The sequence below is a fragment of the Lolium perenne genome, chromosome 6 (assembly GCF_019359855.2).
Source record: "Lolium perenne isolate Kyuss_39 chromosome 6, Kyuss_2.0, whole genome shotgun sequence".
NCBI lineage: Eukaryota > Viridiplantae > Streptophyta > Magnoliopsida > Poales > Poaceae > Lolium > Lolium perenne.
The window spans coordinates 40,284,167-40,572,524 of NC_067249.2; the positions used below are offsets into that span (position 1 = coordinate 40,284,167).

The following is a 288,358-nucleotide window of genomic DNA, read 5'->3' on the forward strand; positions in this document are numbered from 1 at the left end:
CTGTGTTGCTAAGCACTTCTGCATCATCCGTTGATATGTTGCTCCCACGTTTTTCAACCCGAAAGGCATTGTCCTGTAACAAAATACGCCATACGGTGTAATGAACGCTGTCTTGGCTTCATCATCTTCTTTCAATCTGATCTGGTTATAACCAGAATATGCGTCCAAAAAGGAAAGACGTTCACATCCTGCCGTGGAGTCGATAATTTGATCGATCCTTGGGAGGGGAAAGTGATCCTTTGGACAATGTTTATTGAGGCACGTAAAGTCGACACACATGCGAAGGACTTTCGTATTTTTCTTCGGCACCATCACTGGGTTAGCTACCCAGGTGGCCTCTGTAGATATCTCTTTAATGAAACCAGCTTCTCTGAGTCGATCAATTTCGGACAGCATGGCTTTGCGGTTTGGTTCCGAAAAACGCCGCAAAGGTTGTTTGATTGGTCTCGCTATTGGATCCAAATTTAGGTGGTGCTCGGCAAGTTCCCTGGGTACTCCTGGCATGTCAGCTGGACACCATGCGAAGATTTTCCAGTGCTCACGGAGGAACTCGACGAGCGCACTTTCCTATGCAAGGTCCATGTTTGTTGCGATGGACGTCGTTTTCTTCGGATCTGTCGGGTGAATCTGCACTTCCTTAGAATCTTTTGCGGTATTGAAAGTTGATTCCTTGTTGGATCTCCCTACATCTGGCAGCACATCATAATCAGTCATGAGCCTTGACAATGCATACTCCGCTTGCATCCCGAAGGTTTCTGATAGTCGATGAAAATCCTTGTCACATTTATCGGCTAGCGTGATACGTCCAAAACGTATCTACTTTCCCGAACACTTTTGCTATTGTTTTACCTCTAATTTGTGTATTTTGGATGCAACTAACACAGACTAACGCTGTTTTCAGCAGAACTGTTCTGGTGTCTCGTTTTTGTGCAGAAATCCAACTTTCGGGAAAATCCTCGGAATTTATGCAGAAGGCCCTATTTTCCCAGAGAACTGACGGAGCCAGAAGGACAAACCAGGTGGAGGCTCGAGGGCCCCACACCATAGGGCGGCGCGGCCCAGGGGGGGCCCGCGCGGCCCTGTGGTGTGGCCCCCTCGGCCGGCCTCCGACGCCCTCCTTCGGACTATTGATCGGCCTCGACCTAAAAACGCACGGGGAGAAGTCGAAGTCGCCAGAAACCCTCCAGAACACCGCCACATCGCGAAACTCCGTCGCGGGAGCCAGAAGTCTCCGTTCTGGCACTCCGCCGGGACGGGGAATTGGAGGAGATCATCGCCGCCATCACCGCCAACGCCTCTACATCAACCAGCCATGTTTCCCCCATCCATGTGTGAGTAATTCCCCCGCTGTAGGCCGAAGGGGATGGTAGGGATTGGATGAGATTGGTCATGTAATAGCATAAGATTGTTAGGGCATAGTGCCTAGTGTCCGTAATTGGTACTTTGATGATATTGTTGCAACTTGTTATGCTTAATGCTTGTCACTAGGGCCCGAGTGCCATGATCTCAGATCTGAACATGTTATTGCTTCATCAAGATATTCATTGTTTATGGTCTTACCTATAAGTTGTATACACATGTCGCTGTCCGGAACCGATGGCCCCGAAGTGACAGAAATAGGGACAACCGGAGGGGATGGTAGCGATGTGAGGATCACATGTGTTCACGGAGTGTTAATGCTTTGCTCCGGTACTCTATTAAAAGGAGTACCTTAATATCCAGTAGTTTCCCTTGAGGCCCGGCTGCCACCGGCTGGTAGGACAAAAGATGTTGTGCAAGTTTCTCATTGCGAGCACGCACGACTATATATGGAACACATGCCTATTGATTGCTTTGTACTTGGACACCGTTTTATTATTATCTGCAAATGCCCTGTTATGATTGTTACATGAGTTTCTCTCATCCATGCAACGCCAGTCATCCGTCCCCGTGCCTACAGTAGTTTAATCCTGCTGTTTACTAAAATCACTACTGCTGTCTCTGTTACTCTGCTGCTGTTATTTCACTACTGCTACTGCTATAAAACTATTACTACTGATAAACTCTTGCGAGCAAGTCTGTTTCCAGGTGCAGCTGAATTGACAACTCCGCTGTTAAGGCTTCCAAGTGTTCTTTGTCTCCCCTTGTGTCGAATCAATAAATTGGGTTTTACTTCCCTCGAAGACTGTTGCGATCCCCTATACTTGTGGGTCATCAAGACTATTTTCTGGCGCCGTTGCCGGGGAGCATAGCTTTATTTGGAAGTTCACTTGGATTAATATTGTTCGCTGCAAATTCTCCATTATGGGTAAACCTCGCGATACTTAGATCGCCATATTACCATCCACTACAAGAAAAGGTACAATTCTGAATACCTCTGCTGCTCTTGATTCACCATCTGTGATTGATAAACTTGTTTCACCGCCACATGCTTCAAATGCGGGGACTTCTGCTGAATCTGAAAACTCTCATAATATTGATAATATTTCTGCTGTGCTTGATGATAGTGGTTCATTGGGATCTTTTCTAGATGCTACAATTGCTAGGTCTAGACAAATTGAAAATACTGAAACTCCTAATGCTACAACACCTGTTAATTCACCTGAACTTGATTATTTTAGTGATGATCCTGATGAAGATTATGTGGAGCTTAATGATGATTTTATTGAAAAATGCAATGCTACTACTGATGCAAGAAAAATTAAAAAGTTGCTTGCAGAACATGCTGTTAGATACAAACTGTCTCCTGATCCTAAATTTGCCACATCTCCTATAAACATTAAGGATAAAGATTATGATTTTTCTCTTGATCTATCTCATATAGCTATTGTTGAGAAAACACCCTTTTGTGGTACTGAAAAAGAAAGTGCTGTTGAACACATGACTGAGTTATCTACTCTGAGTAGCTTGTTTTCTGATGATGTCAAGATGCGTACTTACTTTGTTGCTAAAATCTTTCCATTCTCATTAAAGGATGACGCTAAAACTTGGTATAATAGTTTGCCACCTAATTCTATTAAAAGTCCAAAAGTATTGCTTGATGTTTTCTTCCGTAAGTACTTTCCTGCTAGTGCTCAACATATTGCTTTGCAGAGAATTTATAATTTTGACCAGGGAGATGAAGAGAAATTGCCTGAGGCTTGGGCGAGATTCTGCTCTCTTATTAGAGCTCAGCCTGACCATGATTTGGAAAAGCATGATTTGCTTGATATATTTTATAGTGGACTAACCATTGAGTCTAGGGCATACCTGGATAGTTGTGCTGGTTGTGTTTTCAGGAAAAGAACTCCAGACGACGCTGAAGAATTATTGGCTAAAATAAGCCGGAATCATGATGATTGGACTACGCCTGAACCAACTCCAACGCCAATATTGAAGAAGAGGGGTATGATTAAATTGAATGATGAAGATATGAGGGAAGCCAAGAAGTCTCTCAAGGAGAAAGGTATTAAATCTGAAGATGTGAAGAACCTTCCTCCCATAGAAGATATATGTGAGATAATTCCCCCTTCATCCATGATTGAGGTAAATTCCCTTCAACGCTTTACTAGGGAAGATATTCCGTATTTGAAACCTCCTGCACAATGCTTAGATGAGTTTGATAATTATATTGTTAAGCAAGAAAATTTTAATATGAGAGTAGAGAATCATTTAATGGAAAATTCTCGAGCTATTAGTGAATTGCATGGTATTGTGGAGAGAACCTCCAATGATGTTAAGATGCTTGTTAAACATTTTCATATGATTCAAACTCAAATTGATCAACTCACTAAAGTGCAAAATGACTTGTTAGGAAATAATTCTAAAGAGAAACATGCTTATGAAGTAACAACTAGAGGTGGGGTCTCTACCCAGGATCCTCTATATCCTGAAGGGCATCCCAAAAGAATTGAACAAGATTCTCAACGCATTGAACCTAGTGCTCATTCTAAGAAGAAAAAGAAAAAGAAACATAAGAATGTTGTAGAATCCTCTGAACCTGTTAATGATCCTAATAGTATTTCTATTTCTGATGCTGAAACTGAAAGTGGTAATGAACATGATAAAGATAATGATAAGAATGATACTCCTGATAAAGAAGAGGTAGAGGATGAACCTGAAAAGCATGCTAAAAATAAAAAGTACACTAAAGAAGATTTTATTGCTGAGAAACATGGTAATGAAAGAGAACCTTGGGTGCAAAAGCAAATGCCTTTTCCTGCTAAGAAACTAAAATCAAAGGAAGAAGAACACTATAATAAATTTTGTGATTGGATGAAACCTTTATTCTTGCAAATCCCTTTGACTGATGCTATTAAATTGCCTCCTTATTCAAAGTATATGAAAGATATTGTTACTAACAAAAGGAAAATCCCCAATGAGGAAATTTCCACCATGCTTGCTAATTACTCTTTCAATGGCAAAGTACCAAAGAAGTTGGGCGACCCAGGTATACCTACTATTCCTTGTTCTATCAAGAATAATTATGTTAAAACTGCTCTATGTGATTTGGGAGCCGGTGTTAGTGTTATGCCTTTTTCTCTTTACAAGAGACTTTATCTAGATAAGTTGATACCTACTGATATATCTTTGCAAATGGCTGATAAATCTACTGCTATTCCTGTTGGTATATGTGAGAATGTTCCTGTTCAAGTTACTACTAACTGCTTGATATTAACTGATTTTGTTGTGTTGGAAATGCCTGAAGATGATAATATGTCTATTATTCTTGGGAGACCTTTTCTTAACACTGCAGGGGCTGTTATTGATTGCAATAAAGGAAAGGTTACTTTTAATGTTGATGATAAGGAGCATACCGTCTATTTCCCCAAGAAGATTGATAAAGTATGTGGAGTCAATACTATTACTAATATGAGAACTATTAAAGTGGGAACTATTGATTGTCCTATATATGAGCCTAAAGAAGAATATCAAACTCTCGTGATTGGATCCATATCAATACAATTCAAGGTAACATGATTGATTTGAGGTTTATTTCTTCTTATGCTATGTAAAATTTATTTGGTGGCAAGACTTGATCAACCTTGTTAACAAATACTTTTTATATGCATAGAGGAGGTAAACAACATCTCTTTCTTCCTCCACTTGCTCTAGTTGCTGTAGCACTTTTAATTTGCAAAGTTCCTTAGTTAATTGGAGATTTCAAAAAAAATTTCCTGGCCAGTAATAATAAATTAAATACCCAGAAATGTGCATTTTTCAAAGTTTTCAAAAATTTACAAAAATTATACCGTTGGTCCTATTTTTCGACGAGGCACCTGGGAGCACCAGAGGATGACCTGTGGGGCACCAGAGGGTGCCACACCACAGGCCGGCGCGGCCAAGGAGGTGGGCGCGCCACCATGTGGTGTGGGCCCCTCCTTGCCCCACTTTGCCATCTCTTCCTCCCAGCATCTTTTCTCTCCCGAAAAAACTCGTACCAAGTTCCTCTCTCTCGCGTTTTTGCTCCAGAGCTCCAGATTTCTCGATCTCTTTGCTCAGCCCAGATTTCTGTCTGAAATTTGGCACATTTGCTCTTCGGTATGTGACTCCTCCACCCATCCAAGTAGAATTTTGTTTGGTTGAGTATATCATGAATATTTTGCTGCTGTAGGTAACATGTTTAGTGAGCTTGCATGCTTGTTCTAAGTAGTAGAAACTAGTTTTGATGCATGATTAGTACTCTAGCAAGTTCCTATGGTAGTTCCCCTTGATTATATGTCACCAAACCAAATTTTATATCACTTGTTGAAAATTTCAGAGAAGCCATGAAGAAGTTCAACTTTGGAGAGTTGTTCAAGAAAGGAACAACCAGCACCGGGAGGCCTTCTAGGGCCGCCACCCGGATTAGGCGATCATACAATGAAGATGTCATCGCGCCTAGCTTCGCGCCCGAAGAGGACAACGGGGCTCCTAATGCTTCGTCTTTTCCATGCTATGATTTTCTGAGGAATGCAGGAATATTGGAGGATTTCTCTACCCTTGTCAACAGGGCGGGCTTAACCACCTATGTGGGAGATGAAAGGGAGCAATACTACATGCTCACCAAAATCTTCGTTGAAAGCTTCAAGTTCAACAACAAGCAATATGAGCCGACAGTGGCATTCAAGATCTATGGTAATCCTGTTACTATGACATTGGAGGATTTTTGTCGTGCATTGGATATTGCGCCTGTAGGTACAGCAAGTAGGATTGATGACAACCCCCGGGACTTGTTGGAGCTCTATCGAGGGATCACCGATGATGATTGTCACACCATTCAACGTGGCAAGATAAGGAACATTCAACTCCCCGCCATTAAATATTTTGCATATTACATTGCTACTAGCATTCTTGGTAGGGAGAACACTAGCAACATTTCTAGTTACCATCTTGCTTTCTTGAATATTGCACTTACTGGTCAGACATCTTATCACCTTGGTGCTCTTATTGCTCGCCGCCTGACTAACAGGGGGCCTATTTCTGGAGGAACTATTGCACTGCGTGTTTTAACCTATCTAAGGCTTCCTATTGATCCTAATGATGTGCCATTGGCCCCTAGGAGACTCGATATTGCTGCTATGAAGAGTCATCATTTTGTTACCGCTGATTCTACTTTAGATAATATGATGTATAGAATGTTGTTTTCTGACGGGGAGGAGAAGGAAATCCCTCTTCCCCAACCAGGTTTGTTCAGTATTGACAGGCAATCATGGTCGTGCACTAAGGAGGAGGTGGATGAACATATGAAGATACAAGATTTCCACCAGCAGCATGACTCCGAGGACGTCGAGCCCTCCTATGATTACACCGTCACATATCCCGGTGCTTCTTCCAGCACATACCCGGAATACGATCCATCTTCGTCATACTACGGAGATACTACCTCATGGGATCGATGGGATTGAACTCCACTTAGGCCAAAAGCCTAAGCTTGGGGGGAGGTATACCGGCATCACTCATTCTTTGCATATTATGATTGCTGGATACTTGTACATACTTGTTGTTTTGTTCGTTTGAGTAGTTTTCTAATGAGAGAAAGATGATATTTGGGGAAGTGCTGCCTGAAAACAGATTCTGGGCTGTTACTAGAAAAATTCGTGCGCACAGCCAGAGCGTTATTTTGAGCTTCCAATTTTTGTGCAGGTTCCCCAGGTTGTTATCTAACTTTCATTAGTTGAATACTTTTCGATCTGAGCAACGTAAGATTTTTTTAAAAATCGATTTCTGTACTGCTGTCAGGTTTTGGCAGATTTCTGCTATTTGGCTTTTTTGTGTTTCTTTTAGTTTGCTATTTCTTGTTTTTGCCTTGTTTCCTTCCCAAAACACAAAAAGACCAAAAATATTTCTGTTGTTTCTCTTCATAATTTGTTTGCTTTGGTTTCTTGCATTTGTTTCGCTTTAGTTGCTATTGCTAGTTTGCTATAAGAAAACCCAAAAAGATTTTGCTTTGTTTGTTTGTTTCCTCTTGTTCTTGTTTGCAATTTGAAAACACCAAAAATATTTGCTGTTCTTCTTTGGTTTTGTAAAATTCATCTTGAGTTCAATGGTCTTCGGTGGCTGGAGCGTGGTTTTCATTTCATATTATCCAAGCTACACAAGTGAAAAGGCAATAATGACGATCTACGACAATCTGATTGTGGTGAGAGGCTGGTATGAACTCTATTTGTTTTCATTTTTGTACATATACTCATCCGTGTGAGCATGCTTAGTTGGTTTCATGTGAGGTATATGTTATTTGAGAAAGTCTAGTAGTTCATGATCTCTCATGTTTAGCTCCAATCTATTAATATGAGTAGCATGTCATGGATGTTTGCTTGCATTGTTTTATTCATAAGTAAGTATGGCATTGTGGTATCCTCCTCTGAATAATTCATTTATATCGACTTGGCACATGCTCACGCATGCATATGACTGAACAAAAAGTCAATTAAGCCTCGATGATCTATATTGCTTCAGAGTTCTTGTATCACTTTTATGCCTCCGTTAATTTATTTTGCCGCAAGCATGATTATGACAGTTACTGCTCTCTTGATTTGTCGCTCCCTAGTCTATTGCTAGCCTCCACTTGTACTGAGCGGGAATGCTGCTCGTGCTTCCAACCACATGAAAACCAAGTTATTCCAGCGTGTCCACCATAAATACCTATGCATGGCATTTCAAACCATTCCAAGTAAATTCTCATGCGCTACCTTTAAAACCTTCAAAATGTTTCTCAATTTGTGTTTATGTTTCATAGCTCATGAGGAAGTATGTGGTGTTTAGCTTTCAACCTTGTCATTTACTTTTGACGGACTCTCATATGGACTAGTGGCACATCCGCTTATCCAATAACCTTGCAAAAAGAGCTGGCAATGGGATTCCCAGTCCCAAATTAATTAACTTAAATAGACACTCCTCCATGGTTTGTGATTGTTGGACGGCACCCGAAGGATTCGGTTAGCCATGGCTTGTGTAAGCAAAGGTTGGGGGGAGTGTCATCATCATAATAAAAATAAAATAAAAAGGCACTCCTTCATGGTATGAGATTGTTGGCAGGCACCCGAGGATTCGGTTAGCCATGGTTTGTGTAAGAAAGGTTGGAAGGAGTGCCACATAAATATGCAATAATTCATGGGAGCCGCTCTTGAAAGTCCGGTTGGCGAGGTAGTTAGTGTACCCATTACCATTCGTTGACAACAACAAACACCTCTCAAAATAATTTTACTCCTGTCTTTATAAAAATGAAAAGCTCTAGCGCATGTTAATCCCTGCTTCCCTCTGCGAAGGGTCAATCTTTTACTTTTATGTTGTGTCTCCATTATTTCTTTGAGCACTATCTTGAGAGCACAACTGTCATACTTAGTATAATATGCTTGTCTCAAAATATGATTGATTGTGGTATAACTTTGATGCATTTATCTTTTGACAATCACTACTTCTAGTCTTTCTATGAACTCCAAAGGTGCCCGGGCATTTATGTTTTGCCAATCAAATACAGGCAAGCGAGATACCACTTTATCATACTCTCTTATGAACATTGCAATCCTGCTTATATACATGATTCATGATGCTTATTATTAATTGTTGGTACCTCTCCATGATTGACATAGCTGTTAGATGATCTTATTTGCATGTATCTCATTATGAACTACTTAAGTATTAGCCATAGCATGAGAATATATACATCATATGAGCAAATGTGTTCGTGAAAGTTCTTTTATCGCTCAGTTGTTAACTGAATTGCTTGAGGACAAGCAATAAGCTAAGCTTGGGGGGAGTTGATACGTCCAAAACGTATCTACTTTCCCGAACACTTTTGCTATTGTTTTACCTCTAATTTGTGTATTTTGGATGCAACTAACACGGACTAATGCTGTTTTCAGCAGAACTGTTCTGGTGTCTCGTTTTTGTGCAGAAATCCAACTTTCGGGAAAATCCTCGGAATTTATGCAGAAGGCCCTATTTTCCCAGAGAACTGACGGAGCCAGAAGGACAAACCAGGTGGAGGCCCGAGGGCCCCACACCATAGGGCGGCGCGGCCCAGGGGGGCCCACGCGGCCCTGTGGTGTGGCCCCCTCGGCCGGCCTCCGACGCCCTCCTTCGGACTATTTATTGGCCTCGACCTAAAAATGCACGGGGAGAAGTCGAAGTCGCCAGAAACCCTCCAGAACGCCGCCACATCGCGAAACTCCGTCGCGGGAGCCAGAAGTCTCCGTTCTGGCACTCCGCCGGGATGGGGAATTGGAGGAGATCATCGCCGCCATCACCGCCAACGCCTCTACATCAACCAGCCATGTTTCCCCCATCCATGTGTGAGTAATTCCCCCGCTGTAGGCCGAAGGGGATGGTAGGGATTGGATGAGATTGGTCATGTAATAGCATAAGATTGTTAGGGCATAGTGCCTAGTGTCCGTAATTGGTACTTTGATGATATTGTTGCAACTTGTTATGCTTAATGCTTGTCACTAGGGCCCGAGTGCCATGATCTCAGATCTGAACATGTTATTGCTTCATCAAGATATTCATTGTTTATGGTCTTACCTATAAGTTGTATACACATGTCGCTGTCCGGAACCGATGGCCCCGAAGTGACAGAAATCGGGACAACCGGAGGGAATGGTAGCGATGTGAGGATCACATGTGTTCACGGAGTGTTAATGCTTTGCTCCGGTACTCTATTAAAAGGAGTACCTTAATATCCAGTAGTTTCCCTTGAGGCCCGGCTGCCACCGGCTGGTAGGACAAAAGATGTTGTGCAAGTTTCTCATTGCGAGCACGCACGACTATATATGGAACACATGCCTATTGATTGCTTTGTACTTGGACACCGTTTTATTATTATCTGCAAATGCCCTGTTATGATTGTTACATGAGTTTCTCTCATCCATGCAACGCCCGTCATCCGTCCCCGTGCCTACAGTATTTTAATCCTGCTGTTTACTAAAATCACTACTGCTGTCTCTGTTACTCTGCTGCTGTTATTTCACTACTGCTACTGCTATAAAACTGTTACTACTGATAAACTCTTGCGAGCAAGTCTGTTTCCAGGTGCAGCTGAATTGACAACTCCGATGTTAAGGCTTCCAAGTGTTCTTTGTCTCCCCTTGTGTCGAATCAATAAATTGGGTTTTACTTCCCTCGAAGACTGTTGCGATCCCCTATACTTGTGGGTCATCATAGCGCGAAGCTTCCTTTGACTGTGATTGGTCCCTTGGGCCCAGGCAACCTCCAAAGCAGGTATGTGTAGTGTGGCACCGCCATAAACCTGGCATACACTGGGCGTCCTAACAAAGCGTGATACTGCGACGGGAAATCGACAACTTCGAATTCCAACCTTTCTATCCTGTAATTTTCTCGGGTCCCAAACTGAACGTCGAGATTAATCCTCCCCAATGGGTAACTTGGCTTCTCTGGTGTAATGCCATGGAAATGTGTGTCGGTTGGTTTCAAATTTGCTAAGGAGATGTTCATCTTCCTTAGCGTATCTGCGTACATAAGGTTTAAACTGCTGCCGCCATCTATGAACACTCGAGATACGTCGAACCCTGCAATTACTGCTGTTAGATAAGTGCTGATTGCCCTGGTCGAGGAACTTGCTGCGGGTGATCCGCTATTGTGAAGCCAATGTCTTGCCCTGACCAATTTAGTTACTCAACCATTGGTGGAGGCATCTTCTCTGCCATAAACACTTGCCGCGAGATTACCTTCCGAGCCCTATTAGATGGCCTAGCTTTTTGAATCATCGAGACCGCACCATTATTGTTCGGATCAACATATGGAGGTGGTTGTGGTGCTACCGCTATTCTGAGCTGATGTCGATTTTCGTCCGTGATCGCGGGAGGAGGTGGCAAGTGGATCTCACTCCTGGGCCCTTGGGGGTTTCTATTTGCTGCGTGAGCATTAGCCATCCCTGCAACCCGCAACATTGCTTGGAAATTGCGGCAATCTTTCTGCAGATGTCCTGATTGTCTTTTCCCATTGTTGTCGAGATAAAAATGCATCTGGCACGGCCCGCTCATCATATCTTCGGGAGTTACGAAAGATCTCTGAAACCTTGATCCGCTATTTTGCCTGTTATCTCTATTGTCGCCTTGCTGTGCATTACTTCTTTGGTAATCATCTCTATTGTTTCCTCTATTGTTTTCCCGAAAACCAGCCGATATTTGGCCGGGTGCGTCGTAACTTGAGAATTGTCGAGGAAATCGGCGTCTATTTTGAAAATTTCGACTGCGGTCCTCCTCTGGGGACCTATGTCGTTAGTTATGTACTGCATCTTCACCATCTGCCCATCTGTTTGCTATTTCCATTAATGCTGATACTGTCCTTGGGTTTGTCCTTCCCAAGTCCTCCACGAAATCTCCTCGTCGAACTCCTGCTACAAACGCATCTATCGCTCTCTCGTCAGATATATTTTCTGCTGAGTTTTTGATGATGTTCCACCTTTGGATGTATTTCCTCATTGATTCATCATGCTTTTGTCGACATGACCTCAGCTCCTCTAGTGTCGCAGGTTTCTTGCAGGTTGATCGAAAATTCTTGATGAACACATCCTCAAAACTTTCCCAGCTGTCGATGGAGCCTGGGGGAAGCTTCTTTATCCACGATCTGGCGGCTCCGCTCAAATTTATTTGAATGCTCTGCATGGCTGTTGCTCTTGTTCCGCCTATTAATTTTACTGTCTCGAGGTAGTCGACTAGCCAATCCTCGGGATCTTGCAGGCCATCGAATTTCTTGAAACTATCGGGTAGCTTGAATCCTGATGGAACTCGAGTTTTTCGGACCCGTCGTGTGAAACACGGGAGTCCACACATATCTTCTTCAGCAAGTTCTGGTGAATGCCGACATTCCCTTCTTTCTTGTCGTGCTCTATCCACTCTGGCCTGAGTCGTTGTATCTCTGGTTCCACTCGCTCTTGGTGGATCTTGTACTGCTGCGGTAGGTCTCGGACTATTTTGCCTTGCAGTTCCTTCGGGAGGTGTAGCTGCGAACGCTGCTCCCATGGCGCCACATCCTGCCATGGCCATGTTATACAACGCTTCTCTTGGATCTCCGGGAGGTGGTCTGGACGCCAGGATGTAAGCTTGTGTCGCCATGTACCCTGCTTCTGGTGTTTTTGGGATAATATTCCCCCTCGTGTCGATTGACATAAAGGACATGTCGAGGTTTTGGATTAAAGTTTCTCTTTCAGCCTCCGGTATATTTTGCAGCCGAGATCTTGCTCTCCTCCGAGCTTCTCTGTGACTATCTCCCGAAGTTCCTGACTGTCGACTTAACTCCGCTCTTCGCCTGCTTGACGCGGAAGCTGCTTCTCTTCTTCTATTCAGAGCAGCTGTCTGTTTTTCCAATTCCCTTCCTACTCTGGCGAGCCTATATTGATATGCTTGCAGTTCTTCTACCGTGGCGGTTGTCTCCATTGGTTCAGAGCCATCCAAAGCTTTCGCAGCTCTATCCCATGCTGCTTGTGGAAGTTGAACTCTGACACGTGGTGTGGGCCCGACATATTTAGTGCCCAAACCTCTCCTTAGATCTGAGGGATCGACATAGGGATTTCCCAAATCGTCGAAAGCCTCTGATGTTTCCTCTTGATCGCGACTTGCTTCTCCAATGGCATAAACTTGATGATATTTTGGAGTTTTCACTTTGCTTGGTTTGGTGACACCATCATAGAGATTGGTGAAGACCTTTCCAACAGAGATGGATTTGTCGATGAAGTCGAAGCTGTCGGTGTCGCTCGAATCATCGCTTATATAGGAGTCCGCAGATGACTCGAAGGACATGTCGCTGAAGATCTTGGCGAGTTTTTCGCGTGCCTTGCTGCCGATGAAGCGTGGCGACGAAATTTCCTCGTTGCTTGAGTCGATGGATGATGCTGAGCTTGAGAAGTCAGGATCAACCGCCGATAATCCCGATGAGATCGGAACTTCGAGACGATATGCTCCTTTTTTCTCGACGCGGAAGTGGAACTTTCCAAACGTCATCTCCATGGGCTCCTCCAGATAGGCATATGCATCCAAACGGGAGGGTGGGTGAGGTACAAAATCAACTAGACCAGTTTCGATCTGTTTACCTCTATCCATGATGTTGCTTGCCACCGACGAAGTCGACGATCTTGAACGTGCCATCGAGATCAGCTCCTTGTCGCCTCTAGATCCCACAGACGGCGCCAATTGACAAGGTACTAACTTGTCAATGCCTACGGATTGTAGACTAGGGTTTAGTTAGATGTAGAGGGCAAGTAGATCTCGAAGGTTTCAGCCGAAAAGTACTCGACGAATATAAGACTAGGGTTGTGTTGACAGTAGATTCGATGCCTTCTTTGTCCCTCGACTCCCCCTTATATAGGAGGTAGAGCCAAGGGATTCGTATTGTACAAGTTACAGAGTCCGGGAAGGTTTCTAACTCATCCCGCAAGATTACAAACATCATCTCCTAATACAACTCTAGCTTTCCTTAATAACAACTTGGGCTTCCGATTCTTCTTATTCTTCGAGTCGTGGGCCTTCAGTAAACCCCGGGTACTATCTTCGGCAGGCCCATTGGGGATGCCTATGTCATCGGGTTCCGGACAACGACATGTGTATACAACTTGCAGGTAAGATCATAAAACAATGAATATCATCATGAAACAATAACATGTTCAGATCTGAGATCATGGCACTCGGGCCCTAGTGACAAGCATTAAGCATAACAAGTTGCAACAATATCATAAAAGTACCAATTACAGATACTAGGCACTATGCCCTAACAATCTTATGCTATTACATGACCAATCTCATCCAATCCCTACCACCCCCTTCAGCCTACAGCGGGGGAATTACTCACACATGGATGGGGGAAACATGGCTGGTCGATGGAGAGGCGTCGGTGGTGATGATGGCAATGATCTCCTCCAACTCCCCATCCCAACGAGGTGCCAGAACGGAGTTTCTGGTCCCGAGACGGGGTTTCGCGATGGCGGCGGTGTTCTGGATGGTTTCTGGCGACTTCGACTTCTCGTCTCGCGTTTTTAGATCGAAACCCTTAAATAGTCCAGAGGGAGGCGTCAGAGGCTGGCCGAGGCGGCCTCACCATAGGGCGGCGCGCCCCCCTCCTAGGCCGCGCCGGCCCATGGTGTGGGGGCCGTGGCCCCCCCCTGGCCTACCCTTCTGGCTCCGTGAATCTTCTGGAAAAATAAGCCTTTGATATAAATTCCGGGGATTTTCCTGAAAGTTGAGTTTCTGCACAAAAATGAGACACTAGGGCAATTCTGCTGAAAACAGCGTTAGTCCGTGTTAGTTGTATCCAAATAACACAAATTAGAGGCAAAACAATAGCAAAAGTGTTCGGGAAAGTAGATACGTTTTGGACGTATCACCCGCCGCCGATTCATTTCTCCTATCCCGCCGATTTGTTTCTCCCTCCCGCCGTCCACCCGCCGCCGCTACCCTCTCCCCATTCCATGGCGCCGCTGACATCCCCCAAAAAGATGGCCAAGAAAGCGGCCAAGAAGCCGCCGGGCAATGCGACGAAAGGGGCGAAAGCGCCGTTCGCGAAGCCGCGGAAGGCGCCGGCTCCGAAGAAGAAGCCGGAAGGATGGACCGAAGATCAATGGCAGCAAGATTGTCTACGCCGGAGGATGGCGACGGCGGAGCGGAAAGGACGGAGGGCGGCGGAGCTGGAGAAGAAGGCTCTGGCGGCGCGCTAGCACCAGCACATAATGGCCGGGTGTCTCGCCGCCACCAACGTGAGCCCATGGAGTACGTCCGTGCCGGTGTACGTTTCGGGAGTGATCTCTCAGTCGTCATCCGCCTTCTACAATGACGACCCCTCCGTCACTCCCGGGTGCGTGACACCTAACTTGTCGCCCCACTACCAGGATGTGCTGCCGCATGGCGGCTTCAACCCCAACAACCTCTACTCCCCGGCGTACGAGCAGCGCAAACCAGGACCCGGTCCGGACGGCGACCCTTTCACTGGCCGCAGGGGACCGCTCGAATTCGACGGCGCCGGTGCTGAGGAGGAGGACGGGGGTGAGGATGAGGAGGACGAGGAAGAGGAGGGGGTGGAGGACGACGACGAGGACGAAGAGGGCGGCGAGGGCGGCGAGGAAGAGGACGAGGAGGGTGCCGGTGACGATGATCTCGTGGAGGTAGACGCGGACGGCGTGAGGACGAATGATGCGTGCAGTTAACACACGTCCGTTGGGAACCCCAAGAGGAAGGTGTGATGCGTACAGTAGCAAATTTTCCCTCAGTAAGAAACCAAGGTTATCGAACCAGTAGGAGTCAAGGAACACGTGAAGGTTGTTGGTGACGGAGTGTAGTGCGGCGCAACACCAGGGATTCCAGCGCCAACGTGGAACCTGCACAACACAATCAAAGTACTTTGCCCCAACGTAACAGTGAGGTTGTCAATCTCACCGGCTTGCTGAAAACAAAGGATTAACCGTATAGTGTGGAAGATGATGTTTGTTTGCGAAGAACAGTAAAGAACAAGTATTGCAGTAGATTGTATTTCAGATGTAAAGAATGGACCGGGGTCCACAGTTCACTAGTGGCGTCTCTCCCATAAGATAAATAGCATGTTGGGTGAACAAATTACAGTTGGACAATTGACAAATAGAGAGGGCATAACACTGCACATACATATCACGATGACTACTATGAGATTTAATCAGGGCATTACGACAAAGTACATAGACCGCTATCCAGCATGCATCTATGCCTAAAAAGTCCAATTTCAGGTTATCATCCGAACCCCTTCCAGTATTAAGTTGCAAACAACAGACAATTGCATTAAGTATGGTGCGTAATGTAATCAACACAAATATCCTTAGACAAAGCATCGATGTTTTATCCCTAGTGGCAACAGCACATCCACAACCTTAGAACTTTCTGTCACTGTCCCAGATTCAATGGAGGCATGAACCCACTATCGAGCATAAATACTCCCTCTTGGAGTTACAAGTATTAACTTGGCCAGAGCCTCTACTAGCAACGGAGAGCATGCAAGAACATAAACAACACATATGATAGATTGATAATCAACTTGACATAGTATTCCATATTCATCGGATCCCAACAAACACAACATGTAGCATTACAAATAGATGATCTTGATCATGATAGGCAGCTCACAAGATCTAACATGATAGCACAATGAGGAGAAGACAACCATCTAGCTACTGCTATGGACCCATAGTCCAGGGGTGAACTACTCACACATCAATCCGGAGGCGATCATGGCGATGAAGAGCCCTCCGGGAGATGATTCCCCTCTCCGGCAGGGTGCCGGAGGCGATCTCCTGAATCCCCCGAGATGGGATTGGCGGCGGCTGCGTCTCTGGAAGGTTTTCCGTATCGTGGCTCTCGGTACAGGGGGTTTCGCGACGAAGACTTTAAGTAGGCGGAAGGGTAGGGTTGGAGGCGGCGCGAGGGACCCACACCATAGGGCGGCGCGGGCCCCTCCCTGGCCGCGCCGGCCTATGGGTACGGGCCCTCGTGGCCCCACTTCGTATCCCCTTCGGTCTTCTGGAAGCTTCGTGAAAATATAAGACCCTGAGCGTTGATTTCGTCCAATTCCGAGAATATTTCCTTTGTAGGATTTCTTAAACCAAAAACAGCAGAAAACAGCAACTGGCTCTTCGGCATCTCGTCAATAGGTTAGTGCCGAAAAATGCATAATAATGACATAAAGTGTGTATAAAACATGTGAGTATCATCATAAAAGTAGCATGGAACATAAGAAATTATAGATACGTTTGAGACGTATCAATGAAGAAGAAAAGGAAGAAGAAGGCGTCGGGCACACGAGGCCCCAAGTGGATGGTTTTGGAGGATCTTTGTCTGTGCGAGTCGTGGGCAATGGTGAGCCATGACTCCATCATCGGCGCCACCAAAAATACGGGAAGTATTGGGCGATGAGCAAGGCCGAGTTCGATGAGCGCAAGCTCATCAAGAGCGACTACAATAAAGTGACAATGAAGAGGAGCCAAAAGGCAATGTCGACGCGATCAGCCATCATCCATCATCCAGGCGTCGGTGAACTCCTTCCATGGATACCATCACGACTTATTGACCAAAGCCAACCGCGGCGCCGACGTCGCCCAACTGGCATGACTCTTTCTTCCATAATCTGTAGCGCCTACATTGTGTTCGATGAAATAATTCCGCTTCCTTTGGTTAGTTTGACAAGGCCATGGATTTGTACCGGAAGAACTCGGAAGTTCACAAGTCTTTCGCGCTGATGCATTGCTATAGCAAGCCCAAAGTCAACGAGAAATGGCGGTTGTCGCGTCTGTCGCTGTCCAAGGGGAAGGACGACATTGATCTGGACGCGGCGCTGGCAACGTCGGCAGGGCGTCCTACTGGCAACAAGGCTGCCAAGGCCGCCTTGGCCGACGCTGCGTCGTGTGAGAAGACGCATGCGTCGATCACGAAATGCCTCGCCGGCGTCTCCTCGACCTTTCTCTCCCGCGACAAAAAGGCCGACGAAAGGTGGGTGGAGCTGCTCAAGAGGCAAGAGGAGAAGTTGGAGCTCAAGAAACGCAGGGACGAATGTCCCTGCTGAGAGCGTCGACAGAGGGAATGTCTCCCCGGACGCGGGCGGCGCACAACTTCTTCAAAGGTCAGATCCTCGACGACATCGAAGCCAAAATGGCGGCGGCCGACGCGGCGGCCCAGGCAGGGGCAGCAACCGAGAAGTAAGAGCCGGCTGACGCGTCTTCTACTGCTACACCTGCGTCGGCCTCTGCGTCGGCGACGGAGCAGACGGAGCATGCACAGCACCGGACAGATCGCGACGAGATCATCGTAATCGACGGGCCTGCGTCGACTCAGGATACGTCACCGTCGCCCAAACCCTTCTTCTAATTACCATGCACCACCGGTCTGTAATATGATCGTGTGCCCAGTACTTTGATTGCCGCTACTCTGATCGCGACGATTCGGCGGGAACGGTCTCTTTTGAATGCAACAATTTGAATTTCTGATTGAGGGCGACGTTTGAAGGACGCGGCTGGGGAGCGACGTCCCCCAAACGCGGCACGAACAAAACACGTCCTTAAACGCTCGATCCGACGCTCTTTTAAGGGACGGTTAGGGAACGCGACTGGACATGCTCTAGGTTGGGTGTTCGTCGCTCGCCGCAAGGAGTTGCGTCGCTGCGTGCGATCGTGCAGATCGTGGGGGCGATCGTGGGAGGACGTGGCCAGGCAATTCTCGATGGAGTGTTTAACTGCTACGTGACCTCTTCATGCATATGGTCCATGGGCTGGATGACTATTCATTAGTATTATATTGTTAATCATGCACTGGTGCCGTGCATGTATAGTTCGTTTATGGCCCAATAACTAGCTAGCTTGTTACGTGCTAGCTTAAATGGCTATTGTAAATTGATTTCTACATATGTTCCAAAAATTTCTTTTTGGTGAAATACTTTGCATACATGATTCACTATTTATTTAATTCAACGCAACTATATTTTATAGCGTTGTCATGACAAAGCCGATTTTTTATCACTCGTATGATCGGATAATTTAGAAATTCAGCGTCGCTCCCGGAGTTTCAATTTAGTTTAGAAATTCAGCATCGCTGGCGGAGTTTTGAATTTAGGTCAATATTAAACTACCGCCGTCGACATAACTTATATTGTGTTTGTTTAAGGAAAACCCCCATTTTGTTTAGAATTAATTTATTTAATTATTTAATATGTCATATTTCATAACCAATGGCTACATGTTATTACATAAGACAAAATCGGTGTCAACAAGCGGTCGTGTTCTGCGAGTTGTTTGCCCTGTGAAGTTTCGTCTACGGATGGCTGAGTTGCACGGCGCCGTGGCTCGAGATAGATCAGTGTTAAGTCGAGATGACAATCTCGAAAGAAGGTGTTGGCGATTCCTGGACATGGAAGGGCAGCTAGATATCGGGGTGGCAGCTGTGAGAATTTGATAGTGATGAGGACATCGATCTCATGTCGTGCGGACGAAGAGGGTTGCCCCCGATGCTGATTACCGGGAGGGTCAACTTCTTCATCTATGTTCGAGCGTCCCGTGTCCCGTGTCTATTTCTCCCATAGAAGCCATGTCACCTTCTCTCTGGCGGCGGTGAAGGGTTGTCGGGTCTTCAGAGTGGTGTTTCGAGTTTGAGCTATGTTGTTCCTAGGTCTTGAGTGGGTATGACCCCGTGGTGTTTCTTGTTGTTGTATGGTTTTAAACCGTTTATTTACCCTAGTTAAATTAAACAGAGACCTTTTTGTTCATTAGTGGATAAACCAAATCTTTTGCCTTTATTTCAAAAAAATATTTAGTCCGATAAACTGAAACAAAAAGATGAGCTTCATTTTCATAGATTTTCCTTTTCGTGCAATTCCTTTGAGATGCTATGTTCGTATGATTGTATAAACTATGAATAAAAGTGACAGTGCATTCATATGGTGAGCTCTAAAATAGTTAAGGCAACTGCAAGAAAAGTTTTTTTTTAATTGAACTGCAAGAATAGTTAGTACTACAAAAATCTTGTCAAGCAGGCATAGTCAAGTGAACACGGTACCGATATCCTGCATGTGATCAACCCTCGTCGTTGTTGAAGTTTCTGAACACATCAGCATCAACTATATCAGGCAAATATCCCCAATCCGGTTCTCCCTCCTTAACCGTCTCCGCCGGTTGCTCGTTAACGATCCCCGCCGGCTGCTCGTTAAATATCCCCATGAATTCGACCATGGACATGCTTAGATTGTCCGGCGGCGGCGCCTCCGCCGCCGTGAACTCGCCAAGGAGGCCCGGTGTTGCCGGCGGAGCGACCACGCAGCACGGCCCCTGCTGTTGCTGCTCGTAGTGACCAAGATACTGGCCGTGGTAATCAAGAAGACCGACCGCGACCGGCGCCACCGGAGGCAACGGCGAGGGCGCGTGTACGTGCTCTTGGACGACAGCACGGACGCTCCCCACCGGCAGCAGACTGGCGATGCGGTCGAAATACCCCTGCGGGATCATGGCTCGGGCAGGCTTCTTGTTCCCGTCGGGCCCCTTCTTGACGTCGTCCTCCTTCGCAAAGACGCCTGTCAGCTGCTTCCTGGTGGCACGCGGCGTGACGTAGACCCTGTAGAGCGCGGGCACGCCGAGCTTGCCGGTGCCGTCGTCGTTGGCGCTGGTGAACTCCTGCATGAGCCACGGCGTCTTGTCGTCCCTCCCGACGTAGAAGCCGAAGCAGTTCTTGACGCCGTCGGCCTCATCCTCCTCATCCTCGCTCTGCTTCTTGCTCCGCTTCAGTCGCTCCTTGATCTGCTTCAGCCGCTCCTTGCTCTGCTCCAGCCGCCAGTACCCGCCGGTCTCGACGCGGCGGTCGGCGCGCTTCGAGGCACCGCCGCCCGCTGTCTTGCTCTGGAACCGCGTCTCGCTCAGGAACCACCACGCGTGCTCGCCCCGGCCGCGGATGCTCGCGGGCGGGTGCCGCCGGCGCAGCGCGTCGGGGCTCTCGCCGTACACGTTGGCGTCGAAGATGTACCCCCGCGCGTCGGCCATCTCGTTGTCGCCGGCGATCCTCCGGTTGAGGAATCCCAGGCACTCGTCCCGCGTCGGGCTGAAGTAGACGCCGGGAGGGAGCGGCGGCGGAGGCTGGATGTGGTTGGCGCCGCCTGGCCCGTGGGGAGGCATCTCCGCCATGGCCGGCACGGAGCTGCCGCCGCCGCAGCCGCTGGCGTTGGCGGCGTAGGTTGGTTTCTTGGTCCTTGTTGCTTTCTTGATTGCCATGGATCAAGCAAGCCGACTGGAACCGAGAGAGAGTTTGCTGGTTTGTTGTGGGAGTAGGGGTCGATCTTGGACGGTGCTATATATGGGCTGCGACGAGTTCTGTCTGAAATCGGATTCGCATCCTCGTCTCAAGTCGGAGTCGACTTTCCATGTTTTCTGTTCGGCGAGCTGCAATTTGTTAGATTAGAGCCGAGGATTTCCTTTTGAGGGGGTCAAAAAATTTCGTGTTGGCACTTGGCAGGGAAGGAAGGTCAGATCAAAGGTGTGCACTTGCATGGGCGTTCCTTCCAGCACTTTACAGTTTGTTCCTTTCAGCACTTTCTCAGAAATATTTCAACTAAGGGTGTGACTATTTCTGAGGCCACTGATGATATCATCATATCTTATTTGCAACTTATGACTAATACGAATCACGATGCAAATCAAATAATTTAAAATTTAACTGCGTACGAAGTTAGTTCTCAGCTAACTGAGAACTAGCAAATCCCTTCAACTAATGAATTCCTTCAACTACTTTTTGTCAAACTTTCTATTGAAATTATGACCATATGATGCCACACATTAGAAACAAACTTCAAGCAATATCTCTATATCAAACCTTTTTGCAGATAGCTTCAAGATTACCATATCACATTTTCATATACCTCTAAAGACAACGAAAATTCAATTCGGCTCCCAGGTGCATATGCTCCCTCTGTCGCAAAAACATATTTCGAAGTGTCAAAAAAAATTGACAAACAATTCAACATGTACATCTCCATAGTACACGTGTGTCTGTCAAATTTCGTGAAAAATCAATATTCTTTGTGATCCAAGTAAAAAAGAGAAAATTTATTTTGTCAAAAACCTTATTGTTATCACCGAATTTTGTCGTTTTTACACACGCCACACGACAAGTCGACTTTTCATGAAATAACTTTGTTGGCTCGTAGAACGTGAAGATGTACGTGTGAACTTTTAGTTTTAAACTTTTAACATTTCAAAATATTCTAAGATGCATTTCAAAATATAGGGAGCATATGCTCCCATGTGCCAAAACACCACTCCAGACAAAGACAAAACTCCAGACAAAGACAAGACATACGTTCTCAAAGCAAATAACATCTTCCTCAAAACAAACTTTCGCCCCGCTATATTAATATAGCAACACACCATACAACCAACGATAGAACCGAAATGAAGAAAATGTTGGGGAAACACAATGACATGCCCAAAAGGAAAGGAAAGAAGAAACAAAATGAAGATTAGGGAGATGACTAAGCGACAAAGCGACAGTGAACCGCAACCTCTGCACCCTCTGAAGAAGTTTCACCTTGCTCCTAGCATCGAAGCGTCAAGTGCCAAGCAGCACCTTCAAGAAGGGATGTGACATCTACGTCGCTGTTGCCCAGGGCAGAGACTGGTCCTAGGGTTTCCCCCAGCACACCGAAGGAAATGGACCAAGGGTAGCCACAACACCCTCCAGGAAAGAAAAACGTCGGCGACACCACGCCGGTGACGGACAAACCGGCAAGGATTTTTCCCGAAAAAACCCTGTCCACTACAGGATCCATGCGAGGATGAAGCCTCACCACCACCGTGCTCGCCGCCCACCAGCATGTGCCACCACGGTCAAGAAGTCATCATCGTCGTGTCCCCGATGCAACCTTCACGAGGCATGCAAGACGGGGGCAAATGGCACAGATTGAAGCATGGCTAGCAGCACCACGTTCGCTTGGGAGGTAACAACCTCTACCACAAAAGGCGGTAGCCGACCGGACGCGACAACAGTCATACCATTCCCAAATGGGTCCAGCTGGCCCCAGCGGGCCCGTAAAGCCCCGTAGAGGCAGACCAATCCCAAGAGGGCTCGATCGGGACCCGAGCGGGCCCGTAAAGCCCGCCGCTATGCTGCAACAGGCCGACAACGCCATGGTCACCACCTCCAGGGAGCTTGATGGCCAAGCAGGGAACTGGCCCACCGCCCCCGATGAGGCCCGTAGGACCCAGATCCAGGGCAGGCGCTGCCCCGCCATATCTATTTACGTCCAAGACACAGCATTGTATATAGTTGCTTTTATTATCTTTGGTTTTATCCTATTTAGTTTTATTAGGTTCTTTATTTGGTTCTTGTTTCTTTGTCAGTTTCACTTATAATTGGAAAACAACAACAAAAAAGGGGGGGTTTGAGAGCTCCATCAAATAATCATGCCCATCTTAAATGGCTATAAAGAAAGAGCTTTATGGGAGACAACCCAATATGTTTATATTTCTGTTATTTACTGCTTTGTTGAGTTTTGGAAGTCATTACTACTGTAATGACCTCTCCTTATCATGTTTGTTTTGTTTTTGTGCCAAGAATTGCCTCTAATGGTAAGAAAGTGGTATTTGGGAGATTTGCAATCTTGTTTACTGTTTCTGGTTCGTCACGAGAAAAATCGCCAAAAATCACCAGAACGTAAGTTTGAGCTGCCAATTTACGAGCATCTTCCCCAGGTATTTATCTAACTTTCATTAGTTCAGAGTTGTTCGAGTTACGCAGCGTAACTATTTTTCAAAAATCAATTTTTACGAACTGTTCTGTTTTGACAGATTTTTGCACTGTTTTGCATTTGCATCTTTTTGCCCACCTTTTTGAGTTCTCTTGATCAAAGAACCTTATTGAAGTTGTGCTACAGTAGCTAATGCTTATTAAAATGCTTTTCATAAGTCATACTAAACTTTGTAAATTTGATTAATATTATCATTGCACTAACGCTGCTAATGAGATTTGTGATGAGTTTTGTATGAAAGAAGTTTTCAAGTGTAGGAAAGAAGAATGATGAGATGATTTGAAGAATGGACAAAAGCTCAAGCTTGGGAATGCCCATGTCACCCCAAGATATATTCAAGAAGTACAAGCGTCAAAGCTTGGGGATGCCCAAGGCATCCCCTTCTTCATCAATAAAAATATCAGGTCCTGTTTCTGTTCACTATATTTTTATTGCTTCATATACTATGTGTTATTCTTGAAGCGTCTTTATTTTCTGTGTGTATTTTATTTTCAATAAGGTGGGCACCATCATACCATGTTTGTTTGGGAGAGAGACACGCTCCGTTTTAATTGTATGAACGCTCTAGTTTTCACTCTTATTGTTCAACGAGCGTTTTATTTTTGCTAGTACTGCGTTTAGCTCTGGTTTTTCACTCCTATTTTGTTCAGAGCTTGTTAGTATGCTTCAGTTATATATGATTAGCTCTCTTATCTTTAATGAATATTATAAATGAGAGTTGTTTCAAATAAGTTGATTGGTGTTGGATACGAGTAAAAAGGTTTCATATTAATAGTGATGCAAATGGAAGATCTCCTCTGATGTTTCAATTGGGTTGAATTGATCATTTAATTTAGACTTTTAATATCACCATATGCTTTAATTAATAAGTTTTGCCGCTATGCATGATTATGACCATTATTGCTTTCTTAGTTGGTCGCTATCTTTCTTTTTGCTAGCCTTCATTCTGTACTGAGTATGATCTCTACTCGTGCATTCAACCACCAAAAACCAAAATATGCCAAAAGTGTCCACCATACCTACCTATATGTGGTATTTCACCGCCACTCCAAGTAAATTTACATGTGCTACCTTTAAAACCTTCAAAATAATTCCTTGTTTTTGCAATACATAGCTCATGGGAAAGTAGCCTAAAAAAATATTGTGGTGAGGAATATGTCACTTATGTATCTTAGTTCTTATAAGCTGCTTGTTGTGTGGCAACCATGCTGACATGGGGACACCATCATCATATTTTTGATAAATATCATGTGAGTTACTATGCATGTCCGTCTTGTCTGAAGTAAAGGAGATAACCATGATAAAAGGTTAGAGTATGCATATTGTTAGAGAAGAACATTGGGCCGCTAACCAAAACCATGTTTACATGGTGGAAGTTTCAGCATGGATATTAAAACCTCAAAAATCTCTTATGAGAAATTTATGTTGCCAAAAGCTTTAAGCTTAAAGAGGAGTCCATTTGTCTGTTGTCCATGTTGTCCCGGTATGGATGTCTAAGTTCAGAATAATCAAAAGCGAGAAATCCAATGCGAACTTTCTCCTTAGACCTTTGTACAGGTGGCATGGAGGTACCCCTTTGTGAAACTTGGTTGAAGCATATGTAATGCGATGATAATCCATGGAAATCCGAGCTAATTAGGACAAGGTGCGGGCACTATTAGTATTCGATGCATGAGGCTTGCAACCTATAGGAAGTTTTATACATAACCTATATTACTTATTGCTACCGTTGACACAATTGCCTCTCTTAAAATTTTATATCTCTATGTTTTCAAAATAAAAAGCTCCAGCACATGTTTAATCTCTGCTTCCCTCTGCGAAGGGCCATTCTTTTACTTTTATGTTGAGTCTTCATCTTCTAAGTTATATGCACCGTCTTATGAGAGCATAGTTGTCATTCTTAGTTCTATGTGCATGGTCCCAAAATTATTATTGATTGAATCATGAATGTGTTATTAATTGTTTTTAAATTATTTGTATCTAGTCATCCTTTGAACTTTGAAGGTGCATGTCACCTCAAAAATTATTCTTTTTATCACTTACCTACTCGAGGACGAGCAAGAGTTCAGCTTGGGGATGTTGATACGTCACTATATGTTTTAAGGGACTAACCTATTAATAGTTGCAAAAGTGCACAAGTTCTTGGTTTCAACTTTGTTGCGCAGGAAATAGGCAAATATGGAAGGAAATAGCTCATTATGGTGAAATCTGGAATTTCCCGGAATCTGTCCCTGCTGAACACTTTTCAAAGATCGCTTCGAAACTCCATCAAAACGACGTCCAATGGAAAAGTTGTAAACTACAAAGTTGTAGAGAATTCAAACCGAACAATTTGGACATCTTATTCGTCTAGAACGGACAACGGATGAATCCGGGAAAGCAGAATTACTGCGGAGGTTCGTGCAGTCTCGGGACTCCGAAAGTTGGTGACGTATTTGACACAAACTCTTTCCATACCTGGATATTTCGGCCCAGCCACGAGTTGTGAGGCTCATGAAGGACAGAGGGGAGTCCTAGGAAGGTTCTAGAGGTGCCCAAGAGCCCTTGGATCAAATGGGCATCCATCCCATGGCCTAGATTGCATCTCCAACACTATATATTGATGGGAAACCCTATTTTTGGAGGCCCCCAAGCATTGTCACGAAAATCCTCCTCCTTGGCAGCAGCCAAGGAGGGGGAAACACTCATCTACGCCAGCACCAACTCAAGGAAGAAGAAGGCTAAGGGGCGGCGCTCGCCCATGATGTCGGCGGTGGGGAAGGAGTCCCCCGCGCCGCCGCCGCCACCCACGCCTCCGCCTCCCGGCGCTCCTCGCTGAGCCCTCCAACATCTTCACCGCCATCTCCATCACCAACTCCTCATTGTATTCAGTGGTCAAACACAAAGCACTTGGAATTCACCTACGCAACCTCCAAGCGAGTCACAGGCGCTACCTGGAGGCGTTGAACATGCCTACTGCACTCTCTGTATGTGACTGCTCTATCTGTAGAGCAGCTTAAATTCATGTAAAATGTAGCTTATGTTGTAGTGTTCTATCGGTACTACTGTTGGATCTGTCGTGAATATATCTATGCTATGTTGGCTGCTGTATGCAGCTTATCCTATATTTTCTCTGGATTTGTGCCCTAGATTTCCTACCTGATTGGGTAAAAACGAAGGCATAAAGAAATGAATGGCGTAAAAAACAGAAGGAGAAGGTGCTCTAGATTTGCTACCTTTTTGGGCTATCAAATATGAATGAGATCGAGCGAGAGAGAGGAAAAAGGTACATTGAAAACTGCTAATCTGAGCAAAAGAGACAGAAACCACTCGTGCCCACGTCCCGGACCCACACGGCTCCACACGCTACGACCACACACGCTACAGCCACACAAACATGGTCTCGTCCTGTCCCACGCGGTTCCTTCCTACCAGCCCCACACGACGCGGCCCCACACGACGCGGCCTCACAAACGACACGACCCCACTCGTCAGCACCGACCGGTCAACTTAACGGATTCCTTTCGTCCGAGCTCCTTCTGCGGGTTTCAGACAAGGTCTTGGGGAAAACTGAGGAAAAACTAAGGAGCTGGGGAAAACTGAGCACAACTAAGGACCCGAGGGCACGAAAATAGAAAGCCCTTTTATATTTGGTTTTTATTTTACATGCTTGCTGTAGCATGTTATTTTCTTCTAGTTTACTCTCTGGTTTTTAAATAAAGTATGAAGTTTCTACCCATTTGGATGTTTAATGTTAAAAACATAATATGGAGTTGTTGTTTTCTGCGCTGCACTTTTTAGTGCACGATTTTTTTGATTTCTTAGGTAACTCCTAAAATCTTGATAAATTCATATTATCTGTACCTTTTCATCCTCTATATGCACGTTAATTGGCTAAAAATCCCTACGTGTCTAAGTCGGGCTAAAAATTCAGTTTTGCTGCAGCAAAAATTCTGGACAGATTCTGACTTTCAATGTTAGATCCATTCTTTTGAGTGTCAAAATGAATTTTTCTTGGGACTTTTGATATGCTAGAATGAGTACAACATTATGTTCTCTCTGGTTCATGAATATATAGTTTTATTTATGATTACAACAGCAGCAAGCATGATTTCTTTGTACCTCTAATGTCACCCCATAGAAAAGAATGGGAAGAAAAATTTGTGTTGAATTTTTTTCATAGGGAATGGAGGAATTGTTGGAGATATGCCCAAGAGGCAATAATAAAAGTGGTTATTATATATCTTTATGTTTATGATAAATGTTTATATACCATGCTATAATTGTATTAACCGAAACATTGATACATGTGTGTTATGTAAACAACAATGAGTCCCTAGTAAAGCCTCTTAACTAGCTTGTTGATTAATAGATGATTAGTTTCATAATCATGAACATTGGATGTTATTAATAACAAGGTTATATCATTATGTGAATGATGTAATGGACACACCCAATTAAGCGTAGCATAAGATCACGTCATTAAGTTATTTGCTATAAGCTTTCGATACATAGTTACCTAGTCCTTATGACCATGAGATCATGTAAATCACTTATGCTGGAAAGGTACTTTGATTACATCAAACGCCACTGTGTAAATGGGTGGTTATAAAGGTGGGATTAAGTATCCGGAAAGTATGAGTTGAGGCATATGGATCAACAGTGGGATTTGTCCATCCCGATGACGGATAGATATACTCTGGGCCCTCTCGGTGGAATGTCGTCTAATGTCTTGCAAGCATATGAATAAGTTCATAAGAGACCACATACCACGGTACGAGTAAAAAGTACTTGTCAGGAGACGAGGTTGAACAAGGTATAGAGTGATACCGATGATCAAACCTCGGACAAGTAAAATATCCCGTGACAAAGGGAATTGGTATCGTATGTGAATGGTTCATTCGATCACTAAGTCATCGTTGAATATGTGGGAGCCATTATGGATCTCCAGATCCCGCTATTGGTTATTGGTCGGAGAGAGATCTCAACCATGTCTACATAGTTCGCGAACCGTAGGGTGACACACTTAAGGTTTGATGTTGTAATAGTAGAACTTGAATATGGAATGGAGTTCGAAGTATTGTTCGAAGTCTCGGATGGGATCCCGGACATCACGAGGAGTTCCAGAATGGTCCGGAGAATAAGATTCATATATAGGAAGTCATTTTATAAGTTTGAAAATGATCCGGTGCATTTATGGAAGGTTCTAGAAGGTTCTAGAAAAGTCCGGAAGAAATCACTTTGGAAGGCGGAGTCCCGGAGGGACTCCACCACCATGGCCGGCCAACCCTAGAGGGTGGAGTCCCAGGTGGACTCCACCAAAGGTGGCCGGCCACCCCCTCCCAAGGAAAGGTGGGAATCCCACCTCAAGTGGGAATCCCACCTTGGGTAGGTTTCATGTCATATGGAAGGTTTTGGTTTGGGGTCTTATTCAAAGACTTGTAGACCAACTCTTGGGTGTTCCACCTATATAATGAGGGCCAAGGGGAGGGGGCCGGCCACCCCAAGACCACAAGGTGGCCGCACCCTATAGTGGCCGGCGCCCCCCTCTCCCAAACCCTAGCCGCCCCCTCTCCTCCACCTCTCCCGCAACGCTTAGCGAAGCTCCGCCGGAGTTCTCTGATACGTCTCCGACGTATCAATAATTTCTTATGTTCCATGCCACATTATTGATGATATCTACATGTTATATGCACATTTTATGTCATATTTATGCGTTTTCTGGAACTAACCTATTGACGAGATGCCGAAAGGCTAGTTGCTGTTTTCTGCTGTTTTTGGTTTCAGAAATCCTAGTAACGAAATATTCTCAGAATCGGACGAAATCAACGCCCAGCATCCTATTTTTCCACGAAGCTTCCAGAACACCCGGGAAGGACCAGAGGGGGGCCACAGGCCACCCAGACCATAGGCCGGAGCGGCCCAGGCCCTGGCCGCGCCGCCCTATAGTGTCGGTGCCCCTTCGGCCTTCTGACGCCGCCTCTTCGCCTATATAAAGCCCCTGGACCTAAAACCTCGATACGGAAAAGCCACGGTACGAGAAACCTTCCAGAGCCGCCGCCATCGCGAAGCCAAGATCTGGGGGACAGGAGTCTCTGTTCCGGCACGCCGCCGGGACGGGGAAGTGCCCCCGGAAGGCTCCTCCATCGACACCACCGCCATCTTCATCAACGTTGCTGTCTCCCATGAGGAGGGAGTAGTTCTCCATCGAGGCTCGGGGCTGTACCGGTAGCTATGTGGTTCATCTCTCTCCTATGTACTTCAATACAATAATCTCATGAGCTGCCTTACATGATTGAGATTCATATGATGATGCTTGTAATCTAGATGTCGTTATGCTAGTCAAGTGAATTTTACTTATGTGATCTCCGGAGACTCCTTGTCCCACGTGTGTAAAGGTGACAGTGTGTGCACCGTGTGGGTCTCTTAGGCTATATTTCACAGAATACTTATTCACTGTTATGAATGGTATAGTGAAGTACTTATTTATATCTCTTTATGATTGCAATGTGTTTTGTATCACAATTTATCTGTGTGCTACTCTAGTGATGTTATTAAAGTAGTTTATTCCTCCTGCACGGTGTAATGGTGACAGTGTGTGCATCGTGTAGTACTTGGCGTAGGCTATGATTATGATCTCTTGTAGATTATGAAGTTAACTATTGCTATGATAGTATTGATGTGATCTATGCCTCCTTTCTTAGCATGAAGGTGACAGTGTGCATGCTACGTTAGTACTTGGTTTAGTTGTGTTGATCTATCTTACACTCTAAGGTTATTTAAATATGAACATTGAATTGTGGAGCTTGTTAACTCCGGCATTGAGGGTTCGTGTAATCCTACGCAATGTGTTCATCATCCAACAAGAGAGTGTAGAGTATGCATTTATCTATTCTGTTATGTGATCAATGTTGAGAGTGTCCACTAGTGAAAGTGTAATCCCTAGGCCTTGTTCCTAAATACTGCTATCGCTGCTTGTTTACTGTTTTACTGCGTTACTACTGCTGCGTTACTACTGCTTGTTTACTGTCCTGGGCAAAGCACTTTTCTGGTGCCGTTGCTACTGCTCATATATATTTATACCACCTGTATTTCACTATCTCTTCGCCGAACTAGTGCACCTATTAGGTGTGTTGGGGACACAAGAGACTTCTTGCTTTGTGGTTGCAGGGTTGCATGAGAGGGATATCTTTGACCTCTTCCTCCCTGAGTTCGATAAACCTTGGGTGATCCACTTAAGGGAAACTTGCTGCTGTTCTACAAACCTCTGCTCTTGGAGGCCCAACACTGTCTACAGGAAAAGGAGGGGGGCGTAGACATCAAGCTATTTTCTGGCGCCGTTGCCGGGGAGGAAAGGTAAAAGGTACTCATACTCCGGTCCCAGGTAAAGTACTTTTCTAGCGCCATTGTGTGTGTGCTCGAAGCTATTTCCTTTAGATCCTGCAATTGCATCTTTTTGTTTCTTGTTTACACTAGTTAGGCATAATGGACAACAATGAGCTTCTTATTCTATTTCCTGATTTAAGACATGGATGGTTTGATGCGAAAATTAAAAAACCTATGGAACATATTAGTATGAACGCTTTGAACACCATTGTTGCTAATGATATGGAAAATGCTAAGCTTGGGGAAGCTGGTTTTCATGATATTTTTAGTCCCCCAAGCATTGAGGAGAAAATTTTCTTTGATGATACTTTGCCTCCTATTTATGATGATTATAATGATAGTGGTATTTTGGTGCCGCCTACTATGGAGAGTAAATTTTATTGTGATTATACTATGCCTCCTATATTTGATGATGAGAATAATAATGATAGCTACTTTGTTGAATTTGCTCCCACTACAACTAATAAAACTGATTATGCTTATGTGGAGAGTAATAATTTTATGCATGAGACTCATGATAAGAATGCTTTATGTGATAGTTATATTGTTGAGTTTTCTCATGTTGCTACTGAAAGTTATTATGAGAGAGGAAAATATGGTTGTAGAAATTTTCATATTACTAAAACACCTCTCTATGTGCTGAAATTTTTGAAGCTACACTTGTTTTATCTTCCTATGCTTGTTACTTTGCTCTTCATGAACTTGTTTACTTACAAGATTCCTATGCATAGGAAGCATGTTAGACTTAAATTTGTTTAGAATTTGCCTCTTGATGCTCTCTTTTGCTTCAACTACTATTTCTTGCGAGTGCATCATTAAAACTGCTGAGCCCATCTTAATGGCTATAAAGAAAGCACTTCTTGGGAGATAACCCATGTGTTTATTTTGCTACAGTACTTTTATTTTTTATTTGTGTCTTGGAAGTTGTTACTACTGTAGCAACCTCTCCTTATCTTTATTTTATTGCATTGTTGTGCCAAGTAAAGTCTTTGATAGTAAAGTCAATACTAGATTTGGATTACTGCGCAGAAACAGATTTCTTTGCTGTCACGAATCTGGGCCTAATTCTCTGTAGGTAACTCAGAAAATTATGCCAATTTACGTGAGTGATCCTCAGATATGTACGCAACTTTCATTCAATTTGAGCATTTTCATCTGAGCAAGTCTGGTGCCATTTTAAAATTCGTCTTTACGGACTGTTCTGTTTTGACAGATTCTGCCTTTTATTTCGCATTGCCTCTTTTGCTGTGTTGGATGGATTTCTTTGTTCCATTAACTTCCAGTAGCTTTGTGCAATGCCCAGAAGTGTTAAGAATGATTGTGTCACCTCTGAACATGTGAATTTTTGATTATGCACTAACCCTCTAATGAGTTTGTTTCGAGTTTGGTGTGGAGGAAGTTTTCAAGGGTCAAGAGAGGAGGATGATATACTATGATCAAGAAGAGTGAAAAGTCTAAGCTTGGGGATGCCCCGGTGGTTCATCCCTGCATATTTCAAGAAGAATCAAGCATCTAAGCTTGGGGATGCCCAAGGCATCTCCTTCTTCATCGACAACTTATCAGGTTTCTTCTCTTGAAACTATATTTTTATTCGGTCACATCTTATGTACTTTACTTGGAGCGTCTGTGTGCTTTTATTTTCGTTTTGTTATTTTCATTCTCTGAATAAATACATGCTTGTGTGGGAGAGAGACACGCTCCGCTGTTGCATATGAACACATGTGTTCTTAGCTTTACTTTTAATGTTCATGGCGAAGGTTGAAACTGCTTCGTTCATTGTTATATGGTTGGAAACGGAAAATGCTACATGTAGTAATTGGTAAAATGTCTTGGATAATGTGATACTTGGAAATTGTTGTGCTCATGTTTAAGCTCTTGCATCATATACTTTGCACCTATTAATGAAGAAATACATAGAGCTTGCTAAAATTTGGTTTGCATAATTGGTCTCTCTAAGGTCTAGATAATTTCTAGTAAAGAGTTTGAACAACAAGGAAGACGGTGTAGAGTCTTATAATGTTTACAATATGTCTTTTATGTGAGTTTTGCTGCACCGGTTCATCCTTGTGTTTGCTTCAAACAACCTTGCTAGCCTAAACCTTGTATCGAGAGGGAATACTTCTCATGCATCCAAATCCTTGAGCCAAACAACACTATGCCATTTGTGTCCACCATACCTACCTACTACATGGCATTTCCTGCCATTCCAAAGTAAATTGCTTGAGTGCTACCTTTAAACAATTCAAAATTTATCACCTCTGATTTGTGTCAATGTTTTATAGCTCATGAGGAAGTATGTGGTGTTTATCTTTCATTCTTGTTGGGCAACTTTCACCAATGGACTAGTGGCTTCATCCGCTTATCCAATAATTTTGCATAAAGAGCTGGCAATGGGATTCCCAGTCCCAAATTAATTAACCTAAATAGACACTCCTCCATGGTATGTGATTGTTGGACGGCACCCGAAGGATTCGGTTAGCCATGGCTTGAGAAAGCAAAGGTGGGGAGGAGTGTCATCATAATAAAACTAAAATAAAAAGGCACTCCTTCATGGTATGAGATTGTTGGCAGGCACCCGAGGATTCGGTTAGCCATGGTTTGTGAAAGAAAGGTTGGAAGGAGTGCCACCCAAAAATAAAAATAATTCATGGGAGCCGCTCTTTGAAGGTTTGTCTGGCAAGGGGGTTAGAGTGCCCACTACCATTCGTTGACAACAACAAACACCTCTCAAAATTTTATTTTATGCTCTCTTTATGTTTTCAAAAACCAAAGCTCTAGCACAAATATAGCAATCGATGCTTTTCCTCTTTGAAGGACCTTTCTTTTACTTTTATGTTGAGTCAGTTCACCTATTTCTCTCCACCTCAAGAAGCAAACACTTGTGTGAACTGTGCATTGATTCCTACATACTTGCATATTGCATTTGTTATATTACTCTATGTTGACAATATCCATGAGATATACATGTTACAAGTTGAAAGCAACCGCTGAAACTTAATCTTCTTTTGTGTTTCTTCAATACCTTTACTTTGAATTATTGCTTTATGAGTTAACTCTTATGCAAGACTTATTGATGCTTGTCTTGAAGTACTATTCATGAAAAGTCTTTGCCTTATGATTCATTTGTTTACTCATGTCATTACCATTGTTTTGATCGCTGCATTCATTACATGTGTTTACAATAGTATGATCAAAGTTATGATGGCATGTCACTCCAGAAATTATCCTTGTTATCGTTTACCTGCTCGGGACGAGTAGAAACTAAGCTTGGGGATGCTGATACGTCTCCGACATATCGATAATTTCTTATGTTCCATGCCACATTATTGATGATATCTACATGTTATATGCACATTTTATGTCATATTTATGCGTTTTCTGGAACTAACCTATTGACGAGATGCCGAAAGGCCAGTTGCTGTTTTCTGCTGTTTTTGGTTTCAGAAATCCTAGTAACGAAATATTCTCGGAATCGGACGAAATCAACGCCCAGCATCCTATTTTTCCACGAAGCTTCCAGAACACCCGGGAAGGACCAGAGGGGGGCCACAGGCCACCCAGACCATAGGCCGGCGCGGCCCAGGCCCTGGCCGCGCCGCCCTATAGTGTCGGCGCCCCTTCGACCTTCTGACGCCGCCTCTTCGCCTATATAAAGCCCCTGGACCTAAAACCTCGATACGGAAAAGCCACGGTATGAGAAACCTTCCAGAGCCGCCGCCATCGCGAAGCCAAGATCTGGGGGACAGGAGTCTCTGTTCCGGCACGCCGCCGGGACGGGGAAGTGCCCCCGGAAGGCTCCTCCATCGACACCACCGCCATCTTCATCAACGTTGCTGTCTCCCATGAGGAGGGAGTAGTTCTCCATCGAGGCTCGGGGCTGTACCGGTAGCTATGTGGTTCATCTCTCTCCTATGTACTTCAATACAATAATCTCATGAGCTGCCTTATATGACTGAGATTCATATGATGATGCTTGTAATCTAGATGTCGTTATGCTAGTCAAGTGAATTTTACTTATGTGATCTCCGGAGACTCCTTGTCCCACGTGTGTAAAGGTGACAGTGTGTGCACCGTGTGGGTCTCTTAGGCTATATTTCATAGAATACTTATTCACTGTTATGAATGGCATAGTGAAGTACTTATTTATATCTCTTTATGATTGCAATGTGTTTTGTATCACAATTTATCTGTGTGCTACTCTAGTGATGTTATTAAAGTAGTTTATTCCTCCTGCACGGTGTAATGGTGACAGTGTGTGCATCGTGTAGTACTTGGCGTAGGCTATGATTATGATCTCTTATAGATTATGAAGTTAACTATTGCTATGATAGTATTGATGTGATCTATGCCTCCTTTCTTAGCATGAAGGTGACAGTGTGCATGCTACGTTAGTACTTGGTTTAGTTGTGTTGATCTATCTTACACTCTAAGGTTATTTAAATATGAACATTGAATTGTGGAGCTTGTTAACTCCGGCATTGAGGGTTCGTGTAATCCTACGCAATGTGTTCATCATCCAACAAGAGAGTGTAGAGTATGCATTTATCTATTCTGTTATGTGATCAATGTTGAGAGTGTCCACTAGTGAAAGTGTAATCCCTAGGCCTTGTTCCTAAATACTGCTATCGCTGCTTGTTTCTTGTTTTTTGCGTTACTACTGCTGCGTTACTACTGCTTGTTTACTGTCCTGGGCAAAGCACTTTTCTGGTGCCGTTGCTACTGCTCATATATATTTATACCACCTGTATTTCACTATCTCTTCGCCGAACTAGTGCACCTATTAGGTGTGTTGGGGACACAAGAGACTTCTTGCTTTGTGGTTGCAGGGTTGCATGAGAGGGATATCTTTGACCTCTTCCTCCCTGAGTTCGATAAACCTTGGGTGATCCACTTAAGGGAAACTTGCTGCTGTTCTACAAACCTCTGCTCTTGGAGACCCAACACTGTCGACAGGAAAAGGAGGGGGGCGTAGACATCATTCTCCATCGCCGCCGCCACCACGCCGTCGTGCTGCCGGATTCAAGGAGGAGCTACTACTTCCGCTGCCCGCTGGAACGTGGAGAAGGACGTCATCTTCATCAACACCGAACGTGTGACCGAGTACGGAGGTGCTGCCCGATCGTGGCGCCGTGATCAAGATCTTCTACGTGCTTTTGCAAGCGGCTAGTGATCGTCTACCGCAGCAACAAGAGCCTCATCTTGTAGGCTTTGGAAATCTTCAAGGGTGAGTCTCGATGATCTCCTCGTTGCTCCCGTCTTCTAGATTGCATCTTGGATTGGATTGCGTTCTCGCGGCAGGAAATTTTTTGTTTTCTATGCAACGAATCCCTACAGTGGTATCAGAGCCGTGTCTATGCATAGATGGTTGCACGAGTAGAACACAATAGTTTTGTGGGCGTTGATGCTTTTGTTGTCTTTAGTTTGAGTACTTTGCATCTTTGTGGCATAGTGGGATGAAGCGGCTCGGGCTAACTTTACATGACCGCGTTCATGAGATTTGCTCCACGCTCGACATGCAACTTGTATTGCATAAGTGGCTTTGCGGGTGTCTGTCTCTCCTACTATAGTGAAGATTCAATTTACTCTTCTATTGACAACACTAGTATCACCGTTGTGGTTCATGTTCGTAGGTAGATTGGATCTCACTCGGAAACCCTAAACCACGTAAAATATGCAAACCAAATTAGAGAATGTCTAACTTGTTTTTGCAGGGTTTGGTGATGTGATATGGCCATAATGTGATGATGACTATGTATGAGATGATCATTATTGTATTGTGGAAACCGGCAGGAGCCTTATGGTTGTCTTTAAATTTCATGTTGAGTAGTATTTCAAAGTAGTTGTAATAGTTGCTACATGGAGGACAATCATGAAGACAGCGCCATTGACCCTTGGTGCTTCGCCGACGATGATGGAGATCATGCCCGTTGATGATGAAGATCATGTCCGTGCTTTGGAGATGAAGATCAAAGGCGCAAAGACAAAAGGGCCATATCATATCACATATGAACTGCATGTGATATTAATCCTTTATGCATCTTATTTTGCTTAGATCGCGACGGTAGCATTATAAGATGATCCCTCTCACTAAAATATCAAGATAATAAAGTGTTCATCCTTAGTAGCACCGTTGCCAAGACTTGTCATTTCGAAGCATCTCGTGATGATCGGGTGTGATAGACTCAACAAGTGCATACAACGGGTGCAAGCCAGTTTTGCACATGCGGATACTAAGGTGGCCTTGACGAGCCTAGCATGTACAGTCATGGTCTCGGAACACGTGATACCGAAAGGTAGAGCATGAATCATATGATTGATATGATGAACACTTTGAGTGTTCGCCATTGAAGTTACATCTTGTCTCGTGATGATCGGACTTGGTGTGGTGGATTTGGTTCGTGTGATCACTAAGACAATGCGAGAGATATTGTTTTGAGTGGGAGTTCACCTAGTTTTTAATTATGTTGAATTAAAATTTGAACTCAATTTGTCATAAACATTAGTCTAAACTATTGCAAATATATGTTGTAGATATGGCGTCCCCAATCAATTTTAACCAGTTCCTAGAAAAAGAAAAGCTTAAGAGCAACGGTAGCAACTTCACCGACTGGTTCCGTCATGTGAGGATCTTCCTCAATGGCGGAAATCTGCAATATGTGCTTGATGCACCGCTAGGTGACCCTCCTGCAGAAACTGAAACCGATGAAGTAAAGAATGTTTACGCGACTCGGAAAACTCGGTACTCTCAAGTTCAGTGTGCCATCCTGTGCAGTCTGGAAGCCGATCTTCAAAAACGTTTTGAGCACCACGATCCACATGAGTTAGTCAATGAGTTGAAAACTATCTTTGAAACTCATGCGGCCGTGGAATGCTATGAAGCATCGAAACACTTCTTCAGTTGCATGATGGAAGAAGGCAGCTCCATTAGTGAGCACATGCTCGCCATGACCGGGCATGCGAAGAAACTCAGTGATTTGGGAATAGTGATTCCTAACCGACTGGGGATTAATCGTGTCCTTCAATCACTGCCACCTAGTTACAAGAACTTTGTGATGAACTACAATATGCAGAACATGAACAAAGAGTTACCTGAACTCTTATCCATGCTGAAATCTGCTGAGATTGAGATCAAGAAAGAGCACCAAGTGTTGATGGTCAACAAGACCACCAGTTTCAAGAAACAGGGCAAGTCTAAGGGAAAATTCAAGAAGGGTGGCAAGAAAGCTGCCACGCCTCCTGTGAAACCTAAGACTGGCCCTAAGCCCGATCTTTGAGTGTTATTACTGCAAGGAGAAGGGACACTGGAAGCGTAATTGCTCCAAGTATTTGGCGGATCTGAAGAGCGGCCTTGTCAAGAAGAAGAAAGAAGGTATATCTGATATACATGTTATAGATGTTTATCTTACTGGTTCTCGCACTAGTACCTGGGTATTTGATACTGGTTCGGTTGCTCATATTTGTAACTCGAAACAGGAACTAAAGAATAAACGAAGACTACTAAAGGATGAAGTGACGATGCACGTTGGAAATGGATCCAAAGTCGATGTGATCGTTGTCGGCACACTTCCTCTACATCTACCTTCGGGATTAGTTTTAAGTCTCAATAATTGTTATTTTGTACCCGCGTTGAGCATGAACATTATATCTGGATCTTGTTTAATGCAAGACGGTTATTCATTCAAGTCTGAGAATAATGGTTGTTCTATTTTTATGAATAATATCTTTTATGGTCGAGCACCTGAAAAGAATGGCTTATTTCTATTAGATCTCGATAGTAGTGATACACATATACATAACATTGATGCTAAGCGAATTAAATTGAATGATAATTCTACTTATATGTGGCACTGTCGTCTTGGTCATATTGGAGTGAAACGCATGAAGAAACTCCACACCGATGGATTACTTGAATCACTTGACTTTGAGTCACTTGATAGGTGCGAAGCATGTCTAATGGGAAAAATGACTAAGACTCCATTCTCTGGTATTATGGAGCGAGCTACTGACTTATTGGAAATCATACATACCGATGTGTGCGGACCAATGAGTGTAGCATCGCGCGGTGGTTATCGTTATGTTCTAACCTTCAAAGATGATCTGAGTAGATATGGGCATATCTATTTCATGAAACATAAATCCGAAACTTTTGAGAAGTTTAAGGAATTCCAAAGTGAAGTAGAAAATCAACGTAACAAGAAGATTAAATTTCTACGATCTGATCGCGGAGGTGAATATCTGAGTTATGAGTTTGGCATGCATTTAAAGAAATGCGGAATACTTTCACAATTGACACCGTCGGGAACACCTCAACGAAACGGTGTGTCCGAACGTCGTAATCGAACTCTCTTAGATATGGTTCATTCTATGATGTCTCTTACTGATTTGCCGTTATCATTTTGGAGTTATGCATTAGAGACAGCCGCATTCACTTTAAATAGAGCACCATCAAAATCCGTTGAAACGACACCGTATGAATTATGGTTTAATAAGAAACCTAAGCTATCGTTCCTAAAAGTTTGGGGTTGCGAAGCCTATGTAAAAAAGTTACAACCGGACAAGCTAGAACCCAAAGCGGAGAAATGCGTCTTCACAGGATACCCTAAGGAAACTATCGGGTATACTTTCTATCACAGATCCGAAGGCAAGATCTTTGTTGCTAAGAACGGAACATTTCTTGAGAAAGAATTTCTCACTAAAGAAGTGACTGGAAGAAAAGTAGAACTCGATGAGATTGATGAATCTTCACTCATTGATCAGAGTAGCGCAGTACCGGAAGATGTTCCTGTGCCGCCTACACCGTCAACAGAGGAAGCTAATGATGATGATCATGAAAATTCAAACGAGATAGCTACTGAACCTCGCAGATCGACAAGGGAACGTGCCACTCCTGATTGGTATGATCCTTGTCTAAATGTCATGATTGTGGACAACAATGATGAAGACCCTGCGACGTATGAAGAAGCAATGATGAGCCCAGATTCCAACAAATGGCAAGAAGCCATGAAATCCAAAATGGGATCCATGTATGATAACAAAGTGTGGACTTTGGTAGACTTACCTGATAGCCGCAAGGCTGTCGAGAATAAATGGATCTTCAAGAGAAAAACATATGCTGATGGTAATATTACTGTCTATAAAGCTCGATTTGTCGCAAAGCGTTTCCGACAAATTCAAGGTGTTGACTACGATGAGACTTTCTCACCTGTAGCGAAGCTAAAATCTATGAGGATTTTGTTAGCAATAGCTGCATTTTTCGATTATGAGATTTGGCAGATGGATGTCAAAACGGCGTTCCTTAATGGAGACATTGAGGAAGAGTTGTATATGGTACAACCCAAAGGTTTTGTCGATCCTAAAAATGCTGACAAAGTATGCAAACTTCAGCGTTCAATTTATGGACTGAAGCAAGCATCAAGAAGTTGGAACCGACGCTTTGATAAGGTGATCAAAGACTTCGGGTTTATACAGTGTCATGGAGAGGCCTGTATTTACAAGAAAGTGAGTGGGAGCTCTGTAGCATTCCTGATATTATAGGTAGATGACATATTATTGATTGGGAATGATATAGAACTATTAAGCAGTGTAAAAGGTTATTTGAATAATAGTTTTTCAATGAAAGACCTTGGTGAAGCATCGTATATATTAGGCATCAAGATTTATAGAGATAGATCAAGACGTCTAATAGGGCTATCACAGAGTACATACCTGGACAAGATTCTAAAGAAGTTTAGAATGGACGAAAGTAAGAAAGGATTCTTACCTATGTTACCAGGCAAGGTCTTGAGTAAGACTCAAGGTCCGGCTACGGCAGAAGAAAGAGAAAGGATGAGTCAGATCCCCTATGCCTCGGTAGTAGGCTCTATCATGTATGCCATGCTATGTACAAGACCGGATATAGCACATGTTGTTAGTTTGACTAGAAGATATCAAAATGATCCAGGAATGGAACACTGGACAGCGGTCAAGAATATCATGAAGTACTTGAAAAGAACTAAGGATATGTTTCTTTGTTATGGAGGTGACCAAGAGCTCATTGTAACAAGTTACACCGATGCAAGTTGGAACACTGATCCTGATGACTCTAAGTCACAGTCTGGGTACGTGTTTATATTGAATGGTGTTGCAGTAAGCTGGGCAAGCTCCCAAGCAGTGCACGGTGGCGAAGTCATCAACAGAATCGGAGTACATAGCGGCTTCAGAGGCTTCATCAGAAGCGGTATGGATGAAGAGGTTAATTGTAGAGCTCAGTGTGGTTCCTAGTGCATTGGACCCATTAGTCATCTATTGTGACAACATGGGTGCCATCGCCAATGCACAAGAACCAAGGTCACACAAGAGGCTGAAGCATATCAAGCTGCGTTATCATTCGATTCGCGAGTACATCGAAGATGGAGAAGTAAAGATTTGCAAAGTACACACTGATCTGAATGTAGCAGATCCGTTGACTAAAGCTCTCCCTAGGGCAAAGCATGACCAACACCAGAATGCCATGGGTGTTAGGTACCTTACAATGTAATCTAGATTATTGACTCTAGTGCAAGTGGGAGACTGTTGGAGATATGCCCAAGAGGCAATAATAAAAGTGGTTATTATATATCTTTATGTTTATGATAAATGTTTATATACCATGCTATAATTGTATTAACCGAAACATTGATGCATGTGTGTTATGTAAACAACAATGAGTCCCTAGTAAAGCCTCTTAACTAGCTTGTTGATTAATAGATGATTAGTTTCATAATCATGAACATTGGATGTTATTAATAACAAGGTTATATCATTATGTGAATGATGTAATGGACACACCCAATTAAGCGTAGCATAAGATCACGTCATTAAGTTATTTGCTATAAGCTTTCGATACATAGTTACCTAGTCCTTATGACTATGAGATCATGTAAATCACTTATGCTGGAAAGGTACTTTGATTACATCAAACGCCACTGTGTAAATGGGTGGTTATAAAGGTGGGATTAAGTATCCGGAAAGTATGAGTTGAGGCATATGGATCAACAGTGGGATTTGTCCATCCCGATGACGGATAGATATACTCTGGGCCCTCTCGGTGGAATGTCGTCTAATGTCTTGCAAGCATATGAATAAGTTCATAAGAGACCACATACCACGGTACGAGTAAAAAGTACTTGTCAGGAGACGAGGTTGAACAAGGTATAGAGTGATACCGATGATCAAACCTCGGACAAGTAAAATATCCCGTGACAAAGGGAATTGGTATCGTATGTGAATGGTTCATTCGATCACTAAGTCATCGTTGAATATGTGGGAGCCATTATGGATCTCCAGATCCCGCTATTGGTTATTGGTCGGAGAGAGATCTCAACCATGTCTACATAGTTCGCGAACCGTAGGGTGACACACTTAAGGTTTGATGTTGTAATAGTAGAACTTGAATATGGAATGGAGTTCGAAGTATTGTTCGAAGTCTCGGATGGGATCCCGGACATCACGAGGAGTTCCGGAATGGTCCGGAGAATAAGATTCATATATAGGAAGTCATTTTATAAGTTTGAAAATGATCCGGTGCATTTATGGAAGGTTCTAGAAGGTTCTAGAAAAGTCCGGAAGAAATCACTTTGGAAGGCGGAGTCCCGGAGGGACTCCACCACCATGGCCGGCCAACCCTAGAGGGTGGAGTCCCAGGTGGACTCCACCAAAGGTGGCCGGCCACCCCCTCCCAAGGAAAGGTGGGAATCCCACCTCAAGTGGGAATCCCACCTTGGGTAGGTTTCATGTCATATGGAAGGTTTTGGTTTGGGGTCTTATTCGAAGACTTGTAGACCAACTCTTGGGTGTTCCACCTATATAATGAGGGCCAAGGGGAGGGGGCCGGCCACCCCAAGACCACAAGGTGGCCGCACCCTATAGTGGTCGGCGCCCCCCTCTCCCAAACCCTAGCCGCCCCCTCTCCTCCACCTCTCCCGCAACGCTTAGCGAAGCTCCGCCGGAGTTCTCCATCGCCACCGCCACCACGCCGTCGTGCTGCCGGATTCAAGGAGGAGCTACTACTTCCGCTGCCCGCTGGAACGGGGAGAAGGACGTCGTCTTCATCAACACCGAACGTGTGACCGAGTACGGAGGTGCTGCCCGATCGTGGCGCCGTGATCAAGATCTTCTACGCGCTTTTGCAAGCGGCAAGTGATCGTCTACCGCAGCAACAAGAGCCTCATCTTGTAGGCTTTGGAAATCTTCGAGGGTGAGTCTCGATGATCTCCTCGTTGCTCCCGTCTTCTAGATTGCATCTTGGCTTGGATTGCGTTCTCGCGGTAGGAAATTTTTTGTTTTCTATGCAACGAATCCCTACATGAATATCATACTAAGATCATTCAAGTATCGTGAATTCATAAGATTGGGGATTCCCATGAAACCACACTGGACTCATTCTAAAACTCCTGGTTTGAGCACCTCTAAACTCTATTTTTTGGGCAACATAGATTTTTCGCATAAACTTGAAGCGTCCTTGTTTTATTTGTATCTAGTTTTGTTTTTCAAATGAAAGTACACCATCATATTTAGTGTTCATAATGCATATGAATGAGCTACTTTACCAAATTATTTTATCTCTGAATGGTTAAATTAAATTAAGTTGCATGATTATAAAAGAAAAGGAGGAACGCCTAAAGCTGAAATTTATTTTGTGTATGGTACTTCTTGTTTCACATGCTCTATTGACTGATGATTTGCTATGTGCCTTATTCAGTGCTAATTATTTCTAGTATACATAGATGTTTGATTTTAAGTATCATTGTTTGATGATGAATGAATACCTCTATGGATATTATTGCATGCTTTTAGACCTCTTGCTAGCAAAAAAAATCGAATCCTTACACAAGTATAGACTTGTTTCCAAGCTCAACTCAAATCCAATGTCATACCTACATATATAGAATTTTCTATTCCAAGTATAATGTGTGTGTTATGTCTTCAATCTTTTCAAAATATCCTTTTTGTGTAATTTAAAGCTCACAAGAAAGTAAGGTTTAGAATGAAAATACCGCTATGCATGTTGTGGGCTTGACTGATTATGAGTAATGAGCTAGACCATAACCACGCTTACTGGGGACGTCTTTCAACATTGCACCATCGGGCTATTGCACCCTGCGTTGATCATCATTTCTTTTGTTTTGTTGATGGCTATCTCTTGCGGAATAAATGGAGGTTATCAAGAGTAAGTATGTATGCATTGTTAGAGAAGAGCAATGGGCCGCTAACCGAAGCCATGCTTAATCATGGTGAAAGTTTTAGCAACGAGCATCGTTAATAGGAAGAGTGAAAAATGTAAAAGAAATAGAGTTAGTGAAAAAAGAGAGAGGGAAAAATAAAAGAAAAAAAGAGTTAGAGAAAAATGAGAGAGAGTTAGAGAGGATGCTCAACGTCTGTTGTTCATGTTGTCCCGGTATGGATGGCCTGTAGTTGAGATGCCCATCTTCTTTGGTCCTTTGTACATGCGGCATGAAGGTACCACATTGCGATACTTGGTTGAAACATGTGTGTTGAAAAGTTTTGGTAACCCGGAGCTGAGTAACGAGAGGTGTAGTCCTTATCAATCAAGAAAATGAGACAACATTTACTCATAAGAGGTCAAACACATGACACATAGATATATTCATACAAGAGATCCATGGTACCCCATCCTTATTATTATTGTTGACATGAATTGCATATCTCAAAACCTTGTTTTATTCTCTCTACTTTTTATTTTGTTGGAGATTTAGCACATATATTCCCTGCTTACTTTCTTGTGTTCAAGAGTCAAAATAAATATTCAAGAAAATAGAGGACAAAGAGTCTTCCAACAATTCTATAGGATTCTCCTAAGCAGACTTTATGATTAATACTACTTATCATTCATGTTTCTTGCAATGCTATTTACTATTATGCATGCTTTGTATAATGGAAGAGTTATCACTTTATGAGTTCATATTACCTATTTTCATTATTTATTGACTGAACCATGTGATACTTTGCATGATTATTTAGAAGCTATATATAATAAACTCCAAAGTTCATGTTAGTTTTATCACCTTTATGCTCGGGACGAGCATAGGTTAAGCTTGGGGATGTTGATGCATGTAAAATGCATACATGAACTTTGTCCTTTATCATATTGAATTCCCACATATTTGCAACATATATGATGATAATACCTTGTTTTACATTGATTTATGAGGATTTACCAATGATTCCCTCTATTTGATTTATAACTCTGCAGAACAGGAAATTCCTGTTTCGCGTATTCTTCACTTTCAGAGACCTATATGGAGTCAAATTGACCTGGGATTTTTAGAGGGTCAGTTTTTCATCAGGAGAAGCACCCTGGAGCTTGGAAGCAGACCTCGATGGGCCTGAGGACCAAAAGAGGTCAGGTGACACACCCAAACATGGTGGGCGCGCCACCCTCTCTTTCAGCCGTTGATTGTCCAATTGACCTGATTCTTTCGTCCACTGATGTATTTTGACCTAAAAATCACTATATATATGGCCCCGAAGAGTTCTCAGGAGGAGATCGCCGCAGGAGACAGAAATACGAAAACAGAGGCTGCAATAACGAAGATTGGAGGGGGAAACTCCGATGGGATCACCGCCGGAGGGATCTCCACCTTCTGCAACGTCTTTATCATCATCACCATGATCAAGTGGGAGTAGTCTACCTCTAGACTACGGTTTTGTGGCAGTAGCTTGATCTATTTCTCTCATGTTCTTCATAGTTCTTAGTACCATATGAGCTGCCCTACAGGATTATGGCAATATTTGTAATACCTATGTTGTGGATCCTTATTTTGTGATATTGTGCTATGAGATGATCATATTATGTACAAGATGTATTTATAGATGCATATTATGTACCCCGTTCTTAGGTATTTGTTCTGATCCAACATCTATGCAAGAGCGTGTGAGGGGTGATGTGTGTATTAGATGGAGTAGCATGGTTTTAGTGATTGTATAGTGACAACAAATTCATGATCTATTATGGGTTTTCCTTTTCTTTTGCTACCTCACTAGGGATAAAGTGAATGCATGTGCTATGTTCGTCACGTGACAAAAGTGATATCTTGTTTGTTCAAGGTAGCATATTTGATATTCAAATATCATGTCAAAGTACTTATGGCTATGCTCTGTTAATTCTTAATACAAAATTGCATGTAGTTTTCCCTTTCTTTTGAAGTATAAGAGAGATGTGTTGCATCATCTCTATGTTAGGACGTGATGCCCATATGAATGCGTAACTTTCAGATGTTATTATTTTGCATCTTAATATCTCATCGATGAATTACTATTTGTCCACTACAACTTAAAAGAGAGAATAGTCAAGTGAACCCATAAATCCCGGTACACTTTTTATCATAAGAAACACCTTTATCTTGCTTTTATCTTGTTTTCTATTTGCTGCACTATTTTAATCCGAAAATATAAAAATATTTACTTTTCTTATTTGCATCTAAAACACCCAAACAATCAACGCCTTTACTGTTTTTTTACTTAGTTACTTTATTCTATCTAGTTTTACTCCTTTTATTATTACTTGTGTCTTATTTATTACGCGAAACCCTTGTGCTTGACAACCACACGGTGGAGTTGGAGACACAAGGCTTTAGTTTACTTTGCAGGATTACTAGAAGAAGAGAGAAGAGAACGCTCTTTGCTCAGTTCCCCGAGAGTTCGATATAAACCCTCGAGTCACCCTTGTGGGGAAAATTGCTTCCTAGACTACACACTCTGCACTTGGAGTCGCAACGTTTCAAGACACTTTTGCTGGTGTTGTAAAGCACCATCAAGGTATATTTTTTTGGCGCCGTTGCCGTGGAGTACTCAAGACACTCCATCAAACTCCGTCAAGCGCCATCAGCGTCGCGCTCGTGTTGAGTGGATTGAGCCTCGAGCCGAGACTTTCCTTTCTTTTGCAGTTTAGGAAAACGAATAGAGTCCAAGACAGACGTGTCACAGTTAGTCGGTTCGGTTCGCTCCTGGATCGTGGGCTATGTGTAACTAACTCAAAACGTAAGATGTGAGCTTGGCCCACGTTGCTTAGGGTTTCCTCAGCCTATATAATCTCTTTCCCAACTACCGCAGAAACACATCTGATACATGAGTTAGGGTTTTGCCTCCTATATCTGCTTGCGTCGCCATCTTAGCCTACTCCATCCAGCCCGCCGATGTGCACCGGCAAACGGGAGAGCAGGTCTCCGGAACCACTCGAACCTGCGATCATGTACGAGAGAGGGCGAATTAGGTTTTTGGGAAGCGATTTGCACGAGTGCTCAAGCTCTTCATCACAGGTCGTCTTCCGTCCAAGTCGGGCGGTGCTTCCTACCCGTCGCTTTCAACACCGTCTACTTCGACCCATCATCAACAACATTGTCATCAACAATGTTACTGCTGCAACATCGACTGCTACACCTCCACCAGAGCGGTACATGCGACATATATCGATCTGTTTATTGATGGATGTTGTACCGTTTGCCCAGCTACTATTCATGTTGATTAATGCATTTAGTATGTTCGAGGTTTAAATGTTAGTAGTTGCTACTGAAATTAATCATGAAATTGTTCCTAATTATCCAACATACTAAGGTATCGATAAAGATCTTGCAGCCATTGCCCTAGAAGTTTTTGATCAAAGATTTTTTTCTGCCACATGCATACGCCTCCGTGTCCAGAAAATTCATTCTCGCTGCAAAACTTCTTTTGGATGCCTCCACATAGTACAGAGCTACAAACCATGAAACCATGTTCCTCTGAAGCATAGCTAATTCATGCGTTTCTAGTGGTGTGGCGGTTTTGACGGTGGAGAGCGTCTAACACGCACGATGAGTGAGGCAATGGCGGCGTCCATAGACCAATACAATCCCAGCCGTGTGCTCTAAACAGCGTTCAGCATAAGAACATCTCTAATAGAGGTGTTAAAGAGATTCCTTCCCGAGAAGGGCGAGCGGAGGCGTCTTTTTGGACTGTGCCTGTTTTGGTTGCACCTCCTCGCTCTTTTGCTTCGGTCTTCCCTTCTTTGGGGGTTTCCTTCCCTCAAAGAGGGAGTGGACGTCATCATCAAGAGCGGCAACCATATAGTCATGCCCGACTGGCTTGATGCAGAGGGGTGACATCTTGCAAACCGGAGTTCTTCGTGCCCGGTGTGTGCTGTATGTTTCTTTCCTCCAGTCTGAAGCCGGGTTAACAAGTTCTTGACCCCTCTCCTCGACTGTTCTTGTTCCCTCCGACGGGTCTCCCTTCTCTAGGGCTTCCTCCCCCTTGAGGACGAGTGGAGGGCGCTTGCTGGGGCAACATCCAAGGTCTCTGATCTCCTTGTCCTCTTTCTGTGGTCCTCCCTCCTTCCGGGCTTCCTTCCCCTGAAGGGCGAGTGGTGCTCCGTGGCAAGTGCTGCAACCAAATAGCCACATTCGGATGGCTTGATGAAGACCGTAGATGTTGATCTACTTTCATGTCAGCACATATCCGACAAGTTTGGAGCCATGGTGGCGTTATTCTATGATGCTCTTGTAGGTTTGAATCGTTTTTGGAGTGGTTCTTGGTCACTTTGTAGTCCTTGTGCTAGATTCAAGTGTGTTCTCTCTTCCCCTGTAAATCCCCGTGTAATTTTTCATCTGTTGTAACAGAAACATGGCCCTGCCGGGTTCTTTCGAGTGGAATGAAACAAGCTGTGGGGACTGGTTCCCCCTGTCAATCTTGAAAAAAATAGAGGCGTCAAATAGGCCGCACTCTAGAATAGCTGCTAATTTGCTCTGCAGAATCAGGCGCGTCAAAACCGCGCGCGCCAAAATGTTTATCGTGCTTTTGTTCTTGGCTCCCAAGGAAAGTTGAATTGAATAAGAGGAATTGAAGCGCAAGGTAGTCGAACGCGCGGGTAAAGGCGGCCCTCCAACCATCTGACATTATTTCAGCGCGCCTCCCCCCCACCGCTTCCGCTACCGCCGCACCCGCTCCCGCGCCACTGCCACAGCCCGCCAGCGTGAAGGACCCATCCCAACGGACAACACATGTTCGGCGGGATAGGGTATTGCGCCTCCTCGACGAGTAACCAGTGGCGCCCGAAGCCATTGGCAGCGGCACTGTCACCGACATAGCGCTTCATTGCGGGAAGGGGCGTGGAGGGGGGGGTGCTCGAGTGGTTCTAGGGTTTACTGGCGTGCTCTGATCGGAGGTGGAGGATTTGGACGGGGAAGAAACAACGACGACTGAGGCAGTATTTATAACAGGGAGAAGGGGAGGCGATGGCGGCCATTAACACCGGCGCGTGCCCCATAGACGGGACGCGTCAATGCCTGTCGCTGCTGCAAAAAGTTAAAGGCGAGCAGGCGCTGAAGACGAGCAGGCGTGGAAGTCGAGGAGGAAGACGACCGATCCGCAGCCGCTGGCTAAGCTGGCCCACGACGATCGGTCATTCACGTGTGCTCTTCCCACACTGGTTCCCGCCAACACGCGCCATGCTGGCAACCCCGCTAGCCTCCCCGTGGGTTGGGTTCGGCCTGGGGGTGCCAGATAAGTTGTTGGGCGCGCCATCGTTAAAATGAAATTGGGAGACCGATTGAGCGTGTTTTCTGGTGCCCCACCCCCGTCCCATAGTCTTTCAAAGAGCTTTAGGGCCAACGAGTGAAGATGCTCTTAGTTGCTGAATTTACAATTCACATTGGATTTAGCAACTGATAATAGCACATGGATCAGCTAGCGCGCCTATTTTGAAATGGAGGAGGCGGTATTTTCAGACTGACTTGTTGCAGAGCGGGTTGTGGTTTTAGGCTTAGTTTAGCACTAAGTTTTTCTAAAACTTAAGTATTGTAAAACTGTAGTGTTTTCTATCTAGGCAAAAAATACTTCAGTTTTGAAAAAAGACCTTTTTTCTATACTTCAAAATCAGTTTAGTTTTCTAAAAAAACAAAATATAGAAAACATTAGTTTTTGCTGAAATCAAACATCTCAAATATTCAATACCATGGTATTTTTTGAAATCAAAGTACTCGCGTTGGTGCCAAACGCAACCTTATTTCTTTTGAGAAGGACTGTGCTCTAAGATCATCTTCACCGATGCTCCCAATAACTTTATTGAGATTCTAGTAAGAAAAAGCGTCAACATCGACGCTCTCTAAAAAGCGTCGATATGTTCTGGAGTTCCATAAAAGCGTTGGCGCGCCGAAAGAATGCCTATACGAATTGCTTTGATCGGGATCGCTGATGCCTATTCAATAACAACTACGTCGAATTTCTGAAGAGGCTTTTATAAAATTTGATAGAGGTACAAAACAACATCTAAATAAAGAATGTTGTGCCGGGCACCCGCGTACCGCAGGGCCGGCGCCGGGCCCTATTTCGCAGATGCCGGTGGAGCTCTAACCAACTTACTCGCCTGACATGCGCGTGCTCTAACAAACACAGCGGCGGCGACGGCGGGTATAACCAGCGGCGGGGACGGCCACAAAAAGCGCCTGACTTTCGTGGTGGAAGCTAGGCAGAATGGCGGCCATGCGGAGGCTCCTGCAGCAGCTCCAGCCCGCCGTCGCGCACCACCAAGCCGCCCTCCGCCGAGCCCCCCACTGCCGCCTCCTCCACTCCACCTCTCCCCTCGCTGCCGCCTCCGCCTCCCCGCCGGACTCCCCCTCCCCGTCGCCTGGCCTCCTGCCCCGCAGCACCGGCTCGATCCTTCCGACGAGCGCCGGTGCCTTCGTGGCGGCCGCCCGGACCGGCACGGTGCGCAGCGCTGGGTCCCTCGACGAGCCGCTTTCTCTGCAGCTAAGCGGGACCACGGACTGGTTCGCCTCTTCGTCGTCGACGTTGCTCCACGGCGTCGGCGCGCCATGGTGAGGTTTCGGTTTCTGCTTCTTCATTCCGGGGAGGAGAAATTTCTCGCCTCTTTGGTCGTTTGGTCCCTCAACTTCGGTTTTGGCGTCTCGATCCGCTAGGGCGCACTGGACAACAACCCCAGCTGATGACGTGGTGTTGATGCTCGCCGGCGCCAATGTGGCCGTCTACGGGCTCTGGCGCCTGGCAGATCCCAGGTTCAGGTTCAGTCCTTCCGTGGTCAGTGCTTACCCAAAAGGAATTTTGATTTGATTCCCCAGTGCATATATCAGTTGATGATCTTTGTTGATGAGCAGATTTGGCTGGACATGTACACGGGCGGGCTGCTGCACATGTTGCTCACAAGAGCTCACAGCTACGTTGATCAGAGGTTCATGGTGAATCATTTCATGGTTCGTGGTTTGGTTACACAAGGGACTTCTTCTAGTACTATAATTTCCCCAAGCGGGGTACAGACAGTGTATCCCTAGCCTGATGATTTTCGTTGATGGGCAGATTTCGGTGGACAATTTCAAGAGCTTGCGGTTGCACACACTCCTCACCAGTGCTTTCAGCCACATAGATGCTAAGCACCTCTTCAATAACATGATTGGCCTCTACTTCTTCGGTTCAAGCGTAAGATTTTCACTCTTCTACTCTGCTCTGTTGACGACACATATTTGTTGAAATGGGAAATAAACGTGCAAAAGGTGATATTTTATATACTTCCAATCTATAAATAAGCAAGTCCATAGATAAGTTGAGAACTGTTGGTACAGATAGTTCACTTTTGGTTTCCCGATTCCTCTGAGAGCAGCCCCTTGTACTAGAGCATGCCACACTCTTGAAAGTACAATGTAAATGAATTGCAATATACAATTTGTCCGAATATATCTTTCCTGTATTGGCAATCAGACCAACATCTTATAGAACCTGCACTTATACCTGATCTCGGAGTTGCTGTAGTACATCCTCACACTCTGTTTCTTGCAAATGCTGAATTATTTTACTTCTCTGTGCATCAGATTGCCCGCATATTTGGTCCTGGTTATCTTATACAGTTGTACGTAGAAGGCGCAATTTTTGGATCTACATTCTTCTTGGGAGAAATGATTTTTCTAGCTTCACGGAAAGAGGTAACATGCTTGAACGTCAATAGTTTATACATCAGGGACCTGAATTCCAGATCCTGGACAGTACATTCAATAACCTATGTTTATGGAATGAACTTAATATGTAATGCTTATATCGCAGGGTTTTGGAGGATGGAACACTCCTGCGCTCGTAAGTGATTTCCTGTCTACATCATATATTACAGTGAATTTTACCCCAACCCACGAATTATTTATTATCCTATAGCAAGAAAATTATTTGGATGGTAAATGTGGTGATCAGAGGTGACACGGTGACACAATAGTATGAAAAACACCAAATGGTCACCTTTGGTGATTTTGTACAAAAGATACTGGTTATTACACGCTAAATATGATCCTTTCATGTCACTCAGGGTGCAAGTGCTGCAGTTAATGCAACTATTCTTCTCTACATTTTTATGTTTCCGATGAGTAAAATATACTTGCTCTTCTTCATTCCTCTTCCAGCTGCATTAGTGGTGAGAAGCTTTTATTTGTATTAAATAAATCTGTTAAACATGTGGGTGCCTGGTAGTGAGAACAGGATTTATTTGACTTTACTAATTTCAGGGAGCTGGTTTGATTGGTGCTGATTTATGGAGGGTGAAGAAGGTACTCCTTTCTTTTGAGAATGTAGAGCATTTTAGGCTTTTGAGAATTGTCACAATGCAGCGCATCTCAAACCTTTGCCTCATTAAATTTTTGGGTCAACATTTATTCTTACTATCTTTATCTGCACTACACTTCAAGGTTTGTAAGTGGGAAAATAAGTCTACATTCCATTTCAAATGCACCTTTGTACGGAGATTTGACAATCTTAATTGACATCATGAAGGCTCCTTGTTTTTTTCTGAGAAAACCTAGAAATGCACTACATAGCGAATTGGAGGGAACATGTATTTTAACTCTAATCTCTATTGCATTTAGTTATGTTCTGTTAAAGCCAGGTACCAAACAATTCTAGTAATATGTGAATGTTATTGATGCCATTGTTGAGTATATCCATTGGCCATGAGTTTTGATTATGTCGTTGCTACTTTCATTTATTGCTACTCAGGACTCGAAAACTTGTGAATTGCATGTGTGTGATTCCCAACCAAATGATACAACTCCTGGTCTTTAATTAACCTGGGGTTTATCGATTTTGGGCTTGTAGTCTTACCTGTTTGTTCTTCTATCTTTTGCACCTTTCTGGTAATCATTGCTTTTACTTTATATTACAATGCATCTACTTCATCGGAAAAAAAAAACTTCAAGTCAATGTCTCATCTCACACTGCCATCCATCACTAGTCCAGCCATGTCAAACTACATCATTGATTGAAGATCTTCTGCATTTTCTGATACCCCACTGTTATTCATCTTGTGATATTTTCTATAAAAAAAATCATGTTGTGAGCCATGAATTCTTCATGCTTCCTGCTCTACAATGCAACTAATTGATGCCTGTTCATTCTGTAGGGCAAGAGTCGTGTGTCAGGTTCTGCTCATCTAGGGGGTGCTTTGGTCGCCGCACTTCTGTTTGCAGAAATCAAGGGCTGGATCTGATCATGCACCTTACTCATACTGACATGCAGTACTGGCGCTAGTGGCTTCTTGGTTGTTGAAATATTCTGTTATTTGACTAGTGTGGGTCTGAGGGATGGCTCCTAGAACATGCTACTCATTACCCGAGTTTCTGAGGTAGATGTGTTCTAAACAGAGTCTGGATAACATGATGGCAGATGCTATCAACTGCTTGGTAGAAATCTCCGAATTTACCTCCTCACGAGCCATCCTCAAATGTGAAAGAACTAAAAATGTATTGTTAAATCTCATTTCCATGTTTCAATTTGAATGCAAATCTCCGTCAGAAAGTAGGAAAAGCGGGACTGTCCGGTGAAAAAACCTGGAACTGTTCATGTTTTATCTAGGATCCTTAAGCCCCAGTATAGTCAAAGGGAGCTAAATACAGAGATCAGGCCTTAAACTAGCGATCGTGCAGCACTTAGTGGAGTTCATTGGGGGCGTTCACCTTTCCAGAGACTGAGGACGCCTTGGCCTCGTGCCAGACTGAATCTGGGAATTACTCGGCCCAATCTTCCCACAGTGCTTTCTTTGATGGTTGGGTAGAAGCTCCTCTCTGGCGCAGCAGAATCGGCAACGCTAGGGTACGTGTTTGATAGTGCAATGCTTGGGAGATGGCATTTGCCGGAGGGAGTGCACCGGCATCTTGAAAGTAGGCTTAGGGAGGGAGAGGAGAGAGTGTGTGTGCGCTGGAGGTATACATCACCGACTTGTTCACATGTTTGGGCGGTGATCTTGTAATTATGTGTTTCTCTCTTTCTACAAAAATATGGTATGCCACTTTGGCATACTCACGAAAAAGATAGTGTGATGCCTGATTGTGAAGCGCCAAACTAAACAACCAGTAAGGTATACTTGCACCTTATTGGTGTTTTCTTCCAGTACAAAGTGACACACATTTAGATGTGTGTTCGAGAAAAAAAAGAGGAAAGGAAGCATCTTTAAAACAAAACCATCATGATTTATGAATGTGAGGGAATTTTCTTTTAAGTATTCCACAATGTAAGATAAACTAATATGGCTGGCCGTTTAGAGGTTCCCTTGAAAATATAAAATATGGTTCCATTGTTGATAGGAAATTTAATTACCTTGCTGCTGGTCAGTATGTTGCAGAAATTTTAGAATAAACCAGCTTTGTGCATTCTGCCATGGCATGTTCTAATCTCACAAGCCTGCATTGGCTAGACTTGTCCAGCAACAATCTTAAAGCATCTCCACCGGTGCCCCCCAAATAGGCGTCGACAGGGCCGTCGGCATAGCCTTATGGGGGGCACCGGCACTGCATCCTCCATTTGGGGTGCTGCTTCGACACCCAAAGTGACTTGAATTTGGGGGTCCTCATATGTAACGAAATATGAAATTCATAAGAATTTAAACTAGTTTTATACAAAAGTGACTCGAATTTGAACTAATTTTTTAAAAAATAAACTACCGGCGCCCCTGGAAGGTGTTGTAGTCGAGGTTGTCTGCGTCGTTGCCGCCACCGTCATCGTCGGAGAAGTCAAAGGACCAGTCGTCATCCTCCTCCTCCTTTGGCGTCGGCGGCTCAAAAGGACCGGCGAGGTCGACGAAGTTGTTGCCGTGGTCCATGGTGGACCACACCGCCACCTGCGGTGGGTCCTGCGTGATCTGCCGGTAGTCCTTGTTGACGGGACGGCCGACGATGAGGTGCTGCCCCGGGAAGTCCTCCGGGTCGTCGCCGCCACGGAAGGCCGCCTGCGCCTCCCTCTCCCACCACCTCTTCTTCGTTGGCGGAGGTGGTGGCAAACCCGCAGCGTCCTCCTCCTTGGGGCGGCGGCGTTGAATCATCCCTGGCGTCCTCCGAGCCGGAGCCGAAGTTGTGCGCCTCGGGTCGTCGTGGATGACGACGCCGCCCGAAGGAGGCCCGAGCGTGGCCGAGCGCGTGCGGCCGCCGACGGTCGATGATCCGGTGCGCGAGTTGCCTGATGTCGTCTTCCTTGCTGGCAGCCTCCGTAGCGGTGGTGCCTCCGGCGCCATGCACTACGCCTGCAGGTGTAAGAGGGGCACGCGGATGCGGTCGACGCCGTGGATGCGCGGGCTGAAGCCGTACTCCGTCAGCGTCGTGTCGACGTCGCGTCCTTGCCGCCAGGCCCGCCGGCCAACGCGGTTGAAGCGGCCGGCCGAGCACGCCTTGGAAGCGCCGCGACCACACCAGGCTGTTCTACGCGTGCGCCGGCTGGCTTCGCTCCGCCGGCATCATGTGCACCCGCCGCTCGGCGATGAGGGCACGCTTCTCCGGTCCAGGTAGTGGCGGCAGCGGAATGGCATAGCCGGCGTTGGAGATATGCCACCCGTGCGGCAGCTTGAACTTCACCGTCACCGGGATGCGCTGCCAATAGAGGATGTCGGCATCGTCGTGGGTTTGCTGCAGTGACCGGAGTGCCCCGCCGCCGCTGCCGCCATGGCGAGGTGTTTGTGGTGATAGGAGTGTCGCGCGACGTTTGAGAGCTTGGCGGCGGCTAGGGTTGGACGACGGGGGAGAAGAGCAGCGCGTCGGTGGGGTTTTAAAGGATGGCGGCGGACGTGCATTCAAGGCGCGTGGGGAGGTGGGTGGACGCCGCGTGTCTAGTCGCCTCCTCGTCGGAACCGCCTCGGTTGACGCTGACGACCGTACAGTACGCGTCGTTTTTAATGCGACCTGCCGCCTCCTCTCGCTGCCAGGCGTAGCCCACGCGCGATTTCTAACGTGCCGCGAGGCGCCCGATTCGCGTCCTTTGCGAAGGGCTGGTACGGGGTTGCTGGCGCCTCTATTGGGCTTCAAAATGCGCCGGCACTTTTTGGGACGCGCCGGTGTGACCCCAATTTGGCCGCCGCCCAACAAAATACTATCGGGGCCGCTATGAGGCTCTTACTAGAGAATTCCGGCGCCTTGAACCATCTACATTTCCTTTCCAAAATCAAACATTTACAGTAATGACTTGGAAGGTTCTGTTCCAACGGCAATCCACTTGGACAAGTTTCAGCGCGCCTTAATTGCAGTAATAAACTAATAATGCAGTAAAAGCGGAAACAATGACGGTCAATCGGATGGCTGGATTACAAGCAAGGGATACAGCTTCTGCAAGAATATTTTTAGCAAAGCTTACATACGTACATGGTTACACTCAAGGTGGGCTTGTACTGTAAGACAGAGACAGACATGCATACTTGGTTAAACAAGATCTTCTTGGTACCTACTTACCCAGTCGAGGACTCATTGAAGATCAGGCATGTTCCTACTGTTAGAAGAACAGCAAGATCCCAGCATTGACGTGCAAAGTTAAAATAGAAGAGCACGAGAGTTCTTCTGCCAAGTACCAGAAGCCACTGAACTATTGCAGCAGCGTTGGATCGGTTCTGCACCAACATTGCTGTTTCAAGCCAAAAGTACTCGAAGTCACCCACATCCTCGTATCAGCCTACGAGTCAGAAATGTTCATCATCGTCATCATCTTGCCGCAGTGCTTCGATCATCATCATTTAGTTTGGCTCTACCACCATCTCCATGGCACAGCTTGCGAAATCTGCTGAAGAATCGCAGCCGCTTCGATGAGCGCCTCCCTGTCCTGAACCTCACGAAGGTATAGACGGGACGAGATGACCAAATCAGTATAATTGCACAGGATGAAAAGAGCAGGTAGCTGCAGAGATGGAGTTACTTACGTCAGTGGAGTCCATGTCCATGAGCAACTCGTCCACCTGCCTGCCCTCCGCCGGCGTTAGGTCGGAGCATCCCAGTGACAGCGCGGCTTTCCCCTTCGAGCCCCATGTCTGCCCAGCGCTCCGATGCAGGTGCCCGCGGCGGAGCTCCGTCCCGGCTTCTTGGCCGGAAAGCTCGGCTAGGAGCGGCGTCTTGCCGCCGTCGCCAATAGGGGCGAGCTGCTCGAAGTTAGTTATTGCCGCCTCGCCGTGCAGCTCGACGGCCGCGGCGTCGTACGCTCTGGCGGCGTCCTCGGCGGTGTCGAAACAGCCGAGCCATCTGTGACTCCGAACTCCCCCCTTGGACTCTCTGATCTGCGCCCCGTACCTGCCGCTCGGACGCCGGCTCACGCCCCGGAACTCGGTCGAGGCGCCCGGCCTCGCCTTCTTCCTCGTCCTCCTCCCCCCGCCGGCTCGCAGACCTGGTTCATCCGCTCGCTCACTCATGCCGGCGTTCGGACGCTTCCCCGCTAGAGCTGGTCAGTGGTCAGCTTGACTGGACTAGATTGGACAAGAAGAGACAGAAGGAAGAAGCGCGTGAAAAAAATGGGAGTTCAGGGAGCAGGCTGCAGGCAGAGTTTCTCTGCTTCAAAGAAACTGCGTTCCGCGGTGATTCATTTGATGCCGTCCACTGACTTTGTGATCTGTGCTGCACACAAGACTTGCGACACAAGATTCATGCTTCAGTAACTCTACTACTCTGCACCTTGTTCGTCAGTAGACAAGGCGTGCTATGCAAGGAAATATCAAATATGCATGCAGAAACAACGTTTATGCATGCTGAAGAAACAATGTTTTTTTCTCCCGGACAATATTTGCACCATCACTATTTTAGATGTTAGATTTTGTCTTTTTTGTGCAGTCTAAAATACTGGTTTTTCGAGCTGATTTTTTTAGGTTAGCAGAGTACATTATTTTCTACATATAGAATTTTTCTATGAATTTTTTGAACATTCAAAATGTTGTTTTTGAAACCGTTCAAAAACCGGGTTAGATGTAGCTCGGGACCCACACGCCGCACTCTTATACATAAGGGCATCTCCAACGGCGCGACGCATTTTAGCATGCGCGCGCGTCCATTTGCATCGGCCGAAATGGTCGAAATCGACCGCGCGTCCGTTTGCGTCGGGGGTGGCTCCAGCGGCACGACGCATTTTTTGGCCGAATCATTTTTACATAGTTAAAACATAAAAAAAATCCCTAACGCCTACTGTTGCTCCTCGTCGCTGTCGAGCACGATGAGCTCCGGTATCACCCACGGCCAGTAGCCATCCGGGGGAGCGTACGCCGGGCGCGCCGCCGGTGCTGGAGGTGGAGTAGGCTGTGGCGGCGGTGGTGGCGCCCAGGGCTACGGCTGTGGCGGCGGTGGTGGCGCCCAGGGCTACGGCTGCGACAGGCCCGGCGGCATGACGCCGGTGGCATAGCGGGGCAGAGGCGGCTGCACAGGCGTGTCATTCTCGGAGACGAGGATGCCGAGCTTCGCCATCTCGTCGTCCGTCATGTTCTCCGGGAACTCGAAGTTGCAGCCCTCCGCCATGGCCTGCTGCCATTCGTGGAAGACGGCCGCGACGTAGTCGTCGCTGTCGTCCTTCACCTCCTCATTATGGTAGGCGAGCGCCTCGATGTAGTCGTCGTCGTCGTCGTAGGAAGCGTAGGCGTCGTCGTCCTCCTCGTCGCGGTCGTCGTCGTCGTTGTACTGCGCCTGCTAACGACGCGTCGGCGCCTCCTGTCTTCGTGGACGAGCCGGCTGTGCAGACGCGAAGGGAAAATCCCTGTCGCCCATGAAGCCCGCCCTCCTTCTCCTATCCGTCTCCGTCGACAGATACGTACGCCAACTGGGCGAGTCGATGGCGTACGCCGGATCGGCGCGGAGGTCCGGCGGCAGGTACCGCCTCCTTCGCCGGATCTCCGCGCTCCGATCAGGCTCGCGCGCAGGGACTGGAGGGATGGGCACCCGGCGGCAGCTGAGCCTCTAGCCGCCAGGGAGTTGCACGCCAGACCAGGCGTCGTCGCACGGCAACCATTTGCCGTGCATTAGCCTCCCCACCGTGACGGGGAGCGGCACCCTCTTGTTGCCGCTGCCGGAGGTCTCGAAATCGTTCTTCTTCCCCATGGCGCTGCGGCGGTGGTGTTGCGAGTGGAGGTGTGGGCGAAGGACGAACGCGGCCGGTGGACTTTTAAGGGCGGCCGCGCGCGGGATACGATGCCATTGAAGGCGGCGCAGAAGCCCAGCCGCCACCCGCCAGTGCGCGCGCAGAACAGGCAGTCGCGCCATTGATGGCGAAGGCTGCGGCGCAGCCGCGGAAGCGCTGACCGCCGAAGCGGTGCTCTTGATGCAGACTCGTTGCCAGGCGGGCCCGGTGGAGACGCGAGTGGACACTTTCCGCGTCCGCGCAGCGTCCGCAGAGACGCATTTTCGGTCAAAGCGGATGCAAACGGTCGCTCAGCGTCCGTTTACGTCGCGCCACTGGAGGTGCCCTAACCTCTATAACAACATAATATAAAAACATCGAGGAACCGCACGAACATATTACCGTCAAAAGAAATAAATGATACTCTCTCCGGCCCGAATTAATGGGCCCGTCTGTGTTTTAAGTTAATTTTACAATAACCCCCTTAACAGTTTAAATTCATTTGAAAATACATTAAATATACTACTCCCTTCATTTATAAATAAGTGACTCAATTTTATCAAAATTTAGATCTGTCTAGATGTATTTTAGTTATAGGTACCTTCATTTTTAGAAAAGGTTGAGTCACTTATTTTCAGAAGGAGGGAGTAATATATTGAGAATAGGTTTAATAATGTTTTTAATATCCTAGCATCGGATATAACATTTGGGGAGCGCCGAAAAAGCAGTCGCGGTTTGGAGATCTCCCTCTATCTCCAGTCCTCCACCGACGTCCCCCAAATTGTTCCCCCAATGATTAAAAGAAAAAAAATAAGAAAACCAAATCATAGTTCAAATTAGGCCACGAAGGCGCCCACATTCAAATCCAACTCTCAACTTTAAATTCACTAGCCGGTGTTGGTTGCTCAGGTGACGGGAGTGGAGTTGTGAGAGAATTTTCAGGGTGGGGAGGATATATCTTCCCCCGATGTCGCTGCCATGACAGACCCACGTGGTTTTATCGACGTGTCATGCGTTGCCATCGCCCCCCCCGCTACGGGCCCGGAAGGGGGATGCCGGTCTAATTTTTGATCCGATGTTCGCACTGTCACGATTTGATGGACACCAGTAGGGGGCGATTTTGTGCTAGAGCCACCAAAGCACGTTTGGGAAATCTTTGGGGGCTCCCTCAACTGATCGTTAGAGCAAAGAAAGTGTGTAGTCGAGACATCTAGCCTGCTAAAGTAAAGTGAGCATGCGTAATGGATAGAGAAGTGGAGGCATGACCGTTAGTGAATATCGACCGACCCGATAGGGCCCAACAAGAGTAAGCGATGCGGTTGATATATCTGTAAGTGAGAGTGGATAACAGATCGGACAAGGGTAGGATAGGGAGCGGTTGGCAGATAAAAGAGGTGGTTCTCAATTCTCATGATCCGATGTAATCGATGGCAAACACACCTACAGACGGCCTCTCAGGCGCACAGTCCTAGTAGGAACAACATCGTCATGTGAACGATAACCATCTGTGCATGAGCATGCTGCCAAGAAGCGAAGAGGGCTCGCGGCTGCACACCGACCTGAACTGCAGACTAGGCAATGTGAGGGGAAAGTGAAAGGGGCAAAAAAAAAAAAAAACCCCGCATATGGGTTCCTCTACTAACATGAATGCAAACTTTCTTTGCGAAAAGTTCACCGATTTACTTGATAATCATCCATAGTAATACCAAAAACCTAAAAGGTAATAAAGATTACAAATAGGTTCATGGACCACCTAGAAATGACTATAGATACTAGCCCAAGCTGAAGGCATGCCACTGTCCCTACTCCTCCATCACCGGAGCTAGGAAAAATTTGTCTAGTAGAGCTTGTTGTAGTAGATAAAATGAAAGTCGGCATGCTAAGATTTCAAAGGACCAACGCACCAGAGAAACAACCATCACCACATATAAGATTGGTAGATCGGAAGAGCTAGACCTGAAACCACACCAACGAACATGAAAACCGACTGGATCCTAGGAGATCCGCGGGACGCACAGCTCCACTCGCCCTCCGCCATCGCTAGACGCACCACCGGTGCAAGTATAGGGCGAAAAGGACCTTATTTCAAACTTTAAGATGTAGCCACCACCTCACCATCTCGAAGAAGACACTGAAAAATAAGTTAAACACATAAGGAAAACCTCGCGCGGCAAGGGGTCCTGGTCTGCTACGCCTCCAAGGCCCCAAGGACACTAGAGGAGGAGAAGACTGGTGGCGTCATCGGCGAGGGGGTAGGAACCCTAGATGAGCTTTATTATCACCTCAACGATCGTCTTTGTGCTCTCCGCCTCACGTGCAGGTTCGGTCGACCAGACTTCTTTTTTTTGCGAAAAGTTACAATATATTACCCGAAACCAGCCTACAAGAACATCCTCGCGAGCAAAAGAAATAAAACTTTATTTTGACATGGAACCATCCTTATTCCATGAACTCAACGATCCATTAATATATTCTCACGAAAGCCAAAACATCGTTCAGGAAACTCTCTCGCCATAAAATCTAGGGTTCCTAATCTCCACTACCGCAATCGTTGGAGTGTGCCCTACACTAGCCCGACGGACAAACAAACAGAAACTGAATTTAAATTTAATTTAAAGTAACATTTTTTCCTCACGTAAAAAGAGACGCATGGTACACCATGTATGTCCACTGGTAGAAAAAGAGGCTTCCGGCAAGCCCCTTTAGTCGCGAAAGTATAGGAACCGCGACTAATGGAGTCTTTAGTCGTGGTTCGGGAGGCGAACCGCGACCAAAAGCCTGGGCCCAGGGCGCTCGGTGGCCAGCTGGTGGACGGGAGGAGCTTTAGTCGCGGTTGGCCAACCGCGACTAAAGGTGCCCGAAGGCCTTTAGTCGCGGTTGGCCAGGCCAACCGCGACTAAAGCCCCACCCCTATATATACCGTCCAGCCCACAACACTTAGTCATTTGGTGCCACTTCTGTTCACAAACTTCACAAGGGGGTGTAGGTTTGCTTTTGGCTCCTCTTATGCACACAAAGTGTTTGATGAAATGCCCCAAGAGCATGAAACAAACATGATATGAAGTGTCGGAGCCACACTTGAGCTTCCTCATTTATTTTTTCCTCCTCGATTGCGGTTAGCAACTTGAACCTTTCATATATATGTGTCATTGATAAAATATGCATGTGTGTAGTTCATTTAATTTCTATTGTTTGTAGCTAGTTAGTTTAACAAATGCATGATGGTTAATTATATATTTTATATTATAATAATGCAGATGAATCGGCAATGGATGTACGGTAACCGACTCTCCGGCGAGTTTACTACGGGTTTGAAAGATTTCCTCGTAGTGGCTAATGCGAACAAGAAGAAGGGTTTTGTTATCTGTCCATGTGTTGACTGTAAGAATCAGAAGGGTTACTCTTCCTCAAGAGAAGTTCACCTGCACCTGCTTCGGCACGGTTTCATGCCAAGCTATAATTGTTGGACCAAGCATGGAGAAAGAGGGGTTATAATGGAAGAAGATGAAGAAGGGGATGATTTCATCGATGAAAACTATCTTGATCATTTCGGTGATACTTTCATGGAGGATGCTGAAGGTGAAGGGGAATGTGAAGGGGAAGGTGAAGGGGAAGGTGAAGAAGAGGCACGTGATGAGCTCGCTGATGATCTTGGTCGGACCATTGCTGATGCACGGAGAAGCTGCGAAACTGAAAAGGAGAGGGAGAATTTGGATCGCATGTTAGAGGATCACAAAAAGTCGCTGTACCCAGGATGCGATAATGGTCTGAAAAAGCTGGGATGCACATTGGATTTGCTGAAATGGAAGGCACAGGCAGGTGTAGCTGACTCGGCATTTGAAGACTTGCTGAAAATGTTGAAGAATATGTTTCCAAAGAATAACGAGTTGCCCGCCAGTACGTACGAAGCAAAGAAGGTTGTCTGCCCTCTAGGTTTAGAGGTTCTGAAGATACATGCATGAATCAACGACTGCATCCTCTACCGCGGTGAATACGAGAATTTGAATGAATGCCCGGTATGCACTGCATTGCGTTATAAGATCAGAGGCGATGACCCTGGTGACGATGTTGAGGGCCAGAAACCCAGGAAGAGGGTTCCCGCCAAGGTGATGTGGTATGCTCCTATAATACCACGGTTGAAACGTCTGTTCAGGAACAAAGAGCGTGCCAAGTTGTTGCGATGGCACAAAGAGGACCGTAAGTCGGACGGGCAGTTGAGACACCCCGCAGATGGAACGCAATGGAGAAAGATCGACAGAGAGTTCAAAGATTTTGCAGCTGACGCAAGGAACATAAGATTTGGTCTAAGTACAGATGGCATGAATCCTTTTGGCGAGCAGAGCTCCAGCCATAGCACCTGGCCCGTGACTCTATGCATCTACAACCTTCCTCCTTGGTTGTGCATGAAGCGGAAGTTCATTATGATGCCAGTGCTCATCCAAGGTCCGAAGCAACCCGGCAACGACATCGATGTGTACCTAAGGCCATTAGTTGATGAACTTTTACAGTTGTGGGGAAGACCTGGTGTCCGTGTGTGGGATGAGCACAAAGAAGAGGAATTTGACCTACGAGCGTTGCTTTTCGTAACCATCAACGATTGGCCTGCTCTTAGTAACCTTTCGGGACTGTCAAATAAGGGATACAATGCATGCACGCACTGCTTACATGAGACTGAAAGTGTACATTTGCCAAATTGTAAGAAGAACGTGTACCTTGGGCATCGTCGATTTCTTCCGAAAATTCATCCAGTAAGAAAGAAAGGCAAGCATTACAACGGCAAGGCAGATCACCGGCCGAAGCCTACGGAACGCACTGGTGCTGAGGTATTTGATATGGTCAACGATTTGAAAGTCATCTTTGGAAAGGGTCCTGGCGGACAATCAGTTCCAAAGGGAGCTGACGGGCACGCAGCCATGTGGAAGAAGAAATCTATATTCTGGGAGCTAGAATATTGGAAAGTCCTAGATGTCCGCTCTGCAATCGACGTGATCCATGTTACGAAGAATATTTGCGTGAACCTCCTAAGCTTCTAGGGCGTGTATGGGAAGACAAATGATACAAAGGAAGCACGGCAGGACCAGCAACGTTTGAAAGACCCTGATGACCGGCATCCGGAATGGTTTCAAGGTCGTGCCAGCTACGCTCTGACCAAAGAAGAGAAGGTCATCTTTTTTGAATGCCTGAGCAGTACGAAGGTCCCGTCTGGATTCTCGTCCAATATAAAGGGAATAATAAACATGGCGGAGAAAAAGTTCCAAAACCTGAAGTCTCACGACTGCCACGTGATTATGACGCAATTGCTTCCGATTGCTTTGAGGGGGCTCCTGCCGGAAAATGTTCGAGTAGCCATTGTGAAGCTATGTGCATTCCTCAATGCAATCTCTCAGAAGGTAATCAATCCAGAAGTTCTACCACGGTTACAGAACGATGTGGTCCAATGTCTTGTCAGTTTCGAGTTGGTGTTCCCGCCATTCTTCTTCAATATTATGACGCACCTCCTCGTTCACCTAGTCGAAGAGATTTCCATTCTCGGTCATGTATTTCTACACAATATGTTCCCCTTCGAGAGGTTCATGGGAGTATTAAAGAAATATGTTCGTAACCGTGCTAGGCCAGAAGGAAGCATCGCCAAGGGCTATGGAAATGAGGAGGTAATTGAGTTTTGTGTTGACTTTGTTCCTGACCTTAAGCCGATTGGTCTTCCTCGATCGCGGCACGAGGGAGACTAAGTGGAAAAGGCACGATCGGAAGGAAATCAACGATATGTATGGACGGCCATTCTCTGACTGAAGCACACCACACAGTTCTAACCAATTCCAGCTTGGTGGCTCCGTACTTTGAGAAACACAAGAATATTTTACGCTCGGACAACCCGGGGAAGCCTGAATCCTGGATTAGGAAGGCCCACATGGAGACTTTCGGCAGTTGGTTGAGAAAACATTTAATGAATGACATTGATGTTGTAGATCAGCTGTACATGTTGGCCAAGACACCATCTTCGACTATAACGACTTTCCAAGGGTACGAGATAAATGGGAATACATTTTACACGATCGCCCAAGATAAAAAGAGCACCAACCAAAACAGTGGTGTCCGCTTTGATGCAGCAACCGAGAATGGGCAAAAGGTCACATATTATGGTTACATAGAGGAGATATGGGAACTTGACTATGGACCCTCCTTTAAGGTCCCTTTGTTCCGGTGCAAATGGTTCAAGCTAACAGGAGGTGGGGTAAAGGTGGACCAGCAATACGGAATGACAATGGTGGATTTCAACAATCTTGGTTACCTTGACGAACCATTCGTCCTAGCGAAAGATGTCGCTCAGGTTTTCTATGTCAAGGACATGAGTAGCAAACCGAGGAAACGGAAAGATAAGAAAACAATCAGTACATCATGCGATGATCCAAAGCGCCACATTGTTCTTTCAGGGAAAAGAAACATCGTGGGAGTGGAGGACAAGACAGACATGTCAGAAGATTATAATATGTTTGGTGAAATTCCGCCCTTCAAAGTGAACACCGACCCAAGCATTAAGTTAAATGATGAGGATGCTCCATGGATACGGCCCAATCGTAAGCAAGCAGGGACACAAGGGAAGAAATGATGTGTAATAATTTATTGTACCAAACTTTGTTGAATGGATCATGTGAATTATATTATCCGTGATGTGTTTTGGTGTCCATTTTCGAATGATTTGATTGATTCGAGATAGCACTGATGATACATGAAATTTGGAGTTATTTAGTCATACTCCTGCCTAGGCGTATAATATGCATACTCGTAGTCTTCATAGTCGCCGCCGTTGTACTGGTAGTCGTCTCCTTCTAAGTTGCCGCCGTCGTCGTCGCTGCTGTCGTCGCTGTCGTCGGCCGGCGCTCGTGGCTCGAACTGAGGGTAGTGCAGGCGGGGGATATCGCCGGCCGTGATGTAGTCCATGATGCTCTGCAGAGTCCGGCCGTACCACCATAGCCGACGGCCGGCCTCGTGGAAGTTCCCAGGAGGCAGACCGTCCTCCTCATACCTGGCGAGCGCCCTCTCATGCCGATTGATGAAGAAGACGTCCCAAGTATGCTGGTTATCGGGATGCTAGCGGGGATTCATCCGCTGCTCCGGCGTGAGGTCGAGGTAGTAGTGGTTCGTGATGGCCGCCCGGCGCGCAGTACCCTGAGGGAGGGGAGGGACCGGCACGCCGCCGGCGCTTAGGCTTCAGCCGGCGGGGACGCGGTAGCCCTGTGGGCAAGGGTAGTTCGAGGCGCAAAGCTCCTCCACCTGCTGGTAGGTTAGAGTGGGTGCGGTGGAAGCCATGAGAGAGTGATGAGAGATTGTAGAGATGTGGTGGCGGTGGCGGTGGTGGTGGTGGCGGTGGCGGTGGCGGTAGTGGTGGTGGTGGTGGTGGTTCACCTACACCTCCTTCACGTCAGCCGACGCCGCCCCCCAATTCACCTCCGGCGGGTAATCAGCCGCCGCCCCCCAGTGACAAGGGATTAACTTGTCAATGCCTACGGATTGTAGACTAGGGTTTCGTTGGATGTAGAGGGCAAGTAGATCTCGAAGGTTTCAGCCGAAAAGTGCTCGACAACGTAAAAACTAGGGTTGTGTTGACAGTAGATTCGATCCTTTCTTTGTCCCTCGACTCCCCCTTTTATTGGAGGCGGAGCCGAGGGATTCGTGATACACAAGTTTACAGAGTCCGGGAGGGTTTCTAACCCATCCCGCAAGATTACAAACAATGACTTCTATTACAACTCTAGCTTTCCTTAACAGTATCTTGGGCTTCCGAATCTTCTTATTCTTTGGTTCGTGGGCCTTCAGTAAACCCCGGGTACCATCTTCGGCAAGCCCATTGGGTATGCCTATATCAGTAGCCCCCGAGATTTTGCTTGAATCGCAGAGTCAGGGAAAATCTCCACCTTTATATTTATTCGATAACTCCGAATTTTCGCACATATCTTTGCATACGAATTTCTATATTGTACAGGGATAATGGTAGTTGGGGCTAGTTCATCTGACGGATCAGGTACTAGTTAACTGCTCTAGTGGCAATCCGCAAAAACCTACTTCAAGATCACGTCCCTGGACATGATCTCGGGATACTGGTGTAAACTTCGACAGGTGCCGCTTAAGGTCTTACCATTCTGTCGAGTCCCAGTCATATTTATCGGGTACCTAACGCGTCCGTTAGGATTTTTCTTTGTATCTGTTGATACGGAAAAAAGTAGCAAACCGACGTCAGAGACGGCGCCACGCCGCATAGAACGGATCTGGGGTCTTACCTTCGCAAATTTTGCGGCATTCAGAGATTTAGTCGCAACTTTGGCGCTCTGAGAATATATTGTCGAGTGCTTATTCGGCTGTTGTAATAGCACATTTTATTGAGTCAACGGATGACTTATATTGCTTTCCCGATGGGAGTATATGCAGAGTTATTTGTATAACTCGAAATATATTCACTTCCTCTTTCTTTTTTCTTTGTCTATATCTTTCTCTTTCTTTTTTATAAATTCATCGGGCACGCGAACAGCGTTCCCGATGGGAGTAGCCCCCGAGGCTACAACCAAGGACTTGTGCTTGGTTGTAGGCTCCACAAATTAATACCATCTGTCGATATATTGTTACTCTCTCTCGAGCTTCTCATATCTATCGGGTGCGCGACCAGCGCTCCCGATGGGAGTAGCCCCCGAGGCTATGAACAAATACTTGTATTTGATCATAGACTCTTGCCATTTCTATTTTGTCACACTTGAACATTTCTTTTTTCCGAAGTAGCCCCCGAGCATTTGGGCAAAAACTTGTATTTGTTCAAAGGCTCCCGAAATAATCAATGATCTTTTCCTGTCGAAATTCTTGTCAAGTGTCTTTGTCGAAAATTTCTCTTGTCAAAGTGACATCATTGCTTACGATAGCCACGATTACTGAATCGGGAACATGCGAGAACCGCTTCTCTCTCTGCCTTGTGGGTCCCATTTTCCTATCCAATTGACACGTCGTGCAAGTGGGGGACACACGTCCTCCGCTTTTTCTGGTACTTATACTGTATCGCCTGTCCATTCACTTCTCAGTAAAAATCCAGTTTTACCCCTTGTCCACGTGGTGACTATCTGCGCCATAATTTTTCCATCCAACGGTTGCATCGACTCGCCACACCATTATATAAGGCCATCATCTTCTTCCTTCAGCACTTTCGCTCGCGCCGCATCTCTGCTCCTCCTCTGCAACTCCTCCACTGCTTCCATTGCTTCAAGCGCTCAACCACTCTCATGCCCTTCGCCGCCAAGTCCGTTGATGCCGCCTCGCATCCGTTTGACTAGGCATAGCACGCCGGAGTCGAAGATGACGACGACAGATCTGGGAAGCACTGAGTGGGAGAGATCCAAGATCTCTGCCCAAGACATCAATATGCTGAAGAAGATGGGATTCAGCAAGAAAGAGAATTCGCTCCAGTTCCCCAAGGAGGAAAGCTACCCGAAGCCTCCAATCGACTATCGGGTTAGTTTTGTTGACCATCTGATCCGAGGACTTTCTCCCCCAATCCACGAATTTCTTCGTGGTCTCCTTTTTGTCTATGGGCTTCAGTTGCATCATCTGACGCCCAATTCCATTCTTCACATCTCGATTTTTATCACACTATGTGAATGCTTCCTCGGGGTCCAACCCAATTGGGCTCTGTGGAAGCGCATCTTCTGCATCCGCCGTAATGGCTCTCACAACGTCGCCTACAATATTGGCGGCGTTGTTATCTGTGTTCGTTCTGATGTCGAATATTTCGACGTCAAATTTCCCGACTCCGTCCAAGGTTGGCGGAAGAAGTGGCTGTATATCCACGAAGAAAGCTCCAATCCAGTGGAGGAAAACATCGCCCCTTTTGACGGAGAAGCCAAAATCCTTCGCCACCATTCTTGGGATGCTGAAGCTACCGATGCTGAGAAGTTGGCGACAGAGGTGCTGATGACTCGCATCCATGAGCTACAAAACACCCGCGGCAAGGAATTGTCGGGTATTGAGATTACCGCTTATTTCCTTAGGACTAGAGTGCAGCCTCTTCAAGCTCGCAAAAACCCCTTCTGGAAATATGCTGGTGAAAAAGATGTCGATAGGCTCTCAAAAGATCTTCCTTTGAAGGATTTTGAAAAGCTTATTCGCAAAATCTCATCGCTCAACAAGAAGGATTCAGTTCCAAGTTCTTGCCGTATTGCGCCATATAGTAGCACCAATCCCCTTCCCGAGGTAATTTTTCTCTCTGAATTGCTATATTGCTTCCTCGAGTTTATTATTTGTCGACTACTATGTTGTTAACACCTTTTTGTCGACGTTCTTTCTCTCTTATTTTTCCTCAGGACCACCTTGTCCTTGTTTCTCTTCCTCCTCTTCCTGAAGGTGGAGAAATTGAGGACCGTACCGTTGTCGACGATGACAACCAAGGCACCTCGCGTCCTGCCACTAAAGTCGCGGGTTCCCACAAATCCACGGCTTCCGCTGAGTCAGAAGCCACTGCCTCGACACACTCTCTTCCTCACGCTTCTCCAAGGATGAAGATAAAAAGGGATGAAGTCAAAGATTCCGGCACCTCTAACGCCGAAGAAACTGAGCCTTCAGATAGGAAGGCAGCTTTCAATCCATATACTGATGCCCTCGTCAGCTCGTAAGTTACTTCTTACTCTTTACTTTTTTATTTTGACGTTTCTTGTCTATCTTGCTTCTTATACTGCCGCCCTTTTTTATTGTAGTGATGACGAGGAAGAGGGACAACCTATTGACGCGGCTGCTCGAACGAGTATGTCGCGTACTTTAGTTGTGTCCGAAACTCAACGTGATGGGGAGGAAACTTCACCTCCTCAACAAAACGTCGAGCATTTGACTCCACCTGCGAGCCCCCGTGCTTCTTCGCCAAAGAAGGCAAGGGTCGAGCCATCCAAGGAAACCATCATGTTCCCTGGTGACTCTTCGACACCTTCATTAGATGATGTAAGTGTTTCAATCTTCTCTTTTTTTTTCTTTTTTTTACGTGCCGAGCCTTTCAGTATTTTTATCTCTGCTTTTGTTTCTTACGATATCCTGTCGACTCCAGACTAGCTATATTGACTTATTTTCCTTTTGGTCCTCCTTTTAGCCTTTAATGAAGCAATTTATCCGTCTTGGTACCCAATTCGTCGGGTATCGTGATCATAGCACGAAACTGGAAGGTACTATCTTCATCCGTCTCCTTTATTGCATTCATTCCACTATTTTTGTCATAACATTTAATTGTCGCGTATTTTGTCAGGACAACTTGCGGAAGCCAATAAGCGTGCTAACGCTCTTGCTGCTAAGTTAGAGCAGAGCGAAAGAGCCCGCAAGAAAGCCGAAAAAGAGGCTGCCGCCATCACTACAAGAAAAGTTCTGATAGACAACGTCTCAAAATCGTCCGCTAAGGGGTATTTTTCGTCGCCTATGGGCCTAACCCGACGATATGGGTTCTGTTGTGGAAACTGCGTCAGGCAAATTCCTACGACGATTTTTTCGGTCCGTCGCGCTTGGGCGCCCTTCCGCCACGGAAAATCGGACCGTTGCCCAAGTGTTTCCGGGAGCCCGTTGACTGCTGACGTCATGCAAACTGACACGTGGCAGACGCCGTTGTCGGCGCGATTAACGGCGTTAACCGGCGGAAACCCCGTGGTAGATGGTAGGCCCACACAAGGCCTGCCACGTCTTAAGCGGGCCGGCCCATTAAGTTTGCGGGCCGGGCCAGCTGACTTAGTTTGACCGGTCAACTATATAGCTGGGCTGGTCCATTAGTTACGTGGGCCGGGCCTAACCTCTAAGGTTGACTGGTCAAAACTTTAATGGGCCGGCCCACTAAGCATGTGGGCCGGGCCGAATGCACTCGTTTGACCGGTCAACAGGCAAAAGGGCCGGCCCACAAGACATGTGGGACCCACTTTCCTGGTATCGGGCCGGCCCATTTACAAAGTAGGGTCCACATTAAAGCAACTGGGCTGGCCCAAGAAGTTAGTGGGCCGGCCCAATTAGCATGTGGGTCCCACTTTCCTGCTATCGGGCCGGCCCATTTAGTACGTGGGGTCCACATTAGATCAAATGGGCTGGCCCAACAAGCCGATGGTGGGCCAAAAGCACCGTGGGTCCCACTTTCCTGTTAAAGGCCCAGCCCATTTAGTATGTGGGGTCCACCATATAGCAAGTGGGCCGGCCCAACAAGATAGTGGGCCGGGCCAAAAACACAGGTGGGTCCCACTTTCCAGTTAAAGGGCTGGCCCATTTAGTATGTGGGGTCCACCATATAGCAAGTGGGTCGGCCCAACAAGATAGTGGGCCGGGCCAAAACACTGGTGGGTCCCACTTTCCTGTTAAAGGGCCGGCCCATTTAGTATGTGGGGTCCACCATATAGCAAGTGGGCCGGCCCAACATGCTAGTGGCCGGGCCAAAAACACAGGTGGGTCCCACTTTCCTGTTAAAGGGCCAGCCCATTTAGTATGTGGGGTCCACCATATAGCAAGTGGGCCGGCCCAACACGCTAGTGGGCCGGGCCAAAACACAGGTGGGTCCCACTTTCGTCTTAAAGGGCCGGCCCATTTAGTATGTGGGGTCCACCACAAAAGCAATTGGGCTGGCCCAACTAGTTAGTGGGCCGGCCCAGTAGTGGGTGGGGTCCACCTTAAAGCAAGTGGGCCGGCCCAATAAAAGTGTGGGGTCCACAGTAAATCAAGTGGGCTGGCCCAATAAGTAAGTGGGCCAGCCCGTTTAGTTGCTGTTTATATGCCGGCGTAATAGGCGCTTTAGGATTTTGCGGGCCGGCACATATGTGATTTCGCTTAATTGGGCCGTTTAAGGGATGGGAATTCGTGATTTAGATACTGAGAATATTTACGCAGCATTGATTTCTGTCGGATAGCCTCACTTACCACAAGCACCAAAGAAAAAATGCGCGAAAGAACTATAAAAACTAACTAAATATTACATCAGCTGCAAGGCATTGAAAAAATATTACAGAACCCAGAGAAATTGAATGGTAATTAAACCTAGCAATATAATGAAGGGATCCGGCAATCTTTTAAGTTGTCCATGCAGCACCTATATCCGAAACAAAGACATTACAAGTTAAGACAGCAACAATGGAAAGGCAAAGACACTACAATATTGTTTGCCAAAGAATTTGGAACTCATCATTTCATCGTTATAACAAGATCATTGTAATGCGCACAATAAGCAAACAAAGAGTCCATGCCGCATACCAACAACCAATATAACAGAGCATGTTAGAATGAAACAATGAGACTTACTCTTTGTCGAGTCCCATGCAAACCAACATGTTCGGGAGTACAAAATTGGCATGAACAACATAGTAGCAGGCTATAAATTTTGTAACAACGACTGAGCAAGATGAAGTTATGATGGCTACATCTACAGAGCAGGGAATGTAAACCAAAAATAGAAGTTACGATGGCAAAAGCTAAAGAGGAGGGAATGTGAACCAACATGTGCCAAGTGCAATTACTTCATTTTGGCCGTGAACTAAATAATACTCCTGAACTTATAGTGAAGGGGATGCAAATCAAGATGTTTCGGGATATAAACTTGTAATGAGCAACACATAGAGGATAGTTAATGCTGGAGCTTAGGATGGACCAGATACAGAATATAGTGGGATCACCTGTGAACTTGTATAAGAGGGAATGCAAACCAATATGTTCAGCTTTCCATATGTGAGCGTCATGCCAAGTCAGAGAAACAAGTCAATAATGCAGCTTTTGAAGAACAAGATGGCACGCAAAATTATTATCTAGTAGTATGACAAGTTTATTTGTACTACAGGCTAGATAGTAGAGTGATAGCATGCCAAACTAAGTCCTTACTTTGTTAGCTTACAATGAACTAGATACAAAACGATGGCATCACCTGTAGTACAGGGAATGCAAGCCAACATGTTCATGGAGTAAAAAATTGGCACAAACAACATAGTAGCAGGCCATAATTTTTGTAACAACGACTGAGCAAGATAAAGTTATGATGGCTAGATCTACAGAGCAGGGAATGTAAACCAAATATAGAAGTTACGATGCCAAAAGCTATAGAGCAGGGAATGGGAACTGATACGTCTCCGACGTATCGATAATTTCTTATGTTCCATGCCACATTATTGATGTTATCTACATGTTTTATGCACACTTTATGTCATATTCGTGCATTTTCTGGAACTAACCTATTAACAAGATGCCGAAGTGCCGATTCTTTGTTTTCTGCTGTTTTTGGTTTCAGAAATCCTAGTAAGGAAATATTCTCGGAATTGGACGAAATCAAAGCCCAGGGGCCTATTTTTCCACGAAGCTTCCAAGTCCGAAGACGAGACGAAGAGGGGCCACGGGGTGGCCAAACCCTAGGCGGCGTGGCCCCACCCCCGGCCGCGCTGGCCTATGGTGTGGGCCCCGTGCCGCCTCACGACTTGCCCTTCCGCCTACTTAAAGCCTCCGTGACGAAAACCCCGCATCGAGAGCCACGATACGGAAAACCTTCCGGAGACGCCGCCAACGCCGATCCCATCTCGGGGGATCCAGAGATCGCCTCCGGCACCCTGCCGGAGGAGAGGGAATCATCTCCCGGAGGACTCTACGCCGCCATGGTCGCCTCCGGTGTGATGTGTGAGTAGTCTACCCCTGGACTATGGGTCCATAGCAGTAGCTAGATGGTTGTCTTCTCCCCATTGTGCTATCATTGTCGGATCTTGTGAGCTGCCTAACATGATCAAGATCATCTATCTGTAATTCTATATGTTGCGTTTGTTGGGATCTGATGAATAGAGAATACTTGTTATGTTGATTATCAAAGTTATATCTACGTGTTGTTTATGATCTTGCATGCTCTCCGTTACTAGTAGATGCTCTGGCCAAGTAGATGCTTGTAACCCCAAGAGGGAGTACTTATGCTCGATAGTGGGTTCATGCCTGCATTGACACCGGGACGATGTGAGAAAGTTCTAAGGTTGTGTTGTGCTGTTGCCACTAGGGATAAAACATTGATGCTATGTCTAAGGATGTAGTTGTTGATTACATTACACACCATACTTAATGCAATTGTCTGTTGCTTTGCAACTTAATACTGGAGGGGGTTCGGATGATAACCTGAAGGTGGACTTTTTAGGCATAGATGCAGTTGGATGGCGGTCTATGTACTTTGTCGTAATGCCCAATTAAATCTCACTATACTCATCATGATATGTATTTGCATTGTCATGCTCTCTTTATTTGTCAATTGCCCAACTGTAATTTGTTCACCCAACATGCTGTTTGTCTTATGGGAGAGACACCTCTAGTGAACTATGGACCCCGGTCCAATTCTCTTTACTGAAATACAATCTACTGCAATACTTGTTCTACTGTTTTCTGCAAACAATCATCTTCCACACAATACGGTTAATCCTTTGTTACAGCAAGCCGGTGAGATTGACAACCTCACTGTTTCGTTGGGGCAAAGTACTTTGGTTGTGTTGTGCAGGTTCCACGTTGGCGCCTGGTGTTGCGCCGCACTACATCCCGCCGCCATCAACCTTCAACGTGCTTCTTGACTCCTACTGGTCCGATTAAACCTTGGTTTCTTACTGAGGGAAACTTGCCGATGTGCGCATCACACCTTCCTCTTGGGGTTCCCAACGGACGTGCCAACCACACGCATCAAGCAAATTTCTGGCGCCGTTGCCGGGGAGATCAAGACACGCTGCAAGGGGAGTCTCCACTTCTCAATCTCTTTACTTTGTTTTTGTCTTGCTTAGTTTTATTTACTACTTTGTTTGCTGCACTAAATCAAAATACAAAAAAATTAGTTGCTAGTTTTACTTTACTTGCTATCTTGTTTGCTATATCAAAAACACACAAAAAATTAGTTTACTTGCATTTACTTTATCTAGTTTGCTTTATTTACTACTACTAAAATGAGTAATCCTGAAGTTGAAGTTCGTACGTTTAAGCAACGAGGGGGAGAATGTTTGAGAGATGCTTGGTATAGAATTAGTGATGCCCATAATAGATGCACTAAGAAACACTCCACCATTATTTTACTCAGGAACTTTTATGTTGGTATCTCTAGCTGGAATAGATATGTTCTTGATAGTCTCGCAAAAGGTGACTTCTTAAGTACTCCTGCATTAGAAGCTAGTTGCATTATTGGGAGTTTATTTGGAATACCCCCTGTTGATAAAGTTAAAACTGAAATCTCTCTTGAAGATGTTATGAAAAAATTGGAAACCATAGAGAAAAATTCTCCAAGTATTGAAGCTAAATTGGAAATATTACTTGATAAAACTGATGAACTTGATAAATCCTTAGGAGGAATTGATGAAAGAATTAGTGTCCTAGGAACTAGTGCTTTCCATGATGATCAAATCAATAGGATTGACGAACTTGAAAAAGCTATGGGAACCTTGGGTTCAACATTTTCTTCTCTTAAATATAAGGAGAAAGCTTACGTGGGTAAGGAGCAAAAGTTTATGTATGTCTCTAAAGTGCCTAGACCAAAGAAGTATTATTATAGGCCTAAAATTGACAAAGCCCTTAGTACCACTATGGATGGGGGAGCTCATGATAACGATGCACCATCTCTTGATAATACTTGATACACACTTTCTGCGCCTAGCTGAAAGGCGTTAAAGAAAAGCGCTTATGGGAGACAACCCATGTTTTTTTTTACCTACAGTACTTTGTTTTTATTTTGTGTCTTGGAAGTTGTTTACTACTGTAGCAACCTCTCCTTATCTTAGTTTTGTGTTTTGTTGTGCCAAGTTAAGCCGTTGATAGAAAAGTAAGTACTAGATTTGGATTACTGCGCAGTTCCAGATTTCTTTGCTGTCACGAATCTGGGTCCACCTCCCTGTAGGTAGCTCAGAAAATTAAGCCAATTTACGTGCATGATCCTCAGATATGTACGCAACTTTCATTCAATTTGAGCATTTTCATTTGAGCAAGTCTGGTGCCATTTTAAAATTTGTCAATACGAACTGTTCTGTTTTGACAGATTCTGCCTTTTATTTCGCATTGCCTCTTTTGCTATGTTGGATGAATTTCTTTGATCCACTAATGTCCAGTAGCATTATGCAATGTCCAGAAGTGTTAAGAATGATTGTGTCACCTCTGAATATGTTAATTTATATTGTGCACTAACCCTCTAATGAGTTGTTTCGAGTTTGGTGTGGAGGAAGTTTTCAAGGATCAAGAGAGGAGTATGATGCAACATGATCAAGGAGAGTGAAAGCTCTAAGCTTGGGGATGCCCCGGTGGTTCACCCCTGCATATATTAAGAAGACTCAAGCGTCTAAGCTTGGGGATGCCCAAGGCATCCCCTTCTTCATCGACAACATTATCAGGTTCCTCCCCTGAAACTATATTTTTATTCCATCACATCTTATGTGCTTTTTCTTGGAGCGTCGGTTTGTTTTTGTTTTTGTTTTGTTTGAATAAAATGGATCCTAGCATTCACTTTATGGGAGAGAGACACGCTCCGCTGTAGCATATGGACAAGTATGTCCTTGGTTTCTACTCATAGTATTCATGGCGAAGTTTCTCCTTCGTTAAATTGTTATATGGTTGGAATTGGAAAATGATACATGTAGTAATTGCTATTAATGTCTTGGGTAATGTGATACTTGGCAATTGTTGTGCTCATGATTAAGCTCTTGCATCATATGCTTTGCACCAATTAATGAAGAAATACATAGAGCATGCTAAAATTTGGTTTGCATATTTGGTTTCTCTAAGGTCTAGATAATTTCTAGTATTGAGTTTGAACAACAAGGAAGACGGTGTAGAGTCTTATAATGTTTTCAATATGTCTTTTATGTGAGTTTTGCTGCACCGGTTCATCCTTGTGTTTGTTTCAAATAAGCCTTGCTAGCCTAAACCTTGTATCGAGAGGGAATACTTCTCATGCATCCAAAATACTTGAGCCAACCACTATGCCAATTGTGTCCACCATACCTACCTACTACATGGTATTTTCCGCCATTCCAAAGTAAATTGCTTGAGTGCTACCTTTAAAATTCCATCATTCACCTTTGCAATATATAGCTCATGGGACAAATAGCTTAAAAACTATTGTGGTATTGAATATGTAATTATGCACTTTATCTCTTATTAAGTTGCTTGTTGTGCGATAACCATGTTTACTGGGGACGCCATCAACTTTTCATTGTTGAATTTCATGTGAGTTGCTATGTATGTTCGTCTTGTCTGAAGTAAGAGCGATCTACCACCTTATGGTTAATCATGCATATTGTTAGAGAAGAACATTGGGCCGCTAACTAAAGCCATGATCCATGGTGGAAGTTTCAGTTTTGGACATATATCCTCAATCTCAAATGAGAAAATTATTAATTGTTGTTACATGCTTATGCATAAAAGAGGAGTCCATTATCTGTTGTCTATGTTGTCCCGGTATGGATGTCTAAGTTGAGAATAATCAATAGCGAGAAATCCAATGCGAGCTTTCTCCTTAGACCTTTGTACAGGCGGCATAGAGGTACCCCTTTGTGACACTTGGTTAAAACATGTGCATTGTGATGATCCGGTAGTCCAAGCTAATTAGGACAAGGTGCGGGCACTATTAGTACACTATGCATGAGGCTTGCAACTTATAAGATATAATTTACATGATGCATATGCTTTATTACTACCGTTGACAAAATTGTTTCATGTTTTCAAAATCAAAGCTCTAGCACAAATATAGCAATCGATGCTTTTCCTCTATGAAGGACCATTCTTTTACTTTCAATGTTGAGTCAGTTCACCTATTTCTCTCCACCTCAAGAAGCAAACACTTGTGTGAACTGTGCATTGATTCCTACATACTTGCATATTGCACTTATTATATTACTCTATGTTGACAATTATCCATGAGATATACATGTTACAAGTTGAAAGCAACCGCTGAAACTTAATCTTCCTTTGTGTTGCTTCAATGCCTTTACTTTGAATTATTGCTTTATGAGTTAACTCTTATGCAAGACTTATTGATGCTTGTCTTGAAGTGCTATTCATGAAAAGTCTTTGCTTTATGATTCACTTGTTTACTCATGTCATATACATTGTTTTGATCGCTGCATTCACTACATATGCTTTACAAATAGTATGATCAAGATTATGATGGCATGTCACTCCGAAATTATCCGTGTTATCGTTTTACCGCTGGGACGAGCAGAACTAAGCTTGGGGATGCTGATACGTCTCCGACGTATCGATAATTTCTTATGTTCCATGCCACATTATTGATGTTATCTACATGTTTTATGCACACTTTATGTCATATTCGTGCATTTTCTGGAACTAACCTATTAACAAGATGCCGAAGTGCCGATTGCTTGTTTTACGCTGTTTTTGGTTTCAGAAATCCTACTAAGGAAAGATTCTCGGAATTGGACGAAAACAACGCCCAGGCGCCGACTTTCCCACGAAGCGTCCACACCGCCGAAGACGAGACGACCAGGGGCCACGGGGTGGCCAAACCCTAGGGCGGCGCGGCCCCACCCCGGGCCGCGCCGGCCTATGGTGTGGGCCCCGTGCCGCCTCCTCGACTTGCCCTTCCGCCTACTTAAAGCCTCCGTGACGAAACCCCCGGTACCGAGAGCCACGATACGGAAAACCTTCCAGAGACGCCGCCAACGCCGATCCCATCTCGGGGATCCAGAGATCGCCTCCGGCACCCTGCCGGAGAGGGGAATCATCTCCCGGAGGACTCTACGCCGCCATGGTCGCCTCCGGTGTGATGTGTGAGTAGTCTACCCCTGGACTATGGGTCCATAGCAGTAGCTAGATGGTTGTCTTCTCCCCATTGTGCTATCATTGTCGGATCTTGTGAGCTGCCTAACATGATCAAGATCATCTATCTGTAATTCTATATGTTGCGTTTGTTGGGATCCGATGAATAGAGAATACTTGTTATGTTGATTATCAAAGTTATATCTACGTGTTGTTTATGATCTTGCATGCTCTCCGTTACTAGTAGATGCTCTGGCCAAGTAGATGCTTGTAACCCCAAGAGGGAGTACTTATGCTCGATAGTGGGTTCATGCCTGCATTGACACCTGGGACAGTGACAGAAAGTTCTAAGGTTGTGTTGTGCTGTTGCCACTAGGGATAAAACATTGATGCTATGTCTAAGGATGTAGTTGTTGATTACATTACGCACCATACTTAATGCAATTGTCTGTTGCTTTGCAACTTAATACTGGAGGGGGTTCGGATGATAACCTGAAGGTGGACTTTTTAGGCATAGATGCAGTTGGATGGCGGTCTATGTACTTTGTCGTAATGCCCAATTAAATCTCACTATACTCATCATGATATGTATGTGCATTGTCATGCTCTCTTTATTTGTCAATTGCCCAACTGTAATTTGTTCACCCAACATGCTGTTTGTCTTATGGGAGAGACACCTCTAGTGAACTGTGGACCCCGGTCCAATTCTCTTTACTGAAATACAATCTACTGCAATACTTGTTCTACTGTTTTCTGCAAACAATCATCTTCCACACAATACGGTTAATCCTTTGTTACAGCAAGCCGGTGAGATTGACAACCTCACTGTTTCGTTGGGGCAAAGTACTTTGGTTGTGTTGTGCAGGTTCCACGTTGGCGCCGGAATCCCTGGTGTTGCGCCGCACTACATCCCGCCGCCATCAACCTTCAACGTGCTTCTTGACTCCTACTGGTCCGATTAAACCTTGGTTTCTTACTGAGGGAAACTTGCCGCTGTGCGCATCACACCTTCCTCTTGGGGTTCCCAACGGACGTGCCAACCACACGCATCAGGAACCAACATGTGCAATTACTTAAAATTGGCCATGAACTAAATAATAGCAGGATGTTACTATAATACCTATAATTTTTGTAACAACGACTGCGCAAGATAGAAGTTATGATGGCTACATCTACAGAGCAGGGAATGCAAACCAAAATGTTCAATCGCTTAAAGTTAGCAATGAAGTAGAAAATAGCAACGTGTTACGGTCATAGCTAGGAATGAACTGAAAGAGCTTCAGACAAACAAGCATCTGAACCCAGAACATGGCGCTAAAACAAGGGACTTACATTAGGAGAAGCACTCTGTGGGAGTCACAACAGATCTTCCTGGGGTTGATAGATCCGGTGATGAAGTACGCTACATGTGCTACTTGGGGTTGGAGAGACGGCCATTACACTTCATGGTTACTCATCTCAACTGCAAAAAAGTAACGGCGCGTCGTTAGCACAAATAGGTTCCCCCAAGATTAAACAAGAACTTGCAGGCAAGCAATAGAAAAGCGACAGTAGAAGAGTTTAGATCATGCACGGCGCCGGTGAAGCAGATCCGGTTCATGCACAGCGGTGTCGGTGAGCAAGATCCGATGCGGTGGAAGACGGATCCGGCGAGGCGGCTAAGCTGAAGCAACTGCGGTAGACTGCTGGATGAGCATATGGTTTTGAGGTACGGCGGGGATGATCCGGTCCGGTTGATGACGGCGTCGATGAAGCGGCTCCGGCAGGCAGCCGGATGACGAGGATCGCGAGGGCTCGGGTAGGCCAGGGAAGTCCGGCGGGGATGTTCCGGTGCGGTGGTCGTGGAGGTGGGAGAGAGGGACTTGGGAAGTTCCGGTGGGTGGTCTGAGGGAAATGAATTTTTTCTGGGAGGGTTTCCGGGCTAGGGAGGTGGTGATCCAAAAAATGACGGGCATACCCCCCCCACCAACCGACCTTTCTGTCATCTCCGCAGGGGTAGAATGGGAATTTGGAAGCGTGTCAAATTTTTGTATTTTGTGGGCGGGAAGTTTTGCCGCTATGAGATTTTGAATTTGGCTAAGGTCCAACTATAATGATTAAAAATGTGAGACCGTACTAGTACCTCTGTTCAAGGCCGAGTGCAAAATCAAATCATCATCACATTAAATACCGGTTACTACCATGATCATCATCTATCTCTGAAATTGGCTCATCCGCTAGATCTTGCAAATTATAGTGATAAAAAATTGTGAGACCGTACTAGTATTTCAGTTCAAGGCCGAGTGCAACATCAAAACATCATCACGTTGAAAATTTGTTACCCTGATCATGATCTATCTCTGAAATTGGTGCATCCATTGCAAAGTATAATGCTAAAATTTTGAGTGACCGTACTAGTACTTCTGTTCAAGCCCGAGTGCAACATCAAATCATCATCATGCTGAAAATTTGTTACCATGATCATGATCTATGTCTGAATTTGGCGCATCTGCTAAATGTTGCAAAGTATAATGATTAAAAAATTGTGAGACCGTACTAGTACTTATGTTCAAGGTCGAGTGCAACATCAAATCATCATCACGTTGACGATTTTTTCTGTTACCATGATCATTATCTATCTATAAGAGCATCTCCACCGGCACAGCATCCTCTATTTGGGGACGCTGCTCCCACACCGGCGGCCCCAAAACGGCAGCCCCGATAGATTTTAAAATTTAAATTGACATCTAAAAACCCAAATTCATACGAAATTTATACCAAAGTAGCTCGAATTTAAACATAACTAAACATAAACTTAATCCTGGTCTACTGGCCGTCGGTAGGGGCGCTCGACGGCCCTGCCTCGTCGTTGTTCTTCGCCATTGCCGCCTGCTTCCGTGCCCGCTTCTCCTCCGTTGCTTCGCGCATCTGGCGGTGGAGCATGGCGGCCGGCGTCGCAGGGGCTTGCCGGCGGCGCTGTCCCCGCGCTTCCAGCCTTTCCCGAGAAGCTTCGATCTCGGCGCGCCTCGCCTGCTGGCGAGCGAACGCGTCCTGGTGGCGATGAGCGTTGAGCTCTGCGAGCTTCTGTCGCTCCGCCTCCTTGAGGCGGCGTCCCGCCTCCTCCGTGACCGCTCGCTGGCGCGATATCTCGAGGACGTGCTCGAGGTTCGCGTCGTTGACGAACTCGCGCTCCTCCTCCCTCAACCGCTGGTATCGTTGTGCGTTCAGCGACGCGAGGATCGCCGCCTGCTCCGGGTCGGCGGGGGCCTGCGGCGGCTCGCCCGACTGCGCTGACTCCTCGATCCGCCGCCTCTGCTTCCGCTTCTGCTACGTAGACATCGTGCCAGGACTCGAACCGTGGGTCCTCATCCTCGTCGGAGTTGTGCTCGCCGTCGGCCTGCAGCTCCGGCTCCGGCTCCGGCTGCGGCTGCCGTGGTGGTGGAGGCAGCGCGCGGCCGTTGAGGCCAAGCATCGAGTAGGTGGTCTTCAGACGGCGCGGCATCTTGATGTGGAGAGTAGAGAATGGAGCGGCGGTGGTGGACGGCGTACGTCCTATATATCTAGCGGTGGCAACTACCCACGTTTTACGGCGACTGGACGCCGCGTGGCCAGTCGCTGCCCTCGTGGCCAGCCGCTGCCTCGGTTTCCGCGCGGGAGGCCATTTAAACGCCGACGACCAACCTTCCCGCGTCGTGGCCAGTCGATGCGAACCGTCGCGTCCTCTCGCTGACAAGGCGCCTCCACCAGCGAAAACCGTCGTTCCGCGAGGCACCCGGAGCGCCTGATTCGCGCCCCTGGCGAAGGGGCCGGCTCGGGGATGCCGGCGATTCTACTCGGCTCGACAAATAGCCGGCGCCGTTTGGAGCGCACCGGTGCGAGCCCTAAAACGACGCCGGCCCCCAAATCGCTATGGGTGCTCTGAATTTGGGGCGACCGCTAAATCTTGCATAGTATAATGATAAAAAATTGTGAGACCATACTAGTAGTTCTGTTTAAGGCCGAGTGCAAGATAAAATAATCATTACATTGAAAATTTGTTACAATGATTGCAAACTATAGCAATAACAGGAAAAAATGCTCAAGGATTACAATAACAGCAAAAATTCTCAAATACAACAACAAGTCGAAATAACTCAAATGATACAAGCCATACAAATGGCATCATCGGCAAAACTGCATTTCTGTTAGGTAGAATTCATCGGAGTGCAAGTAACAGCTGGCTTTCCATTAGATCTGCAGAGTAGATTATTAAGGATCTGCTCAATCCAAGCTTGCCTATTTTTCAATTCATGTATCTCATTGACTGTTATGATGATATTTGAATCTCTTTCATCTCTTTGCTGCTGAATTATATCAATTGATTCGTGTGCAAAGGCAGCGATTGTTTGCGCTGGAATGGCTGGGACAGTAGCTATCATCTGACAATCAGATGAATTGGCATTGTCACGGCTGTGCTGTGGAAAGACCTGGACACTTGATGTACATGCCCTGCCATCTGCCTTCCTTGCTCTATTCAGGGCTGAAAACAAGACAAAGGTGCAAGTTCTGAGAACCATACAATTTGAGAAAACAACCATATTATTAGTTGTCACAGATTTTTGCAAAGCATCAAAACAGATGGCAGATTTTCACAAAGCACAAGGCATAATATAACAAAGCAAGCTATCAACCCCAATGCAACAGGCAGAGCAACCGGATGGCAAATATGAACAAAATAAATCAAGTAACTAGACAAGTCTGCCTAATAAAATAAGCCAGGAACTGCATAACACTGTCTATTAAAATTGACACTTGGAAGGGGTGCTTCAGATCCCTTAAGTTCCACAAAAGTGGTCATGTGAACAAAACTAGCCAGACATTGTGCGCTTGGAGAATCTCCAACCCCCTAAATTTCATTATTTTAATCATCGGCCAGCCATGGGAATGCCTCAGATAAAAGAGAAATATATCCATTTGGTGCCAAATATAAACGAGCAGGACCAATTAAGACAGATTAGATAGCAACCATTCTGGGATTCATATAAACTGACATATTATTTCAATGTTTAACCCATGAGCGCAATATAAGGGAAGGAGAAACAAACAAATGAACCATTTTGTGCCTAAAAATAAAAGATGGGTCAGCCAAAAAGTAACAACAAATCTTATTTATGATACCTACTGAAGGTGGATTTCCTACTACAGAAGGTGGCATTGGATTAATCAACAGTGAAATCCGAAAAAAGTCTTACAAAAAACAAATATGCTCATTATATCCCACAACAAGCATGCCAGATAGTCGCAAGGTTTATATGTTTTAATCATCAGTCAACTCAATGAATCAAGGACTAATAACCAATTGAATCATCATCTGACTCATATTCACCAAGCAAAACATTCTTATCATTATGGAAGAAATCCGAGAAGACATAACGGTATGAGGAAGTGCATGAGCAATCAAACATTATGTGGCTGGAATAAAATGCCAGATCATTTAAGTTAAGCAGAACAATTAAATTGGTTTAATCACGATCAAACAAAAAAAGATTAGACAGGCAATAGAACAAGTTTGAGAAGCTAGCAGGAAAATGAACGAAGACGTGCAGTCATACAAATAGCATGATTTATTTCAAACCAGTTATCCTATCTATATGGAGAGTAAATGTGTTAAACACAAACTGGTTCCAGCACGATAAGCATATCAATACAAAAATGAAAGGTACTTACTGGATTATAGGGGTGATTCACTCCACGATTTGCTGTGTTCCATGTGATAGTGCAACATGAAATTACAGCAAAGAGTTAGGGTTGCAGCTCTTGAAGAACAAAAACAATGAAGAATTTAAATGTACCAGAGCAATGAGTTCACACATGTACTACATGATGGCAAAAGGATAGCAGAAAGGAAATAGTAATTGGCATTTACCGTCATTGTTTACAACAAAACAGATGGAAATTATAATGTAAAACCTTGTGAACACAGAAGAGCACAGAATGGCGGAATATAAAACAACATTTTGCAATGAACAAAACAGACGGCGGCTATGGTCCCAGCACACAACCTGTCACCTGAGAATAAGAAAAGCAAACAAACATGTAGGTTTCCTAACAAAAATAGATGAATTACATAGCATGCAATTACTGTTCTAACATTAGGACGAACTAGATAGATATTATAGGGGTGTTTCTTGAGAGTTTATAGAGCAGGGAATGCTTTGCTAGTCTTAGTATGAACAAGACAAAATTAATACTATTTTTTGCAACACACAGTATAATCATAGACGCTCACACGTACATACATACACTCATCACTCAAGCACACACACTACCCCTTCGAGCACCTTCAGGAAACTGCATCCAAGAAACTGTTCCGACGGGTATTGAGATTGACGAAGTCACCACTAGCACCACAATGTCATCGGGAACGCCGCATCCCACAGAAGAATATTCCTCCATTTTTGAGACACCAAAGCGTTAAATCTGGGGGTGCCACTGCCCTCCTAACCATCCAAACACAGGTTGGTTCTCAGTGATTTGGTACTTGACATGTACTACATGATATCTAAAATGAAGTCGGTGTCAGGCTAACAAGCAGGGTGCGGCGTCGTTGCTTGACGTGAGTCGGTGTGATGCCATCACAAGATGAAGTGCATGGTCCATGTGATCTGGATTAGGGGATACTAGCATAATACCCGTGTGTTGCAACGGGTTAATAACGAAAGATGGCTCCCTCCAAATATAGAATAAATGGAATATAATCGCAATGTCTATGTCCAGGATGTGTGGCCACATGGTCCTCATTTTTCTTTAGAATCTGTGGTACGTCAGTATCATACAATGTGCACTATTTTTTGTCATCACTGAGACAACTCTGATGCTCGATCGACCGATCCGAGTTGATCAATCGACCGATCTAATTAACATGTTTGAACAAACGATCGAATAATTCATAGTATTTATTGAATGATACTCCCTCCGTGCCAAAAATAAGGCGTCTAAGGATTAGTTAAAAGTCAATGTTTTTAAAGTTTGACCAAGTTTACACACAAAAATATAAATATTTACAATACTAAATCATTATCAATAGAGTCACCCTAAAGTATAATTTCTTAATATGTCAATTTGATATTGTAGATGTAAATATTTTTTAAAATATTTGGTCAAAGTTTGTAAGGTTTGACTTTTGACCAACCCTTAGACGCCTTACATTTTGGGACGGAGGGAGTATATCGTAAAAGGTGCCCGTTTTACACCATCTTTTTTAACAAAACACGGTACAATATAAATGCTCACTAAATGCATACTCGCTCCTACGAACGCACAAATGCACATGCAATCTCTATGAACACCTTCGAGATACTTTGTCTGAGAAACTGATTTGTCGAGAACACACGTCGAAACGTGGCCCCAACTGAACAGATATTTCTCTTTATTAATGAAACACCCACGCATGAAACATGGTTTTTTTAGGGAGAATGTCACTGCGCTCCAAAACATGTGGTTGATTCTTGTCACTAACCTCTTAAAAGCTGCAGGGTATGAAAGCTTTGTTTTTTTAAGGATTTTTAGTTGCATAAGTATTGAGATTTGTATGTCCTATGAATTTTAAAGGGAAAATGCATGCACGTGCAAAAATTAGGAAAAGAAACCTAGAGTCATATAGGTTGTCACTGTATGTTTGCGAATGAAAGAAAAGTTAGAAAATTTAAAGTAGCACGGCAAGAGGAGCCTAATCAATGGGTCTCTTTTGGCCTTTTTCTTTTTTGCCGATTGTGTCGATCTAACCGGGATTGCCGGACACGCGTTGATGAACTACGGCAGAGGAGAAAGGACGGATCACCTGCCGATCTTTTACAGAACTATGCCAGAAAGGATATAAAGATTGACCGGTACAAAAACCATCTCCATCAATCTACGCTCGTTAAGGAGAGGGTTCCTTAGAGAATAAAAAGGGGAGCGAACGAAAAAGATGTGTGGCTGAACCGATCTATGCTTGTCTTACCGATTAGAATTAGGAAAGGGATGCTGATTTTGCTACCTAGTGCTACGGATTGGATTTTGGTCGTGACCTAACTAATCCTGATAAGAACTCCTCATGGAGCCGGTCACGCTGACCTTACTTTTTATGTTCGGGGTGAGTTGTATACACGTTTGACGTACCATCACCAACCACCGCGGCCTATTTTAAATTTAATAGTAAAGATAGTTTATATGACAAGATTATGGGGGGGATTGTTAGTAGTAATCTTATCAATGTGGTTGGCTAGTAAAGGAGCTAGCTTAGTCATGAAGTATCCAAGGTATGTAGAGAGAATTGTAGAATGGGGAATGTTCTAGAGTAAGATATTTACGAGTAGTATGAAATATCTAGAGTTTGTAGAGTATTCTAGAAGTATGGTATAGGGTTTGGATTCTGGCACATGGCAACAATCTAAAGGGTCATGTACAAAAGTTTAAATAGAGTATCACCCGTCCCATGTAAGTAAGCTTTGTACCACTGAGATATCCAATAAAGCTTCCTAGTAGTAGTAGCCCTGTGTGTAAGTGTATGTGAGGCACAAGCTTCCTAGTATTATAAGCCCTGTGTGTGAAGCACATCAAGACAGAGAGCTCAAGGAGTGGCATGGGAAAATGCGCAGGATCCTGCCATCTGCCACGCGCATTGAGAGCGGGGCGGAGCTAGATCTATGGGACTTCTCTGTCGATGCTTTTTTAGACGGACGAATCAGTATATAGACACATTCTAGTTGACCAAGACATGCTTGAACCTTCTATGGTAACAGACCAAAACGTGTAGGTGGGAGGGGGTCTGGTTACCTCGACGGCGGCTTCGTGTAGTCATACTCGGCATCCTTGCGGGTCACGTCGATGACGGCGGGGGTGCTGCGGTTGCGGTGGGCGTCGGCGTCGAGGAAGCAGATCTGGGGCGGTCGATGATGGGTTCGGGGAAGCAGATCTGAAACGAGGGAGTCGGTGAAGCAGATCCGGTGCAGTGCACGGCGTCGTTGGTGAAGCGGATCAGGTACGGCAGATGAGGGAGTCGGTGAACTCAGATAGTGCAGTGCACGGCGGCGTTGGTGAAGCGGATCTGGTGTTGCGGATGAAGCAGTCGGTGAAGCAGATCCGATGCAGTACACGGCGGCGTTGGTGAAGCGGATCTGGTGCTGCGGACGAGGGAGTCGGTGGCCTCAGGTAGGTGAGGTGGTATGCCGGCTAAGTACGGCTGGGATATTCCGGTGCGGTGGTCCGGCAGGTGAGAGATGATGGGCCTGGAGTATTGCGACAGATTTTTTGCGGAAATGGGGAAGACGAATGGAAGGCGGTAGACTATATATATCAGAGGGGATGTGTAAATTACGAACGAGACCCCAACCAACGCCGGCTTCACTTGTCTGCCTTTGCGTCATTGGTAATAGGGGTCGAAAGGGAATTCGAAATATGTGTATGGAGGCGGGAGTTTTGGCGCTCAACTCGTATTTTGAATCTCCCTGGTGTATAAGCAGTACAGTATACTAGATATTGAATCATAGACCAGGGAAGACAAGTACAGTAGTACATAAATACTGTAATGTCTACATTGCATGATGCTGATCTACCTTGCGTTAGTGTTTGTACTTTGTAATGGTAGCTAAGTGGTGCAAAGAAGACATATTTGTAATTTCTACAACTAAGATATGTCTATATACATCCGTATTAGACAAAACTAAGACACCTCCTTTTAGACGAAGGTAATATTAATTTTGAATCTCTTTGTACTAATGTTGATGATTTTTAATAGATCTTCAGAGTTTCGTAGAAAAAAACTAGGCTCCTCTCGAGAAACAAATAAGCATACAATTAATTAAGTACGTGGGCGGTTATTATTATTTTAACAGGGAAACTGCATACGTGCCCTATGGGCCGTCATCTTCAAAACCGTCCAAATGCATGCATCTAGCGACGGGCGGTTTGCAGGCCCTGGCGTGGCGGTTAACATTCGTCTTCCTCATTTCGTCTTCTCCCTGACACTCTCGCCTGTGCCCCTCTCTCGCTACCCTCCATGGAAGCGTTCTACCAAGGACACACTTTCCTCGCTTATGGAACAACCACCATTACGGCGAACTATACCGATATGGCGTCTAAGGTGGAGGAACACATCAACAAAATCGAGTTGATACTGGAGAAAGAAGACTCGTACAAAATTGTTGGCCTAGACGTAGAGTACACCTATGGGCCTGAACAGAAGGCTGCCCTCATACAGTTGTGCATGGGCACAGATCGCCTCCTCTGTACTGCATTTCCTCGGCTGACCAGCCCTGCCCCAAACTCGCTGACTTTCTTGGCATGCCTGACATAACATTTGCAGGTGTTGACATCGGCAACGACATTACCAGGCTTGGGCGTTGCAACCTCTCAGTGGCGAACTTCGTGGACATCCAGAAAAGGTGGAAGCCTGCCGATTCCACTAGTAACAATAAGGATTCGTTGGCTGACTATGCTGCGGCCATTATAGACAGCCAGTACAAATCTATCATGAAAAAACTTACGAAAGAGGAACACAAGCTGTGGAAGCAGGTGCCCTTGTCCATGAAGCATATCCTGTATGCAAGCATCGACGCATACGCGACATATGAGGTATACAGGCAAATAGTGAACTTTGAGAAGGGTCAACAAAAATTGGCGGAATTCCAGGACAACGGGAGTAAGAAGAAGAAGAAGAAGAAGAAGAAGAAGAGCAACATGGTACAGGCTGTGGAAGCTGAAGAGGAAGACCACTGATAAGTAGTTCTGTACATCCAGCTATATTTTATCCTAGTGTTAAAAGTAGTACAGTACTAGTATGTATACGATCGTGTGTGTATGCACCCAGTGATAAGTAGTTCTGTACATCCAGCTATATTTTATCTTGCAAGTAGTTTTAAAAGTAGTACAGTACTACTGTAGTATGTACGATCGTGTGTGTATGCTCCCAGTGTCATGAGTACATAACTGATGATAATAATACTAATATGTATGGTAGATCTTTTTTTATCTTGCATACTCCCTACGATCCATAATAAGTGTGCCGTTTCACTCTAACAGCATCCACTGTGTTGTCCACAACAGCTATCCTCGTCCACAAGCAATAAGTGTAGTCCATGCCCATATATATAGTGGACACGTACAAGCTTTTGGTTGCCCATAAGTAAATAGTAATTATTTTACTACGTGCTCGTCTTGCATGTGTGTACTTCTAACAAATATGTGCGTCCCAGCGTGTGCCAAACTTAACCTTATACTGAGTATATTGTATAGTATTACTCCCTCCGATCCACATTACTTGATGCTAAAATGGAATTATCTATAGCTACAATATGTCTAGATACATCTACATTAGAGTCAAGTAATGTAGTTGCTGTTTCAGTAATCTTGTGGTTCCCATAGGTGGTGCCTTAAATGACAAAAGTCATGGCCATATCTAAACCATGATTAAGCCGAACCTCTGCCCCAAGACATGACATCTCTTCTAGTAGAATGCTCTCCGTCCATAATAAAATAATCAATGGATGGGACTGGATACCTTTGTTGGGAAGGTATCGTCACCTGCCGAGTAGGGTGTATGTAGGCATCCTATCACGTCAGGACAGCTATCCAGTAGTAATATCCATCTCCCAGTGACCCAGTCTATGTGTGTGTCTTGTCTTGTCGATCCATGGACATGGCACCTATCGAGGTACTCCACTGCTGATGATTTTGTAGAGTACGTATATTTATATGAGCACGATGCTTTGAACAAAGTTGTCCCGGTCACCTCAAGGTTGCATTAGCAGGACGAAAAACAGTTACTCCCTTTCTTGTTCTTTTTCTTTTGTTGTCACATATTTGAAACCAATAAGTTCAAGTTATGTTCCTGATGATGTTACCCAACAATAGAAACGAAACTGAAATAATAGTACAACTCAGACAGTGTTAGTACTAGTACTTTACTAGAGGTTACATCCGCATTAGCACTATACTAGTACGTATCATCATATGGAGTAGGAGTACTTATTTTAAGGATTAATTGTTCTCCTTCTCGATGCGAATGCAGAAACGCAGCAGCTTGGAAGGTCCACCAAGCACCAGGTACAGCGGCGGCACCGAGAGGAACGACGTGAGTTCATCAAACGCGACGTCGCCCGGCAAGGCGCAGCTCGACGCCTCCAAAGACACACTCACGGTGTCCGCCCTGCTCCTCGCGTGCGCCAACGAGCACGACGCCGGCCCATTCGCCCACATCTTTGCCGTGTACAGAGGCCACACGCACGCGGCCGCCCTAACGCACACGGTAGACACGATGGTGGTCGAAGACGAACCGAGCACGCCGATGATCAGGACGAACACGGCGCCGTCCTCCCCTTCGGCGATGATCCGCAGGCACGGCGAACCCGGCACCGGCACCGGCACCTGGAACACTTTGGTCGTGTTGTACGGCGGGAGCTTGTGCACTTGGATCGAGTGGGCCGCTGCGAAGTGGGCGACGAGTGATGACCCACAAGTATAGGGGATCGCAACAGTCTTCGCGGGTAGTATAACCCAATTTATTGATTCGACACAAGGGGAGGTAAAGAATACTTATAAGCCTTAACAACTGAGTTGTCAATTCAGTTGCACCTGGAAAAGCACTAGTAGCAGGGGTGATGTGAAAGTAGCAGTAATATGAGAGCAGTAGTAACAGTAACACAGCAGCAGTAATAGCAATATGAGAGCAATGGCACCAGAAAATAGTTGATACTACTTCCAATGACATGTAGAACGAGTATATGATGATGAAAGATGGACCGGGGTTCCCAGCGATCTACACTAGTGATAACTCTCCAATAAGTGACAAGTGTTGGGTGAACAAATTACAGTTGGGCAATTGATAGGATTGATAAAGCATTAAGAAAGAACATCAGGCTTATTAATTATGTAGGCATGTTTTCCGTATATAGTCGTACGTGCTCGCAATGAGAAACTTGCACAACATCTTTTGTCCTACCAGCCGGTGGCAGCCGGGCCTCAAGGAAAACTACTGGATATTAAGGTACTCCTTTTAATAGAGCACCGGAGCAAAGCATTAACACACCGTGAAAACATGTGATCCTCACATCACTACCATCCCCTCCGGTTGTCCCGATTTCTGTCACTTCGGGGCCATTGGTTCCGGACAGTGACATGTGCATACAACTTGTAGATACAATCTAAGCAACAATATAGAGCTCAAATCTAAGATCATGCCACTCGGGCCCTAGTGACAAGCATTAAGCATAACAAGATTGTAGCAACAATAACTTCACAAACTTTATAGATAGACTAATCATAATGTATCATCCATCGGATCCCAACAAACACAACACCGATTACATCAGATGAATCTCAATCATGTAAGGCAGCTCATGAGACCATTGTATTGAAGTACATGGGGGAGAGAATACCAACATAGCTACTGCTAGAACCCGTAGTCCATGGGGGAACTACTCACGGAGCATGGTGGAGGCGGTGGCGTCGATGGAGATGGCTTCCGGGGGCACTTCCCCGTCCCGGCAGGGTGCCGGGACAGAGTTCTGTCCCCCGAATTGGAGTTTCGCGACGGTGGCGGAGCCCCTGGAGTCTTTCTGGAGTTTCGTCAATTGGTACTGCGTTTTTAGGTCGAAAGGGATTTTATAGGCGAGGAGGCGGCGCAGGGGGGCACCTGGGGGCGCCACACCCTAGGCCGGCGCGGCCAGGGTCTGGCCCGCGCCGCCATGTGGTGTGGTGGCCCCCTAGCCCCTCTCCGACTCTTCTTCGGTGTTCTGGAGCCTTCCGGGAAAAATAGGAGGTTTGGCGTTGATTTCGTCCAATTCCGAGAATATTGCCCGAACAGCCTTTCTGGAACCAAAAACAGCAGAAAACAGGAACTGGCACTGTGGCATCTTGTTAATAGGTTAGTTCCGGAAAACGCATAAAAACATCATAAAGTGCAAGCAAAACATGTAAGTATTGTCATAAAACAAGCATGGAACGACAGAAATTATGGATACGTCGGGGACATATCAGCATCCCCAAGCTTAGTTCCTGCTCGTCCCGAGCAGGTAAACGATAAAAAGAATAATTTCTGTAGTGACATGCTACTTACATAACCTCGATCATACTATTACAAAGCATATGAAATGAATGAAGTGACTCAAGGCAATGATCCATAGTTGCTAACAAGTAGATAACATATAGCAAAATTTTTCATAAAGAGTACTTTCAAGACAAGCATCAAAAGATTACACAAGAGTTAACTCATAAAGCAATAGATTCAAAGTAAAGGCATCGAAGCAACACAAAGGAAGATATAAGTTTCAGCGGTTGCTTTCAACTTTCAACATGCATATCTCATGGACATTGTCAACATAAAGTAATATGATGAATGCAAATATGCAAGTATGTAAGAATCAATGCACAATTAACACAAGTGTTTGCTTCTAAGATGGAAGGAAGTAGGTAAACTGACTCAACATAAAGTAAAAGAATGGTCCTTCAAAGAGGAAAGTATTGATTGCTATATTTGTGCTAGAGCTTTGGTTTTGAAAACATATAGAGAGCATAAAAAGTAAAGTTTTGAGAGGTGTTTGTTGTTGTCAACGAATGGTAATGGGTACACTAACTACCTCGCCAACCGGACTTCCAAGAGCGGCTCCCATGAATTATTTTTATGTTTATGCGGCACTCCTTCCAACCTTTCTTTCACAAACCATGGCTAACCGAATCCTCGGGTGCCTGCCAACAATCTCATACCATGAAGGAGTGCCTTTTTATTTTAGTTTTATTATGATGACACTCCTCCCCACCTTTGCTTACACAAGCCATGGCTAACCGAATCCTTCGGGTGCCGTCCAACAATCACGTACCATGGAGGAGTGTCTATTTAGTTTGATTAATTCGGGACTGGGAATCCCATTGCCAGCTCTTTTTGCAAAATTATTGGATAAGCGGATGTGCCACTAGTCCTTATGAGAGTCCGTCAAAAGTAAATGACAAGGTTGAAAGCTAAACACCACATACTTCCTCATGAGCTATAAAACATTAACACAAATCGAGAAGCATTTTGAATTGTTTAAAGGTAGCACTCAAGCAATTTACTTTGGAATGGCAGGAAATACCACATAGTAGGTAGGTATGGTGGACACAAATGGCATAGGTTTTGGCTCAAGGTTTTTGGATGCACGAGAAGTATTCCCTCTCAGTATAAGGCTTAGGCTAGCAAGGTTGTTTGAAGCAAACACAAGTATGAACCGGTACAGCAAGACTTACATAAGAACATATTGCAAGCATTATAATACTCTACACTGTCTTCCTTGTTGCTCAAACACTTTACAAGAAAATATCTAGACCTTAAGAGAGATCAATTATGCAAACCAATTTCAACAAGCTCTATAGTAGTTCTCCACTAATAGGTTTAAACTACATGAAAAAACTTAATCATGATCTACTTGAGAGCTCAAAACAATTGCCAAGTGTCAAATTATCCAAAACATATGAGGCATTTTCTTTTCCCAACCAAATAACCAATAAGTATTGTAGCTTCCAACTTTTATCATTGAACATTAAAAGTAAAACGAAGAACAAGTGTTCATATGAAAAAGCGGAGTGTCTCTCTCCCAAACAAGGATTGCTAGGATCCGAATTTATTCAAACACAAACAAAAATAAAAGCACACAGACGCTCCAAGTGAAGCACATATGATGTGACCGAATAAAAATATAGTTTCAGGGGAGGAACCTGATAAGTTGATGAAGAAGGGGATGCCTTGGGCATCCCCAAGCTTAGACGCTTGAATCTTCTTAAAATATGCAGGGATGAACCACGGGGGCATCCCCAAGCTTAGACTTTTCACTCTTCTTGATCATATATCATTCTCCTCTCTTGACCCTTGAAAACTTCCTTCACAACAAACTTCTCATAAACTTCATTAGAGGGGTTAGTACTCAAAAAATTTGAATCCACCTTGGTCCTGTAGTGGCACATTGCAAGAACTCAATAAAACATTAGCTACAGCTCTCTATGTCTAGAAAAGCTCGCTTAAAGTCCACAAGAGACAATGCAAAAAATAGAGACAGAATCTGCCAAAACAGAACAGCCAGTAAAGACGAATTTTAAATAAATACTTTCGTTGCTCAAATCAGAAAACTCAAAACTAATGAAAGTTGCATACATATCTGGGGAACACGCACGTAAATTGGCATAATTTTCTGGGTTTCCTACAGAGAATTAGACCTAGATTCGTGACAGATAGAAATCTGTTTCTGCGCAGAAATCCAAATCTAGTATCAACCTTCGATTAGAGGCTTCACTTGGCACAACAAAACACAAAACTAAGATAAGAAGAGGTTGCTACAGTAGTAAACAACTTCCAAGACACAAATATAAAACAAAGTACTGTAGCAAAATAACACATGGGTTATCTCCCAAGAAGTTCTTTCTTTATAGCCATTAAGATGGGCTCAGCAGTTTTAATGATGCACTCGCAAGAAATAGTATATGAAGCAAAAGAGAGCATCAAGAGGCAAATCCAAAACACATTTAAGTCTAACATGCTTCCTATGCAAAGGAATCTTGTAAATAAACAAGTTCATGAAAAGCAAAGTAACAAGCATAGGAAGATAGAACAAGTGTAATTTCAACAATTTCAGCATATAGAGAGGTGTATTAGTACCATGAAAATTTCTACTACCATATTTTCCTCTCTCATAATAATTTTCAGTAGCTTCATGAACAAACTCAACAATATAACTATCACATGCAGCATGCTTCTCATGATTTCCAAACACATAATTTTTATCAAGTTCAAGAATAGTGGAATAAAAACTTTCAAACTTACTTTTATTAATAATATAACAAGGTAGTTGATCAATCTCAAGAGATATGGGACTCATAGAATAAGTCAAGGACTCTCCAATCCCATTTTCATTAGTAGTACAATTAATAGTATCAAGTAACATAGGACCATCATCTAGAGCTTTATCATAAATATTTGCTAAGCAAAATTCTTTAGTACCATGCATTTTGACATCAGGCACAAACAAAGCATTATCATAAGATTTATCAAAGTAGCATGGATTATCATAAATAACAGTAGCATAATTATTCTCACAAGTTTTACTCATAGGGAATATTTCAAGAGAATCCACAGGAACATAACATTCAACCTCTTTCGGTAAGCATGGAGGACAATCAAATAATGTAAGAGATAAAGAGTTACTCTCATTAGAAGGTTGGCATGGGTAGCTAATCCATTCTTCCTCCTTTTGTTCGTCGCTCTCCTCTTCTTTTTCATCCAATGAGCTTTCAGGTTCATCAATTTCCTCCTCTTTTTCATCCAATGAGCTTTCAGGTTCATCAGTTTCTTCTTCCACCGGTTCCTGCAAATTGCGAGTGCATTCTTGTGCATTAATGTGTCTCTCTTTATAATCAAGGATATAAGGATTCCTACTGTTGCATTCTATGCAAGAATTAAGGATAGTAGAGACATAATCTTTAAGGTCCTTACAAATAGCACAAGTTTCATAATTCTCAACCATGAAGGATTGTATCTCGGAGGCTCCCATAAATAAGACAAATTGTTCTACCTCTTCGAACCCATAATGAATATAGCAATTCCGGTTATAGTTCTTAATAAAAAATTCCTCACTAAAGCCACATTGAAATTTAAGATGTTTAGTATCCTGTTGAGAGCAACAGTTTATATCATGGCGTCTAAGCAAGATTCTAGCAATTGTATTTAATTTCTCTATCATAGCACTCATTATTTTACCAGTTCTTGATTCTCTATAATTATTATAACATTCTATAAGCTCCAAGTAGGTTGTAGGTTCTCCCATAACAGCAGTTTTTAATTTTTTGGTTTTTCAAATTTTTATGGATTTTTGGGTATATGAGACAAATAAAACAAGACAAAAATAAACTAAGCAAAAGTAAACTACGCAAACTAATACTAGACAGAAATAAACTAAGCACAAATAAACTAGACAAAAGTAAACTAAGCGAAACGAAATAAAAGAAAATAAAAACAGAGAGAGAGGTAGAGTGCACTCCCCAGGTGAACTTATGAGTAGAGCTATGCCTCCCCGGCAACGGCGCCAGAAAATAGTCTTGATGACCCACAAGTATAGGGGATCGCAACAGTCTTCGTGGGTAGTATAACCCAATTTATTGATTCGACACAAGGGGAGGTAAAGAATACTTATAAGCCTTAACAACTGAGTTGTCAATTCAGCTGCACCTGGAAAAGCACTAGTAGCAGGGGTGATGTGAAAGTAGCAGTAATATGAGAGCAGTAGTAATAGTAACACAGCAGCAGTAATAGCAATATGAGAGCAATGGCACCAGAAAATAGTTGATACTACTTCCAATGACATGTAGAACGAGTATATGATGATGAAAGATGGACCGGGGTTCCCAGCGATCTACACTAGTGGCAACTCTCCAATAAGTGACAAGTGTTGGGTGAACAAATTACAGTTGGGCAATTGATAGGATTGATAAAGCATTAAGAAAGAACATCAGGCTTATTAATTATGTAGGCATGTTTTCCGTATATAGTCGTACGTGCTCGCAATGAGAAACTTGCACAACATCTTTTGTCCTACCAGCCGGTGGCAGCCGTGCCTCAAGGGAAACTACTGGATATTAAGGTACTCCTTTTAATAGAGCACCGGAGCAAAGCATTAACACACCGTGAAAACATGTGATCCTCACATCACTACCATCCCCTCCGATTGTCCCGATTTCTGTCACTTCGGGGCCATTGGTTCCGGACAGTGACATGTGCATACAACTTGTAGATACAATCTAAGCAACAATATAGAGCTCAAATCTAAGATCATGCCACTCGGGCCCTAGTGACAAGCATTAAGCATAACAAGATTGTAGCAACAATAACTTCACAAACTTTATAGATAGACTAATCATAATGTATCATCCATCGGATCCCAACAAACACAACACCGATTACATCAGATGAATCTCAATCATGTAAGGCAGCTCATGAGACCATTGTATTGAAGTACATGGGGGAGAGAATACCGACATAGCTACTGCTAGAACCCGTAGTCCATGGGGGAACTACTCACGGAGCATGGTGGAGGCGGTGGCGTCGATGGAGATGGCTTCCGGGGGCACTTCCCCGTCCCGGCAGGGTGCCGGGACAGAGTTCTGTCCCCCGAATTGGAGTTTCGCGACGGTGGCGGAGCCCCTGGAGTCTTTCTGGAGTTTCGTCAATTGGTACTGCGTTTTTAGGTCGAAAGGGATTTTATAGGCGAAGAGGCGGCGCAGGGGGGCACCTGGGGGCGCCACACCCTAGGCCGGCGCGGCCAGGGTCTGGCCTGCGCCGCCATGTGGTGTGGTGGCCCCCTGGCCCCTCTCCGACTCTTCTTCGGTGTTCTGGAGCCTTCCGGGAAAAATAGGAGGTTTGGCATTGATTTCGTCCAATTCCGAGAATATTGCCCGAACAGCCTTTCTGGAACCAAAAACAGCAGAAAACCGGAACTGGCACTGTGGCATCTTGTTAATAGGTTAGTTCCAGAAAACGCATAAAAACATCATAAAGTGCAAGCAAAACATGTAAGTATTGTCATAAAACAAGCATGGAACGACAGAAATTATGGATACGTCGGGGACGTATCAACGAGCGCTGTTGGCGGGGCGGCGAAGTCGCAGCCGGGCTCCGTGCAAGCGCAAGGGGTGTGCGGGCATGCAATCTTGTGGTCGTGGACCTGGTGGTAGGCCACCAAGCTCCCGCAGCTGCTGTGGGGGCACTCAACCGTCGCCGCTGATACGACGGCGTCCATTGCCGGGTCCTGCTCGAATCCGCCGCGGGGTTCCACGCACCTATGGCACCGGTTCCCGGGAAGCTCGCTGAGGCAGCGGTCGCAGGCGAAATGATTACCCTTGCACTGCACAAATCAAAGTTCGTGGATTCCCATTTTTGCAGTAGTGATCCCACAAAAGAAACATCAATGGAGTGTGGGAGGGAAAGGGATCGACCTTGAAGACGGGGGGCTGGAGGGGCTGGGAGCAGAAAATGCAGTGAAGCACGGTGGAGTCCATCTTCAGGGTAACGGTGACAGTTTCCAACATTGCGAGCGCGCGAGGAGTATGGCCTATCGATGGCCTCTCTTATCTCCTAGCCTCGAGGCTGGAGTACTCTATTTAAGGGGATGGGAAGGGATTTTGCTTAAGACGAGGAAAACCCAATATAGTACCTCCATCTCAAAGCTTAAGGCTTATATTATTTTTAGAAAGTCAAATTATGTCAAAATTGACTAAGCATTTACCGAAAATCATGGTAGTTAAAAAATGTGTATCTCCACCATCATACTATTTGAGACTATATTTGTGATGGTAATAGGCACAACTACATACACAAAAATTGACATCATCTGATTATTAGTTATTTGGACCGCGGGATGAACTTTTTGGAACTGTGCATTTAGCACCGGTAACCACTTAGGGCTTCTTTGATTCATAGGATTGACATAGGAATTATGTTGGATTTGATTCCTATGGGAAAATTTCAATCCTACACCTTTCCTATTTCTACACTCTCCACATTCCTTTGAATCAAAGCAGCAGTGCTTCTTTGTTTTTTATAGTAAGTGAAAGGACATCTAAAAAACAGGAGAAATGATCTGGAAGTGCACATAGTTTTATATAAATCAGATGGAGGGGTTACAATTACATATAGTTGGAGTATTCACTTCCGATTCACAAAAAAAAGGAGTATTCACTTCCACGCTGCATTATTATTAAGTATAAGTACTACTACAAACAGTTCAGCACAAATATGAAACGAGGAATCCATAAAAAAATAGCAGCCGTACGAACAATCAAGTACTTTTCAGCGAAATTTATCATTCCTCATGACAAATTGACAGTTTTTTCAACTACGCAAAGTAGCAGTAGCTACATCTGCTTGCATATGCGAATGTAGAAACACAGCTCCTTGGACGATCCAGCACCAACGAGGTATGGCCCCAGCACAACGAGGAACGACGTGACTCCTCAAACATGACAGCGCCCGGTGACGCGCTGCCAGAAGCATCGGCAGACATCTTCACGACATCCACCCTGCAGTCCGATTTCGAGGATGGCGGCGGGCCGTGCGCCCAGATCTTCACCCTGTAGAGCGGCCACACGGATGTGGCCGAACTGACGCATACCAAAGACAAGACAATGGCCGGGCCGAGCGCGTCGATGTACATGACGAACACGGAGCCATCATCCCCTTCGACGACGAGCAGCCTGCACGGCGAGCATGGGTGCGTCATGGTCACCCGGAACTCTATGGACTTGCCATACTCTAACCTGTGCACCTGAATCGAGTGGGCCTCTGCGAGGTGAACGAGGAGCGCTGACAGTGGGGCGGCGAAGTCGCAGCCCTGCTCCGTGCAGTTGCACCGGCCGTGCGGGCACGCGATCTGGTGGCTTAGGGACTCGTGGTAGCTGACGATGACCCCGCAGCCGTCGTGGGAGCACATGACCTGCGCCGTTCCAGCGATGTTGTACGCGATGGCCTCCAAATTCGTAGCGTTTATTTCCATAGTGCCGTCCATCGCCGCCAGTTGGTTGAATCCGGAGCCGCGCTACTCTTCTTCTGGCGCCGTTTACTTGGAACCTCGCCGACGGTGGCAGGCGGCAGGCCTCATACCACGCTGCAACTCCGATCAATATTAATTGATGGTAAAATGGATGTATCTACAACTATAATGTGTGTAGATGCATCTATATTACCATCAAATAATATGAATCGGAGGGAGTACAAGGAATGACAGTTTAGCACAAGTGACACCAGCAAATAAAAATCAATGGACTCTCAGAGGAAAAGGGGGCGACCTTGTTGAACTTGGGGCAAATCAATGGAGTCTGACAGACAAATGATGCGATATCTAAAGCCGGTTAGAGAGAGAGAGAGAGAGAGAGAGAGAGTGTGTGTGTGTGTCCGTGGCGGGGGGGAGAGAGTTTGTTCACTTCTTCTTGGTTTAAAACGAGGATTCGTACAAGGAAATAGAGCCCGCATGCTCGGCTGGGTAGACAGCCAGGAGAGACCCCAACATGGTCGTGCCACAAGGATTCATGTCAAATTAAAAGGGAAGCATGTATCTTTGAATCTTGTCAAATCCTAGGTTTGACCAAGATAATTTAAACAAGTTTAAAACATGAAAATGAAAAGGGAAGCATGTATCCTTCTTAGTCACTCTAAAATGAAGTTTTTGGGAGGTTTTTGAAATTTCCATGTTTGAAACCCAAAACCACTTCTCTTCATGCTTGACTTCATAAGATGGAGTTTAGGGGTTAGGGGGTAGATACATGATTTGTATGGTTTGATATGTCTAGACCTTGTTTATCAATTTTAATGCTTACTATATGACATAAGAAGACTATGTGATTTTGTTTTTCATTTTTCTGTATGCACTATAATAATCAATCGAGTTTTTACACCAACAGGTCTATCACTTATGTGTGGTTCCCACGCTTGAGGTCCCACACTTCAGTGATTACAAGTCACGTGCAATAGGTAAGCAAACTCCCAGCCATCTTCTTTGTCAATAGTAGACGCATCAGGATGCGTATTGGAAGTATGTGGGTCCTTCTGGATCCTTCGGTTGTTCCTCTCACAAAAAAAAACAAATCTCTCTCATTCTCGGCCTCGCTCGACTCGCTCGCTCGCACCTCCTGCTCACTGACAAACCCTGCACAAAAGTCATCATCATTACCCGAAAAAGTGGAGACACCATAATGCTCTCCCTTCTTCTCTCCTTCCGAGTGATCCCTCTTCCTCTGAGTTTCACTCGACGGGCAAACACCCATGTGCTGCATAGTAATAATAAACAGGTAGTAGAAAAATTGATATACGAATCCATAATTAAATATGTTAAACTAGGGTTTTGCCCAGTTCTACAAATCAAGGGTTCAAAAAAATCCAACTACGGGGTTCGAACAACACGATTCTAATCCAAGAATTTTTTCGACCTCATCCAAATGGCCTCAAACTATAGGGTTAGTATCTAGTGCAGTATGTGTGAAAATGTATGCACTATGTGTGCTATAAATTGTATGTCTTTCAAATTTGAACCAAATTTGAATAAGTTTGAAATATTTGAAAAGGGGCTTTTGGCTTAAACGTTTGAAACCAAAACCACTTCTCTTCATGCATGCTTGACTTCATAAGACAGAGTTTAGCTAGGGTTCGGGGGTAGATACATGATTTTCCTGGTTTGAATATATGTCTAGACCTTGTTTATCAACTTAATTGAATGCTTACTATATGACATAAGAAGACTATGTGCCTTGGTTTTTCATTTTCTGATTTTTTTAAAAAATTATGCCCATTTGAATCTTGGTAAAATCCTAGGTTTGACCATGGTTTAAACAGGTTTAAATCATGGATATGAAAAAATAAGCATCTATCCTTCTTAGTCACCCCGAAATGTAGCTCTTGGGAGGGTTTTTGAAATTTCCATGTTTGAAACAAAAAAATCACTTCTCTTCATGCATGCTTGACTTCATAAGACAGAGTTTAGGGTTAGGGGTGTAGATATATACATGATTTTCTAGTTTGAATATGTCTAGACCCTGTTTATCAACTTTAATGCTAACTATAGACATAAGAAGACCATGTGCTTTGGTTTTCATTTTTCTGTTTTTTTTTTGAATTTTATGCCCATATATTTGAATCTTGGTCAAATCCTAGGTTTAACCAAGATTTAAACAAGTTTAAAACATGAAAATTAAAAGGTAAGCCTGTATCCTTCTTAGTCACTCTAAAATGAAGCTTTTGGGATGTTCTTGAAATTTCCATGTTTGAAACCCAAAACGACTTCTCTTCATGTAGACTTCATAAGATCGACAGGGGTAGATACATGATTTGTCTGGTTTGGATATACCTAGACCTCGTTTATCAACTTGAATGCTTACGATATGACATATATAAGAAGACTATGTGCTTTTGTTTTTCATTTTTCTGATTTTTTTTGAATTTTGTGCCCACCCATTTGTATCTTGGTGAAATCCTAGGTTTGATAATGATTTAAACATGTTTAAAATATGAAAATGCAAATGTAAGCATGGATCCTTCTTAGTCACTCTAAAATGAAGCTTTTGGCCGGGAGGTTTTTGAAATTTCCATGTTTGGAACCCAAAACTACTTCTCTTCACATGCTTGACTTCATAAGAGAGAGTTAATTATTTTAGGGGTTAGGGGGTATAGATACATGATTTTTGTGGTTTGAATATGTATGGACCTTGTTTATCAACTTTAATGCTTACTATATGACATAAGAAAACTATTTGCTTTGGTTTTTCTTTTTTCAGATTTTTTTTCAATTTTGATGCCCATTTGAATCTTGTCAAATCCTAGGTTTGACCAAGATAATTTAAACAAGTTTAAAACATGAAAATGAAAAGGGAAGCATGGATCCTTCTTAGTCACTCTAAAATGAAGCTTTTGGGAGGTTTTTCAAATTTCCATGTTTGAAACCCAAAACCACTTCTCTTCACATGCTTGACTTCATAAGACAGAGTTTAGGGGTTAGGGGGTATAGCTACATGATTTGTCTGGTTTGAATATGTCTAGACCTTGTTTATCAACTTTAATGCTTACTATATGACATAAGAAAACTATTTGCTTTGGTTTTTCTTTTTGCTGATTTTTTTTTTCAATTTTGATGCCCATTTGAATCTTGTCTAATCCTAGGTTTGACCAAGATAATTTAAACAAGTTTAAACCATGAAAATGAAAAGGGAAGCATGTATCCTTCTTAGTCACTCTAAACTCGGGTTTTGCCCAGTTCTACAGATCAAGGGTTCGAACAACACGATTCTAATCCAAGAATTTTTTCGACCTCATCCAAATGGCCTCAAGCTATAGGGTTAGCATGTAGTGCAGTTTGTGTGAAAATGTATGCACTATGTGTGCTATAACTTGTATGTCTTTCAAATTTGAACCAAATTTGAATAAGTTTGAAATATTTGAAAAGGGGCTTTTGGGAGGATTTTGAAATTTCCATGTTTGAAACCCAAAGCCACTTATCTTCATGCTTGACTTCATAAGACGGAGTTTAGGGGTTAGGGGGTAGATACATGATTTGTATGGTTTGATATGTCTAGACCTTGTTTATCAACTTTAATGCTTACTATATGACATAAGAAGACTATGTGATTTGGTTTTTCATTTTTCTGTGTTTTTATTTTTCTGCCCATTTGAATCTTGGTCAAATCCTAGGTTTCACCAAGATTTAGACAAGTTTAACACGTAAATGAGTTAACTTGGATTTCCTACCCTTGAATCCATAGGAAACTTTGTTCTAATGCACTATAATAATCAATCGAGTTTTTACACCAACAGGTCTGTCACTTACGTGTGGTGCCCACGCTTGAGGTCCCACACTTCAGTGAGCACAAGTCACGTGCGATAGGTACGCAAACTCCCAGCCATCTTCTTTGTCAAGAGAAGACGCATCAGGATGCGTATTGGAAGTCTGTGGGTCCTTCTGGATCCTTCGGTTGTCCCTCTCACAAAAAAACAAATCTCCCTCATTCTCGGCCTCGCTCGACTCGCTCGCTCGCTCGCACCTCCTGCTCACTGACAAACCCTGCACAAAAGTCAACATCATCACCCAAAAAAGGGGAGATACCATAATGCTCTCCCTTCTTCTCTCCTTCCGAGTGATCCCTCTTCCTCCGAGTTTCACTCGACGGGCAAACACCCATGTGTTGCATAGTAATAATAAACAGGTAGTAGAAAAATTGATATACGAATCCATAATTAAATATGTTAAACTAGGGTTTTGCCCAGTTCTACAAATCAAGGGTTTAAAAAAATCCAACTACGGGGTTCGAACAACACGATTCTAATCCAAGAATTTTTTCGACCTCATCCAAATGGCCTCAAACTATAGGGTTAGTATCTAGTGCAGTATGTGTGAAAATGTATGCACTATGTGTGCTATAAATTGTATGTCTTTCAAATTTGAACCAAATTTGAATAAGTTTGAAATATTTGAAGAGGGGCTTTTGGCTTAAACGTTTGAAACCAAAACCACTTCTCTTCATGCATGCTTGACTTCATAAGACAGAGTTTAGCTAGGGTTTGGGGGTAGATACATGATTTTCCTGGTTTGAATATATGTCTAGACCTTGTTTATCAACTTAATTGAATGCTTACTATATGACATAAGAAGACTATGTGCCTTGGTTTTTCATTTTCTGATTTTTTTTAAAAATTATGCCCATTTGAATCTTGGTAAAATCCTAGGTTTGACCATGGTTTAAACAGGTTTAAATCATGGATATGAAAAAATAATCATCTATCCTTCTTAGTCACCCCGAAATGTAGCTCTTGGGAGGGTTTTTGAAATTTCCATGTTTGAAACAAAAAAAATCATTTCTCTTCATGCATGCTTGACTTCATAAGACAGAGTTTAGGGTTAGGGGTGTAGATATATACATGATTTTCTAGTTTGAATATGTCTAGACCCTGTTTATGAACTTTAATGCTAACTATAGACATAAGAAGACCATGTGCTTTGGTTTTCATTTTTCTGTTTTTTTTTTGAATTTTATGCCCATATATTTGAATCTTGGTCAAATCCTAGGTTTAACCAAGATTTAAACAAGTTTAAAACATGAAAATTAAAAGGTAAGCCTGTATCCTTCTTAGTCACTCTAAAATGAAGCTTTTGGGATGTTCTTGAAATTTCCATGTTTGAAACCCAAAACGACTTCTCTTCATGTAGACTTCATAAGATCGACAGGGGGTAGATACATGATTTGTCTGGTTTGGATATACCTAGACCTCGTTTATCAACTTGAATGCTTACGATATGACATATATAAGAAGACTATGTGCTTTTGTTTTTCATTTTTCTGATTTTTTTGAATTTTGTGCCCACCCATTTGTATCTTGGTGAAATCCTAGGTTTGATAATGATTTAAACATGTTTAAAATATGAAAATGCAAATGTAAGCATGGATCCTTCGTAGTCACTCTAAAATGAAGCTTTTGGCTGGGTGGTTTTTGAAATTTCCATGTTTGAAACCCAAAACCACTTCTCTTCACATGCTTGACTTCATAAGAGAGAGTTAATTATTTTAGGGGTTAGGGGGTATAGATACATGATTCTTGTGGTTTGAATATGTATGGACCTTGTTTATCAACTTTAATGCTTACTATATGACATAAGAAAACTATTTGCTTTGGTTTTTCTTTTTTCAGATTTTTTTTTCAATTTTGATGCCCATTTGAATCTTGTCAAATCCTAGGTTTGACCAAGATAATTTAAACAAGTTTAAAACATGAAAATGAAAAGGGAAGCATGGATCCTTCTTAGTCACTCTAAAATGAAGCTTTTGGGAGGTTTTTCAAATTTCCATGTTTGAAACCCAAAACCACTTCCCTTCACATGCTTGACTTCATAAGACAGAGTTTAGGGGTTAGGGGGTATAGCTACATGATTTGTCTGGTTTGAATATGTCTAGACCTTGTTTATCAACTTTAATGCTTACTATATGACATAAGAAAACTATTTGCTTTGGTTTTTCTTTTTGATGATTTTTTTTTCAATTTTGATGCCCATTTGAATCTTGTCTAATCCTAGGTTTGACCAAGATAATTTAAACAATTTTAAAACATGAAAATGAAAAGGGAAGCATGTATCCTTCTTAGTCACTCTAAACTCGGGTTTTGCCCAGTTCTACAGATCAAGGGTTCGAACAACACGATTCTAATCCAAGAATTTTTTCGACCTCATCCGAATGGCCTCAAGCTATAGGGTTAGCATGTAGTGCAGTTTGTGTGAAAATGTATGCACTATGTGTGCTATAACTTGTATGTCTTTCAAATTTGAACCAAATTTGAATAAGTTTGAAATATTTGAAAAGGGGCTTTTGGGAGGATTTTGAAATTTCCATGTTTGAAACCCAAAGCCACTTATCTTCATGCTTGACTTCATAAGACGGAGTTTAGGGGTTAGGGGGTAGATACATGATTTGTATGGTTTGATATGTCTAGACCTTGTTTATCAACTTTAATGCTTACTATATGACATAAGAAGACTATGTGATTTGGTTTTTCATTTTTCTGTGTTTTTATTTTTCTGCCCATTTGAATCTTGGTCAAATCCTAGGTTTCACCAAGATTTAGACAAGTTTAACACGTAAATGAGTTAACTTGGATTTCCTACCCTTGAATCCATAGGAAACTTTGTTCTAATGCACTATAATAATCAATCGAGTTTTTACACCAACAGGTCTGTCACTTACGTGTGGTGCCCACGCTTGAGGTCCCACACTTCAGTGAGCACAAGTCACGTGCGATAGGTACGCAAACTCCCAGCCATCTTCTTTGTCAAGAGAAGACGCATCATGATGCGTATTGGAAGTCTGTGGGTCCTTCTGGATCCTTCGGTTGTCCCTCTCACAAAAAAAACAACTCTCCCTCATTCTCGGCCTCGCTCGACTCGCTCGCTCGCTCCCTCGCACCTCCTGCTCACTGACAAACCCTGCACAAAAGTCAACATCATCACCCGAAAAAGGGGAGACACCATAATGCTCTCCCTTCTTCTCTCCTTCCGAGTGATCCCTCTTCCTCCGAGTTTCACTCGACGGGCAAACACCCATGTGCTGCATAGTAATAATAAAAAGGTAGTAGAAAAATTGATATACGAAACTATAATTAAATAGGTTAAACTCGGGTTTTGCCCAGTTCTACAGATCAAGGGTTCAAAAAAAATCCAACTACGGGGTTCGAACAGCACGATTCTAATCCAAGAATTATTTCGACCTCATCCAAATGGCCTCAAACTATAGGGTTAGTATCTAGTGCAGTATGTGTGAAAATGTATGCACTATGTGTGCTATAAATTGTATGTCTTTCAAATTTGAACCAAATTTGAATAAGTTTGAAATATTTGAAAAGGGGCTTTTGGCTTAAACGTTTGAAACCAAAACCACTTCTCTTCATGCATGCTTGACTTCATAAGACAGAGTTTAGCTAGGGTTCGGGGGTAGATACATGATTTTCCTGGTTTGAATATATGTCTAGACCTTGTTTATCAACTTAATTGAATGCTTACTATATGACATAAGAAGACTATGTGCCTTGGTTTTTCATTTTCTGATTTTTTTTAAAAAATTATGCCCATTTGAATCTTGGTAAAATCCTAGGTTTGACCATGGTTTAAACAAGTTTAAATCATGGATATGAAAAAATAAGCATCTATCCTTCTTAGTCACCCCGAAATGTAGCTCTTGGGAGGGTTTTTGAAATTTCCATGTTTGAAACAAAAAAAATCACTTCTCTTCATGCATGCTTGACTTCATAAGACAGAGTTTAGGGTTAGGGGTGTAGATATATACATGATTTTCTAGTTTGAATATGTCTAGACCCTGTTTATCAACTTAATGCTAACTATAGACATAAGAAGACCATGTGCTTTGGTTTTCATTTTTCTGTTTTTTTTCTGAATTTTATGCCCATATATTTGAATCTTGGTCAAATCCTAGGTTTAACCAAGATTTAAACAAGTTTAAAACATGAAAATTAAAAGGTAAGCCTGTATCCTTCTTAGTCACTCTAAAATGAAGCTTTTGGGATGTTCTTGAAATTTCCATGTTTGAAACCCAAAACAACTTCGATCTCTTCATGCTAGACTTCATAAGATCGACAGGGGGTAGATACATGATTTGTCTGGTTTGGATATACCTAGACCTCGTTTATCAACTCGAATGCTTACGATATGACATAAGAAAACTATTTGCTTTGGTTTTTCTTTTTGCTGATTTTTTTTCAATTTTGATGCCCATTTGAATCTTGGTCAAATCCTAGGTTTGACCATGGTTTAAACAAGTTTAAATCATGAATATGAAAAAATAAGCATCTATCCTTCTTAGTCACCCCAAAATGTAGCTCTTGGGAGGGTTTTTGAAATTTCCATGTTTGAAACAAAAAAACCACTTCTCTTCAAGCATGCTTGACTTCATAAGACAGAGTTTAGGGTTAGGGGTGTAGATATATTCATGATTTTCTAGTTTGAATATGTCTAGACCTGTTTATCAACTTTAATGCTAACTATAGACATAAGAAGACTACGTGCTTTGGTTTTTCATTTTTCTGTTTTTTTTTGAATTTTATGCCCATATATTTGAATCTTGGTCAAATCCTAGGTTCAACCCAGATTTAAACAAGTTTAAAACATGGAAATTAAAAGTTAAGCATGTATCCTTCTTAGTCACTCTAAAATGAAGCTTTTGGGATGTTCTTGAAATTTCCATGTTTGAAACCCAAAACGACTTCTCTTCATGCTAGACTTCATAAGATCGACCGGGGGTAGATACATGATTTGTCTGGTTTGGATATACCTAGACCTCGTTTATCAACTCGAATGCTTACGATATGACATATATAAGAAGACTATGTGCTTTTGTTTTTCATTTTTCTGATTTTTTTGAATTTTGTGCCCACCCATTTGTATCTTGGTCAAATCCTAGGTTTGATAATGATTTAAACAAGTTTAAAATATGAAAATGCAAATGTAAGCATGGATCCTTCTTAGTCACTCTAAAATGAAGCTTTTGGGAGGTTTTTGAAGTTTCCATGTTTGAAACCCAAAACCACTTCTCTTCACGTGCTTGACTTCATAATTAAGACATAGTTAATTAATTTAGGGGTTAGGGGGTATAGATACATGATTTGTGTGGTTTGAATATGTATGGACCTTGTTTATCAACTTCAATGCTTACTATATGACATAAGAAAACTATTTGCTTTGGTTTTTCTTTTTTCTGATTTGTTTTTCAATTTTGATGCCCATTTGAATCTTGTCAAATCCTAGGTTTGACCAAGATAATTTAAACAAGTTTAAAACATGAAAATGAAAAGGGAAGCATGGATCCTTCTTAGTCACTCTAAAATGAAGCTTTTGGGAGGTTTTTGAAATTTCCATGTTTGAAACCCAAAACCACTTCTCTTCACATGCTTGACTTCATAAGACAGAGTTTAGGGGTTAGGGGGTATAGCTACATGATTTGTCTGGTTTGAATATGTCTAGACCTTGTTTATCAACTTTAATGCTTACTATATGACATAAGAAAACTATTTGCTTTGGTTTTTCTTTTTGCTGATTTTTTTTTCAATTTTGATGCCCATTTGAATCTTGTCTAATCCTAGGTTTGACCAAGATAATTTAAACAATTTTAAAACATGAAAATGAAAAGGGAAGCATGTATCCTTCTTAGTCACTCTAAACTCGGGTTTTGCCCAGTTCTACAGATCAAGGGTTCAAAAAAATCCAACTACGGGGTTCGAACAACACGATTCTAATCCAAGAATTTTTTCGACCTCATCCAAATGGCCTCAAGCTATAGGGTTAGCATGTAGTGCAGTTTGTGTGAAAATGTATGCACTATGTGTGTGCTATAACTTGTATGTCTTTCAAATTTGAACCAAATTTGAATAAGTTTGAAATATTTGAAAAGGGGCTTTTGGGAGGATTTTGAAATTTCCATGTTTGAAACCCAAAACCACTTCTCTTCATGCTTGACTTCATAAGACGGAGTTTAGGGGTTAGGGGGTAGATACATGATTTGTATGGTTTGATATGTCTAGACCTTGTTTATCAACTTTAATGCTTACTATATGACATAAGAAGACTATGTGATTTGGTTTTTCATTTTTCTGTGTTTTTATTTTTCTGCCCAGTTGAATCTTGGTCAAATCCTAGGTTTCACCAAGATTTAGAAAAGTTTAACACGTAAATGAGTTAACTTGGATTTCCTACCCTTGAATCCATAGGAAACTTTGTTCTAATGCACTATAATAATCAATCGAGTTTTTACACCAACAGGTCTGTCACTTACGTGTGGTGCCCACGCTTGAGGTCCCACACTTCAGTGAGCACAAGTCACGTGCAATAGGTACGCAAACTCCCAGCCATCTTCTTTGTCAAGAGAAGACGCATCAGGATGCGTATTGGAAGTCTGTGGGTCCTTCTGGATCCTTCGGTCAAATCCTAGGTTTGACCAAGATTTAGACAAGTTTAACACGTAAATGAGTTAACTTGGATTTCCTACCCTTGAATCAATAGGAAACTTTGTTCTAATGCACTATAATAATCAATCGAGTTTTTACACCAACAGGTCTGTCACTTACGTGTGGTGCCCACGCTTGAGGTCCCACACTTCAGTGAGCACAAGTCACGTGCAATAGGTACGCAAACTGCCAGCCATCTTCTTTGTCAAGAGAAGACGCATCAGGATGCGTATTGGAAGTCTGTGGGTCCTTCTGGATCCTTCGGTTGTTCCTCTCACAAAAAAAACAAATCTCCCTCATTCTCGGCCTCGCTCGACTCGCTCGCTCGCTCGCACCTCCTGCTCACTGACAAACCCTGCACAAAAGTCAACATCATCACCCGAAAAAGCGGAGACACCATAATGCTCTCCCTTCTTCTCTCCTTCCGAGTGATCCCTCTTCCTCCGAGTTTCACTCGACGGGCAAACACCCATGTGCTGCATAGTAATAATAAAAAGGTAGTAGAAAAATCGATATACGAATCTATAATTAAATAGGTTAAACTCGGGTTTTGCCCAGTTCTACGAGATCAAGGGTTCAAAAAAATCCAACTACGGGGTTCGAACAACACGATTCTAATCCAAGAATTTTTTCGACCTCATCCAAATGGCCTCAAACTATAGGGTTAGTATCTAGTGCAGTATGTGTGAAAATGTATGCACTATGTGTGCTATAAATTGTATGTCTTTCAAATTTGAACCAAATTTGAATAAGTTTGAAATATTTGAAAAGGGGCCTTTGGCTTAAACGTTTGAAACCAAAACCACTTCTCTTCATGCATGCTTGACTTCATAAGACAGAGTTTAGCTAGGGTTCGGGGGTAGATACATGATTTTCCTGGTTTGAATATATGTCTAGACCTTGTTTATCAACTTAATTGAATGCTTACTATATGACATAAGAAGACTATGTGCCCTGGTTTTTCATTTTCTGATTTTTTTTAAAAATTATGCCCATTTGAATCTTGGTAAAATCCTAGGTTTGACCATGGTTTAAACAAGTTTAAATCATGGATATGAAAAAATAAGCATCTATCCTTCTTAGTCACCCCGAAATGTAGCTCTTGGGAGGGTTTTTGAAATTTCCATGTTTGAAACAAAAAATATCACTTCTCTTCATGCATGCTTGACTTCATAAGACAGAGTTTAGGGTTAGGGGTGTAGATATATACATGATTTTCTAGTTTGAATATGTCTAGACCCTGTTTATCAACTTTAATGCTAACTATAGACATAAGAAGACCATATGCTTTGGTTTTCATTTTTCTGTTTTTTTTTGAATTTTATGCCCATATATTTGAATCTTGGTCAAATCCTAGGTTTAACCAAGATTTAAACAAGTTTAAAACATGAAAATTAAAAGGTAAGCCTGTATCCTTCTTAGTCACTCTAAAATGAAGCTTTTGGGATGTTCTTGAAATTTCCATGTTTGAAACCCAAAACGACTTCGATCTCTTCATGCTAGACTTCATAAGATCGACAGGGGGTAGATACATGATTTGTCTGGTTTGGATATACCTAGACCTCGTTTATCAACTCGAATGCTTACGATATGACATAAGTAAACTATTTGCTTTGGTTTTTCTTTTTGCTGATTTTTTTTCAATTTTGATGCCCATTTGAATCTTGGTCAAATCCTAGGTTTGACCATGGTTTAAACAAGTTTAAATCATGAATATGAAAAAATAAGCATCTATCCTTCTTAGTCACCCCAAAATGTAGCTCTTGGGAGGGTTTTTGAAATTTCCATGTTTGAAACAAAAAAACCACTTCTCTTCATGCATGCTTGACTTCATAAGACAGAGTTTAGGGTTAGGGGTGTAGATATATACATGATTTTCTAGTTTGAATATGTCTAGACCTGTTTATCAACTTTAATGCTAACTATAGACATAAGAAGACTATGTGCTTTGGTTTTTCATTTTTCTGTTTTTTTGAATTTTATGCCCATATATTTGAATCTTGGTCAAATCCTAGGTTCAACCAAGATTTAAACAAGTTTAAAACATGGAAATTAAAAGTTAAGCATGTATCCTTCTTAGTCACTCTAAAATGAAGCTTTTGGGATGTTCTTGAAATTTCCATGTTTGAAACCCAAAACGACTTCTCTTCATGCTAGACTTCATAAGATCGACGGGGGGTAGATACATGATTTGTCTGGTTTGGATATACCTAGACCTCGTTTATCAACTCGAATGCTTACGATATGACATATATAAGAAGACTATGTGCTTTTGTTTTTCATTTTTCTGATTTTTTTGAATTTTGTGCCCACCCATTTGTATCTTGGTCAAATCCTAGGTTTGATAATGATTTAAACAAGTTTAAAATATGAAAATGCAAATGTAAGCATGGATCCTTCTTAGTCACTCTAAAATGAAGCTTTTGGGAGGTTTTTGAAATTTCCATGTTTGAAACCCAAAACCACTTCTCTTCACATGCTTGACTTCATAAGACATAGTTAATTAATTTAGGGGTTAGGGGGTATAGATACATGATTTGTGTGGTTTGAATATGTATGGACCTTGTTTATCAACTTCAATGCTTACTATATGACATACGAAAACTATTTGCTTTGGTTTTTATTTTTTCTGATTTTTTTTCAATTTTGATGCCCATTTGAATCTTGTCAAATCCTAGGTTTGACGACCAAGATAATTTAAACAAGTTTAAAACATGAAAATGAAAAGGGAAGCATGGTCCTTCTTAGTCACTCTAAAATGAAGCTTTTGGGAGGTTTTTGAAATTTCCATGTTTGAAACCCAAAACCACTTCTCTTCACATGCTTGACTTCATAAGACAGAGTTTAGGGGTTAGGGGGTATAGCTACATGATTTGTCTGGTTTGAATATGTCTAGACCTTGTTTATCAACTTTAATGCTTACTATATGACATAAGAAAACTATTTGCTTTGGTTTTTCTTTTTGCTGATTTTTTTTTCAATTTTGATGCCCATTTGAATCTTGTCTAATCCTAGGTTTGACCAAGATAATTTAAACAAGTTTAAAACATGAAAATGAAAAGGGAAGCATGTATCCTTCTTAGTCACTCTAAACTCGGGTTTTGCCCAGTTCTACAGATCAAGGGTTCAAAAAAAATCCAACTACGGGGTTCGAACAACACGATTCTAATCCAAGAATTTTTTCGACCTCATCCAAATGGCCTCAAGCTATAGGGTTAGCATGTAGTGCAGTTTGTGTGAAAATGTATGCACTATGTGTGCTATAACTTGTATGTCTTTCAAATTTGAACCAAATTTGAGTAAGTTTGAAATATTTGAAAAGGGGCTTTTGGGAGGATTTTGAAATTTCCATGTTTGAAACCCAAAGCCACTTATCTTCATGCTTGACTTCATAAGACGGAGTTTAGGGGTTAGGGGGTAGATACATGATTTGTATGGTTTGATATGTCTAGACCTTGTTTATCAACTTTAATGCTTACTATATGACATAAGAAGACTATGTGATTTGGTTTTTCATTTTTCTGTGTTTTTATTTTTCTGCCCATTTGAATCTTTGTCAAATCCTAGGTTTGACCAAGATTTAGACAAGTTTAACACGTAAATGAGTTAACTTGGATTTCCTACCCTTGAATCCATAGGAAACTTTGTTCTAATGCACTATAATAATCAATCGAGTTTTTACACCAACAGGTCTGTCACTTACGTGTGGTGCCCACGCTTGAGGTCCCACACTTCAGTGAGCACAAGTCACGTGCAATAGGTACGCAAACTCCCAGCCATCGTCTTTGTCAAGAGAAGACGCATCAGGATGCGTATTGGAAGTCTGTGGGTCCTTCTGGATCCTTCGGTTGTCCCTCTCACAAAAAAAACAAATCTCCCTCATTCTCGGCCTCGCTCGACTCGCTCGCTCGCTCGCACCTCCTGCTCACTGACAAACCCTGCACAAAAGTCAACATCATCACCCGAAAAAGGGGAGACACCATATTGCTCTCCCTTCTTCTCTCCTTCCGAGTGATCCCTCTTCCTCCGAGTTTGACTCGACGGGCAAACACCCATGTGCTGCATAGTAATAATAAAAAGGTAGTAGAAAAATCGATATACGAATCTATAATTAAATAGGTTAAACTCGGGTTTTGCCCAGTTCTACAGATCAAGGGTTCAAAAAAATCCAACTACGGGGTTCGAACAACACGATTCTAATCCAAGAATTTTTTCGACCTCATCCAAATGGCCTCAAACTATAGGGTTAGTATCTAGTGCAGTATGTGTGAAAATGTATGCACTATCTGTGCTATAAATTGTATGTCTTTCAAATTTGAACCAAATTTGAATAAGTTTGAAATATTTGAAAAGGGGCTTTTGGCTTAAACGTTTGAAACCAAAACCACTTCTCTTCATGCATGCTTGACTTCATAAGACAGAGTTTAGCTAGGGTTCGGGGGTAGATACATGATTTTCCGGGTTTGAATATATGTCTAGACCTTGTTTATCAACTTAATTGAATGCTTACTATATGACATAAGAAGTCTATGTGCCTTGGTTTTTCATTTTCTGATTTTTTTTTAAAAATTATGCCCATTTGAATCTTGGTAAAATCCTAGGTTTGACCATGGTTTAAACAAGTTTAAATCATGGATATGAAAAAATAAGAATCTATCCTTCTTAGTCACCCCGAAATGTAGCTCTTGGGAGGGTTTTTGAAATTTCCATGTTTGAAACAAAAAAATCACTTCTCTTCATGCATGCTTGACTTCATAAGACAGAGTTTAGGGTTAGGGGTGTAGATATATACATGATTTTCTAGTTTGAATATGTCTAGACCTGTTTATCAACTTTAATGCTAACTATAGACATAAGAAGACTATGTGCTTTGGTTTTTCATTTTTCTGTTTTGTTTTTGAATTTTATGCCCATATATTTGAATCTTGGTCAAATCCTAGGTTCAACCAAGATTTAAACAAGTTTAAAACATGGAAATTAAAAGTTAAGCATGTATCCTTCTTAGTCACTCTAAAATGAAGCTTTTGGGATGTTCTTGAAATTTCCATGTTTGATACCCAAAACGACTTCTCTTCATGCTAGACTTCATAAGATCGATGGGGGGTAGATACATGATTTGTCTGGTTTGGATATACCTAGACCTCGTTTATCAACTCGAATGCTTACGATTTGACATATATAAGAAGACTATGTGCTTTTGTTTTTCATTTTTCTGATTTTTTTGAATTTTGTGCCCACCCATTTGTATCTTGGTCAAATCCTAGGTTTGATAATGATTTAAACAAGTTTAAAATATGAAAATGCAAATGTAAGCATGGATCCTTCTTAGTCACTCTAAAATGAAGCTTTTGGGAGGTTTTAGAAATTTCCATGTTTGAAACCCAAAACCACTTTTCTTCACATGCTTGACTTCATAAGACATAGTTAATTAATTTAGGGGTTAGGGGGTATAGATACATGATTTGTGTGGTTTGAATATGTATGGACCTTGTTTATCAACTTCAATGCTTACTATATGACATAAGAAAACTATTTGCTTTGGTTTTTTCTTTTTTCTGATTTTTTTTTCAATTTTGATGCCCATTTGACACTACAAGAAAAGTTCTGATAGACAACGTCTCAAAATCGTCCGCTAAGGGGTATTTTTCGTCGCCTATGGGCCTAACCCGACGATATGGGTTCTGTTGTGGAAACTGCGTCAGGCAAAGTCCTACGACGATTTTTTCGGTCCGTCGCGCTTGGGCGCCCTTCCGCCACGAAAAATCGGACCGTTGCCCAAGTGTTTCCGGGAGCCCGTTGACTGCTGATGTCATGCAAACTGACACGTGGCAGACGCCGTTAACTGGCAGTTAACGACGTTAACCGGCTGAAACCCCGTGGTAGATGGTAGGCCCACACGAGGCCTGCCACGTCTTAAGCGGGCCGGCCCATTAAGTTTGCGGGCCGGGCCAGCTGACTTAGTTTGACCGGTCAACTATATGGCTGGGCTGGTCCATTAGTTACGTGGGCCGGGCCTAACCTCTAAGGTTGACTGGTCAAAACTTTAATGGGCTGGCCCACTAAGTATGTGGGCCGGGCCGAATGCACTCGTTTGACCGGTCAACAGGCAAAAGGGCCGGCCCACAAGACATGTGGGACCCACTTTCCTGGTTTGGGGCGGCCCATTTACAAAGTGGGGTCCACATTAAAACAACTGGGCCGGCCCAAGAAGTTATTGGGCCGGCCCAATTAGCATGTGGGTCCCACTTTCCTGCTATCGGGCCGGCCCATTTAGTACATGGGGTCCACATCTGATCAAATGGGCTGGCCCAACAAGCCAGTGGGCCGGGCCAAAAGCATCGGTGGGTCCCACTTTCCTGTTAAAGGGCCAGCCCATTTAGTATGTGGGGTCCACCATATAGCAAGTGGGCCGGCCCAACAAGATAGTGGGCCGGGCCAAAAACACAGGTGGGTCCCACTTTCCAGTTAAAGGGCTGGCCCATTTAGTATGTGGGGTCCACCATATAGCAAGTGGGCCGGCCCAACAAGATAGTGGGCCGGGCCAAAACACTGGTGGGTCCCACTTTCCTGTTAAAGGGCTGGCCCATTTAGTATGTGGGGTCCACCATATAGCAAGTGGGCCGGCCCAACATGCTAGTGGGCTGGGCCAAAAACACAGGTGGGTCCCACTTTCCTGTTAAAGGGCCGGCCCATTTAGTATGTGGGGTCCACCATATAGCAAGTGGGCCGGCCCAACACGCTAGTGGGCCGGGCCAAAACACAGGTGGGTCCCACTTTCGTCTTAAAGGGCCGGCCCATTTAGTATGTGGGGTCCACCACAAAAGCAATTGGGCTGGCCCAACTAGTTAGTGGGCCGGCCCAGTAGTGGGTGGGGTCCACCTTAAAGCAAGTGGGCCGGCCCAATAAATGTGTGGGGTCCACAGTAAATCAAGTGGGCTGGCCCAATAAGTAAGTGGGCTAGCCCGTTTAGTTGCTGTTTATATGCCGGCGTAATAGGCGCTTTAGGATTTTGCGGGCCGGCACATATGTGATTTCGCTTAATTGGGCCGTTTAAGGGATGGGAATTCGTGATTTAGATACTGAGAATATTTACGCAGCATTGATTTCTGTCGGATAGCCTCACTTACCACAAGCACCAAAGAAAAAATGCGCGAAAGAACTATAAAAACTAACTAAATATTACATCAGCTGCAAGGCATTGAAAAAATAATACTTAACCAAGAGAAATTGAATGGTAATTAAACCTAGCAATACAATGAAGGGATCCGGCAATCTTTTAAGTTGTCCATGCAGCACCTATATCCGAAACAAAGACATTACAAGTTAAGACAACAACAATGGAAAGGCAAAGACACTACAATATTGTTTGCCAAAGAATTTGGAACTCATCATTTCGTCGTTATAACAAGATCATTGTAATGCGCACAATAAGCAAACAAAGAGTGCATGCCGCATACCAACATCCAATATAACAGAGCATGTTAGAATGAAACAGCAGACTTACTACTGTCGAGTCCCATGCAAACCAACATGTTCAGGGAGTACAAAATTGGCATGAACAACATAGTAGCAGGCTATAAATTTTGTAACAACGACTGAGCAAGATGAAGTTATGATGGCTACATCTACGAAAGCAGGGAATGTAAACCAAAAATAGAAGTTACGATGGCAAAAGCTAAAGAGGAGGGAATGTGAACCAACATGTGCCAAGTGCAATTACTTCATTTTGTCCGTGAACTAAATAATACTCCTGAACTTATAGTGAAGGGGATGCAAATCAAGATGTTTCGGGATATAAACTTGTAATGAGCAACACATAGAGGATAGTTAATGCTGGAGCTTAGGATGGACCAGATATAGAATATAGTGGGATCACCTGTGAATTTGTATAAGAGGGAATGCAAACCAATATGTTCAGCTTTCCATATGTGAGCGTCATGCCAAGTCAGAGAAACAAGTCAATAATGCAGCTTTTGAAGAACAAGATGGCACGCAAAATTATTATCTAGTAGTATGACAAGTTTATTTGTACTACAGGCTAGATAGCAGAGTGATAGCATGCCAAACTAAGTCCTTACTTTGTTAGCTTACAATGAACTAGATACAAAACAATGGCATCACCTGTAGTACAGGGAATGCAAGCCAACATGTTCATGGAGTAAAAAATTGGCACAAACAACATAGTAGCAGGCCATAATTTTTGTAACAACGACTGAGCAAGATAAAGTTATGATGGCTAGATCTATAGAGCAGGGAATGTAAACCAAATATAGAAGTTACGATGCCAAAAGCTATAGAGCAGGGAATGCGAACCAACATGTGCAATTACTTAAAATTGGCCATGAACTAAATAATAGCAGGATGTTACTATAATACCTATAATTTTTGTAACAACGACTGCGCAAGATAGAAGTTATGATGGCTACATCTACAGAGCAGGGAATGCAAACCAAAATGTTCAATCGCTTAAAGTTAGCAATGAAGTAGAAAATAGCAACGTGTTACGGTCATAGCTAGGAATGAACTAAAAGAGCTTCAGACAAACAAGCATCTGAACCCAGAACATGGTGCTAAAACAAGGGACTTACATTAGGAGAAGCACTCTGTGGGAGTCACAACAGATCTTCCTGGGGTTGATAGATCCGGTGATGAAGTATGCTACATGTGCTACTTGGGGTTGGAGAGACGGCCATTACACTTCATGGTTACTCATCTCATCTGCAAAAAAGTAACGGCGCGTCGTTAGCACAAACAGGTTCCCCCAAGATTAAACAAGAACTTGCAGGCAAGCAATAGAAAAGCGACAGTAGAAGAGTTTAGGTCATGCACGGTGCCGGTGAAGCAGATCCGGTTCATGCACAGCGGTGTCGGTGAGCAAGATCCGATGCGGTGGAAGACGGATCCGGCGAAGCGGCTAAGCTGAAGCGACTGCGGTAGACTGCTGGATGAGCATATGGTTTCGAGGTACGGCGGGGATGATCCAGTCCGGTTGATGACGGCGTCGATGAAGCGGCTCCGGCAGGCAGCCGGATGACGAGGATCGCGAGGGCTCGGGTAGGCCAGGGAAGTCCGGCGGGGATGTTCCGGTGCGGTGGTCGTGGAGGTGGGAGAGAGGGACTTGGGAAGTTCCGGTGGGTGGTCTGAGGGAAATGAATTTTTTCTGGGAGGGTTTCCGGGCTAGGGAGGTGGTGATCCAAAAAATGACGGGCATACCCCCCACCCCCCACCAACCGACCTTTCTGTCATCTCCGCAGGGGTAGAATGGGAATTTGGAAGCGTGTCAAATTTTTGTATTTTGTGGGCGGGAAGTTTTGCCGCTATGAGATTTTGAATTTGGCTAAGGTCCAACTATAATGATTAAAAAATGTGAGACCGTACTAGTACCTCTGTTCAAGGCCGAGTGCAAAATCAAATCATCATCACATTAAATACTGGTTACTACCATGATCATCATCTATCTCTGAAATTGGCTCATCCGCTAGATCTTGCAAATTATAGTGATAAAAAATTGTGAGACCGTACTAGTATTTCAGTTCAAGGCCGAGTGCAACATCAAAACATCATCATGTTGAAAATTTGTTACCCTGATCATGATCTATATCTGAAATTGGTGCATCCATTGCAAAGTATAATGCTAAAATTTTGAGTGACCGTACTAGTACTTCTGTTCAAGCCCGAGTGCAACATCAAATCATCATCATGCTGAAAATTTGTTACCATGATCATGATCTTTGTCTGAATTTGGCGCATCTGCTAAATGTTGCAAAGTATAATGATTAAAAAAATTGTGAGACCGTACTAGTACTTATGTTCAAGGTCGAGTGCAACATCAAATCATCATCACGTTGACGATTTTTTCTGTTACCATGATCATTATCTATCTATAAGAGCATCTCCACCGGCACAGCATCCTCTATTTGGGGACGCTGCTCCCACACCGGCGGCCCCAAAACGGCAGCCCCGATAGATTTTAAAATTTAAATTGACATCTAAAAACCCAAATTCATACGAAATTTATACCAAAGTAGCTCGAATTTAAACATAACTAAACATAAACTTAATCCTGGTCTACTGGCCGTCGGTAGGGGCGCTCGATGGCCCTGCCTCGTCGTTGTTCTTCGCCATTGCCGCCTGCTTCCGTGCCCGCTTCTCCTCCGTTGCTTCGCGCATCTGGCGGTGGAGCATGGCGGCCGGCGTCGCAGGGGCTTGCCGGCGGCGCTGTCCCCGCGCTTCCAGCCTTTCCCGAGAAGCTTCGATCTCGGCGCGCCTCGCCTGCTGGCGAGCGAACGCGTCCTGGTGGCGATGAGCGTTGAGCTCTGCGAGCTTCTGTCGCTCCGCCTCCTTGAGGCGGCGTCCCGCCTCCTCCGTGACCGCTCGCTGGCGCGATATCTCGAGGACGTGCTCGAGGTTCGCGTCGTTGACGAACTCGCGCTCCTCCTCCCTCAACCGCTGGTATCGTTGTGCGTTCAGCGACACGAGGATCGCCGCCTGCTCCGGGTCGGCGGGGGCCTGCGGCGGCTCGCCCGACTGCGCTGACTCCTCGATCCGCCGCCTCTGCTTCCGCTTCTGCTACGTAAACATCGTGCCAGGACTCGAACCGTGGGTCCTCGTCCTCGTCGGAGCTGTGCTCGTCGTCGGCCTGCAGCTCCGGCTCCGGCTCCGGCTGCGGCTACCGTGGTGGTGGAGGCAGCGCGCGGCCGTTGAGGCCAAGCATCGAGTAGGTGGTCTTCAGACGGCGCGGCATCTTGATGTGGAGAGTAGAGAATGGAGCGGCGGTGGTGGACGGCGTACGTCCTATATATCTAGCGGTGGCAACTACCCACATTTACGGCGACTGGACGCCGCGTGGCCAGTCGCTGCCCTCGTGGCCAGTCGCTGCCTCGGTTTCCGCGCGGGAGGCCATTTAAACGCCGATGACCAACCTTCCCGCGTCGTGGCCAGTCGATGCGAACCGTCGCGTCCTCTCGCTGACAAGGCGCCTCCACCAGCGAAAACCGTCGTTCCGCGAGGCACCCGGAGCGCCTGATTCGCGCCCCTGGCGAAGGGGCCGGCTCGGGGATGCCGGCGATTCTACTCGGCTCGACAAATAGCCGGCGCCGTTTGGAGCGCACCGGTGCGAGCCCTAAAACGACGTCGGCCCCCAAATCGCTATGGGTGCTCTGAATTTGGGGTGACCGCTAAATCTTGCATAGTATAATGATAAAAAATTGTGAGACCATACTAGTAGTTCTGTTTAAGGCCGAGTGCAAGATAAAATAATCATTACATTGAAAATTTGTTACAATGATTGCAAACTATAGCAATAACAGGAAAAAATGCTCAAGGATTACAATAACAGCAAAAATTCTCAAATACAACAACAAGTCGAAATAACTCAAATGATACAAGCCATACAAATGGCATCATCGGAAAAACTGCATTTCTGTTAGGTAGAATTCATCGGAGTGCAAGTAACAATTTGGCTTTCCATTAGATCTGCAGAGTAGATTATTAAGGATCTGCTCAATCCAAGCTTGCCTATTTTTCAATTCATGTATCTCATTGACTGTTATGATGATATTTGAATCTCTTTCATCTCTTTGCTGCTGAATTATATCAATTGATTCGTGTGCAAAGGCAGCGATTGTTTGTGCTGGAATGGCTGGGACAGTAGCTATCATCTGACAATCAGATGAATTGGCATTGTCACGGCTGTGCTGTGGAAAGACCTGGACACTTGATGTACATGCCCTGCCATCTGCCTTCCTTGCTCTATTCAGGGGCTGAAAACAAGACAGTGCAAGTTACAGAACCATACAATTTGAGAAAACAACCATATTATTAGTTGTCACAGATTTTTGCAAAGCATCAAAACAGATGGCAGATTTTCACAAAGCACAAGGCATAATATAACAAAGCAAGCTATCAACCCCAATGCAACAGGCAGAGCAACCGGATGGCAAATATGAACAAAATAAATCAAGTAACTAGACAACCGCCTAATAAAAAAGCCAGGAAAGCGCATAACAGTTGTCTATTAAAATTGACACTTGGAAGGGGTGCTTCAGATCCCTTAAGTTCCACAAAAGTGGTCATGTGGACAAAACTAGCCAGACATTGTGCAGTTGGAGAATCTCCAACCCCCTAAATTTCATTATTTTAATCATCGGCCAGCCATGGGAATGCCTCAGATAAAAGAGAAATATATCCATTTGGTGCCAAATATAAACGAGCAGGACCAATTAAGACAGATTAGACAGCAACCATTCTGGGATTCATATAAACTGACATATTATTTCAATGTTTAACCCATGAGCGCAATATAAGGGAAGGAGAAACAAACAAATGAACCATTTTGTGCCTAAAAATAAAAGATGGGTCAGCCAAAAAGTAACAACAAATCTTATTTATGATACCTACTGAAGGTGGATTTCCTACTACAGAAGGTGGCATTGGATTAATCAACAGTGAAATCCGAAAAAAGTCTTACAAAAAACAAATATGCTCATTATATCCCACAACAAGCATGCCAGATAGTTGCAAGGTTTATATGTTTTAATCATCAGTCAACTCAATGAATCAAGGACTAATAATCAATTGAATCATCATCTGACTCATATTCACCAAGCAAAACATTCTTATCATTATGGAAGAAATCCAGAAGACATAACGGTATGAGGAAGTGCATGAGCAATCAAACATTATGTGGCTGGAATAAAATGCCAGATCATTTAAGTTAAGCAGAACAATTAAATTGGTTTAATCACGATCAAACAAAAAAAGATTAGACAGGCAATAGAACAAGTTTGAGAAGCTAGCAGGAAAATGAACGAAGACGTGCAGTCATACAAATAGCATGATTTATTTCAAACCAGTTATCCTATCTATATGGAGAGTAAATGTGTTAAACACAAACTGGTTCCAAAGACGATAAGCATATCAATACAAAAATGAAAGGTACTTACTGGATTATAGGGGTGATTCACTCCACGATTTGCTGTGTTCCATGTGATAGTGCAACATGAAATTACAGCAAAGAGTTAGGGTTGCAGCTCTTGAAGAACAAAAACAATGAAGAATTTAAATGTACCAGAGCAATGAGTTCACACATGTACTACATGATGGCAAAAGGATAGCAGAAAGGAAATAGTAATTGGCATTTACCGTCATTGTTTACAACAAAACAGATGGAAATTATAATGTAAAACCTTGTGAACACAGAAGAGCACAGAATGGCGGAATATAAAACAACATTTTGCAACGAACAAAACAGACGGCGGCTATGGTCCCAACACACAACCTGTCACACCGAGAATAAGAAAAGCAAACAAACATGTAGGTTTCCTAACAAAAATAGATGAATTACATAGCATGCAATTACTGTTCTAACATTAGGACGAACTAGATAGATATTATAGGGGTGTTTCTTGAGAGTTTATAGAGCAGGGAACGCTTTGCTAGTCTTAGTATGAACAAGACAAAATTAATACTATTTTTTGCAACACACAGTACAATCATAGACGCTCACACGTACATACATACACTCATCACTCAAGCACACACACTACCCCTTCGAGCACCTTCAGAAACTGCATCCAAGAAACTGCTTCGACGGGTATTGAGATTGACGAAGTCACCACTAGCACCACAATGTCATCGGGAACGCCGCATCCCACAGAAGAATATTCCTCCATTTTTGAGACACCAAAGCGTTAAATCTGGGGGTGCCACTGCCCTCCTAACCATCCAAACACAGGTTGGTTCTCAGTGATTTGGTACTTGACATGTACTACATGATATCTAAAATGAAGTCGGTGTCAGGCTAACAAGCAGGGTGCGGCGTCGTTGCTTGACGTGAGTCGGTGTGATTCCATCACAAGATGAAGTGCATGGTCCATGTGATCTGGATTAGGGGATACTAGCATAATACCCGTGTGTTGCAACGGGTTAATAACGAAAGATGGCTCCCTCCAAATATAGAATAAATGGAATATAATCGCAATGTCTATGTCCAGGATGTGTGGCCACATGGTCCTCATTTTCTTTAGAATCTGTGGTACGTCAGTATCATACAATGTGCACTATTTTTTGTCATCAACGAGACAACTCTGATGCTCGATCGACCGATCCGAGTTGATCAATCGACCGATCTAATTAACATGTTTGAACAAACGATCGAATAATTCATAGTATTTATTGAATGATACTCCCTCCGTGCCAAAAATAAGGCGTCTAAGGATTAGTTAAAAGTCAATGTTTTTAAAGTTTGACCAAGTTTACACACAAAAATATAAATATTTACAATACTAAATCATTATCAATAGAGTCACCCTAAAGTATAATTTCTTAATATGTCAATTTGATATTGTAGATGTAAATATTTTTTAAAATATTTGGTCAAAGTTTGTAAGGTTTGACTTTTGACCAATCCTTAGACGCCTTACATTTTCGGACGGAGGGAGTATATCGTAAAAGGTGCCCGTTTTACACCATCTTTTTTAACAAAACACGGTACAATATAAATGCTCACTAAATGCATACTCGCTCCTACGAACGCACAAATGCACATGCAATCTCTATGAACACCTTCGAGATACTTTGTCTGAGAAACTGATTTGTCGAGAACACACGTCGAAACGTGGCCCCAACTGAACAGATATTTCTCTTTATTAATGAAACACCCACGCATGAAACATGGTTTTTTTAGGGAGAATGTCACTGCGCTCCAAAACATGTGGTTGATTCTTGTCACTAACCTCTTAAAAGCTGCAGGGTATGAAAGCTTTGTTTTTTTTAAGGATTTTTAGTTGCATAAGTGTTGAGATTTGTATGTCCTACGAATTTTAAAGGGAAAATGCATGCACGTGCAAAAATTAGGAAAAGAAACCTAGAGTCATATAGGTTGTCACTGTATGTTTGCGAATGAAAGAAAAGTTAGAAAATTTAAAGTAGCACGGCAAGAGGAGCCTAATCAATGGGTCTCTTTTGGCCTTTTTCTTTTTTGCCGATTGTGTCGATCTAACCGGGATTGCCGGACACGCGTTGATGAACTACGGCAGAGGAGAAAGGACGGATCACCTGCCGATCTTTTACAGAACTATGCCAGAAAGGATATAAAGATTGACCGGTACAAAAACCATCTCCATCAATCTACGCTCGTTAAGGAGAGGGTTCCTTAGAGAATAAAAAGGGGAGCGAACGAAAAAGATGTGTGGCTGAACCGATCTATGCTTGTCTTACCGATTAGAATTAGGAAAGGGATGCTGATTTTGCTACCTAGTGCTACGGATTGGATTTTGGTCGTGACCTAACTAATCCTGATAAGAACTCCTCATGGAGCCGGTCACGCTGACCTTACTTTTTATGTTCGGGGTGAGTTGTATACACGTTTGACGTACCATCACCAACCACCGCGGCCTATTTTAAATTTAATAGTAAAGATAGTTTATATGACAAGATTATGGGGGGGATTGTTAGTAGTAATCTTATCAATGTGGTTGGCTAGTAAAGGAGCTAGCTTAGTCATGAAGTATCCATGGTATGTAGAGAGAATTGTAGAATGGGGAATGTTCTAGAGTAAGATATTTACGAGTAGTATGAAATATCTAGAGTTTGTAGAGTATTCTAGAAGTATGGTATAGGGTTTGGATTCTGGCACATGGCAACAATCTAAAGGGTCATGTACAAAAGTTTAAATAGATTATCACCCGTCCCATGTAAGTAAGCTTTGTACCACTGAGATATCCAATAAAGCTTCCTATTAGTAGTAGCCATGTGTGTAAGTGTATGTGAGGCACAAGCTTCCTAGTATTATAAGCCCTGTGTGTGAAGCACATCAAGACAAAGAGCTCAAGGAGTGGCATGGGCAAATGCGCAGGATCCTGCCATCTGCCACGCGCATTGAGAGCGGGGCGGAGCTGGATCTATGGGACTTCTCTGTCGATGCTTTTTCAGATGGACGAATCAGTATATAGACACATTCTAGTTGACCAAGACATGCTTGAACCTTCTATGGTAACATACCAAAATGTGTAGGGGGGAGGGGGTCTGGTTACCTCGACGGCGGCTTCGTGTAGTCATACTCGGCATCCTTGCGGGTCACGTCGACGACGGCGGGGGTGCTGCGGTTGCGGTGGGCGTCGGCGTCGAGGAAGCAGATCTGGGGCGGTCGATGATGGGTTCGGGGAAGCAGATCTGAAACGAGGGAGTCGGTGAAGCAGATCCGGTGCAGTGCACAGCGTCGTTGGTGAAGCGGATCAGGTACGGCAGACGAGGGAGTCGGTGAACTCAGATAGTGCAGTGCACGGCGGCGTTGGTGAAGCGGATCTGGTGCTGCGGATGAAGCAGTCGGTGAAGCAGATCCGATGCAGTACACGGCGGCGTTGGTGAAGCGGATCTAGTGCTGTGGACGAGGGAGTCGGTGGCCTCAGGTAGGTGAGGTGGTATGCCGGCTAAGTACGGCTGGGATATTCCGGTGCGGTGGTCCGGCAGGTGAGAGATGATGGGCCTGGAGTATTGCGACAGATTTTTGCGGAAATGGGGAAGACGAATGGAAGGCGGTAGACTATATATATCAGAGGGGATGTGTAAATTACGAACGAGACCCCAACCAACGCCGGCTTCACTTGTCTGCCTTTGCGTCATTGGTAATAGGGGTCGAAAGGGAATTCGAAATATGTGTATGGAGGCGGGAGTTTTAGCGCTCAACTCGTATTTTGAATCTCCCTGGTGTATAAGCAGTACAGTATACTAGATATTGAATCATAGACCAGGGAAGACAAGTACAGTAGTACAAAAATACTGTAATGTCTACATTGCATGATGCTGATCTACCTTGCGTTAGTGTTTGTACTTTGTAGTGGTAGCTAAGTGGTGCAAAGAAGGCATATTTGTAATTTCTACAACTAAGATATGTCTATATACATCCGTATTAGACAAAACTAAGACACCTCCTTTTAGACGAAGGTAATATTAATTTTGAATCTCTTTGTACTAATGTTGATGATTTTTAATAGATCTTCAGAGTTTCGTAGAAAAAAACTAGGCTCCTCTCGAGAAACAAATAAGCATACAATTAATTAAGTACGTGGGCGGTTATTATTATTTTAACAGAAACCGCATTCGTGCCCTATGGCCCGTCATCTTCAAAACCGTCCAAATGCATGCATCTAGCGACGGGCGGTTTGCAGGCCCTGGCGTGGCGGTTAACATTCGTCTTCCTCATTTCGTCTTCTCCCTGACACTCTCGCCTGTGCCCCTCTCTTGCTACCCTCCATGGAAGCGTTCTACCAAGGACACACTTTCCTCGCTCATGGAACAACCACCATTACGGCGAACTATACCAATATGGCGTCTAAGGTGGAGGAACACATCAACAAAATCGAGTTGATACTGGAGAAAGAAGACTCGTACAAAATTGTTGGCCTAGACGTAGAGTACACCTATGGGCCTGAACAGAAGGCTGCCCTCATACGGTTGTGCATGGGCACAGATCGCCTCCCGTACCAGATTTCCTCGCCGACCAGCCCTGCCCCAAACTCGCTGACTTTCTTGGCATGCCCGACATAACATTTGCAGGTGTTGACATCGGCAACGACATTACCAGGCTTGGGCGTTGCAACCTCTCGGTGGCGAACTTCGTGGACATCCGTAAAAGGTGGAAGCCTGCCGATTCCACTAGTAACAATAAGGATTCGTTGGCTGACTATGCTGCGGCCATTATAGACAGCCAAGACAAATCTATCATGAAAAAACTTACGAAAGAGGAACACAAGCTGTGGAAGCAGTGTGCCCTTGTCCATGAAGCATATCCTGTATGCAAGCATCGACGCATACGCGACATATGAGGTATACAGCGAATAGTGAACTTTGAGAAGGGTCAACAAAAATTGGCGGAATTCCAGGACAGCGGGAGTAAGAAGAAGAAGAAGAAGTAGAAGAAGAGCAACATGGTACAGGCTGTGGAAGCTGAAGAGGAAGACCACTGATAAGTAGTTCTGTACATCCAGCTATATTTTATCCTAGTGTTAAAAGTAGTACAAGTACTAGTATGTATACGATCGTGTGTGTATGCACCCAAAGTGATAAGTAGTTACGTACATCCAGCTATATTTTATCTTGCAAGTAGTTTTAAAAGTAGTACAAAGATTTACCGTAGTATGTACGATCGTGTGTGTATGCTCCCAGTGTCATGAGTACATAACTGATGATAATAATACTAATATGTATGGTAGATCTTTTTTTTATCTTGCATACTCCCTACGATCCATAATAAGTGTGCCGTTTCACTCTAACAGCATCCACTGTGTTGTCCACAACAGCTATCCTCGTCCACAAGTAATAAGTGTAGTCCATGCCCATATATATAGTGGACACGTACAAGCTTTTGGTTGCCCATAAGTAAATAGTAATTATTTTACTCTGTGCTCTGTCTTGCATGTGTGTACTTCTAACAAATATGTGCGTCCCAGCGTGTGCCAAACTTAACCTTATACTGAGTATATTGTATAGTATTACTCCCTCCGATCCACATTACTTGATGCTAAAATGGAAGTATCTATAGCTACAATATGTCTAGATACATCTACATTAGAGTCAAGTAATGTAGTTGCTGTTTCAATAATCTTGTGGTTCCCATAGGTGGTGCCTTAAATGACAAAAGTCATGGCCATATCTAAACCATGATTAAGCCGAACCTCTGCCCCAAGACATGACATCTCTTCTAGTAGAATGCTCTCCGCCTATAATAAAATAATCAATGGATGGGACTGGATACCTTTGTTGGGAAGGTATCGTCACCTGCCGAGTAGGGTGTATGTAGGCATCCTATCACGTCAGGACAGCTATCCAGTAGTAATATCCATCTCCCAGTGACCCAGTCTATGTGTGTGTCTTGTCTTGTCGATCCATGTACATGGCACCTATCGAGGTACTCCACTGCTGATGATTTTGTAGAGTACGTATATTTATATGAGCACGATGCTTTGAACAAAGTTGTCCCGGTCACCTCAAGGTTGCATTAGCAGGACGAAAAACAGTTACTCCCTTTCTTGTTCTTTTTCTTTTGTTGTCACATATTTGAAACCAATAAGTTCAAGTTATGTTCCTGATGATGTTACCCAACAATAGAAGCGAAACTGAAATAATAGTACAACTCGCATGTTGTTAGTACTAGTACTTTACTAGAGGTTACATCCGCATTAGCACTATACTAGTACGTATCATCATATGGAGTAGGAGTACTTATTTTGAGGATTAATTGTTCTCCTTCTCGATGCGAATGTAGAAACGCAGCAGCTTGGAAGGTCCACCAAGCACCAGGTACAGCGGCGGCACCGAGAGGAACGACGTGAGTTCATCAAACGCGACGTCGCCCGGCAAGGCGCAGCTCGACGCCTCCAAAGACACACTCACGGTGTCCGCCCTGCTCCTCGCGTGCGCCAACGAGCACGACGCCGGCCCATTCGCCCACATCTTTGCCGTGTACAGAGGCCACACGCACGCGGCCGCCCTAACGCACACGGTAGACACGATGGTGGTCGAAGTCGAACCGAGCACGCCGATGATCAGGACGAACACGGCGCCGTCCTCCCCTTTGGTGATGATCCGCAGGCACGGCGAACCCGGGACCGGCACCGGCACCTGGAACACTTTGGTCGTGTTGTACGGCGGGAGCTTGTGCACTTGGATCGAGTGGGCCGCTGCGAAGTGGGCGACGAGCGCTGTTGGTGGGGCGGCGAAGTCGTAGCCGGGCTCCGTGCAAGCGCAAGGGGCGTGCGGGCATGCAATCTTGTGGTCGTGGACCTGGTGGTAGGCCACCAAGCTCCCGCAGCTGCTGTGGGGGTACTCAACCGTCGCCGCTGATACGACGGCGTCCATTGCCGGGTCCTGCTCGAATCCGCCGCGGGGTTCCACGCACCTATGGCACCGGTTCCCGAGAAGCTCGCTGAGGCAGCGGCCGCAGGCCAAATGATTACCCTTGCACTGCACAAATCAAAGTTCGTGGATTCCCATTTTTGCAGTAGTGAACCCACAAAAGAAACATCAATGGAGTGTGGGAGGGAAAGGGATCGACCTTGAAGACGGGGGGCTGGAGGGGCTGGGAGCAGAAAATGCAGTGAAGCACTGTGGAGTCCATCTTCAGGGTAACGGTGACAGTTTCCAACATTGCGAGCGCGTGAGGAGTATGGCCTATCGATGGCCTCTCTTATCTCCTAGCCTCGAGGCTGGAGTACTCTATTTAAGGGGATGGGAAGGGATTTTGCTTAAGACGAGGAAAACCCAATATAGTACCTCCATCTCAAAGCTTAAGGCTTATACGGAGTATTATTTTTAGAAAGTCAAATTATGTCAAAATTGACTAAGCATTTACCGAAAATCATGGTAGTTAAAAAATGTGTATCTCCACCATCATACTATTTGAGACTATATTTGTGATGGTAATAGGCACAACTACATACACAAAAATTGACATCATCTGATTATTAGTTATTTGGACTGCGGGATGAACTTTTTGGAACTGTGCATTAAGCACCGGTAACCACTTAGGGCTTCTTTGATTCATAGGATTGACATAGGACTTATGTTGGATTTTATTCCTTTGGGAAAATTTCCATCGTACACCTTTCCTATTTCTACACTCTCCACATTCCTTTGAATCAAAGCAGCAGTGCTTCTTTGTTTTTTATAGTAAGTGAAAGGACATCTAAAAAACAGGAGAAATGATCTGGAAGTGCACATAGTTTTATATAAATCAGATGGAGGGGTTACAATTACATATAGTTGGAGTATTCACTTCCGATTCACAAAAAAAGGAGTATTCACTTCCACGCTGCATTATTATTAAGTATAAGTACTACTACAAACAGTTCAGCACAAATATGAAACGAGGAATCCATAAAAAAATAGCAGCCGTACGAACAATCAAGTACTTTTCAGCGAAATTTATCATTCCTCATGACAAATTGACAGTTTTTTCAACTACGCAAAGTAGCAGTAGCTACATCTGCTTGCATATGCGAATGTAGAAACGCAGCTCCTTGGACGATCCAGCACCAACGAGGTATGGCCCCGGCACAACGAGGAACGACGTGAGCTCCTCAAACACGACAGCGCCCGGCGACGCACTGCCAGAAGCATCGGCAGACATCTTCATGACATCCCGCCTGCAGTCCGATTTCGAGGACGGCGGCGGGCCGTGCGCCCAGATCTTCACCCTGTAGAGCGGCCACACGGATGTGGCCGAACTGACGCATACCAAAGACAAGACAATGGCCGGGCCGAGCGCGTCGATGTACAGGACGAACACGGAGCCGTCATCCCCTTCGACGACGAGCAGCCTGCACGGCGAGCACGGGTGCGTCATGGTCACCCGGAACTCTATGGACTTGCCATACTCTAACCTGTGCACCTGAATCGAGTGGGCCTCTGCGAGGTGAACGAGGAGCGCTGACGGTGGGGCGGCGAAGTCGCAGCCCTGCTCCGTGCAGTTGCACCGGCCGTGCGGGCACGCGATCTGGTGGCTTAGGGACTCGTGGTAGCTGACGATGACCCCGCAGCCATCGTGGGAGCACATGACCTGCGCCGTTCCAGCGATGTTGTACGCGATGGCCTCCAAATTCGTAGCGTTTATTTCCATAGTGCCGTCCATCGCCGCCAGTTGGTTGAATCCGGAGCCGCGCTACTCTTCTTCTGGCGCCGTTTACTTGGAACCTCGCCGACGGTGGCAGGCGGCAGGCCTCATACCACGCTGCAACTCCGATCAATATTAATTGATGGTAAAATGGATGTATCTACAACTATAATGTGTGTAGATGCATCTATATTACCATCAAATAATATGAATCGGAGGGAGTACAAGGAATGATAGTTTAGCACAAGTGACACCAGCAAATAAAAATCAATGGACTCTGAGAGGAAAAGGGGGCGACCTTGTTGAACTTGGGGCAAATCAATGGAGTCTGACAGACAAATGATGCGATATCTAAAGCCGGTTAGAGAGAGAGAGAGAGAGAGAGAGAGAGAGAGAGAGAGAGAGAGAGTGTGTGTGTGTGTGTCCGTGGCGGGGGGGGAGGGGGAGAGAGTTTGTTCACTTCTTCTTGGTTTAAAACGAGGATTCGTACAAGGAAATAGAGCCTGCATGCTCGGCTGGGTAGACAGCCAGGAGTGACCCCAACATGGTAGTGCCACAAGGATTCGTGTCAAATGAAAAGGGAAGCATGTATCTTTGAATCTTGTCAAATCCTAGGTTTGACCAAGATAATTTAAACAAGTTTAAAACATGAAAATGAAAAGGGAAGCATGTATCCTTCTTAGTCACTCTAAAATGAAGTTTTTGGGAGGTTTTTGAAATTTCCATGTTTGAAACCCAAAACCACTTCTCTTCATGCTTGACTTCATAAGACGGAGTTTAGGGGTTAGGGGGTAGATACATGATTTGTATGGTTTGATATGTCTAGACCTTGTTTATCAATTTCAATGCTTACTATATGACATAAGAAGACTATGTGATTTTGTTTTTCATTTTTCTGTATGCACTATAATAATCAATCGAGTTTTTACACCAACAGGTCTGTCACTTACGTGTGGTGCCCACGCTTGAGGTCCCACACTTCAGTGATTACAAGTCACGTGCAATAGGTAAGCAAACTCCCAGCCATCTTCTTTGTCAATAGTAGACGCATCAGCATGCGTATTGGAAGTATGTGGGTCCTTCTGGATCCTTCGGTTGTCCCTCTCACAAAAAAAACAAATCTCTCTCATTCTCGGCCTCGCTCGACTCGCTCGCTCGCACCTCCTGCTCACTGACAAACCCTGCACAAAAGTCATCATCATTACCCGAAAAAGTGGAGACACCATAATGCTCTCCCTTCTTCTCTCCTTCCGAGTGATCCCTCTTCCTCCGAGTTTCACTCGACGGGCAAACACCCATGTGCTGCATAGTAATAATAAACAGGTAGTAGAAAAATTGATATACGAATCCATAATTAAATATGTTAAACTAGGGTTTTGCCCAGTTCTACAAATCAAGGGTTCAAAAAAATCCAACTATGGGGTTCGAACAACACGATTCTAATCCAAGAATTTTTTCGACCTCATCCAAATGGCCTCAAACTATAGGGTTAGTATCTAGTGCAGTATGTGTGAAAATGTATGCACTATGTGTGCTATAAATTGTATGTCTTTCAAATTTGAACCAAATTTGAATAAGTTTGAAATATTTGAAAAGGGGCTTTTGGCTTAAACGTTTGAAACCAAAACCACTTCTCTTCATGCATGCTTGACTTCATAAGACAGAGTTTAGCTAGGGTTCGGGGGTAGATACATGATTTTCCTGGTTTGAATATATGTCTAGACCTTGTTTATCAACTTAATTGAATGCTTACTATATGACATAAGAAGACTAGCTATGTGCCTTGGTTTTTCATTTTCTGATTTTTTTAAAAAATTATGCCCATTTGAATCTTGGTAAAATCCTAGGTTTGACCATGGTTTAAACAGGTTTAAATCATGGATATGAAAAAATAAGCATCTATCCTTCTTAGTCACCCCGAAATGTAGCTCTTGGGAGGGTTTTTGAAATTTCCATGTTTGAAACAAAAAAATCACTTCTCTTCATGCATGCTTGACTTCATAAGACAGAGTTTAGGGTTAGGGGTGTAGATATATACATGATTTTCTAGTTTGAATATGTCTAGACCCTGTTTATCAACTTTAATGCTAACTATAGACATAAGAAGACCATGTGCTTTGGTTTTCATTTTTCTGTTTTTTTTTTGAATTTTATGCCCATATATTTGAATCTTGGTCAAATCCTAGGTTTAACATAGATTTAAACAAGTTTAAAACATGAAAATTAAAAGGTAAGCCTGTATCCTTCTTAGTCACTCTAAAATGATGCTTTTGGGATGTTCTTGAAATTTCCATGTTTGAAACCCAAAACGACTTCTCTTCATGTAGACTTCATAAGATCGACAGGGGGTAGATACATGATTTGTCTGGTTTGGATATACCTAGACCTCGTTTATCAGCTTGAATGCTTACGATATGACATATATAAGAAGACTATGTGCTTTTGTTTTTCATTTTTCTGATTTTTTTGAATTTTGTGCCCACCCATTTGTATCTTGGTGAAATCCTAGGTTTGATAATGATTTAAACATGTTTAAAATATGAAAATGCAAATGTAAGCATGGATCCTTCTTAGTCACTCTAAAATGAAGCTTTTGGCCGGGAGGTTTTTGAAATTTCCATGTTTGAAACCCAAAACCACTTCTCTTCACATGCTTGACTTCATAAGAGAGAGTTAATTATTTTAGGGGTTAGGGGGTATAGATACATGATTTTTGTGGTTTGAATATGTATGGACCTTGTTTATTAACTTTAATGCTTACTATATGACATAAGAAAACTATTTGCTTTGGTTTTTCTTTTTTCAGATTTTTTTTTTCAATTTTGATGCCCATTTGAATCTTGTCAAATCCTAGGTTTGACCAAGATAATTTAAACAAGTTTAAAACATGAAAATGAAAAGGGAAGCATGGATCCTTCTTAGTCACTCTAAAATGAAGCTTTTGGGAGGTTTTTCAAATTTCCATGTTTGAAACCCAAAACCACTTCTCTTCACATGCTTGACTTCATAAGACAGAGTTTAGGGGTTAGGGGGTATAGCTACATGATTTGTCTGGTTTGAATATGTCTAGACCTTGTTTATCAACTTTAATGCTTACTATATGACATAAGAAAACTATTTGCTTTGGTTTTTCTTTTTGCTGATTTTTTTTCAATTTTGATGCCCATTTGAATCTTGTCTAATCCTAGGTTTGACCAAGATAATTTAAACAAGTTTAAAACATGAAAATGAAAAGGGAATCATGTATCCTTCTTAGTCACTCTAAACTCGGGTTTTGCCCAGTTCTACAGATCAAGGGCTCGAACAACACGATTCTAATCCAAGAATTTTTTCGACCTCATCCAAATGGCCTCAAGCTATAGGGTTAGCATGTAGTGCAGTTTGTGTGAAAATGTATGCACTATGTGTGCTATAACTTGTATGTCTTTCAAATTTGAACCAAATTTGAATAAGTTTGAAATATTTGAAAAGGGGCTTTTGGGAGGATTTTGAAATTTCCATGTTTGAAACCCAAAGCCACTTATCTTCATGCTTGACTTCATAAGACGGAGTTTAGGGGTTAGGGGGTAGATACATGATTTGTAGGGTTTGATATGTCTAGACCTTGTTTATCAACTTTAATGCTTACTATATGACATAAGAAGACTATGTGATTTGGTTTTTCATTTTTCTGTGTTTTTATTTTTCTGCCCATTTGAATCTTGGTCAAATCCTAGGTTTCACCAAGATTTAGACAAGTTTAACACGTAAATGAGTTAACTTGGATTTCCTACCCTTGAATCCATAGGAAACTTTGTTCTAATGCACTATAATAATCAATCGAGTTTTTACACCAACAGGTCTGTCACTTACGTGTGGTGCCCACGCTTGAGGTCCCATACTTCAGTGAGCACAAGTCACGTGCAATAGGTACGCAAACTCCCAGTCATCTTCTTTGTCAAGAGAAGACGCATCAGGATGCGTATTGGAAGTCTGTGGGTCCTTCTGGATCCTTCGGTTGTCCCTCTCACAAAAAAAACAAATCTCCCTCATTCTCGGCCTCGCTCGACTCGCTCGCTCGCTCGCACCTCCTACTCACTGACAAACCCTGCACAAAAGTCAACATCATCACCCGAAAAAGGGGAGACACCATAATGCTCTCCCTTCTTCTCTCCTTCCGAGTGATCCCTCTTCCTCCGAGTTTCACTCGACGGGCAAACACCCATGTGCTGCATAGTAATAATAAAAAGGTAGTAGAAAAATCGATATACGAATCTATAATTAAATAGGTTAAACTCGGGTTTTGCCCAGTTCTACAGATCAAGGGTTCAAAAAAAATCCAACTACGGGCCTCATCCAAATGGCCTCAAACTATAGGGTTAGTATCTAGTGCAGTATGTGTGAAAATGTATGCACTATGTGTGCTATAAATTGTATGTCTTTCAAATTTGAACCAAATTTGAATAAGTTTGAAATATTTGAAAAGGGGCTTTTGGCTTAAACGTTTGAAACCAAAACCACTTCTCTTCATGCATGCTTGACTTCATAAGACAGAGTTTAGCTAGGGTTCGGGGGTAGATACATGATTTTCCTGGTTTGAATATATGTCTAGACCTTGTTTATCAACTTAATTGAATGCTTACTATATGACATAAGAAGACTATGTGCCTTGGTTTTTCATTTTCTGATTTTTTTAAAAAAATTATGCCCATTTGAATCTTGGTAAAATCCTAGGTTTGACCATGGTTTAAACAAGTTTAAATCATGGATATGAAAAAATAAGCATCTATCCTTCTTAGTCACCCCGAAATGTAGCTCTTGGGAGGGTTTTTGAAATTTCCATGTTTGAAAAAAAAAATCACTTCTCTTCATGCATGCTTGACTTCATAAGACAGAGTTTAGGGTTAGGGGTGTAGATATATACATGATTTTCTAGTTTGAATATGTCTAGACCCTGTTTATCAACTTAATGCTAACTATAGACATAAGAAGACCATGTGCTTTGGTTTTCATTTTTCGGTTTTTTTTAATTTTATGCCCATATATTTGAATCTTGGTCAAATCCTAGGTTTAACCAAGATTTAAACAAGTTTAAAACATGAAAATTAAAAGGTAAGCCTGTATCCTTCTTAGTCACTCTAAAATGAAGCTTTTGGGATGTTCTTGAAATTTCCATGTTTGAAACCCAAAACGACTTCGATCTCTTCATGCTAGACTTCATAAGATCGACAGGGGGTAGATACATGATTTGTCTGGTTTGGATATACCTAGACCTCGTTTATCAACTCGAATGCATACGATATGACATAAGAAAACTATTTGCTTTGGTTTTTCTTTTTGCTGATTTTTTTTTTCAATTTTGATGCCCATTTGAATCTTGGTCAAATCCTAGGTTTGACCATGGTTTAAACAAGTTTAAATCATGAATATGAAAAAATAAGCATCTATCCTTCTTAGCCACCCCAAAATGTAGCTCTTTGGAGGGTTTTTGAAATTTCCATGTTTGAAACAAAAAAACCACTTCTCTTCATGCATGCTTGACTTCATAAGACAGAGTTTAGGGTTAGGGGTGTAGATATATACATGATTTTCTAGTTTGAATATGTCTAGACCTGTTTATCAACTTTAATGCTAACTATAGACATAAGAAGACTATGTTTTTTTGTTTTTCATTTTTCTGTTTTTTTTTTGAATTTTATGCCCATATATTTGTATCTTGGTCAAATCCTAGGTTTGATAATGATTTAAACAAGTTTAAAATATGAAAATGCAAATGTAAGCATGGATCCTTCTTAGTCACTCTAAAATGAAGCTTTTGGGAGGTTTTTGAAATTTCCATGTTTGAAACCCAAAACCACTTCTCTTCACATGCTTGACTTCATAAGACATAGTTCATTAATTTAGGGGTTAGGGGGTATAGATACATGATTTGTGTGGTTTGAATATGTATGGACCTTGTTTATCAACTTCAATGCTTACTATATGACATACGAAAACTATTTGCTTTGGTTTTTATTTTTTCTGTTTTTTTTTTGAATTTTGATGCCCATTTGAATCTTGTCAAATCCTAGGTTTGACGACCAAGATAATTTAAACAAGTTTAAAACATGAAATGAAAAGGGAAGCATGGATCCTTCTTAGTCACTCTAAAATGAAGCTTTTGGGATATTCTTGAAATTTCCATGTTTGAAACCCAAAACGACTTCGATCTCTTCATGCTAGACTTCATAAGATCAACAGGGGGTAGATACATGATTTGTCTGGGTTTGGATATACCTAGACCTCGTTTATCAACTTGAATGCTTACGATATGACATATATAAGAAGACAATGTGCTTTTGTTTTTTATTTTTCTGATTTTTTTGAATTTTGTGCCCACCCATTTGTATCTTGGTCAAATCCTAGGTTTGATAATGATTTAAACAAGTTTAAAATATGAAAATGCAAATGTAAGCATGGATTCTTCTTAGTCACTCTAAAATGAAGCTTTTGGGAGGTTTTTGAAATTTCCATGTTTGAAACCCAAAACCACTTCTCTTCACATGCTTGACTTCATAATTAAGACATAGTTAATTAATTTAGGGGTTAGGGGGTATAGATACATGATTTGTGTGGTTTGAATATGTATGGACCTTGTTTATCAACTTCGATGCTTACTATATGACATAAGAAAACTATTTGCTTTTTTGGTTTTTTCTTTTTTCGGATTTTTTTTCTATTTTGATGCCCATTTGAATCTTGTCAAATCCTAGGTTTGACGACCAAGATAATTTAAACAAGTTTAAAACATGAAAATGAAAAGGGAAGCATGGATCCTTCTTAGTCACTCTAAAATGAAGCTTTTGGGAGGTTTTTGAAATTTCCATGTTTGAAACCCAAAACCACTTCTCTTCACATGCTTGACTTCATAAGACAGAGTTTAGGGGTTAGGGAGTATAGCTACATGATTTGTCTGGTTTGAATATGTCTAGACCTTGTTTATCAACTTTAATGCTTACTATATGACATAAGAAAACTATTTGCTTTGGTTTTTCTTTTTGCTGATTTTTTTTCAATTTTGATGCCCATTTGAATCTTGTCTAATCCTAGGTTTGATCAAGATAATTTAAACAAGTTTAAAACATGAAAATGAAAAGGGAAGCATGTATCCTTCTTAGACACTCTAAACTCGGGTTTTGCCCAGTTCTACAGATCAAGGGTTCAAAAAAATCCAACTACGGGGTTCGAACAACACGATTCTAATCCAAGAATTTTTTCGACCTCATCAAAATGGCCTCAAGCTATAGGGTTAGCATGTAGTGCAGTTTGTGTGAAAATGTATGCACTATGTGTGCTATAACTTGTATGTCTTTCAAATTTGAACCAAATTTGAAATATTTGAAAAGGGGCTTTTGGGAGGATTTTGAAATTTCCATGTTTGAAACCCAAAGCCACTTATCTTCATGCTTGACTTCATAAGACGGAGTTTAGGGGTTAGGGGGTAGATACATGATTTGTATGGTTTGATATGTCTAGACCTTGTTTATCAATTTTAATGCTTACTATACGACATAAGAAGACTATGTGATTTGGTTTTTCATTTTTCTGTGTTTTTATTTTTCTGCCCATTTGAATCTTGGTCAAATCCTAGGTTTCACCAAGATTTAGACAAGTTTAACACGTAAATGAGTTAACTTGGATTTCCTACCCTTGAATCCATAGGAAACTTTGTTCTAATGCACTATAATAATCAATCGAGTTTTTACACCAACAGGTCTGTCACTTACGTGTGGTGCCCACGCTTGAGGTCCCACACTTCAGTGAGCACAAGTCACGTGCAATAGGTACGCAAACTCCCAGCCATATTCATTGTCAAGAGAAGACGCATCAGGATGTGTATTGGAAGTCTGTGGGTCCTTCTGGATCCTTCGGTTGTCCCTCTCAAAAAAAAAACAAATCTCCCTCATTCTCGGCCTCGCTCGACTCGCTCGCTCGCTCGCTCGCTCGCACCTCCTGCTCACTGACAAACCCTGCACAAAAGTCAACATCATCACCCGAAAAAGGGGAGACACCATAATGCTCTCCCTTCTTCTCTCCTTCCGAGTGATCCCTCTTCCTCCGAGTTTCACTCGACGGGCAAACACCCATGTGCTGCATAGTAATAATAAAAAGGTAGTAGAAAAATCGATATACGAATCTATAATTAAATAGGTTAAACTCGGGTTTTGCCCAGTTCTACAGATCAAGGGTTCAAAAAAAATCCAACTACGGGGTTCGAACAACACGATTCTAATCCAAGAATTTTTTCGACCTCATCCAAATGGCCTCAAATTATAGGGTTAGCATCTAGTGCAGTTTGTGTGAAAATGTATGCAATATGTGTGCTATAACTTGTATGTCTTTCAAATTTGACCCAAATTTGAATAAGTTTGAAATATTTGATAAGGGGCTTTTGGGAGGTTTTTGAAATTTCCATGTTTGAAACCCAAAACCACTTCTCTTCATGCTTGACTTCATAAGACGGAGTTTAGGGGTTAGGGGGTATAGATACATGATTTGTCTGGTTTGAATATGTCTAGACCTTGTTTATCAACTTTAATGCTTACTATATAACATAAGAAAACTATTTGCTTTGGTTTTTCTTTTTGCTGATTTTCTTTTTCAATTTTGATGCCCATTTGAATCTTGGTCAAATCCTAGGTTTGACCATGGTTTAAACAAGTTTAAATCATGAATATGAAAAAATAAAGCATCTATCCTTCTTAGTCACCCCAAAATGTAGCTCTTGGGAGGGTTTTTGAAATTTCCATGTTTGAAACAAAAAAACCACTTCTCTTCATGCATGCTTGACTTCATAAGACAGAGTTTAGGGTTAGGGGTGTAGATATATACATAGTTTGAATATGTCTAGACCTGTTTATCAACTTTAATGCTAACTATAGACATAAGAAGGCTATGTGCTTTGGTTTTTCATTTTTCTGTTTTTTTTTTTGAATTTTATGCCCATATATTTGAATCTTGGTCAAATCCTAGGTTCAACCAAGATTTAAACAAGTTTAAAACATGGAAATTAAAAGTTAAGCATGTATCCTTCTTAGTCACTCTAAAATGAAGCTTTTGGGATGTTCTTGAAATTTCCATGTTTGAAACCCAAAACGACTTCTCTTCATGCTAGACTTCATAAGATCGACGGGGGGTAGATACATGATTTGTCTGGTTTGGATATACCTAGACCTCGTTTATCAACTCGAATGCTTACGATATGACATATATAAGAAGACTATGTGCTTTTGTTTTTCATTTTTCTGATTTTTTTGAATTTTGTGCCCACCCATTTGTATCTTGGTCAAATCCTAGGTTTGATAATGATTTAAACAAGTTTAAAATATGAAAATGCAAATGTAAGCATGGATCCTTCTTAGTCACTCTAAAATGAAGCTTTTGGGAGGCTTTTGAAATTTCCATGTTTGAAACCCAAAACCACTTCTCTTCACATGCTTGACTTCATAAGACATAGTTCATTAATTTAGGGGTTAGGGGGTATAGATACATGATTTGTGTGGTTTGAATATGTATGGACCTTGTTTATCAACTTCAATGCTTACTATATGACATACGAAAACTATTTGCTTTGGTTTTTATTTTTTCTGTTTTTTTTTCAATTTTGATGCCCATTTGAATCTTGTCAAATCCTAGGTTTGACGACCAAGATAATTTAAACAAGTTTAAAACATGAAAATGAAAAGGGAAGCATGGATCCTTCTTAGTCACTCTAAAATGAAGCTTTTGGGATGTTCTTGAAATTTCCATGTTTGAAACCCAAAACGACTTCGATCTCTTCATGCTAGACTTCATAAGATCGACAGGGGGTAGATACATGATTTGTCTGGGTTTGGATATACCTAGACCTCGTTTATCAACTTGAATGCTTACGATATATATGACATATATAAGAAGACTATGTGCTTTTGTTTTTCATTTTTCTGATTTTTTTGAATTTTGTGCCCACCCATTTGTATCTTGGTCAAATCCTAGGTTTGATAATGATTTAAACAAGTTTAAAATATGAAAATGCAAATGTAAGCATGGATCCTTCTTAGTCACTCTAAAATGAAGCCTTTGGGAGGTTTTTGAAATTTCCATGTTTGAAACCCAAAACCACTTCTCTTCACATGCTTGACTTCATAAGACATAGTTCATTAATTTAGGGGTTAGGGGGTATAGATACATGATTTGTGTGGTTTGAATATGTATGGACCTTGTTTATCAACTTCAATGCTTACTATATGACATAAGAAAACTATTTGCTTTTTTGGTTTTTTCTTTTTTCTGATTTTTTTTCAATTTTGATGCCCATTTGAATCTTGTCAAATCCTAGGTTTGACGACCAAGATAATTTAAACAAGTTTAAAACATGAAAATGAAAAGGGAAGCATGGATCCTTCTTAGTCACTCTAAAATGAAGCTTTTGGGAGGTTTTTGAAATTTCCATGTTTGAAACCCAAAACCACTTCTCTTCACATGCTTGACTTCATAAGACAGAGTTTAGGGGTTAGGGGGTATAGCTACATGATTTGTCTGGTTTGAATATGTCTAGACCTTGTTTATCAACTTTAATGCTTACTATATGACATAAGAAAACTATTTGCTTTGGTTTTTCTTTTTTTGCTGATTTTTTTCAATTTTGATGCCCATTTGAATCTTGTCTAATCCTAGGTTTGATCAAGATAATTTAAACAAGTTTAAAACATGAAAATGAAAAGGGAAGCATGTATCCCGCTTAGTCGCTCTAAACTCGGGTTTTGCCCAGCTTCTACGCATCAAGGGTTCAAAAAATCCAACTACGGGGTTCGAACAACACGATTCTAATCCAAGAATTTTTTCGACCTCATCCAAATGGCCTCAAGCTATAGGGTTAGCATGTAGTGCAGTTTGTGTGAAAATGTATGCACTATGTGTGCTATAACTTGTATGTCTTTCAAATTTGAACCAAATTTGAATAAGTTTGAAATATTTGAAAAGGGGCTTTTGGGAGGATTTTGAAATTTCCATGTTTGAAACCCAAAGCCACTTATCTTCATGCTTGACTTCATAAGACGGAGTTTAGGGGTTAGGGGGTAGATACATGATTTGTATGGTTTGATATGTCTAGACCTTGTTTATCAACTTTAATGCTTACTATACGACATAAGAAGACTATGTGATTTGGTTTTTCATTTTTCTCGTGTTTTTATTTTTCTGCCCATTTGAATCTTGGTCAAATCCTAGGTTTCACCAAGATTTAGACAAGTTTAACACGTAAATGAGTTAACTTGGATTTCCTACCCTTGAATCCATAGGAAACTTTGTTCTAATGCACTATAATAATCAATCGAGTTTTTACACCAACAGGTCTGTCACTTACGTGTGGTGCCCACGCTTGAGGTCCCACACTTCAGTGAGCACAAGTCACGTGCAATAGGTACGCAAACTCCCAGCCATCTTCTTTGTCAAGAGAAGACGCATCAGGATGCGTATTGGAAGTCTGTGGGTCCTTCTGGATCCTTCGGTTGTCCCTCTCACAAAAAAACAAATCTCCCTCATTCTCGGCCTCGCTCGACTCGCTCGCTCGCACCTCCTGCTCACTGACAAACCCTGCACAAAAGTCAACATCATCACCCGAAAAAGGGGAGACACCATAATGCTCTCCCTTCTTCTCTCCTTCCGAGTGATCCCTCTTCCTCCGAGTTTCACTCGACGGGCAAACACCCATGTGCTGCATAGTAATAATAAAAAGGTAGTAGAAAAATCGATATACGAATCTATAATTAAATAGGTTAAACTCGGGTTTTGCCCAGTTCTACAGATCAAGGGTTCAAAAAAAATCCAACTACGGGGTTCGAACAACACGATTCTAATCCAAGAATTTTTTCGACCTCATCCAAATGGCCTCAAATTATAGGGTTAGCATCTAGTGCAGTTTGTGTGAAAATGTATGCAATATGTGTGCTATAACTTGTATGTCTTTCAAATTTGAACCAAATTTGAATAAGTTTGAAATATTTGAAAAGGGGCTTTTGGGAGGTTTTTGAAATTTCCATGTTTGAAACCCAAAACCACTTCTCTTCATGCTTGACTTCATAAGACGGAGTTTAGGGGTTAGGGGGTATAGATACATGATTTGTCTGGTTTGAATATGTCTAGACCTTGTTTATCAACTTTAATGCTTACTATATAACATAAGAAAACTATTTGCTTTGGTTTTTCTTTTTGCTGATTTTTTTTTCAATTTTGATGCCCATTTGAATCTTGGTCAAATCCTAGGTTTGACCATGGTTTAAACAAGTTTAAATCATGAATATGAAAAAAAATAAGCATCTATCCCAGAAACTCAATTCGGCTCCCGGGTGCGTATGATCCCTGTACCATAAAAATATATTTCCAAGTGTTAAAAAAATTTGACAAAAAAATTTGACAAAAAAATTTACATGTAAATCTCCATAATATATGTGTATTCGTCAAGTTTCACGAAAAAATGATATTTTTTGTAGTCTAAGCGAAAAAGAGAAAATTTATCTTGTGACAAGTCTTTGTTTCAGCACTGAATTTTGTCTTTTTTACACACGCCACATGACATGTCGATTTTTCATGAAACGACTTTGTGAGCGCGTAGCACATGAAGATGTACGTGCGAAATTTTTGTTTCAATTTTTTTTGACATTTTAAAATGTGTCTAACATGTATTTCAAAATAAAGGGAGCATATGCTCCCATGTGCCAAAACATCACTCCCCATCTATCCTTCTTAGTCACGCCAAAATGTAGCTCTTGGGAGGGTTTTTGAAATTTACATGTTTGAAACAAAAAAAGAATAAAAAAATAAAAAACCAAATCACATAGTCTTCTTATGTCACAGAGTAAGCATTCAAGTTGATAAACACGATCTAGACATATTCAAACAAGGAAAATCATGTATCTACCCCTAACCCTAAACTCTCTCTGATGAAGTCAAGCATGAAGAGAAGTGGTTTTTGGGTTCAAACATAGAAATTTTAAAAATACCAAGAGCTTCATTTTGAAGTGATTAAGAAGGATACGGGCTTACCCTTTCATATTCATGTTTTAAACTTGTTTAACTCTTGGTCAAACCTAGGATTTGACCAAGATTCAAATGGGCATAAAAAATCAAAGCACATAGTCTTCGATCTTATGTCCTATAGTAAGTATTCAAGTTGATAAACAAGATCCAGACATATTCGAACCAGAAAAATCATGCATCTACCCCTAATTAACCCTAAACTCTATCTTATGAAGTCAAGCATGCATGAAGAGAAGTGGTTTTTGGTTTCAAACATAGAAATTTTAAAAACCTCACAAGAGCTTTATTTTGGAGTGATTAAGAAGGATACAAGCTTACTTTTTCATATTCATGTTTTTAAACTTGGTTAACTCTTGGTCAAATTAACCTAGGATTTGACCAAAATTCATATGGGCATAAAAATTCAAAAAAATGAAAAATGAAAAATAAAGCACATTGTCTTCTTATGTTATACAGTAAGCATTCAAAAGTTGATAATAAACGTACAAAGCTCGATCTAGACATATTCAAACCAGAAAAATCATGTATCTACCCCTAACCCTAAACTCTGTCTTAATTATGAAGTCAAGCATGAAGAGAAGTGGTATTGGGTTTCAAACATGGAAATTCCAAAAACCTCCCGGCCACGAGCTCCATTTTGGAGTGACTAAGAAGGATCGATTTTACATAGGTATGTAGTATTGTACATCACAAATGTGAAATGAAACAGATGATGTGAATCTCTATAAACCCTAAACCCTAATTATATTAAACCCCTAGACCCTAACACTAAACCTTGTATATATATAAACCATAAACCTATATATCACTACCAAAAAATGAGTCATGCGATTCAAATGTTTGGCATTGTTTTCTCGTAGCATGCAAAATGCTCTCACACACACTTCTGGGGAAGCGAGGCCTCAAACACATGGTGCAAAAAAATATGCAGGGTTCTTGTCTAAACATAGAAGTGTATATATGCCATGTTTATTTGGTACTGTTCATAGAGGTATTATGTAAACCACAAATGATATGACTATGCATGCTTTGTTTCGATCTTTTCTATCAATCCCCACAATAACTTATTAATTCGGCTTGTTTTAAAATTTAGCTAGGTCGAGCAATCTCACGATGCTCTCACCCTGCTTGTTTTAATTTGTTCTAGTAGGAGGGTGCGGTGTATGTGTTTGGCCATTATTATATAAAATGTACTTGGCTCGATCCACACATTCAGGCCACACACCCATGTATTTTTTAAATTATTTGTTTGATCTGTACTTCATCTACACACTGTGTCAAATTTGCATTTTATCGGATTTAGCCCAAGAAATTGTATATATATGGATGCACATTGAGATAATTCATGAAACCTTGGAAATGGTCATCCTGTCATGCATGTTTCCCCGCGAATGAAAACTTGATTGGTGGCAGACAAGAAAAAACACATTTATGGGCGACAACCCAAAATGCACATATTTTGCAAAGTATTCATGCGTGCATGATGAAAAGTTGCAAATATATACATAAAATTGGGCCATGATTCAAAAGTTTGGCATGGTTCTTGTGTAGTGGTACCAAGCTCACATGCATGTGGGAGGAAATTTAGCTGGACGGACTCCAACATGGTGCCAATCTACTTGAGGGTTCTTCTCTAAAACACTGGTATGGCATGTTTGGTATTTTCCCTAGATATATGTACTACAAAATGATGAATACTCCATGTTTTTAGATTGCCTTTTTTGAATCACGTGTGCCTTGATTTCAAATCTAGGTCAAATCACTGGGGGAGGGGGATGAATGTGTTTCTTTTTGATGCATCGCTAGCTCGTATTTCCGAGTTTTTTTTGGGTCCCACAAATTCAGGGTAGCATCACCCCCCACCCCCCCACCCCCCAGTAAAAGTTTTAGGCGAGTAGTAGAATGGCATGACCAACTAGTTTCAAGTAAAAGTTTGAATATAACCAAAATATACCAATTGATTGATGAGTTAACTTGGCTTCATGGAAAAAATAATGTCTTGTAAATGAGATAACTTGGCTTTCCTACCCTTGGATCTATAGGAAACTATGGAGTACTAATACATTATAATAATCACCCGAGTACACCAACTGGTCTGTCACTTACGTGTGGTTCCCATGCGTGAGGTCCCACACTTCAGTGAGCACAGGTCATGTGTCCACCAGTCTAGAGGCTCCCGTTAAAAGAAGAGCCCTCTATATTATTACTCGTATAAAGAAACATCAATCTCCATAAACATCAATCTCCCTTCTCAGTTCTCAGCTTCTCACTGCTCCCCCCTCGCTCGCGCCGCCGCCGCCACAACCCCCCGCGCCCCTTTCCGATCCCTCATCAGACCTTAGACTATGGAGTTGCCTGTGCCGAAGAAGCAGCCTCTGAAGCCGACGATCCAGTGTATCAACGACTGGTGCGGGAGGGAGATCCCTTACAACGAGGAAGACAAGCACATGATGGCGTGCCCGCACGGCTATTGCTTCTGCACGCACCCCCGCTGCGAATTCACCGATTCAAAGGTACCGTTCATCCTACACCTCAGAGAAGCCCACTTGACCGCTGTGGATAGGTTCCCGTACGACGAGGACTTCGGATTTGTTCATCTGAAGGTGCCGGCACCGGGCTCGCCAAAACGACAGCTCATCGGCTACGGGACGGATGGCGCAGTGTTCACCTTGCACATCCACCCTTGCGGCATGGACACCGCGGTATCCTTCGTGTGCGTCAGGCCGGCGGCGTGCAACTTGCCCCGGTATAGGGTGACAATGTGGGCGAACGGCCCGCCGATGCCGGGGCCGCGTAAGCTTACCGGGGAACACTTGTTTGACGTGGTGAAGGCGGTATTAGAGCCGACGAGCAGCCCGACTCCGGGCACAGTTTCTTTGGGAGATGTCACTTCCTTCCTCTCGGTGCCGCCGCTGCACTGTGCGGCAATGAATCATCGAAGCAGCTGACTATCTATTTGCGCATCGATAAGGAGTGAGTGAACATAACACTACCCTCAATCTTATTGGGACGATGCTAATGCGGATTTAAGTAATGCTGAATTAATTTGTTTTTCTTGTGACAGGGCGATTAGCAAGGAGAAGAGGATCTCCGTGCACAGCTAGCGACCTATATCTCGGCATCCACAAAGTGTCCCTGAGTAGGAGATCTTGTTCTGCCTCTTCTTTTGATGTTTATATTGCTTCATCACCGTAAAAGGAAGGGTGTGTCTGGGGCTTCCTGCTTCAAAGTACTCAGTACAAGGACTAAAAGAGACGTTTTGCTGATGGTTCTTGTCAGGACGGCCGTAGTGTTGGAGGTGGTCATCTACTTCGGTGGGGAAGGACTACTTAGACCTTTATCTAAAAATGTTGAGGGATTGGATGTATTTTATGTTTACCATGAATTAGTCTATGTAATATGTAACCCAATTCGCCGATTAATGCAACTCTGGATCCTTCACTGTCATACGACTACTAAAACAAAATAAATAAATAAATAGGCATTTTAAGTTTAATGCACATTTAATCAAGCCACATAATGTTGGCGTACTTGTAAGCAATCAGGTTTACTATTGTTGGCATGTGTGGTACAATTTCATGGGGCAATACCCAATCTAGCTTGTTCAATTACATTACATGAAGTAATTAAAATATGGATGCCTAGAATTATTCACTTCCGTACATTGCGATGGCTTATAGCGATTTCTATGACCAATCTACATCACAAATCTAGTTCAAATTTGATCTATTTTTATGAACAAAATTGGAAACTCTACTTGGCATTTTCGTTTACTATGACCAGATTCACATATGTAGTGATTCATTTTCTTTTCAAATCGCCATACCATTTCCTCGTGAACTCTTCATCTTTTTTTTGGTTTTAATGAATTTCCTTTGGTTGCATTCAATTTGCTTCAAATTCACCGGCTTCACCATTCGTACAAATTGTTCATCTTTTCTTTGTATTTTTTTCATGCATGAAGCATAACACCTTACCATGGTAAAATCTGCATATTTTCTACCAAAACTCGTGCCGAACTTTAAAGAACATGCAATTTTAAATTGACTAAAATTGGTTAAAACCCAACATAAGTCCACATATATTACAAACTCGAGAAATAATCAACATATATATCACCTAAATGGTCATCTTATGAAGTATGCCATGTTTCGAAATTGTTACCTTGAAAATATGGCCCTTCTCTCAGGCAGCCACTTCACAATAAAGCTCACATAAAGCTCTTATTTTACACTAATAAAGTAGAATGTATTTTTGTGTGAAATGAAGTTGAATAAAATATATGTGAACGGTAAGATGCACATTGCTGCCAATATTTGGGATAATTATTAGTAAGTTCATACTAATATACAATGCAATCAACATGACCACACATGTGTAAGCAAGAAAATAAATCTTTCTTAAATTACCTTAAGGTTGTAAGTTTGTTATTTGTATAGCAATTTTATCTCATACGATGACTCAAGCTAGCACATTTTTTTTGAATTTGCTTCAATATTCTAGGACCCACCACATTCGTAAAATGGTAGTGCCAATTTTACGTATCGTAGTGCACAAAAGACACACACACACACACACACACACACACACACACACACACACACACGCGCGCGCGCACACATATGCTCACTTATTTCAATATTTAAACTATATTTTCTTCATTCAAATTTTCCGACCTGGCAATTTGAACATGTAGTTGAATTTTGAGTAAAACCGCTCATACATCAAACATGATCCAAATAAGGTACAATTCGAGAAAATCTACACATCACATTTTGGCCAATATACATTGTATAATGCTTGTGAAAATGTAGACTATGAAATAGTCAACGCCACCTTTTTAGGTCATGAATGTCTTGGGCATCGACCAAAGTCTGGTAGGATGGTGAGGCATGAGTTACGAACATCCTTCTTCTCCTCTCACCCCCATTTGAGAGAGAGAGAGTGTGTGTGTGTGGGGGGGGAGGGGGGGTGGGGTAGAAAGCCATGTTAATAAATTAACTCATACATGAAAGCAAGAAATCAAACTTGATTTATATAAATCACTCTTAGGATTGTAGTTTGTTATTTTTATACCATCTATATCTCATATGACGACACAAGCTAGTCCACATTTTTAATTTCATTGAAGTTCTTTTTGTTGCACTCAAATTACTTCAACTTTTAGGACCCACCATCCGTACAAGGGTAATGGAAATTTCTATGATCTTAGTGCAAGGCTTCACACAGAGACACTCAAAGTATTTCAATATTTTAAAATTCATTTTCTTCCCTCAAAATTGCCGACCGTCCATTCGTAACATGTAGTTCAATTTTGAGTAACATCACACATATGTCAAACATCAATCTATTTTTTTTGATATTTCGAGAAAATCTTCATATCCCATTTTTGGCCATCATATAAGGTGTACTGCGTGTGAAAACATAGACAGTGAAACTTTCAGCGTCACCTTTTTTAGGGCCCTTTTGTTGTGGTTTTTTTTTTGGCTTTTTGGCTTTGGCAAAAGCCAAAAAAAGCACCCAAAAAAAGCACCTAAATAGGTGCTTTTTTGGATTTTGGATTTTGGAAGCCAAAAACAAAGATCCTATTTTTTTGGCTTCCAAAATCCAAAAGCCAAAAAAGCACCTAGCTTTTGCCAAAGCCAAAAAGCCAAAAAAAGCCACAACAAAAGGGCCCTTAGCCAAGCTGGTGGGACGGTGAGGCCCGAATTAATAAAGCCACCACCATCCTTCTTCTCCACTCGCCCCCTCCCCTCCTCCCCTTCAATATCCTCTTCAAAGCAGATTAAAGAGGATGGAGTGCCCCCACGACGGGTGCGGGAGCGTGGTCGCCTACAACGAGCTCCACGACCACGAGCTCGCGTGCCCGCACGGCCCGTGCGACTGCACAGAGGCCGGCTGCGACTTCTCCGCCTCGCCAGCAGCGCTCATCGCCCACCTCAGAGAAATCCATTCGATTTGTGTGGACATGATCCCATACGGCACCGCGATGGCGTTCATCACGGTGCTGGCACCGCCAGAGCCAAGACGTCCGGTCATCTTCTACGGGAACGATGGTACCGTGTTCGTCTGGCACACATATACGCAAGTCCAGCCGAAAAATGGATGCGTGCTGGCCAGCCTATCCGTTGAGTGCGTTAGGTCGGCGGCGTGCGTGTGGCCGGAGTACAAGGTGAGTATGTCGTCGCACGGCAAGCCATTACTTAATCGCTCTGAGATTGGTTTAATGCTCCCCAACTATACGGCCACTATTCTGGCGAACAGCACGACCACGCCGGGCGCCGCCAAATGGTCGGAACTAGAGCGGTCGTTGCAATGGTATCAACCGTGCACGGAGCTGACTATCTCGGGTTCGCATCGACAGTGATACATGCGCCTATCTTAATCTTCGTGTTTATCTAATTGAAATTGCGGTTTATGCAGATGAATTAATTAATTTTTGTTGTCGTAAAGTTCTCGTCGGACGGAAGTTCCTATTCGGAGCGGCGGGTTTAGGTTGCCAACTATGGGCTTTTTTCATTCAGAGGATTCACCAGGGCGGCCCTAACGACGATATATGATCTTATTTGGCGGAGAGGGACTTGCTTGCGTTTCCTATCTTCAGTTAGGGCCCTTTATGTAAACACTAAGCGCTTGATTGTATTCTGTGTTTATGTTCACATACTCTATGGTGTAAAATACTATGGAATCCCATGTCCGATTAAATGCACCTCTGGACCCTTCCAGGCATTTCCCTTGTTATCTTTTCTTTTTACACATACTGTAACCATTGTTCAACGCGCAGTCCATCGGCTTGGGTGCTAGATGCTTCCTCGGGAAGGTACCCTATCTTGCCCATTTGAGAACACACGTCCCTATAATTGCTCAGAAGCCCCGCGAGGGCACGATGGTCTTTTCTGGGTGTATGTAAGATTTTAGCCTTGACCAGCCCTTCGCCCTTCTTCTCTTTCTGTTCTGCTGGTAGCTAGTAACTAGCCTTCACCAGCCCTCCACCCTAACTACTGAGTAGTAAAGTACTACGTACCTCGCAAGCCATGGCTCCATTGAGCCGGCGGCCCGGCCGGCAGATATCCTAGGGAAGACGATGAGGACTAGGACCGCCGAGAAAAACTCATCTAGCCAGCTAGCGCGTCGTTGTATGGCCACTTATGATCGCCTGAGCATTCTCGCAGAGCAGTCTATCCTCTATTCGATGGAGAGCGAGCCAGTGGGCGAGGGTTCATCCGGGTAGGTTTCTAGTGGCGTGTCCTCCAGTTCATTCTTATTTTCTAATAACTGTTTTTTCCATTTATTTACATCTCACGGGGCCGGCGGTTCAAACGTCTACCCGGTAACCCCCACGACGGTGGCGCCCCAAGTCCGGTCGTCGGAAGCTGAGTTCGGCCCCGTTTCACGGCCAAGCCAGGTAGGCTGTATGCCTCTATCCACTTTTTTTATACTCCCTCCAATCCATTTTAATAGACTCAGATTTAGTACTCCCTCCGATCCATTTTATTTGACTCAAATTTAGTACAACTTTGTACTAAATCCGAGTCAACTAAAAGGGATCATAGGGAGAATACAACTTTACTAAATCTGTTTTACTACTACTACTAAAAGGGATAGGATGGAGTAGTTTATGTAATCACGGCTTTCCTTTTAATTATGTGTTGATGAACACTGTGATATTTGTGGAGCGCCCATGTCCATTCCTGTATCAAGATCTGTGCTAGAAATTAGTAGTACTCCTATTTTTTTGCGTGTAATTACTCATATATGAATTGGTTGGATTCTTTTTTGTTCCATACAATGATCGTGCCAGCAAATGGAGGTGAACATGGCCCACATAGGCAGCCAGCTGGGGAATGAACTCTCCCTCACCCCAGAGTTTGAGCCTGTTCACGTAGATTTGGCGTCCGAGAACAAGATCTGCCATAATCTTCAGCAAGGCATCAATACCTTTACTGCCGAGCTCGACAGGCTTAATGAGCAGAACCGCGTTTGTGTGGAACTGCATAACCAGAGCGTCACATTGATGAATGATGATGATGCAAACACCACCATCAAGGGCGAGGGTTCGTCCGGGTAAGTTTCTAGCGGGGTGTCCTTCAGTTGATTCTTATTTTCTAACCGTTTTTACATTTATTTACATCTCACAGGGCCGGCGGTTCAAATGTCTCCCCGGTAACCACAACGACGGTGGCGCCCCAAGTCCGGCCGTCCGAAGCTAAGTTCGGCCCCGTTTCCCGGCCAAGCCAGGTAGGCTGTATGCCTGTGTCCACTTGTTTTTTTATAGTTTATGTAATCACTGCTTTCCAATTATTATGTGTTGATGAACCCTGTGGTATTTGTGGAGCGTCCGAGTGTTGTCCATTCCTTTATCAATATCCATGCTAGAAATTAGTAGTCCTATTGTTTGCGGGTAATTAATACTCATATATGAATGGGTTGATTTCTTTTTTTTCATACAATGATTGTTGTAGCAAAAGGAGGAGAACGAGGCCCACATAGGCAGCCAGCTGGAGAATGAACACTCCCTCACCCTGGAGTGTGATCGTCTTCACAGAGTTTTGGCGTCTGAGAAGGAGATCTCCTTTCATCTTCAGCAATGCGTCGACATGCTTAAGCAGCGTAACGCCTTGGGTGGAACCGAACAACAAGAGCGTCACATGGATGGATACTGGAAGCAACCTCATCAAGTATCTCATGGAACAGAAGTTGAAATTAAAGCTCAAGAGGCAGATCTCGAGGGTGCTAATGCGCGGACAAACCGCCGTCCTTAAGGCGATTATCAAGGAGAAGGAGGATCTCCGTGCACAGCTAGCGACCTATATCTCGGCGTCCACCAAGAGCGTCCCTGAGTAGGAGATCTTGTTCTCGCTAGTTAACCGCTTCATCACCTTAATATCGCCATGTGCTCGTAAAACCGCTAGTTAACTTTCTGTTGGTATGTTGCACATTTGATCTGAACTTTGTGTTTTGCAATGCACAATTGATCAACTACTAGTAAGTGTATATTAAAATGGCGGGATACTCTTTTTAGCGGCGAAAATTTTCCATTTGTTGCTATTGTAGAGAATCTAAGCCCTTCAGAATCTTCCCTATCGTCAAGAAAACTTTCCAAAAACATAAGCATTTTGGAGGGAAATCTTGATGATATAGGCTATGAGGATGATCCTGGGTTGTGGTTCTTAGCGTGATCTGTAGATGGCAATATGCTTCTTGTACATACCTGAGGCTTTACTGAGGCTGCAAGATGTTCTCTAAGGACACCGTCGCTATGTTCGTATAAGCTAGGGAAGAGATTACTGGTCTTGGAGCATATTGTCTTTTCGTGGGATTGAATTATCCGCTCACATTGCAGTAAATCATGCATATTTCGATTTATATTTTGGTGGAGTTTCATTCGATTTGAATCATAGGTTTGTGAGAAAATATATATTTAGTTTAAACTAGTGCTCGAATACGTAAGAAGCTATTTAATCACAAGCTAGTCATCCGAATGGGATGAAATATTCATAGATTTTAAAACAAGGCATCTACATATTACTGGATTTTTTTCAAAATTTTCTGAATAGTTTTTTCCTTTTTAGCTTCGAAATAACAGATAGTTTGGAACGTTGGATCTCGAATGATGGTAGATGGTGGCACCTAGTCACAATGAGACTTGGAAGCATCAAGTCACTGAAGCTCCGTCCGGTTTCCAAACCAAGCTAGGAAAGGCATTGAAAATGAAGTTCTGCTCTAAAACATCTCTCATTTCATTTTGGTGCTCGCGCGGTTGCATGCTGCCCACGTGTTAAGGTACGTGTCTCTGGCATAGAGTACTACGATTATCGGCGAAAAATATATCGTAATGGAAACTGTAAAAAAAAAACCCTCTCTGCTCAAGCTGATGTGACGAGACATCACTGCACCAAACGTCGTCGCAAATTTATAGATGGGTGGCGTGCTAGTCTACCATCTACCAATCACAAATCGGCGCCAACAGCAGCAGCAGCAGCCTAGAGTACTGCCTAGGTTTTGCCTCTTGCATGTCTATCATCTTTTTCTTCACCCTCCCAGAATCACGCGCACGCGCAGGATCTCGATCCCCACCACGCCGCATCGTTCCTTCCATAGCGCTCGCCCTCTCCTCCGAAAACCCCAAGCGCAGTTGCATCCGCCATCCACCTAAATCCATCTTCACGTGATGGAATATTCTAGGCTTTGCCGGGGCGGCGGGGACGGCCACTTGGAGGCTCTCACCGGCGACAACATCGACCTCATCGCTGCGCATCTGGACGTTACCTACACCGTCCGACTTGCCGCATGTTCCAGGGAGCTCTACGACCGGATCAGCAAGGATGAAGGTAAGATGCACCATTGGGGTGAACCCTGCCTGCTGATGCCTCCGCCTGCTTATTGGTTCGATGAACACTGGGATTGGGCGACAAGATCTCGTCTCGCATGATACCGTGTACGACCTGGTGCCCTCGACCATCCTCGCCGTTCTGTCGCCTCGCCATTCATGCACGACGTAAAATGGCTTGGCGCGAACGGCGATCGGATCGCCGCCGCCGATCATCATGGGTACCGGTGGTGCCTCGTGAATGTCTACACCGAGCGACATCTCCCCCTTCCATCCCTACCTGCTTCAAGATCGATCATAGTAGTTTTTCATATCAACTCGCATACTCTTTTAACTGGGGTCCAGCAAATGATTTGTTGAAGATTGTAATCTGCCAAGTGCCCACAAAAGGTGGGAGGTACGCAGATTACAAGCTCATCGCCTTGTTCGACAAAACGATTTTCTACCTTGAAGGGGGTGGCGACTGGAGAATGCCCATGCTGGAGGCCCTTAGACCTGCACCTGATTATCCAAATTACTGTGATGCCATTGAACTCGGTGGCCACGTTTTTGCGGTGTGGACGAAACCGACGGCTCCACGTACTTCTGGGACACCGCAAATGGTATTTTTTCAGTCCTTTTGCATTGCATGATACACTGCCTTAACCAATGAAGTTATTAATGAACTACCTTGTTTATATTTTACCTTTCTTAAATGACTTAATGATCACACCCCCTTTTGCTGAATATGAATGAACCGTTGCTTGCAATGAATTAGTAGTACTAATTAGCCACCAACAAACATAGTATGCTCAGTATGTGATTGCATTCCTGAATTAGTAACTCTACGCCAATGCAGAATATGGATGTAATTAACCAGTATCTCAAAAGATAACGTAGCACTATGAAGGCACCCTTTTTGATAACCTTTTACACCCATTGTTTTATATATAACTAATTGATTTTGCCTCCAAAAGGAGGACGAGAGACCTCGCCATCTGCATCGTAGAGATGCATAAGGGCTTTCATAAGTATATGACTTAACGATCACATCCTTTATCTCAATATGAATGAACCGTTGCTTGCAATGAATTAGTACTAGTCAGTCATCGGCAAACATAGTATACTCCGTATGTGAATGCATTCCTGAATTAGTAACTCTATGCAACTGCAGAATATGGATGTAATTAACAAGTATCTCAAATGTTAACGTAGAAACAGAAAAATAGAAGAAAATCGTTTGTAATTACATGCGTAGCTTATATTTTCTAGAGATCGGGGAAAAAGCGTTGATTGGATGTACCTACATGTAGATCAAACAGTTCTTTGTTTATATCGGTGAACAATCTGCAAAATGGTATAATTAATTTTGTGTTTGATACATTATTTCTCCCATTTTCTTGAATAGATTTCAGTTTCCCACAATTATCTTTGATTAGTGATTGTGACGTCCCCTCATTCAAAATAACTCAGGTTATCTTTTTCCTAATCAAGTGTTATTTAAGTTTGAGTAAGTTTACGACTAATATCTACAACCTCATATATATATAAGATTTAGCACCTGCAGGCCTAGCAAAGTTAGCTGCCTGTAGTCCCCTGTATAGTTCTTTCTTTTTGCTTTCTCAGTTTTTCGTAGCCTTGCTACAACCCTGTATGCTCTAATATATAATGATGCACGACTAGGCATGTGTTCGAGAAAAGAAAATCTAAATATCTTTTGTAATATATGAGCCTATATTGATGTTTTAGATGTTGGTAGTATAACTTTCGATAAACTTGAACAGACTTAAATCAGTTTAACTTAGCACAACTATATGGCGTACCTTTTTTAGAATGCGAAAATGAGGTAAAGAAATACCCTGTGTACCCTTAACTATCAATAGTAGAGAAGAGATTATGAACCTTCAACTCTAAAATGCAAATTCTTCTACTGAATGGATAGCTGCATCTGATACCTATTTTGCAAATGTTACCAGACTTGGGGTTAGCTATAAAAAGGCATTTCTTTCTTGTCAAGCTTAATGCACTACCAACACAACCAAAAGTCCGAACTGATCGCAAGGGCGGCAATTTTAGGATAAATTGCGAAAGCCAGGACTCGAACTCGAGACCCTGGCTCTGACACCATGTCAAGCTTCATCGACTAGCCAACGCAACCAAAAGTCCGAACTGATGGAAAGGTCTAGGCAATCCACTTATACAAGCTTAAACATTTCTTACCCTTCGGGTGGTCACAGTGGAAGCTCTCTAATAGATCACTTAAGACAAAGGGAATTAACTACAAGACATGACTTAAACTTAAGATGATATATATTTGTCAAAATTTGAATCTATCTATATGCTTTCACCGTCTAGATACATCTGAATTTGGACAAATCTCAGACACTTTCGGTGGGACAGAGGTAGTATATAATCGTGTATACACTAACTAGTGTCTAGTTTTGGCATCAATAATAACCTAGATGACACAAATGCTAAAACTGCAAGAATGCTCGATGTCACTGTAAACATTATTGCAGTACCACTTTAGTATGTAAACATCGCCGAAGTAATGTAAAGACTCAAATAGAGTTAGCTACTGAATTCATTCTTATCCTGATGTAGAGTTATTTTCTATATATTATTGAGACGTTTCTGATGCTTAGTTTCCTGTTGGGCTTTTCATCTAGACAAATCATTAGCTGAAATGGGCAGCTACTATTTTTAGATTATATCAACTAAGGCAGCTGTTACTTTTCTCTGTTCTTACTAATTACTGTTCATGAAACTATAGTTCATATTACATGTGTCAAGGTGAGACGATTGCTAAAGTAGAATTATCTGCATTTACTTTGTCGTGCTTTCCCTGAAAATAGTCTGTTGTTTTTGGCTACTAATTCATACGCTCACATCTTCACATGTTAAACATGGATGTACACTAGACCAGCTTAGATGAGGCAATTGTCCACTTTTGCTGGTGTAGCAATTTTAGTATTTCATCTTACACTCAATTACTTCAGTGTAGCCGTCTTTTGTTTTCAGATGTCTTTTAATAGATCAAATTCTCGAGAAGGATGCAATTACCTTCCCACGGTCGCTTCCTACATGGGGTAGCTAGCTGAGCATTTGGCTAAGTATATGAACTCTTACTTTCACAACTGGAGACATGAACCATCGCATTAGTAGATGGCCTAGCAATTTAACCGATACTGCACAAGATACACACCAAGGAGTGATAACAAATGGCATCACAAAATTGTGTTCTGTAAAAAATAATCCTGAAGTTGTGTTGTGATCTATTTATGAGTTGCAGCAATATGTGCAACGGATTCGTTCTCTACACATCGAGTTAGACAGTTTTGTTAAATTAAATGTTGATCTCTTCACAGTTGAGATTGTTTCAGACTTCGGATAGCATGATGTTTGATTGCATTGTCTCAGTGATTAGGGAAAGTGGGTATTTTCCTAATATCAGCTCCCTTAACGTTGTAAGGGCAGTTTGAGAATCGGTGAGTTTGAGCATCATTTATTCAAAAAATCATGCTACAACTGCTAAACTTCACTTCATGTTGTGCCATCATCATTGCTGATGAAAAGCCCATAAATATTTACAACTCGCTAAACATTTACTCCATCTCACAAACCTTAAGGTGTAAATAAATTGGCGCTACAGTAGGATTAAGTAGGGTTGGCGTGGAAATTAGCTTCCATACTTGCCCCTCATAAATCTCTAATAACTCACTCCTTTTACTCCGTATTTCTCTCTCTTCCCTAAAGTAGCCGCATCAGACTCCTCGTTAACTACCATCTCATGCATCCACCGTATACAACCAATGAGGCACTGGTTTTAGAGGAGATTGACTGGAGGAGCAGTTAATTCAGCGTGAATACCGTGTGCATGCCATAGCTGGGTCAATCGTCTCCCTGTTTTTAGCAAACGAGAAACGGCTGAGAGGGGCATCTTCGGTAGAAATAGGATAGAGTTCGCCCTACGCCTTATGCTTTGATCAAAAATCGAATTTATTTTTACGCCTTAAGCTCTGAGATAGAGGGAGTATATTAGTTAGACACGCCGCGCCGATCATTGCTAGTGCCTTACTATATGACATAAGAAGACCATGTGAAGGAGACATGCATCACCTTTTTTGGTGATGTAACTAGTCGTCCTGTAGCCCTTGTCAAATTCCTCTGATACTGATGGGAGGGCCTGCTCACCCTATACGCTAGTACAGTAGTAGTAGTTGCATTTTTTGGGCTCACACCGGCGAAGGGCACGAATCGGGCGCGTCGGCGCCTCGCGGCACGACGGTTTTCGCGTGTGGGGCTGCCTTGTCAGCGGGAGGACGCGACTGTTCGCATCAAAGGCGACGCGGGAAGGTTGGTAGTCCCCGGCGTTTAATGGTCTCCCGCGCCTAAACCTAGGCGGCCACGAGGGCAGCGGCCGGACACGCGGCGTCCAGTCGCCTACCCCGCCGTAAATGAGGGTAGTTGCCTACCACCAGCATAAAGTACCTACTACGCCGTCCACCCCCGCGGTGCTATCCTCTCATTTCCACCACCGCTTACGCTCCATTCTCTCCTCTCCACCTCAAAAATGCCGCGCCATCGGAAAATGAGGTTCTGTAGGCTTGGCCTCAAAGTCCGCGCGCAGCCTCCACCACCATCGCAGCCGGAGCCGGAGCCGCAGTCCGACGCGGAGTACAGCTCCGATAACGACGAGGACCCACGGTTGAAGGAGGAGTACAGCGAGCACGGCCTCCGGATCTTGGAGGCTTCCCAACGGAAGTTCTGCGAGGACAGGGCTCATCGCCATTATGAGGCGTTCGCCCGCCAGCAAGCGATACTCTTCTTCCGGAGGAGATTTCTCGGCTAAGGACTGAACCGCTGGGACAGCGCCGCCGGCAAGGTCTTTTGACGGCGTCCGCCATGCTCGACCGCCTGGAGCGCGAACAGTGGCTGCGCCAGTGTTGAAGTGCTGGGTATTCATTTTCAACCTGTGTATTCATTTTGCCAAAATCCTCATGTATTTGCCAAATTTTTCCCTGATTTATGAGGAAATTCTAAGGTTTTGTCAAAATCTTGGTTATTCAGCTGCATACGCAAGAATACCCCTGGGGCCGCCCCTATCGCGAAGCATGGGACCAGAAGCGGGCACGGACGTAGGAGGCATAGGCGAAGAACGAGGACGAGGCAGACCCGTCGCGCGCCCCAACCGACGTCCATTAGATTAGGATTAAGTTTAAGTTTTATTTAGGCCTCCCCAACCGACGGCATCACTTGTGTTCATGTAGTATTATTATGGTGGTGTACTTGTGTTCATGTACTTGCTTCAGACATGTACTGCTGTGTTTGTTGAAGGAGACATGCATCACCCTTTCTTGGTGATGTCTTCCTGTAGCCCTTGTCAAATTAAATTCCTCTGATACTGATGGGAGGGCTTGCTCACCACACACGTCAGGATGAAGTGGAGAGAAACTACTCGTCCCTTGTTGGACACGGACCATTGGAAACTTATTTTCATTATCAATCCTACGTATTATTTTTGTGGCATATATCTTATATTACACCTTGTCAGTGCCCATGATGATGGACTTGGGTGTCTAGGAATAGGAAGGAGGACACTAGCGAATAAACAAACCGGTCAGCCAAACTGGGCAGCCGATGAAAAGTATGATCAAGTGCGAATCGTCGAAATTGCAATACAATAATTTCCGGGGAAAATATATGTTGATATGAACTTGCAAGTGTGGGCTACCCACAAACTATTTGCAAACACGGGCTATGCATCCACCATGCCATGCTATCTATAGTTCTATTCCTGTTGCTTAGTTTTTTCCCAGTTTTATGAGTTGAAGCTGATATACTGTTCCTACGAAATAGCCAAACTAGATCCAGAGGCATAATGTTCAGATTGTGGGCTTCATAAGTATACCATTTGGGTCCATTTTTGTTGTTGCATTGTTCAGGCAACAAGATCAAGCTTGTAGAGAGCTCATCTTCGAAAAAAGGGAGCTGCCACGATGATCGTGCCACCAAACGCCAGTGAGCAGACCCGCCCGGCAGCTTCCGCAAGTTCTTTGGATGGGCTCATCCCAGTGCTTTTAAGCCCTGGTTTGAAGGTTTGTGGCCGAGACCATCAAGCTGAAGATCTCCACCGATTGCATCCGGGAGGTCGGCCTGAAGGAGGAAGATGGCAAGATTGTTATGGACGCACGCTGGTCGGGCCGTTTGTCAAAGCACATGACTTGAAGATAGGATACTTCACAGTATTCAAGAGGATTGACACCAGATCCTTGAAGGTGCTCGTATTTGATCACGAAAACTGCGAGAAGGTCATCAAGTGTAAAGGCAATCATACACCACTGGAGGAACAATATGGATCACAGCTCAAATAAGGTGGTGCATGTTCGGTTCTAATTACCACTTTTTTGTAGAGAGGTGGTCAATAAGTATATTTACCACTCTCTTCGATGATGCATTTGTGGTCAACATGATGGTACTCTTATATACTATGTGCGTGGCTCCTTCACACACAATGTTATGTTAAACATGAAGGCTCAATCTATACTCAATGTCTCTAGTTACATTAGTTAATGCTTGTGTTGGCTGTATTGTGAAGAACACATGTGTTCGGTTGTCCGTGAAGTCAAAATGCTGCATTTGGTTCCTCGCAAACGTATGCATGCACCAACAAACTCCCCTTCCATAGTTTTCCAACAAATAGCAAACCTCCTGCTGACAAGCATATTAGGCGCAAATGTGCAACCTTCAGTAACGATCAGGCTTCCAGCACTGCCCCATGTAACTAGACATTTTTTGTGTGTGAGGCTAACCTTACCAATAGAAAAAAAGTACAACTTCCCCCGCTTGGGCCAAAATTTCCCCTTTTGGGTTGCCGTCTACTCCCTCCGGTCCTTTTTAATTGACTCAAATTTAGTACAAAGTTGTACTAAATCCGAGTCAATTAAAAGAGACCGGAGGGAGTACATGGTAATTGATGTGGGCCTACTTACTAGGACTATAATGCCCAATAACTACAAACGGGCAACTCAAACACTTTCGGCCCCTTTTCTAATACAACACGGATACTATGATTCACCACAAAAAACAGGGACATTCTACGTACAAGTTGTTTTTAAAGTGATCAAATATCAGGAGCCAAAAATAATTCAAGAAAAGAAACTTGAGTGTACATAGAGGATGACATGCGGGTCCCATTTAGCAGCAGCGGTATCACCGTTTGAGAGGCTGCACGGGATCGAAAGAAAAAGGCAAGTGACCAAATACGAGGTGCCAAAAAATCCAAGAAAAGAAAGTTTTATAGTACATAGAGGATGACATGCGGGTCCCATGAGCCAGCAGGTTCCTCAACGTTTCAAAGGTGGCATGAGATCGAAAGAAAAAGGCAAGTGACCAAAAATCAGGTGGTAAAAAAATCCAAGAAAAGAAACTTTATTGTACATAGAGGATGAAATGCGGGTCCCATGAGGCAGCTACTTACTCAACGTTTCAGAGGCGGCATGAGATCGAAAGAAAAAGGAAAGTGACCAAATATCAGGAGCAAAAAATAATCCAAGAAAAGAAACTTTTATTGTACATAGAGGATGACATGTGAGTCCCATTTTGCAGCAGCGGTCTCAACGTTTCAAAGGCGGCATGAGATCGAAAGAAAAATGCAAGTGCCAAAACATCAGTAGCAAAAAATAATCCAAGAAAAGAAACTTTATTGCACATAGAGTATGACATGCGGGTCCCATTTTTCAGCAGTGGTCTTAACGTTTCCAAGGGGCACGGGATCAAAATAAAAAGGAAGTGACCAAATATCAGGAGCCAAAAATAATCCAAGAAAAGAAACTTTATTGTACATAGAGGATGACATGCGGGTCCCATTTTGCAGCAGCGGTCTCAACGTTTCCAAGGCGGCACGGGATCAAAAGAAAAAGGAAGTAGCCAGAAATCAGGGGTAAAAATAATTCCAAGAAAGGAAACTTTTATTCTACATAGAGGATGACTTGCGGGACCTACGAGCCAGCAGCTTCCTCAACGTTTCAGAAGCGGCATAATACCGAAAGAAAAAGGCAAGTGACAAATATCAGGTCCCAAAAATAATCCAAGAAAAAACGTTTATTGTACATAGAGGATGACATGCGGGTCCCATTTTGCAGCAGCGTTCTCAACGTTTCAAAGTTGGCATGAGATCGAAAGAAAAAGGCAAGTGACAAATATCAGGAGCCAAAAATAATCCACGAAAGAAACTTTTATTGTGCATAGAGGATGACATGCGGGTCCCATCATGCAGCAGCGGTCTCGACGTTGCCAAGGCGGCATAGGACCAAAAGAAAAAGGAAGTAGGCAGAAATTAGGGGGTCAAAAATAAACTCCAAAAAAAGAAAGTTGATTGTACATAGAGGATGACATGCGGGTCCCATGAGTCAGCAGCTTACTCAACGTTTTCAAGGTAGCAGGGGATCAAAAGAAAATCAGAGGGTGAAAAAAATCCAAGAAAAGAAAGTTTTATAGTACATAGAGGATGACATGCGGGTCCCATGAGCCAGCAGGTTGCTCAACGTATCAAAGGTGGCATGAGATCTAAAGAAAAAGGCAAGTGACCAAATATCAGGAGCCAAAAATAATAATCCAAGAAAAGTAATTTTTATTGTACATAGAGGATGACATGTGGGTCAAAGGCCGCAGGGGATCAAAAGAAAAAAAGGCAAATAGCCAGAAATTAGGGGTAAAAAATAAATCCAACAAAGGAAAGGTTTGTTGTTCATAGAGGCTGACATGTGGGACCCATGAGCCAGCGGCGACCTCAATTTCAAAGGCGGCATATGATCGAAAAGAAAAAGGCAAGTTAGCAAAAATCAGGGGGTAAAAAAAATCTAAGAAAAGAAACTTTATTGTACATAGAGGATGACATGCGGGTCCCATCAGTCAGCAGCTTACTCAACGTTTCCAAGGCGGCAGGGGATCAAAAGAAAAAGGAAACTGACCAAATATCAGGAGCAAAAAATAATCCAAGAAAAGAAACTTTTATTGTACATAGAGGATGACATATGGGTCCCACTTATACAAGCTCTTTCGCTCCAATATCTTGCAAGTTGATTGTACATAGAGGATGACATGCGGGGCCATTGTGTCAGACTTAATCAACGTTTCCAAGGCGGCAGGGATCAAAAGAAAAAGGAAATATCCAAAAATAAGAGGGTGAAAAAAATCCAAGAAAAGAAACTTTTATAGTATAGAGGATGACATGAGGGTCCCATGAGCCAGCAGCTTCCTCAACGTTTAATAGGCTGCATGAGCTCCAAAGAAAAAGGCAAGTGACCAAAAATAAGAGCGTAAAAAATCCAAGAAAAGAGACTTGATTGTACATAGAGGATGACATGCGGGTCCCATCACCAAGAGCTTACTCAACGTTTCCAAGGCGGCAGGGGAACAAAAGAAAATGGAAAGTGCGAAAGATGCGCGGGTTAAAAAAATCCTACCAAACCAAACTTTGTAGTACATAGAGGATGACATGCGGGTCCCATGGGCCAGCAGGTTCCTCAACGTTTTCAAGGGCGGCATGAGATCGAAAGAAAAAGGCAAGTGACCAAAAATCAGAGGGTGAAAAATAATCCAAGAAAAGAAACTTTTATTGTACATAGAGGATGACATGCTGTCCCAACGTTTCAAATGCGGCTTGAGATCAAAAGAAAAAGAAAGTAGCCAGAAATTAGGGGGTAAAAAAACTCCAAGAAAAGAAAATTGATTGTACATAGAGGATGACATGCGGGTCCCACGAGTTAGCAGCTTACTCAACGTTTCCAAGGCGACAGGGATCAAAAGAAAAAGGAAATAGCCAAAAATCGTAGAGTGAAAAAAAACCCCTAGAAAAGAAACTTTTGTAGTACATAGAGGATGACATGCGGGTCCCATGTGCCAGCAGGTTCCTCAACGTTTCAAACGTGGCATGAGAGCGAAAGAAACAGGCAAGTGACCTACTCTCTTGAGCCAAAAATAATCCAAGAAAAGAAACTTGATTGTACATAGAGGATGACATGCGGGTCCCATTGTGCGGCAGTGGTCCCAACGTTTCAAATGCGGCTTGAGATCAAAAGAAAATGAAAGTAGCCAGAAATTAGGGGGTCAAAAAAAAACTCCAAGAAAGGAAAGCTTTATCGTTCATACAGGCTGACATGTGGGACCTATGAGCCAAGACTTACTAAACGTTTCAAAGGCGGCAGGGGATCAAAAGAAAAAGGAAATAGCCAAAAATCAAGGGTGAAAAAATCCAAGAAATCAAACTTTTATTGTACATAGAGGATGACATGCGGGTCCCATGAGTCAGCAGATTCCTCAACGTTTCAAACGTGGCATGAGATCGAAAGAAAAAGGCAAGTGACCAAATATCAGGAGCCAAAAATAATCCAAGAAAAGAAACTTTATTGTACATAGAGGATGACATGCGGGTCCCATTTTGCAGCAGTGGTCTTAACGTTTCCAAGGCGGCACAGGACCAAAAGAAAAATGAAGTAGCCGTAAATCGTGGGGTGAAAACAATCCAAGAAAAGAAAGATTTCAATTGGGCTGCATCGGACATCCGGGCCTTCGAACTATCCTTCGGGGCCTTTGACTCGTACAATTTCAGCCCACTCGAACATGAAAGTTCGGATTTTTCTCAAAAAAAACAGAAAGTCCTATGCTTCGCCAAAACAAAAAACAAGGAGATTCAAGATATAAGTTGTAAAAATAAAGATTTAATTTATCCGTTTGCAATAGCTCGCAGCGAAATACACTGTTTATTGTCTCGCAAAATAATCAAGATATCACATGTTTCTTGTACGGGAGGTCGACATCGGGGACCCATGAGCCAGCGTCGTCCAACGTTTCAAAGGCGGCAGGGATTGAAAATAAAAATAAACCAAATATCGGTTGGTAAAAAATCCAAGAAAAGAAAACATTTATCGTTCGAGAGGATGACATGCGGGACCGATGAGGCAGCAAAGATCCTCAACGTTTCCAAGGCGGCAGGGATCAAAGAAAAAAAGGAAATAGCCGTAAATTAATTAGGGGTTTAAAATAAATCCATCAAAGGAAAGTTTTATTGTTCATAGAGGATGACATGTGGGACCGACCTGCCAATAGCGTCCTCATCGTTTCAAAGGGGGCAGGAGATCAAAAGAAAAAGGCAAATAGCCAGAAATTAGGGGTAAAAAATAACTCCAAGAAAGGAAACTTTTATTGTTCGTAGAGGATGACATGCGGGACCCATGAGCCAGCAGCTTACTTAACGTTTCAAAGGCGGCATGAGATCGAAAGAAAAAGGCAAGTGACAAAATATCAGGAGCCCAATATAATCCAAGAAAAGAAACTTTATTTACATAGAGGATGACATGCGGGTCCCATTTTGCAGCAGCGGTCCCAACGTTTCAAATGCGGCTTGAGATCAAAAGAAAAAGAAAGTAGCCAGAAATTAGGGGGTCAAAAAAATCCAAGAAAATAAAGTTGATGGACATAGAGGATGACATGCGGGTCCCATGAGCTAGCAGCTTACTCAACGTTTCCAAGGCGGCAGGGATCAAAAGAAAAAGGAAATAGCCAAAAATCAGAGGGTGAAAAAAAACAAAGAAAATGAACTTTTATAGTACATAGAGGATGACATGCGGGTCCCATGAGCCAGCAGGTTCCTCAACGTTTCAAACGTGGCATGAGATCGAAAGAAAAAGGCAAGTGACCAAATATCAGGAGCCAAAAATAATTCAAGAAAAGAAACTTGATTGTACATAGAGGATGACATGCGGGTCCCTATTAGCAGCAGCGGTATCACCGTTTGAGAGGCTGCACGGGATCGAAAGAAAAAGGCAAGTGACCAAATATCAGGAGCCAAAAATAATCCAAGAAAAGAAATTTTATTGTACGTAGAGGATGACATGCGGGTCCCATTTTGCAGCAGCGGTCTCAACGTTTCCAAGGCGGCACAGAACCAAAAGAAAAATGAAGTAGCCAAAAATCAGGGGGTGAAAAAAATCCAAGAAGAAAGATTTCAATTGGGCTGCATCTGGACATCTGGGCCTTCGAACTATCCTGCTTGGCCTTTTGACTCGTACAATTTCAGCCCACTCCAAAACAGGAAAGTTCCGAATTTTCTAAAAAAACAGGAAAGTCCTATGCTTCGCAAAGACAAAAAAACAAGGAGATTCAACATATAAGTTTGTTTATGTAAAAATAAAGATTTAATTATCCATTTGAAATAGCTCAGAGCGCAATATATTGTTTATTGTCTGCAAAATAATCAAGATATCATATGTTTCTTGTACGGGGAGGCTGACATCGGGGACCCATGAGCCAACAACGTCGTCAACGTTTTAAAGGCGAGGGATGGAAAGAAAAAATAAACCATAAATCTGTTGGTAAAAAATCCAAGAAAAGAAACATTTTCGTTCTGAGAGGATGACATGCGGGACCCATGAGGCAGCAGTATCCTCAGCGTTTATTGTTCATAGAGGTTGACATGTGAGACCCGTGAGCCAGCAGCGTCCTCAACGTTTTAAAGGCTGCATGTGATCGAAAGAAAAAATAAGCCAAAAATCGTTTGGTCAACAAAATCCAAGAAAATAAACATTTACCGTTCTGAGAGGATGACATGCGGGACCCATGAGGCAGCAGCATCCTCAACGATTCCAAGGCGGCAGGGGAAATATCCAGAAATTAATTAGGGGTTCAAAATAAATCCATCAAAGGAAACTTTTATTGTTCATAGAGGATGACATGTGGGACCGACCTGCCAACAGCGTCCTCATCGTTTCAGAGGGGGCAGGAGATCAAAAGAAAAAGGCAAATAGCCAGAAATTAGGGGTAAAAAATAACTCCAAGAAAGGAAACTTTTATTGTTCGTAGAGGATGACATGCGGGACCCATGAGCCAGCAGCTTACTCAACGTTTCAAAGGCGGCATGAGATCGAAAGAAAAAGGCAAGTGACAAAATATCAGGAGCCAAAGATAATCCAAGAAAAGAAACTTTATTGTACGTAGAGGATGACATGCGGGTCCCATTTAGCAGCAGCGGTCTCAACGTTTCAAATGCGGCTTGAGATCAAAAGAAAAAGAAAGTTGATTGTACATAGAGGATGACATGCGGGTCCCATGAGTCAGCAGCTTACCCAACGTTTCCAAGGCAGCAGGGGATCAAAAGAAAAAGGAAATAGCCAAAAATCAGAGGGTGAAAAAAAAATAAAGAAAATAAACTTTTATAGTACATAGAGGATGACATGCGGGTCCCATGAGCCAGCAGGTTCCTCAACGTTTCAAACGTGGCATGAGATCGAAAGAAAAAGGAAAGTGACCAAATATGAGGAGCCAAAAATAATTCAAGAAAAGAAAGTTTTATAGTACATAGAGGATGACATGCGGGTCCCATTTAGCAGCAGTGGTATCACCGTTTGAGAGGCGGCAGGGGTTCAAAAGAAAAAAGAAATTGCCAAAAATCAGAAGGTGAAAAAAACCAAGAAAATGAACTTTTATAGTACATAGAGGATGACATGCGGGTCCCATGAGCCTGCAGGTTCCTCAACGTTTCAAACGTGGCATGAGATCGAAAGAAAAAGGCAAGTGCCCAAATATGAGGTGCCAAAAAAAACTCCAAGAAAAGAAAGTTGATTGCTCATAGAGGATGACATGCGGGTCCCATTTAGCTGCAGCGGTCTCACTGTTTGAGAGGCGGCAGGGGATCGAAAGAAAAAGGCAAGTGACCAAATATCAGGAGCCAAAAATAATTCAAGAAAAGAAAGTTTTATAGCCCATAGAGGATGACATGCGGGTCCCATTTAGCAGCAGCGGTATCACCGTTTGAGAGGCGGCAGGGGATCGAAAGAAAAAGGCAAGTGACCAAATATGAGGTGCCAAAAAAATCCAAGAAAAGAAAGTTTTATAGTACATAGAGGATGACATGCGGGTCCCATTTAGCAGCAGCGGTATCACCGTTTGAGAGGCGGCAGGGGATCGAAAGAAAAAGGCAAGTGACCAAATATGAGGTGCCAAAAAAATCAAAGAAAATAAACTTTTATAGTACATAGAGGATGACAAGCGGGTCCCATTTAGCAGCAGCGGTAACACCGTTTGAGAGGCGGCGGGGATCGAAAAAAAGGCAAGTGACCAAATATGAGGTGCCAAAAAAACTCCAAGAAAAGAAAGTTGATTGCACATAGAGGATGACATGCGGGTCCCATTTAGCAAGCGGTCTCAACGTTTCCAAGGCGGCAAGGGATCAAAAGAAAAAGGAAGTAGCCGAGAAATCGGGGTCAAAAAAAATCCAAGAATAGAAAGAATTTTGGTTCATAGAGGATGACATGCGGGACCCATGATCCTGCATCGTAAACGGCTCGATCGGAGAACGTTGAACGAGATGGCGCGATCGAGAAAAAAAAATGCCAGAGAGGCTGCCATCTGGGCCCTACATCCCTCGGCGGTACGGATTTGCGTTGACTCGGCCGGCGAACCCGAGATTTCGAGATGCACCACGTCCCGGGCCACCATACGCGACGTTTTGGCCGCTTTCGTCGGGCTAGGTGGCCTCAAAAACGAGAAAAAAAAAGTTTTGACATGCACCACGGAGGGACCCAAAATCGTCGGCCATGGTACACCAGCAACCACGGCGCGACTTCAACTTCGTCGGCCATGGCAACTTTTCTTGTAGTGTGAATCTTGTCAAATCCTAGGTTTGACGACCAAGATAATTTAAACAAGTTTAAAACATGAAAATGAAAAGGGGAGCATGGATCCTTCTTAGTCACTCTAAAATGAAGCTTTTGGGAGGTTTTTGAAATTTCCATGTTTGAAACCCAAAACCACTTCTCTTCACATGCTTGACTTCATAAGACAGAGTTTAGGGGTTAGGGGGTATAGCTACATGATTTGTCTGTTTTGAATATGTCTAGACCTTGTTTATCAACTTTAATGCTTACTATATGACATAAGAAAACTATTTGCTCTGGTTTTTCTTTTTGCTGATTTTTTTTCAATTTTGATGCCCATTTGAATCTTGTCTAATCCTAGGTTTGATCAAGATAATTTAAACAAGTTTAAAACATGAAAATGAAAAGGGAAGCATGTATCCTTCTTAGTCACTCTAAACTCGGGTTTTGCCCAGTTCTACAGATCAAGGGTTCAAAAAAATCCAACTACGGGGTTCGAACAACACGATTCTAATCCAAGAATTTTTTCGACCTCATCCAAATGGCCTCAAGCTATAGGGTTAGCATGTAGTGCAGTTTGTGTGAAAATGTATGCACTATGTGTGCTATAACTTGTATGTCTTTCAAATTTGAACCAAATTTGAATAAGTTTGAAATATTTGAAAAGGGGCTTTTGGGAGGATTTTGAAATTTCCATGTTTGAAACCCAAAGCCACTTATCTTCATGCTTGACTTCATAAGACGGAGTTTAGGGGTTAGGGGGTAGATACATGATTTGTATGGTTTGATATGTCTAGACCTTGTTTATCAACTTTAATGCTTACTATACGACATAAGAAGACTATGTGATTTGGTTTTTCATTTTTCTGTGTTTTTATTTTTCTGCCCATTTGAATCTTGGTCAAATCCTAGGTTTCACCAAGATTTAGACAAGTTTAACACGTAAATGAGTTAACTTGGATTTCCTACCCTTGAATCCATAGGAAACTTTGTTCTAATGCACTATAATAATCAATCGAGTTTTTACACCAACAGGTCTGTCACTTACGTGTGGTGCCCACGCTTGAGGTCCCACACTTCAGTGAGCAAAAGTCACGTGCAATAGGTACGCAAACTCCCAGCCATCTTCTTTGTCAAGAGAAGACGCATCAGGATGCGTATTGGAAGTCTGTGGGTCCTTCTGGATCCTTCGGTTGTCCCTCTCACAAAAAAAACAAATCTCCCTCATTCTCGGCCTCGCTCGAATCGCCCGCTCGCTCGCTCGCACCTCCTGCTCACTGACAAACCCTGCACAAAAGTCAACATCATCACCCGAAAAAGGGGAGACACCATAATGCTCTCCCTTCTTCTCTCCTTCCGAGTGATCCCTCTTCCTCCGAGTTTCACTCGACGGGCAAACACCCATGTGCTGCATAGTAATAATAAAAAGGTAGTAGAAAAATCGATATACGAATCTATAATTAAATAGGTTAAACTCGGGTTTTGCCCAGTTCTACAGATCAAGGGTTCAAAAAAAATCCAACTACGGGGTTCGAACAACACGATTCTAATCCAAGAATTTTTTCGACCTCATCCAAATGGCCTCAAATTATAGGGTTAGCATCTAGTGCAGTTTGTGTGAAAACGTATGCAATATGTGTGCTATAACTTGTATGTCTTTCAAATTTGAACCAAATTTGAATAAGTTTGAAATATTTGAAAAGGGGCTTTTGGGAGGTTTTTGAAATTTCCATGTTTGAAACCCAAAACCACTTCTCTTCATGCTTGACTTCATAAGACGGAGTTTAGGGGTTAGGGGGTATAGATACATGATTTGTCTGGTTTGAATATGTCTAGACCTTGTTTATCAACTTTAATGCTTACTATATAACATAAGAAAACTATTTGCTTTGGTTTTTCTTTTTGCTGATTTTTTTCAATTTTGATGCCCATTTGAATCTTGGTCAAATCCTAGGTTTGACCATGGTTTAAACAAGTTTAAATCATGAATATGAAAAAATAAGCATCTATCCCAGAAACTCAATTCGGCTCCCGGGTGCGTATGATCCCTCTACCATAAAAATATATTTCCAAGTGTTAAAAAAATTTGACAAAAAAATTTACATGTACATCTCCATAATATATGTGTATTCGTCAAGTTTCACGAAAAAATGATATTTTTCGTAGTCTAAGCGAAAAAGAGAAAATTTATCTTGTGACAAGTCTTTGTTTCAGCACTGAATTTTGTCTTTTTTACACACGCCACATGACATGTCGATTTTTCATGAAACGACTTTGTGAGCGCGTAGCACATGAAGATGTACGTGCGAAATTTTTGTTTCAATTTTTTTGACATTTTAAAATGTGTCTAACATGTATTTCAAAATAAAGGGAGCATATGCTCCCATGTGCCAAAACATCACTCCCCATCTATCCTTCTTAGTCACCCCAAAATGTAGCTCTTGGGAGGGTTTTTGAAATTTACATGTTTGGAACAAAAAAATGAATAAAAAAATAAAAAACCAAATCACATAGTCTTCTTATGTCACAGAGTAAGCATTCAAGTTGATAAACACGATCTAGACATATTCAAACAAGGAAAATCATGTATCTACCCCTAACCCTAAACTCTCTCTTATGAAGTCAAGCATGAAGAGAAGTGGTTTTTGGGTTCAAACATAGAAATTTTAAAAATACCAAGAGCTTCATTTTGAAGTGATTAAGAAGGATACGGGCTTACCTTTTCATATTCATGTTTTAAACTTGTTTAACTCTTGGTCAAACCTAGGATTTGACCAAGATTCAAATGGGCATAAAAATCAAAGCACATAGTCTTCGATCTTATGTCCTATAGTAAGCATTCAAGTTGATAAACAAGATCTAGACATATTCGAACCAGAAAAATCATGCATCTACCCCTAATTAACCCTAAACTCTATCTTATGAAGTCAAGCATGCATGAAGAGAAGTGGTTTTTGGTTTCAAACATAGAAATTTTAAAAACCTCACAAGAGCTTCATTTTGGAGTGATTAAGAAGGATACAAGCTTACTTTTTCATATTCATGTTTTTAAACTTGGTTAACTCTTGGTCAAATTAACCTAGGATTTGACCAAAATTCATATGGGCATTAAAATTCAAAAAAATGAAAAATGAAAAACTAAAGCACATTGTCTTCTTATGTTATACAGTAAGCATTCAAAAGTTGATAATAAACGTACAAAGCTCGATCTAGACATATTCAAACCAGAAAAATCATGTATCTACCCCTAACGCTAAACTCTGTCTTAATTATGAAGTCAAGCATGAAGAGAAGTGGTATTGGGTTTCAAACATGGAAATTCCAAAAACCTCCCGGCCACGAGCTCCATTTTGGAGTGACTAAGAAGGATCGATTTTACTTAGGTATGTAGTATTGTACATCACAAATGTGAAATGAAACAGATGATGTGAATCTCTATAAACCCTAAACCCTAATTATATTAAACCCCTAGACCCTAACACTAAACCTTGTATATATATAAACCATAAACCTATATATCACTACCAAAAAATGAGTCATGCGATTCAAATGTTTGGCATTGTTTTCTCGTAGCATGCAAAATGCTCTCACACACACTTCTGGGGAAGCGAGGCCTCAAACACATGGAGCAAAAAAATATGCAGGGTTCTTGTCTAAACATAGAAGTGTATATATGCCATGTTTATTTGGTACTGTTCATAGAGGTATTATGTAAACCACAAATGATATGACTATGCATGCTTTGTTTCGATCTTTTCTATCAATCCCCACAATAACTTATTAATTCGGCTTGTTTTAAAATTTAGCTAGGTCGAGCAATCTCACGATGCTCTCACCCTGCTTGTTTTAATTTGTTCTAGTAGGAGGGTGCGGTGCATGTGTTTGGCCATTATTATATAAAATGTACTTGGCTCGATCCACACATTCAGGCCACACACCCATGTATTTTTTAAATTATTTGTTTGATCTGTACTTCATCTACACACTGTGTCAAATTTGCATTTTATCGGATTTAGCCCAAGAAATTGTATATATATGGATGCACATTGAGATAATTCATGAAACCTTGGAAATGGTCATCCTGTCATGCATGTTTCCCCACGAATGAAAACTTGATTGGTGGCAGACAAGCAAAAACACATTTAAGGGCGACAACCCAAAATGCACATATTTTGCAAAGTATTCATGCGTGCATGATGAAAAGTTGCAAATATATACATAAAATTGGGCCATGATTCAAAAGTTTGGCATGGTTCTTGTGTAGTGGTACCAAGCTCACATGCATGTGGGAGGAAATTTAGCTGGACGGACTCCAACATGGTGCCAATCTACTTGAGGGTTCTTCTCTAAAACACTGGTATGGCATGTTTGGTATTTTCCCTAGATATATGTACTACAAAATGATGAATACTCCATGTTTTTAGATTGCCTTTTTTGAATCACGTGTGCCTTGATTTCAAATCTAGGTCAAATCACTGGGGGAGGGGGATGAATGTGTTTCTTTTTGATGCATCGCTAGCTCGTATTTCCGAGTTTTTTTTGGGTCCCACAAATTCAGGGTAGCATCACCCCCCACCCCCCCCCCCAGTAAAAGTTTTAGGCGAGTAGTAGAATGGCATGACCAACTAGTTTCAAGTAAAAGTTTGAATATAACCAAAATATACCAATTGATTGATGAGTTAACTTGGCTTCATGGAAAAAATAATGTCTTGTAAATGAGATGTAACAACCCAACTTTTGTGCTTTGATTAAAATTTTGAAACACAAATTTTTGGGCCAACAAAAACTTTTCTATCTTTGAAAATTGCATGCATGTAGTTGATCTTGCATTTGCTTGTTGGATGTGTGTGTTTGTCACTTGTAGAAATTATATTGGTGAGTGAATCTCTAAAACCCTAACTCCTTTTCTTCATGTGATCCCTTTTTCTTTCTAGTTTTACTTAGCCTAATCATGGCACAAACCCTTGGAGCATCTCACCCTTCTCTCTATTTAATTGTGTGATCAAAATTTCTATTCTTCACAAAACCCTAAAACCCCCTTCTTGTATGTCACCCTTTCTCAAACCTTGTTTTATTCATTTAAACCTTGTAGAAACCCTAGATCACTTAATCTTTCCCAATGTACTAATGATCTTGGAAGATCATGCCCCTCCCCAAATTCCTCTTCTTCAAAACCTTCCCATCTTTTCTCAGCTAGCAAATCTGAAAATTCTACAAACAAGTACACCTTTGGATCATCATATTCTGACCTAACTCTTCCCTAGATCATGCTTAGGTGTGCTCATCTAAATTTCATAGGAAATTGAAAAAAAAAGAGGAGGCCATGCCGGCCACACTCACCATCTCCCTTAACCTGCCATCTTTCTCACCATTCCTCCACACTAGCACACACACACGTCCAGGTGAAATCACACCATCATGCTGCACCCTCTCTGGCCCAGCTCGACCTCTCTCTCTCTCCTTCTCTTGGACAAACCCATGTGAACCCGTGCATGTGGAGATAGAAGAGATCTTCCTCTCCCCTTCGTGTTTGGCTCGACCTGCTTGTCCTGGAAGTGCTGCTCTGTCCTCTCTACCACCCTGACCACCTCTCCTGTCCCTCCCCTAGCTCCTAGGCCACCCCTTTTGTCGGTTCCACCCGTGGTCACCCAGATGCGGCCAACCTTTTCCTCCGTTCATCCTGCTGCGTGTGCCACGAAACCAGCATGTCATCAGAGCTCTCTGCAACCCTCTAAACCCCCTAGACAACGCCCTGCCTTCCCTCTTCCACTCTCTCCCTCTGACCCGCCGTGGTCACCCCCAATGGGCGACGGGCACGCCGGCATTGGCACGGCCACGCTGGCCGCTCCACACTCGCACTCCGGTGGACTTTGACGACGAGGCGAGCACAGCAGCGTGCTCTCGCGCCTCGTAGACAAGAGCCTCGCCAACTTCTTCCTCCCCCGAGCACGCCAACCTTGACGGCCAGTCCCGTCCTTCGGTCGAACGCGTGACAGATCACGTCGTCGCCGTGCTGTCCCGCTGCAGGCGACGCGCGCGTGCATCCACGGCGTGGCATTATCCCTCGGCGACAGACCTCGCCGCGCAGGTCGCCCAATAAGAGGCCGCCGCACTCCCTTCACCGTCGCCACGGACCCGGTGCACCGTGCACCGGCGTCGCGCCTTTAAAATGCCCCAACCACCTCCTCTCCTTTCCGTTCGCCAGCAGACACGCACCACTCCACAACACCATCTCCCCCGCGGAGAGGAGCTCCACTCCTCTCTGTAGCCCACGCTCGAGCTCGCCGTCCGCGAAACCCCGGTGAAGGTTGACATCGCAGGACGCCACCGTTTCTCCCCTACCTTAGCTCACTGGAAGCTCCTTCCCCTCCTCGTACTAATGCGCCTCTCACCTCTTTCCAGGGACTCCTGTAGAGGACGCCGTCGTGAACGGCGGACTCGGAGCCGTCAACGTCGACCGCCCCGAGCCCTGCTGTTTTTGTCGCTGCCGCCGTCATTCGAGAGAGCTTCCGCCGCCGTGTCCAACGCGCCTGTCCTCATTGGTTTCTGCGTCCTGAGGTGAGCATGCGAGGCTCCAGAAACCGCTAGGGTTTCCTGCGCCTTTTTCCTCCCGTCGCCGTCCCTATCCGGTCGAGGAAGACGGTGCATGCACCGTTGGATCAGATCCAACGGCTGCATGCCATTCTTCGCGGGTCCCGCGCGCTGACGCGGACGGCCACATCCCAGCGGTTTAAACCGCAGCTTCCCGCGTGCCCGCGGATGAAGCTGGGCCGCCCCGCGGCAGATCTCTGTCGATCTGGGCCGTGCCGTCACAAACCCGGCCCGTTTCCCTTTTTCATTTTCTCTCTATTTAATCAGCCAGTAAATCCCTGCTCAGGAATTAAATCACCAAAAATCCATCGATTGACCAAATGAGTTGATTCAAGTTCCTACATGCTCACAGATGTTTTCTTAACCACATACAATTGCATGCATGTGAATTTGTGCTGTAAAAATGAACTGTTAATTGAAAACCTAAAAAGTATCTGATTGTGTAATTTATTTGGTGTGTGATATTTATGCAACCTTTCTGCATGAGGTCAATTTGGTTGTGAAGTGTATGTAAATAGCTTCATTTTGGCACTAGTCCCACATGCAGAAGCTTCCTGGATTTAAATTGTTTTAGCAAACAAGATCTGTCCATAGAGCCAGAAAGTTATTTTTAGTTTGAAAACTAAAATAGATTTTGAGACAAACCCAAGTGCTACTGGTAGATATATCTATAGGGTAATTTTTTGCCAAAGGAAATATTTTTAAGAGTTATATTTTAATTTCAAGAATTTAATTACTAAAACACTATATCTTTTCAGTATTTGATTTTTATAAAATCTTTTACAAATCAGAAAAATGTCAAACCAGTGGGGTTAGTTCACATTTAGTCTCAGCTATCCAGGGGTATGTTTGGTGTTGGTTGATGATGCTCTGATACTGGTGTGACTTGCTGTTTGTATGCTCTGGTTTCTATCCCATTTAAATTGTCTAAATTAATTAAATGTTTATTTGAAAGTGATTCTTGTGCATGTGTGTTCTACATGTTATTAGCTTTCAGTAGGTATGCTGCATGCATTTTTATGACTTACAGAAAGATTTAGACCATTTAAATGGTTCCTAAATCAATTCTGGAATTGCAAAAATCATATCTTTTGTTTTAAAAATCGTAAATGGATGAAACCACTTTCAGTAGCTTGCATTAGTAACCCTCTACATACTGTATTTTTCCCAAATTTTTGTGTGAATTATTCTGGTGTGGTTTGTTGATTTGGTATGGCTTGTTGTTTTCTTTTTGCGACGCTAGATTCGAACATCGCCGGGAACGAAGGAGGAGGAGACTTCGGAGGGATTGAAGAAGAAGACCAGGGGCACTTTGCTGATCAAGGCAAGCCACCTCTTGATGCATCTCTGATCCTATATATCTTATTCTTGCATTATTACAGGTTTTATAAAAATGCATGTCTTCTATTTATTTTGTCGGTGGTTAGCGCCACCCGGAGTTTTTATTGATCCACCCTTAGGGTGCAGACCTCTTTGGTACCTACTGATCCCCACCTCTATTAGTGATATGGTGCTTATCACCTTGTCATCCTTGTCGCCATTTTTCGAAGAAGAATTGGACTATAGGTTGGGAGCCCTTGAAAAATATTGTGAAAAATTGTTTTCAAGCAAAAAGGTTTTTCTGGAAAACCTTGGGATGGGGTTGCCCTGCCCAAGTGTGGTTTTTGTGAAACACAAGAAGGTCTATGAAAGATATTGCTGGATGCAAATGGAGATGAAAAGTTGTTTTCGAAAAACCTTGGTGACCATAGTACGAAACCGGACCTAGCCAGTACAACCACATTACCCTTTAGTGGGACGGGGCGTAGTGTAGTAGTTTGTCTCGCCTTAGTTTGGGTCCTGCAAATGTAGTGGCAGTCCGACCATGGATGCTTCGACCGGGGTTCTTCCCATGAGAAGGGACGCAACCCATTTGCCTTTTCAGGTACGCGGGGTACAACCTATGAGCTCCCATTGAATAATGCCCCGCATTTGGTCGTGGCATTCCGGAGGGTCGAGTTGGTCGGGGAATTTGCTACTCGTGGGTAAACGACCCCTCGGACTCTGGTGTTGGGAGGTACAACTCTAGGCGGCATGTCTTAGGCTAAGGCGAGCAGGCGAAAAACTACGATCGGGTACTTGTCGTGGCATATGTTATTATGCAGGGATGATGCCCACACGATGAGTATTCGGATCTTGTGGGGAAAGTGTACAACCTCTGCAGAGTGTAAATCTATTCGAATAGCCGTGTCCGCGGTCATGGACATGGGAATGGCGGTACGTGGCATTAAAGGGAAGTTTTGTTTTACAAATATGTTTTCCAAAAAGTTTTTGGAAATGTACCTGGGAGGTACGGAAAAATACCAGTGGGACTGGTGGAGAAGTACCTGAGAGGTACGGTGGAAAGGTGAAACTGTTTTGGTCATTCCGATGGCCGGAAAAAGAAAATGGGTCTTCCTTACCTATTAGTCGGCAAAGTAAAATTGTTTACAAAAAAGTTTTTTTAACAAAAACATAGAAATGTCAAACTCTCGAGAGGAACCACCTCTCGCTCCTTGTCGCCCTAGTTTAGTGCCTGTTCCTTGCTACTGCCATATTGCATATCCTTTACTTCTCTCTAAGGTGGTTTGCGAGTACATTCAAACGTACTCATTGGCATTGTTGTCCTGGCTATTTACTTGGCCAAACTTTCAAGAGGAGTACTACGAAGAAGAGGAGTACGATGCCGAAGACGCGAACTAGGTCGCTCTCCCAGTCAGTCGCCTGTAGGGTAAAGGCCTGACGTGGGTTCCACTGCTGTTTGAAGTCAAATACATTCCGCTGCTGTTTGTTGAACTTTGGCCTTGATGGCCTATGATGTAAGACTTCCGTATTAATGTTATTTCGGTACTGTAATGGATGATGTAATCTGGTATCAGTTCGGTTATGTATTCACGATGGAATGATCTTGGGATCGTGAAATTGTATGCATAACAGGAGTTCTGGACTAGTAAGTCCGGGGCCCCACAGAGCTGGTATCAGAGCCATCCTGACTGTAGGAGACCTTAGTTAGCATGGGCGTTAGATCAGAGGAAAAACTATTTTCTTAAAACAAAGAGGTTGACTAAATGCTGAAAATGCTTAAGTCCCTTATCTCCTTCTATTTTTAAAGACTTTACTTGCATTAAAGTTTTACTATGCTTAAAATTTTGCACACTGTGGTCACTAACTAATTCTACCTTAAAATTTGTGTAGATGCCGATCGAGTACTCGCACTTTCACCAGGTCGGGGTGAGGCCGCCCCTCTACTTCTTCGAGCGGGCCCTGGCCGACCTGGCTTTTCGGTGTGGGCGTCCGGCGCCCGAGGTGAAGGGCGTCCGTATCGAGAGGCCGGAGGACTCGGAGATGGCCTGGCTGGTCACCTGCGTCGTCAGGGGGCGCGAGGTTGCCCCTGTTTCTGAGGAGTTCACCATCGACGTGATGGAGCGCACGTGGCTCGACGGGATGATCCGAGTCTTCCAGGAGGCACTTGCCCGCCTTGCTCTCCTTCACCCTGAGGCTGTCGCCGACACTGGTTACCAGTACCTTGGTCTGTGCGACGGCGCGGGTCAGCCCGTGGCCGGCGCCCCGCACCCCGACACCGCTCACCAGCTGCACCACTTGGAGTACCTGCTGCACCACACTCAGACTCAGCAGGACCGCGCCCGAGAGAGGTGCGATCTGCAGGAGGACGAGATCGTGACACTTCGCGCCCAGCTTGCTGCTGCACAGGCCGACTTGGCCAGTGAGCGCAAGAAGAGACTTGCTGCACGCCGGAAGGCTTCGCGCCTGAAGGCGAAGATGGCTTCGCTGGAGGCTCTGACTGCTCAGATGGAGGCCACTATCGAGGAGCTTGAGGACGACGGTGAGGATCTCCGCAAGGAGAACGAGGCCCTTCTCAGTGATGCTGTCCAGGACTGGCGCGGGGTTGACGAGGGAGGAAATCCCTGTTGTGTAGCTTTCTGGTCCCCGGCAACGGCGCCAGAAAATAGCTTGATGTCTACGTTCCCCCTCCTTTCCTGTAGACAGTGTTGGGCCTCCAAGAGCAGAGGTTTGTAGAACAGCAGCAAGTTTTCCCTTAAGTGGATCACCCAAGGTTTATCGAACTCAGGGAGGAAGAGGTCAAAGATATCCCTCTCATGCAACCCTGCAACCACAAAGCAAGAAGTCTCTTGTGTCCCCAACACACCAAATAGGTGCACTAGTTCGGCGAAGAGATAGTGAAATACAGGTGGTATAAATAAATATGAGCAAGAGTAACGGTGCGTAAAAATAGCTTCTTTGGCGTGTAGTTGATGGTGGTAGTATTGCAGCAGTAGTAACACAGTAAAACAGTAAACAAGCAGTAGTAACGTAGCAGTATTTAGGAACAAGGCCTAGGGATTAGACTTTCACTAGTGGACACTCTCAACATTGATCACATAACAGAATAGATAAATGCATACTCTACACTTTCGTTGGATGATGAACACATTGCGTAGGATTACACGAACCCTCAATGCCGGAGTTAACAAGCTCCACAGTAATGTTCATGTTTTAGTAACCTTATAGTGTAAGATAGATCAACGCTACTAAACCAAGTACTAACATAGCATGCACACTGTCACCTTCATGCATATGTAGGAGGAATAGATCACATCAATATTATCATAGCAATAGTTAACTTCGCAATCTACAAGAGATCATGATCATAGCATAAACCAAGTACTAACACGGTGCACACACTGTCACCTTTACACACGTGCATGAGGAATAAAACTACTTTAATAACATTGCTAGAGTAGCACATAGATAAATTGTGATACAAACTCATATGAATCTCAATCATGTAAAGCAGCTCATGAGATTATTGTATTGAGGTACATGGGAGAGATGAACCACATAGCTACCGGTACAGCCCCGAGCCTCGATGGAGAACTACTCCCTCCTCATGGGAGCAGCAGCGGTGATGAAGATGGCGGTGGAGATGGCAGCGGTGTCGATGGAGGAGCCTTCCGGGGGCACTTCCCCGCTCCGGCAGCGTGCCGGAACAGAGACTCCTGTCCCCCAGATCTTGGCCTCGCGATGGCGGCGGCTCTGGAAGGTTTCTGTGGGTTTTGTCGAACGTATCAGGGTTTTCGATCCAGGGGCTTTATATAGGCGAAGAGGCGGCGCAGGAGGGTCGAAGGGGCGACGAAACCATAGGGCGGCGCGGCCAGGGGGTGGGCCGCGCCACCCTATCATCTGGGGGCCCAGTGCCCCCCTCTGGTCCTTCCCGGGTGTTCTGGATGCTTCCGGTGAAAATAGGAACCTGGGCGTTGATTTCGTCCGATTCCGAGAATATTTCGTTACTAGGATTTCTGAAACCAAAAACAGCAGAAAACAGGAACTGGCACTTCGGCATCTTGTTAATAGGTTAGTTCCAGAAAATGCACGAATATGACATAAAGTGTGCATAAAACATGTAGATAACATCAATAATGTGGCATGGAACATAAGAAATTATCGATACGTCGGAGACGTATCAGCATCCCCAAGCTTAGTTCTGCTCGTCCCGAGCAGGTAAAACGATAACACAGATAATTTCTGGAGTGACATGCCATCATAACCTTGATCATACTATTTGTAAAGCATATGTAGTGAATGCAGCAATCCAAGACAATGGTAATGACATGAGTAAACAACTGAATCATAAAGCAAAGACTTTTCATGAATAGTACTTCAAGACAAGCATCAATAAGTCTTGCATAAGAGTTAACTCATAAAGCAATAATTCAAAGTAAAGGCATTGAAGCAACACAATGGAAGATTAAGTTTCAGCGGTTGCTTTCAACTTGTAACATGTATATCTCATGGATATTGTCAACATAGAGTAATATAATAAGTGCAATATGCAAGTATGTAGGAATCAATGCACAGTTCACACAAGTGTTTGCTTCTTGAGATGGAGAGAAATAGGTGAACTGACTCAACAATAAAAGTAAAAGAATGGTCCTTCAAAGAGGAAAGCATCGATTGCTATATTTGTGCTAGAGCTTTGATTTTGAAAACATATAGAGAGCATAAAAGTAAAATTTTGAGAGGTGTTTGTTGTTGTCAACGAATGGTAGTGGGCACTCTAACCCCCTTGCCAGACAAACCTTCAAAGAGCGGCTCCCATTTTATTTTATTTTTGGATGGCACTCCTTCCAACCTTTCTTTCACAAACCATGGCTAACCGAATCCTCGGGTGCCTGCCAACAATCTCATACCATGAAGGAGTGCCTTTTATTTTAGTTTTATTATGATGACACTCCTCCCAACCTTTGCTTACACAAGCCATGGCTAACCGAATCCTTCGGGTGCCATCCAACAATCACATACCATGGAGGAGTGTCTATTTTTGTTAATTAATTTGGGACTGGGAATCCCATTGCCAGCTCTTTTTGCAAAATTATTGGATAAGCGGATGAAGCCACTAGTCCATTGGTGAAAGTTGCCCAACAAGATTGAAAGATAAACACCACATGCTTCCTCATGAGCTATAAAACATTGACACAAATCAGAGGTGATAAATTTTGAATTGTTTAAAGGTAGCACTCAAGCAATTTACTTTGGAATGGCAGGAAATACCATGTAGTAGGTAGGTACGGTGGACACAAATGGCATAGTGTTGTTTGGCTCAAGGATTTGGATGCATGAGAAGTATTCCCTCTCGATACAAGGTTTAGGCTAGCAAGGTTGTTTGAAGCAAACACAAGGATGAACCGGTGCAGCAAAACTCACATAAAAGACATATTGAAAACATTATAAGACTCTACACCGTCTTCCTTGTTGTTCAAACTCAATACTAGAAATTATCTAGACCTTAGAGAAACCAAATATGCAAACCAAATTTTAGCATGCTCTATGTATTTCTTCATTAATGGGTGCAAAGCATATGATGCACGAGCTTAAACATGAGCACAACAATTGCCAAGTATCACATTACCCAAGACATTTATAGCAATTACTACATGTATCATTTTCCAATTCCAACCATATAACAATTTAACGAAGAAGAAACTTCGCCATGAATATTATGAGCTAAGAACACATGTGTTCATACGAACCAGCGGAGCGTGTCTCTCTCCCACACAAGTATTTATTCAAACAAAAACAAAAACAAGAAACATACCGACGCTCCAAGTAAGGTACATAAGATGTGATGGAATAAAAATATAGTTTCAGGGGAGGAACCTGATAATGTTGTCGATGAAGAAGGGGATGCCTTGGGCATCCCCAAGCTTAGACGCTTGAGTCTTCTTGATATATGCAGGGGTGAACCACCGGGGCATCCCCAAGCTTAGAGCTTTCACTCTCCTTGATCATGTTGCATCATACTCCTCTCTTGATCCTTGAAAACTTCCTCCACACCAAACTCGAAACAACTCATTAGAGGGTTAGTGCACAATAAAAATTCACATGTTCAGAGGTGACACAATCATTCTTAACACTTCTGGACATTGCATAAAGCTACTGGACATTAATGGATCAAAGAAATTCATCCAACATAGCAAAAGAGGCAATGCGAAATAAAAGGCAGAATCTGTCAAAACAGAACAGTTCGTATTGACAAATTTTAAAATGGCACCAGACTTGCTCAAATGAAAATGCTCAAATTGAATGAAAGTTGCGTACATATCTGAGGATCATGCATGTAAATTGGCTTAATTTTCTGAGCTACCTACAGGGAGGTGGACACAGATTCGTGACAGCAAAGAAATCTGGAACTGTGCAGTAATCCAAATCTAGTACTTACTTTTCTATCAACGGCTTTACTTGGCACAACAAAACACTAAACTAAGATAAGGAGAGGTTGCTACAGTATTAAACAACTTCCAAGACACAAAATAAAAACAAGGTACTGTAGCAAAATAACACATGGGTTATCTCCCAAGAAGTTCTTTTCTTTATAGCCATTAAGATGGGCTCAGCAGTTTTAATGATGCACTCGCAAGAAATAATATTTGAAGCAAAAGAGAGCATCAAGAGGCAAATTCAAAACACATTTAAGTCTAACATGCTTCCTATGAAAAGGAATCTTGTAAATAAACAAGTTCATGAAGAGCAAAGTAACAAGCATAGGAAGATAGAACAAGTGTAGCTTCAAAAATTTCAGCACATAGAGAGGTGTTTTAGTAACATGAAAATTTCTACAACCATATTTTCCTCTCTCATAATAACTTTTAGTAGCAACATGAGCAAACTCAACAATATAACTATCACATAAAGCATTCTTATCATGAGTCTCATGCATAAAATTATTACTCTCCACATAGGCATAATTAATTTTATTAGCTGTAGTGGGAGCAAATTCGACAAAGTAGCTATCATTATTATTCTCATCATCAAATATAGGAGGCATATTGTAATCATAATCAAATTTATCCTCCATAACAGGTGGTAGCAAAAGACTATTATCATTATAATCATCATAAATAGGAGGCAAAGTATCATCAAAGTAAATTTTCTCCTCAATGCTTGGGGGACTAAAAAGATCATGCTCATCAAAGCCAGCTTCCCCAAGCTTAGAATTTTCCATATCATTAGCAACAATGGCGTTCAAAGCGTTCATACTAATATCATTGCTACTAGCATGCAAATAAGATTCCATGGGTTTTTTAATTTTCGCATTAAACCATTCATGTCTTGACTCAGGAAATAGAATAAAAAGCTCACAGATGTTTTCCATTATGCCTTACTAGTGTAAACAAGAAACAAAAAGTTGCAATTGCAGGATCTAAAGGAAATAGCTTCGAGTACTTACGGCGCCGGGAAATAGCTTAGTAGCCGAGATCCGGAGTGTGAGTACCTTTTACCTTTCCTCCCCGGCAACGGCGCCAGAAAATACTTGATGCTGTCCAGGACTGGTGCGGGGTTGACGAGGGAGGAAATCCCTGTTGTGTAGCTTTCTGGTCCCCGGCAACGGCGCCAGAAAATAGCTTGATGTCTACGTTCCCCCTCCTTTCCTGTAGACAGTGTTGGGCCTCCAAGAGCAGAGGTTTGTAGAACAGCAGCAAGTTTTCCCTTAAGTGGATCACCCAAGGTTTATCGAACTCAGGGAGGAAGAGGTCAAAGATATCCCTCTCATGCAACCCTGCAACCACAAAGCAAGAAGTCTCTTGTGTCCCCAACACACCAAATAGGTGCACTGGTTCGGCGAAGAGATAGTGAAATACAGGTGGTATAAATAAATATGAGCAGTAGCAACGGTGCCAGAAAATAGCTTGCTGGCGTGTAGTTGATGGTGGTAGTATTGCAGCAGTAGTAACACAGTAAAACAGTAAACAAGCAGTAGTAACGCAGCAGTATTTAGGAACAAGGCCTAGGGATTAGACTTTCACTAGTGGACACTCTCAACATTGATCACATAACAGAATAGATAAATGCATACTCTACACTTTCGTTGGATGATGAACACATTGCGTAGGATTACACGAACCCTCAATGCCGGAGTTAACAAGCTCCACAGTAATGTTCATGTTTTAGTAACCTTATAGTGTAAGATAGATCAACGCTACTAAACCAAGTACTAACATAGCATGCACACTGTCACCTTCATGCATATGTAGGAGGAATAGATCACATCAATATTATCATAGCAATAGTTAACTTCGCAATCTACAAGAGATCATGATCATAGCATAAACCAAGTACTAACACGGTGCACACACTGTCACCTTTACACACGTGCAGGAGGAATAAAACTACTTTAATAACATTGCTAGAGTAGCACATAGATAAATTGTGATACAAACTCATATGAATCTCAATCATGAAAAGCAGCTCATGAGATTATTGTATTGAGGTACATGGGAGAGATGAACCACATAGCTACCGGTACAGCCCCGAGCCTCGATGGAGAACTACTCCCTCCTCATGGGAGCAGCAGCGGTGATGAAGATGGCGGTGGAGATGGCAGCGGTGTCGATGGAGGAGCCTTCCGGGGGCACTTCCCCGCTCCGGCAGCGTGCCGGAACAGAGACTCCTGTCCCCCAGATCTTGGCCTCGCGATGGTGGCGGCTCTGGAAGGTTTCTGTGGGTTTTGTCGAACGTATCAGGGTTTTCGATCCAGGGGCTTTATATAGGTGAAGAGGCGGCGCAGGAGGGTCGAAGGGGCGATGAAACCATAGGGCGGCGCGGCCAGGGGGTGGGCCGCGCCACCCTATCATCTGGGGGCCCAGTGCCCCCCCTCTGGTCCTTCCCGGGTGTTCTGGATGCTTCCGGTGAAAATAGGAACCTGGGCGTTGATTTCGTCCGATTCCGAGAATATTTCGTTACTAGGATTTCTGAAACCAAAAACAGCAGAAAACAGGAACTGGCACTTCGGCATCTTGTTAATAGGTTAGTTCCAGAAAATGCACGAATATGACATAAAGTGTGCATAAAACATGTAGATAACATCAATAATGTGGCATGGAACATAAGAAATTATCGATACGTCGGAGACGTATCACTCAGCGACGACGACGACTACGAGGAGGAGGACTTCGATATGGAGCCTGATGCTGAGGATGAGGCCTTCATCAACGACGAGGATGAGGAGCCCGAGCCACTGATGTCTGAGGAGGACCCCGAGGAGCCAGCCTTTGTTGAGGAGGACGCCCCACCAGCACCTGGGGGTCCTGTCGTGGACCTTGACGACTTCTAGAGTACTACCCCCAGACTCGCACCACCTTATCGTAGGACGATGATATAGGTCCCCGTGCGATGCGAGTAGACCTATGATGATGGTTCTGTTAAAACCATCCATTTTGGTTGTGTTGTATGAGACTTATGTTGTGATGTTGTATGACTATGTTGTGCCTTCGGCACCCTGCTATGTTATGCTATCGTTGCCTACTTTACATTTGCGAGTTTCTGTTTTCAAAGTTGCATTTTTAACAAGCCCTCCCCTTTTAAGTGGCTGCCCATCTCCTTGTTTCTCCATTAATATCTGATCCACATCTCTCCAGGATGGTTGAAACCCGTAGTGGAAACGCCAGCGGGTCCGACCAAAACCCCCCTCCACCTCCGGACCCAACCATGGCCCAACTTCTGCGCCTTATGATGGAAGACCGTGAGGCAGCCCGTGCAGAGCGCCAAGCTAACCTTGCTACCCTTCAGCACCTTGCTCAAATTGCTACCGGAAACGCCAACAACAATAATGGCGGGGATGGTAATGCAGACCCCCGCTCCAAGCTGAAGGATTTCCAGAGCACCAATCCACCTGTCTTCTCCAAGTGCACTGAACCCCTCGACGCTGATGACTGGCTTGGCACTATTGAGAACAACCTGGAAGTTGCCGGAGTCGGCGACAATGAGAAGGTTTTGTTCGCCACTCATTATCTTTCTGGACCTGCCCGCGCTTGGTGGGAAAATGTCAAGGCTATTCAAGCTGAGGGACACGTCATCAACTGGGAAGAATTCAAGACCAAGTTCCGCAAGACCCACATTCCATCAGGACTGATTAAGCTCATGAAGGACAAATTCATGAATCTGAAGCAAGGAAGCATGACTGTGGTGGAATATATGGACAATTTCACCACTCTGTCCAGGTATGCTCCAGAAGACATCGACACTGAAGAAAAAAAGAAGGACCGTTTCCTGAATGGTCTGCATGATGAGATGCAGAGTATTTTGGTCGCTATTCCGTACCCTGACCTTGAGTCCCTTGTTGATGCCTCTATCATGGTGGAGAGCAAGCGCAAGAGTGCGTTTGAGAACCGCAAGCGCAAGGCGATGATGCAGCAAGGCAGCTCCAGCAATCAGCGACCCCGCAGCTTTCCTCCACCAAGGCCGGCGCCCCAGCAGCAGAGGACACCACCCCCTGCACCTCGCCCCAACAACCCCAACCGCAACTTCAACCCTCAGCGTTCTGGAGGAAACAACTACAATCCCAACTACAACCGTCCGAACAACATTGTCCGCCCCGTCACCAACGGATGCTACACTTGCGGACAGCCGCGTCATTTCTCCAAGGAGTGTCCCAACAAGATGAACACTGCTCAGCGCCCCAATGCGCCCAAGCCAAATCAGGGTCAAGCCCGTACTGCCGCCGGAAGGAACCCGAGCCAGAAGAAGTCTGCTGGACCAGCTAGGGGGCACCTCAACCATGTCAACGCAGAAGAAGCTCAGGAAGCTCCGGATATTGTTCTGGGTACGTTCCCTGTCAACTCAGTCCCCTCGACTGTTTTGTTCGACTCTGGAGCCTCGCATTCTTTCGTTACCAAGCCATTTGTGAAAAAGGGAGGTTTAACCCCCACCCCCTTGAAACGACCTATGCTCGTACAAATCCCTGGATCCACTAGCAGAACCCAGAGTTCCTGCAAAGAGGTTCCCATAGATATTCAGGGAAAACGTTTCCACGCAAATCTGATAGTGTTGGGTGAGCAAGGGTTGGAAGTTATTTTAGGGATGGATTGGATGGTGAAGTACAAGGGGCATATAGACTGTGCTCGCCGAGCTATAACCATGACTGCTGAGGATGGGGAAGTAGTTGAGCACGTGGCGACCATGCCCTCATCTAAGGCCTTATGCAAGAAGAGTGTCGCTAGCCCAGCCCTGCATGAAGTACCCATAGTTTGTGAGTACCCTGATGTATTTCCCGATGAGCTACCAGGTATGCCCCCTGATCGGGATATCGAGTTTATCATCGAGCTAGTTCCCGGAACTGCCCCCATCGCCCAGCGCCCTTACCGGATGAACCCCCAGGAATTAGTTGAGTTGAAGAAGCTGTTGGATGATATGTTGAAGAAAGGATTGATTCGCCCGAGCGCATCACCCTGGGGATCTCCCGTTATCTTTGTGGATAAGCGGGACGGTACTATCCGCCTGTGCGTGGATTACCGAAAACTGAATGATGTCACCATCAAAAACAAATATCCCCTCCCGAAGATTGAACATTTATTCGACCAGATGAATGGCGCCCGAGTTTTCTCCAAGATTGATCTCCGAACGGGTTATCATCAACTCAAGGTTCGAGAGTCAGACATTCCCAAAACTGCCTTCACCACACGGTATGGACTTTTTGAATATACCGTGATGTCCTTCGGACTGACCAATGCCCCTGCCTATTTCATGAATCTCATGAACAAGGTGTTCATGAAGTACCTCGACAAGTTCGTCGTGGTTTTCATCGACGATATTTTGATCTACTCCAAGAATGAAGAAGAGCATGCTGAACATCTGCGGATTGTTTTGGGAACTCTCCGCGAACATCAGCTTTACGCCAAGTTTAGTAAATGTGAATTCTGGCTGAAAGAAGTAGGATTCCTTGGTCATGTCATTTCTGCCGGAGGAGTGTCAGTCGACCCGTCCAAAATTCAGTCCATCATGGAGAAGAAAGCCCCTACCAATCAGACCGAAGTCCGCGCCTTTCTAGGATTGGCGGGTTATTACCGCAAGTTCGTTGAGGGATTCTCCAGCATTGCGAGACCCTTAACGTAGCTGTTAAAGAAGGATAAGAAGTTCGAGTGGACCGATAAATGTGAGGCTAGTTTTCAGGAACTCAAGAAGAGATTAGTCACAGCCCCCGTCTTGACCATGCCTGATATCACCAAGGATTTTGATGTATACTACGATGCATCAAAACTTGGTTTGGGAAGTGTGCTGATGCAAGAAGGAAAGGTGATAGCCTATCTGTCGAGGCAACTTCGACCGCACGAGATGAACTACCCTACGCATGACTTAGAGCTTGCTGCTGTAGTTCACGCCCTGAAGACTTGGCGCCACTATCTAGTGGGAAATCGCTTCGAAATCTACACCGACCACAAGAGTCTGAAGTACATCTTCACTCAGCGGGAGCTAAATATGAGGCAGAGTAGATGGATGGAGCTCATCAAGGACTACGATCTCGGTATTCATTATCATCCCGGTAAGGCCAATGTTGTAGCTGATGCCCTTAGTCGAGAGCCATGTTCATTGAACGCCCTGATCAAAATTGCTCAACCCAAGCTATATGAAGAACTTGAAGAGTTCGGCCTCGAGCTCGTTAGCCATGGTTTTCTGGCAAATCTCGAGTTGAAGCCTACCTTGTTCAATCAAATCAAAGAAGCTCAAGTGGGTCATGAGAGTATCGAGGGAATCAAGCGTAGGATGGATAGGGAAGAAGTCCCCGGTTTTGCGTTTGATGCTGAAGGAGTTTTGTGGTACAAGGGACGCCTCTGTGTACCTAATATCGAAGACTTGAAGCAACTCATCATGAAGGAAGCTCACGACACCCCCTACTCAATCCACCCCGGAGGAACCAAAATGTATCAAGACCTGAAGAAACAGTTTTGGTGGCACGGTATGAAGCGCGAGATAGCGTTTTTCATTGCTCGTTGCGACGTGTGCCAGAAAGTGAAGGCTGAGCATCAACGACCAGCGGGACTACTCCAACCCCTCAAGATCCCCGAATGGAAATGGGAAGAAGTCGGAATGGATTTCATTACAGGATTGCCTAAATCTCAGCGCGGTCACGACTCCATCTGGGTTATTGTCGATTGACTCACCAAGGTCGCCCATTTCATTCCAGTCAAGACCACTTTCCCCGGAACCCGGCTGGCTGACCTTTATATATCCCGTATTGTGAGTCTCCACGGAGTCCCCAAGAGGATAGTGTCAGATCGAGGTACCCAATTCACCTCGAAATTCTGGAAGAGCCTGCATGAAGCCCTCGGAACGAAGCTAACCTTCAGCACCACTTATCACCCGCAGACCGGTGGCCAAACAGAAAGAGTAAACCAGATTCTTGAAGATATGCTTCGTGCTTGCGTCCTCGCCTATGGAGCAAAGTGGGAAGATTGCCTACCCTTCGCGGAATTCTCTTACAACAATAGCTACCAAGCTAGTCTGCAGATGGCCCCCTTTGAAGCCCTATATGGTCGCCGTTGTCGAACCCCTCTCAACTGGTCCGAGACTGGAGATAGCCAAGTTTTTGGACCTGACCATCTTCGCGAAGCTAAAGAACAAGTTCAACTGATCCGTGATCGCCTCAAGGCCGCTCAATCCCGTCAGAAGAGTTATGCTGATTCCAAGCGACGTGAATTGACCTTCAAGGTTGGAGATCATGCTTATCTTCGCGTCACTCCACTCAAGGGAATGCAGAGATTTCACGTCAAAGGGAAGCTTGCCCCTAGATATATTGGGCCCTTCAAGGTTCTCGCTCGTCGAGGTGAAGTATCTTACCAACTGGAACTGCCTGCTGAATTAGCGGATTTCCATGATGTGTTTCATATCTCTCTACTTCGATGATGCCTCCAAGTGCCCGACAAACCTGAGACGTTCAAGAACATCGATTATCGCACCCTCGACCTCAACACCGACTTAACCTATCGTGAAGTACCCCTTCGGATTCTGGAAGAAGCTGTTCGTCTCACCCGAAGAAGAGAGATTAAATTCTGCAAAGTCCAGTGGACAAATCTTCAGTTCTTAGCCACCGAATCTCGAGGACGAGATTCATTTTAAGGGGGGAAGGTTTGTAACAACCCAACTTTTGTGCTTTGATTTAAGATTTTGAAACACAAATTTTTGGGCCAACAAAAACTTTTTCTATCTTTGAAAATTGCATGCATGTAGTTGATCTTGCATTTGCTTGTTGGATGTGTGTGTTTGTCACTTGTAGAAATTATATTGGTGAGTGAATCTCTAAAACCCTAACTCCTTTTCTTCATGTGATCCCTTTTTCTTTCTAGTTTTACTTAGCCTAATCATGGCACAAACCCTTGGAGCATCTCACCCTTCTCTCTATTTAATTGTGTGATCAAAATTTCTATTCTTCACAAAACCCTAAAACCCCCTTCTTATATGTCACCCTTTCTCAAACCTTGTTTTATTCATTTAAACCTTGTAGAAACCCTAGATCACTTAATCTTTCCCAATGTACTAATGATCTTGGAAGATCATGCCCCTCCCCAAATTCCTCTTCTTCAAAACCTTCCCATCTTTTCTCAGCTAGCAAATCTGAAAATTCTACAAACAAGTACACCTTTGGATCATCATATTCTGACCTAACTCTTCCCTAGATCATGCTTAGGTGTGCTCATCTAAATTTCATAGGAAATTGAAAAAAAAGAGGAGGCCATGCCGGCCACACTCACCATCTCCCTTAACCTGCCATCTTTCTCACCATTCCTCCACACTAGCACACACACACGTCCAGGTGAAATCACACCATCATGCTGCACCCTCTCTGGCCCAGCTCGACCTCTCTCTCTCTCCTTCTCTTGGACAAACCCATGTGAACCCGTGCATGTGGAGATAGAAGAGATCTTCCTCTCCCCTTCGTGTTTGGCTCGACCTGCTTGTCCTGGAAGTGCTGCTCTGTCCTCTCTACCACCCTGACCACCTCTCCTGTCCCTCCCCTAGCTCCTAGGCCACCCCTTTTGTCGGTTCCACCCGTGGTCACCCAGATGCAGCCAACCTTTTCCTCCGTTCATCCTGCTGCGTGTGTCGCGAAACCAGCATGTCATCAGAGCTCTCTGCAACCCTCTAAACCCCCTAGACAACGCCCTGCCTTCCCTCTTCCACTCTCTCCCTCTGACCCGCCGTGGTCACCCCCAATGGGCGACGGGCACGCCGGCATTGGCACGGCCACGCTGGCCGCTCCACACTCACACTCCGGTGGACTTGGACGACGAGGCGAGCACAGCAGCGTGCTCTCGCGCCTCGTAGACAAGAGCCTCGCCAACTTCTTCCTCCCCCGAGCACGCCAACCTCGACGCCCAGTCCCGTCCTTCGGTCGAACGCGTGATAGATCACGTCGTCGCCATGCTGTCCCGCTGCAGGCGACGCGCGCGTGCATCCACGGCGTGGCATTATCCCTCGGCGACAGACCTCGCCGCCCAGGTCGCCCAATAAGAGGCCGCCGCACTCCCTTCTCCCTCGCCACAGACCCGGTGCACCGTGCACCGGCGTCGCGCCTTTAAAATGCCCCAACCACCTCCTCTCCTTTCCGTTCGCCAGCAGACACGCACCACTCCACAACACCATCTCCCCCGCGGAGAGGAGCTCCACTCCTCTCTGCAGCCCACGCTCGAGCTCGCCGTCCGCGAAACCCCGGTGAAGGTTGACGTCGCAGGACGCCACCGTTTCTCCCCTACCTTAGCTCACTGGAAGCTCCTTCCCCTCCTCGTACTAATGCGCCTCTCACCTCTTTCCAGGGACTCCTGTAGAGGACGCCGTCGTGAACGGCGGACTCGGAGCCGTCAACGTCAACCGCCCCGAGCCCTGCTGTTTTTGTCGCCGCCGCCGTCATTCGAGAGAGCTTCCGCCGCCGTGTCCAACGCGCTTGTCCTCATCGGTTTCTGCGTCCTGAGGTGAGCATGCGAGGCTCCGGAAACCGCTAGGGTTTCCTGCGCCTTTTTCCTCCCGTCGCCGTCCCTGTCCGGTCGAGGAAGACGGTGCATGCACCGTTGGATCAGATCCAACAGCTGCATGCCGTTCTTCACGGGTCCCGCGCGCTGACGCGGACGGCCACGTCCCAGCGGTTTAAACCGCAGCTTCCCGCGTGCCCGCGGATGAAGCTGGGCCGCCCCGCGGCAGATCTCTGTCGATCTGGGCCGTGCCGTCACAAACCCGGCCCGTTTCCCTTTTTCATTTTCTCTCTATTTAATCAGCCAGTAAATCCCTGCTCAGGAATTAAATCACCAAAAATCCATCGATTGACCAAATGAGTTGATTCAAGTTCCTACATGCTCACAGATGTTTTCTTAACCACATACAATTGCATGCATGTGAATTTGTGCTGTAAAAATGAACTGTTAATTGAAAACCTAAAAAGTATCTGATTGTGTAATTTATTTGGTGTGTGATATTTATGCAACCTTTCTGCATGAGGTCAATTTGGTTGTGAAGTGTATGTAAATAGCTTCATTTTGGCACTAGTCCCACATGCAGAAGCTTCCTGGATTTAAATTGTTTTAGCAAACAAGATCTGTCCATAGAGCCAGAAAGTTATTTTTAGTTTGAAAACTAAAATAGATTTTGAGACAAACCCAAGTGCTACTGGTAGATATATCTATAGGGTAATTTTTTGCCAAAGGAAATATTTTTAAGAGTTATATTTTAATTTCAAGAATTTAATTACTAAAACACTATATCTTTTCAGTATTTGATTTTTATAAAATCTTTTACAAATCAGAAAAATGTCAAACCAGTGGGGTTAGTTCACATTTAGTCTCAGCTATCCAGGGGTATGTTTGGTGTTGGTTGATGATGCTCTGATACTGGTGTGACTTGCTGTTTGTATGCTCTGGTTTCTGTCCCATTTAAATTGTCTAAATTAATTAAAAGTTTATTTGAAAGTGATTCTTGTGCATGTGTGTTCTACATGTTATTAGCTTTCAGTAGGTATGCTGCATGCATTTTTATGACTTACAGAAAGATTTAGACCATTTAAATGGTTCCTAAATCAATTCTGGAATTGCAAAAATCATATCTTTTGTTTTAAAAATCGTAAATGGATGAAACCACTTTCAGTAGCTTGCATTAGTAACCCTCTACATACTGTATTTTTCCCAAATTTTTGTGTGAATTATTCTGGTGTGGTTTGTTGATTTGGTATGGCTTGTTGTTTTCTTTTTGCGACGCTAGATTCGAACATCGCCGGGAACGAAGGAGGAGGAGACTTCGGAGGGATTGAAGAAGAAGACCAGGGGCACTTTGCTGATCAAGGCAAGCCACCTCTTGATGCATCTCTGATCCTATATATCTTATTCTTGCATTATTACAGGTTTTATAAAAATGCATGTCTTCTATTTATTTTGTCGGTGGTTAGCGCCACCCGGAGTTTTTATTGATCCACCCTTAGGGTGCAGACCTCTTTGGTACCTACTGATCCCCACCTCTATTAGTGATATGGTGCTTATCACCTTGTCATCCTTGTCGCCATTTTTCGAAGAAGAATTGGACTATAGGTTGGGAGCCCTTGAAAAAAATTGTGAAAAATTGTTTTCAAGCAAAAAGGTTTTTCTGGAAAACCTTGGGATGGGGTTGCCCTGCCCAAGTGTGGTTTTTGTGAAACACAAGAAGGTCTATGAAAGATATTGCTGGATGCAAATGGAGATGAAAAGTTGTTTTCGAAAAACCTTGGTGACCATAGTACGAAACCGGACCTAGCCAGTACAACCACATTACCCTTTAGTGGGACGGGGCGTAGTGTAGTAGTTTGTCTCGCCTTAGTTTGGGTCCTGCAAATGTAGTGGCAGTCCGACCATGGACGCTTCGACCGGGGTTCTTCCCATGAGAAGGGACGCAACCCATTTGCCTTTTCAGGTACGCGGGGTACAACCTATGAGCTCCCATTGAATAATGCCCCGCATTTGGTCGTGGCATTCTGGAGGGTCGAGTTGGTCGGGGAATTTGATACTCCTGGGTAAACGACCCCTCGGACTCTGGTGTTGGGAGGTACAACTCTAGGCGGCATGTCTTAGGCTAAGGCGAGCAGGCGAAAAACTACGATCGGGTACTTGTCGTGGCATATGTTATTATGCAGGGATGATGCCCACACGATGAGTATTCGGATCTTGTGGGGAAAGTGTACAACCTCTGCAGAGTGTAAATCTATTCGAATATCCGTGTCCGCGGTCATGGACATGGGAATGGTGGTACGTGGCATTAAAGGGAAGTTTTGTTTTACAAATATGTTTTCCAAAAAGTTTTTGGAAATGTACCTGGGAGGTACGGAAAAATACCAGTGGGACTGGTGGAGAAGTACCTGAGAGGTACGGTGGAAAGGTGAAATTGTTTTGGTCATTCCGATGGCCGGAAAAAGAAAATGGGTCTTCCTTACCTATTAGTCGGCAAAGTAAAATTGTTTACAAAAAAGTTTTTTTCAACAAAAACATAGAAATGTCAAACTCTCGAGAGGAACCACCTCTCGCTCCTTGTCGCCCTAGTTTAGTGCCTGTTCCTTGCTACTGCCATATTGCATATCCTTTACTTCTCTCTAAGGTGGTTTGCGAGTACATTCAAACGTACTCATTGGCATTGTTGTCCTGGCTATTTACTTGGCCAGACTTTGAAGAGGAGTACTACGAAGAAGAGGAGTACGACGCCGAAGACGCGAACTAGGTCGCTCTCCCAGTCAGCCGCCTGTAGGGTAAAGGCCTGACGTGGGTTCCACCGCTGTTTGAAGTCAAATACATTCCGCTGCTGTTTGTTGAACTTCGGCCTTGATGGCCTATGATGTAAGACTTCCGTATTAATGTTATTTCGGTACTGTAATGGATGATGTAATCTGGTATCAGTTCGGTTATGTATTCACGATGGAATGATCTTGGGATCGTGAAATTGTATGCATAACAGGAGTTCTGGACTGGTAAGTCCGGGGCCCCACATGAGATAACTTGGCTTTCCTACCCTTGGATCTATAGGAAACTATGGAGTACTAATACATTATAATAATCACCCGAGTACACCAACTGGTCTATCACTTACGTGTGGTTCCCATGCGTGAGGTCCCACACTTCAGTGAGCACAGGTCATGTGTCCACCAGTCTAGAGGCTCCCGTTAAAAGAAGAGCCCTCTATAGTATTACTCGTATAAAGAAACATCAATCTCCATAAACATCAATCTCCCTTCTCAGTTCTCAGCTTCTCACTGCTCCCCCCTCGCTCGCGCCGCCGCCGCCACAACCCCACGCGCCCCTTTCCGATCCCTCATCAGACCTTAGACTATGGAGTTGCCTGTGCCGAAGAAGCAGCCTCTGAAGCCGACGATCCAGTGTATCAACGACTGGTGCGGGAGGGAGATCCCTTACAACGAGGAAGACAAGCACATGATGGCGTGCCCGCACGGCTATTGCTTCTGCACGCACCCCGGCTGCGAATTCGCCGATTCGAAGGTACCGTTCATCCTACACCTCAGAGAAGCCCACTTGACCGCTGTGGATAGGTTCCCGTACGACGAGGACTTCGGATTTGTTCATCTGAAGGTGCCGGCACCGGGCTCGCTAAAATGATAGCTCATCGGCTACGGGACGGATGGCGCAGTGTTCGCCTTGCACATCCACCCTTGCGGCATGGACACCGCGGTATCCTTCGTGTGCGTCAGGCCGGCGGCGTGCAACTTGCCCCGGTATAGGGTGACAATGTGGGCGAATGGCCCGCCGATGCCGGGGCCGCGTAAGCTTACCGGGGAACACTTGTTTGACGTGGTGAAGGCGGTATTAGAGCCGACGAGCAGCCCGACTCCGGGCACAGTTTCTTTGGGAGATGTCACTTCCTTCCTCTCGGTGCCGCCGCGGTACTTGTGCGGCAATGAATCATCGAAGCAGCTGACTATCTATTTGCGCATCGATAAGGAGTGAGTGAACATAACACTACCCTCAATCTTATTGGGACGATGCTAATGCGGATTTAAGTAATGCTGAATTAATTTGTTTTTCTTGTGACAGGGCGATTAGCAAGGAGAAGAGGATCTCCGTGCACAGCTAGCGACCTATATCTCGGCGTCCACCAAGTGTCCCTGAGTAGGAGATCTTGTTCTGCCTCTTCTTTTGATTTTTATATTGCTTCATCACCGTAAAAGGAAGGGTGTGTCTGGGGCTTCCTGCTTCAAAGTACTCAGCACAAGGACTAAAAGAGACGTTTTGCTGATGGTTCTTGTCAGGACGGCCGTAGTGTTGGAGGTGGTCATCTACTTCGGTGGGGAAGGACTACTTAGACCTTTATCTAAAAATGTTGAGGGATTGGATGTATTTTATGTTTACCATGAATTAGTCTATGAAATATGTAACCCAATTCGCCGATTAATGCAACTCTGGATCCTTCACTGTCATACGACTACTAAAACAAAATAAATAAATAGGCATTTTAAGTTTAATGCACATTTAATCAAGCCACATAATGTTGGCGTACTTGTAAGCAATCAGGTTTACTATTGTTGGCATGTGTGGTACAATTTCATGGGGCAATACCCAATCTAGCTTGTTCAATTACATTACATGAAGTAATTAAAATATGGATGCCTAGAATTATTCACTTCCGTACATTGCGATGGCTTATAGCGATTTCTATGACCAATCTACATCACAAATCTAGTTCAAATTTGATCTATTTTTATGAACAAAATTGGAAACTCTACTTGGCATTTTCATTTACTATGACCAGATTCACATATGTAGTGATTCATTTTCTTTTCAAATCGCCATACCATTTCCTCGTGAACTCTTCATCTTTTTTTTGGTTTTAATGAATTTCCTTTGGTTGCATTCAATTTGCTTCAAATTCACCGGCTTCACCATTCGTACAAATTGTTCATCTTTTCTTTGTATTTTTTTCATGCATGAAGCATAACACCTTACCATGGTAAAATCTGCATATTTTCTACCAAAACTCGTGCCGAACTTTAAAGAACATGCAATTTTAAATTGACTAAAATTGGTTAAAACTCAACATAAGTCCACATATATTACAAACTCGAGAAATAATCAACATATATATCACCTAAATGGTCATCTTATGAAGTATGCCATGTTTTGAAATTGTTACCTTGAAAATTTGGCCCTTCTCTCAGGCAGCCACTTCACAATAAAGCTCACATAAAGCTCTTATTTTACACTAATAAAGTAGAATGTATTTTTGTGTGAAATGAAGTTGAATAAAATATATGTGAACGGTAAGATGTACATTGCTGCCAATATTTGGGATAATTATTAGTAAGTTCATACTAATATACAATGCAATCAACATGACCACACATGTGTAAGCAAGAAAATAAATCTTTCTTAAATTACCTTAAGGTTGTAAATTTGTTATTTGTATAGCAATTTTATCTCATACGATGACTCAAGCTAGCACATTTTTTCTTTTGAATTTGCTTCAATATTCTAGGACCCACCACATTCGTAAAATGGTAGTGCCAATTTTACGTATCGTAGTGCACAAAAGACACACACACACACACACACACACACACATATGCTCACTTATTTCAATATTTAAACTATATTTTCTTCATTCAAATTTTCCGACCTGGCAATTTGAACATGTAGTTGAATTTTGAGTAAAACCGCTCATACATCAAACATGAATCCAAATAAGGTACAATTCGAGAAAATCTACACATCACATTTTGGCCAATATACATTGTATAATGCTTGTGAAAATGTAGACTATGAAATAGTCAACGCCACCTTTTTAGGTCATGAATGTCTTGGGCATCGACCAAAGTCTGGTAGGATGGTGAGGCATGAGTTACGAACATCCTTCTTCTCCTCTCACCCCCATTTGAGAGAGAGAGAGAGAGTGTGTGTGTGGGGGGGGAGGGGGGGTGGGGTAGAAAGCCATGTTAATAAATTAACTCATACATGAAAGCAAGAAATCAAACTTGATTTATATAAATCACTCTTAGGATTGTAGTTTGTTATTTTTATACCATCTATATCTCATATGACGACACAAGCTAGTCCACATTTTTAATTTCATTGAAGTTCTTTTTGTTGCACTCAAATTACTTCAACTTTTAGGACCCACCATCCGTACAAAGGTAATGGAAATTTCTATGATCTTAGTGCAAGGCTTCACACAGAGACACTCAAAGTATTTCAATATTTTAAAATTCATTTTCTTCCCTCAAAATTGCCGACCGTCCATTCGTAACATGTAGTTCAATTTTGAGTAACATCACACATATGTCAAACATCAATCTATTTTTTTGATATTTCGAGAAAATCTTCATATCCCATTTTTGGCCATCATATAAGGTGTACTGCGTGTGAAAACATAGACAGTGAAACTTTCAGCGTCACCTTTTTTAGGGCCCTTTTGTTGTGGTTTTTTTTTTGGCTTTTTGGCTTTGGCAAAAGCCAAAAAAAGCACCCAAAAAAAGCACCTAAATAGGTGCTTTTTTGGATTTTGGATTTTGGAAGCCAAAAACAAAGATCCTATTTTTTTGGCTTCCAAAATCCAAAAGCCAAAAAAGCACCTAGCTTTTGCCAAAGCCAAAAAGCCAAAAAAGCCACAACAAAAGGGCCCTTAGCCAAGCTGGTGGGACGGTGAGGCCCGAATTAATAAAGCCACCACCATCCTTCTTCTCCACTCGCCCCTCCCCTCCCCTCCCCATCAATATCCTCTTCAAAGCAGATTAAAGAGGATGGAGTGCCCCCACGACGGGTGCGGGAGCGTGGTCGCCTACAACGAGCTCCACGACCACGAGCTCGCGTGCCCGCACGGCCCGTGCGACTGCACAGAGGCCGGCTGCGACTTCTCCGCCTCGCCAGCAGCGCTCATCGCCCACCTCAGAGAAATCCATTCGATTTGTGTGGACATGATCCCGTACGGCACCGCGATGGCGTTCATCATCCCGGTGCTGGCACCGCCAGAGCCAAGACATCTGGTCATCTTCTACGGGAACGATGGTACTGTGTTTGTCTGGCACACATATACGCAAGTCCAGCCGAAAAATGGATGCGTGCTGGCCAGCCTATCCGTTGAGTGTGTTAGGTCGGCGGCGTGCGTGTGGCCGGAGTACAAGGTGAGTATGTCGTCGCACGGCAAGCCATTACTTAATCGCTCTGAGATTGGTTTAATGCTCCCCAACTATACGGCCACTATTCTGGCGAACAGCACGACCACGCCGGGCGCCGCCAAATGGTCGGAACTAGAGCGGTCGTTGCAATGGTATCAACCGTGCACGGAGCTGACTATCTGGGTTCGCATCGACAGGTGATACATGCGCCTATCTTAATCTTCGTGTTTATCTAATTGAAATTGCGGTTTATGCAGTACTGAATTAATTAATTTTTGTTGTCAGAAAGTTCTCGTCGGACGGAAGTTCCTATTCGGAGCGGCGGGTTTAGGTTGCCAACTATGGGCTTTTTTCATTCAGAGGATTCACCAGGGCGGCCCTAACGACGATATATGATCTTATTTGGCGGAGAGGGACTTGCTTGCGTTTCCTATCTTCAGTTAGGGCCCTTTATGTAAACACTAAGCGCTTGATTGTATTCTGTGTTTATGTTCACATACTCTATGGTGTAAAATACTATGGAATCCCATGTCCGATTAAATGCACCTCTGGACCCTGCCAGGCATTTCCCTTGTTATCTTTTCTTTTTACACATACTGTAACCATTGTTCAATGCGCAGTCCATCGGCTTGGGTGCTAGATGCTTCCTCTGGAAGGTACCCTATCTTGCCCATTTGAGAACACACGTCCCTATAATTGCTCAGAAGCCCCGCGAGGGCACGATGGTCTTTTCTGGGTGTATGTAAGATTTAGCCTTGACCAGCCCTCCGCCCTTCTTCTCTTTCTGTTCTGCTGGTAGCTAGTAACTAGCCTTCACCAGCCCTCCACCCTAACTACTGAGTAGTAAAGTACTACGTACCTCGCAAGCCATGGCTCCATTGAGCCGGGCGGCCCGGCGGCAGGATATCCTAGGGAAGACGATGAGGACTAGGACCGCCGAGAAAAACTTATCTAGCCAGCTAGCGCGTCGTTGTATGGCCACTTATGATCGCCTGAGCATTCTCGCAGAGCAGTCTATCCTCTATTCGATGGAGAGCGAGCCAGTGGGCGAGGGTTCGTCCGGGTAGGTTTCTAGTGGCGTGTCCTCCAGTTCATTCTTATTTTCTAATAACTGTTTTTTCCATTTATTTACATCTCACAGGGCCGGCGGTTCAAACGTCTACCCGGTAACCCCCACGACGGTGGCGCCCCAAGTCCGGTCGTCGGAAGCTGAGTTCGGCCCCGTTTCACGGCCAAGCCAGGTAGGCTGTATGCCTCTATCCACTTTTTTTTATACTCCCTCCAATCCATTTTAATAGACTCGGATTTAGTACTCCCTCCAATCCATTTTATTTGACTCAAATTTAGTACAATTTTGTACTAAATCCGAGTCAACTAAAAGGGATCATAGGGAGAATACAACTTTACTAAATCCGTGTTTACTACTACTACTAAAAGGGATAGGATGGAGTAGTTTATGTAATCATGGCTTTCCTTTTAATTATGTGTTGATGAACACTGTGATATTTGTGGAGCGTCCAAGTGATGTCCATTCCTATATCAAGATCTGTGCTAGAAATTAGTAGTACTCCTATTTTTTTGCGTGTAATTACTCATATATGAATTGGTTGGATTCTTTTTTGTTCCATACAATGATCGTGCCAGCAAATGGAGGTGAACATGGCCCACATAGGCAGCCAGCTGGGGAATGAACTCTCCCTCACCCACGAGTTTGAGCACATTCACGTAGATTTGGCGTCCGAGAACAAGATCTGCCATAATCTTCAGCAAGGCATCAATACCTTTACTGCCGAGCTCGACAGGCTTAATGAGCAGAACCGCGTTTGTGTGGAACTGCATAACCAGAGCGTCACATTGATGAATGATGATGATGCAAACACCACCATCAAGGGCGAGGGTTCGTCCGGGTAAGTTTCTAGCGGGGTGTCCTTCAGTTGATTCTTACTTTCTAACCGTTTTTACATTTATTTACATCTCACAGGGCCGGCGGTTCAAATGTCTCCCCGGTAACCACAACGACGGTGGCGCCCCAAGTCCGGCCGTCCGAAGCTAAGTTCGGCCCCGTTTCCCGGCCAAGCCAGGTAGGTTGTATGCCTCTGTCCACTTGTTTTTTTATAGTTTATGTAATCACTGCTTTCCGATTATTATGTGTTGATGAACCCTGTGGTATTTGTGGAGCGTCCGAGTGTTGTCCATTCCTTTATCAATATCCATGCTAGAAATTAGTAGTCCTATTGTTTGCGGGTAATTAATACTCATATATGAATGGGTTGATTTCTTTTTTTTCATACAATGATTGTTGTAGCAAAAGGAGGAGAACAAGGCCCACATAGGCAGCCAGCTGGAGAATGAACACTCCCTCACCCTGGAGTGTGATCGTCTTCACAGAGTTTTGGCGTCTGAGAAGGAGATCTCCTTTCATCTTGCGCAATGCGTCGACATGCTTAAGCAGCAGAACGCCTACTGGGTGGAACTGAACAACAAGAGCGTCACATGGATGGATACTGGAAGCAACCTCATCAAGTATCTCATGGAACAGAAGTTGAAATTAAAGCTCAAGAGGTAGATCTCGAGGGTGCTAATGCGCGGACAAACCGCCGTCCTTAAGGCGATTATCAAGGAGAAGGAGGATCTCCGTGCACAGCTAGCGACCTATATCTTGGCGTCCACCAAGAGCGTCCCTGAGTAGGAGATCTTGTTCTGCTAGTTAACTGCTTCATCACCTTAATATCGCCATGTGCTCGTAAAACTGCTAGTTAACTTTCTGTTGGTATGTTGCACATTTGATCTGAACTTTGTGTTTTGCAATGCACAATTGATCAACTACTAGTAAGTGTATATTAAAATGGCGGGATACTCTTTTTAGCGGCGAAAATTTTCCATTTGTTGCTATTGTAGCGAATCTAAGCCCTTCAGAATCTTCCCTATCGTCAAGAAAACTTTCCAAAAACATAAGCATTTTGGAGGGAAACCTTGATGATATAGGCTATGAGGATGATCCTGGGTTGTGGTTCTTAGCGTGATCTGTAGATGGCAATATGCTTCTTGTTTATACCTGAGGCTTTACTGAGGCTGCAAGATGTTCTCTAAGGACACTGTCGCTATGTTCGAGATAAGCTAGGGAAGAGATTACTGGTCTTGGAGCATATTGTCTTTTCGTGGGATTGAATTATCCGCTCACATTGCAGTAAATCATGCATATTTCGATTTATATTTTGGTGGAGTTTCATTCGATTTGAATCATAGGTTTGTGAGAAAATATATATTTAGTTTAAACTAGTGCTCGAATACGTAAGAAGCTATTTAATCACAAGCTAGTCATCTGAATGGGATGAAATATTCATAGATTTTAAAACAAGGCATCTACATATTACCGGATTTTTTTCAAAATTTTCTGAATAGTTTTTTCTTTTTTAGCTTCGAAATAACAGATAGTTTGGAACGTTGGATCTCGAATGATGGTAGATGGTGGCACCTAGTCACAATGAGACTTGGAAGCATCAAGTCACTGAAGCTCCGTCCGGTTTCCAAACCAAGCTAGGAAAGGCATTGAAAATGAAGTTCTGCTCTAAAACATCTCTCATTTCATTTTGGTGCTCGCGCGGTTGCATGCTGCCCACGTGTTAAGGTACGTGTCTCTGGCATAGAGTACTACGATTATCGGCGAAAAATATATCGTAATGGAAACTGTAAAAAAAAAACCCTCTCTGCTCAAGCTGATGTGACGAGACATCACTGCACCAAACGTCGTCGCAAATTTATAGATGGGTGGCGTGCTAGTCTACCATCTACCAACTGTCAAATCGGCGCCCAGTCGCAGCAGCAGCAGCCTAGAGTACTGCCTAGGTTTTGCCCCTTGCATGTCTATCATCTTTTTCTTCACCCTCCCAGAATCACGCGCACGCGCAGGATCTCGATCCCCACCACGCCGCATCGTTCCTTCCATAGCGCTCGCCCTCTCCTCCGAAAACCCCAAGCGCAGTTGCATCCGCCATCCACCTAAATCCATCTTCACGTGATGGAATATTCTAGGCTTTGCCGGGGCAGCGGGGACGGCCACTTGGAGGCTCTCACCAGCGATAACATCGACCTCATCACTGCGCATCTGGACGTTACCTACACCGTCCGACTTGCCGCATGTTCCAGGGAGCTCTACGACCGGATCAGCAAGGATGAAGGTAAGATGCACCATTGGGGTGAACCCTGCCTGCTGATGCCTCCGCCTCCTTATTGGTTCGATGAACACTGGGATTGGGCGATAGCATCTCGTCTGCATGATACCGTGTACGACCTGGTGCCCCTCGACCATCCTCGCCGTTCTGTCGCCCTGCCGTTCATGCACGACAGAAAATGGCTTGGCGCGAACGGCGACTGGATCGCCGCCGCCGATCATCATGGGTACCAGTGGTGCCTCGTTAACGTCTACACCGAGCGACATATCCCCCTTCCATCCCTACCTGCTTCGAAGATCGATCATAGTAGTTTTTCATATCAACCTGCATACTCTTTTAACTGGGGTCCAGCAATTGATTTGTTGAAGATTGTAATCTGCCAAGTGCCCACAAAAGGTGGGAGGTATGCAGATTACAAGCTCATCGCCTTGTTCGACAAAACGATTTTCTACCTTGAAGGGGGTGGCGACTGGAGAATGCCCATGCTGGAGGCCCTTAGACCTGCACCTGATTATCCAAATTACTGTGATGCCATTGAACTCGGTGGCCACGTTTTTGCGGTGGACGAAACTGACGGCTCCACGTACTTCTGGGACACCGCAAATGGTATTTTTTCAGTCCTTTTGCATTGCATGATACACTGCCTTAACCAATGAAGTTATTAATGAACTACCTTGTTTATATTTTACCTTTCTTAAATGACTTAATGATCACACCCCCTTTTGCTGAATATGAATGAACCGTTGCTTGCAATGAATTAGTAGTACTAATTAGCCACCAACAAACATAGTATGCTCAGTATGTGATTGCATTCCTGAATTAGTGACTCTACGCCAATGCAGAATGTGGATGTAATTAACCAGTATCTCAAAAGATAACGTAGCACTATGAAGGCACCCTTTTTGATAACCTTTTACACCCATTGTTTCATATATAACTAATTGATTTTGCCTCCAAAAGGAGGACGAGAGACCCCCGCCATCTGCATCAGAGAGATGCATAAGGACTTTCATAAGTATATGACTTAACGATCACATCCTTTATCTGAATATGAATGAACCGTTGCTTGCAATGAATTAGTACTAGTCAGTCATCAGCAAACATAGTATACTCCGTATGTGAATGCATTCCTGAATTAGTAACTCTATGCAACTGCAGAATATGGATGTAATTAACAAGTATCTCAAATGTTAACGTAGAAACAGAAAAATAGAAGAAAATCGTTTGTAATTACATGCGTAGCTTATATTTTCTAGAGATCAGGGAAAAAGCGTTGATTGGATGTACCTACATGCAGATCAAACAGTTCTTTGTTTATATCGGTGAACAATCTGCAAAATGGTATAATTAATTTTGTATTTGATACATTATTTCTCCCATTTTCTTGAATAGATTTCAGTTTCCCACAATTATCTTTGATTAGTGATTGTGACGTCCCCTCATTCAAAATAACTCAGGTTATCTTTTTCCTAATCAAGTGTTATTTAAGTTTGAGTAAGTTTACGACTAATATCTACAACCTCATATATATATAAGATTTAGCACCTGCAGGCCTAGCAAAGTTAGCTGCCTGTAGTCCCCTGTATAGTTCTTTCTTTTTGCTTTCTCAGTTTTTCGTAGCCTTGCTACAACCCTGTATGCTCTAATATATAATGATGCACGACTAGGCATGTGTTCGAGAAAAGAAAATCTAAATATCTTTTGTAATATATGAGCCTATATTGATGTTTTAGATGTTGGTAGTATAACTTTCGATAAACTTGAACAGACTTAAATCAGTTTAACTTAGCACAACCATATGGCGTACCTTTTTTAGAACGCGAAAATGAGGTAAAGAAATACCCTGTGTACCCTTAACTATCAATAGTAGAGAAGAGATTATGAACCTTCAACTCTAAAATGCAAATTCTTCTCTTTTGAATGGATAGCTGCATCTCGATACCTATTTTGCAAATGTTACCGAGACTTGGGGTTAGCTATACCAAGGCATTTCTTTCTTGTCAAACTTAATGCACTACCAACACAACCAAAAGTCCGAACTGATCGCAAGGGCGGCAATTTTAGGATAATTGCGAAAGCCGGACTCGAACTCGAGACCACAGCTCGACACCATGTCAAGCTTCATCGACTAGCCAACGCAACCAAAAGTCCGAACTGATGGAAAGGTCTAGGCAATCCACTTATACAGTTAAACATTTCTTACCCTTCGGGTGGTCACAGGGAAGCTCTCTAATAGATCACTTAAGACAAAGGGAATTAACTACAAGACAGACTTAAACTTAAGATGATATATATTTGTCAAAATTTGAATCTATCTATATGCTTTCACTGTCTAGATACATCTGAATTTGGACAAATCTCAGACACTTTCGGTGGGACAGAGGTAGTATATAACTGTGTATACACTAACTAGTGTCTAGTTTTGGCATCAATAATAACCTAGATGACACAAATGCTAAAACTGCAAGAATGCTCGATGTCAGTCACAGAAACATTATTGCAGTACCACTTTAGTATGTAAACATCAGTCGAAGTAACAGAAAGACTCAAATAGAGTTAGCTACTGAATTCATTCTTATCCTGATGTAGAGTTATTTTCTATATATTATTGAGACGTTTCTGATGCTTAGTTTCCTGTTGGGCTTTTCATCTGGACAAATCATTAGCTGAAATGGGCAGCTACTATTTTTAGATTATATCAACTAAGGCAGCTGTTACTTTTCTCTGTTCTTACTAATTACTGTTCATGAAACTATAGTTCATATTACATGTGTCAAGGTGAGACGATTGCTAAAGTAGAATTATCTGCATTTACTTTGCCGTGCTTTCCCTGAAAATAGTCTGTTGTTTTTGGCTACTAATTCATACGCTCACATCTTCACATGTTAAACATGGATGTACACTAGACCAGCTTAGATGAGGCAATTGTCCACTTTTGCTGGTGTAGCAATTTTAGTATTTCATCTTACACTCAATTACTTCAGGGTAGCCGTCTTTTGTTTTCAGATGTCTTTTAATAGATCAAATTCTGAGAAGGATGCAATTACCTTCCCACGGTCAGTTTCCTACATGGGGTAGCTAGCTGAGCATTTGGCTAAGTATATGAACTCTTACTTTCACAACTGGAGACATGAACCATCAGTATTAGTAGATGGCCTAGCAATTTAACCGATACTGCACAAGATACACACCAAGGAGTGATAACAAATGGCATCACAAAATTGTGTTCTGTAAAAAATAATCCTGAAGTTGTGTTGTGATCTATTTATGAGTTGCAGCAATATGTGCAACGGATTCATTCTCTACACATCAGGATTAGACAGTTTTGTTAAATTAAATGTTGATCTCTTCACAGTTGAGATTGTTTCAGACTTCCGGATAGCATGATGTTTGATTGCGTTGTCTCAGGGCTTAGGGAAAGTGGGTATGTGCCTAATATCAGCTCCCTTAACGTTGTAAGGGCAGTTTGAGAATCGGTGAGTTTGAGCATCATTTATTCAAAAAAAATCATGCTACAACTGCTAAACTTCACTTCATGTTGTGCCATCATCATTGCTGATGAAAAGCCCATAAATATTTACAACTGCTAAACATTTACTCCATCTCACAGCTTAAGGTGTAAATAAATTGGCGCTAGGATTAAGTAGGGTTGGCGTGGAAATTAGCTTCCATACTTGCCCCTCATAAATCTCTAATAACTCACTCCTTTTACTCCGTATTTCTCTCTCTTCCCTAAAGTAGCCGCATCAGACTCCTCGTTAACTACCATCTCATGCATGCACCGTATACAACCAATGAGGCACCGGTTTTAGAGGAGATTGACTGGAGGAGCAGTTAATTCAGCGTGAATACCGTGTGCATGCCATAGCTGGGTCAATCGTCTCCCTGTTTTTAGCAAACGAGAAACGGCTGAGAGGGGCATCTTCGGTAGAAATAGGATAGAGTTCACCCTACGCCTTATGCTTTGATCAAAAATCGAATTTATTTTTACGCCTTAAGCTCTGAGATAGAGGGAGTATATTAGTTAGACACGCCGCGCTGATCATTGCTAGTGCCTTACTATATGATATAAGAAGACCATGTGAAGGAGACATGCATCACCTTTTTTGGTGATGTAACTAGTCGTCATGTAGCCCTTGTCAAATTCCTCTGATACTGATGGGAGGGCCTGCTCACCCTATACGCTAGTACAGTAGTAGTAGTTGCATTTTTTGGGCTCACACCGGCGAAGGGCGCGAATCGGGCGCGTCGGCGCCTCGCGGCATGACGGTTTTCGCGTGTGGGGCCGCCTTGTCAGCGGGAGGACGCGACTGTTCGCATCAAAGGCGACGCGGGAAGGTTGGTAGTCCCCGGCGTTTAATGGTCTCCCGCGCCTAAACCTAGGCGGCCACGAGGGCAGCGGCCGGACACGCGGCGTCCAGTCGCCTACCCCGCCGTAAATGAGGGTAGTTGCCTACCACCAGCATAAAGTACCTACTACGCCGTCCACCCCCGCGGTGCTATCCTCTCATTTCCACCACCGCTTACGCTCCATTCTCTCCTCTCCACCTCAAAAATGCCGCGCCATCGGAAAACGAGGTTCTGTAGGCTTGGCCTCAAAGTCCGCGCGCAGCCTCCACCACCATCGCAGCCGGAGCCGGAGCCGGAGCCGCAGTCCGACGCGGAGTACAGCTCCGATAACGACGAGGAACCACGGTTGAAGGAGGAGTACAGCGAGCACGACCTCCGGATCTTGGAGGCTTCCCAACAGAAGTTCTGCGAGGACAGGGCTCATCGCCATTATGAGGCGTTCGCCCGCCAGCAAGCGATACTCTTCTTCCGGAAGGAGATTTCTCGGCTAAGGACTGAACCGCTGGGACAGCGCCGCCGGCAAGGTCTTTTGACGGCGTCCGCCATGCTCGACCGCCTGGAGCGCGAACAGTAGCTGCGCCAGTGATGAAGTGCTGGGTATTCATTTTCAACCTGTGTATTCATTTTGCCAAAATTCTCATGTATTTGCCAAATTTTTGCCTGATTTATGAGGAAATTCTAAGGTTTTGTCAAAATCTTGGGTATTGAACTGCATACGCAAGAATACCCCTGGGGCCGCCCCTATCGCGAAGCATGGGACCAGAAGCGGGCACGGACGTAGGCGGCATAGGCGAAGAACGAGGACAAGGCAGACCCGTCGCGCGCCCCAACCGACGTCCATTAGATTAGGATTAAGTTTAAGTTTTATTTAGGCCTCCCCAACCGACGGCATCACTTGTGTTCATGTAGTATTATTATGGTGGTGTACTTGTGTTCATGTACTTGCTTCAGACATGTACTGCTGTGTTTGTTGAAGGAGACATGCATCACCCTTTCTTGGTGATGTCTTCCTGTAGCCCTTGTCAAATTAAATTCCTCTGATACTGATGGGAGGGCTTGCTCACCACACACGTCAGGATGAAGTGGAGAGAAACTACTCGTCCCTTGTTGGACACGGACCATTGGAAACTTATTTTCATTATCAATCCTACATATTATTTTTGTGGCATATATCTTATATTACACCTTGTCAGTGCCCATGATGATGGACTTGGGTGTCTAGGAATAGGAAGGAGGACACTAGCGAATAAACAAACCGGTCAGCCAAACTGGGCAGCCGATGAAAAGTATGATCAAGTGCGAATCGTCGAAATTGCAATACAATAATTTCCGGGGAAAATATATGTTGATATGAACTTGCAAGTGTGGGCTACCCACAAACTATTTGCAAACACGGGCTATGCATCCACCATGCCATGCTATCTATAGTTCTATTCCTGTTGCTTAGTTTTTTCCCAGTTTTATGAGTTGAAGCTGATATACCGTTCCTACGAAATAGCCAAACTAGATCCAGAGGCATAATGTTCAGATTGTGGGCTTCATAAGTATACCATTTGGGTCCATTTTTGTTGTTGCATTGTTCAGGCAACAAGATCAAGCTTGTAGAGAGCTCATCTTCGAAAAAAAGGGAGCTGCCCTGATGATCAGGCCACCAAACGCCAGTGAGCAGACCCGCCCTGGCAGTTTCTGCAAGTTACTGGATGGGCTCATCCCCAGTGCTTTTAAGCCCTGGTTTGAAGGTTTGTGGCCAGAGACCATCAAGCTGAAGATCTCCACCGATTGCATTTGGGAGGTCGGCCTGAAGGAGGAAGATGGCAAGATTGTTATGGACGCACGCTGGTCAGCGTTTGTCAAAGCACATGACTTGAAGATAGGATACTTCACAGTATTCAAGAGGATTGACACCAGATCCTTGAAGGTGCTCGTATTTGATCACGAAAACTGCGAGAAGGTCATCAAGTGTAAAGGCAATCATGCACCACTGGAGGAACAATATGGATCACAGCTCAAATAAGGTGGTACATGTTCGGTTCTAATTACCACTTTTTTGTAGAGAGGTGGTCAATAAGTATATTTACCACTCTCTTCAATGATGCATTTGTGGTCAACATGATGGTACTCTTATATACTATGTGCGTGGCTCCTTCACACACAATGTTATGTTAAACATGAAGGCTCAATCTGTACTCAATGTCTCTAGTTACATTAGTTAATGCTTGTGTTGGCTGTATTGTGAAGAACACATGCTGTTCAGTTGTCTGGTGAAGTCAAAATGCTGCATTTGGTTCCTCGCAAACGTATGCATGCACCAACAAACTCCCCTTCCATAGTTTTCCAACAAATAGCAAACCTCCTGCTGACAAGCATATTAGGCGCAAATGTGCAACCTTCAGTAACGATCAGGCTTCCAGCACTGCCCCATGTAACCAGACATTTTTTGTGTGTGAGGCTAACCTTACCAATAGAAAAAAAAGTACAACTTCCCCCGCTTGGGCCAAAATTTCCCCTTTTGGGTTGCCGTCTACATGGTAATTGATGTGGGCCTACTTACTAGGACCATAATGCCCAATAACTACAAACGGGCAACTCAAACACTTTCGGCCCATTTTCTAATACAACACGGATACTATGATTCACCACAAAAAACAGGGACATTCTACGTACAAGTTGTTTTTAAAGTGATCAAATATCAGGAGCCAAAAATAATTCAAGAAAAGAAACTTGAGTGTACATAGAGGATGACATGCGGGTCCCATTTAGCAGCAGCGGTATCACCGTTTGAGAGGCTGCACGGGATCGAAAGAAAAAGGCAAGTGACCAAATACGAGGTGCCAAAAAAATCCAAGAAAAGAAAGTTTTATAGTACATAGAGGATGACATGCGGGTCCCATGAGCCAGCAGGTTCCTCAACGTTTCAAAGGTGGCATGAGATCGAAAGAAAAAGGCAAGTGACCAAAAATCAGGGGGTAAAAAAAAATCCAAGAAAAGAAACTTTATTGTATATAGAGGATGAAATGCGGGTCAAAGGCCACAGGGGATCAAAAGAAAAAAAAGGCAAATAGCCAGAAATTAGGGGTAAAAAATAAATCCAACAAAGGAAAGGTTTGTTGTTCATAGAGGCTGACATGTGGGACCCATGAGCCAGCGGCGACCTCAATTTCAAAGGCGGCATATGATCGAAAAGAAAAAGGCAAGTTAGCAAAAATCAGGGGGTAAAAAAAATCTAAGAAAAGAAGCTTTATTGTACATAGAGGATGACATGCGGGTCCCATGAGCCAGCACCTTACTCAACGTTTGAGAGGCGGCATGAGATCAAAAGAAAAAGGAAACTGACCAAATATCAGGAGCAAAAAATAATCCAAGAAAAGAAACTTTTATTGTACATAGAGGATGACATATGGGTCCCACTTATACAAGCTCTTTCGCTCCAAGATCTTGCAAGTTGATTGTACATAGAGGATGACATGCGGAGCCCTTGTGTCAGCAGCTTAATCAACGTTTCCAAGGTGGCAGGGGATCAAAAGAAAAAGGAAATAGCCAAAAATAAGAGGGTGAAAAAAAATCCAAGAAAAGAAACTTTTATAGTATAGAGGATGACATGTGGGTCCCATGAGCCAGCAGCTTCCTCAACGTTTCAGAGGCTGCATGAGATCGAAAGAAAAAGGCAAGTGACCAAAAATAAGAGGGTAAAAAAATCCAAGAAAAGAGACTTGATTGTACATAGAGGATGACATGCGTGTCCCATCGATCAGCTTACTCAACGTTTCCAAGGCGGCAGGGGATCAAAAGAAAATGGAAATAGCCAAAGATCAGAGGGTGAAAAAAATCCAAGAAAAGAAACTTTTGTAGTACATAGAGGATAACATGCGGGTCCCATGGGCCAGCAGGTTCCTCAACGTTTTCAAGGGCGGCATGAGATCGAAAGAAAAAGGCAAGTGACCAAAAATCAGAGGGTGAAAAATAATCCAAGAAAAGAAACTTTTATTGTACATAGAGGATGACATGCTGTCCCAACGTTTCAAATGTGGCTTGAGATCAAAAGAAAAAGAAAGTAGCCAGAAATTAGGGGTAAAAAAAACTCCAAGAAAAGAAAATTGATTGTACATAGAGGATGACATGCGGGTCCCACGAGTTAGCAGCTTACTCAACGTTTCCAAGGCGGCAGGGGATCAAAAGAAAAAGGAAATAGCCAAAAATCAGAGTGTGAAAAAAAACCCCTAGAAAATAAACTTTTGTAGTACATAGAGGATGACATGCGGGTCCCATGAGCCAGCAGGTTCCTCAACGTTTCAAACGTGGTATGAGATCGAAAGAAAAAGGCAAGTGACAAAATATCAGGAGCCAAAAATAATCCAAGAAAAGAAACTTGATTGTACATAGAGGATGACATGCGGGTCCCATTGTGCGGCAGTGGTCCCAACGTTTCAAATGCGGCTTGAGATCAAAAGAAAATGAAAGTAGCCAGAAATTAGGGGTCAAAAAAACTCCAAGAAAGGAAAGCTTTATCGTTCATACAAAGTGACATGTGGGACCTATGAGCCAGCAGCTTACTAAACGTTTCAAAGGCGGCAGGGGATCAAAAGAAAAAGGAAATAGCCAAAAATCAGAGGGTGAAAAAAATCCAAGAAATCAAACTTTTATTGTACATAGAGGATGACATGCGGGTCCCATGAGTCAGCAGATTCCTCAACGTTTCAAACGTGGCATGAGATCGAAAGAAAAAGGCAAGTGACCAAATATCAGGAGCCCAAGATAATCCAAGAAAAGAAACTTTATTTACATAGAGGATGACATGCGGGTCCCATTTTGCAGCAGCGGTCTCAACGTTTCCAAGGCGGCACAGAACCAAAAGAAAAATGAAGTAGCCAGAAATCAGGGGGTGAAAAAAATCCAAGAAGAAAGATTTCAATTGGGCTGCATCTGGACATCTGGGCCTTCGAACTATCCTTCTGGGCCTTTTGACTCATACTATTTCAGCCCACTCCAGAACATGAAAATTCGGATTTTTCTCAAAAAAAAAAAAGGAAAGTCCTATGCTTTGCCAAAACAAAAAACAAGGAGATTCAAGATATAAGTTGCAAAAATAAAGATTTAATTTATCCGTTTGCAATAGCTCAGAGCGAAATACACTGTTTATTGTCTGCAAAATAATCAAGATATCACATGTTTCTTGTACGGGGAGGCTGACATCAGGGACCCATGAGCCAGCAGCGTCGTCAACGTTTCAAAGGCGGCAGGGGATCGAAAATAAAAATAAACCAAATATCAGTTGGTAAAAAAATCCAAGAAAAGAAAACATTTATCGTTCTGAGAGGATGACATGCGGGACCGATGAGGCAGCAGCATCCTCAACGTTTCCAAGGCGGCAGGGGATCAAAGAAAAAAAAGGAAATAGCCAGAAATTAATTAGGGGTTCAAAATAAATCCATCAAAGGAAAGTTTTATTGTTCATAGAGGATGACATTTGGGACCGACCTGCCAACAGCGTCCTCATCGTTTCAAAGGGGGCAGGAGATCAAAAGAAAAAGGCAAATAGCCAGAAATTAGGGGTAAAAAATAACTCCAAGAAAGGAAACTTTTATTGTTCGTAGAGGATGACATGCGGGACCCATGAGCCAGCAGCTTACTTAACGTTTCAAAGGCGGCATGAGATCGAAAGAAAAAGGCAAGTGACAAAATATCAGGAGCCCAAGATAATCCAAGAAAAGAAACTTTATTTACATAGAGGATGACATGCGGGTCCCATTTTGCAGCAGCGGTCCCAACGTTTCAAATGCGGCTTGAGATCAAAAGAAAAAGAAAGTAGCCAGAAATTAGGGGGTCAAAAAAAAATCCAAGAAAATAAAGTTGATGGACATAGAGGATGACATGCGGGTCCCATGAGCTAGCAGCTTACTCAACGTTTCCAAGACGGCAGGGGATCAAAAGAAAAAGGAAATAGCCAAAAATCAGAGGGTGAAAAAAAAACAAAGAAAATGAACTTTTATAGTACATAGAGGATGACATGCGGGTCCCATGAGCCAGCAGGTTCCTCAACGTTTCAAACGTGGCATGAGATCGAAAGAAAAAGGCAAGTGACCAAATATCAGGAGCCAAAAATAATTCAAGAAAAGAAACTTGATTGTACATAGAAGATGACATGCGGGTCCCAATTAGCAGCAGCGGTATCACCGTTTGAGAGGCTGCACGGGATCGAAAGAAAAAGGCAAGTGACCAAATATCAGGAGCCAAAAATAATCCAAGAAAAGAAATTTTATTGTACATAGAGGATGACATGTGGGTCCCATTTTGCAGCAGCGGTCTCAACGTTTCCAAGGCGGCACAGAACCAAAAGAAAAATGAAGTAGCCAGAAATCAGGGGGTGAAAAAAATCCAAGAAGAAAGATTTCAATTGGGCTGCATCTGGACATCTGAGCCTTCGAACTATCCTGCTTGGCCTTTTGACTCGTACAATTTCAGCCCACTCCAAAACAGGAAAGTTCCGAATTTTCTAAAAAAACAGGAAAGTCCTATGCTTCGCAAAGACAAAAAAACAAGGAGATTCGACATATAAGTTTGTTTATGTAAAAAAAAAGATTTAATTATCCGTTTGAAATAGCTTAGAGCGCAATACATTGTTTATTGTCTGCAAAATAATCAAGATATCATATGTTTCTTGTATGGGGAGGCTGACATCGGGGACCCATGAGCCAACAACGTCGTCAACGTTTTAAAGGCGGCAGGGGATGGAAAGAAAAAATAAACCATAAATCTGTTGGTAAAAATCCAAGAAAAGAAACATTTTCGTTCTGAGAGGATGACATGCGGGACCCATGAGGCAGCAGCATCCTCAGCGTTTATTGTTCATAGAGGTTGACATGTGGGACCCGTGAGCCAGCAGCGTCCTCAACGTTTTAAAGGCTGCACGTGATCGAAAGAAAAAATAAGCCAAAAATCGTTTGGTCAACAAAATCCAAGAAAATAAACATTTACCATTCTGAGAGGATGACATGCGGGACCCATGAGGCAGCAGCATCCTCAACGATTCCAAGGCGGCAGGGGAAATATCCAGAAATTAATTAGGGGTTCAAAATAAATCCATCAAAGGAAATTTTTATTGTTCATAGAGGATGACATGTGGGACCGACCTGCCAACAGCGTCCTCATCATTTCAGATGGGGCAGGAGATCAAAAGAAAACAGAAATTAGGGGTAAAAAATAACTCCAAGAAAGGAAACTTTTATTGTTCGTAGAGGATGACATGCGGGACCCATGACCCAGCAGCTTACTCAACGTTTCAAAGTCGGCATGAGATCGAAAGAAAAAGGCAAGTGACAAAATATCAGGAGCCAAAGATAATCCAAGAAAAGAAACTTTATTGTACGTAGAGGATGACATGCGGGTCCCATTTAGCAGCAGCGGTCTCAACGTTTCAAATGCGGCTTGAGATCAAAAGAAAAAGAAAGTTGATTGTACATAGAGGATGACATGCGGGTCCCATGAGTCAGCAGCTTACCCAACGTTTCCAAGGCGGCAGGGGATCAAAAGAAAAAGGAAATAGCCAAAAATCAGAGGGTGAAAAAAATCCAACAAAGGAAACTTTTATAGCACATAGAGGATGACATGCGGGTCCCATGAGCCAGCAGGTTCCTCAACGTTTCAAACGTGGCATGAGATCGAAAGAAAAAGGCAAGTGAAAAAATATCAGGAGCCAAAAATAATTCAAGAAAAGAAAGTTTTATAGTACATAGAGGATGACATGCGGGTCCCATTTAGCAAGAGCGGTATCACCGTTTGAGAGGCGGCGGGGATCAAAAGAAAAAGAAATTGCCAAAAATCGAGGGTGAAAAAAAACCAAGAAAATGAACTTTTATAGTACATAGAGGATGACATGCGGGTCCCATGAGCTGCAGGTTCCTCAACGTTTCAAACGTGGCATGAGATCGAAAGAAAAAGGCAAGTGAAAAAATATCAGGAGCCAAAAATAATTCAAGAAAAGAAAGTTTTATAGTACATAGAGGATGACATGCGGGTCCCATTTAGCAGCAGCGGTATCACCGTTTGAGAGGCGGCAGGGGATCGAAAGAAAAAGGCAAGTGAAAAAATATGAGGAGCCAAAAATAATTCAAGAAAAGAAAGTTTTATAGTACATAGAGGATGACATGCGGGTCCCATTTAGCAACAGCGGTATCACCGTTTGAGAGGCGGTAGGGGATCGAAAGAAAAAGGTAAGTGACCAAATATGAGGTGCCAAAAATAATTCAAGAAAAGAAAGTTTTATAGTACATAGAGGATGACATGCGGGTCCCAGTTAGCAGCAGCGGTATCACCGTTTGAGAGGCGGCAGGGGATCGAAAGAAAAAGGCAAGTGACCAAATTTGAGGTGCCAAAAAAAAACTCCAAGAAAAGAAAGTTGATTGCACATAGAGGATGACATGCGGGTCCCATTTAACAGCAGCGGTCTCAACGTTTCCAAAGCGGCAAGGGATCAAAAGAAAAAGGAAGTAGCCAGAAATCAGGGGGTCAAAAAAAATCCAAGAATAGAAAGAATTTTGGTTCATAGAGGATGACATGCGGGACCCATGATCCTGCATCGTAAACGGCTCGATCGGAGAACGTTGAACGAGATGGCGCGATCGAGAAAAAAACAATGCCAGAGAGGCTGCCATCTGGGCCCTACATCCCTCGGCGGTGCGGATTTGCGTTGACTCGGCCGGCGAACCCGAGATTTCGAGATGCACCACGTCCCGGGCCACCATACGCGACGTTTTGGCCGCTTTCGTCGGGCTAGGTGGCCTCAAAAACGAGAAAAAAAAAGTTTTGACATGCACCACGGAGGGACCAAAAATCGTCGGCCATGGTACACCAGCAACCACGGCGCGACTTCAACTTCGTCGGCCATGGCAACTTTTCTTGTAGTGCATTGAAGATCTTCGAAAGAGGCTTCATGATGCAGAAACTTCCTTGAGCGAGAATATATCTCAGCAATCGGCTCGAGAAGCAGAGATCCTCGCTCGCTTCGAGTCGCAAAGTCGACGTTTTGTCAGTAAGTGACTGAATCCTTGTGCATTTCCTCAGGTTACTTTACTTTTTCCCCACGTTCTTTATTTACAAGCTACTATTTGCTTGTTTTTAGGGAGAACTCATCAAGAATATGAAGTTGAGGGTCCTGAAGGCGACGATCTTCTTGATGCGCTGACCCTTCTGGAGATCCATGGGGATGAAGCACGTGACGGTCTTGAAAACGCTGAGGCAGGTCTGTCGAAGCTTTTCCCCTACTTCTTCCCGAAGAAAGAGGTCCCCATTACTTTTGTTGATCTTGCCAAAGCCTTCAATGGGCCGGAAGATCTTGGACTGAAGCTTCGCCAAGAGGGTCTGAAGATTGGCGTTGAGGGCACCATTGCACTGATCGCTAATAGTCAGCAAAACGTCGACTGGACCAAGGTTGGCGACATAGGGGAGATGGAGACGAAGAAATGGCAATCTCTAATTAGAGCTGCCAAACCTCCCGCAAGACCAATCCGTTCCTTCCTTGGTGTCGAACCAGCACCTGCTCCAAGCACGTCTAAGCCGGATGTCAAGTAGACCACCCTGTCCTCTCTATTTTTTAGTTCCATCTTTTGATGTTGTCGCCCTAGTAGTTTTGGCGACAACTACTTCTATAGTCCAGTAGTGACCTTTCTTCTGTAATAGCAATGTACATACTTCAAAGTTTAATGGAAATCTATGTTTGCTGGATGATTGATGTCGAAAAATCTTTATTTTCAGTTGATTTTTGACAACTATTCCACAACTCCTCGTCCTTCCGTTGTTTTACCTGCCTCCTCTCACTCGAAGAAAGTGCTTGTTAATGCCGAATTTGGTGGAGATTCCTCGAGTAACAACTTGGCACAAGAGTTGGAAGAGCTTCGTCAACAACTTCAGTATGCGAAGAAGCAAACACTCGTGATGATGGAACAGTCTCGCAAGGCATCCGAAAAAGAGGAATTTGCACTCCAGCAAGCTCGAGAAGCCACAACTGCTAAGGAAGCCGCCGTTTGTGAGGCTGAAAAGGCAACCGCTCGAGAGAATTTGATGCTAGAATTGATGAATGAAGCCAATGCAGATATGTCAGGTGTGTTTTCTCAAATCGACATTTTTTCTGCCTTCTTGCTGTTCTTTTCTCTGAAATTCTTGTGCCGTCATCGTATAGGTTCTTTTCTTGATACTGCTGCCGAAGATGAAAGGGTAAACACGAGGACCAATCTCCTTGTCAACCTTTCTCTTGATCATGGGTCTCTTTTCTGGGCCACTCCGGAACGTACCCAACAAATTGTCAGGTTTCAAGACCGCGCTTGTCAGGTTCGCGAGTTCCTTGATTTCTGCACCAGGACCTTGTCCCTGGTGTACAAGACAATGTTTCCTCGGAACGAGGCACCCGATACCCTTCTTGGTCTTATAGAGAAATTTCGGGATGCTCCTCGTATTCATAATTTTGTGCGAGCTCAACTGTCTGCTGGAGCAAGATTCGCCATGATTATGATACAGATCTGTTACCGAAAATTAGACCTGACGACGATTGTCTCCAAGTGCCTGGCTAAGCAGTCGAAGAGAAAAAGGAACATCGACAAGATCAACGATGTTGTGACTCCTGTAGCCGAGGAAATGATGGACGAGCTTCTTCGGATGGACTCCGAATTTTTTGTCAAAGGAACTTATGCTGAACATACGACAACTGCTGCAAATAACAAAGGGCTGTCCATAGATAGTATATTAGGTAGGGATTGATATTTTTTTCTTGTAACTTGTCGAACTTTCTCAGGAATTGCTTCTTCTGTGTTGTAGACATATTCTATATTGTAAAGCCAAAGAGTATATTTATTTTCTTCATCGAGCCCCCGAGTATTTCAGGGGTGTGTTTTTTTATCGTGTATGCGAGGTTTTTAGACCAAGGCAACCGAACTTTTATTGACTATTTTTGTGGGTACTAGCCCCCGAGTGTTTTGCTCTGTTCTGATTACTATTTTCGATCTTCTTTTTATCTGACGAGGTATTTGGTACCAAGGCGGAATACCTTTGTTAGGTAAACTCATCTATATTGTATATATATTGTAACTTCAAAGGCGTAAACCCCTGAGCATGTCGAAGAAAAAGATATATATCTCCACTATCTTTATTATATTGCAGCACCGCGAGCCCGCCTCATTAAAAACCTTTCCCGGCCCCACTCGGTGCCCCGAAAAAGGAAAAGAGTGCGTCTGAAAACTCGCGGGCGTTTCAGTACATTGTATTTTTACAAGGAGAGCTATATTTTGCCACTAAGCGTAGAAACGCCTTAGCTGTGCCACGTTCCAGGGGTTTTTCTCGGGAACCCCTGTCTTCTTATCTTTGATCCTGTATGCTCCTCCTTCGATTACTTTCGTAATGACGTAAGGGCCAAGCCAAGGTGACTCGAGTTTTTCAGTACGATCTTGATTGAGTCGCAGAACTAAGTCTCCAACCTGAAAGGACCTTGGTCGCAAACGTCGACTGTGGTAATTTTTCAAGTCCTGCTGATATTTGGTGACCCTTGATAGTACTTCGTCTCGAGCTTCGTCGAGTGCGTCAACGTCGTCTTCCAATGCTCTTCCGGAAGTTTCTTCATTGTATTCCGTGACTCTCGGAGAGTCGTGCTCTATTGCTATTGGCAGTACTGCCTCTGCCCCATGAACCAGAAAAAACGGAGTTTCCTGTGTCGCTGTATTTGGCGTTGTTCGGATGCTCCATAACACGCTCGGCAGCTCTTCTGGCCAAGTGTGTCGAGCTTTTTCCAGTGGGCCTAGCAGACGCTTCTTGATTCCATTGCAGATGATACCATTGGCTTTCTTGACTTGACCATTGGTTTGAGGATGCGCGATTGAGGCGAAGTGCAATTTGATGCCTACCTCTGCACAGTACGCCTTGAATTCCTTGGATGTGAAGTTACTGCCGTTGTCCGTGACGATGCTATGAGGTACCCCAAACCGAAAAACAATGCTCTTCACGAATTTTATTGCTGACGCTGCATCTGGTGAATTTATCGGCTTCGCTTCTATCCACTTGGTGAATTTGTCGACAGCGACGAGCATGTACTCGTATCCTCCTGGCGAAGCTTTGTGCAATTTTCCCACCATATCGAGACCCCACTGAGCAAAAGGCCAAGATAAGGGTATTGGCATTAATTCTGCCGCCGGAGAGTGAGGTTTTGCGGCAAATCGCTGGCACGCGTCACAGGTCCGCACTATCTCCTTCGCGTCCTCAATTGCTGTCAACCAGTAAAATCCAGCTCGGAAAACCTTGGCCGCGATGGCTCGACTGCTTGCGTGATGGCCGCATACTCCTTCGTGTACTTCTTTCAGGATTACCCTTCCTTCTTCGGGTGTCACGCACCTCTGTAGCACACCCGAAATACTTCGCTTATACAACTCCCCTTTGACCACAGTAAAGGCTTTAGAACGTCTAATTATCCGCCTTGCTTCAACTGGATCGTCGGGTATTGTTTTCCTTAGGATATATGATATGTATGCCTGCATCCATGGAATTTGCACCATCATGACTAGCTCCTGTTCATCTTCTTCTTCGTCCAGTGATTCTCTTGGAGCACCCGAGGGTTTTGCATCCTTCTCCTTCTTTTTAGATTTTATCGGCTTGGTGGATCTCTCGCTTATTTCTTCCCAAATTACACCTGGAGGAATCGCTAGGCATTGCGACCCGATATTTGCAAGAACATCGGCTTCATCATTGCTCAATCTGCTGATATGATTTACCTCACATCCATCAAACAACTTTTCTAGCTCGTTATACATCTCCTTGTATGCTATCATACTCTCATTGACTGCATCACATTGATTCATAACCTGCTGTGCCACCAATTGTGAGTCGCCAAAGATTTTCAGTCGGGTTGCACCGCAAGCTTTCGCCATCTTCATCCCATGTATGAGAGCTTCATATTCTGCCTCATTGTTGGACGCGTTTGGGAATGTCATCCGTAAGACATACTTTAACTTGTCGCCTTCAGGTGATATGAGAATTACTCCTCCTCCAGCTCCCTCTAATCTCTTAGATCCATCGAAGTTCATGGTCCAAGTTCTCGATAAATCCGGAGGTCCTGTATTTTGCAACTCCATCCACTCTGCGATGAAATCTGATAAAATTTGCGACTTTATTGCTTTTCTTTTTTCATACGTGATGTACCGAGGGGAAAGTTCTATTCCCCAAAGGGAGACACGGCCTGTAGCTTCTGGATTGTTTAGTATGTTGGATAGGGGAGCCTCGTTAACCACTATTATCGGATGCGCCGAAAAATAATGCCGCAATTTTCTTGGGGTTGTAAACACTCCGTATGCGAGCTTCTGGTACTGCGGGTACCGCTGTTTTGAAGGCGATAGGACTTCACTGATGAAGTATACCGGTCTCTGCACTCCGTGGAGTTTTCCTTCTTCTTCTCTTTCGACAACTAGCGCTGTGCTAACCACTTGAGGTGTAGCCGCAATGTACAACAGGAGAGGTTCCTTCTCTTTTGGTGCCACCAAGATTGGTGGTGTTGAAATTGTCCGTTTGAGATCTTCGAAAGCCATGTCTGCCTCTTCGTTCCACTGGAACTTTTCTCCTTGCTTGATTAAGGCGTAGAACGGTAGCGCCTTTTCTCCCAGCCTGGCGACGAATCTGCTTAAAGCTGCGACTCGCCCAGTTAGTTGCTGTATTTCTTTCAACTTTGTTGGCTTCCTCATTGTTACGATAGCCTGGATTTTTTCGGGATTTTCTTCAATCCCTCTTGCTGAGACTAGGAACCCGAGAAGTTCTCCCGCAGGAACGCCAAAAGAACATTTCGTCGGATTCAACTTGAGACAGAACTTGTCGAGGTTGGCAAAAGTTTCTTTCAAATCCTCGATCAATGTTTCCCCCTTTTTTGAAGTTATGACGACATCGTCGATGTAGACTTGTACATTTTTTCCAATCTGTGTTGCTAGGCATTTCTGCATCATCCGCTGATATGTTGCTCCCGCGTTTTTCAAACCAAAAGGCATTGTTCTGTAACAAAACACGCCATACGGTGTGATGAACGCTGTCTTGGCTTTGTCATCTTCCTTTAATCGGATCTGGTTATAACCAGAATATGCGTCCAAGGAGGAAAGACGTTCGCATCCTGCCGTGGAGTCGATAATTTGATCGATCCTTGGGAGGGGAAAGTGATCCTTTGGACAGTGTTTATTGAGGCACGTAAAGTCGACACACATGCGAAGGACTTTCGTGTTTTTCTTTGGTACCATCACTGGGTTAGCTACCCACGTGGCTTCTGTAGATATCTCTTTAATAAAACCAGCATCTTTGAGTCGATCAATTTCTGACAGCATAGCTTTGCGGTTTGGTTCCGAAAAACGCCGCAAAGGTTGTTTGATTGGTCGCGCAATAGGATCCAAGTTTAGGTGGTGCTCGGCAAGTTCCCTGGGTACTCCTGGCATGTCAGCTGGACACCATGCGAAGATTTTCCAGTGCTCACGGAGGAACTCGACGAGCGCGCTTTCCTATGCGAGGTAAATATTCGCTGCAATGGACGTCGTTTTCTTCGGGTCCGTCGGGTGGATCTGCACCTCTTTTGAATCCTTTGTCGTGTTAAAGGTTGGTTCTCTGAGTGGCCTCCCTGTGTCTGGCAACACATCATAATCAGTGAGCCTTGGCGCCATATATTCTGCTTGCATCCCAAAAGTTTCTGACAGTTGATGAAAATCTCTGTCGCACTTGTCAGCTAACGCAAAGCTTCCTTTGACTGTGATTGGTTCTTTGGGTCCAGGCAACCTCCACAATAAGTACGTGTAGTGAGGTACCGCCATAAACCTGGCATATGCTGGTCGTCCCAACAAAGCGTGATATTGCGATGGGAAATCCACGACTTCAAACTCCAATTTCTCTATCCTGTAGTTTTCTCGGGTCCCAAACTGAACGTCGAGATTGATCTTGCCCAACGGATAACTTGGTTTCTCTGGCGTGATCCCGTGGAAACGTGTATCAGTTGGTGCTAAATTTGCCAGGGATATGTTCATCTTCCTTAATGTATCTGCGTACATAAGGTTTAAGCTGCTGCCGCCATCTATGAAGACTCTCGACACATCAAAACCAGCAATTACTGCGGGTAAGATAAGTGCGGACTGCCCTGGTCGAGGAACCTGCTGTGGGTGATCCGCAATTGTGAAGCCAATGTCCTGTCCTGACCAATTTAGGTACTCGACTGTTGGTGGAGGCATCTTTTCTGCCATGAATACTTGCCGCGAAATTACTTTCTGCGCCCTGTTAGATGGCCTGGCTTTCTGAATCATCAAGACTGCACCATTAGAGTTAGGGTCGACATATGGAGGTGGTTGTGGTGCTGCCGCTATTCTGAGCTGGTGTCGATTTTCGTCCGTAATTGCGGGAGGAGGTGGGAGATGTATCTCGCTCCTTGGCCCCTGGGGGTTTCTATTCATCGCTTGAGCGTTGGCCATCCTATGACTCGCAACATTGCTTGAAAATTTCGACAATCCTTCTGCAGATGTCCGGACTGCCTCTTCCCATTATTATCAAGGTAGAAATGCATCTGGCATGGTCCGTTCATCATTTCCTCGGGAGACACATATGGTCTCTGAAACCTTGGTCCACTATTTTGCCTATTACCGCGGTAGTCACCTCTGTTGTCGCCTTGTTGCTCGTTACTTCTTTGGTAATTATCTTGATTGCTTCCTCCAGAGTTTCCTCGGAACCCAGCCGATATGTGGCCAGGAGCATCATTGTTGTAGAACTAGCGAGAAAATCGCCTTCTATTTTGAAAATTTCGACTGCGGTCCTCCTCTGGCGACCTGTGTCGCTTGTTATGTATAGCATCTTCTCCATCTGCCCACTTGTTTGCTATTTCCATCAATGCTGATATTGTTTTTGGGTTGGTTCTTCCTAGGTCTTCGACAAAATCTCCTCGTCGAATTCCTGCCATGAACGCATCTATTGCCCTCTCGTCAGATATATCTTCTGCCGAGTTTTTGATGATGTTCCACCACTGTATATATTTTCTCATAGATTCGTCGTGTTTCTGTCTACACGCCCTCAACTCTTCCAATGATGCTGGTTTCTTGCAGGTGGACCGGAAATTTTTCACGAAGATGTCTTCGAAACTATCCCAGTTGTCGATAGAACCTGTGGGATGTTTCTTTATCCAAGATCGTGCGGCTCCACTCAGATGTACCTGGATGCTTTGCATAGCTGTTGCCCTGGTTCCTCCTATCAACTTCACCATCTCTAGATAGTCAACGAGCCAATCTTCAGGATCCTGTAAACCGTCGAATTTCTTCAAGTTTTCGGGTAGCTTGAACCCTGATGGGACTCGAGTTTTTCGGACTCGTCTCGTAAAGCACGGGAGTCCGCACAGATCTTCATCGGCTACTTCTGGTGAATGCCGATGTTCTCTTCTTTCTTGCCACGCTCTGTCTACTCTTACTTGAGCCGTTGTATCTCTTGCTCCACTTGTTCTTGGTGGATCTTGCACTACTGCAGTGGGTCGTGGACTATTTTGTCTTGCAGTTCCTTCGGGAGGTGTAGTTGTGAATGTTGTTCCCATGACTCCAACTCCTGCCATTGCCATGTTGAACAACGCTTCTCTCGGATCCCCAGGGGGTGGTCTGGACGCGAGGATATAAGCTTGCGTTGCCATGTACCCAGCTTCTGGTGTTTTAGGGATAATATTTCCCCTGGTGTCGATCGTCATGAAAGACATGTCGAGGTTTTGAACCAGATGCTCCCTCTCTGCTTCGGGTATATTTTGCAGTCGAGATCTTGCTCTTCTCCGAGCTTCTCTATGACTATCTCCCGAGGTTCGTGATTGTCGGCTTAGTTCTGCTCTTCGCCTGCTTGACGCAGAAGCTGCCTCCTTTCTCCTGTTCAAGGAAGCTGCTTGTTTTTCCAGTTCCCTACTCACACGAGCAAGTCTGTCGTCGTGGCGAACGAGCAGATGCCATAGGATGGCTTAGATTGGGGCCGAATGGACGCTAGAGGATTCGGGGGAGGGTTTGCGACTAGATGGGATGAACTTCCGGATGCTTTCCTCAAGAACACAACCAAAGGCCGGTATGCAAGAAGAGAGACAAGAGGAAGAACTCTTCTCTAGATCGCTAGCTTCATTGATCTCAACATGGTTACAAGTGCTTGAATACAAGTTCTATCGTCCAATCTCCTCTGGGGACACGCGCCTGTATGAGGCAGTACCCCCTCTCCTTATATAGGGGAGAGGGTGGCTTACAGAACAAGAAACCCTAATGGCATCTTTGACTGGACAAACTACTTTACAAAGCTACTTTAATCACAGATGACGCCGGAGTCTTCTTTAATCAGGGACGCTGACGTCCTCCGGCTTCTTTTAGCATCATCTCTTCTTTGGCGCCAGGGCTCTGATTAAAGCCGCTTTGCTTAGCTCATCCTTGTCTTCTTGCTCTGAAGAGAATCTTTGACCAGTTTTGCCGACAGGCCCTTCTCTCCGGTATCTTCTTTACCGGATTCTGGCATACCCCCTTGGGGATACCGGCTTAGCTTCACTTAGCCCAAACTCTTATCTTCACTTTCCGGTAAGAATATTAAACCGGTATCTCGATGGCTCAAACCATCCGGTTTGGCATGCCTTTGGCATACCGGGGGTTATCCCCCCAACATTAGTCCCCGAAGCTGGTATAGTCTGGCGGATTCTATCCTACAAACCATGCCAGGTTTTCATGTTTTTAGGATACCGGTTTAATCTCTCCAGCTTTGAGCTTGGATCCGGCATCTTTGCCCTTATTTGTCTTTTCTTTCTTTGCAAGGCATCTCCCGGCATCTCTTTTCTCCGGTATCATTCGCATTTACTCTTTCCTCGGCGAAGTCGAGAATATTTCGGGCCCCGCACATCGGTGACATGCGCTTTAACTGTCGCGCCAGTGTCAGTTGTCACTTCGCTTCGACTCCCGCGCGCTCATTAAATGCACCACTGCGGATCCCACTAGCCGTTTTGGATCCCGTGTGTGCCTCCGTGTGGCTTCCCATTTTCTCGCGTGTACCTCCTCGCCACGTGGCGGCCCGTGGTGCGAACCGTCGTGGGCCGCGAGGCGAACCGCCGCGGCCCGGCGGTTTTCGGCCCACCTCCTCTCTTCTTTATAAGGACAACTGCCCTTTCTTCTTCCTCTTCTCGCATTCCCCATCTTTCGCGCACAGTGCTCCTCGCCTCTGCGCCTTCGCCGCTCTTCGTCCGCCGTTGTTTGCTCGAGCTCCGTCGCCCGGCGAACTCACGCCGCGTTTCCGCCGGACCTTGTCGTGCGGAAATCTTCCGCAGCACCTTCGTCGCGCCCGCTGCATTCTTGCTTCTTCGCGTCCTTCTCCGCCTCGCCGTCGACGGTGCTCGTCGGCGACAGTTGGTCCGCTCCTTCACCGGCGAACGTCTTCCCCAGCGACTGCGCCGCTCGAGGTTAGCGCCAATCTCACTTTGCTTGCCTTCTGCTTGCTTTCTAGATCTTGGGTCGATGGTGTTCTTATTTCCTCTTTTTCTTTGATTTTCTTCTTACTCGTAGATCTTCGCGCGGGGTTCAACTGTGGGATTTCTGTTTTTTCGCCTCCCAACCAATGTCTGGCGAGGAATATTCCTCTGCTTCATCTTCCTCCCTTTCCGTTAGCCGGCGTAGACAATCTCCCGGCGAATCTACGGCTTCAGATCCGATGGATACCGATTCCGGTAACCAGCAGGGATCCGGTAGCCGTCAAGAGTCCGGTGGCCATCTAGAATCCGGTAGCTTTAGCCAAGCATCCGGTAGCCACTTAGAAACGAGTAGCTCTAGCGAATCATCCGGTGGAGAGCCCTACCCCATCACTCGTGCAGCTTGGATGGGCTCCAATGTTACTGAATATGAGATCGATTGGCTATACCGGTCCCGCAGGATTCCGGAAGGAGTAACCTGCCGGCTTCCCGGTGACGAAATTGTACCAGAGCCCCAGCCCGGTGAACATGTTGTTTTTCTTGCTCATTTTGAGCGTGGCTTCGGCCTTCCTGCCTCTCCTTTTTTCCGGGAGTTCTTAAATTTCTATGAACTCCAACCTCACCACCTTCCTGGCAATGCCATCTTTTACCTTTCCTGCTTCGCCACCTTCATGGAGGCCTACATCGGCATTCGTCCCACTCGTGAGACGTTTGCCCGCTTCTTTGCTCTGCGGATTAATTCCGTTCAGGGCAAGGAAATTCCTAAACCCAAGCCGCCCGTGGAGTGCGGGTCTTGCATCGTTGGGTCCCGCCAAGGGAGCACTTTCTTTAAATTCTCCGGCCTCGAGTCCTGCCGCGCCTGGCAAGGAACTTTTTTCTATGTGAAGAATAACGGCCGCGCAAATCTCATTGATCTTCCACCGTTCCAAGTGGGGCCTCCCAGTAGAGCCAATTGGAGCTATAACCCGAAGACGGATCATGCCGAAACCAACCGGGTGGTACGCTTCATGGCCTCTTTGAAGAAGGAGACCAACATTTGCTCAGATGATATCATCCGTACCTTTATTTCGCGCTGGGTGCTTCCTCTGAAGCGTCGGGTGCATAGGATGAGTGAGATGTACGGTCCTGGCGATCCCACCAAGATCACAGGCCGTCCCCTTAGCAAGAAGGACGTCGTCCGCAAGGCTAAGCAGATCTGCCAAACTGCTATGCCGTTTGAATGGGAATGGGGCCTCCTTCCCCTCAGCACTACTAACCCTCCGACCCAAGAAGTAAGAGATTACGCAATTGGGGTTGGTTTTGCCGGTAACTTTTTGCTCTTGTTAACCCTCTTTTTTCGTGTTTCAGGCCAAGGACCGCTTCCCCCTCATCCAAGCAGAGCGGCGTGGGATCTGCGTGAAGCGCGCCCTTGACTCCTTCGACCCAGATCCCTACATCTTTTGGAAAGATCTGAAGATGGGCAAGACTCCGGCTGCACGCCTTGGTCGGTCTCCACCGAAGCCAACCGGGTCCTCCGACGACCTGTCGATGCTTGAGGTATTTTCTTTTCCGGTTTCTTATACTTCTCCGTTATTGCTCTCTTGCGAATTTTTTCTTAGCTATGTTTAACTTATAGATCCACGAGCACGCGCCGCCCTTGCGCGCCGAGGCCGGCCGTGAGTTTGTGGACAAACTCATGGCCCAGGGCCAAAAGAACAAGCTGCCGGCATCTGATGCCGGTTCCAGCCAGGCCCCTCCCTCCAAGCGCTTCTGGACTGAGCCCTTGGGGGAGAAGGAAGTGGGCGTGCGCCGCTACGGGCGCAAGCAGATGCCGACTGCCTCCGGGTAAGTTTCTTACTTTCTTGCTTGCCTCTTTTTGCCAATTTCTTTTTCCGGTTGCTTTTCTCCAACTATCTTTCTTTCTTTCTCTCAGCCCCGCGCTCAAGCTTGGCTCAAGGCCATCGGACTCTGAAGGTTCCGCAAGGACCTCAACCCCTCCTCCTCGCTCAAGCCCGGCACCATCTGGTGCCGGCAACACCTCTGCCTCCCTTTCGGGGGGCACAACAAGTTCGGGGCGTGCGGCCCCTACATCATCAGATCACCACACGGAGGAGGATCTTTCCTTCCTCCCAGAGAACCAGGATACCGGTGCCAGCAACATCGGCGCCGAGGAAAAAGCTGCCGGGCGGGCGGAGCCTTCAGCTCCTCCCGTCCTCGAAAAGAAGACAACTTCCGCGCCGGAATCTTCCGCGTCGGAAAGTTCCAACCCGGGTGACGCGCCTAGCGCTCCCCCTTCTCCACGAACCATTCTGATGCCACCGCCAGACGCTCCTCGCATCAAGCCTTCCGGGGGTGCTCCAACTGCGCCGCCGCCCAAGATCTCAAAACTTATCAAAGGGAAGGCGACGGCCTCCAACGTCCCTTCCGGCGGCCAGCAGCCCCTGGTGCTGCACGTCTCCAAGGCCGCCAGCGCTGCTAGCAAGAAAGCCACCGGCCTCCTTGGCCGCATCACTGAGTTTCAGCGCAGGGGCCAAGACCTGGGGCATCTGCTGCCCTACGCCCAGAAGTGGAACGCCGCGGATATGACTCCGGCGACCCGCGGCTTGGGCAAGGACAGGCTACTGGCACCTGACCCTGTTGGGGACCGGTCTTCCGAGGAGCACTTCATGCGGCTCCGCTGCGCCGTGAAGGAGCTCGACAGCGCGTGGTATGATGCCACGAACAACTTGATGGTACGCTTTACTAACTCCTTTCAACTTTTACCGGTTTCCTCGCTTCCGAATTTTTTCTATCTTTTCTTTAGTTTCATGCCGGTTTCTCTCTTGTCTATCTTCCCAGTCCCCGAGTTTTGTGGTGAGAGCGCAGCTTTTAGCACAAAACTTTAACTTAAAAATTTAGCGTGAAACTGGCACTGCCAGTCCCCGAGTTTGGGTTAAGAACTTTGTTCTTAGGGCGAAACTTAGCTTATAAGCGCGCGAAACCGGCACTGCCAGTCCCCGAGTTTCGGGTTAAGAATTCTGTTCTTAGCGCAAAACTTAACTTAGAAACGCGCGAAACCGGCACTGCCAGTCCCCGAGTTTCGGGTTAAGAACTTTGTTCTTAGCGCAAAACTTAGCTATTCTCTTTTTCTTGAACAGCTCACGGCTGACGCTCGGAAGGCCCTCTTTGAGGAGCTCTTATGGGAACACCGGGACCTCGCTGAGGCACATGACAAGTGCCAAGGTAATTTTTTGTACCACCGGCATCTTTTTACCGGAAACATTTTTTCCTTCTAACATTTATAACTTTTGCTTAACAGTGATCCCGGAAGCTTCCATTGAGGCTCTCAAGAAGCAGCTCGCTGCCGCCCAACGTACAATTTTTTCCTTTCTCCTGTTAACTTGGTTTTCTTTTCATCTTTACCAACACAATCTTGTTAACACCTTCTTTTCCGGGTTGCAGGGGAGAAGGACCAGCTCATCCGGCGGCATCAGGAGGAGCTGAGCGCCCAGAAGACCAGCTACCAGGAGCTCAAGTCCCAGCTCATCCAGCTGGGGCTTGATCAAGCTAAGGCCCTCAAAGCTGCCGAAACTGAAGCAGCGGCCAAGATGAATGAAGCTCTTGAAGATGCCGGCAATGCCAACTCGGTGTTGCTAGCAGAGCTGGAGGAGCTGGCCAAAGCCCAGAAGGCTGCCGAGGAGAACGCTGCGCGGCTGGAGGAGGAGCAGAAGGAGTGCAACAGGCTGGTGTTGCAAACCGACACACTTGCCTACCGTAAGTCCTTTCCTTTTGCATTTTCTGACTATTGCACATAAGCTTTTTTTTTCGATCACATTTTCTTTTTGGTATCTTTCCTTCCGGTTGTATTTTCTTCCGGATTCCTCTCCTTAGCCTTTTTTTTCCTTTGCACAGGCCTCTTTCCGGACTCTCAAAAGTATGCTGTCAAGAAGGTTGACGAGCGCCGCACTGCCCAGGGCCAAGCGAATCTTGCCGTGCCATGGACCCCCTATGACCATCTGGTCGCGCTGAACGCGCGGGTGTCTCACATGCGCGCCATAGATCGCAATTTATCTGACATTCCTGATGTAGCTACCCAGCTTTTCAGGACTCTGTGGCCTGGCGAGGAGGTGCCGGATACTTTCTCCCTCATCAGCGACCGTCTCAAGCGCGCCGGCAAGAGGATCCGTGAGTGGCAGTGCTCTGCTGCCCGCGCCAGAGCAGACTCTGCCCTCCGCGTTGCTTGCTCCTGGTACCCGGAGCTGAACCTGGATGCCCTCACCGGAGTGCGCGAAGGCGCGGAAACCGATCTGGACCCGATTCTCACCGCTAAGCGGCAGGATCGCGCATACCACATCGCGGAGTACGCCGATATGCGCACCTTCATCCCTCCCCCTCCTGACGTCAAAGATTATCTTGACGAGGAGGAGGATGAAGCCGAAGAGGAGCCTCTGGGCGACGCTGGTGCTGGCGATGCCCCTCCTGAAGCCCCCGCCGCCTGATTATCTACCTGTCTGAAGATTTACCAGTGTCATGCTGTTTGGTCCTGCGTGTCTCAAAACAATGTTCTGTTAAATTATGCCCCGGTATGCCGGGGCTTATGATGTAAAACTTTAAGTCCGCTTTTGGTTGCCGCACAACATTTTATGCCGGTAAGTTATACCGGTAGTTATATATCTTAAGTTTGCCTTAGCATATTTGCTTCTGGTTTTGCTTTAATCTTGCATTGCAAGGATTTCCAAATTGTTTCCGCATCCAATTCGATGCACACTTGGTTCTTTTGCCTTGGCTCTGCCTGCCTTCTCTGGGCGTTCTTTGGCGTATGAGCACAAGGTTCTTTCACCAAACAAGCATTTTCTTGAACTTAGAAATAACTTCGAAATTTTGCAAAAAACCGGTTTAACCGGGGTTAGTTAAATTTTTCGGATTGTTCTTTCCCGCTCTCCCTCTTCGCAGTTCATGTGCTTATCCCCTACCGGTTTATCTTGCTTGCCATGAAGCCAGGTTGCGGACAGCAGCAGAGTCGAAGACTCTGGTAGGGTTTAGCACACTACTAAACCGGAAAGAAAAGACGTTCAATAAGCAACCGGTAAACTGAAAAAATAAACAAGTTTCATGCAACCTTATTGGGGTAGTCCCCGAGATTCATTCAAGGTTCTGGCATCTTTTATTCATAGCAATTAAGGTACAAAAAGGAACTTCTTACACCACAACTTCAAGAGTAGAAAGGACGCAACAGAGCTACGTTCCATGGACGCTTGCTCTCCTCTCCGGGCCTGTCCGCCTTTCCTTTTTTCCACTCCTGTGCATCGATCAAGTAATATGCATCATTGTGAAGCACCTTGCTTACAATGAAGGGACCTTCCCATGGTGGCAAAAGCTTATGCCGGCCTTCAGTGCGCTGCACTAGGCGTAGCACGAGATCTCCTTCCCGGAAAACTCTCGGGTTAACCTTCCGGCTATGATAGCGTCTGAGGTTTTGCTGGTAAATGGCTGTTCTTGCCAAAGCTAGCTCTCTTGTTTCTTCTAGCAAGTCGACATCATTTTCTCTGGCCTCTTTGACCTCTTGCTCAGTATAGAGCTGTACCCTTGGTGAATCATGAATGATGTCAGTTGGTATGACCGCTTCTGCTCCATAAACAATGAAGAACGGAGTGTATCCGGTAGACCGGTTTGGAGTTGTTCTTATACTCCACAGTACTGATGGTAGCTCATCGAGCCAACATCCCGGTGATTTTTCCACCGCATCAATGAGTCTTGGTTTGATACCGGAAAGTACCAAAGCGTTCATTCTTTCCACTTGGCCATTGCCTTGTGGGTGTGCCACTGAGCACAAATCCAACCGGATGTTGTTGTCCTCACAGAACCTTTTGAACTCACCTTGAGCAAAGTTGGTTCCATTGTCAGTGATGATGCTGTGCGGGTATCCATACCGCAAAATGACATCTTTCAAGAACTTCACCGCTGTGCGCCCATCACATTTTGCGATAGGTTTCACTTCTAGCCATTTGGTGAATTTATCCACCATAACCAAGATGTGAGTCATGCTGCTCCTTGCAGTTTTGAATGGGCCAACCATATCGAGGCACCAAACAGCAAATGGCAGGGACACCGAAAGTGCATTTTGCCGGATTAAGCTTCATCCGGAACCGTCTTAGGTTATCGAATGTTTGCCGGATGTCATCGATTAAGGTGTTCTTTACCTTAGTTTTTATCACAATATCATCTACATAGACTTGCACATTCTTTCCAATTTGATCGAACAAGCATTTTTGCATACAGCGCTGGTACGTTGCACCAACGTTGCGCAAACCAAAAGGCATAGTGACATAGCAATAAGCCCCATGCGGGGTAATGAACGCAGTTTTTATTTGATCTTCCTTTTTCAAGGGAATTTGGTGGAAACCGGAATACGCATCCAGGAAGGACAACAACTCACACCCAGCAGTTGAATCAATCACTTGACCGATCCGTGGCAAAGGAAAAGGATCTCTTGGGCAAGCCTTGTTTAGGTTGGTGTATTCGATGCACATGCGCCACACCTTTGGAGCTTTTGCCTCCAGGTTCTCATCTTTCTTCTTTTCAACCATTACCGGATTGGCCAGCCACTCTGTGTGCGTGACTTCCACAATGAATCCGGCAACGAGCAGTTTGGTCACTTCTTCTCCTATGATCTTCCTCCTATCTTCAGCGAACCGGCGCAAGGGTTGCCGCACCGGCTTGGCATCCTTCCGGACATTCAAGGAGTGCTCAGCCAGCTCCCTCGGAACGCCCACCAAGTCATCAGTTGACCAGGCAAAGATATTCCGATTCTCACGGAGGAAGCTGACGAGCGCACTTTCCTATGCTTGATCGAGTCCGGCACCGATGCGAACGGTGCGCTCTGGGTAAGCCGGATCCAGCACAATGTCCTTTGTTTCATTGGTCGGCTTGAATGCCGGTGAGCCCAAGCTTCCACTCATTGCTGCTAAACTCAACTGTGAGGACTGAGCCAGCGCAATCGCGGTTTGCATCCTTTTCTTTTCCTCCGCGATCACCAGCGATTCCGCTAGGTTTGATCTGGCAGATGCAGTTTCCAGTGAGACTTTGTAGTTCCCCACCACAGTCAAGGGTCCACGAGGTACCGGCATCTTCATCTTGAGGTAAGCCGTATGAGTGGTAGCCATGAAAGCTGCCAACGCTGGTCTTCCCAGCAACGCATGGTAAGGACTGTCTAGGTCCACCACCTCAAACTCAACATTCTCAACCCGGCAATTGTCACGTCCTCCAAATGCTACGTCCACCCGAACTTTTCCTACCGGAGCACAGGACAAGCCCGGAACGATCCCGTGGAACGTTGTGCGCGTGGGCTGAAGCATGTTTTCTGTTATGCCCAGCGTATGCATGGTGTGCTTGTACATGATGTTTATGCTGCTGCCGTTGTCTATCAGCACCTTGCTGAATTTTACTCGAGTTTGCGGCCCTTTCATGATTGGGTCCACAACCAGAGCATATCCACCCGGATTCGGCATGATCTTGGGATGATCTTTAAATGACCAGGTAATTTCCTGATCTGACCACAGCATGTATCTGGGAACTGCCGGCATCACGGCATTGACCTCCATGGAGCGGCGGTGCACACTTTGCCTGTCTGTTGGCTCAGTGACAAAGACAACGCAGCACATATGCGGGCCCTCGTAAACATTCCGGCCTAAAGGTGCCGGTGGAGGTGGTTGATCATCGTTTTGCTCCACCCGGTTAACTTGCTGGTACTGCTGCCTATTTGGCTGATGCTGTACCGGTAAAGCGTTTGCTCCGGTGAGTGGTGGTGGTGGTGGTAGTTGTTGTTGACACAGCATATCTTGCGATGGTGGCAACACTGTTGAGCACCCTTGTGCCTACGCGTCCTTTACCGCTCCCTTTTGCATCAAGTACTTGGTTCAAGAACAATCCTTCGTCAGGTGGTTTGACGGGTGATCTGGGTTTGGTGTGTGCCACCGGCAAGGTTGATCCATGGCGGCTTCCATGGTGTACTTTACGGGTTCCTGCCAATTCTTTTTCTGGCCCCAGGGTTTCTTTTCGACCCACTGCTTTTTTGGACCCGCCCATGGCTGCGATCCGGTTTTTTGCCTTTGGCTGCTGTCGGCATCATAATTTTCTTGCACGGTAGCAACGTGCTGCGGAGCGTACCTTCGATCCGGGAAATCTTCCCTTCTCTTGTTGTTCCGGTTGTCCCGGTATTGTTCCTGCCGTTGCTCCGGCTCAGCTTGTACTGCTGGTTGCAATGGGTCTCCCAATGCATAGCTATCCGCCACGCTTATCATCTCTGCCAAGGTCGCTGGCATGCTTCTCTGCAGCTTTTGCCACAGCGGTGATCCTCTCCGGCATCCTTGACTGAACCAAGCAATTGCTTGTGCTTCAATCACTCCTTCACACGTGTTTCTTGTTGAGTTCCACCGGGTAAGATAATCCCTGTCTGTCTCACCGGCACGTTGCTGGCATAAAGCGAGCTGTTGGGGCCGGTTTGGCCTCTTGTAAGTGCTACTGAAGTTGTTCACGAAGGCTTCCTCAAAGTCTAGTCATCCGTTTATGCTTCCTGCCGGCAAGTTGTTAAGCCAAATCCGTGCAGGGCCTACCAGGTAGGACGGTATGATTCTCACCGCCCAGCGCCGGTTTACTCCACCACCAGCTACATAAACAGCTGTGACATAGTCCGCCAGCCAATCTTCCGGCTTGGTCGTGCCATCATACGTTTTTGTGTCTCGGGGCAGCTGGAAATTTCGTACCGGTGGTTCTTCTCCCATGATCCGTGGGCCAAAACACTTTGGGCCAGGAGGATCCTCAGACTCGATCATTTCAGAAAGATGTACTCTGTCCAGCCTGTGCCTCGCATCCTGGTCTGGCAAACATCTTTCCCCCAGGCGATCTCCCAAGGGGTTCCGGTAGACTCTTGTTCGCTCTACTTCAGAATCTCCCTCTCCGTATCTTTCCGGTTCCACGGCTCTTGCCTGCCGGTACCTTGGTGGTGGCATCTCCTCATACGCTGCCCTTGCAGCTCGATAATTTTGCCCGGTTTCATATCTACCGGCATGATTGTTTCCGGCATAACCTCCTCTGGCGTAGCCTCGACCTGCCCCTTGGCTTTTTCTACCGGCATCGTGTTGCCCGGCTTGTTGCTTTCCGGCAAGAACCAGATCATACACAGTCATCTGCTGTGCGTTCATTTCCTTTTCTCTTCTTCTGTCCGGATGGGGGGACGATGCCTGCCCATGGGACTTGCTTCCGGCATTCTTTGTTGAACGCGTGGATTTTGAGGCCGCGGCCTTGTTCAGCTTAGCCAGTTGCTCAGCATTCTGCTGCTCAATAGTTTCCAGCAGCTCTCTAACACGCTCTTGCTGTTTTGCCAGAGCATCACCGGAAAGCGATTCACATAGCTCTACTGCAGCTTTAGCAGCTTTTATAGTTTTATCCGGGCTACTGTACTTAGGTTTTTCCACGATGCTAACAGATGCAGAGGTACTTTTGCCGGCAAGAACTTCTTTGCGCAAATCCTGATCTAGGTTGCGAGCTTTTAGCCGGTTTTCCGGCATCCTAGCAGCATGCGCGCTAACAGAAGCAAAGCCATGGGCAGCGTTATACTCACGTAGGGTTAGGTTCAGCTAGCGCTGCGCCCGGACGATGTCCTTGCCGCTCTCGAGCACCTTCTGGCGCTGCGCCTCCCGGCTCACTTTGAGCCGCTGCCGGGTCGATGTTCTGCGCGATGGGGGTGGCGAGGACGTTCATCGCCGCTTGGAGCGGTGTTTCCGGTGGCGCGGATGATGCTCTCGCGGCGCCTGCGTCACGCTCCAGCGGTGGCTTGGCCGCATGGGTCGAAGCCGCACGACCAGCACCTTCACCCACAGCTTCTTTTCCTGCACCAACCACGCCAGTCATCATTACCTCGACACTGTCGGCGGCGCGGCCAGCACAGAGCCATCTTGGCGGGTCCGGTGCCACCAGCACCGGCGAGAGGCGCTGGCGCACAGGGACAGTGCCGAAGTAGACGCGGTGGCTGCCAAACTCGACGGTGCGGCCGTTCTTGGGGAAGACGCCGCCGTTGGCGAAGCAGCCCGCGTTGTCGTTGATGAAGTCCATGTCGTAGATGCGCTGCACGAGCGCGGACACCGTACGCTCGCCGGCGACCTCGAGGACGCCCGCCCGAATGTGAACTCCTGCAAGCGCCACTTCAGGCCCCACGGTGGGCGCCAACTGTCGTCGTGGCGAACGAGCAGATGCCATAGGATGGCTTAGATTGGGGCCGAATGGACGCTAGAGGATTCGGGGGAGGGTTTGCGACTAGATGGGATGAACTTCCGGATGCTTTCCTCAAGAACACAACCAAAGGCCGGTATGCAAGAAGAGAGACAAGAGGAAGAACTCTTCTCTAGATCGCTAGCTTCATTGATCTCAACATGGTTACAAGTGCTTGAATACAAGTTCTATCGTCCAATCTCCTCTGGGGACACGCGCCTGTATGAGGCAGTACCCCCTCTCCTTATATAGGGGAGAGGGTGGCTTACAGAACAAGAAACCCTAATGGCATCTTTGACTGGACAAACTACTTTACAAAGCTACTTTAATCACAGATGACGCCGGAGTCTTCTTTAGTCAGGGACGCTGACGTCCTCCGGCTTCTTTCAGCGTCATCTCTCTCTTTGGCGCCAGGGCCCTGATTAAAGCCGTTTTGCTTAGCTCATCCTTGTCTTCTTGCTCTGAAGAGAATCTTTGACCAGTCCTGCCGACAGGCCCTTCTCTCTGGTATCTTCTTTACCGGATTCCGGCATACCCCCTTGGGGATACCGGCTTAGCTTCACTTAGCCCAAACTCTTATCTTCACTTTCCGGTAAGAATATTAAACCGGTATCTCGATGGCTCAAACCATCCAGTTTGGCATGCCTTTGGCATACCGGGGGTTATCCCCCCAACAAAGTCTATATTGATAAGCTTGTAATTCTTCTGCCGTAGCAGTTGTGGTCATTGGTTCTGAACCGTCCATGGCTCTTGCGGCTCTATCCCATGCTGCTTGCGGGAGTTGGACTCTTTCACGAGGTGAAGACCCGACATATTTAGTGCCTAGGCCTCTTCTGAGATCAGCGGGATCGACGTATGGGTTTCCCAAATCGTCGAAAGCCTCTGACGTCTCTGGTGCTGCTCGGCTTGCCTCCTCGATTGCATAGACTTGATGATATTTTGGGTGTTGGTTTTTGTCAGGATTGGTGACACCATCATGAAGATTGGTGAAGACCTTTCCAAAGGCAGCAGATTTGTCGATGAAGTTGAAGTTGTCGACGCTGTCGGAGTCGCTGCTTATAAAGGAGTCCACAGACGACCCGAAGGATGTGTCGCTGAATATCTTGGCGAGCTTTTCGCCTGCCTTGGTGTTGATGAAGCGTGGCGACGAAAGTTCTTCATTGCTCGATGAAAAGTCAGAATCGATCGCTGAAGATTCCGACGAGATCGGAATTTCGAGACGATAAGATCCTTCCTTGTTAACGCTAAATCGGAATTCTCCGAACGTCATGACGATGGGCTCCTCCAGATACGCACATGCATCCAAACGGGAGGGCGGGTGAGGAATAAAATCGACTAGATCAGTTTTTTCCCGTTTACCTCGATCCATCGCATTGCTTGCTACCGACGAAGTCGACGATTCTGGACGTGCCATCGAGATCAGCTCCTTGCAATCTCTAGATCCCACAGACGGCGCCAATTGACAAGGGATTAACTTGCCAATGCCTACGGATTGTAGACTAGGGTTTCGTTGGATGTAGAGGGCAAGTAGATCTCGAAGGTTTCAGCCGAAAAGTGCTCGATAACGTAAAAACTAGGGTTGTGTTGATAGTAGATTCGATCCTTTCTTTGTCCCTCGACTCCCCCTTTTATAGGAGGCGGAGCCGAGGGATTCGTGATACACAAGTTTACAGAGTCCGGGAGGGTTTCTAACCCATCCCGCAAGATTACAAACAATGACTTCTATTACAACTCTAGCTTTCCTTAACAGTATCTTGGGCTTCCGAATCTTTTTATTCTTTGGTTCGTGGGCCTTCAGTAAACCCTGGGTACCATCTTCGGCAGGCCCATTGGGTATGCCTATGTCACCCAGTCCTCGTCCGGCGGGTGATCAGACGCCGCCCCCCAATCCACCTCCGGCGAAGAAGCAGAAGCAGTCCTGGATTATTAACCCGGACCCTTATGTACCTAAAACCACAAAGGTACCAGAGCCATCACTGAAGCCTCTCCCCACAAGGCCTTGGGAACGTAGTGCCGAGGAAGTCGACGCACACGCGGCTGCTGATTATGAGAAATGGAAGGCGGACTGCAAGAAGAAAAGAGAGCCCGAGCCCAAGCCAGTATTTTCTGACAAGCAAAAGCAGTGGGCTAAGGAATTTTTGAGCACACCATCCCAAGCCGCGAAGAATCTGCCTGACGACTATGCACGTGAACTTCGTAGGCAAGCACTCATGTTCAAGAGGAACAAAGAGTTGGCGGAGAAGTAGGAGAAGCAGAAAGCCTTGGAGGAGGCCGAGAAAGAATTAGAAAGTATAAAAGGGGGGAAACAAGTTGCCCAGCTCGGGGAACAAAGTAAAAAATCGATCGTCCCGCTCATAGTGAAAGCCGCCGGTCCAGATGCTGAACTAATGGACCCCGCTATCGCCGCAGCTGCGGCAGCACAGGGAATTACTGTAACGGGTGCCAGAGAACAAGCGGCCGCGTTCGGTATGACTCTTCGTGAAGTGTTAGGCCTTGAGGAGGCGCCAATGAGTAAACCAGTAATTACATATGTGCCGAATGGGCCTCTCGTCGAGCCTGCGCAGGAAGAGGATCTTCCTCCACAAATGAAAAATCTGCTACATTGGTACAAGGGTTACATAAAAACTAACGCCGGCAAAGAATATATTTATGCGGAAGTTAGACATGAGCATCACTTCAAACATTACTATGTAACAGTTAATCTGAGTGAATTGTTCCAGCTGTTCAATCTGCGCGAGCTCGACAAATCTATCATCAGTTGCTATGTTCTGTAAGTGATTTATTTCTACCCCATCTCGTTCATTGCCTGCACTATATATATATATATATATATATATATATATATATATATATATATATTGTCCTAACTATATTGTTGTGTACGCTATTATGCAGAATGAAGAAGCGGGAAATGCGAATAAGGAGCATCCATGATGTTGGGTTCATTGACCCACAAATCGTTAATTCATATGTGTTAGAACTACACCCCGCCGACGTGGAGCAAGACCTGTGGCTTTTTCTTACAAAGCAGCAACTCAAAAGTGATATTCTATTTCCTTTGCATTTTGGGTGAGTGTTTCTGTCTTGAGCACATTATCTTTTGTTTACTCCATGCATGGTATGTGGCTAATCGATGAGTTATGCATGACTGTGCATGTATCGTGTCCGCAGGTTCCACTGGATTCTGCTAGTAATTCAATTTCACACCTCCACAGTTATCGTCCACGACTCTCTGAATATGGATCCAAAGCTTTGGGCCGACATGAGAAGAATGATGCAGAAGTAATTATTTTATTCATTTGCGTTGTATATCGATCGGCCTATTTCGTTCATTTCCTAATATCAAGTAACTAATAACTCTCTTGTTCATTTAATTTTATTTGCCTCGTAGGGTTTGGAGACGGTTCGTAGATCAAAAGGTCGGTGAATTCCAAAAAGAGCTAGAATTTAAAAGGGCAGTGACTGGGGATATTCAGCCACCGGGGACCAATCTATGTGGATTCTATGTTTGTGAGATGATCCGGAGATACACCACTGAGCGGAAGCCGTCGGAAAACAACCTCAAGAGGAATAACCTCCGGAAGACGCTTAGTCCAGAAGCTCGCTTCCGACCACTTCAAGAGGAACTAGCAGGATGGTTCATGAGGGAAGTCCTCCATCCTAAAGGAGAACACTATTACGAGGACGTAGAACTGTGGATGAAGAAGTAAATTATGTATGGAAACTTGTTCAAAATTGTATATGGTCTTCCGATATTGAATACTCCCTCCGTTCTAAAATGTAAGACGTTTTGAACTTTTTCCGACCAGGTGAAAAACGTGCAAATTTACAATTCTACCCTCCTCAATCTGGATCGCGATCGCCTTCCCCGCATCATCGTCTTCGACGGCGTTCCGTTCCCAGCGATTCCTCCGCCCCCACTCCCCCAGCCAGCACCTCCGGCCCAGTGTGGCACCTCCGCCCCCTGCAATACCTCCAGCTCCGTCCAACACCTCCGCCCTGTGCAGCACCTCCGGCCCCGTCCAGCACCTCCGCCCCCAGCCAGCACCTCCGGCTCCGTCCAACACCTCCGCCCCCAGCCAGCACCTCCGGCCCTGTCCAGCACCTCCGGCCCATGCAACACCTCCGCCCTAGCCAGCACCTCCGCCCTAGCCAGCACCTCCGCCCCAGCTACTCCGGCAAGGCACCTACTCTGGCAAGGCAGCTACTCCCAGGCAAGGCACCTGTGATAAAAAAACAGATAGGATGAAGTTTCTCTTTAATGAGTAATGACATAGTATCACTGACGAAAAGGACACAAGTTCACCCAGGAACATGATCAAATTATGAAAACAAATGTAACCACAGCAACAATCTAGAGGAAGTCAGATTTCTGTTCCTAGCAACAGTGACGTAAAATGCAGTAAGCCTGTTCTTGACAGCAATTCTATGCTACATGCAGGATCAGCATTGGTCACTAGCACCTGCAATATTTAGAGGAATACGAGAAATTTATTTGCTTGATGAAAAACTGCAAATTGATCAGGTGAATCCACAGTGGTTAGTAGCGCTGTCAGCTGTTTCCTCAACTCACCGCTAGTGATTGAGTAAATAATAACATGAGTCCAAACTGTACCAACGGCTGCTAAGAAGAAACACAGCCTCAAACATACTAGGAGTAAATAACATGAGTAGAAGATTGCAATAATATAGGTAAAACTTCTCGAATTCTAGCTAGAAACAGGAAGATCTCAGGAAACAACCCAGATGTTCACCGTCACTAGTCGAGGCACAGGGTTCAGTTCCAGACTCAAATACACAAGGAAATTAATGTACCTAGAACAATGCTTTTAGGCAGCATCTACACCACCAATCCTGCTTGATCCAAGACCACCACCCAATCTCCTAGAACGCCAATTTGGAACAGTTCTACCACGCTCTACACCAACAAGCACCCTCTTGTTGTCCACTTCTCTCTCATAACATTGCTTGTAAGCACCTGTGACAACAAAGACATGGCATAAAATGGTCAGATATCAATAAAGCGAAAAATATTACTCCAAGTGATTTGATGTGGTTCTTGGAGTGGTCACTTTTTCCCATTCTTCTATCCGCGGTCGCCGCCCACCACCTATGTTCGACCTGCGCCATTTCCTCCCCCCATCTCCCATCTCTTCTGGCCTCCATCGCTGCCTGCCCCCACCTTCGTTCCTGAGCCCCATCTCCCATCTCTTCTCACCTTAATCTTCACGTCAATCAAATTATTACAGGAAGGAGTAAACTACTCAACCCTGAATTGAGTTACTCAGAGTTTGGCGGCTGAGAGTGAAGATCTAAGTGAAAATAAAATATCACTATATGCTTCTTCCTATTGTACATAAGTGTAATCATAACTCCTCAGGGCCTAGATAAACAAAAACATTCTAAAAAACATCAAAAACAGAGAAAATATTTATGAGCCAACAAGAACAAGAAATTATATGTAAAAAATAGGTAGGCTACAGTCCAAGTGTTACCAATGTTTCAAAAAACATGTGTGCAGCACTTGCATAATAAGTTAGTGTCAGAGTTTTCATCTGAAAAATAATACTCCTAGTAGACATGCTACCTAAACCTGTGGTGCCACTACCTGCACGAGATGATCGTAACCACTCAGAATACAAGTAGCGTAGATGGTTAAAATGCTTGTTTGGCCAAAGTTTCACAGTTTCAAAATGCAGGCCATTTGTTCTCTGAATGATAGCTTGTCAACCTGACAGATGAAATTCAAGAAGACAACATGTTATACAGTAGATCTATTTTCAGACATGGATACACTTTCTAATTCCTTGTAAAATTGGCGTTCAAGGAGCCTTATTCGGGATAAAAAATTTGGACTAATTTATCACCAAATTAACACATCCCAAGTGGAGCTACAAGAACTTTTTGAAGCGCTCGCAAAATTTCAGAACCTGAGTATAGATTTGCAATTGCAGCTAACTGTCACAAGAACTGTACACAAACTCTACTCTAATAGTCCATGGGAACTGGGAAGGGAGGAATCAAACCTCGCTATGGCCTCTCAGAGAGGAATCGCAGGCACCTCGGCGCTCGACGCGGCGATTGCTCTCAGAGAGCGGCCATCGCGCAGAGACGAAGGTTGGCGGCCACGGAGCGGTCGTCCTCCTCCACGACGAGGGCGCCGTCTTCCTGCTACTCCGGCGCCATATACAAATCCGCTGCTCCGTATTCTCTCCGTATTAGAGCAGATCGAGGGCCAGCGCACGCAGGTGTAGCGGCACCACATGCAGATCGAGCGCCGGAGCATAAAAATGCGACATTTGACCTCGAAGACGTGTCTGCCGGGGGTGACAGGAAGAAGGGGATACTCGTGGGGAGGACGGTGGTGGTGGGGAGCGAGAGGAAGGGAGGGGCGGCGGCCACATGGGCCATGGAGGGGCAGCGACGCGGGCGGAGAAATGCAGTGCGCCATGGAAGCAAGCTACTCGAGGAAGGACACGGATCCGGTGCCCCCATGAAGGCAGGGCACGGATGAACAGTACCGTGCCCTGCAGTTTCGGCCGTTGGATCAAAAATAGAGAGCCAAGATTAATCACTGTAGCTTGGTACTGTACACTACCCTGTAGCAGATGCACTGTAGATAAATACTGTAGCGAATGTCCTGTAGCAAGCGCACTGTTTGTTGTCCTGTAGCAGATGCACTGTTCATAGTCATCTGTCCATTCATTTTTGATCCGACGGCTAAAAAAGGGGGGAGGGCACCGTACTGTTCATCGGTGCCCTGCCTTAGTCAGGGCACCGGATCTCAATCCCTCGAGGAACCAAGCGAGCAGGGCGGTGGAGCGACACAGCACGCGGGGGTAAAAGGGGAAACTCGGAAAAAAATTGTGCGTGACGAATTTTGAACGTGACATCCCTAAACGTCTTACATTTCAGAACGGAGGGAGTATATATTGTATATTCATCTTGAATTTTCTTGGTTCTAATTTCAAATTTGTTTGAAATTGTACATTCATATGCATGTATATAGTACCATAGAATATGTGTACTGAAACTTCTTCAAAATTAAAATATAAAAGAAATAAAACAATTACAAACTAAAAAGAAACCAGGTTTAGGGGGGATAAAACTCTAAACCTGCGGCGGCCTTTAGTCGCGGTTGGCCAGAAGAACCGCGACTAAAGGTCCTTCGCCCAGACCCACGCTAGCCGCCCACGTGGACGTGCCTTTAGTCGCGGGTAAAGGGGGGGCCTTTCGTCGCGCTTAATTGGTCGCGGTTGCGCAACCGCGACTAATGGCAGTTGCCAACCGCGACCAAAGGCCGTTTTTCTACCAGTGGTCCCTTGTGCAAAAGTTGACCGAGAGTCAATCGGATGGCGGATTACAATCAGGAGGCATAGCTTCCGCAAGAATAATCAGCAAAGCTTACATACATGGCTACACTGAGCTTTTACTGTCAAACATGAAACAAAATTACTAGTCGCGTCCCCCAAATCGTTCCCCAAAACGCGTCGGATCGAGCGTTTGGGGACGTGTTTTGTTCGTGCCGCGTTTGGGGGACGTCGCTCCCTAGTCGCGTCCCCCAACGCCGCCCCCAAATGAATATTGGTGCACGAAAATAAAGGTTTTCATGCAAATTTGATTATATAATACAAAGTTTGAATGAAAACGGCTAGCTTTCATCTAAACCTAGCCTACTGACCGCCCGGCGGTGCGTTCGACGGCCCTGCCCCGTCGTCGCCCGCCCTCCGCCGCAGCTCTTGCTACGCGCGCCGCCTCTCCGTGCGTACGGCGGTGGCCAGACGCCGCTGCTCCAGCAGCGCGTCGACGTCCGCCCTCCCCTGCTGCGCCGCCTGGAGGGAGAGCTCGACGGCGCGACGAATCTGCGACTCTTCGCGGGCACGGGCGTCGTCCTGGAGCTTCTTCTCCGACTCGAAGGACTCGACGAGCGCGCGTTGCGATCGGCCGTCTCGTCCGGGTGTGGCCCGTCATCGTCGGACCACTCGAACTCGTCGTCATCATCCTCCACCTCGGCCTCCTCCTCCGCCGCCTCGGCCTCCTCCTCCTCCTCCATTGGCGCCTCCTCCTCCACATCCGTTGGCGCCTCCATCATCGCCGCCGCCAACTCGTCCGCCCACCTCCCCCAGATCGCCGCCAGCGCCGCCTCCCGCTGCTGACGCTCCTCCGCCGCCAGCTGCTGCTGGCGCTCGATCGAGTCCCGCCACCGGCGCTCGATCGCCTCCCGCCGTTCACGGTACAGCGCATCCCGCTCCTCGCGCTGGCGCCGGCGCTCATCAACCCACCGCCGGCTCATCTCCTCCGTCCGGCGCTGCCGCGCCTCTTCTGCCGTCTAGGCGTCGAACACCGCAACGGTGTCCGCCAGCGCCTCCTCGTGCCACGCTTCTGCCGCCGCGGTCTCGTCAGCTGCGGGTCCAGGGGCGTAGAACACCGCTACATCCGCCGTGTGCGCCTCCTCACGCTGCTGACGGGCATGCTGCTCGAGTGCCTCCCGCTGCTGCCGACGATGTGCACGCCAGTTCTCCATCCCTCGCCGCCGCCGCTCTTCCCGGGCGGCGACGTCGATGCCGAACTACGAGTCCGGTGGTGGAGTAGGTGCTGGAGGAGATGACGGTGGAGGGAACTGGCCATCGCCGGGGCGGCTCGTCATTGCGCACTACTGGTGGAGGAGACGGCGGTGGAGCGATGAGGGCTGTGTTTGTGGTGGAAAAAGGGGTGCCGGCGGCTGTGGTGGCTGCCATTGAGCCGGGAGGGCCTTTTATAGACGCCGGCGTCGGGAAGAAAGCGCGGGAAGAGGCGGGAAGAAAGCGCGGGAACGGGCGGTGGTGTGCGAATGCCGGCGAAGCTTGGAGGCTCGGCAGCACCGACGAGACGTCTCGCCTGCCCCTCCGTCGCCATTAAGGCAAAGATGTCGTCGTGTGTCACTGCGCGTGAATAACTTCCGCCGCGAGGTAGGCGACGGTTAGGTCCAAACTTGAATGAGTCGCTGACGCGTCGGGCTCGCGTCACTTCGCCCCGCTTTTTGTTGTGTCCGACGTGCCCGGTGCGTCCTCTGTGGGACGGGGACGGGCTCGGGGCGCCGGACACCGTATCGGGTCACGCCGGACAAAAATGGCTTTAGGGAACCCGGCTGCAACAGTTTTTTTGTGTGGCGCGCACCAAATAGTTTTGGAGGACGCGACTGGAGATGCTCTAAGATCTTCTGCATACACGGGATTAGACTGGGTAACAAAAAAAAATAGAAAAACATTACAGGCATTGCTACACTCGAGGGCTTGTACTGTCAGCCGTGGAAGCTACACATGGTATTGCGCGTTGCTACTGTATGGGGTCTTGATTTGGGGACTTTGCTCCGCTAGCTACATAGATATATACTTTCTGATTTTTTTGCTGCCTCTAAGTGCTGCGAAGCCGTGTAAGTCTGACCTGCACGGCTAGCGTTGGTAGCACACAAGTTGGCCAATAGTAGCACTATTGTTGGAACATCCAGGGAGTCAGACTCACACGCGACGGCGCAAAGGCAGTCAACTAGGACTAGAGGGCGGCGGCGCAAAGGCACAACCCCGAGCTCGTAGCATCACCAGCCTGCCCCTCGTACTGCCGCTTCCCACTCCATCACCACCATTCGCGCGGGCAGCACCACCATCTCCGTGTGATGGCCTTGATCTGAAGTTGTGGGGGACTAAATCATGGGGAGCAGCGGCACGCGGGATGCCGGAGACCTCCACCGGCAGCGGCGCATACGGGAGAAGGGGCTCCGCCAGTGGGCGAGATTAAGTAGGGGATGGCACGATGGTGGTGGGATGCACGTGGAAAAAAAGTAGGGGATGGTGGCGGAGATGGAGGCCTCGACGGCGCGCCAACCGGCGGCGAGAAAACGGCCGGCGGCGTGGAACGTGGGAGGGAGAGGCTGGTGGGATGGGGAATTGGAGCGATGCTGCCAGAAAATGTGAACGAAGAAGAAAGAGATAGGAAGGAGGTGGGCTGGTGTGTGGGCCCATGATGGCATGTGGCGCGACCTGGAGGCGGAGGTTGCAACACGCTCCATCCCCGGGGAGATTCAATCATTTTTCATTACGAATAACATATTTCAACAAAAAAAATCCATGCATATTAGATTTGTAGATGTACTCAGTTGATTTTTCTTAGAACTTTTTATGATTTCTTTTTATGATTCAAAATGCTGATTTCATAATTTTAATCAACGCCTCAATGGAGCTGGGACCTAATACCATCTTTGGCTTCGCAAAGAAGCTATAAGCTGGGGACGCGTTTGTGATATTTAATATTTTAATCATATGTCTAAGCATTGTGTACGACACAGCTATGAGCTAAGGCAATAGGTCTAGGATTGAACGATTGACAAGACTGTACGCTGCAATGGTTGCAGGCGGAAGCATGCTGCCAAGGCGTGCTGTAGCACAACATTAAATGAACACCTTAAAAAAATACAGCTTCCCTAGACAGTTACCTGGATATATACACAGAACAAAACGTCCATATACAGCAAGTATGCATGCAACATTGCAACTGAATGGACAAAATCGAGTAGACGAACGGTTGAGATACTCCACGTAGCGAGATCACTGACGCTCGTAAACCCTAAGCACTTTTCGCATGGTTATGCTGCCACATACTGCTAGTTGCCCCAACACTGAACTAAAAAAGGACCAGGTACCAAAAGCAACTACTAGTAGAAAATATTACAACAGAGCCCTGGTTTGCCCCCCAACATTGTTCTTCCAAACAAAGATCTCAGATATCAATCAGCCTATGAGTTAGGAATGTTCATCATTAACGACGTCGGCACTTCCATCATTTCCCGCCATCTCCATGGCCAGCTAGCGAAATGTGCCGAAGAATTGCAGCAGCTTCAATCAGCATGTCCCTGTCCTGAGCCTCAGGAAGGAGCAGACGGCATAACTTAATCAGCACAACTATACACAGACACAAGGCATGCAATGCAAAATGCAAAGAGGAGGCATCAAACTTACATGTCTGGACTCCACGTCTTTCAGCAAGTCGTCCACCTGCTGCCACTCCGCCGCCGGCAGGTCGACCAGCGACAGCGCAGCTTTCCCCTTCCAGTCGCATACCTGCGGAATGTACTGGCCGCCCCTAGGGTGACGGTGCAAGCACTGGCCAGACGGCTCGGGTACGAGCGATGACACGCCATCGTCGTCAATGGCGGCGGGCTGCTCGAAATTGGTAATTGCCCCCGCGCCGAACATCCTGACGGCCGCGGCGTCGTACGCTCTGGCGGCCTCGTCTGCGGTGTCGAAAGTGCCGAGCCACGTCTCAGCTCTTCCCTTGCTGATCCTCGCCCCGAACTTGCCGGTAGATTGCCGGCATACGCCGCGGAACTTGGTTCGGCCGTCGTGGCCGGACGGCTCGGTCGGGAGCGAGGGTACGCAGCCGTCGTCAACAGCCGCGGGCTGCCTGAAGTTGGTTCTGGCCGCCGCGCCATGCATCTTGACGGCAGCGTCGTCGTATGCTCTGGCCGCGGCCTCGGCGGTGCCGAAGGTGCCGAGCCATGTCTGACGTTTCCCCGTGGAATCGGTGATCTTCGCCCCGAACTTGCCGCCCGGTCGGCTAGACACACCGCGGAACTCAGTCCCGGCGTCGGCCCTCGACTTTCTCCTCCCCCCGCCGGCGCGCAGACCCGTGCCATGGACTTCTGATATCTCACTCATGCCGGCGCTCGGTTTCACTCCCTGCCGACGACTACAACCAACTAGAGCTGGACTGGAAGTCTGGATTGTGGAATGGACGAAAAGAGGTCAAGGAGCACCAGAGCAGGCAGAGACTCTGCTTCTATCTTCAGATAAACGACGTTGCACGCACCATGCTTGCCATGGAAGCCACAGTGTTGCAGTAACTCTACCTGGACTTGTCAGTGGACAAGTCTTGCTATGCAAGGAAAAATGCTTCAATAAACAATGTTGAACCATGACGAAACGACGTTTCCTGACCAGGTGACTAAAACATAGACATTTGTTTGTTTTAGCGTCCTACGGGGGACAAAGCTAGACAACTTAGCAAACCAAGCAACTTCTTGATCAAACCAGGGCGGTTTTTACTCCACCATATGCCGGTAATATCGGATGCAAACCTGGCTGTAAGAGGCTCGCCACAACACGTTGAAAGTAACATAAAATGTTTAAATCAAGGAAAATCTAGCGATAGGAAATGAGGAAAATCCTTCTCAAAAGGAAAAAAGGAAGTCATGAAAATCCGTGAACTTCAGAGGAAAAAATGGAAATTAGTTTGAAAGAGCAGAAATGTATATAAAACACTAAGAAGCAAAATTTTGGATACTGGGATAACTTGGGAAATTTGGGATTTTTTTATTTTTTTGCCAGGAGGAAAATTTGGGTTGTTAACTAAATAGATTGTTCGTTACTACCAACTTTTTCAACATAAGCCATCGAGAAAATTACATACTTTGGTGTTTTCTTTCAATGTAAAAACAATCTTTTCCTAAATTTGCTTCAAAAACTTATTGTCATCGACCCTGTTTACATGAATGAATCTTGGGATAGGCGGTCAAAGACATGTTAGAGCATCTCCAGCCGCGTCCCCCAAACCGCGCCGAATTGAGTGTTTGGGGGACGTGTTTTGTTCGTGCCGCGTTTGGAGGACGTCGCTCCCCAACCGCGTCCCCCCAAACGCCTCCCCCAAACATTTAAAATACTTTTTTTGGTATTTTTATTTCAATTTCCACAAACTAATCAAATCCCCTCGCTGGCAATCGATCGTTGGAGTGATCATTTTCTTTGGCGTGGCAGCGCTCGCGCCATGCGCGAAATCAATTTCCTTTTTTGTCTTGTAGTGGTTAATTATGTTCACATGAAGCTTTGTATTCACACTAACAGCTCACGTTCCCACTTACAAGTTGCATATAGCCAAGAGCGTTCACATTACATGCATGCATAAAGTATCTCATGGGTTTGCATTTAATGAGCCAACTTTTCAGCACGAGGCTAGCTCTCACAAGTTGATGCATTCATGCACAGAGCATCTCGCTCTTTTTTCAGCACGACGCATACTTTCAATTCTCTTTATTTGCAATTCCCTTTTGACAATTCTCTTTTTTTGCAATTCCCTTTATGTTGTTATTTCGTACGGTAATTCATATTTAATGGGGTCATTTTGCAATTCCCTTTTTCGGGCCAGTGGTATTTAAGGGGGAAAATAACGGGTGGGAAGATCCACTTGCAACTCAAATGAACTACCACTTGCTACTCAAATTAAGTACTATTTTAAGTTGTAAGCTAACAAAAGTTGCTAAAAAAATTCTAAATGAAATTTAGTTTTTAGGGTTGCTAGGTATTTATATTTACCGTTGATAAATAACGAGGCACCGGGTTGATAACTTGTAAACAAAAAAAGAGTCGCTACATATTTTAAATTAAATTAAATTTTTAGGGTTGATATTTATTTATATTTACCATTGATAAATTGCGGCCCACCGGGTTGATAGGTTGTAAACTAAAAGAGAGTCGCTAAAATATTCTAAATGAAATACTTTTTAGGGTTATTATTTATTTTATATTTACAGTTGATAAATAACGAGGCACCAGGTTGATAGCTTGTAAAATAAAAAATATTCGCTATAATATTCTAAATGGAATACTTTTTAGGGTTGGTAGTTATTTATAATTACCATTAATAAATAACGGAGCACCGGGTTGATAACTTGTAAACTTAAAAGAGTCACCAAAATATTCGAAATGAAGCTAGATTTTTAGGATTGGTAGTTATTTATATTTACTGTTGATAAATAACAGGACACCGGGTTGATAGCTTCTAAACTAAAAAAATCGCTAAAATGTTTAAAATAAAATTAACTTTGGGGTCGATAATTTTATACATTTACCGTTGATCACTCAAGTACGGAGGGGTTGATTATTCAAACAGAGAGGATTGATAACTTTTAGCCCGAAAAAAAGTTTCTCGAAACATATCAACATGGGTGCTAGTTTTGAAGATCTCGTCGTGACGGATTTATTGGTGAAAGCGAATCTTAATTTGGAGTTGTCGTTTGAAAGTTAAAACGTTTTAAATTTTCAAATTTGGAAAAGATTCCGCTAACATCAGCAGATTCGTCTATTTTGTGCATGCATGCAGAACTTTTTCTCAATAGCCTCCTTCAGGTTGATAATTTTATACATTTACCGTTGATCACTCAAGTACGGAGGGGTTGATTATTCAGATAGAGAGGGTTGATAACTTTTAGCCCGAAAAAAAGTTTCTCGAAACATATCAACATGGGTGCTAGTTTTGAAGATCTCATCGAGATGTATTTATTGGTGAAAGCGAATCTTAATTTGGAGTTGTCGTTTGAAAGTTAAAACGTTTTGAATTTACAAATTTGGAAAAGATTTCGCTGACATCAGCAGATTCGTCTATTTGTGCATGCATGCAGAACTTTCCCTCAATAGCCTGCACCAGGTTGATAATTTTATACATTTACCGTTGATCACTCAAGTACTGAGGGGTTGATTATTCAGATAGAGAGGGTTGATAACTTTTAGCCAAAAAAAAGTTTCTCGAAACATATCAACATGGATGCTAGTTTTGAAGATCTCGTCGAGACCGACGCATAGGTGAAAACAGATCTTAATTTGGAGTTGTCGTTTGTGAGATAAAACGTTTTGAATTTTCAAATTTGGAAAAGATTCCGCTGACATCAGCAGATTCGTCTATTTTGTGCATGCATGCAGAACTTTCCCTCAATAGCCTGCACCATGTTGATAATTTTATATATTCACCGTTGATCACTCAACTACGGAGGGGTCGATTATTCAAGATAGAGAGAGTTGATAACTTTTAGCCCGAAAAAAAGTTTGTCGAAACATATTAACATGGGTGCTAGTTTTGAAGATCTCGACGAGACCGACTCATAGGTGAAAACAGATCTTAAATCGGAGTTGTCGTTTGTGAGATAAAATGTTTTGAATTTTTAAATTGAGAAAGATTCTCGCTTTACGTCATCAGATTTGTTCCCTTCTACATGCATGCAGAACTTTCCTGAAATAGGATATACTACAGTCCAAAACATTCCTAAAATGGAAAAAAAGTTATGTCCTAAACCGGTCGCTCAATTTGCTTTGAGCAAACGATCGCTAGCTAGGGTAGCCCCAAACTAATACATAATTGGGTACGTGGTTTCCACAAACTAATACATAGTTGGAACCGTGGTGGACACAAATATAAAATATTGCAAATAAACTAAACCTAACTAGGCCGTGTATCGAAGGTTTCCTGTGTTCGCTGCTAAGAAAGAACACTCGAGGGCATACCCAGTCACCCAAACTGGAAAATCCAGCGGGAGGATGGTGCCCTTGTTGGTTCTACCGATGAGGCGAACATCCAGAAACCTCCGTGCACGTATTCGCTGCGAAGAAACAACACTAGTCGTCCTCCTCGTCGGTGTTGTCACTGTGGTAGTCCCGGCGGCAGCGCGTCTCGTCGAAGACCTTGACGCTCAAGTCCCTGTCGCCGAAGTAGGAGAACAGGAGGATGAAGCCGGCTTCGAGGTTGTGGTGGCGCGCGAACTTCTCCCAGCCGATGTTGAGGTACATCTTGCCGCGCGCATCGTAGATCGCGTCGAGATCCACCGGTAGAAGCCGCACGAAGCCTCCCGCAGATGCATCGTGCGCGGGCGGTCGTCGCCGGCGACGTACTCGGCGAAGGAGTCCGGCAGCCTCTGGATGTCGCGCGGGTCGCCCTTGAGGATGAGGACGAACTCGAACAGCACGCCCGGCTCCACGTCCATCCCCAACGATGAAGACGACGGCGTGGGAGGCGACGGCGAGCGTTCAGCTCTGCCGCGGCCACAGCCACGACCACGGCCGCGAGGACGGCCTCCGCATCTACCAGACATAGCGTCGAGTCTTGTTGAGATGGTGGCGGCTAGGGTTTCGGGGAGAGGCGCTAGGGTTTGTGTGTGAGAGGGACGATGAGAGGCGGCCCTTTTATAGGCCGGAGGGAGGTGGAGGAGCGGTGGCGCGCATTAACACCGGCACGCAGAGCTAGGCGCGACGGGACGCGTCGCTGCGCCTCTGCGGGAACTGCACCGTCGCTGCGGGAACTGCACCGTCGCTGCAAAGCCAATTAACTTCCGTCGCGAGGTAGGCGACGGTTAGGTTAACATTTATTGTGCCACTGACGGGTCGGCCCCGCCACTCCCCGCCTCGCTTTTCGTTGTGTCCGGCGTCCCCGGAGCGTCCCCTGTGGGACGGGGATGGGCTCGGGGCGCCGGGCACCGTATCGGACCGCGCCGGACAAAAATGGGTTTTGGGGGACACGGCTGGAACGGTTTTTTGTCCGACGCGTCCAAATTGCGTTGGGGGACGCGGCTGGAGATGCTCTTAGACCAGTGTTTTTACCTGGAGCCTGAACAAGGGAGCAGATCGTGCCATTTCATCGCACCTAAGAGGGACACGACCTATTCAACTCTTTTGACCTTTTGAACCTTCTGTTTGTTTTGTTTTTTGTGACCTTTTGAAGCTTCTGTTTGTTGAGAAGGGAAATTTGCCAAAACACCTATCAAACAAGATAGTAGTAAACCTTGAGCAACATTGGATTGATCAAGAGGGGCCAAGCTTACTGGAGCCAAGATGAAGTACTAGAAATGCACAAATCAGTCTAACGTTTGTGTACTTGCGTGCATCGTCAAAGAGTGGCCACGGTTACACACGTACTTCCATGCACGATAATAAGGGAAAAGAACCCCAGGCAACGACCATGGCAATGACCATTTCTCAGTGAAGATGAGGGATCCATAACTATATACTCGAAGGAACAGTAGCCATAACCATTTGGAGCCAGGTTTTTTTTCCTGGAGTAAGAGCATCTCCAGTCGCGTCCCGCCGGACAAAAAAAGCGTTCCAGCCGCGTCCCCCAAAGCCCATTTTTGTCCGGCGCGGCCCGATACGGTGTCCGCCGCCCCGAGCCCGTCCCCGTCCCACAGGGGACGCTCCGGGGACGCCGGACACAACGAAAAGCGAGGCGAACCGACGCGGGGCCGACCCGTCAGCGGCACAGGGAAAATTCGTCTCACACTCCCGCCAAATTCCGCCGCTCCCGCCAAATCGCGCCTATACCGCCGCGCACAGGCCTCCCAAAACATATCCCGCCGCCGATTCATTTCTTCTATCCCGCCGATTTCTTTCTCCCTCCCGCCGTCCACCCGCCGCCGCTACCCTCTCTACATGGCGCCGCCGACAGCCCCTAAAAAGATGGCGAAGAAAGCGGCCAAGAAGCCGCCGGGCAATGGGACGAAAGGGGCGACAGCGCCGTTCGCGAAGCCACGGAAGGCGCCGGCTGCGAAGAAGAAGCCTGAAGGATGGACCGACGATCAATGGCAGCAAGATTGCCTACGCCGGAAGCTATCGACGGCGGAGCGGAAAGGACGGAGGGCGGCGGAGCTGGAGAAGAAGGCTCAGACGGCGCGCCAGCACCAGCACGTAATGGCCGGGTGTATCGCCGCCACCAACGCGAGCCCATGGAGTACGTCCGTGCCGGTGTACGTTCCGGGAGTGATCTCTCCGTCGCAAGCCGCCTTCTACAACGACGGCCCCTCCGCCACTCCCGGGTGCGTGACGCCTAACTTGTCGCCGCACTACCAGGATGCGCTGCCACACGGCGGCTTCAACCCCAACAACCTCTACTCCCCGGCGTACGGGCAGCGCGAGCCAGGACCCGGTCCGGACGGCGACCCTTTCACCGGCCGCAGGGGTCCGCTCGAATACGACGGCGCCGGTGCTGAGGAGGACGACGGGGTTGAGGTGGAGGACGACGAGGAAGAGGACGGGGTGGAGGACGACGAGGAGGACGACGATGAGGACGAAGAGGGCGGCGAGGAAGAGGACGACGAGGGTGCCGGTGACGATGATCTCGTGGAGGTAGACGCGGACGGCGTGAGGACGAAGAAGAAGAAGAAGAAGAAGAAGAAGGCGTCGGGCACACGAGGCCCGAAGTGGACGGTTCTGGAAGATCTTTGTCTGTGCGAGTCGTGGGCGACGGTGAGCCATGACTCCATCATCGGCGCCAACCAGAAAAGCGGGAAGTATTGGGCGAGGATCAAGGCCGAGTTCGATGAGCGCAAGCTCATCAACAGCGACTACCAGAAAGTGCCAATGAAGAGGAGCCAGAAGGCAATGTCGACGCGATGGGCCATCATCCAGGCGTCGGTGAACTCCTTCCATGGGTACCATCACGACTTAGAGACCAGAGGTGACAGCGGCGCCGACGTCGCCCAACTGGTACGACCCTTTCTTCCATAATCCGTAGCGCCTACATTGTGTTCGATGAAATGACTCTGCTTCCTTTGGTTAGTTTGATAGGGCCATGGATTTGTACGCGAAGAACTCGGAAGGTCACAAGTCTTTCGTGCTCATGCATTGCTATGGCAAGCTCAAAATGAATGAGAAATGGCGGCTGACGCGCTTGTCGCTGTCCAAGGGGAAGGACGCCATTGATCTGGACGCGCCGCTGGCAACTTCGACAGGGCGTCCTACTGGCAACAAGGCTGCCAAGGCCGCCTTGGCCGACGCTGCGTCGTCTGAGAAGACGCAGGCGTCGATCACGAAATGCCTCGCCGACGTCTCCTCGACCTTTATCTCCCGCGACAAGAAGGCCGACCAAAGGTGGGCCGAGCTGCTCAAGAGGCAAGAGGAGAAGCTGGAGCTCAAGAAACGCAGGGACGACATGTCCCTGCTGAGAACGTCGACAGAGGGAATGTCTCCCCGGACGCGAGCGGCGCACAACTTCTTCAAAGGCCAGATCCTCGACGACATCGAAGCCAAAATGGCGGCGGCGGACGCGGCGGCCCTGGCCGCGGCATCGGCGGCAGCGGCAGCGCAGCAAGAGCAGGCTGACGCGTCTTCTAATGCTACACCTGCGTCGGCCTCTGCGTCGGCGACGGAGCAGACGCACCATGCACAGCAATAGGTAGATCGCGACGAGGTCACCGTGCTCGACGGGCCGGCGTCGACTCAGGATACGACGCTGTCGCCCAACCCCTTCCCCTTCTTCTAATTTGCATGCACCACCGGTCTGTAATATGATCGCGCGCCCAGTACTTTGATCGATCGCCGCTACTCTGATCGCGACGAATCGGCGGAAACGATCTCTTTTGAATGCATCTACTTGGATTTCTGATTGGGGGCGGCATTTGGGGGACGCGGCTGGGGAGCGACGTCCCCCAAACGCGGCACGAACGAAACACGTCCCCCAAACGCTCGATCCGGCGCGGTTTGGGGGACGCGACTGGAGATGCTCTAATACTTTTCACGCCGGGTAGAGATTCACAAATTTCAAGAAATTTCATAGAATATTTTCAGAAATTAAGGCCAGATTTGAAGTCAGTCATGTACTGGGCCAAATTTCATTGAATATTTTCAGAAATTAAGGTTCTGAAAAAATATTAAAATGAGACCAAATGGAATCAAATCCTGCACCTTCCACACATGTACCAGGCTCTCCACCGCTGCACTATAGCTAATTTTAGGAAAGAAACATGATTTCTTTATTTTAGAAGTGTAATGTTTCGAATAAATTCAAATTTGATCGAATTTTTTGACCGAAATCATATTTTCTAGCCCCTTACCGAATTTTTGTATTTCACGAAATTTGTGCAAAATTTTGACGGAGCTCGTTCACTGATTGGAGCTTCTCTTGTTCTTCACAAAACAATCTGCAAATTACATGAATATCATCACAGAAGGTGCAAATATATCAGGTCTATAATAAAGTAAAATCAGCCATGAAAGCGAAATCTAGCCAGGCATCAAGTATTGAGATAACTATACCAGATGTGAAGGTTGATGGTTCCGTAGCAACTAGCAAGCTCCCCAAATAGGTAGCATGTAACTGAAATTGCTAGTTTTTGTTTTCAGATTTTCTACCAGTTCAACAAAATTATGAGGATGTAAGTAGAAACTAACAGCCGGGGGATTAAGAAGTTCTTCCATCATCCAAACTGAATGTTAGAAGCCAAAACTCTGAGGTCTGAAATGTGTATCTATCACCCAGCCCTATCTCTGAGCTCAGCCATCATTAGCTCTTAGTTCTGTCATTGTTCCTTGGATGGTTTTCTCATTCTTATGCTGCACAAAAAAGAACGAAGTACCAAAAGAAACTAGAAACTATTGCAGCAGCGCCTAGTGCTGCCCCAACATTGTTCTTCCCGGCCAAAAAGGATCCAGGCCACCCAAATCATCGTCTCATCTTACGAGTCAGGAATGTTCATCGTCGTCATCAATTTGCGGCGACGCTTCGATCAACATTTATGTTGGTTCGGCTCTCCCACCATCTCCATGCCAGCTAGCTACCGAAATCTTCTGAAGAATTGCAGCCGCTTCAATCAGCGCCTCCCTTTCCTGAACCTCATCAAGGAATAAATTACATGCTATACACAAGGCATTCAAAGAACAAAGGAACAGGCAGCTGCAGATCTAGCAACTTACATTGGTGCATTCCATGTCCTTGACGAACTCGTCCACCTGCTGCCACTTCGCCGGCGTCAAGTCGGCCTTGAGGTCGTCTTGCTGCACATCTGGGATGATGTTGTCCGAGCGGATGTCGAGTGCCGACAGTTCCAGTAAGTCGATCAGGATGTCCGTGCGCCATTGTTCGCTGTAATCAGCAGGTACGGCCTTAGGTGATTGCTTGAAGTTGGTTTTGGCCGCCGCATTCTGCAGCTTCACAACGGCCGCTGATTGGCTGCACGGCTCGGCTGTGGCATCGCCATCGTCGAATGGGACGCTGTCACTAGTGGTGGGTTGCTCAAAGTTGGTGACAGCACTCGCACCGTCCATCTCGACGGCCGCTGCGTCATACGCTCCGGCGGCCTCCTCAGCGGTGTCGAAGGTGCCAAGCCACACCTGAGCTTTCCCTTCCGAGGGTCTGACTCTGATCCTCGGCCCGTACTTGCCGCTGCGTTTCTGATGCGCACCGTGGAACACAGCAAGGGCATCAGGCTGCCTAGACGCCACCGCCTTCTTCAGCCGTGAGGAACGCCGGAGAAGGGCGAAACCTACATCAACTGCAGCGGACGTGGGTGAAACGCCACGCAACACGGTCCGGGCCTCCGGCGCCCTCCTCGTCACACTCCCTGCCTCTTTTCCGGACGGTTTGGCTGGAGCGCTCCAGAACGGGGAGGCGCCATCATCAGCAGCAGCGTGTTGCTCAAAGTTGGTTGCGGCCGCCGCACCGCGCAGCCTGACAGCAGCGGTGTCGAACGCTCTGGCAGCCTCCTCGGCGGTGTCGAAAGTGCCAAGCCATCTCTGAGGTTTCCCCTGCGACTTGGAGTCCCATATCTGCGCTCCGTACCTGCCGCTGCTTTTCAGGTACACGCCCCGGAACTCGGTCCCGGCGTCCGGCCTAGCCTTCTTCTTCAACGGCGAGGAAGGGAAGTGAACGGTGACGCCTGCGTTATCGGCGCTGGACGTCGGTGTTTGCTCGAAGTTGGTTGCGGCCGCCGCGCCGCTCAGCCTGACGGCAGCGGCGCCATACGCTCTGGCGGCCTCCTCGGCGGTGTCGAAAGTGCCAAGCCATGTCTGAGGTTTCCCCTGCGACTTGGAGTCCCATATCTGCGCCCCGTACCTGCCGCTGCTTTTCAGGTACACGCCCCGGAACTCGGTCCCGGCGTCCGGCCTAGCCTTCTTCTTCAACGGCGAGGAAGGGAGGTGAACGGTGACGCCTGCATCATCCGCGCTGGACGTGGGTGTTTGCTCCACATTGGTTTCGACCGCCGCGGCCGGCAGCCTGACGGCGCCGGAGTCCAAGGCGCCTAGCCGCTCATCAGCTTCCCCCGGCGACTTGGAGTCTCTGACATGCGCCCCGTGCTTGCCGCCGCTTCTCCGGTACACGCCGCGGAACTCGGTCCCGGCGTCCGGCCAAGCCCTCTTCTTGGAAGGGCGTTGAACGAAGACGCCATCATCAGCAGCAGCAGCAGCGGGTCGCTTGAAGTTGGTTGCGGCCGCCGCGCCTCGTAGCTCGACGGCCGCGGCGTCGAACGCTCTGGCGGCCTCCTCGGCCGTGTCGAAAGTGCCAAGCCACCTCTGAGATTTCCCCGTCGACTTGCAGTCACTGATCTGCGCCGAGTACTTGCCGCTCGGTCGCCTTCGCACGCCGCGGAACTCGATTCGTTCCTCCGGCCTGGACTGCTTCTTCGTTCGCCTCCTACCACCCGCCGCCATCACACCCACCTCCGCCGCCGCCGCCGCGCAGACCAAGATCGAGGATTTCCACGGTCCCCCGCCCCTTTGTCACGCACGCCGGCGCTCTGGGACGCTCTCCGCCGCCGCCGCCGTCAACTCGCTTTAGAATGGACCACAAGACGCGTGAAATTTTGGGGGTTTCCGGTTTGGGAGGCAGAGGAGATGGAGGAGCAAGGAAGCCCCAGTTTATCAACGAACCTCCGGAAGAGCTTTCAAGCTGGAGCTTCGTCCCTTCGCTCGCCCAGACCCCGATCTTGGAAAAGGCTGCGCGGAGAATCTCCTGGTTAGTCCACGACGGGCTGACCGGAGCCCAGCTCACACTTAGCTGGTTCTCCCGGAGAATCCAGCCTCTACGCTACAACGCGCGCCTGATGTGCGCTTATACCGGGGCGGATGATCTTCTCCGGGTTACCCGCCACGATCTTCCGGCCGACTCTCTGAAGAGGAGACTCAAGACGCTGGTGAAGATTCCGAGGGGCCAACAGGTCCCGGAACTGACGAAGGATATATACACGAACTGAAGGAGATATGCCCTAGAGGCAATAATAAAGTGGTTATTATTTATATCTTTATGTTTATGATAAATGTTTATATATCATGCTAGAATTGTATTAACCGAAACATTAGTACATGTGTGATATGTAGACAAACAAGAAGTCCCTAGTATGCCTCTTAAACTAGCTTGTTGATTAATGGATGATTAGTTTCATAATCATGAACATTGGATGTTATTAATAACAAGGTTATGTCATTGTGTGAATGATGTAATGGACACACCCAATTAAGCGTAGCATAAGATCTCGTCATTAAGTTATTTGCTATAAGCTTTCGATACATAGTTACCTAGTCCTTATGACCATGAGATCATGTAAATCACTTATACCGGAAAGGTACTTTGATTACACCAAACACCACTGCGTAAATGGGTGGCTATAAAGGTGGGATTAAATATCCGGAAAGTATGAGTTGAGGCATATGGATCAACAGTGGGATTTGTCCATCCCGATGACGGATAGATATACTCTGGGCCCTCTCGGTGGAATGTCGTCTAAATGTCTTGCAAGCATATGAATGAGTTCATAAGAGACCACATACCACGGTACGAGTAAAGAGTACTTGTCAGGAGACGAGGTTGAACAAGGTATAGAGTGATACCGAAGATCAAACCTCGGACAAGTAAAATATCGCGAGACAAAGGGAATTGGTAATATATGTGTATGGTTCATTCGATCACTAAAGTCATCGTTGAATATGTGGGAGCCATTATGGATCTCCAGATCCCGCTATTGGTTATTGGTCGGAGTGAGTACTCAACCATGTCCGCATAGTTCTCGAACCGTAGGGTGACACACTTAAAGTTGGATGTTGAAATGGTAGTTCTTGAATTATGGAATGAAGTTCGAATATTTGTTCGGAGTCCCGGATGAGATCCCGGACATCACGAGGAGTTCCGGAATGGTCCGGAGAATAAGATTCATATATAGGATGTCATTTTATGTGAAATAAAATGTCGCGGAAGGTTCTATGGAAGGTTCTAGAAGGTTCTAGAAAAGTCCGGAAGAAACCACCAAGGAAGGTGGAGTCCACAAGGGACTCCACCTCCATGGCCGGCCAGCCCTAGTGGGGTGGAGTCCCAAGTGGACTCCACCATAGGGGGCCGGCCACCCCCCCACATGGGAGGTGGGAATCCCACCTTTGGGTGGGAGTCCTAGTTGGGCTAGGTTTGCCCCCTCCTATGGAAGGTTTTGGTTTCGGGTCTTATTCGAAGACTTGGACACCAACACTTGGGATCCACCTATATAATGAGGGGCCAAGGGAGGGGCCGGCCACCCCAAGACCATAGCTTGGCCGCCCCCTTGAGTGGCCGGCCACCCCTCCCAAACCCTAGCTTTGCTCCTCCACTTCATATTGTCCGGTTTGCTTAGCGAAGCTCCGCCGGACTTCTACACCGCCACCGAGCACCACGCCGTCGTGCTGCCGGGATTCAAGAAGGAGCTACTACTTCCGCTGCCCGCTGGAACGGGGAGGTGGACGTCGTCTTCATCAACAACCGAACGTGTGACCGAGTACGGAGGTGCTGCCCGTTCGTGGCGCCGGAACCGATCGTGATCAAGATCTTCTACGCGCTTTTGCAAGCGGCAAGTGATCGTCTACCGCAGCAACAAGAGCCTCATCTTGTAGGCTTTGGAATCTCTTCAAGGGTGAGACTCGATACCCCCTCGTTGCTACCGTCTTCTAGATTGCATCTTGGCTTGGATTGCGTGTTCGCGGTAGGAAAATTTTTGTTTTCTATGCAACGTTATCCTACGGTGGTATCGAGCCGTGTCTATGCATAGATGGTTGCACGAGTAGAACACAATGGTTTGTGGGCGTTGATGCTCTTGTTATCTTTAGTTTGAGTACTTTGCATCTTTATGGCATAGTGGGATGAAGCGGCTCGGACTAACTTTACATGACCGCGTTCATGAGACTTGTTCCTCGTTCGACATGCAACTTGTATTGCATAAGAGGCTTTGCGGGTGTCTGTCTCTCCTACTATAGTAAAGATTCAATTTACTCTTCTATTGAAAACATTAGTATCAACGTTGTGGTTCATGTTCGTAGGTAGATTAGATCTCTCTCGAAAACCCTAAACCACGTAAAATATGCAAACCAAATTAGAGACGTCTAACTTGTTTTTGCAGGGTTTGGTGATGTGATATGGCCATGATATGATGATGAATATGTATGAGATGATCATTATTGTATTGTGGCAACCGGCAGAGCCTTATGGTTGTCTTTAAATTTCATGTTGAGTAGTATTTCAAAGTAGTTGTAATAGTTGCTACATGGAGGACAAACATGAAGACGGTGCCATTGACCTTGGTGCTACGCCGACGATGATGGAGATCATGCCCGAAGATGATGGAGATCATATCCGTGCTTTGGAGATGAAGATCAAAGGCACAAGAACAAAAGGGCCATATCATATCACATATGAACTGCATGTGATGTTAATCCTTTTTATGCATCTTATTTTGCTTAGATCGCGACGGTAGCATTATAAGATGATCCCTCACTAAAATCTCAAGATAATAAAGTGTTCATCCTTAGTAGCACCGTTATTAAGTCTTATCGTTTGAAGCATCTCGTGATGATCGGGTGTGATAGATTCGATAAGTACATACAACGGGTGCAAGACGATTTTGCACATGCGGATACTAAGGTGGCCTTGACGAGCCTAGCATGTACGGACATGGTCTCGGAACACGTGATACCGAAAGGTAGAGCATGAATCATATGGTTGATATGATGAACACTATGAGTGTTCGCCATTGAAATCACACCTTTTCTCGTGATGATCGGGTTTAGGTGCGGTGGATTTGGTTCGTGTGATCACTAAGACAATGCGAGGGATATTGTTTTGAGTGGGAGTTCACCTAGGGTTTTAATTATGTTGAATTAAAATTTGAACTCAATTTGTCATAAACTTAGTCTAAACTATTGCAAATATATGTTGTAGAGATGGCGTCCTCAATCAATTTTAATCGGTTCCTAGAGAAAGAGAAACTTAAGAGCAACGGTAGCAACTTCACCGATTTGGTTCCGTCATGTGAGGATCTTCCTCTCTGGCGGAAATCTGCAATTTGTGCTTGATGCACCGCTAGGTGACCCTCCTGCAGAAGATGAATCCGATGAAGTAAAAGCTGTTTACGCAACTCGGAAAACTCGGTACTCTCAAGTTCGATGTGCCATCCTGTGCGGTCACAGGAAACCGATCTTCAAAAACGTTTTGAGCACCATGATCCTCATGAGTTGATGAATGAGCTGAAAGCTATATTCGAGACTCATGCGGCGATGGAATGCTATGAAGCATCGAAACATTTCTTCGGTGTATGATGGAAGAAGGCAGCTCCGTTAGTGAGCACATGCTCGCCATGACCGGGCATGCGAAGAAACTCGATGACTTGGGAATAGTGATTCCTAACGGATCGAGGATTAATCGTGTCCTTCAATCACTTGCCACCAAGTTACAAGAACTTTGTGATGAACTACAATATGCGAGAACATGAACAAGGAGTTACCTGAACTCTTTGGCATGCTAAAAAGTGCTTGAGATTGAGATCAAGAAAGAGCACCAAGTGTTGATGGTCAACAAGACCACCGGTTTCAAGAAACAGGGGCAAGTCTAAGGGAAAATTCAAGAAGGGTGGCAAGAAAGCTGCCACGCCTCCTATGAAACCTAAGAACGGCCCTAAGCACGATCTTGAGTGCTATTACTGCAAGGAGAAGGGACACGAAGCGTAATTGCTCCAAGTATCTGGCTGATCTAAAGAGCGGCCTTGTCAAGAAGAAGAAAGAAGGTATATCTGATATACATGTTATAGATGTTTATCTCACTAGTTCTCGTTCTAGTACCTGGGTATTTGATACTGGTTCGGTTGCTCATATTTGTAACTCGAAACAGAACTAAAGAATAAACGACAAGCTGTGAAAGATGAAGTGACGATGCGCGTTGGAAACGGATCCAAGGTCAATGTGATCGCAATCGGGACACTTCCTCTACATCTACCTTCGGGATTAGTTTTAAGCCTAAATAATTGTTATTATGTACTGCGTTGAGCATGAACATTATATCTGGATCTTGTTTAATGCAAGACGGTTATTCATTCACGTCGGAGAATAAGGGTTGTTCGATTTTTATGAAGAATATCTTTGAGGGTCGAGCACCACAAAAGAATGGCTTATTTCTCGTTAGATCTCGATAGTAGTGATACACATATACATAACATTGATGCTAAGCGAATTAAACTAAATGATAATTCTACTTATATGTGGCATAATCGTCTTGGTCATATTGGAGTGAAACGCATGAAGAAACTCCATCTTGATGGATTACTTGAATCACTTGACTTTGAGTCACTTGATAGATGCGAAGCATGTCTAATGGGAAAAATGACAAAGACTCCATTCTACGGTATGATGGAGCGAGCTACGACTTATTGGAAATCATACATACCGATGTATGTGGACCAATGAGCGTAGCATCGCGCGGTGGTTATCGTTATGTTCTAACCTTCACGGATGATCTGAGTAGATATGGGTATATCTATTTCATGAAACATAAATCCGAAACTTTCGAGAAGTTTAAGGAATTTCAAAGTGAAGTAGAAAATCAACGTAACAAGAAGATCAAATTTCTACGATCTGATCGTGGAGGTGAATATCTGAGTTATGAGTTTGGCATGCATTTAAAGAAATGCGGAATACTTTCACAATTGACACCGCCGGGAACACCTCAACGAAACGGTGTGTCCGAACGTCGTAATCGAACTCTCTTAGATATGGTTCGTAGTATGATGTCTCTTACTGATTTGCCGTTATCATTTTGGAGTTATGCATTAGAGACAGCCGCATTCACTTTAAATAGAGCACCATCAAAATCCGTAGAAACGACACCGTATGAATTATGGTTTAATAAGAAACCTAAGCTGTCGTTCCTGAAAGTTTGGGGTTGCGAAGCCTATGTAAAGAAGTTACAACCGGACAAGCTAGAACCCAAAGCGGAGAAATGCGTCTTCATAGGTTATCCTAAGGAAACTATAGGATACACTTTCTATCACAGATCCGAAGGCAAAATCTTTGTTGCTAAGAACGGAACCTTTCTTGAGAAAGAATTTCTCACTAAAGAAGTATTTGGAAGAAAAGTAGAACTCGATGAGATTGATGAATCTATACTCGTTGATCGAGTAGCGCGATCTGCCGGAAGTTGTACTGTACCGCCTACACCGGCAACAGAGGAAGCTAATGATAATGATCATGAAACTTCGAACGAGGAAAAACCTCGCAGATCGACAAGGGAACGTGCCACTCCTGATTGGTATGATCCTTGTCTAAATGTCATGATTGTGGATAACAATGATGAGGACCCTGCGACGTATGAAGAAGCGATGATGAGCCCAGATTCCAACAAATGGCAAGAAGCCATGAAATCCGAAATGGGATCCATGTATGATAACAAAGTATGGACTTTGGTAGACTTACGATAGCCGAAAGGCTGTCGAAAATAAATGGATCTTCAAGAGAAAAACAGATGCTGATGGTAATATTACTGTCTATAAAGCTCGACTTGTCGCAAAGGGTTTCCGACAAATTCAAGGAGTTGACTACGATGAAACTTTCTCACCTGTAGCGAAGCTGAAATCTGTGAGGATTTTGTTAGCAATAGCTGCATTTTTCGATTATGAGATTTGGCAGATGGATGTCAAAACGGCGTTCCTTAATGGAGACATTGAGGAAGAGTTGTATATGGTACAACCCAAAGGTTTTGTCGATCCTAAAAATGCTGACAAAGTATGCAAACTTCAGCGTTCAATCTATGGACTGAAGCAAGCATCGAGAAGTTGGAACCGACGCTTTGATAAGGTGATCAAAGACTTCGGGTTTATACAGTGTCATGGAGAGGCCCTGTATTTACAAGAAAGTGAGTGGGAGCTCTGTAGCATTCCCGATATTATATGTAGATGACATATTATTGATCGGGAATGATATAGAACTTTTAAGCGATGTTAAGGGTTATTTGAATAATAGTTTTTCAATGAAAGACCTTGGTGAAGCATCGTATATATTAGGCATCAAGATTTATAGAGATAGATCAAGACGTCTAATAGGGCTATCACAGAGTACATATCTGGACAAGATTCTAAAGAAGTTTAGAATGGACGAAAGTAAGAAAGGGTTCTTACCTATGTTACCAGGCAAGGTATTGAGTAAAACTCAAGGACCGGCTACGACGAGAAGAAAGAGAAAGGATGTGTAACATCCCCTATGCCTCGACAGTAGGATCTATCATGTATGCCATGCTATGTACTAGACCGGATATAGCACATGCTGTTAGTTTGACTAGCAGATATCAAAGTGATCCAGGAATGGAACACTGGACAGCGGTCAAGAATATCCTGAAGTACTTGAAAAGAACTAAGGATATGTTTCTTTGTTATGGAGGTGACCAAGAGCTCGTTGTAAACGGTTACACCGATGCAAGTTGGAACACGGATCCTGATGAATCTAAGTCACAATGGGTACGTGTTTATATTGAATGGTGCTGCGATGGTGGGCAAGCTCGAAGCGGTGCACGGTGGCGAAGTCTTCAACGTAATCGTAGTACATAGCGGCTTCCAGGCTTCATCGTAAGCGGTATGGATGAAGAGGTTCATTGTAGAGCTCGGTGTGGTTCCGAGTGCATTGGACCCATTAATCATTCTTTGTGATAACATGGGTGCCATCGCCAATGCACAAGAGCCAAGGTCACACAAGAGGCTGAAGCATATCAAGCTGCGTTACCACTCGATTCGCGAGTACATCGAAGATGGAGAAGTAAAGATTTGCAAAGTACACACCGATCTGAATGTAGCAGATCCGTTGACTAAAGCTCTCCCTAGGGCAAAGCATGACCAACACCAGAATGCCATGGGTGTTAGGTATATTACAATGTAATCTAGATTATTGACTCTAGTGCAAGTGGGAGGCGAAGGAGATATGCCCTAGAGGCAATAATAAAGTGGTTATTATTTATATCTTTATGTTTATGATAAATGTTTATATATCATGCTAGAATTGTATTAACCGAAACATTAGTACATGTGTGATATGTAGACAAACAAGAAGTCCCTAGTATGCCTCTTAAACTAGCTTGTTGATTAATGGATGATTAGTTTCATAATCATGAACATTGGATGTTATTAATAACAAGGTTATGTCATTGTGTGAATGATGTAATGGACACACCCAATTAAGCGTAGCATAAGATCTCGTCATTAAGTTATTTGCTATAAGCTTTCGATACATAGTTACCTAGTCCTTATGACCATGAGATCATGTAAATCACTTATACCGGAAAGGTACTTTGATTACACCAAACACCACCGCGTAAATGGGTGGCTATAAAGGTGGGATTAAATATCCGGAAAGTATGAGTTGAGGCATATGGATCAACGGTGGGATTTGTCCATCCCGATGACGGATAGATATATTCTGGGCCCTCTCGGTGGAATGTCGTCTAAATGTCTTGCAAGCATATGAATGAGTTCATAAGAGACCACATACCACGGTACGAGTAAAGAGTACTTGTCAGGAGACGAGGTTGAACAAGGTATAGAGTGATACCGAAGATCAAACCTCGGACAAGTAAAATATCGCGAGACAAAGGGAATTGGTAATATATGTGTATGGTTCATTCGATCACTAAAGTCATCGTTGAATATGTGGGAGCCATTATGGATCTCCGCATCCCGCTATTGGTTATTGGTCGGAGTGAGTACTCAACCATGTCCGCATAGTTCTCGAACCGTAGGGTGACACACTTAAAGTTGGATGTTGAAATGGTAGTTCTTGAATTATGGAATGAAGTTCGAATATTTGTTCGGAGTCCCGGATGAGATCCCGGACATCACGAGGAGTTCCGGAATGGTCCGGAGAATAAGATTCATATATAGGATGTCATTTTATGTGAAATAAAATGTCGCGGAAGGTTCTATGGAAGGTTCTAGAAGGTTCTAGAAAAGTCCGGAAGAAACCACCAAGGAAGGTGGAGTCCACAAGGGACTCCACCTCCATGGCCGGCCAGCCCTAGTGGGGGTGGAGTCCCAAGTGGACTCCACCATAGGGGGCCGGCCACCCCCCCACATGGGAGGTGGGAATCCCACCTTTGGGTGGGAGTCCTAGTTGGGCTAGGTTTGCCCCCTCCTATGGAAGGTTTTGGTTTCGGGTCTTATTCGAAGACTTGGACACCAACACTTGGGATCCACCTATATAATGAGGGGCCAAGGGAGGGGGCCGGCCACCCCAAGACCATAGCTTGGCCGCCCCCCTTGAGTGGCCGGCCACCCCCTCCCAAACCCTAGCTTTGCTCCTCCACTTCATATTGTCCGGTTTGCTTAGCGAAGCTCCGCCGGACTTCTACACCGCCACCGACACCACGCCGTCGTGCTGTCGGATTCAAGAGGAGCTACTACTTCCGCTGCCCGCTGGAACGGGGAGGTGGACGTCGTCTTCATCAACAACCGAACGTGTGACCGAGTACGGAGGTGCTGCCCGTTCGTGGCGCCGGAACCGATCGTGATCAAGATCTTCTACGCGCTTTTGCAAGCGGCAAGTGATCGTCTACCGCAGCAACAAGAGCCTCATCTTGTAGGCTTTGGAATCTCTTCAAGGGTGAGACTCGATACCCCCTCGTTGCTACCGTCTTCTAGATTGCATCTTGGCTTGGATTGCGTGTTCGCGGTAGGAAAATTTTTGTTTTCTATGCAACGTTATCCTACACGAACGACCAATGTCCTCCGGTAAGCTTTGTTCTTTTCGTTGATTCAAACTTCGCAAGTTTTTTGATGTTATCTCTAATTTTCGTTTATTTCTTCCAGCTCAACACTTTGGCGGAGGAAAGCTTCCGCACCATTCTTCGTATTCCCGTTAGCGGCGATGCGGCGGAGGAGGCTCCGGAAGACGACGAGGAGGAAGAGGAGCAAGCACCCCACAAGGCGGCCCCTCGACCTGCAAAGCGTCCCCGCGCCAAGGCTTCCGGCACTGATGCCGGAGCTAGCGGCGAGGCCTCCGCCAAGAAGCCCAAGACGACAAAACCACCTCCGCTGGACTCAAGGAAAGCGGAGCGTGCGCGCCTAAGGATGCTCTCAACAGCTGGCCAGCGCACGCGGCCCATCATCCCCGGCGCCCCGTAGGTTTCCGAACATGATGCAACTTTAACTTGACGAAATTATCTCTTGTCTGAACCCTTTCACTTGTTCGCAGGAATCCGAATGTCACTGCCACGCGGACCACCAGCCAGGAGCCCATCACGAAATATATGAAGAAATCTCCAGCTGTTGGTCCCTCTACCCCAGTTCCACCAAGTGCCTCCCACCCAACTCCTCAACCGTCGCCCCCTCAGGCTGATCCATCTCCCCCTCCTGCCGCAAACACTCCACCGGAAATAATTCCGGTTAGCAGCGAGAAGGTGGGCGGAGACGATCCTAAGGCCAAAGGCCCTGCCCAAGAAGACACGGAAGTACAAGGCCAAGGAGAAGTTGAAGTCACTTCTTCCGAGAAAGCTGGAGACGGTGCTGGCGACATCGTCGTTTTTCCGAAGAATTTTGGAGATCCGGCTGACACCACTTCCACCCCCAAAGCGTATGCTACCAAGTTTTTCAACAAGTTAACTGAGGCGGAGAAGTGGGAGCTTGAACAAGACCTGCTCAACGCCATGCTGAACAACGCACAGGGGAAACCTGATGCTGCGACATCGGAGATCCAGGATTTTAAGAAAGGTGTCGGCCAGTTCTTCGACAAGCTCATCTGTAAGCAAAAGGTACTCCCCAGTAGCCCCCAAGCATGTAGGCGGAAACTCAAATAATAGTTAGCGCTTAGATGCTTAGAGAAGGATTACTTCCGGGAAAGTTTTTAAATTGGACCAGTAGCCCCCAAGCATTATGGCGGAAATGTTCCGGCAATGATGCTTTGAAAGAAACCACTGTTACAGGCGGAATTTTTACTCCTGCTCTGTTTAAATTTTACAGGAACAGCAGGCACTGCACTACGAGCTGCACAAGAACATTGCCCTGCAGCGCCGCGTTACTCTGAGCCAGGCGGAAAATATCCGGTCTCTGAAGGATGAGAATGCGGAGCTGACCAAACAACTGGCGGACGCCCAAGGTTGGTTTTCGTCTCTTTGGTCATTAGTTCATATTCCGACTTTGAACTCGCTTTTGACTTATGTTATTATAGGCGCATCCTCTTCCCTTGCTACAGCCTCGTCTGAACTTGAGAACCTGCGCTCCTCGTACCAAGATTTGGAAACGAAATTAAAGGAGGCGGAACTAAAGAGGGAACAGGCCGAGAAGCAGCTGGCGGAGAAGAACTCCGAACACATCAGGGAAAAGGGCGAGCTGTTGCTGAAGAAAAATGCTGACAGCGAAACCATCAGGAGGCAACAGAAAGAGCTCAATGGTCTCCGAAAATATATGGAGACCGCGGAGCATCACTGGGACTTGCTCAACGAGAACATCTTGGGTGCTTATACTGAAACCTTGTCCAGATGTTTGCTCCGACCTTTTACTTTGTGCTCAAATTGCATGCTTATATCCTGATTATCTTGTGCAGAGCCACTGGGGTATCCGGAGCAGCGCCGGAATTTGTTCCCGCGGGATGACCTTCTTCAACTTGCAGGCGATGATTGCAAAGATCTCATTTCCGCCCCCCGGAAGATATGCTATAACTTGTCCATCAAGAGGAGTCGCACTTGCAACGTCCGCAAACTTGTTGGAAAGATGGATGTTCTTCCGGAGCTGGTGACGGATCTACAAGCATCATCGGCCCGAGGCGCAGCTGCAATGGCCTTGACTATGTGCTTAGCACATAATCCGGATCTTGATCTTGATCAGGTAACCACGGGCGTTCCTCCGGATGCGGATGTTAACGCTCTCCTGGATGCAGTGAGCGGCTACGACACCCGCATCGCGCGCAGGATCCGGCATGAGGAATTCTACGACAAGGTCGTTCTTCCTGCAGACGAGCCCTTGGAAGCTGAACTTCAAAAGGAGCTCGAGGCGAAGGCGCGACCTGCGGAGTCCGGAACCCAATTTACCTGGACCAGCTCAAAAGACGCTCCCCAAGAGGAACCCAAGACCAGCGCTGCAGCTGCAGCAGAAGAAGAAAGTGATGAAGACGTGTCATCTCCGGCCGAAGATGCCGAGAAAAAAGATCTAGAAGGCAAGACTTCTCCGGCCAAGGGGGAGTGAAAACTTTTATTCCTGCGGGAGAAACAATGCATCATTTTGGCCCCAACGAGGGTTTGTAACATAACTTTAAATTCTTAAGTATCTAGGGACGAAACAACTATGCGTGGGCGGAAAAACTTATCCTGCTATCCGTTTGAATTATTTGCATGTTTCGTTTGTTAAAAGCAAGTGCTGGTTTGTTAATTTTCCGGCTTACTCATTTGACCTTCCACGAGCCGGAAAACCTTAGACCGGAAACGCTCGCCTGCGGCGACGAAGCCCAATGGCATCCGTCCATAACCGCGGAAACAAGCCCCCAGCCTAGGTGCCGGAAATCGCTACCAGGAATCCACGAGTTCGCAACGAAAGATTTTTCCACCAGAAAACTTAAGCTTACGTCCTAAAGGACGATTTTGGAAAATCACAACTTTCATACACGCCTAGGCGGAAACATCCAGCTCTGCGGTTTTAGTCGGAAAAAACATACACGATCTAAAATGAACAAGTAAAGGAGGTAAAAGACTCAAAGAGTGAACCATAAGCTTTATTTCATTGATCATGTATAACTATTACAGAGTCTTGTAACTCGAAAAAAATATGCTAAGTGTAGAAAGGACGTAGCTGTGCAATGTTCCAAGGGCGATCTGTCTCGTCGTAGATGTCATCCGGATCCTTACGCTTGCGTTTCCGGTGCCAATTAGCAGGTCTATCCCTCAGCTCGCGGAAATCAACAAGGTAGTACGACCCGTTATGGAGCACTTTGCTAACGACGAAGGGTCCTTCCCATGGAGTTTGCAGCTTATGGTCTTTCACCTGTCGAAGGCGGAGGACCAGGTCTCCTGCCATGAAGGAGCGATTCCGAACTCGTCGACTGTGATAACATCGTAGCTTCTGCTGGTAGATGGCGGAGCGCTGGTCAGCTAAGTTCCGAGCTTCCTCGATCAGGTCCACAGATAGCTGTCTGGCCTCATCAGCTGTTTCTTCATTGTAGGCGGAGACTCGCGGTGAATCGTGGATGATGTCGGAGGGAAGCACGGCTTCGGATCCGTATACCAGGAAAAAAGGGGTAAACCCTGTTAATCTGTTAGGGGTAGTTCGTAAACTCCACAAAACAGCTTCCAACTCGTCAGCCCAAGCTCCAGCTGCTCGCCGCAGTGGTTCTTCAAGGCGCGGCTTAATTCCTGATAATATTAGACCGTTAGCCCTTTCAACCTGACCGTTAGATTGTGGATGAGCCACAGATGCAAGGTCCAGTCGAATCCCCATTGTGTCACAATAATCCCTCAACTCTCCTTGGGCGAAGTTTGTGCCATTATCTGTGATTATGCTGTGTGGGATGCCGAATCTCATCACGAGGCTGCAGACGAATTTTAGTGCCGTAGCACCGTCGGCTTTTCTCACTGGCTTTGCCTCGATCCACTTGCTGAATTTGTCAACAGCGACCAGAAGGTATTCAAAACCGTCAGGAGATGATCTTTTTAACTTACCAACCATATCGAGCCCCCAGACCGCAAATGGCCAGGTGATAGGTATGGTCTTCAGCTCTTGGGCTGGAGCGTTTGGTTGAGTAGCGTAGTACTGACAACCTCGGCAAGTTTTTACCAGCTTGTCAGCATCACCTTTAGCTGTGAGCCAGTAGAATCCTAGCCGGAAAGCTTTGGTAACGAGGGATCTGGGAGCGGCGTGATGCCCGCAATCCCCTGCGTGGATCTCTCTGAGGATTTCGATGCCATCTTGATTGGAGACGCATTTGAGAAATACCCATGCTGCACTTCGTTTGTAGAGTTGTCCATCAACAATTGTGTAGGTTCTCGCTCGTCTGACGATCTGTCGCGCGAGGACCTCGTCCTCTGGCAACTTCTGATTGATGAGGTAGTCCAGGAAAGGCTGTGTCCAGGCCGGAATGATAGCCATCACCTCCCTAGCCGGAGATACTGCCACCTCTGGATTTTCCGGGTTAGCGCCCTTAACTGAGGGTATCCGGAGATGCTCCAGGAAAATGCCGGGCGGAATTTGCTTCCTGCCGGATCCGAGCTTGGATAGCATGTCTGCCGCTGTGTTATCGTCTCTCCTGACGTACTTGACTTCGTATCCGAGGAAGCACTTGGCGATCTCATCAACTTCGTCTCTGTAGGCCGCCATGACGGAGTTTCTGGCGCTCCAGGTTCCGGCTACTTGTTGTGCCACCAGGTCGGAATCTCCACAGCATATGATGTGCTTGATCCCAATTTCCTTAGCGATGCGTAAACCGTGTAGTAGAGCCTCGTATTCCGCCATGTTATTTGTAGCTTCGAAGTGGATCTGCAACGCATCGCAGTTCTTCTCCGGTAGGGGACTTCAGGGTGACTCCGGCTCCTGAGCCTTGATGCTGCTTGGATCCATCGAAGTGCATGACCCATGTTTCTGGTTCCGGCTCCAGACTTGCGTCCGGAGCTTCTGTCCAATCTGCGACGAAATCTGCCAAGACTTGGGATTTAACCGCAGTCCTGGGCTTGTAGGCGATGTCGAAGGCGGATAATTCAATGCCCCATTTAGCCGTACGTCCTGTTGCGTCAGCGTTGTTGAGAATTGTTGACAGCGGAGCCTTGCTCACGACTGTTACTGGATGCTCTTGGAAGTAGTGCCTCAGCTTCCGGCTGCCCAGGAATACTCCATAGGCTAGCTTCTGAAAGTGAGGGTATCTTTGTTTTGACTCCGTCAGCACCTCGCTAATGTAGTAGACAGGTCTTTGGACGTCGTATTCATGACCTTCTTCCTTTCGCTCCACCACGATGACGAGGCTGATGACTTTGTTGGTAGCTGCCAGATAAAGGAGCATTGGCTCTGACTCTGCTGGAGCTGCCAAGATAGGTGGGGAGGTGAGTATTTCCTTCAACCCTCGAAGAGCTGCGTCAGCTGCGTCGTCCCAGACGAATTTGTCTGTTTTCTTCAGCAGCTTGTACAGAGGTAGCGCCTTCTCGCCAAGACGGCTAACAAACCTACTGATTGCTGCGACGCAACCAGTTAGTCGTTGCACATCTTTGAGACAAGTTGGTCGTTTGATGCACAGGATTGCCTTGATCTTTTCCGGGTTAACCTCAATGCCTCTGTGAGAGACTATGAAGCCAAGGAGTTTTCCGGCTGGCACGCCAAAAACGCACTTCAGCGGATTCAACATCATCTTGTACCTGCGGAGGTTGTCGAAGGTTTCTGTGAGGTCGCTGATCAAGTCGGATCCTTTCCGGGTCATGACCGCGATGTCGTCGACGTAAGCGTGCACGTTCCGGCCAATTTGGTCCTTCAGGCACCGCTGCATCGTACGTTGGTAGGTGGCACCTGCATTTTTCAAACCGAAAGGCATGGTAACATAGCAGTAAGTGCCAAACGGGGTAATGAATGAAGTCGCCTTTTGGTCGGATTCCTTCATCCGGATACGATGATACCCGGAATACGCATCAAGAAAACACGAAGTTCCGCCCCGCCGTCGAATCAATGACTTGGTCAATGCGCGGCAAGGGGAACGGATCCTTCGGGCAATGCTTGTTCAAGCCAGAGTAATCGATGCACATTCTTAGTATTTCAGTGTTCTTTTTGGGTACAAGGACGGGATTCGCGACCCAATCGGTGTGGATAACTTCTATTACAAAACCTGCTTCTAGTAACTTTGCTAGTTCCATTCCTATGGCGCGGCGCTTCTTGTCTCCAAAGCGTCGCATAGCTTGCTTCACCGGTTTGGCCCCCGGATTTATGTTGAGGTAGTGCTCGGCAAGTTCCCTAGGTACTCCGGACATGTCAGAAGGTTGCCATGCGAAGATATCCATGTTAGCGCGGAGGAACTCGACGAGCGCGTCTTCCTATTTGGGGTCCATGTTGGCTCCGACCGAAACCTGCTTGGAAGAGTCGCCTGGGATGAGGTCGTGCTTCTTGGTTTCTATCGCGGCCTTGAAGGAGGTTTTCTGCTCGGAGATCTGCTTCTTGGTGGTCTGCATCTCAGTCGGATCCACCGCGGCTCTGTAGCCTTTCAGCTCTTCTCCAGATATCATAGACTCTGCGAAGGCGGCTTCGCCTAACTCGCACTCATGAGCCTTTTTGTAGTCTCCGGATACGGTAATCATACCTTTAGGACCCGGAATCTTGAGCTTGTTGTAGATGTAGTGCGTGAAACTTGTGGTAGGTGGGCCTGCCGAAGATGACGTGATAGGAGCTCTTGAAGGGCACAACTTCAAACGTGATCTTCTCTTGGCGGAAGTTATGAACATCGCCAAAAGCCACGGGAAGTGTTATGCTGCCGAGGGAATTCGCCTTCTTACCCGGAACCACGCCATGAAACTCAGTGTTGCTGTGTTTGAGCTGTTCCTTGGTGAGGTTCATCCGCTCTAGAGTCTCCAGGTACATGATGTTCAGACTGGCCCCACCATCCATGAGGCACTTGGAGAAGTCATACCCGTCTATGCGGGGACTTACAACCAGGGCGTAGCATTCTTTTGGCACAACGGCAGGGTGGTCCTCCCTGTCAAATGTGCAAGGGACGTCCGACCACCTGACATACTGCGGCACAGCCGGAACTGTGGCGTTCAGGATCCGGGTAGCTGACTTGGTAGCGCGGACTGTTGGGGTTCCGAGGAAAGTGTGGTAAGCCCCCACGCTCTTTTTATCGAATGGGTTGGATTTTCCTGCGGATCCTGCCTTGGGATCCGGCGAGTTATCATCCTCATCCATCGCCTCGGAACTCTCGTCTTCTTTGTCCTTGTTTTTTCCCTTGCCACCTTTGCCGCGTGGGCGGTGCTTCCGGGCGCGCTTGTATCCTGCTTCCGGGTCGTTCTTTAGATCATTGACCCACTTGCAGTTGCGGTTGGTGTGAGTGGACTTCCCTGTAGCCGGATCCAGATGGGCCAGGCAGGGCATGTCTCTGTACTCCTCATAGGTTTGCGGAGCGCGGGATCCGCCAGCTGTGACCTCGGAGGTATGTTGCTGACCCCTGCCGGCTCCGCCTCCCAGTCCGCGTCCTCTGCCGCCTCCTGAACCTCCGCGTTGAAACGCCATGGCGATCATCTCGGATCCGCCACTCTTCTGGTCATCAGGGTTCTTGCGCTTATGGCTGCTGCTGCTACCGTTGTCCCGGTTCTTCTTTTGCTGGTGCAGGGGGATTGCTGTTGCTGCGAGATCACCGCCTGCGTCATCATCGGTGGCAGTGTGATCGCTGGCGATGGTGATCATGTCGTCCAACGTCAGTTTATTTGCATTGACCAAGCAAGTTAGCTTGTGTCGCAGCAATCCTCCTCGCTGCAAGCCCCCAATGAAGGCGTGCATTGCTGTGCGGTTGTCAACGTTCTCGCACTCGTTTCTGCATGCCAACCATCGGGTGAGGAAATTCCTCGATGTTTCGCCCTTCTTCTGGATACATGCCTGCAGGTCGCTTGTTGTGGCAGGTCTCTTGTATGTGCCCCTGAAGTGTTTCTCGAAAGCGTTCTTCAGGTCGAACCAGCAAAAGATGGAATTTTCCTCGAGGTCGCTGAGCCAGATCCGGGCTGGACCTACAAGGTACAACTGAAGCATGCGGCAGGCGATGTTAGGGGTTCCTCCGGCAAAGGTTACAGCATTGTAGTAATCCTCGATCCAGGTATCCGGCCTTTCGGTGCCATCATAATGCTTCAGGTTTCCGGGTAGCTTGAGGTTCATCCTTGGCTTTGGTTCCTCTCGAATCATCCTGCCAAAGCACTTCGGACCAATGTAGTCGGTTCTGTATTCGTTGAGGCGATCCCGTGCGTCGCGTGAGCCGTGGCGAGGAGACTTTGAGCGAGAGCGAGATCTTCGACCGTTGCCTCCGCCTCCACCTCCGCCTCCACCGCTAGGTGGTGGTGAGGGAGACCTGCGAGGTAGGCGGTACGATTTCTTGCTTCCGCCTTCTGACTCTCCTCGGCCTTCCTGGTGCTGGCTCCGGCTTCTGTAGCTGCCTTCGCCGTGGCGCTGGCTGCCCTGGTTATTCCGGCGAGGCTCCGGGTCGCGGCTCCGGCGAGGCTCTGGATCCCGCTCCTCGTTCCGACTCCTCCTGAGCTCGGTCTCATGAACATTGTTCTGGTTCCGGCGAGGTTCCGGCGAGCGCTCCCTGCTTCTGTTTCTTGGCAGCACGTTGTCGCGGATAACAATCCCACCATGCCCTGGGGGCCTGGTGTTTCCGGCTGGACTACGGCGGCGAGGGGGTCGCGGGTAACCACTGGGCGGAGGAGAGGGGTTGCGGTACTTGTCCCGTCCAGAGTACATTGCATCCTTTCCCTTTCTTGGATCTGACGGTGGCGTCTTTGATGGTACGGGGATCAGATTTGGGTGTTCCCTGGCTTTCCTTCTGCGCTCCGAGGATCCGGTGTATGATTCGTCATCGGGTCGCCGATCAACGCGGGCGTCCTTCTGCGCGGTAGATATACAGTTATCCGGATTGGATTCCAACCTGCGCGAAGTATCCGCCTTGCTTTGCTGCTGCATTGCTGAAGCGACGAGTGTGCGAAGATAGTTGATATCAACCTCTTCGTCCTTCTTCTGCAGTAATTCCGCAGCTTTTAGCATGTTGTCCTTTGGGGTTTCCAGCGGTTGGTGCTCGGCGGGCGTGGCGAAGTTGATCCTGCGAGGCGGGATTGCTTCTCTAACAATTCGATCGGCCTCCGCCTGCGCATAGGTCATCTTTACTTCCCACTCTTTCGCCATGCCCTTGACCTGCTCGAGTGTAGCAGCAATCTCGCGATCCTGTCTGTCGAAAGTTTCCGCCAGACCTGCAGCTTGTTCCCTTTCTTCCCTTAACGCGGCTTCGGTATCAGCGAGCTTCTTGGCTGTGGCCAGCATTTCCTGTCTGGTGGCCTCTAGAGCCTCCAAATCTGCGGCGTCGCCCGGGGTTATAGGTTTGTTAAGAACTGCTCGCGCCACCATCTCCTCAGCTGACAGAAAGGGGCTCCAGACATCCCGATTATCGTATAAGCCTAGGAGTAAGGAATGTTCATCATCATCAGTTTGCCGGCGCGCTTTGATCATCACTTATGTTGGTTCAGCTCTCCCACCATGTCCATGCCAACTAGTGAAATCTTCTGAAGAATTTCAGCCGCTCCGATCAGCGCCTCCCTGTCCTGAACCTCAAAAGGCATACATGGCATAAGTAAATCAGCATAACTGAATGTCATGACTATGCACACATGGCATGCAGAGATCAAGGGACATACAGCAGCTAATATAGTAACTTACATAGGTGGATTCCATGTTCTTGAGCAACTCGTCCACCTGCTGCCACTCCACCGGTCTCAGGTCATCCATGAGATCGTCGTGCTGTGCACCTGCGATGATGTTGTCCGAGCGGAAGTCGAGCATGGACAGCTCCAGGAAATCATTCAGGAGTTCGACGAGTGATCCTTCGTCGTAATCAGCAGCGACGGCCACAGGTGTTTCCTTCAAATTAGTTTTGGCCGCCGATTGGCCGCACGGCTCGAAGTTGGTCACGGCACTCGCACCGGACATCTTGATGACCGCTGCATCGCACGCTCTGGCGGTGTCCTCAGCGGTGTCGAACGTGCCGAGCCATATCAGAGCTGTCCCCTCCGAGTGTTTGGGTGTGATCCTCACCCCATACTTGCCGCTGCGTCTCTGGTGCACGCCGGCCATGGCTTCCGGCTGCTTATTTGCCGCCGCCTTCTTCTCCGCCCTTGAGGAAGGGAGCTGAACAACAACCAATGTGGGTGTTTGCTCGAAGTTGGTTTTGGCCGCCGCGTAGCCTGACGGCCGCGGAGTCGAACGCTCTGGCAGCCTCCTCGGCGGTGTCGAAGGTGCCGAGCCACTTGTAAGGTTTCCCTTTGGTCTTGGAGTCTCTGATATGCGCCCCGTACTTGCCGCTGCTTGTCCGGTATACGCCACGGAACACAGCCCGGGCTTCCAGCTGCCTGGCTACCGTCTTCTTCTTTACCCGTGACCGTGAGGAAGGCCGGTGAAGGGCGACGTCCTCGTCAGCAGCGGCAGACGTGGGTGTTTGCTCGAAGTTGGTTGCGGCCGCCGGGCCTCGTAGCCTGACGGCCGCGGCGTCGAACGCCCTGGCGGCGTCCTCGGCGGTGTCGAAGGTGCCGAGCGACTTATAAGGTTTCCCCTTGGACTTGGAGTCTCTGATATGCGCCCCGTACTTGCCGCTGTTTCTTCGATACACGCCGCGGAAGTCGGCCCCGTCGTCCGGCCTTCTAGCTTTCTTCTTCACCGGTGAGGAGGGACCGTGCGCGGCGACACCTGCATCATCGTCATTGAAGGCCGTGGGTGCTTGGACGAAGTTGGTTTCGGCCGCCGCGCCGCGCAGCCTGACGGCCGCGGCGTCGAACGCCCTCGCGGCATCCTCGGGGGCGTCGAAAGTACCGAGCCATCTCTGAGCGTTCGAGTCTGTGATCTGCGCCCCGTACTTGCCGCTAGGTCGCCTCCGCACGCCGAGGAACTCGAGTTGTGCCTCCGGCCTGGACTTGTTCCTCCTCCTCCTACCACCGGCAGCTTCTTCCGCCGCCATCACATCCGATCTGCCGCCGCCGAAGCCGCGCTGACATGGATCGGGGACTTCCACGGACCCGCCGCTTTCTCACGCACGCCGGCGCTTTGGGGCGCTCTCCGCCGCCACCACCATCAACTCGCGCTGGACTGCACCTCGACCACAGGACGCGTGAATTTTGGGGGTTCCATTTTGGGAAGAAGGATGTGGAGCAGCAAGGCAGAGGCGAAGGGCCCTTTGGAATGGGTTGTAATGGGCCGCCGGATACCTGGATATGGGCTATTGGGCTGTATTGGTGTATATAGCTTTATGAAAAGAAAGGACAGAGTGTTTAATCTTGCTTTGGTATGCCTAGGTCAAGACCATGCTGGGCAGAGATCCATATATACATCCATGATCCATCCATGGAGTAACCTCATCCAATGACTTGACATTTCACCGTCAAGTGCTTTGATTGAGTGACGCGATCGAAACGAAGCCTATATCCCTAAGAGCTCTAAGCTCCCAGGGTTGGCAGCGTTTGTGGTTGATCCGCAGGTCGCTTTCACAGCCCCGTATCGTATTTTGGTTGCCAAATGTTGCTTTTTTCACCGTATGCCTGTAGGCGGTGCCCGAGTTGGAGAGTGGACGGGAGGAGGCGACACGAAGAGGCGTAGCGCACAAGGGCACACCGCGCTCTCTCAATCCCTCTCGTGCGACGGCGACTCGCTGGACCGCCTGTAGGAGCAGGTGCCGCGGGACTACGGGACCGCAGGAGTACGCGCGAGGGCGGTCCTCCAGCCATGGCGTCGTCGTCGGGGGAGAAAGACGGGGCGAGGATGAGTGCTTGCGCCCGGGAGCTGGCGGACATGGCGCCGGTGCCCCAAAGCGACCGGGCCTGCCCCGTGGTCGCCATCGCCTGTCGCGGCTTCCGTGCCTTCTACGTCGACGGCAAGTGCTGCGCTCGCGCCCTCTGCCTTACGGCCGAGGCCATCTATGGATCTACCTCAAGCCCCCATCTCAACAACACGGTAAGATTGTATGTCGGTGTTCTCTCCTTCTCTTTGTATTCATACTGGAATTATTAGAGCTTCAATTTTTTCCATGGTGATTGATTGAACTGTAACGCGGATGCTGAATGGGTGTGATGGAAACAGTTCCTCATCCATCATAACCGTGGTCCATAGCTTATAATAGACGAGGCCTTAAATTAGTGTGTTGTGCATGGACTAGGTAGGTGGACAATCGAGTGGTGGTGTGGAGGGAGATCCAGCTATGAGGATGTTAAATTGTTAATCTTATTCAGGAAAGGGGGTACTGACCGATGTTTAGCTATTTGGTTCTGTGGTTCTGATCCAGTGTATGAAAGACAATGTAATGAATTGGAGTATGATTTCGATTGAAAAGGTTCAGTATGACAGTGTAATAGTTTGCCGTTGTTCTGTAGCTTAATGTCATGCATTTCCTTTTGATGCATATCAGTTCTCTTGGTGGCCAGCTGTACTGAATTCCTGAGTTCTTGTTTTGCTTGTTAAGTCTGGTATTTCAGGCGTGTTGTTCTTGAGGCACTGATCTGATTTGCTGCAAGAACACCCAGCCCGATGATGGCTTGGCATAGGTTGCGTGACTGCTGTTGCCACTATACTGTAACAGACGGCCGCTTGGACGAGGAGACATGAAATTGCAGTAAGACACACTGCCTCCTTTATCATTTTTGCTTTAGTCTAAGCTAACTAATGCTCTATGAAATCACATTAAATCTGCAGGAGCCAAATAAATATATTTACAATCTGTTGCATAGAAATAATGTACTTTATAATATTTTCCATGGCTCGCGTCCAATTTGTAGAAGCTTAAACTAGTGAGATTAAGGCAAAGAAGGAAGCTATTATTTGCTCAATTTAATTTTCAGGCGTGGTTCTTTTACTCCCACAATAATTAGGCATACAGTTCTTTCGCATTATTGTAACACTGTATCTTATAAATAGTGATGAACAAGGTTACCTTAAGATCTATGACATGTACGCCATATTGATGAAGATGCCACAGATATTTGATTTTGTTAAAAGTTTCTACCTTTAGTCTGGTCAAGATAGTTACCTGATCTCCAATATCTTAGTGGAAAGTGCATCCAAATTATGACACTTCTATATTTCTATTATTTATGCAGTATATAAATATTGTTCACTTGTTTTAAACTGTTTATGCGCATTTAAGAATTGTAGTGCAATTAGAAAAACACGTGGGGTCATTAACTAATTTTGAACTCCTTTTAAAAAATTCAGTTCTATGCATGTGTATGTGCGTAGTTACCTTTCTTCAGTTTTTTCGGGCCAGCTGCTCTTATTGCTGCATTAGTATATTTAGATCTATATATGCATGTACCTCTTATTGCTGCATTAGTATATTTAGATCTATATATGCATGTACTTTGTAACACACACACCAGAGGTTATCTGCAAACTTATATGTCTATCGGTTGGGATGTATGAAAATGACATATCTACAGTCTGAAAATAGTAATTATTATGTGGATGCATGTTTGTGTAATCTAATATCCTCGGATTAACAGTACAGTTTAGGTATAGATGCCAGTGGAAGCGCAGCTGTTGTTGCAGATTCAACTCAGAGCCTGCAATCATGTAAGTATAACAATGCTGTATCTCTACTCATGGTTCACTTTTCCCGTTACCAGAAATATAACAAATTTTAGGAAATCTGAGTAGAGATCCATTGTTATTTAGGGCAGGTGGGAAATCATGAATTCTTTTCTGACGAGCATCGATGAAATTTTGTTGTTGTATAGTTTTTTTGTCTGCAAATGCAGATCCCTGTATAGGTGATTTTTTTGTTTTGTTATTTTCTTACTAGATCTGGGTAGTTCAGAAATGCTTCTTGGAAGAGTTTTGTACTACACCGACTCATAGCCTCTTTATTGATCCACACACAGCACAATTATAGTAGTACTTGACTTTTGGCTTCCCTTGAATTTTTTTTATAGTTTATTGGAATAAGAGATTTAGTCGAGCAGCAAACCGGCACGAAGTATTGTCAATGGTACCAAATTGGTTTTGTTCTCAATTGATTGGATCAATGGTTGTCCAAACTGAATCAATGCTAGCATATTGTCCTTTTTTCACTAAAATAATGTTGACTTCCTAAATAGAAAAAAATCCATGGTTATAAAACACTTTTCTTATCTATGTATCTGGAAACATTTTATTTGCAATTTAGCATGATGCAACAATGGTCTTTGCCCAACAAAATTTGGTGATTCATGATACAGACATACATTCAGGATGATTAGCGTTTTGTATCATAGATTCTTCTCTACAGAATTGCTAGACATGTATTTCTCATCTAAGCTCTCTGATCTCTTCATAGCAGACAATATTTAGGGTGCGATGGAATGCAAACTGATAGTGTCTCACATTTCCACCACATAGGATACGAAGAGTCCGATATTCCAACTTATTTCAAAGATGTGTTAGCACAAGCTCACATTGTGAATAGAAGTACCTATTTTCCCTAAAGAACATGGTATTTCTTTATTTTGGAAGATTTTCATTCGGCCTTCCTCTGCATAAATATTGTGACCAAGCATTTTCACAATTCTCATGTTTAATAGGTACATCTTTCTCTTTTTTTATATAGTTTAGTTGTGTCCTCTCGGGTTTCCAAAGTGATTCTGGGAACTTTGCTGTTTTGTGAAATGGATTTCATCATGTGATAGCGAAACTATTGTATTTTTATGTTATATTGTCATGTTGAATTTCTTAGAACAATATACAATGGGTCCACATCCAATAGGGCATATTTTCTTTTTTATGTATAGTTTTGTCCTCTGAGTTCGCCAAGCTATTTTGTTTTCTTTACTATTCTAGAAAATGGAATTTTGTTTGTGGCAATATTAAAATTCTTCGATAATATAAGTTATAACAAAAGTAGAGGTTATTAAGCGATTGAAACTCTTTTTGGTATTTGAACTATTGAATTTCTTAGAACAATGTACAGTGTAACAAAAAAAATGGTTTACACGTTAAAGGACAAATCGGCGCGGCAAGACGCGCGGGGTCCTTCTAGTACACATGCAATCATGGCCTCTGACCGTTGATTTGAGTGATCGACATTGGTTGGACGAGGCCTTGTGATCTGTCGTACGTCTCTGTTTATCTTCAGAGTTGCTAGCGGCGTGCTGTTCATCTCTCTCCTCTTTCCTCGCTTGTAAAATGAGCGAAAATAAACAAAAAATGGCTTCTTTCAAAAAAATCATCATAAAATGTACCGTCTATGATTTTTTTTTTCACAAAATGGACTCTCTTTATGATGCCTGGGGCTGGACCATGAAAGGCGTCATGCACACTGGTTTATCCAGCCACTTCGAAGCGTCCGGGCTCACGGTTTGCTAGCACGGCGCCCCAGCCCTAGCGTCGTGGAAAGAAGCCATTTTCTGACAAAATTTCAAACATGGTCTATTTTGTCCTCAAGTTTCCGGAAGACGCCATTTTTTCCATTTTCACATGAAATGAACAGAAGATCTCGTTTCGGCAACTATCTTCCCAACATTTATCCATAATCCACCTCGGGTACACTTTATTTTTGGGAGACTACAACTCAATTTTTTCAAAACGGGAAAAAATATCGGCCTCTTAATCGAAACGATGCACATAATTTTTTTTTACCAAGTCTCAGAAATCAACTTTTATGTTTACAAGCTAAGGTCACCTAAAGCGGCGACATGAATCATCCAACGAAATAAAGAATATAGAGAAGTTATATGCATCTTGTATCCTCTTAGTCATCAAGCAAGTGCATCTACAATCCATATGTCCCGCTCGATCATTTTCTGAAATAAGATATGATCACATGTTGATCCAGTATGTGGGCCTGTGGATAGCTTGCAAAATTGAGCAGATCCTGCTTTGTTAAAATTACATCATTTCAACAATTTCACGTTGCCCAAAGTAAAGCATAAAATCCAACGCAAGTCCGATCTTTAATCTTTTTATCAGTTTCATTCAAACAGTTACCAAACACAGTTTTGATATTAGTTTGAGCTAGTATGTTAAAAGTAAAATAAATTACCCTCCAAATTACTTTTGAAAAGGGACATGTAATGAATAAGTGTTCCATAGACTCCTTCGAGTCGCAGAAAGCACCCTTTCCATTTTCTCTTTGCAAGATTATCTTTTATAAGAAAAATCATTTTTTAGGAACCACATAAAAAATCTAATATTAATTTAGTGGTTCCTCCAATTTTCACATGTACTTTGTTTTAGAAAACTAGCGCGGTGGCCCTCGCAAATGCGAGCGCATCATCTTTAATGGGTTAAATTTGGCTGGGATAAAGTTGTGCTTTCATTTATATCAAATTTTATGATATGAAATAATTGCTCTAGCACTATAGAAAGGTGTTATGGAAACTAAATTATTACACATTGAAGTAACAACTTAAACCAAACTCAGTTTATGTGCTAATCATCCGTCAAAACATCAACACACATTGTTGTAAGATCAGTATCCGATGTTTATTTACATTGAGAATTTTTCCTGCCAAAAAAATCCCATTAATAGTTAGGCAAACTGAACAACTAAAATTTCTACCTATGTACGTATGTATTTCTTCCTCATAATTATTTATGTAGTTCGGAAACATGAAACATTTTACACTCTAACCATCTCCATGTGGAATTTTAACCATCTCCATGGTGGAATTTTAACCATCTCCATGGTGGAATTTTAACCATTATTTTATATCAATATGATACAACAGATCAAGATAAAACATTTAAAACTATGTTAATAATATGATTTTTATTTTAAGCATATTTATAAACATGTTTATATGCCAATAGTCAAAAGAAAAATTATCAGATCGAAGTTATAGATGTATGACCGCAAGTTTTCTATATTATCGTCCATTTTCTTATAGTATTTTTCTATCCATGTTTTACAATCTTATCATGTTACCTCGATTTCAATTCATGGATTATACATGATTTCTTAATTTAGTGACTGATTGGAGTGATTTGTCCTCTTAAGTTCACTTCGCTACATTATAGAAAAGACCCACAAAATATTCTGAGGAATGATATTCCTACCGCATAATTTAATATTTAAAGAGTACGATATTTTTTCTTGTGCAATGTTTTGGTAAACCTAGTTTTCGAATGTACACATCTTATTATTTTATGTTTTCTACTCGAATGAAAATTATAGATTTGTTTTGTTTATTTATGTAGACTTGACCATGTGTATGCATACATATCTATATTCATTTATGTATCGATCATTTATAATCCCTCTATCCTAAAGTAAGTGTTTCAACTTTTTCTAGATACAGATGTACATCAATATGTAAACAAAACTGAGATAACCTTTTTTAGATAAAGGTAGTACACCATCTATTATAACTTCAAAATATAGAAATATTTCAACAAATCATGCTTTCAGCGTGCTAGCTAGTATACCCTTTTTTGGTGAATGGTCTAAGCTATTCCTACCAAGCTAGCTAGGTAGCATAAGTTTTTTGTTTTGGTTTCATGGCCAGTCGATCTATAAATTAGTGTTGCATGCACCCAGTGGTCTATTTTTGAATGGAGCTAGCTAGGTAGCATACAATTCTTCTTTCTTCTAAATAGAGTCTGCTATGTGTACGCTATAGGCTCGGGAATAACTTTGGAGAGTTCACTAATTTAAAAGGAAAAATATAGATACGTGAATAGAGTCCGCTATCTCTACGGCATATGCTCCAGAAAAACATAGGATAATCCACTCCTTTAAAAGGAAAACTATAAACACGTCTCCTCTATATAAGTCAACATGTCAAAGGAAACTACAATGTTACGTTTATTTGATAATCTGTCAATAAATCATAGCCACTAATTTTATACTACTTCCGTTTCCAGGAATAAGACGCTCTCATTTTACGTGTTTTTTATTTGACCAAAAATTACTTCAAATAAATAAACATTATTTATTTGTAATTAGTATTATTAAAAAGTTATTTTCAATATGAA

The 288,358-nt window shown here is 44.8% G+C and overlaps 4 protein-coding genes and 2 long non-coding RNA genes across 8 annotated transcripts; 2 read left to right on the top strand and 4 right to left on the bottom strand.

Annotated features, from left to right (window-relative positions):
• Positions 1-19,859: 19,859 nt before the first annotated feature.
• On the bottom strand, positions 19,860-21,178 carry LOC127309707 (uncharacterized). Its single transcript, XM_051340458.1, has one exon. It carries the CDS (start codon positions 21,149-21,151, stop codon positions 19,967-19,969), a length of 1,185 nt encoding a protein of 394 aa, XP_051196418.1. The 5' UTR covers positions 21,152-21,178; the 3' UTR covers positions 19,860-19,966.
• Positions 21,179-50,459: 29,281 nt separating this feature from the next.
• On the top strand, positions 50,460-53,819 carry LOC127309706 (RHOMBOID-like protein 12, mitochondrial). Its single transcript, XM_051340457.2, has 9 exons — positions 50,460-50,870; positions 50,973-51,090; positions 51,168-51,263; positions 51,367-51,486; positions 51,876-51,986; positions 52,105-52,134; positions 52,358-52,462; positions 52,554-52,595; positions 53,444-53,819. The coding sequence occupies exons 1-9, from the start codon at positions 50,527-50,529 to the stop codon at positions 53,528-53,530; spliced, it is 1,053 nt and encodes a 350-aa protein (XP_051196417.1). The 5' UTR covers positions 50,460-50,526; the 3' UTR covers positions 53,531-53,819.
• Positions 53,820-68,712: 14,893 nt separating this feature from the next.
• On the top strand, positions 68,713-192,471 carry LOC139832364 (uncharacterized). The gene is made up of 6 exons (XM_071822099.1): positions 68,713-68,868; positions 180,513-181,216; positions 188,252-190,253; positions 190,374-190,643; positions 190,725-191,425; positions 192,318-192,471. The coding sequence occupies exons 1-6, from the start codon at positions 68,713-68,715 to the stop codon at positions 192,469-192,471; spliced, it is 3,987 nt and encodes a 1,328-aa protein (XP_071678200.1).
• Positions 192,472-242,601: 50,130 nt separating this feature from the next.
• On the bottom strand, positions 242,602-245,375 carry LOC127308274 (uncharacterized). Of its 3 annotated transcripts, none has more exons than XR_007856384.2 (4): positions 244,935-245,375; positions 243,981-244,639; positions 243,724-243,886; positions 242,602-243,131 (listed from the first exon to the last, which is right to left on the bottom strand). It is a non-coding gene; the product is annotated as an uncharacterized lncRNA (long non-coding RNA). The 3 variants fall into 3 exon arrangements; XR_011746697.1 differs by having other exon boundaries at positions 243,981-244,132; positions 244,517-245,375; XR_007856383.2 differs by having other exon boundaries at positions 243,981-245,375.
• A 12,851-nt stretch (positions 245,376-258,226) lies between these two features.
• Positions 258,227-259,598, bottom strand: LOC139832112 (uncharacterized). Its single transcript, XR_011746700.1, has 2 exons — positions 259,383-259,598; positions 258,227-259,295 (listed from the first exon to the last, which is right to left on the bottom strand). It is a non-coding gene; the product is annotated as an uncharacterized lncRNA (long non-coding RNA).
• Positions 259,599-279,818: 20,220 nt separating this feature from the next.
• Positions 279,819-280,538, bottom strand: LOC127309705 (ethylene-responsive transcription factor SHINE 2-like). Its single transcript, XM_051340456.2, has 2 exons — positions 280,091-280,538; positions 279,819-279,975 (listed from the first exon to the last, which is right to left on the bottom strand). The coding sequence occupies exons 1-2, from the start codon at positions 280,502-280,504 to the stop codon at positions 279,883-279,885; spliced, it is 507 nt and encodes a 168-aa protein (XP_051196416.1). The 5' UTR covers positions 280,505-280,538; the 3' UTR covers positions 279,819-279,882.
• Positions 280,539-288,358: the final 7,820 nt, after the last annotated feature.

Excerpts from the sequence above, each read along its gene's own strand:
- LOC127309707 (XM_051340458.1), bottom strand. The coding sequence starts at position 21,151 with ATGGCAATCAAGAAAGCAACAAGGACCAAGAAACCAACCTACGCCGCC.
- LOC127309706 (XM_051340457.2), top strand. The coding sequence starts at position 50,527 with ATGGCGGCCATGCGGAGGCTCCTGCAGCAGCTCCAGCCCGCCGTCGCG. Across the intron at positions 50,871-50,972 it reads CACGGCGTCGGCGCGCCATG|GGCGCACTGGACAACAACCC; the intron begins GTGAGGTTTCGG and ends TCGATCCGCTAG. Across the intron at positions 51,487-51,875 it reads TCTACTTCTTCGGTTCAAGC|ATTGCCCGCATATTTGGTCC; the intron begins GTAAGATTTTCA and ends TCTGTGCATCAG.
- LOC139832364 (XM_071822099.1), top strand. The coding sequence starts at position 68,713 with ATGACGACGACAGATCTGGGAAGCACTGAGTGGGAGAGATCCAAGATC. Across the intron at positions 68,869-180,512 it reads AGCCTCCAATCGACTATCGG|ATGCCGATCGAGTACTCGCA; the intron begins GTTAGTTTTGTT and ends AAATTTGTGTAG. Across the intron at positions 181,217-188,251 it reads AGTGATGCTGTCCAGGACTG|GATGGTTGAAACCCGTAGTG; the intron begins GCGCGGGGTTGA and ends ACATCTCTCCAG.
- LOC127309705 (XM_051340456.2), bottom strand. The coding sequence starts at position 280,504 with ATGGCCGGCGTGCACCAGAGACGCAGCGGCAAGTATGGGGTGAGGATC. Across the intron at positions 279,976-280,090 it reads AGAACATGGAATCCACCTAT|GACAGGGAGGCGCTGATCGG; the intron begins GTAAGTTACTAT and ends TTTGAGGTTCAG.